At 38.9% G+C, this 286082-nt stretch overlaps 20 protein-coding genes, 2 long non-coding RNA genes and 4 pseudogenes across 40 annotated transcripts in view; 12 read left to right on the top strand and 14 right to left on the bottom strand.

Annotated features, from left to right (window-relative positions):
• The window catches only part of LOC148714446 (protein NO VEIN-like), a 7172-nt gene extending 3957 nt beyond the window's left edge, over positions 1-3215 (top strand). Inside the window, exon 4 of the mRNA XM_089929955.1 lies at positions 2814-3215. Coding sequence (XP_089786081.1) covers positions 2814-3215 — 402 coding nt within the window. The remainder of the gene's footprint in view (positions 1-2813) is intronic.
• Positions 3216-3528: 313 nt separating this feature from the next.
• LOC148714445 (wall-associated receptor kinase 17 pseudogene) lies at positions 3529-5070 on the top strand (annotated as a pseudogene).
• A 6433-nt stretch (positions 5071-11503) lies between these two features.
• On the top strand, positions 11504-13436 carry LOC103698178 (uncharacterized; annotated as a pseudogene).
• A 3301-nt stretch (positions 13437-16737) lies between these two features.
• On the top strand, positions 16738-17203 carry LOC103698180 (putative CCR4-associated factor 1 homolog 11). Its single transcript, XM_008780168.1, has 2 exons — positions 16738-16800; positions 16877-17203. The coding sequence occupies exons 1-2, from the start codon at positions 16738-16740 to the stop codon at positions 17201-17203; spliced, it is 390 nt and encodes a 129-aa protein (XP_008778390.1).
• Positions 17204-29000: 11797 nt separating this feature from the next.
• LOC103698179 (DNA topoisomerase 2-like) lies at positions 29001-32293 on the bottom strand. 2 transcript variants are annotated; one of them, XR_015976659.2, is made up of 5 exons: positions 30204-30261; positions 30011-30079; positions 29758-29840; positions 29232-29524; positions 29001-29144 (listed from the first exon to the last, which is right to left on the bottom strand). XR_015976659.2 is itself a non-coding variant. In XM_039117924.3 (4 exons), the coding sequence occupies exons 1-2, from the start codon at positions 31413-31415 to the stop codon at positions 29820-29822; spliced, it is 390 nt and encodes a 129-aa protein (XP_038973852.2). In that variant the 5' UTR covers positions 31416-32293; the 3' UTR covers positions 29001-29144; positions 29232-29524; positions 29758-29819. The 2 variants fall into 2 exon arrangements, 1 of the variants encoding a protein (XP_038973852.2); XM_039117924.3 differs by lacking the exons at positions 30011-30079; positions 30204-30261 and adding an exon at positions 31047-32293.
• A 17189-nt stretch (positions 32294-49482) lies between these two features.
• Positions 49483-52993, bottom strand: LOC149768141 (DNA topoisomerase 2-like). Of its 2 annotated transcripts, XM_089929775.1 has the most exons (5): positions 50864-52450; positions 50671-50739; positions 50418-50500; positions 49892-50184; positions 49483-49804 (listed from the first exon to the last, which is right to left on the bottom strand). In XM_089929775.1, exon 1 carries the CDS (start codon positions 52073-52075, stop codon positions 51662-51664), a length of 414 nt encoding a protein of 137 aa, XP_089785901.1. In that variant the 5' UTR covers positions 52076-52450; the 3' UTR covers positions 49483-49804; positions 49892-50184; positions 50418-50500; positions 50671-50739; positions 50864-51661. The 2 variants fall into 2 exon arrangements, with proteins under 2 accessions (XP_089785901.1, XP_089785902.1); XM_089929776.1 differs by lacking the exon at positions 50671-50739 and having other exon boundaries at positions 51707-52993.
• Positions 52994-70169: 17176 nt separating this feature from the next.
• Positions 70170-73680, bottom strand: LOC148714444 (DNA topoisomerase 2-like). Of its 2 annotated transcripts, XM_089929773.1 has the most exons (5): positions 71551-73137; positions 71358-71426; positions 71105-71187; positions 70579-70871; positions 70170-70491 (listed from the first exon to the last, which is right to left on the bottom strand). In XM_089929773.1, exon 1 carries the CDS (start codon positions 72760-72762, stop codon positions 72349-72351), a length of 414 nt encoding a protein of 137 aa, XP_089785899.1. In that variant the 5' UTR covers positions 72763-73137; the 3' UTR covers positions 70170-70491; positions 70579-70871; positions 71105-71187; positions 71358-71426; positions 71551-72348. The 2 variants fall into 2 exon arrangements, with proteins under 2 accessions (XP_089785899.1, XP_089785900.1); XM_089929774.1 differs by lacking the exon at positions 71358-71426 and having other exon boundaries at positions 72394-73680.
• A 2181-nt stretch (positions 73681-75861) lies between these two features.
• LOC103724132 (DNA topoisomerase 2-like) lies at positions 75862-97137 on the bottom strand. Of its 3 annotated transcripts, XR_005507851.3 has the most exons (7): positions 96708-97137; positions 96211-96613; positions 95918-96123; positions 95721-95834; positions 95524-95637; positions 95264-95427; positions 75862-76283 (listed from the first exon to the last, which is right to left on the bottom strand). XR_005507851.3 is itself a non-coding variant. In XM_017846887.5 (6 exons), exons 3-6 carry the CDS (start codon positions 96029-96031, stop codon positions 95323-95325), a joined length of 447 nt encoding a protein of 148 aa, XP_017702376.1. In that variant the 5' UTR covers positions 96032-96123; positions 96211-96613; positions 96708-97137; the 3' UTR covers positions 92343-95322. The 3 variants fall into 3 exon arrangements, 1 of the variants encoding a protein (XP_017702376.1); XM_017846887.5 differs by lacking the exon at positions 75862-76283 and having other exon boundaries at positions 92343-95427; XR_001880407.5 differs by lacking the exon at positions 75862-76283 and having other exon boundaries at positions 92468-95427; positions 95949-96123.
• Positions 97138-102149: 5012 nt separating this feature from the next.
• Positions 102150-103004, bottom strand: LOC120103937 (uncharacterized). The gene has a single exon (XM_039115878.2). It carries the CDS (start codon positions 103002-103004, stop codon positions 102150-102152), a length of 855 nt encoding a protein of 284 aa, XP_038971806.2.
• Positions 103005-109759: 6755 nt separating this feature from the next.
• Positions 109760-126217, top strand: LOC103724128 (rac-like GTP-binding protein ARAC3). Its single transcript, XM_008815289.4, has 7 exons — positions 109760-110253; positions 111487-111574; positions 111670-111779; positions 111892-111955; positions 125351-125415; positions 125539-125604; positions 125685-126217. The coding sequence occupies exons 1-7, from the start codon at positions 110155-110157 to the stop codon at positions 125787-125789; spliced, it is 597 nt and encodes a 198-aa protein (XP_008813511.1). The 5' UTR covers positions 109760-110154; the 3' UTR covers positions 125790-126217.
• A 155-nt stretch (positions 126218-126372) lies between these two features.
• LOC103724129 (ubiquitin-conjugating enzyme E2 28-like) lies at positions 126373-129041 on the top strand. Its single transcript, XM_008815290.5, has 4 exons — positions 126373-127051; positions 127147-127274; positions 127374-127478; positions 128711-129041. The coding sequence occupies exons 1-4, from the start codon at positions 126982-126984 to the stop codon at positions 128852-128854; spliced, it is 447 nt and encodes a 148-aa protein (XP_008813512.1). The 5' UTR covers positions 126373-126981; the 3' UTR covers positions 128855-129041.
• Positions 129042-136658: 7617 nt separating this feature from the next.
• On the top strand, positions 136659-141262 carry LOC103724130 (protein kinase STUNTED-like). Of its 2 annotated transcripts, XM_089929769.1 has the most exons (13): positions 136659-136936; positions 137069-137250; positions 137571-137852; positions 137935-138020; positions 138107-138225; positions 138298-138413; positions 138519-138995; positions 139081-139329; positions 139609-139769; positions 139850-139929; positions 140029-140176; positions 140484-140633; positions 140712-141262. In XM_089929769.1, exons 3-13 carry the CDS (start codon positions 137687-137689, stop codon positions 140961-140963), a joined length of 2004 nt encoding a protein of 667 aa, XP_089785895.1. In that variant the 5' UTR covers positions 136659-136936; positions 137069-137250; positions 137571-137686; the 3' UTR covers positions 140964-141262. The 2 variants fall into 2 exon arrangements, with proteins under 2 accessions (XP_089785895.1, XP_089785896.1); XM_089929770.1 differs by lacking the exon at positions 136659-136936 and having other exon boundaries at positions 137234-137343.
• A 1062-nt stretch (positions 141263-142324) lies between these two features.
• On the bottom strand, positions 142325-147902 carry LOC103724131 (uncharacterized). The gene is made up of 3 exons (XM_008815292.6): positions 147468-147902; positions 143398-143740; positions 142325-143269 (listed from the first exon to the last, which is right to left on the bottom strand). The coding sequence occupies exons 1-3, from the start codon at positions 147534-147536 to the stop codon at positions 142503-142505; spliced, it is 1179 nt and encodes a 392-aa protein (XP_008813514.4). The 5' UTR covers positions 147537-147902; the 3' UTR covers positions 142325-142502.
• Positions 147903-152175: 4273 nt separating this feature from the next.
• On the top strand, positions 152176-160854 carry LOC108511914 (basic leucine zipper 23-like). 3 transcript variants are annotated; one of them, XM_039117983.3, is made up of 4 exons: positions 152176-152467; positions 152575-153408; positions 157670-157721; positions 160482-160854. In XM_039117983.3, the coding sequence occupies exons 2-4, from the start codon at positions 152598-152600 to the stop codon at positions 160558-160560; spliced, it is 942 nt and encodes a 313-aa protein (XP_038973911.1). In that variant the 5' UTR covers positions 152176-152467; positions 152575-152597; the 3' UTR covers positions 160561-160854. The 3 variants fall into 3 exon arrangements, with proteins under 3 accessions (XP_038973911.1, XP_038973915.1, XP_088575122.1); XM_039117987.3 differs by lacking the exon at positions 157670-157721 and having other exon boundaries at positions 152177-152467; XM_088718996.2 differs by lacking the exons at positions 157670-157721; positions 160482-160854 and adding an exon at positions 157505-157642 and having other exon boundaries at positions 152177-152467.
• On the bottom strand, positions 154386-189237 carry LOC149768139 (uncharacterized). 2 transcript variants are annotated; one of them, XR_016399987.1, is made up of 3 exons: positions 177790-189237; positions 170214-170335; positions 154386-154714 (listed from the first exon to the last, which is right to left on the bottom strand). It is a non-coding gene; the product is annotated as an uncharacterized LOC149768139 (long non-coding RNA). The 2 variants fall into 2 exon arrangements; XR_016399986.1 differs by lacking the exon at positions 154386-154714 and having other exon boundaries at positions 161915-170335.
• Positions 165070-175456, top strand: LOC149768140 (basic leucine zipper 23-like). 2 transcript variants are annotated; one of them, XM_089929771.1, is made up of 3 exons: positions 165070-165265; positions 165373-166206; positions 175351-175456. In XM_089929771.1, exons 1-3 carry the CDS (start codon positions 165070-165072, stop codon positions 175380-175382), a joined length of 1062 nt encoding a protein of 353 aa, XP_089785897.1. In that variant the 3' UTR covers positions 175383-175456. The 2 variants fall into 2 exon arrangements, with proteins under 2 accessions (XP_089785897.1, XP_089785898.1); XM_089929772.1 differs by lacking the exon at positions 175351-175456 and adding an exon at positions 169776-169984.
• Positions 189238-194380: 5143 nt separating the features above from the next.
• Positions 194381-203192, top strand: LOC103707462 (basic leucine zipper 23-like). 2 transcript variants are annotated; one of them, XM_088718997.2, is made up of 3 exons: positions 194478-194820; positions 194929-195749; positions 202841-203192. In XM_088718997.2, the coding sequence occupies exons 2-3, from the start codon at positions 194951-194953 to the stop codon at positions 202870-202872; spliced, it is 831 nt and encodes a 276-aa protein (XP_088575123.2). In that variant the 5' UTR covers positions 194478-194820; positions 194929-194950; the 3' UTR covers positions 202873-203192. The 2 variants fall into 2 exon arrangements, with proteins under 2 accessions (XP_038973920.3, XP_088575123.2); XM_039117992.3 differs by having other exon boundaries at positions 194381-195749.
• A 3998-nt stretch (positions 203193-207190) lies between these two features.
• LOC120105484 (uncharacterized) lies at positions 207191-209423 on the bottom strand. The gene is made up of 2 exons (XM_039118011.3): positions 208678-209423; positions 207191-207404 (listed from the first exon to the last, which is right to left on the bottom strand). The coding sequence occupies exons 1-2, from the start codon at positions 208885-208887 to the stop codon at positions 207288-207290; spliced, it is 327 nt and encodes a 108-aa protein (XP_038973939.3). The 5' UTR covers positions 208888-209423; the 3' UTR covers positions 207191-207287.
• A 1280-nt stretch (positions 209424-210703) lies between these two features.
• Positions 210704-220343, bottom strand: LOC103719604 (SKP1-like protein 1A; annotated as a pseudogene). The gene is made up of 3 exons (XR_016399985.1): positions 219920-220343; positions 214228-214525; positions 210704-211137 (listed from the first exon to the last, which is right to left on the bottom strand). The product of XR_016399985.1 is annotated as an SKP1-like protein 1A (transcript).
• A 3041-nt stretch (positions 220344-223384) lies between these two features.
• Positions 223385-227833, bottom strand: LOC103719602 (SKP1-like protein 1A). Of its 2 annotated transcripts, XR_015976656.2 has the most exons (4): positions 227312-227833; positions 224027-225528; positions 223738-223868; positions 223385-223661 (listed from the first exon to the last, which is right to left on the bottom strand). XR_015976656.2 is itself a non-coding variant. In XM_008808929.6 (2 exons), the coding sequence occupies exons 1-2, from the start codon at positions 227636-227638 to the stop codon at positions 225355-225357; spliced, it is 501 nt and encodes a 166-aa protein (XP_008807151.1). In that variant the 5' UTR covers positions 227639-227776; the 3' UTR covers positions 223385-225354. The 2 variants fall into 2 exon arrangements, 1 of the variants encoding a protein (XP_008807151.1); XM_008808929.6 differs by having other exon boundaries at positions 223385-225528; positions 227312-227776.
• A 3524-nt stretch (positions 227834-231357) lies between these two features.
• Positions 231358-235463, bottom strand: LOC103719601 (glycerate dehydrogenase-like). The gene is made up of 13 exons (XM_017845830.5): positions 235055-235463; positions 234872-234955; positions 234615-234755; positions 234046-234167; positions 233851-233932; positions 233061-233133; positions 232872-232963; positions 232520-232594; positions 232320-232427; positions 232155-232232; positions 232003-232047; positions 231803-231917; positions 231358-231716 (listed from the first exon to the last, which is right to left on the bottom strand). Exons 1-13 carry the CDS (start codon positions 235319-235321, stop codon positions 231694-231696), a joined length of 1305 nt encoding a protein of 434 aa, XP_017701319.3. The 5' UTR covers positions 235322-235463; the 3' UTR covers positions 231358-231693.
• Positions 235464-236279: 816 nt separating this feature from the next.
• Positions 236280-248594, bottom strand: LOC103719600 (cell number regulator 13-like). Of its 2 annotated transcripts, none has more exons than XM_008808925.5 (8): positions 248145-248594; positions 247074-247929; positions 244978-245396; positions 242267-242376; positions 240013-240084; positions 237665-237771; positions 236708-236801; positions 236280-236558 (listed from the first exon to the last, which is right to left on the bottom strand). In XM_008808925.5, exons 2-8 carry the CDS (start codon positions 247482-247484, stop codon positions 236506-236508), a joined length of 1266 nt encoding a protein of 421 aa, XP_008807147.4. In that variant the 5' UTR covers positions 247485-247929; positions 248145-248594; the 3' UTR covers positions 236280-236505. The 2 variants fall into 2 exon arrangements, with proteins under 2 accessions (XP_008807147.4, XP_008807148.4); XM_008808926.5 differs by having other exon boundaries at positions 247074-247915; positions 248145-248566.
• Positions 248595-254190: 5596 nt separating this feature from the next.
• Positions 254191-260022, bottom strand: LOC103719599 (uncharacterized). The gene is made up of 2 exons (XR_015976653.2): positions 259611-260022; positions 254191-254362 (listed from the first exon to the last, which is right to left on the bottom strand). It is a non-coding gene; the product is annotated as an uncharacterized LOC103719599 (long non-coding RNA).
• LOC148714443 (uncharacterized) lies at positions 255368-259295 on the bottom strand (annotated as a pseudogene). Its single transcript, XR_016399707.1, has 7 exons — positions 259265-259295; positions 258318-258334; positions 257961-258069; positions 257573-257611; positions 257302-257492; positions 256782-256995; positions 255368-256486 (listed from the first exon to the last, which is right to left on the bottom strand). The product of XR_016399707.1 is annotated as an uncharacterized LOC148714443 (transcript).
• A 3331-nt stretch (positions 260023-263353) lies between the features above and the next one.
• Positions 263354-267157, top strand: LOC103719598 (F-box protein At4g35930-like). Of its 4 annotated transcripts, none has more exons than XM_008808921.6 (5): positions 263355-263581; positions 264599-265038; positions 265176-265250; positions 266369-266478; positions 266563-267157. In XM_008808921.6, the coding sequence occupies exons 2-5, from the start codon at positions 264682-264684 to the stop codon at positions 266819-266821; spliced, it is 801 nt and encodes a 266-aa protein (XP_008807143.1). In that variant the 5' UTR covers positions 263355-263581; positions 264599-264681; the 3' UTR covers positions 266822-267157. The 4 variants fall into 4 exon arrangements, with proteins under 4 accessions (XP_038973967.1, XP_008807143.1, XP_038973966.1 ...); XM_039118038.3 differs by having other exon boundaries at positions 263357-263581; positions 264606-265038; XM_088718995.2 differs by lacking the exon at positions 263355-263581 and adding an exon at positions 263997-264384.
• Positions 267158-276706: 9549 nt separating this feature from the next.
• On the top strand, positions 276707-284580 carry LOC103719597 (chloroplast protein FOR GROWTH AND FERTILITY 2-like). The gene is made up of 2 exons (XM_008808918.5): positions 276707-277252; positions 283342-284580. The coding sequence occupies exons 1-2, from the start codon at positions 276926-276928 to the stop codon at positions 284152-284154; spliced, it is 1140 nt and encodes a 379-aa protein (XP_008807140.1). The 5' UTR covers positions 276707-276925; the 3' UTR covers positions 284155-284580.
• Positions 284581-286082: the final 1502 nt, after the last annotated feature.

Genomic DNA, 286082 nt, shown 5'->3' with positions numbered 1-286082 from the left:
ACGTTGTCTATTGATTGTATTGTATTCACATGCTATGCATTCTTACATTGATTACAGATATAGCTGAAAGGACAGAAAGTTGGAAAATGGCACACTTGAGGTGGGGAAGTAGAGGAAGGGAGAAGAGAGAGAAGCAATGTTTGGGAAAGTTGGAGATGGTGAGATGAGTTATAGGGTTTTACATGAAGGGCATTAAGATAATCCTAGAGTTTAAACAAACTGCACCAGTGTTTGTCAAACTTGGCCGCACCTTTGTGAATCTTTGATTAGGATCCATGACATGATCTTTTTCATGTTTTCATCATGATGCTATGTAATTTAATCACCTCTGTCAACTTTTAGCATATCCTTTGTGAGAGCTTAAGATAAAATTAATGATTGGAAAAGGCTTCAATTGGAAAAGGCTTCTTCTTCATTGATAAGGGTAGGAGATGTGATGGATTAGGTTATAATGATCTGCTTTTAGTAGATGCACTATCATTGTGGCATCAACTTCTCAATTCATGGGACAACTGAATCAAAACTTGCCATGATATGTCTTAAAATTTGCACTCAAAATCTTGACAGGCTTCTTATTTTCATTCCACCCGATGCAGAGATGTATAGTGTCAAAAATGCAAGTGATGGGTGCATAGTGACTTGAGAAAAATATTGAAGGTAGGAAAGATAAAAGTATTCAGTACATAAATAACCATTGTTTTTCAATGTTTTTATCAAGTTTATTTATGAAAGAAGACTTGCTTCGTCATAACAAGCGCCAGCCTTTGACCCAATCTATACTATATTTCAAAGAGACAGTCTTCAATTTTGGAATATTCTCCTATAGATTTCATATGTGTACTTTTTGGATAAAAATACTATTTACTCATTTGCTAATACCTGCCAAATCTTAATATTTGTTGGTTTCATAGGCTTCATTTAGAAAGAATCTAATCAAGTCTCTCTCATATTCATGTATCTCAGTCAACATGGATTAGTATCTTATTGCCCTTGTATCAATTATTCCTATCCTTATATGGAAAAAATCAAATATTTATGTCCTTTCTTTTTTTATGGTCCACTGTTTATTAAGCTTTTCTGTTCTGTTATCTCATTAAGGAAAACAACTGAACAAGAGTTATTGAAGACGAACCATAGTTGGAGCAACTTTCAATCTTTTTGAGTTATAGCTATTGATAGAATTATGGAAACTTGGAGACAAAAACTGTTAAGATGCATTTTTACGCCACTTTTTGGGTGTACAATAGCACTTAATTGTCTAATGACAATCTCAAGGAATGAGAGATAATAAATCCATAATTTTTTACCTAGAGTTACACTCAATGAAATTCTAAAAATTTGAAGATGGATCAAAAAGTTATGGGCATAAGGATGATTAAAGTTCAAATTTGGGAATTTCACTATTCTAGGGGTTCTATCTACTTGAAAATTCTCTTCTTCCTTTTCCTTCACAAATCTCAGAAAATGTCCTAAATTCTCCTAAACCACTGGACTAGATATTTAAAAGATTTGACTATCTCTTGATCTTTTTCTCAACCACCAAGCCAAATGCTTCTAATCATTACAAGCATGCAAATGCGAAGTGAATGATTAAATGACCAAAATAATTGCTCATATATACAATGTGGTCTTGTAAGTCAGTTTCATGTTCTGAACCAAATTGAGAAGTTCAGTTTTTTGTTTTGGTGTTACTGCCAGTATTTGACACCATGAGAATAACCGATGCGAATGCTAATATGCTTAAGCGTCAGTTGTTTGTTAACTGTATGAGATTTTCTTTTCAATTCTTTCACCTTGATGACTTCTTCCCCATTATTTGTCTATATTTTGGTATCACTCTGTATTTGTGAAAATGCACTCTGTGCACTCTCTAAAAGATCATATCAATCAATAAAGCATGTTGAGCGATTGATTATCTTTCTATATGATATATGGAGAATGGTTTAGACTTACCATTTAGATATACTGTGTGACAAATGGAGTGGAGTTGTGTTCTTGAAGTGTTGGGTGAGGTATGTTTGATGAGTTTCATAGACAAGTTATACCTAAATCATTATTTTAAGTATTGCATGTGATAAAGTGATTGGCAATCAGGAGTCAACGTGTATGAGGTAAGGATTATAGAGTTGAGATGGGCAAGAAGGATGATTGGATTTGTGGGGAATCATGGAAAAATAAGGTGAAAAGAGTATATAAAAGGAAGCTTAGGTGTTCCAGATAGAAGATAAAAGTCCTAGACAGGTGACTGAAATAGCATCATCTTGTGCAGAAAAGGTTAGAGGAGCTTTTGCTAAGGAGGCTTTTGTAGAAATGTACTGAAGCATCTGAGGTGAGGAGGGAGATCCAAAAGCTCTGCAAAAATTGATTTGTGAAGCTTGTTGATGGAGGATATAGTCCTTGATTGGAATTCATCACCTAGAAGGCTCACTTGATGACAATGATATATACGGACTAAGGTTTATCAAAAGATTATTCGAATGATGATTCCTAGTAAAATATTTTCAAGTGATAAGTTAATTTTATGATAAAATATTACTATGTGTTTGGTTGAGTTATCAGAGATAAATGAGTTGGCAGCTTATTGCTAGTTAATTGTTGAATGCTAGTTAATTGCTCAATGATATCTTGTGTCATTGGATCATATTACATCTATCTTTTGGTACCCTTTCCTTGCCCTTCATTTGTTAGTGTGCTCAGGAGCCTTCATCTTTCTTCTTCGTAACATGCTGAAAATGATATCCATTTTTTTTTTTATTTTGAAGATATATTTTGTATTCTGCTTTTCTGAATGTATGACTGAAATTGCTCATCAGGTTACTGATGCCCCCGAGATCCATTCAAATGGTTTTCATGTGAAGTTTGATATCACTGAAGGTCAAATTGGTTTTGTTCTGCCAAATGTGATTTCTCCTTGTGATATTGATATGTTTAGAAGGCTTTTATCTGGTGAGGAATATCAAACTGATAGTAACTCGTGGAACACCTGTATTCTGCTTCCCTTCAGGGCTAAAATTCGAGAAGGGACAGGTATAAACTCCCTCATATCCATGTTTTCAGATCTTCATCCATCTTTGTTACTATTCCTGCACCGGCTTCGGTGTATAAAGTTTAAGAATATGCTTAATGATGAGCTTCTTGTTATGAGGAGAGAGACTCTAGGTGATGGCATTGTAAGGGTTTCTCATGGTAAAGAGACAATGAATTGGTTAGTATAAGACCACTCCTCTCCTGATTGGTCTGGGTAATTTCATTTCCCCTTACGTGTAATTAATATGAAACCATGCATTTATAGTGGCAGTCATTATTGTTCTCCTCATCGTCGTCGTCGTCGTCGTCGTCAGACAATACCCAAAAAATTATTGAACTGCATGCTCCAACCAAATGAACGATTGAAACCATCGGAGCAAAAAAAAAAAAAAAAAAAAAGCTGCTCTGTACGGACGGGCCCCAAACAATTATTAATCTTGATGCCAAATTCAATCATTTAGATTTCTTTCACAAGTCCTTGTGCTCGCTAACTTGTGGAACATGTCGCTCCAACTAATGCGAATGAAACTTCAGGGTGTTTGGATGCTTAAAATTAGATATTGTGCATTAGTTGGAGCCATGCTCTCATGCTGCTACAGGTGTAAGAAGGGTGAAGCAAAAGGGATTACAGTGCGCACCCTTTTAAATAAATTCTCATGTTTTAGAATTTCTTTTTGAAAAAAATTCTTTTTTTTTTAAATTTTAGCATTTAAATTTTCAAATTTCGTGCAGGTGCAGGGCTAGCTCTATTAATTATACTGGTCGTTGGAAGCCTATTAATTATACTAATCGTTGGAAGCTTGTGGGTATACCGAAGATTGAAGGGGAGGAAGATTGCTAAACTCAAACAAGAGTACTTTCTGAGAAATGGTGGCTTTTTGTTGCAACAACACATCTCTACCCGTGAAGTCAGTTCTAGGATCTTCAGTATAGCAGAACTAGAAAGGGCGACCAATGGCTTTGACGAGAATCAAGTTGTGGGGCGAGTGGACACGGTACTGTTTATAAAGAAATTTTGTCGGATGAGAGTGTTGTGGCCATTAAGAAGTCGAAGCTGGTGGATGAGAGCCAAATCGAGTAATTCATTAACGAGGTGGTTGTTCTTTCCAAGATCAAACATGAGAATGTAGTCAAGCTCCTGGGCTGTTGCTTAGAGTCCCAAGTGCCCATGCTAGTTTATGAATTCATACCCAATGGAACTCTCTTCCATCACATTCACAACGGTCGCTCTTCTTCTCCAATGTCATGGGAGATTCGTCTAAGGATCGCTACAGAAACCGCAGAAGCACTTGCCTATTTACACTTCAAAGCCCCCGTACCAATCATTCATAGAGATATCAAGTCCTCCAACATACTCTTGGATGAGAATTATACTGCAAAAGTCTCGAATTTTGGAGCTTCGAGGTTGGTTCCATTTGATCGAAGTCATGTGACCACTCTCGTTCAAGGGACACTAGGCTACTTGGACCCCGAGTACTTCTACACCAGCGTGCTGACGGAAAAGAGCGATGTCTATAGTTTCGGAGTAGTCCTTGCGGAGCTCTTGACGACGGAGAAACCTATATCTTTTTGCAGGCCAGAAATGAAGAGAAATTTAGCATCACATTTTGTTATGCTGCTGGAAGAGAACCGCCTCTTCGAAAAGGTGGACCGTAGGTTGGTGGAGGAGGCTGGTGTGCGGCACCTGTCTGCGGTCGCACAGCTCGCCATGAGATGCTTGAGTCTGAAAGGTGAAGAAAGACCAACGATGAAAGAAGTGGCTGTGGAGCTTAGTGCATTGGGAAGGCTCATGATGAAGCAGCAATTAGAACAACGGAGCAAGGCAGGGGACTCCTTGGTGGAGAAGCCTTTAAATGTGAACAACTTTGAAACCGCAAGACAAGACAGTGTGGAGTGCCACTTGCTATCACGCATGGATCCTCCCGTATGACTAATTTTGTGTCATCTAAAGCAGAGACTAGCTAGCTAGGGTATGGCATAACGCAAGCTGGTCATATCTTTTGTGTGTAATGGTTATGAAGTATGTAAGATTTACCAAATAATGGGGCTCGTTTTTTTTTTTTGAGTAAATTTCTTTTCTTCTTCGCCGGAAAGTATAGGCCGACGAAAAGCCTCCCGGATCCCCAGTTTTGAGGTACACTCAACTCCCTTTTTCCTCGTCCTCGCCCCCCCCCCCCCCCGCCTTGGCGTGATGCCTGGGTTAGCCGGCTGCTTGCCGATTGCCGCCGCCATCGTTGGACGATTCCGAGCACCACCATGGCGGCCATATTTTGAGAAAGGATAGCTTTGTCATCGTGCAACTAGCCATAGATACCCTGTTTCTTGGAAAATCCCTCATTGCCCGGTTTATACTAGATGGTCTTTTCGAGCCTATTATTGTTCAGTTTTCGTATCATAACTATTGGTATGGATATGGTGTAAACATTAGCCATAGCTAGAAACGTGGTACGTAAGCCAACCATGGATAGGGATGTGGCATGTGAATAGCCAGTCACATGCAAGAGCATGACGTGTGAATGGTCAGCCACGGGAAGGAACGTAGTACGTGTAGCCAGTCACGGCAGTGTAGTGCTTCATAGCTTTAACTTGTGCTTGTAATTTGTGTGATTACTTTCAAAATATGATTGCTGCAAAACTTCTGGATGGTGAAATCTTTAAAAATGGAAGGCCTTGTAATGTTGTCACCAATGAATCCCATTCGAGAGAGAGAGAGAGAGAGAGAGAGAGAGAGAGAGAGAACTGGTCCTAATGGATGTTCTTCTTGCATCTTAATTTGATAGTTTTCATCAACTTTTGGCATGGGTGTTGGTTATGTAGAATAGAAGTGCTCGTGACAAGTGCATGCCATTCTAAAAATAGAGGCAGCTCTGATGTGTATTTCCATTGTTCCTTAGGCTGATGAGGTTTATTAGTATTTGGCGTGCTTTGTGACTATATGTATTAAAATTTTCTTGACAACATTATTGGGAAAATTAGATGTGAATGATGTTCATTGGGAAAATGAAGTTTGGATGATGCTTGAGACTTTTTTGTCGAACTTTATACTTTCCACGGTCACAGGGGCGGCCCAATACATTTAGAGGCCCTAGGCGAACTCATTAGAAGAGGCCTTTTTTTTATTATTATTTAAATAATAAATTTTTTTGTTAATAAACTAAGTAACTACAGTTACTTACTAACTCACCTGCCTCACACAATCACACTCACGGTGAACCGCCGATTCGAACCGGGGTCCGGATTAGTGGGAGCCGCGATCAATGGCCAGTGGGATTTGGGAAGTGGGAACAGGGGAGGAGGTCGGGAGGTGGGACCGTGGGAGGATGTCGGGACTCGGGAACTGGGAACCCCGAGGAGCCGAGGAGGCCGGAGCGGCGGAGGAGCTGAGGAGAGGAGTAGAGGACGGGGTCACGGGAGGAGGTCGGAGCGGCGGAGGACCGTGGGTGGGGGCTTCCCTGGGCCGGGACTCGGGAGTCGGTCGGAGACTCGGAAGTCGGAAGAGCCGAGGAGCCTGAGGAGGAAGTCGGAAGTCGGAACTCCGGAGTCGGGACTCGGAACTCGGAAGGCCTCGCCGCCTCGGTCGTCGCGGAGCCCGGAGGTCGGAGGAGCTGAGGACGGCGACTCGGAGTCGACGAGGAGAGGACGGGAGGCCGGAGGGTCGGAGCTGAGGCCGGAGCTCGGAGCCGAGGAGGAGGCAGCACGAACTGCACGGAGTCACGGACGCACGGTGGACCGGAGCTCGGAGCCAAGGACGGCGACGTCGGCGAGGAAGAGAGGGTTTTGCGCTCGCCGCTCTCACAGTCTCACTCTGCAAGCTGATTCTGCCGAGAACCGGAGAAGGTTCCGGCATTAAAAAGGCAGAGAAGGGGGGAGAGAAGGGGGGAGCCGGGGAGGAAAACCCTCTGCCAGACCCCATCTGCCAGACCACAGACGCCACCGCCCACTCCCCGTCAGCCCGTCTGCAGCCTTTCACGTCGCCGCCCAAACCCACTTCCCGTCTGCAGAGCTTTATGGAGGAATAAAAAAAAAAAAAGTGGCTGGGTTGGGGGCCTTCCTTGGGCCGGGGGCCTTAGGCGACCGCCTCAGTCGCCTAAGGCTCGAGCCGGCAGTGCACGGTCAGTGATCACCTAAGAGAGTTGTTTTATTTTGTGTGTGTCAGGGGTAGAAATTTGTATATATTGGATACAAATATATATTTGTTTTATTTTGTGTGTGTCAGGGGTAGAAATTTGTATATATTGTGTGTGTCAGGGGTAGAAAATTTCCACGGTCAGTGATCACCTAAGAGAGTTGTTTTATTTTGTGTGTGTCAGGGGTAGAAATTTGTACTTATTTTGTATGTAAGAGATAGCAAACAAATGTTATTGAACAGCTGGCTAGATGCATGGGTGGATTCTCTAGCCTTAGCAATACACATTTTTTCTGGTCCTAATTTCATCTTTCTCAAGTAAGGTAGCTCAATTTTCACAGTCAGCTACTTTTCTTCTCTTGGTGATGTCTTTGGGATGTCTTTGGCTGGTCAGAAGAACATATAGAAAAAATAAAATGGAGAAGACATGGTTGGCATCCAAAGAGAAAGTAAGTACTATAGCAAGGAAAATCTCACCATCAGTGGGAAAGATAAATATGTGTCATCAGTTAATATATCTGCTAACATTAGAGCAAAAAGGGTTCTTTATTTGTCTCCTAGAATATTTTGGGGTGACTTCCTAAATTGCATGATTATCTCTTCAGTAGCTCCTAATATTTGCTGTCAGCAATTGGCTGAAAAGTTCATGGAAAGTGCATCGCTACAGAAACATAATAGTTGACTTATTCTGACATTGGTCTGTGGTCCTATTGGTATGGATTGGGCCAAGACTACACATTCAGAATAAATTAGATTGTACAGACTGACAATATTCATGACTCAAGGGAGGCCCCGTCGCTCCTATTTTCCATTGTTCTTTGTTTAAAAATTCAAGTCCAATGTACCTTTCTCCAACAATCATCTCCCCTTGTCATGCGCCATACTTCCACCAAAGGTTCGTCGTTCTTTTGCTGCTTCTCTCTCTATGTTGCTCATTTCTTCTTGATTTAATGTACCCAACACGTTTTGTTGGGTGTCTTTCTTGAGGACCAACTGGTCTGATCTGAACCAAAAACCTTACCCTCCTAATTCTGTATAACGTTTCGATGCTCTCAGCTTTCCCTCGGTACTTCTGAAACGTAAATTCTCACACTACTCTGATGAGTCCCAAGTCCTGAATTTGTGGAAGTGGGTGGTGAAATGCACAGCATGTACTTGCGATATTTGAAATTTTGAATGAAAATGGGAGTAAACTTCTACTTATCTTAAATCACTTTAAAAGATCGCACCTTCCAATCTTTAGACTCAACTAATTTAGTTTCAAATTCTGGCAACCTACAACTTGGAAGACTCTCTGTATAATATAGAAATTTGTATAGTAATCGTATAGGTTCATATTCTGGGTTCATTATACATGTTGTAAGAAGGCAATCTCTTGATACGTTAATGTCGAAAAATAGAAAGAAAACCTGTTGGTCCATGGCAAGATCAGGCCATTCAAGGGGGAAGTTTTGTAGGAAAAAAAATAACCAATCCCTAATAAAAGGGATCTACTTAGGGTACATCGATAGGATTGATCTACCTGGTGGTGGTGGTGCACATGTCATATTGGCCCCCAAAATTATTGATTTAGCTCACCAGAGGCATGCCGAGGAAACAAGGTTTTTACACAATTCAATTACTCGAACACTCAAAAATATGAAAAATCCAAGACGTATGAATATATACACTTTGTTTTGCTTCTGTAATTTCTTGGGCACGAGGGAGGGTTGAAGATTGAAAGAACAAATTGGTAGAAAGGAATTTCGGTGTGAAACTTCTACAAGCTAAGGCCAGACAGCTTGAAGAACATGAAAAATGGTTTTATAGCTCCCACGATCATCTGGCAAGATGGCCGAATTCAGAAAATGTCCGAAGATTCTACGCGAGAATGCAATAGTCCCGACTATTTTTTGCCATCGGGTAATTTTGCCGATGATCTTCTACAGGATTTCGGTCACCAAAGTTCTTAAAAGTCGGATCTTTCTAGTTCGATCGGTTGGTGGAGAGAGAACTCTAAGAAAATACAAAAGGAACGAAACATCGAAGCCACCTTAGGATCCGATCGAACAATACCAAATCGGAAGAAGCTTATAGACCTCAACAAACAAGAAAAAGAGGATGAGAAACTCACCTACAAGAGATAGCCTACAAGAGATAGCGTAGCGGTCAAGGTTGCCATGGCCATCGAAGAGGAGGAGCAGGAATAAAAATGGAGCCAAAAAAACTATAATCGCAAATTTCCAGCTAAGAGCCACTATCGTATATTGGCATGTACGAGCTGGCTTTGCTCGGCCCAAACTCCCGTTCACCGTCAAGCCGGTCCGATCTTTTCTCGAAAGCTCGAACCCGAACGTTGGTTCGAACCGTTTGGCCAGACCAATCAAACCAACCTTTCCCCTCAAGACTTTATAAACCCCGAGAGCCCTTGCCTTTCCTCTCCTACGGACCCTGATCTATCTGACCACCCATTCGATCTCCATCAGGTCCTCCTAACCCTAACCCTAACCCTAACCATAACCCTAGCAGGAGAGGAGGAGAGAAGACGACGCCGTCATCGATGGAGGAGAGAAGACGACGCCATCATAATGAAACATTTGTGGCAATCCTGTTTTACTCTGCAGAAACTGTTTGATGATTATGGTTACTCTACAGAAACTACAGCTGGGTGTAGATCTCGTTTTCATGGCTACAGTTTTTCATAATGAAACCTTTGTGGCAATCCTGTTTTACTCTGCAGAAACTGTTTGATGATTATGGTTACTCTGCAGAAACTGCAGTTGGGTGTAGATCTTGTTTCCATGGCTATAGTTTTTCATAATGAAACCTTTGTGGCAATCCTGCTTGAAAGAACCTATAGCTTACTAAGATCAACTTCCCCAACATATAGTCTCTCATCTAAACATTTCGACGTTACTTAGCTTTTAGTTTAGCCTTCCTAATTCTGTATAACGTTTCGATGCTCTCAGCTTTCCCTCGGTACTTCTGAAACATAAATTCTCACACTTCTCTCTCTCTTTTTCTTTTTTTTTTCTTTTTTTTGGGTCAAAATGGCATATCATTTTCAATGAATCAAGATTGAATACATCCTGCCAGGTCAAGAGAGAGTAAACTAAGCAACGACAGGGGAACGCCTGCTAGACTAGTCCCAAGTCCCCAAAATGATGAGCCACATATGAGGCGACCGAGTCTGCAGCTCTGTTCACCTCGCGATACACATGACCAATCTGGACAACTAACAACTCCTGAACCAGTCTGCGAGTATCCCAAATCAAAGGGTGGCCGTCGCCATATCCCGAATTCTCACACTTCTTTGATGAGTCCCAAGTTCTGAATTTGTGGAAGTGGATGGTGAAATGCACAGCATGTACTTGCGATATTTGAAATTTTGAATGAAAATGGGAATAATCTTCTACTTATCTTAAATCACTTTAAAAGATCGCACCTTCCAATCTTTAGACTCGACTAATTAAGTTTCAAATTCTGGCTACCTACAAATTGGAAGACTTTCTGTATAATATAGAAATTTGTATAGTAATTGTATAGGTTCATATTCTGGGTTCATTATACATGTTGTAAGAAGGCAATCTCTTGATACGTTAATGTCGAAAAATAGAAAGAAAACCTGTCGGTCCATGGCAAGATCAGGCCATTCAAGGAGGAAGTTTTGCAGGAAAATAAACAACCAATCCCTGATAAAAGGGATCTAATTAGGGTACATCGATAGGGTTGATCTACCTGGTGGTGGTGGTGGTGCACATGTCGTATTGGCCCCCAAGATTATTGTTTCAGCTCACCAGAGGCATGCCAAGGAAACAAGGTTTTGACACAATTCAACTATTCAATCACTCAAAAATATGAAAAATCCTAGACGTATACACTTTGTTTTGCTTCTGTAATTTCTTGGGCACGAGGGAGGCTTGAAGATTGAAAGAGCAACTTGGTGGAAAGGAGTTTCGGTTGGTGGAGAGAGAATTCCAAGAAAATACAAAAGGAACGAAACATCGAAACCACCTTAGGATCCGATCGAACAATTCCAAATCGGAAGAAGCTTTTAGACCTCAACAAACAAGAAAAAGAGAACGAGAAACTCATCTACAAGAGATAGCGTAGCGGTCAAGGTCGCCATGGCCATCGAAGGGGAGGAACAGGAAAAAAATGGAGCTAAAAAAACTATAATCGCAAATTCCCGGGTAAGGCCACCCTCGTTTTGGAACTATAATCGCAAACTATAATCGCTCGGCCCAAACTCCCATTCTCCGTTAAGCCGGTCTGGTCTTTTCTCGAAAGCCCGAACCCGAATGTTGGTTCGAACCGCTCGGCCAGACCAATCAAACCAACCTTTCCCCTCAAGACTTTATAAACCCCGAGAACCCTGGTCTTTCCTCTCCTTGATCTATCTGACCACCCATTCGATCTCCATCAGGTCCTCCTAACCCTAACCCTAACCCTAGCAGGAGAGGAGGAGAGAAGACGACGCCGTCGTCGATGGAGCTGGGGGCGTTGGGGATGTTCGTGCCGGCGCAGACGTTGGGGACGGTGCTGTGCTGCATCTGCGGCGTGCCGATGGCTCCCAACCCGGCCAACATGTGCGTGCGCTGCCTCTGCTCCCGCGTCGACATCACCGAGGGCCTCCCCCGCCACGCCACCGTCGTCCACTGCCCCGAGTGCCGAAGGTACCTCAAGCACCCGGACACCTGGGTCCGCGCCGATCTCGAGTCCAAGGAGCTCCTCTCCTTCTGCCTCCAACGCCTCGAGTCCCTTACCCGTCTCGTCCGCTTCGTCCACGCCGAGTTCGTCTGGACCGAGCCCCACTCCAAGCGCCTCCGCCTCAAGCTTCGCGTCCAGCGCGAGGCCCTCCACGGCGCCATCCTCGAGCAGTCCCACCTCGTCGAGTTCACCGTCCACGACCGTCTCTGCCCTAAGTGCTCCCGTGCCCAGGCCAACCCCGACCAGTGGTCCGCCGCCGTCAAGCTCCGCCAGCATGTCGCCCACCGCCGCACCTTCTTCTTCCTCGAGCAGCTCATCCTCCTCCACAGGGCCGACACCGACGCCCTCCGCAGGGCCGAGGCTGACCGTGGTCTGGACTTCTTCTTCGGCAGCCGCTCCCACGCCGTCAAGTTCGTCAAGTTCATCTCCCGCGTCGTCCCCGTCCGCTCCTGCTCCGGCTCCGGCTCCGATAAGCAGCTCGTCTCCCACGACCCCAAGAGCAACATCTACAACTACAAGCACACCCTTCTCCGTCGAGATCTGCCCCATCTGCCGCGAGGACCTCATCTGTCTCCCTCCCAAGGCCGCCCAGGCCCTCGGCAACCTCGGCCCCCTCGTCATTTGCACCAAGATCTCCGACTCCGTTGCCCTCCTCGACCCCTTCACCCTCCGCTCCGCCTTTCTCGATGCCAGCCGGTACTGGAGGGCCCCTTTCAGGGCCCTGCTCTCCAGCCGCCAGCTCGTGGAGTACATCGTGCTCGACGTCGAGGTGGAGTCCTCGGAGGTCACCGTCGGCGGGTCGAGGTACTCCCTGGCTTATGCCCAGGTGGCCCGGGTGTCTGATTTCGGAAAGAACGACACCATCTTCACAGTCCGAACCCATCTCGGCCGCCTCTTGAATCCCGGCGATTATGCCCTAGGTTATGACCTCTATGGGGCCAATTGCAACGATCTCGAGATTGACAGGTATAAAGGCCTCATCCTGCCAGATGCGGTTCTGATAAAGAAGAGCTACGAGGAGAAGCGCCGCAGCGGAAGTGGAAAGCCTCGACCTTGGAAACTGAAGAGATTGGACATGGACGTGGACAATACCTCCACGAGCAGAGCTGACGAAGAGAAGAAGGATACCGAGCATGAGGAGTTCTTAAGGGACTTGGAGGAGAACCCTGAGCTGAGATTTAATATTTCTTTGTACCGCAACGAAGATTATCAGCCATCGGAGATGGCTTCAACGGCTTGCGGGGATGATGTTCCTTCCGGGCCCTTGGAGGAGCTGTTTGCTGATCTTGATCTGATTGATCAAGAGGAGGAAAATGATAATGCTGGTAGCATGATGGAGTGATTTGTCTGACCGCATCCATACCGGTCAATCCTTACTTCATCGATCAAGGTTTGAGTTGGGTCTTCTTTTATATTATATATGCTTTTTCGCTCCAGAAGTTTTGGAAGTTGCTGAGTGTAGCTTCTAGTTGTTGGGTCCTAAGCTCAAAATTAGTTTTGTTTTGTTTTTAACACTCTTTTTTTCAAGAGCTTGATTATGTTTGGTCATAGCTAGATTTCCTTTTGTTTGGGTTAATATTTGTGTTGGACCTGTGAGACCCATTCTGTTTTGTTGCACAGGGACGTAATTTAAGAAATGCACAAATACATTTATGAAGGGAAAAAAGTTATTTATTGATAAAATTTGCAGTAAATTTTAGCATGTGTAGTGCTTCATAGCTTTAACTTGTGCTTGTACTTTGTGTGATTACTTTCAAAATATGATTGCTGCAAAACTTCTGGATGGTGAAATCTTTTAAAATGGAAGGCCTTGCAATGTTGTCACAAATGAATCCCATTCGAGAGAGAGAGAGAGAGAGAGCTGGTACTAATGGATGTTCTTCTTGCATCTTAATTTGATAGATTTCATCAACTTTTGGCATGGGTGTTGGTTATGTAGAATAGAGGTGCTAGTGACAAGTGCATGCCATTCTGAAGATAGAGGCACCTCTGATGTGTATTTTCATTGTTCCTTAGGCTGATGAGGTTTACCAGTATTTGGCATGCTTTGTCACTATATATATTAGAATTTTCTTGACAACATTATTGGGAAAATGAGATGTGAATGATGTTCATTGGGAAAATGAAGTTTGGATGATGCTTGAGACTAGTGTGTCGAACTTTATACTTTCCATGGTCAGTGATGGCCTGAGAGAGTTGTTTTATTTTGTGTGTGTCACGGGTTTGTATGTATTGGATGTTTGTATTTATTTTGTATGTAAGAGATAGCAAACAAATGAAGTTTGATGTCACTTATTATGTATGTAAGAGATAGCAAACAAATGTTATTAAACAGCTGGCTAGATGCATGGGTGGATTCTCTAGCCTTAGCAATACACATTTTTTCTGGTCCTTTCGTCTTTCTCAGGTAAGGCAGCTCAATTTTCAGAGTGAGCTACTTTTCTTCTCTTGGTGATGTCTTTGGGATGTCTTTGGCTGGTCAGAAGAACATATAGAAAAAGTAAAATGGAGAAGACATGGTTGGCATCCAAAGAGAAAGTAAGTACTAGCAAGGAAAATCTCACCAGTGCACTACACAAAAAAAGAAAATTACCGACTCTTATTTGCAAAAATTTTTCCCCGTCAACATTTGCCGACGCTTTTTAAAAGCGTCGGCTAATGACGACGCTTAAAAGCATCGTCGAAATTAATATGTAATTGACGATGCTTTTAACGACGCTGCTGGCATAAGAAGCTGGAAAGTTCATCAGTTAATATATCTGCTGGCATAAGAGCAAAAAGGGTTCTTTATTTGTCTCCTCGAATATTTTGGGGTGACTTCCTAAATTGCATGATTATCTCTTCAGTAGCTCCTAATATTTGTTGTCAGCAATTGGCTGAAAAGTTCATGGAAAGTGCATCGCTGCAGAAACATAATAGTTGACTTATTCTTTGACATTGGTCTGTGGTCCTATTGGTATGGATTGGGCCAAGACTACACATTCAGAATAAATTAGATTGTACTGAATGACAATATTCATGACTCAAGGGAGGCCCTGTCGCTCCTATTTTCCATTGCTCTTTGTTTAAAAATTCAAGTCCAATGTACCTTTCTCCAACAATCATCTCCCCTTGTCATGCGCCAAACTTCCACCAATGGTCAGTCTTTCTTTTGCTTCTTCTCTCATCTATGTTGCTCATTTCTTCTTGATTTAATGATAAAAACGTTTTGTTGGGTCTTTCTTGAGGACTAACTGGTCTGATCTGAACCAAAAACCTTACCCTCCTAATTCTCTATAATGTTTCGATGTTCTCAGCTTTCCCTCGGTACTTCTGAAACATAAATTCGCACACTTCTCTGATGAGTCCCAAGTCCTGAATTTGTGGAAGTGGGTGGTGAAATGCACAGCATGTACTTGCGATATTTGAAATTTTGAATGAAAATGGGAATAATCTTCTAGTTATCTTAAATCACTTTAAAAGATCGCACCTTCCAATCTTTAGACTCGACTAATTAAGTTTCAAATTCTGGTAACCTACAACTTGGAAGACTTTCTGTATACATAGAAATTTGCATGGTAATTATATAGGTTGATATTCTGGGTTCATTATGCATATTGTAAGAAGGCAATCTCTTGATACGTTAATGTCGAAAAATAGAAAGAAAACCTGTCGGTACATGGCAAGATCAAGCCATTCAAGGAGGAAGTTTTGCAAGAAAATAAACAACCAATCTCTGATAAAAAGGATCTAATTAGGGTACATCGATAGGGTTCATCTACCTGGTGGTGGTGGTGCACGTCATATTGGCCTCCAAGATTATTGTTTCAGCTCACCAGAGGCATGCCAAGGAAACAAGGTTTTGACACAATTCAACTATTCAAACACTCAAAAATATGAAAAATCCAAGACGTATAAATATACACTTTGTTTTGCTTTTGCAATTTCTTGGGCACGAGGGAGGCCTGAAGATTGAAAGAACAACTTGGTGGAAAGGAGTTTTGGTGTGAAACTTCTACAAGCTAAGGCGAGACAGCTTGAAGAACATGGAAAATGGCTTTATAGCTCCCACGACTATCTCGCAAGACGGCCGAATCCAGAAAACGTCCGAAGATTCTATGCGAGAATGCAATAGTCTGACCTTTTTTTTTTTTTGCCATCGGGTAATTTTGCCGATGATCTTCTACAGGATTTCGGTCACCAAAGTTCTTAAAAGCCGGATCTTTCTAATTCGATTGGTTGGTGGAGAGAGAACTCCAAGAAATACAAAAGGAACGAAGCATCGTAGGCACCTTAGGATCCGATCGAACAATACAAAATCGGAAGAAGCTTTTAGGCTACGCGAGATAGCGTAGCGGACGAGGTCGCCATGGCCATCGAAGAGGATGAATGGAAAAAAAAAATGGAGCCAAAAAAACTATAACCGCAAATTTCCGGCTAAGAGCCACCCTCGTTTATTGGCATATATGAGCTGGCTTCGCTCGACCCAAACTCCCGTTCTCCGTCGAGCCGGTCCGGTCTTTTCTCGAAAGCCCGAACCCGAACGTTGGTTCGAACCACTCGGCCTGACCAATCAAACCAACCTTTCCCCTCAAGACTTTATAAACCCCGAGAACCCTTGTCTTTTCTCTCCTCTGGACCCTTGTCTTCATACTATAATAGTTTAGTCTATGCCTTTACAATAGTTACAAATGGTTATTACAATATAGCAATAACATTATTCAGAAAAATGGTTTTTCAAAAACTACTTCACTAAATAATGGCCCTTTATGATAAATTCAATCTCCTAACTCATAGGTGTCAACAATTCTACTCTCCTTGTTATATTCTCATTGGCCTATACCTTATGGGAGCATGATAGGGTGGGTCATGTTCCTACAATTGTTAATTCTAAAAACGGACAATTAGCGTGATAGATGCCAAGCTTTGAGCCATATTTTCATGAATTATATGGAAAGCCGGTTTCTTCTCAAGGGCTGGTTTGCGGTGATTGACATCCAATTTCCCGGCTTCATCCACCTCCCGTAGAAGCTTCACTTCCTCGTCTCTCCATAGGAACGCTCCGCCCTTCTTAAGTCCAACGTCAACGGCCTCCACCTCATCCGGGCATGCCTCACTCTCTCCGACGCCAAAGGTGACCTCTTCGACTTCAGCACCCACGGCGACTTCCGCTATGAATGGGATTTCAACCTCCGGGACTTCGACATACATCCGGAGTCTACAAATTTCCTGGCCTCCGATGGCTTCAACTTCGACCTTCTCCATATCCATGGGATCGACTCCGGCCACTTCGCCCAGCAGCTGCTATCATCCGGCTTCGTTCAAAGTGTCTCCAACATTGACTGTATCACCTTCACCGGTGCCTATGACTTCGGATACTGATCAAGATTCTAGGCTTCTAGCTCACCGGCCTTTGCCGAAGAGGATGGAGGATTTCATGCATCCTCTTGACGTGTTTTTCGGTGAGGGGTTATTCGACATAAAAACTATCATGACGTATTGCCATGGACCGTATGGAGGATTGGAGCAGGTTGCTAGTACGTTGAATGTGGTTTGAAGTACAAGGAGACCTCATGAGCAAGCAGGCTCCAATAGCGTCCTCGCATCCCAGACCTTCTTGGAGATGAGGAACAGGTTTAACGCTCAAAGAAGTAATCATCAACGAGACCCTCTCTCTCTTCATGCTCATCTTATGCTCAGAAATTATTAGTAATTTATTAAATGATGATGGGGCTTCTCATCATTTAATACATTATCTTTCAACAGGTAGAATAGCGATGGCTAATTCGATGCTCTATACCGTCCCTCGTTATTGGTTGGCTGCTACTTGGATTTTGATTCCATTTTAAAGAAGATCTGTCAGCTTACTCGTGGTTTTGCCTCGAAAGTTAATGTTGATTTATCTTCTTTTCCGACTTGCACAATTTCAATCTTAGGGCATGTCGAAATATGATGCATTGTTGCAGGCATTTGGTTCTTTTTTTGTTGCTGCTCAGCAAATTATGGGCACCGGATAACCATGGTAAGGGTGCTTCCTGTTCGGTGCATTGGTTCTTATTGCAAAGGTTTGTCAACATCATACTTGGCGTGGAGTGGTAGCTCGTACGGAAGTTATTAGTTCCAGCTTGGGTAAAATTTTTTATTAGAAATATTTTTGAACCAGGATTCCCTGCAAGTGCGTTACTTGCACAGCAGAATGCTGTGCAGCACTCGATGGCACCATGCAAAATGTTGCGTATGATGTATAAGACTGCCTTATAGAGAATTTGTGCTCAAATTTTCTCGACGAGTGACAATCTTATCTCTCTCTACTTTCCTAATACGCTTGGCACAATTTGTGGTTTGATCTCTAAATCTATCTCCTACTTGTTTTCTAGATGAGCGCTGGACCCTATGGATGACTCTCAGCTTGAATTTTTTTTCTATGATTCTGTTGCAGATCTGGAAGAACGAAAATGCAGAAAGTTTTTCAATCCCCATTCGATGAGGAGCTTCCTTTTTCCTATCGTGCTATGGCAATGCTGCGTATGCTACGCCTCTCTCTCTTTCCAAACGGATTTGATACCGATACTTCATGCAGCTTCTCGTGTACTCCGGTCGCAGAGTCCCCATTCGTTGAGGAGCTTCCTTTTTCCTAGGTCGATTGTTGCCAGATCTATTAGCTCTTGCACGTCCTTAACAATAGCCACCAATCAACAGGCGCTTCCTGTTGAGGTCCTGAACTAGCCTTCCCACAATCAGAAAGAGAGAAAAAGCTAACATATCTGTAGACCATACTTTACAAGACAAAACAAATACAACCTGTTGCTGGAAATTGGACCCGGGGGCAATCTTCGGTCGAGGAGAGGGAGCGGGAGGTGGATGCTCACGGCGGGACGGCGGTCCGTCGGCGGGCGGCGTCCTCCGTCCGGGGCGGTCGGAGAGAAGGAGCAGCAGGTCCTCGCAGCGGGGCGGCGATCCGTTGGCTGGTGGTGTCCTCCGTTCAGGTGCCTGCACACGAGCCGGTGGCCGGGTTTTCCGGCGCCGGCCCTCCGACGCTCAAGTCAGGGAGGGGGCAAATGGTGTGAGAAGGAGACAAACAGTGAGTGTATGAATGTTTTTTCTCTCCCCCCCTCTCCGAGAGGCGAAGGCTCCCTTTTATATGCGGGGGTCGGTTTACCTGTGATGTAGCGGGGCGAAGCCGTAGTACGGCTCGGCATGTCGTTCTGGTCGGCGCTTGGTCAGGCGAATCATTGCACTGATGTCGGCGGTGAGGGCGTCGTACAACCCGAACTAGCGCGCAACCAGGCGAATTATTGTATCGGTGTCGGAGGTATGGCCGAGACCAGAGTCTTATCATAGTCGACTAGACTCTGCTGGGCTTACTTGCCGTGGAGAGCTGGGAGTCCGTAGATGACAGGAGCTATGTGCAACCAGGCGAATTATTGTATCGGTGTCGGAGGTATGGCCGAGACCAGAGTCTTATCATAGTCGACTAGACTCTGCTGGGCTTACTTGCCGTGGAGAGCTGGGAGTCCGTAGATGACAGGAGCTATGTGCATTTATTGTGGAGTAAGCCGGAGATCCGTATTTATTGTGGAGTAAGCCGGAGATCTGCATTTATTGTGGAGTAAGCCGGAGATCTGCATTTATTGTGGAGTAAGCCGGAGATCTGCATTTATTGTGGAGTAAGCCGGAGATCTGCATTTATTGTGGAGTAAGCCGGAGATCCGCATTTATTGTTGAGTAAGCCGGAGGGTTACAGTGGCCATGCGCAATAAATGCCCGAAGGGTGTCAGGGCGTGGTCCTCGGCCGGACCTCAGAGGTGCACGGCCGTGGTAGGCGGTCGACAAGAGTAGACCTCGAACGTCGGGGTCTTTCTTAGCTTAGAGGTCCCGAGGTCGGTTGTCTTGGTCATCTTGAGGTCGGATGTTCCGAGGTCGGATGCCGACTTCGGCTGTCCGGGGTCGGAGGTTGTACAGCTTCTTAGGAGCATTTATGTCACAGAGAGAAAAATCTTATTCCCCCCCAACACTGAGAAAAATCTTATTCCCCCCCCAACACAACCCACGCCATAAATTCCATAACTCGGATGACCGTAGCTCCCTTTCATACATGAAGGCTAATATTTATGATTTCCATAGCAACAATGCCACACCCTCGTTTTATCTGATTACCAGGGTCACTCTAGGTAGCTGCCTCCGATGTATGTGATATGAATAATGTAGTTGATCAACGGTAAAAGTTCAGATGAAAAAGTCCACTTATAATGAAGCACAAAACCATAGATGATATAATTGAGGATAATATTTTTTTTCCTGTAATCTCTACTGTCAGCTAAAGTTACCAGAAGTGTGCAGAAAAATCCTAAAAATATAAGCATACAGAGCTAGTTGCAACAGATGGATATTCACAAACCCATGAGACAATGAAAACAATCTTAAAATTGTATAGCATCTCTTGTACAAACATTTCTATTGCACTACAAAGAAAGTGTATATAGCCTGTTTCACTTCATTGCTGCCAACTTCAGTTATAAGCTGCCGTGTTAGTTTGCCACACCCCTTACCACACCCAGGTTCAAGTGCCATTTTCATACATAGATCAGGCTCATCATTAGTAAAAGGGAAGAAAAATTATATAAATGCCTATAGATCTAGCAGGTGGGACAGACAATAGCTTTCCACAATTAACTTAACATGGAGCATCTTGGGAAGAAAACTGTTGCTGGAAATTAGATCCGGGGGCGACCGTCGGCTGAGAGGGAGGAGCTCCGCTGCCGGAGTGGAGGGTTGCGGCTCGTCGGCGGGCGGCGTCCTCCTGGAGACCTGCAAGAAGCCGGTGGCCGGGGTGTCCGGCGCCGGCCCTCCGATGCTTAAGTCAGAGGGGCAAATATGGGGGAGGAGAGAAAGAGGAAGCCGGAAAACAAGATTCTCCTCCTTTTTCTAAAGTGGAGAAATTCCCCTTTTATAGAGGGGGCCGGGTTACCTGTGATGTAACAGAACGAATGGTCTGTCGTGCAGTTGGGCATTAATGCTCGATCGTGTGAATCAATGCTATTACTATAGGAGATTAGGCCAAAGCTCGAGTCGTCGTGGAGTCATGCCATCATTCGTAGCCTGGTGGGTATGCTGTGAGAGGCTCGATGTCCATAGGCAATGGAGGCCATGCGCTTTACTTGTTGAGTGAACAGGATGTCCGCAGGACCCCTACGCATTAATTATTGACGAAGGCAAAACGTAGTCTTTCGGTCGTGTTGCGAGAGGACGTGGCCTCAGCGTGCAGGTCAGACGTCCTTGGGTAGGTAGAGCTATTCGGGTGCCGCCAGGTCGAAGGGGGTCTGCTCGACCGCCCGCGGGTCGGAGGGGGCCGCTCGGCCGGCCCCTGCTCGGTCGGCCCCTGCTCGGAGGGGATCTGCTCGGCCACCCACGGGTCGGAGGGGGCCGCTCGGTCGGCCCCTGCTCGGAGGGGATCTGCTCGGTCGACCCCTACTCGGAGAGGATCTGCTCGGTCGACCCCTACTCGGTCAGCGTGGTGACGTTTTCCCCCAACACTACCCCCCGACTTCCGAGCTCGAGCTGCTCGCAGGCTCGAGCGCGGGAAGTAGTTTTGGCTGCGTTAATATGGATTATGGGAATTTTGAATTATCACGCGCTTCAAGGCGCCTTTAATGGGCGGCGTCTCCTTTTTCGGGAACGCTTCATCAGGAGTACCTTTTCGTTTTTCGAAGTGTCCTCGCATCGTGGGCTCATGATGAGACCACACGATCCGATGAGATGCTTCTATATTCGAAGCGTCGGGTCGAATCGAATGCTGCGCATTAATTCTCAGGGTTGACACGTGTCATGATCTGAGCGGGGAGCAACGTTCCGCTTCGCAGATCTAGGCCGTCAAGAGGGGCTTATATATAAATCCCTCCTTGGCCGTCTCCAATTTCTCTCCTATTGTCTTCATCCTCCTCCCATCTCCTTCTCAGTTCGAAGCGGCCGATCCTCTATTGTCTCCGGCGAACCCCCGTAGGTGTCCTTTTCATCCGCGCGGGACTTCCCTTTCCTTCTCTTCTCTCTTTCTTTTTTCCTAATGGGTCTCGGTCCGAATGAAATCGGGTCCACAATGAGTGAGTTAGAGGTTGAGATGGTCGAGGAGTGGTTCTTTCCTCGGCGAGGGTTCCATTTGGAACCCGCTGGGTTGGGAGATCGGATAACGAAGCCCCCCTAGGTCGGATCGGAGTGTACTTGGAGGCACTATGGGCCGGCCTACGATTTCCCTTCCATGGGTTCGTGAACGAGTTGCTCGGGGAGTACCAACTTGTCCCGGTGCAACTCGCTCCGAACGCATGGAGGACGATCATCGGGTTCCTGTCACTGTGTATGGCATACGGGATCCCGTCTTCCGTGAATGTCTTCCGGCGGCTCTTCATGTTGAAATCAAACCCGGAAGACGGAGAGTGGCTCTATATCGCCCTTCGGGCGGGCCGACCACTCTTTTAGGGTGCTCCGTCGTCCATTCACGATTGGAAGAAAAAGTTCTTCTTTTTGGGCTCCGAGCGGACATGGGGGTTCGACCCTAGGTGGAGGCCGTCGGGAGGCGTTAGAAGCTCCCTTGCTTCTCAGCTTCATGGTCGCGACTCGGGCCCTTCCTCTAGCGCCAACTGTTGCTGGAAATTGGACCCGGGGGCGACCGTCGGCTGAGAGGGAGGAGCTCCGTTGCCGGAGTGGAGGGTTGCGGCTCGTCGGCGGGCGGCGTCCTCCTGGAGACCTGCAAGAAGCCGGTGGCCGGGGTTTCTAGCGCCGGCCCTCCGATGCTTAAGTCAGAGGGGAAAATATGGGGGAGGAGAGAAAGAGGAAGCCGGAAAACAAGATTCTCCTCCTTTTTCTAAAGTGGAGAAATTTTTCTTTTATAGAGGGGGCCGGGTTACCTGTGATGTAACAGAACGAATGGTCTGTCGTGCAGTTGGGCATTAATGCTCGATCGTGTGAATCAATGCTATTACTGTAGGAGATTAGGCCAAAGCTCGAGTCATCGTGGAGTCATGCCATCATTCGTAGCCTGGCGGGTTTGCCATGAGAGGCTCGATGTCCGTAGGCAATGGAGGCCATGCGCTTTAATTGTTGAGTGAACCGGATGTCCGCAGGATCCCTACGCATTAATTGTTGATGAAGGTAAAACGTAGTCTTTCGGTCGTGTTGCGAGAGGACGTGGCCTCAGCGCGCAGGTCAGACGTCCTTGGGTAGGTAGAGCTATTCGGGTGCCGCCAGGTCGAAGGGGGTCTGCTCGACCGCCCGCGGGTCGGAGGGGGCCGCTCGGTCGGCCCCTGCTCGGTCGGCCCCTGCTCGGAGGGGATCTGCTCGGCCGCCCGCGGGTCGGAGGGGGCCGCTCGGTCGGCCTCTGCTCGGAGGGAATCTGCTCGGTCGACCCCTACTCGGAGGGGATCTGCTCGGTCGACCCCTACTCGGTCAGCGTGGTGACGTTTTCCCCTAACAAAAACCATTCAAAAAGATATTCCTACACAATCAAGGAGAGAGAATACTATTTTATAGAATAAATAGCTTTCCTCGGGAACCAATTGGGACATTTCATTGGAGATTATGTAACGCAAGTTTCATGAGACATTTCATTCGACATTTCAAGCTTCAAAACCATGCTCTTCCTATTTATTGGGATCAACAAGTTGTATCCTTGATAGCTAATTATCAAGACAAAAAACAATGAGAAAATGAATAGAGAAAACCAAAGCATTTATCCAATATAGTGATATACCATGTCCGAACGGCTCATAATTTTTTTCGTGGAATAACAGAAATGGAGAAAGAGAGGGTAATAAAAAAAAGGAGAGAAGAAAGAGTAAATCATAACCATATCAATGGACTTTAAGCCATCTCTTCGAGCTTAGCTTCCTAAAATGTTCTAGCCATTCATTTGTGCTAACCATTTTTATTGACACTTCAATCCCTTCAAATTCTCCCTAAAAGCTTTCTTATAATATCTCAAATAAATATTTTTCCTGATTTCAAACCCTTAAACATAACCCAAAGCCCCTTACCAAGAAATATACATAAATCGTTATAGCAGATGGTCATACCATCCCAACAATTTCCATGACAACTTGTCCTTTATATTTGAAACTTCTGCAATTAGTCAATTAGTGAAATTACTCTAGTCTGTCCATGGTTTTACTGTATGTTCATTCTTGCATTTTTATTTATATGTTTTATTGTGTTACTGATAGTTAAAGGTTTACATTATTGAAAACAAGGAACTTGTATAAGATCAGTCCATTTTAGGGCATTAAGGTATATAAACAATAGGAGTTCCTTGGCAGGTAAATAATTTACAAAAAAATTTACAAGGGTATTTGGCATAAATACCCTTGTAAATAATTTGGCATAAATGGTAAGATGCTCAGGCATAGTGTAAGATGTAAAGGGAAAGGTGAAATTGAAACAAAACTAAGAAAAGATATTACAATTGGCACTCTAGCAGAAGCTTGAAAGTTGCACCAGCAGAGTATAATGCATGAAGAACTAGGAGACTGTTATATTCCACAAGATTATAAGAATGCCTAATAGATAAGTTGCTTAGATTTAAGAGGACATTTATACAACTAAATGGACTAAATTAAATATTTAAATGGGTAGTGCTTTAGCATTAAGCACCATATAACCTTTTAAGTGACAACGTAAGTGCTTTAGACAAAACAATTCAAGATGGCATACCAAACAGTCTAGAAGTTATATGCAGAAAAACAACTAAATGAGAAAAACAAAGACTTTTGTATACATTGAAAGGGTTTCCATATTGAATCAGATATTTCATCAGAGTCTATAGGAAAACTAAAATATAGAGATGATGCATGGAAAACACTCAAGAAATCAAACTACCTGTCATAGCACAAAAGTAAGATAACCCTCAGAGTCTTTGATTAATGATATATAAACCTGGAGTTGCACCATAATTAAGTTTGGATAATATTACAGAATAATATGAATATCCTGTGCCTCCAATACACTTTGTTCATCCTTGATATGATAATATCAAGCAGCAGTAAAGCACTGCAATACTTTTTTCCCTCTCTTTAGTAAGTATGTCGCCTATATCATACTAAAACGTGGATATTTTGCAAAAAAGATAAAATAGCAAGAAAATAGTGTAGAATCAATGTAATTTTGTCTTTCTATATATATATAAGGTCAAGTGAATCAAGGAATGATTACATAGAAACGACATAGTAAAACCAGAGGAGCAGAACAACTGAGCAATTTGTGCTCGGCAAACATGAAAATCAATCACTAACAAAGAAAATTCAAAATGTGAAAGCCTGTTGAATCATAACCATGCATGAGACCAGTAAATTTCATCATCATAATAATAATGAGCAGCAAAGAAGCACCAATGGTCAGAAGTCATAAGAAAGAAATTTTCCCAAACAAGTATAATTGGCATGTTACAAGGTTTTGTAATCCAACTTGGTGCTAATCATGACTTTTGGTCCAACATTCTGCATCAAAATTTACTTTTAGTAACTTTTCAAATTAAAAATGAGTCATTATATTCTTTATAAATTAACATTTAACCCCAAGAGTGCTATAAGTGTTGGTGAGCATCAACTTTTGCACAATAAATACCTGTCACACGATTGTGTATAACTCATTGATAGATATCTGGCAAATACTACAGCATATCAGAGTTGTACATACCATACAAGCCACTATAAGTCAGCACATGGTTATATTGCATATACAATGCAAAGCAGAATATTTCATTGAGTAAGTTTGGTTCTCTTTTTCGTTTTTCTCTGCTAGCTATACCTAGTCTTTTGGCAAGCATGCAGAAAGTCCAATTCACAAGCTTGGAAGTGGAAAACATTTCAACTGAGAAACATTGTAACATTAAAAGACATGAGCATTGGTGGTTTTCAGGTGATTTTATTCCTAGCATGCTGAACTTAAATTTTTATGGAATCAGAGTATGTTATCCAGGGATCTGGATATTGTCTTTACTAGGTGAAAAAGTGGTTTCTCCAAAACCTTAAATTTGAAACCACCAAAACATGTGGCATATAATTAGGTTTTCCTTTTGCAAAATTGTCCTCTGAGAGGTGATCTTTGCACATCTTGAAACACTTCATACTATTTGGATATATTAATTATTATGATTACTTTGTTATGTTTAAAATATGTCCTGTATATCGCAGTATTATAAGATAGTTATATTATGTCTTACAATTTCCACCATCCAAACTCAAATCTCATTTTCTTTTACCTTTCCTTCCTTTCATTGCATATAATATTTCTTTTTTGGGGATCTCTGGATAAATTCTGTAGCAAATATTATTTCAAACCCAATTATCAAACATCTGTTTAATTACAGCTTAAAATAATTAACCTTTTAAAAGGGTCAGAGTTATTTTTAGATTTTTAAATCAATGTCAGTAGGACCTCTAGTGTAACATTCTGTGAGTTCATTTCATGTCAGTTTGCCAATTTTAAGCATAATATAGCACTACCTTTGTTACCTAATCCAGAAATATAGGAGCATTGTTTGTCAATTTTAAGCATGTCAATTTGTCAATAGGACCCCTTGTGTAACATTATTTGAAATCTCACCAAAATTTCCATAAATTAATAGATTAGTATCTGGTTATTTTGTATTATGGACATATATGATATAGGAACTAAAAAAGGGTAAAAGAAATGAATACTAAATTCATTATATAATAAGATGGATTGAGAATAGGTAGTATTGGTAATAAAAGATACTTCAAGCGGATAGACGGGAGGAGAGCAATAGCAAGATTCAAATAAGAGTTTGGCGGCTTGGATATAAAACATAAAGATACTTAAGGGCATGACCGAGCATGATGTGGGATATTTATAACTTGGTTCAAACTTTTTCTTCATATATTCATATCCTACAGATTACGTCCACAAAAACATCCTACAAAATATTCAAATTCCAAAGAGTATTTCAATTGAATATTTTTTTAACAAAAGCTTTAATCAACCAGCATCTTGAAGCCCGATGAAAGATACAAAACTTCCTTTGGACCCTGAGCCGTTCGATTTGCCAGATATTGATATCGAAGACCTTAACGATCTGATTTTCATCACAACATCTTCACGGCTATTATTGTTTGCCTGTTATAATAGTCTTATCCATGTTGATTCTGATGATGACGATTCTGAATTTGATTATGCCACGCATTATAAGATGTATGAGTTCATGTCGGAGAACCCTTCCGGATGGTTTCTGATCAAAAGCATTCATGACAATACCATGTTCGGAGCATTTATATAACACCTGAACTTCATTGTTTGTATCAGAGATATTTCTGGATGCCAATAGGACTGCATTTACTTTAGTGAGCTCAACCGCCGCACCGATTGGTCATGTGATCGACTCTACAGCAGTGCTTATCAAATAGATGTGCTCGATCTTAAGACCGGCAACTTTGAGAATTTATTGTGTCATCCCTAGAAACCAGACTCCAAAAAGTTGGTGCGTGGTGTTTGGGCCAACTCTTTGGAGTCTGGTTCCTAGGGATGACACAATAAATCCTCAAAGTTGCCGGTCTTAAGATCGAGCACATCTATTTGATAAGCACTGCTGTAGAGTCAATCACATGACCAATCGGTGCAACGGTTGAGCTTACTAAAGTAAATGCAGTCCTATTGGCATCCAGAAATATCTCTGGTACAAACAATGAAGTTCAGGTGTGGTACAAATATTCCGAACATTGCATTGTCATGAATGCTTTTGATCAGAGACCATTCGGAAGGGTTCTCCGACATGAACTCATACATCTTATAATGCGTGGCATAATCAAATTCAGAATCCGCATCGTCATCATCAGAATCAGCATTGACAAAACTATTACAACAGGCAAACAATAACAACTGTGAAGATGTTGTGATGAAAATCAGATCGTCAAAGTCCTCGTCATCAATATCTGGCAAATCGAACGGCGCAGAATCCAAAGAGGAAGCAATTTCATAAACCGAAGCATTGCCGGCCAAGCCAAACATATATAGGCTCCCCTCATGGTGCGCCGTAGAGAGAGACGAGCTGAATAAACCAGTAATCAACACAGTCCATGATTCATCTCCTAATTTATAGATGGCCAAACGGCCGTCATAAGCATAGCACCTGGCGATCCCAATTTAAATGAGCAAAACAAAATTTTTCTCTGGCCTGATTTCAAGCCATCAACCATTAACGGTATAGAGCGCTGCAAATCTGCCATAGAGAACAAGATCAGCTCCTTGTTGACAAAATCACTGTATTTGATGAGCTTCTCCCTCTGACCAAGATATGTGCCCGGCTGTAGACATTGATAAAATTTTCTTATCAGAATTCAAAACAGATAATTTAGCCAACCCTAACTAGTTTGGGATCAAGGCAGATATTAATCTAAGTGTGCCCGCACCCTACCCACGCACCCCCCCCCCCCCGCACCCAAAAAAAAAAAAACGGAAAAGGCATTTACCTCAAATTGGCGAAGCCAGTTTTTCCTAGCCTCAATCTTTTTCTTGCTGAATGCCAATTCAATAGCATCTCCATCTTGTTCATCCACCCACATAAAATCTTTCTTATGCTTATGAATATCTTGTAAATATTCCTTTCCTTCTTTTGATGTGCTTGTTCCCAACCCCTACGACAGGCAACATGAAAGATAAGCAATGCTATATGGGAGCTAACAGAATATTAGGTAGATTATATTCTAATTCATTACACTCTAAAACAGGACGACCTTATAATACTTAATAGACCAGCTACTTGCATTCCTTTCCAAACTTTCTTTCCATGCTTCATACTCAGGCATGGAGTAGAATGACAGGACATTCTTGTTTCTGTTATGAGTAGAACAGAAAATGCATCACTTGCTTCACAATCCTAAATATAACAATTTTCTAACAAAAAACTTTACAATCAAGGCCTACCTTCACTATAGGTGTGATGAATTCAACCATGAACGATGGGATTTTCAGCAGTGATGGCCAAAATGAATGTATGAAGTTAATCAGGAGGCCCTTGATGTGAGAACCATCATGATCCTGCACCAGCAGACAAAGAACCTGCAAGTATGCTGGCACTTTTTTTCCTCCAAGAATGAACATAAACAACATCGAAAAAATACCCGATCCGTCATTATCATGAGATGTCCATACCTTAAACCTTTGGTGCTTTCATACTCCTTCCCCTGCTGCAAACCGAGAATTTGCTTAATGTTCTGGATTTCTGCATTCTCCATTATCTGCTTGTGGCTTGCTTCCCTCACAATCAGTAGCTTACCCCTCAGAGGGAACACACCATAGTGGTTCCTTCCTACGACAGAGATACCATCTGTATATTAAACAGCAAAGCAGAAATTACTTATTCATACTCAGAAGCTTAGATTTTAACAGACTTAACTAAGTTCACGCTACTCACAGCAAGAGCTTTTGCTGAATCTCCCTCTGCTAGATCAACAACTCTCTTCTTCATGAGTGCAACCACATCATCTTCCAAATGGGTCATGTTAAATTTGGCCAAATCTGGCTTGAAAGTGACCTTAGTCCAGTTTTCTCCTTCCTTGCACTTAACAATGGAGGGCTCAGACTTCTTTCCCATATTTTCTGAGAAAACCTACATATGAAGAATCACAGAAACCATGACCGCAGATCTCCCAATCTCAAGGCTGAGACTTTAAAACTCATAACCTAGAAATTGTTTAGAAGTTACACCTGCAAACCAAAAACCTAAATTAGGATAATAGTTTTGGCAAAGCAAAATAGAGACATAAATAATACAATATCAATTAATATGGACAATAAGATCATCAAATTAAATTCCTAAGCATACAGATCCTAAGGAACCCGATAAGGATGATGTATTCAAACCCCTGTTCCAGATAATCGGACCCAGGAGTTCAGCTGAATCAAATTTAAAACTTCCAAATTTTGAAATATAGACTTACTCCGATTGTAAAGAAAACACCGCAGATACCCGAAGTTGTAGCTGACAACCCCTCTTTTTAGCTTATGGATCAAACCAGATTCCCTGCACAAACCATAATTTGAAAATCAAAAGAATTATATATTACATCCGATTCAAATCACCAACCCAATAGTTGTTTTTGATTAATCCAAAACCCAGAATTCGACATAACGAAACCTGACAAGGTTGCAAAGGTAAATCTTACATCCAAATCAGAGACATTGAAACTTAACTGATAATGATAACTTCAACCTCCAATTCAACTGGAAGGCTTATAAGTGTTGTAGAAAGAAACCATTATGCTGAAATCAGGAATTAGCAATTGCAATACAAAGACCCATCAGCCCCAGTCCAAAATCACAGAAACCCTAACTCTTTCCCATGCCTCTAGAAAACAAATACCAAAATTTTGACAAAATGCCTTACAAGACAATGATAATGATAACTTCAAGCTCCAAATTTCAACTGGAAGGCCTACAAGTGCTGCGGAAAGAAACCATTATCTTGAATTGACGAATTAGCAATTGCAATAAAAAGACCCATCAGCCCCAGTCCAAAATCACAGATACCCTAAATTTTCCCACGCTTCTAGAAAACAAATGCCAAAATTTTGACAAAATGCCTTACAGAATTGAACTCACACGCCAAGCTCCAACTTTTACCACCAAGATCTAACAAAATTTTGAATACAAACGCCAGTGTGCGTTCTCCAAATCCCCAAAGTTCACAAAAGATCACAGAAAACTGTAAACCCAGGACCCAGTAGATCCAAAGCACCAAAAAAAAAACAAAAAGAAGAAAATTCTAATAACAACAGAACGACAGATTTGTGCACGAGAATTAAAAACCAAGATTGCAAACAAAAGCCCTAATTCAAACAACCCCGAGATCACACAACCCGAAAATTCGAACCGAGATATCAAAATTTTATAAAAAAGACACCCTAATATATTTCCACAACAACCGATAAGAAATTCGTAAGAAAGATAACTGATACAGACCCGAAGTCGTATTGCAAAGAATGCCGAAACACATTTGCCTTAAAACACCCAATTTCAAATCCCACGGGCTAACAAAAATAGAGTAAACAAACCCTACAATCAAAACCAAAGAAACCTAGATCCCAAGACCCAAATATCTTTGCAGACATAAACCCTAATCAAGAAATTTCATCAAAAACTTCCAAAATTTCAGATCCAAAAGGGGAACAGAAGGAAAAAAAATCTAATCGTTGATCAAGAAATCAAAACAAGAGTTATTCAACAAAACCTGCTTGTATTTCTTCTGCCTCCTTCCATCTGCAATCTGGATGACGGACTCGGTTGAGAAAATGTTGGTGAGCTTCGCCCCGTACCCGTTCCGCCCACCGGTCGTCTTCTTGACGCTGTCGTCGTAGTTGCTACTGGTCAGCAAGTGCCCAAAGATCATCTCCGGCACGTAGACCCCCTCCTCCTGGTGGATCTCGACGGGAATCCCATCCCCGTTGTTGTAGACGCTCAAGCAGTTCCCGGCTACGTCAATCTCCACCTTGACGGAGGCCATCGACGGATCCCGCTGCTTCTTGTCAGCAGCATTGACGAGGATCTCGTCGAAGATCTCGAAGATGCCAGGGACGTAGGTCACCGGGCGGTGGACCATCTCGCCGTTCTCGTCGACCCAGAGGGTCTGGGTGTGCTTCTCGACGGATCCAGCTGCGTCTTCTTCTGGTACATCTCCTCGATGGTCTTCTTGGGGGGCAGGGGCGGGAAAGGAGGGACGGTTTCCAAGGTCTCGCCGAAGTCCAGCGGCAGTGGAACTCCTCTTCCGTCGGGTTCGGGAGTGATCGAGAATCAGAAGTGGATGATGAGAGGGAAGAGAGAAGGGGTTTTTTTAGATGGGTTTTCAAGGTCGCGCCGAAGTCCGGCGGCACTGGAACTCCGCTTCCGTCGGTTCGGGAACAAGAGAAGGAGCCCCATCGGGACTCCCATTGGACCGGTCCAGGTTCTTTATAACCCGGCTGAAGGGCGGGGCCTTGCACCAAAAAAAGAAAAAAAAGGGCGGTGCCTCACAACGGTAGTAATTTGAGACACCAATACCTCGCCACCTCGGCCACACATGGCAACCGACCCACAAAATACTGACGCAGGGAGCCAAGGAGATGATGGAGGCGGCGGAGAAGAGAGCAGCGCGGAGGAGAAATTATTCAGTAGACTTACCACGTCAGCTATAGCTTAATCCAATGAAAAGCTATAGATCTGGAAGCTCTCTCTATTCGTCCCTAGCCTCCCGACCCTTCTCCTCCGTCTCTAAACTCCCCGACCGGAGCGGCGCCGCCACGCCGCGACCTGAAGCCGGGGAAGGTTGAAGAGCATCAGGAACAAAGGCGGATTCGTCTCTCTCTCCTCTGTGAATGGAGTGAATAGTGGATGAGAGTGTACTGTTCCGCCGCCAGCAGCCGCGCTATGCGGTCGCTACGGCTTTGGCACGGGCCCACAGACGGATTGTTTTGCGTGTACCTAAAAACTGAGAGGTTGAATAATGATTTAATGAAAAGCTAGCTTCATAACTATCTATCATGCATTCTGATTATCTTTTTGATATATATATCTCTTTGTAGCAAAATCACACATTAAGCATACACACCAAGCTCACATTTTTTTTATTTTTTCTCCTACTTTCAGCGTGATGACTGGTTCTTATGCCTCGTTCATAAGAAAAGAGGTGTTGTTGATAATCCTAATAAGCTATTAAAAGTTCCTCAAGCTCAATCAGACATGCCAACTGAACAAGAACAAGCTGCAAATAACAATCAAAGCTATTAGATTTTTATTGACTGGAATGGTGGCTATAGTAATGCCATGATGGCACAACCATTAGTAACAACACCAAGTGAGCAACTGACTAATTTTAATGGTACCACACAACCATTAGCAGTGGCCTATGGTGAGATAATGGCCAATTTTAATTGCACGGCGCAAACAACAGCAATATCTCCAACTGAGCCAATGATTGATTTCAATAGTATGATGCAACCATTTGCAGCAGCGCTGATCGCGCCAATGGTTGATTTTAATGATATGAAACAGCTCTTTGCAATGGAAGCAACTTTCGACGATGGCATGCCGCAACCACTTGGGGTAGTACCTGATGAACCAATTGCCGATTTCAATGCTATGAGGCAACCATCGCCATGTGCACCAATTACTGAACTTAATGGGATCATAAGCATCTACAATAATCATTCAATGAGGCGAGATTTTCAGCAGAACTTGAGCAATGCGATGCCATGTTTCGAAGATCTTGTGGATCAGTTTTGAATGGCTTATGGTGAAACAGATGAAGTCATAGATCCATGGTCAATATATCCTTCAATGGTAGAGCCTTCATGGATGTATCGTTATCAACCCGAAACGGGAACTAATGATATTTTAAGTGATGCTGTCAAACCAAAAAAGTTAGACGCTGACAAAGATAACATATGTGATGCTAATGATGCTGGTTCCAAGCATGCGGAGATTTTATCAAGCCGGATCCTTGATTTGGCTTCCGATTTGCCATTGCATCCCAAAAATTTTAGTTCATTAGCGGTAGATATTAGGGTTTATTAACAGAAACTTCATTGTGCATTTATAATTATCTTATGATTGCTTTAGATGAAGCAAACACATGAAGAGTATTGATAGTGAGACTAGGCCCGCTCGAAACCAAAGAGAGACTTCATTTTGAATTTTTGTATGGTTATTATTGGAGTGAGAAATTCCTTGTAATGCCAAGTATGTGATTCTTGGTCCAAATTAGCTAGCAAGATGATGTTTGGCATGTTTAAGGCGAGAGCAGGATAGTGCGATTGATTCAAAGGATATATATTGCTTAGTGGAATTTGATGCAATTCAAGAAGACCTAGCATGACCCATCATAGTTTGAAGCAGTTCAAATGTAGCTCCATGGTGGATTAGACTAGGTATAGCTCATATATATTGTGTAAGTAGTGTACAAGTAACTAGCATGTAGTGATGGGTTCATCGCACTAAAGATGAAAAACATAGGGTTAGAAAATACATGAAGGGGGCATCTCCAATTTCATTACACGCATATTTTAATCAGTAATAAATAATCATCATCATAGGGCATCATAATGCCTTGATATGATGATCATAGTAGCCATTGTTTGGTTAATCATTTTCCCAAGAACTTACTGTGTTATTCTTTTCATATCAATAATATAAGCAATGTTTAATATTTTATCAATTAAACATAAAATGTTTCCAATGCAAATTACCCACAAGATTGCTATATTCATCCTATACAAATTGCCCCCAAGACTGCTATCTTCATACTATAATAGTTTAGTCTATGCCTTTACAATAGTTACTAATGGTCATTACAATATAGCAATAACATTATTCAGAAAAAAGGTGTTTTGAAAACTACTTCACTAAACATAGGCCCTTTATGATAAATTCAATATCCTAATTCATAGGTGTCAACAATTCTACTCTCCCTGTCATATCCTTATTGGCCTACACCTCATTGGAGCATGATAGGGTGGGTCATGTTCCTAAAATTATTAATTTTAAAAACAAACAATTATCAGGCATCCATAAGAAGGTGGTGCGCCTTGGCATTTGTTTTGCTTCATTCATCGAGAATTTGAAATCTTTATAAAGCCATCTATGCATGTCAATAAATTTAAAGCTATTTTAGAGATGGTTGATTTATGAAAGACAAATTATACACGGCGCTTAGTTCTATCAGGGAAATATTAGGTTTAAAAGCACACAGCCATCTTATCAAGCATTCCTAAAATGCAAAGCATCATGTTATTTTTAGTGTTTAGTTCTACAGACATTCAGAAGGAGATATTATAAGTTTTGGACAGGTTTTCAAAATTGCCACCACTAGGAAAAGCATAAGTACTCCAGAATAGCCGGAGAATCAAGCTCGAGCCCTACTGCCTAAGAAGTTGGACAATCAGAAAGAGAGAGAAAAAGCTAACATATCCGTAGACCACACTTTACAAGACAAAACAAATACAACCCACGCCATAAATTCCATAACTCGGATGACCGTAGCTCCCTGTCATACATGAAGGCTGATATTTATGATTTCCATAGCAACAATGCCACGCTTACCCTCGTTGATTCTGATTCCCAGGGTCACTCTAGGTAGCTGCCTCTTACCTATGTGATATGAATAATGTAGTTGATCAACGGTAAAGTTCAGATGAAAAAGTCCACTTATAATGAAGCACAAAACCATAGATGATATCATTGAGGATAATATTTTTTTTCCTGTAATCTCTCCTGTCAGGTGAAGTTACCAGAAGTGTGCAGAAAAATCCTGAAAATATAAGCATGCAGAGCTCGTTGCAACAGATGGATATCCACCAAACCGATGAGTCAATGAAGACAACCTTAAAATTGTATAACATCTCTTGTACAAACATTTCTATTGCACTACAAAGAAAGTGTATATAGCCTGCTTCGCTTCATTCCTACCAACTTTAGTTATAAGCTGCCGTGTTAGTTTGCCATTCCCCTTACCACACCCAGGTTCAAGTGCAAGTTTCTTACATAGATCAGGCTCATCATTAGTAAAAGGGAAGAAAAATTATATAAATGCCTATAGATCTAGCAGGTGGGACAGACAGTAGCTTTCCACAATTAACTTAATATGGAGCATCTTGGGAAGAAAACCATTCAAAAAGATATTCCTAAACAATTAAGGAGCGAAAGAATACTAGTTTATAGAATAAATAGCTTTCCTCGGGAACCAATTGGGACATTTGATTGGAGAGTATGTAACGCAAGTTTCATGAGACATTTCATTCGACATTTCACTGGATCAGATTAATGTGTTATTGTGTAAAATGGTTTTCCTAAAATTATGAATTCAAAAACAACCAAACATAAGGCATCCAACTTGATTATTCTTTTTAAAATATGGTCTTCCCAGAGGTGATACTACCGCATGACTGAGAATATGGAACCTTTTGGATTAAATAAATTTGTATTTTTTATTTCATGTCTTAATTATCCTCTCTGTTGTAACTTAATATGGCTAGTAATATAGTGTCTCAATTTTCTCCATACGATTTCAGCATTCCCCTGTTTCCTTCCCTTTTGATTGGACCCATATAATACTGCATGACAATCTAGAGGTAAATTTTGTAGTCCTTACTTTTTAAAATCTGTTTAGCAAAAGTAACAAGTTTTAATACAGTTTTAAGTTTAAGATACTAAACTTGTCTAATATGGTCGAAGTTTTGGATGTTTAAAGTAAAGTCACTAGGAAAAAATAATAAATCCCCCAGCCCAGGGTTCTCTTATCTTCCAAGTTAGTTCACAAATATTTGGCATGGTCGGCGGAGCTGTCCCAAACCATCCGGTTCGGAACGTACCGAGCCGTACTGATGACTGACCGGAATGATTCTGATAATCAAAACGAGTACCGACGATGGAGGGGGAGAAGAAAAAGGAAAGAAAATAGAGAGAGAGAGAGAGAGAGCAGGAAGGGAGGTGGAGGCCGGCCGGCGGAGGGCCGGGGAGCCGCTGCACGGAGAAGGAGCTCCACCTCCGATCCCCGATTTTGAACAGAATGAAACAAGGTACCGAAGGCGGAGCCCCTCTTCCGCCTCTTCCACGTGGCTCGCCAGTCCTCCGCTAGCCTTCCTCCCACTCTCTCTCTCCTCTCTCTCTTTGTCTCTCTACCATTCTCCCTCTCCCTCACCCCCTTTATCGTGTCGGTACGAGCTCGCGATGGAACAACATGGTGCCGTACCGACCTGAGTCGCTGGGCAACCGGTCTAGGGCTCGATTCCGGCACAATAATCCTTGCAATATGGTCTTAATTAACCTAATCCAAATTGAGGGTACAAAGTGGATTCGGGTGTTTGCAAGTAGAACGCTCAGATATTTGGGGTATGAAAGCATCTCAGGAGCATCTCTACAAAATAATCGGGTACTTCTTGAGTTATTGCATTGCACAGAAATACATGATTGATGGAACAAACAAATGCTACATGTACCATCCAATAAGACTGATCTTGAGTAAAGTGTTGCCAACAAAAATACTTCATTTAAGACATGGTTGAAGAACTAGGATAAGGCGTAGAAATCAAGGCGTAGGAATACGAGCAAAATTAAGATTCTAACCACAATGTCGCACCTAATGTAGAATCTTCTAGTTATTAAGCGCGAACCACCGACATGGTACAAGATATCTAAATTTTGTGTTCAAATTTCATCAATCATGCATCACTAAGCATCCAGGAGCATTTCAACTGGATGATATTTACCAAAAGATCTAACATGAACCAATTGTGGAAAGATACAAAAGTTCAAAATCTCTCTATACAGGAATATAGTTAACATGAAGATTTTTGCAACTGAGACATGCAGATAACCATTAATAGACTAAATTACTGGACCAATTGCATACTTCAAAACCATGGTCTTCCTATTTATTGGGATCAACAAGTTGTATCCTTGATAGCTAATTATCAAGACAAAAAACAATGAGAATTGAATAGATAAAACCAAGGCATTTATCCAATATAGTGATATACCATGTCCGAACGGCTCATAGTTTTTTCATGGAATAATAAAAATGGAGGAAGAAAGGGTAATAAAAAAAAAGGAGAGAAGAAAGAGTAAATCATAACCATATCAATGGACTTTAACCCATCTATTCAAGCTTGGCTTTCTAAAATGATCTAGCTATTCATTTGTGCTAACCATTTTTATTGACACTTCAATCCCTTCAAATTCTCCCTAAAAGCTTTCTTACAACTTCTCAAATGAATATCTTTCCTGATTTCAAACCCTTAAACATAACCCAAAGCCCCTTGTCATACCATCCCAACAATTTCCATGACAACTTGTCCTTTATATTTGAAACTTTTGCAATTAGTCAATTAGTGAAATTACTCTAGTCTGCCCATGGTTTTACTGTATGTTCATTCTTGCATTTTTATTTATATATTTTATTGTGTTACTGATAGTTAAAGGTTTACATTATTGAAAATTAGGAACTTGTATAAGATCAATCCATTTTAGGGCATTAAGGTATATAAGCAATAGGAGTTCCTTGGCAGGTAAATAATTTACAAGAAAATTTACAAGGGTGTTTGGCATAAACGGTAAGATGCTCAGGCATAGTGTAAAATGTAAAGGGAAAGATGAAATTGAAACAAAACTAAGAAAGATATTACAATTGGCACTCTAGTAGAAGATTGAGTGTTGCACCAGCAGAGTATAATGCATGAAGAACTAGGAGACTGTTATATTCCACAAGATTATAAGAATGCCTAATAGATAAGTTGCTTAGATTTAAGAGGACATTTATATGACTAAATGGACTAAATTAAACATTTAAATGGGTAGTGCTTTAGTATTAAGCACCATATAACCTTTTAGGTGACAACGTAAGTGCTTTAGACAAAACAATTCAAGATGATATACCAAACAGTCTAGAAGTTATATGCAGAAAACAACTAAATGAGAAAAACAAAGACTTTTGTATACATTGAAAGGGTTTCCATATTGAATCAGATATTTCATCAGAGTATATAGGAAAACTAAATATAGAGATGATGCGTGGAAAAGACTCAAGAAATCAAACTACTTGTCATAGCACAAAAGTAAGATAACCCTCAGAGTCTTTGATTAATGATAGGGTTTTTGCATGGATACCTTCTAAATATCAGATTTTGCGTGAATACTCTTCTAAAATTGATATTTGCATGTATACCCTCGTAAATACTTGTTTTGCTATTTTACCCTTTTTTATTCTTATTTTTGCATATATACCCATGCCATCTAACGCCGTTAAAAAATTAACGGTTTCAAATTAAAATGACTAAAATACCCTTAATGGGTAGGCATGCAAATAGAAATTTATATAAGGGTATACAAGCAAATAGTAACTTTACAAGGATATTCATGCAATTTTCTATATTTAGAAGGATATATACACAAAAAAAATCTTAGAAGATGGAAAGAATTTAGATACATTAATTAATGTGATAGCCTTTATAATCCTTTATAACAGCCAACATCAACTAACCAGCTCTTTTATCTTCCAAAGTAGTACTTAAGTCTTGTAGAATTCTTAACCTTCCTAAAATATCCTCCAAATTTTACCTTTAATTTGAATAGTTGTTGCTCTATTTAAGAACCTGTACATTGAATAAATAAGTATACACGATATAAATTGTAAGAGAGAGTGCTTATCAACCAAACCTATCCTAACAAAATAAAAGAAAAAAAAATAACATACATCCATATTATGTTTCAACAATCAATCAAAAATGGGTGATATTTTGTTTTTTTTACCTTCAAATAAAGTATATAATATGCGGTTAGAAACCAAAAAAAAAAAAATTTAATTCAGGTTCACAGTGAAAAATAGAAATGAAATAAATCTAATCTAATTAATCTTCCACTGGAATGGTTCTGATCGACTCGTTCGACAAGGATCATCAAAAAAAAAAATACAGGTTTTCTGATTTCTGATGCGAGTAGCCACGTTGATCCAGACTCGCCTCATCGGAATCACCACTCGATCCCACCAGCACTCCATCCCTTCCTCTTCTCCTCTACCTCTTCTCTCTCTCTCTCTCTCTCTCTCTCTTGTCTCTAACCAGTTCTCGGCTCCGGGCTTGGGCCCTTGATCGGGATCCCGATACGCAGGGGGCAGGCGGGCGCCGGGGGGCGGGGGGGGGGGGGAGGTGGTGGTGCGGGGGATGGGGAAGCCGGGCGGGAAACCCGCGGGGGTTGGGGAAGCCGAGCACCGCGCAGCGGGGGGGGGGGGTGTTGGGAAAAACTTAGATGTGCACGCGGCCAAATTCTCGGGCCGCGTGCGCGTTTGAGAAAAAAAAATGATGGGGACATCAGAGCCCTTCATCCAGATGATCCTGAGCCCCCGGATTGAGTCAGACCCGTTTATTTGCATATTTATTTTATTATTTTATTTCTGGGCTTATTTGCATTTTAGGGTTTATTGTGGTTTATTTTATTTATAGGCTTATTTGCATTTTAGGGCTTAGTTGTGGTTTATTTGTGTTATTTGTGGGTTTATTAGGATTTATTTCTGTGTAAGGGGGTTTATGCAAATTGTGTATCTGGGCCCTATATATAGGGAACTATTTTCATGATTAGGGTTTAATGCAGAATTAAAAGACTTCTTTTTCCCACGTTTCCTCTTCTTCTCTTCTCCTCCCTTCTCCTTCTTCTCTTCTTCTTCCTCCTTCTCTTCCCCTCTTCTCCTGCCTCCATTTAAGTTGGTCCGGCATCAACTTGGTATCAGAGCAAGGCTGGTTTTGCCCCTGTTGCTAAAGCCACGATCCAGCCTCTTCTTCCCTCGTTCACACCACGAACCGCTTCCCCTTCTCAACCCTGTTCGCACCAGCCCGCACGCCTCCCTTGCCCATCACACCCGGGGCCGCCTTCACCCCACTCACCGCCAACAGCGCCCAAAGAGCAGCCGCCTGCGACGCGGCGCCAGAAGCCACAGACTGCCGGAGTTGTGACCAGCCGCCGCCCACCACCGCCCTGTGACAGCCTCGGACGCCCTCCACCCGATCCGGGAAGAGGCTGCCCGCCGCCGTGATCGGCCGCCGCCTGTCGCCGCCGACCACAGAGCCGCGGCTTCGAGCTCCGTCGCCGTCCCCTACGGCCGATACGCAGCCGCCGCCCGTCCCTCCTTTCCGCGGCCGCCGCAGCGAGAGTCGGGAAACCCTCCCGAAACGGTCGGGAGGTTGGGAACAGATTAACGGGTAAGTATCAGACCCGTTAGCCCGCCCCACTAGCCCGGACCCGTTCCGGAAGAAAAAAAAAAAAAAAAAAACATGCACGTGAATTGCACGTGCGGTCGTTAACGGGTATCGGAGCGGGTTGCGTTCTAAAAACCCGAATCCGATAATCCGAACCCGAAAGGGTTCACCAAAAAAAAAAAAAAAAAAAAGAAAAAAAAAGAAAAGAAAGGGTACCTGTTCATCTTCCCCGATCGTCTGCCCGCCGCCGTTGTCGTCGCCCCGCCGCCGCTGCCGTCGTCGTGGCTCCTCCGCCGCCGTCTTCGCCGGACCGCCGAGGTGCCGCCGCTCCCTCACGGTGCTTCCCCGTCGCCGAGCGCCGTCGCCTCCGATCCCCTCCTCCGTCGTCCACCGCCCGAGCCGACGCCACCATCCCGCCGGGGCCCGAGCCGACGCCACCATCCCGCCGGGGCCCGAGCTGACGCCGACGGCCTCATTGTACATCCCCTCCCATTTTCCTCACCACCGGCCGACTCCACAGGACGCCCGCCGCCCTCTCCTCCTCACGGCCCCTTTTGGGCCGGGCCACCCCCTGCCTCCTCACAGGCCCAAGCCAGCAGGCCATCACTATTGAGGTCTGATCCCATCTCACAAACTCAGCAGGTCTACTCTCCTCCATTTTACAAGCCCAGCAGACTAGCCAAGGTGCTGTGATCAGATCCAAATAGAAGCCAATTGAAGCCAATTGAAAAGGTTCATCAGCTGCAACCAAGCAACGATCGTCGCCCCAGCCCACGAGCACACATTCTGGTCGTCTACTTCACGACAGGTAATAAGGTTTTCACTTTTCTTGGGCTTGTTCATTTAATTATGTTCTAGTTCTCTTGCATGATAGCCATATACTTGAAAATTTATATTGTTGTCAAAATTCAGAACATAGAACCCCTACTTTCAAACCCATCCTATTTGCCCTGTTAAAATCTAAATATTAAATTAGCACACCCTAACAACTGGATGCTTCTCAACATTCTTCGATCATATTGATTTAGGATCAGAACAACTGTACTACTTGATTGCAATCTAACTTCTTAAATTGAATAATCTTAATCCTTAATTCTGAATAACCGAAGTAAAAATCAGCAACATTTAAATTTTAAGTTATTATTGTGAAGACTTGCTGATTTCTGAAGTCATAACAGATTGCATTAGTAGGTTGTCCAGCATCAACTTTGGTCCTACATTATAGTTATTAAGGTTTCATTAGTGACACTGCATTTCACATCAACTTTGCATGCCAACCTGTAGTGATATGGAGTACTATCTCAGTCAACCTAAAACCCCTGTAGCTACCATGAATTCCGACATTTTGAGGTCTATCAAGGAACAGATCGTTGCCATACGGGCTGGATACAAGGAATTCAGACAAGAGATCCGTGAGCTCGTGCAAAGTTCTAGGACCCCTGAATCGCCAACCCCTGTTACAGCCCAACCTAAAATCGGTTTGGTCGCACCACCTGTAGTCCTTCCCCACTCTCCTAGGCACCAAACCCAATACTCTAGGTGTCAACAATTCGGCCACATAGCGCCCCAATGTTCCACTAAAACCTACTCGATTACTGAACCAGAAGTTAGGAACCAAGAGGCCGAATATGTCGAAGAAGTCTATGAACCAAATATAGAAGACTATGAAGAAGACTTTGAAGACGAACCTATAGAATTAGATTTTGTCCAAAATGATTTCCAAAGGGAGATTATTGATCTAAGTACGACCAAGTCATTTCACATCACTACTGTGGAAGAGATAGTGACAGATATTGAGAGTCAGTCACCTGAATTGGCACTTGTAGCTAAAGATACCCATGTGGAGTCCAATCTTGAACATTCCCCTATAGTAGTTTCCCTTCTAGAGGAGCTTAATGATGTAGTCCCTGATGATCTTCCGGATGCACTTTTTCCGATGCGTGATATCCAACATGCAATTGATCTAGTTCCCGAAGTATTTCTGCCCAACCTTCCACATCATAGGCTCAACCCAAGTGCATATGCTAGGACTTGGGATTTAATTTTACCGACAGTTGAGTTTGCATATAATAGTTCGGTTCATAAGTCCATAGGTATAAATCCATTCGAAGTGGTGCATGATTATAAACCTAGGCAACCCATAGACCTGTTTTTCATGTCTCATCAGTATAGAGTCTATGAGTCTGCACAATTAATTGCTTCACATCCACATTCATTGCATCAAGAAATCAGCAATTGTAGTCATTTTAATAATTTAAAATATAAATTTCTTGCTGATTTACATAGACGTTATAAAGAGTTAAGTGAAAAAGATTACGTCATGATAAGAATTAGGCTTGAACGATTTTCTTCAGATACGTTTAAGAAATTGCAAACTTGTAGTGCAGAACCGTTCAAAATCTTAAAGAAAATCAGTTCGAATGCATATGTTGTGGATCTTCCTGATGACTATGGGATTAGTGCGACATTTAATATTGAAGATTTGGTCCCATACAAAAAGATAATATTCATGCCTTCTGACCCCTTTATTGATATACCTGCCCATGTTGGACACCCTGACCAATTACCTGCTGTTGAGCCACCACTTTCCAAAGTTCATGCACGCAGAGAACAAATAGAACATATATTGGATGAGCAGGTTATTTCAACCAGGAACGGTGGTTACCAACGTTACCTTGTTCGGTGGAAAGGTCGACCAAAGTCTGATGTGACGTGGATTTCCAGAGCACAGTTGCAGCGCCTTGACCCCGATCTTCTGGAGCAGTATGACAGCCGGCCAGACCTGTACTCGACGGGGTCGAGTTTTTCTCACCCGGGAGGAGTTGATGGGGACATCAGAGCCCTTCATCCAGATGATCCTGAGCCCCCGGATTGAGTCAGACCCGTTTATTTGCATATTTATTTTATTATTTTATTTCTGGGCTTATTTGCATTTTAGGATTTATTGTGGTTTATTTTATTTATAGGCTTATTTGCATTTTAGGGCTTAGTTGTGGTTTATTTGTGTTATTTGTGGTTTATGCAAATTGTGTATCTGGGCCCTATATATAGGGAACTATTTTCATGATTAGGGTTTAATGCAGAATTAAAAGACTTCTTTTTCCCACGTTTCCTCTTCTTCTCTTCTCCTCCCTTCTCCTTCTCTTCTTCTTCCTCCTTCTCTTCCCCTCTTCTCCTGCCTCCATTTAAGTTGGTCCGGCATCAAAAAAGAAAACGCCCAACGAGCGTTTTCTTTTTTGGATGAACTGGGCACGCGCCAGCGGGCGCCAACTGGCGCACGTTGCCCACGTTCGCGTTAAGAGCGCGGACGCGTCCGCGGAAGGCGGGGACGCGTCCGCCATAAAGACCGTTTTGCTCCTATTAAAAATCCTATATAAACCCCTCTATTTCATCCTATTTGAATACGAAAAATTACAGAAAAATAGTAGAAAAATTCTGGATAAATTCTTCCTCCTCTTAGCCACTTTTGATTTTTGTTTTTATTTAGTTTATTTTATTCTTTTCATTCCGCTCTTTGCTGGATCTGCAAGTCCGATCAGGTTCGCTTTGACTTCTTTCGAGACGTGCCGAAGAAGAAGTTGTAGGGTCGTCGTATCTCAGAGGAGGATTGCCGGAAGATCCGTACGTGGGGGCAAATACTTCTTTGGAACAGCGTCTACGCGCTTCTACCTGCCTTCAATCAGGCTACTTTCTTCTACTTTTATTTTTAATTTAATATTAGTAGATTTGTAGGATTTGAAATTCTATAATATAAATTTATTAAATGCATAGATTTATTTTGTGCTAGAATAGATTTATTTTGCATTGAAATAGAATTATTTGGATGCCGAATAATACGCATGTATATTATTCCCTTTAAGATTTTCCATTAATTGAATTAATAGATTTATTTGTTTATTTATATAATATATTGCTAACAATCCAAAGAAGTATTTGTTTATTTTTTGTTAGTAATATATAATTCATTAAAATTTTTATTACAATTGTGGCATATTAGATTTTAATTGCAATAATTGTTTTTGCTAGTACATCATTAATAATAAATTATTCTAAAGAGGTAATAATTTGATTAACCTCCAAGAGGTTTATTATACCTCCATTTGGACTCCTCAAGAAGTAATTTGCAGATCCCATTCAAACAGAAAATTCGGAAATTGGTTAATATATAATAATTAATTTAAAGAATTGACTTATTAAATCTCAATCAATCATTCTAATAAAGGAATAAATCTTTTAATTCGTTGAATTGACATTTTAGATCTTAATTACAATAATTGATTTGCCGTAAAATTAGTAATCAATTATTCTAATAAGGCAATAAATCAATTCTAATATATAATTCATTAAATTGACATTTTAAATTTTAATTAAAATAATTGATTTGTTACTACTAAATTAGTAATCAATTATTGCTAATTCGGAAAATTCAAACGAAAAATTATGAAATTAGTTAATCCACAATATCTAATTTAAGTTTGCACTTAGATTATTCTAAAAATTGAATTTGTGTGATTTCTAGTGACTATATCCACTAACTAATAGTGTCTAAGAAAAGTTTGTCAAAAAGGCATACGTGCCTAAGAAAGGCTGGTACTTAAGTGAGCCTAGTGCTCCACCACCGATCTGGAGCTGATCTGGCTATTAGTTTTTTGGATATATCAATTAGACATCTAAAGTTCAATATAAATATTAGTGCAATTTTTTGACATAGATTTTTTGCCTTCAATCAGGTTTCTGTCTCTATTCTGTAACCCTGATCCTATGACCTCAAACACTAGTGACCATCTTAGTGTAAAACCTGAAAAATTTGATAGCTATAACTTTAGGAGGTGGCAGAACCAAATGCGGTTCTGGCTCACCACATTAGGGTTAATCTCAGCCATAGGTGAAAGTACTACTGAAGTTGATAACGGGTCCAACCCAACAACCTCTTCCAACACTGAACATTCTGCCTTCACTAGCACACCCTCTAGGACACCTGATGAGATAGATTATCATTGTATCCATAAAATCCTAGGTGCTCTTTCTGAGAGGCTGTATGATATTATTATACAGCCAAGAGTGCCAAATAACTCTGGGACACCCTAGATAGCAAATATGGTCTTGATGATGCTGGGGTAAAGAGGTTCAAGGCCTCCGACTTCAATAATTTTAGGATGGTGGACTCAAAGCCTATGAACGACCAAATCCATGATTTTGAAATCCTGATCCACTAGCTTAGGGCTAATAGAACCAATTTGGATGAATCATTCCAGGTAGCCTGTCTGATAGATAAACTACCTACTTCCTGGTCTGATTTTGCTAAGACCCTTAGCCATACCCAAGGAGTTCTCACCCTAACCCAAGTCTTGAATTCTATTAGGATTGAAGAGCAGCACAGGCTCAGGAGTAATACCTCTACTGGACCCAAGAACAATGCATATAATATAGAGGCCCCTCCTAAGAAAAATTAGAACCGACCCTTCCGTAAGAATTTCAAAAAGAAACCCTACAACCCTAGAAACCCTAACCACCACTATAATAGGAAACCTATTCAATCCCAGGAGCAGAAGAAGAAGAAAGAGGAAGATGGTGCTCGTTTTTGTTATGTGTGTGGTCGAACCAATCATTTGTCTCCCCAATGCTTCTATAAGAAGACTGCACCTCTTCAATCTAAGAAAAAGGATCCATACACAACCAGTACTCAAGTCAACATGGTGACTTCCGGCGCTGGCTCCTCTGAGACAGCTTTCAGATCTGTTTCCTTCACTCCTGAAGTTAACATGACTTTACAAGCACTTGATTGGTGGATTGATACCGAAGCTGGTATTCATATTTGTTCGGATCGCTCCTGATTTTCTTCTTACCAAATCTCAAGTGGAGCTGTGATCATGGCAAACAGCTCGGAGGTGCGTGTGCTAGGAGTAGGATGTGTGGATTTAAAGCTTACCTCTGGAAAAGTCCTGTCCATGCACGGCATCCAACATGTTTTAGTTGTTAGGAGAAATCTCATTAGTGGTTCCTTGCTTGTCCAGCAAGACTTTTGTCTTGTTTTTGAGTCCAATAAGGTTGTAATTTCTCATGGTGTAATGTTTATTGGAAAAGGATTCCTTAGTGAAGGATTGTTCAAGTTGAATATAATAGCTCCTTCAATAAATGAAAATCTTTTGATTATGAATATAGAACCCCCTTCTATTTGGCATGGTAGATTACGTCATGTAAATTATAATTCAATTAAGCAACTTATGAACCTAAATCTAATACCAAAAAGTGATCTTAAGAACAATAAGAAATGTCAAATTTGTGTAGAAGCCAAACTCCCTAGGAACCCTTTTAAATCCGTTAATAGGGATTCAGATCTATTAGAGTTGATCCATAGTGATGTGTGTGACTCTGGTAGAACTTTTAGGGAAGGTAACAGATACTTTGTGACATTCATAGATGATCTATCCAAGTTCTGTTACATCTACCTAATTAAAACCAAAGATGAGGTCCTCGGCAAATTTAAAATTTTTAAGATCGAAGCTGAGAACCAACAGGAAAAAAAAATTAAAAGCCTTAGATCAGATCGGGGAGATGAATATACATCTAATGAGATAATTCAATTTTGTGAAGATCATGGAATCATTCATGAAGTGACTGCTCCCTATTCTCCCCAATCAAATAGAGTAGCAGAAAGAAAGAATAGGACTTTAATGGATATGGTGAACTCCATGCTTATAAGCTCAGGAGTGCCAGAAAATTTGTGGGAGGAAGCTCTAGTTTCAGCTTGTTATATCCTTAATAGGATTCCCTCTAAAAATAATGATCTAACCCCATATGAAGTTTGGAAACATAGAAAACCTAATCTTAGCTATTTGAAAGTGTGGGGGTGCTTGGCAAAAGTAAAAATACCTGATTTTAAGAGAAAGAAAATAGGGCCTAAAACAGTGGATGCCATATTCATAGGTTATGCAGCCAATAATAATGCTAATAGATTTCTGGTGATAAATTCAGAAGTAAGTGATATTAGTAACAACACCATCATAGAAGCCAGAGATGCAACATATTTTGAAGACACCTTTCCACTTAGAACTAGAGTAGATAGCGATATAGCTAGTAGCTCTAGTAGAATAACGACAAGAGAAATAGAAGTAGAAGCAGAACCTAGGAGGAGTAAGAGATCTAGGGTAGAGAAAACATTTGGAGATGACTTCTATACCTTTCTTATAGAAGATTCTCCAACTACCTTTGAGGACGCAATGAAATCCTTGGATTCACCTTTTTGGAGAGAAGCTGTGGATAATGAGATGCAATCAATTATCCAAAATCATACTTGGGCCTGATGGCTCTGTAGATAAATTTAAGGCTAGATTAGTAGCCAAGGGTTTTACTCAGAGACCTGGGGTAGATTTCTTTGATGTTTATGCACCTATAGCTAGGATTACTACTATTAGGGTCCTTATAGCATTAGCCTCCATTCATAGATTAGTGATTCATCAGATGGATGTTAAGACAGCTTTTCTAAATGGAGACTTAAATGAAGAAATCTATATGGACCAGCCAGAGGAATTTAAAACCCCAGGCCAAGAAAATAAAGTTTGTAGACTAGTCATATCTCTCTATGGTCTTAAACAAGCACCTAAGCAATGGCACTTGAAATTTGATGAAACCATAATGACATTTGGATTTGAAATCAATAGTACAGACGAATGTGTATACCATAAGAGAGTTGGAAATAAATTTGTGATCTTGTGTCTTTATGTAGATGATATACTGATCTTTGGATCAGACCTTCAGATAGTTGATGAAGTAAAACAATTTCTAAATCATAAGTTTGATATGAAAGATTTGGGACAAGTTGAATTAATTTTAAATACCAAAATAATTAGAAGTGGAAATAGTATTGAGCTATCCCAAAGTCATTATGTTGATAAAATACTCAATAAATTCAATTATATCGATTGTCAGCCTATCTCTACTCCATTTGATCCCTCTACTCATCTTAAGAAGAACTTAGGAACTCATGTCCTTCTAAGCCTATATGCTCAAATCATAGGCTCACTAGGATTCCTAGCAAACTATACCAACATAGCATATGCTGTAAATAGACTTAGTAGATATACTGTTAATCCAAATAGAGATCACTGGATAGCATTAGAGAGGATCCTTAGGTATCTTAAGGGTACCAAGTCCTATAGTTTGCACTTTAGTGGATTTCCAGCTGTTCTAGAAGGTTATAGCGATGCCAACTGGATCAGCGACATCTTAGATGTTAAATCTACCACAGGATATGTCTTTCTTCTAGGAGGAGCTGCTGTTGTCTTAGAAATCTACCAAACAAACTTTGATATCTAGGAGTACCATGGAGTCCGAACTGATAGCTTTAGACACTACTAGCACTGAGGCTGAGTGGCTCAGAGATCTATTAATAGACCTTCCAATAGATGAGTCACCTTTACCACCTATCTCTTTACATTGTGACTGTAAATCTGCAATAGATAAATACAACCAAGAAAATGCCAATGTAAAAATGAACAGGCACTTGAAAGTACGTCATAAATTATTAAGATATAAATTGAAAAATAATGTTATTGCCTTGAATTTTGTAAAATCAGAAAATAATTTGGTTGATCAGCTTACTAAAGGCTTATCTAGAACAGTGGTTCTAGAGTCGTCGAGGGGGATAGGGCTTAGCCTATAAAGATAGATCACCACGGTGGGAACCCAACCTTGAAAGGTTCAATGGGTAGAAACAAACCGAAGTGTGACTAAGAGGAGCACTATTTCATGTTTTCCTCATCCCTATGGCGCTAGTGCTCATAAAAGCAAGCGGTAGGATGAGTTCGTTTGTATCTTAATGAGTCCGAGACCCAAGAGGCAGGAGCTTCCTTGCTAGCTTCCTTATTAGGACTCACCTATATATGCAGTCGTGAGGCCGCGATTATGAAAAATGGGCGATTTCCTAAAAAGCACATTATAGATACCTGCGCATGGCCATAATAGCGCAACCCGCTTAGAACCCAGATCGGGCTATATTATGTGTGCTGTTGATTTAATCTAAGCCATGGACCAAGGTTCAAGATTAAGACCACCTTGGCTCCACAGATGTAATCAATTGTCACTAAGTGAAGGTTCAAATCGAAAGGTACCTACACCTATTACATAATATAAGATATCCAACATTTTATTTTGAGAATGTTCTGGATTTCTGCATTCTCCATTATCTGCTTGTGGCTTGCTTCCCTCACAATCAGTAGCTTACCCCTCAGAGGGAACACACCATAGTGGTTCCTTCCTACGACAGAGATACCATCTGTATATTAAACAGCAAAGCAGAAATTACTTATTCATACTCAGAAGCTTAGATTTTAACAGACTTAACTAAGTTCACGCTACTCACAGCAAGAGCTTTTGCTGAATCTCCCTCTGCTAGATCAACAACTCTCTTCTTCATGAGTGCAACCACATCATCTTCCAAATGGGTCATGTTAAATTTGGCCAAATCTGGCTTGAAAGTGACCTTAGTCCAGTTTTCTCCTTCCTTGCACTTAACAATGGAGGGCTCAGACTTCTTTCCCATATTTTCTGAGAAAACCTACATATGAAGAATCACAGAAACCATGACCGCAGATCTCCCAATCTCAAGGCTGAGACTTTAAAACTCATAACCTAGAAATTGTTTAGAAGTTACACCTGCAAACCAAAAACCTAAATTAGGATAATAGTTTTGGCAAAGCAAAATAGAGACATAAATAATACAATATCAATTAATATGGACAATAAGATCATCAAATTAAATTCCTAAGCATACAGATCCTAAGGAACCCGATAAGGATGATGTATTCAAACCCCTGTTCCAGATAATCGGACCCAGGAGTTCAGCTGAATCAAATTTAAAACTTCCAAATTTTGAAATATAGACTTACTCCGATTGTAAAGAAAACACCGCAGATACCCGAAGTTGTAGCTGACAACCCCTCTTTTTAGCTTATGGATCAAACCAGATTCCCTGCACAAACCATAATTTGAAAATCAAAAGAATTATATATTACATCCGATTCAAATCACCAACCCAATAGTTGTTTTTGATTAATCCAAAACCCAGAATTCGACATAACGAAACCTGACAAGGTTGCAAAGGTAAATCTTACATCCAAATCAGAGACATTGAAACTTAACTGATAATGATAACTTCAACCTCCAATTCAACTGGAAGGCTTATAAGTGTTGTAGAAAGAAACCATTATGCTGAAATCAGGAATTAGCAATTGCAATACAAAGACCCATCAGCCCCAGTCCAAAATCACAGAAACCCTAACTCTTTCCCATGCCTCTAGAAAACAAATACCAAAATTTTGACAAAATGCCTTACAAGACAATGATAATGATAACTTCAAGCTCCAAATTTCAACTGGAAGGCCTACAAGTGCTGCGGAAAGAAACCATTATCTTGAATTGACGAATTAGCAATTGCAATAAAAAGACCCATCAGCCCCAGTCCAAAATCACAGATACCCTAAATTTTCCCACGCTTCTAGAAAACAAATGCCAAAATTTTGACAAAATGCCTTACAGAATTGAACTCACACGCCAAGCTCCAACTTTTACCACCAAGATCTAACAAAATTTTGAATACAAACGCCAGTGTGCGTTCTCCAAATCCCCAAAGTTCACAAAAGATCACAGAAAACTGTAAACCCAGGACCCAGTAGATCCAAAGCACCAAAAAAAAAACAAAAAGAAGAAAATTCTAATAACAACAGAACGACAGATTTGTGCACGAGAATTAAAAACCAAGATTGCAAACAAAAGCCCTAATTCAAACAACCCCGAGATCACACAACCCGAAAATTCGAACCGAGATATCAAAATTTTATAAAAAAGACACCCTAATATATTTCCACAACAACCGATAAGAAATTCGTAAGAAAGATAACTGATACAGACCCGAAGTCGTATTGCAAAGAATGCCGAAACACATTTGCCTTAAAACACCCAATTTCAAATCCCACGGGCTAACAAAAATAGAGTAAACAAACCCTACAATCAAAACCAAAGAAACCTAGATCCCAAGACCCAAATATCTTTGCAGACATAAACCCTAATCAAGAAATTTCATCAAAAACTTCCAAAATTTCAGATCCAAAAGGGGAACAGAAGGAAAAAAAATCTAATCGTTGATCAAGAAATCAAAACAAGAGTTATTCAACAAAACCTGCTTGTATTTCTTCTGCCTCCTTCCATCTGCAATCTGGATGACGGACTCGGTTGAGAAAATGTTGGTGAGCTTCGCCCCGTACCCGTTCCGCCCACCGGTCGTCTTCTTGACGCTGTCGTCGTAGTTGCTACTGGTCAGCAAGTGCCCAAAGATCATCTCCGGCACGTAGACCCCCTCCTCCTGGTGGATCTCGACGGGAATCCCATCCCCGTTGTTGTAGACGCTCAAGCAGTTCCCGGCTACGTCAATCTCCACCTTGACGGAGGCCATCGACGGATCCCGCTGCTTCTTGTCAGCAGCATTGACGAGGATCTCGTCGAAGATCTCGAAGATGCCAGGGACGCAGGTCACCGGGCGGTGGACCATCTCGCCGTTCTCGTCGACCCAGAGGGTCTGGGTGTGCTTCTCGACGGATCCAGCTGCGTCTTCTTCTGGTACATCTCCTCGATGGTCTTCTTGGGGGGCAGGGGCGGGAAAGGAGGGACGGTTTCCAAGGTCTCGCCGAAGTCCAGCGGCAGTGGAACTCCTCTTCCGTCGGGTTCGGGAGTGATCGAGAATCAGAAGTGGATGACGAGAGGGAAGAGAGAAGGGGGTTTTTTAGATGGGTTTTCAAGGTCGCGCCGAAGTCCGGCGGCACTGGAACTCCGCTTCCGTCGGTTCGGGAACAAGAGAAGGAGCCCCATCGGGACTCCCATTGGACCGGTCCAGGTTCTTTATAACCCGGCTGAAGGGCGGGGCCTTGCACCAAAAAAAGAAAAAAAAGGGCGGTGCCTCACAACGGTAGTAATTTGAGACACCAATACCTCGCCACCTCGGCCACACATGGCAACCGACCCACAAAATACTGACGCAGGGAGCCAAGGAGATGATGGAGGCGGCGGAGAAGAGAGCAGCGCGGAGGAGAAATTATTCAGTAGACTTACCACGTCAGCTATAGCTTAATCCAATGAAAAGCTATAGATCTGGAAGCTCTCTCTATTCGTCCCTAGCCTCCCGACCCTTCTCCTCCGTCTCTAAACTCCCCGACCGGAGCGGCGCCGCCACGCCGCGACCTGAAGCCGGGGAAGGTTGAAGAGCATCAGGAACAAAGGCGGATTCGTCTCTCTCTCCTCTGTGAATGGAGTGAATAGTGGATGAGAGTGTACTGTTCCGCCGCCAGCAGCCGCGCTATGCGGTCGCTACGGCTTTGGCACGGGCCCACAGACGGATTGTTTTGCGTGTACCTAAAAACTGAGAGGTTGAATAATGATTTAATGAAAAGCTAGCTTCATAACTATCTATCATGCATTCTGATTATCTTTTTGATATATATATCTCTTTGTAGCAAAATCACACATTAAGCATACACACCAAGCTCACATTTTTTTTATTTTTTCTCCTACTTTCAGCGTGATGACTGGTTCTTATGCCTCGTTCATAAGAAAAGAGGTGTTGTTGATAATCCTAATAAGCTATTAAAAGTTCCTCAAGCTCAATCAGACATGCCAACTGAACAAGAACAAGCTGCAAATAACAATCAAAGCTATTAGATTTTTATTGACTGGAATGGTGGCTATAGTAATGCCATGATGGCACAACCATTAGTAACAACACCAAGTGAGCAACTGACTAATTTTAATGGTACCACACAACCATTAGCAGTGGCCTATGGTGAGATAATGGCCAATTTTAATTGCACGGCGCAAACAACAGCAATATCTCCAACTGAGCCAATGATTGATTTCAATAGTATGATGCAACCATTTGCAGCAGCGCTGATCGCGCCAATGGTTGATTTTAATGATATGAAACAGCTCTTTGCAATGGAAGCAACTTTCGACGATGGCATGCCGCAACCACTTGGGGTAGTACCTGATGAACCAATTGCCGATTTCAATGCTATGAGGCAACCATCGCCATGTGCACCAATTACTGAACTTAATGGGATCATAAGCATCTACAATAATCATTCAATGAGGCGAGATTTTCAGCAGAACTTGAGCAATGCGATGCCATGTTTCGAAGATCTTGTGGATCAGTTTTGAATGGCTTATGGTGAAACAGATGAAGTCATAGATCCATGGTCAATATATCCTTCAATGGTAGAGCCTTCATGGATGTATCGTTATCAACCCGAAACGGGAACTAATGATATTTTAAGTGATGCTGTCAAACCAAAAAAGTTAGACGCTGACAAAGATAACATATGTGATGCTAATGATGCTGGTTCCAAGCATGCGGAGATTTTATCAAGCCGGATCCTTGATTTGGCTTCCGATTTGCCATTGCATCCCAAAAATTTTAGTTCATTAGCGGTAGATATTAGGGTTTATTAACAGAAACTTCATTGTGCATTTATAATTATCTTATGATTGCTTTAGATGAAGCAAACACATGAAGAGTATTGATAGTGAGACTAGGCCCGCTCGAAACCAAAGAGAGACTTCATTTTGAATTTTTGTATGGTTATTATTGGAGTGAGAAATTCCTTGTAATGCCAAGTATGTGATTCTTGGTCCAAATTAGCTAGCAAGATGATGTTTGGCATGTTTAAGGCGAGAGCAGGATAGTGCGATTGATTCAAAGGATATATATTGCTTAGTGGAATTTGATGCAATTCAAGAAGACCTAGCATGACCCATCATAGTTTGAAGCAGTTCAAATGTAGCTCCATGGTGGATTAGACTAGGTATAGCTCATATATATTGTGTAAGTAGTGTACAAGTAACTAGCATGTAGTGATGGGTTCATCGCACTAAAGATGAAAAACATAGGGTTAGAAAATACATGAAGGGGGCATCTCCAATTTCATTACACGCATATTTTAATCAGTAATAAATAATCATCATCATAGGGCATCATAATGCCTTGATATGATGATCATAGTAGCCATTGTTTGGTTAATCATTTTCCCAAGAACTTACTGTGTTATTCTTTTCATATCAATAATATAAGCAATGTTTAATATTTTATCAATTAAACATAAAATGTTTCCAATGCAAATTACCCACAAGATTGCTATATTCATCCTATACAAATTGCCCCCAAGACTGCTATCTTCATACTATAATAGTTTAGTCTATGCCTTTACAATAGTTACTAATGGTCATTACAATATAGCAATAACATTATTCAGAAAAAAGGTGTTTTGAAAACTACTTCACTAAACATAGGCCCTTTATGATAAATTCAATATCCTAATTCATAGGTGTCAACAATTCTACTCTCCCTGTCATATCCTTATTGGCCTACACCTCATTGGAGCATGATAGGGTGGGTCATGTTCCTAAAATTATTAATTTTAAAAACAAACAATTATCAGGCATCCATAAGAAGGTGGTGCGCCTTGGCATTTGTTTTGCTTCATTCATCGAGAATTTGAAATCTTTATAAAGCCATCTATGCATGTCAATAAATTTAAAGCTATTTTAGAGATGGTTGATTTATGAAAGACAAATTATACACGGCGCTTAGTTCTATCAGGGAAATATTAGGTTTAAAAGCACACAGCCATCTTATCAAGCATTCCTAAAATGCAAAGCATCATGTTATTTTTAGTGTTTAGTTCTACAGACATTCAGAAGGAGATATTATAAGTTTTGGACAGGTTTTCAAAATTGCCACCACTAGGAAAAGCATAAGTACTCCAGAATAGCCGGAGAATCAAGCTCGAGCCCTACTGCCTAAGAAGTTGGACAATCAGAAAGAGAGAGAAAAAGCTAACATATCCGTAGACCACACTTTACAAGACAAAACAAATACAACCCACGCCATAAATTCCATAACTCGGATGACCGTAGCTCCCTGTCATACATGAAGGCTGATATTTATGATTTCCATAGCAACAATGCCACGCTTACCCTCGTTGATTCTGATTCCCAGGGTCACTCTAGGTAGCTGCCTCTTACCTATGTGATATGAATAATGTAGTTGATCAACGGTAAAGTTCAGATGAAAAAGTCCACTTATAATGAAGCACAAAACCATAGATGATATCATTGAGGATAATATTTTTTTTCCTGTAATCTCTCCTGTCAGGTGAAGTTACCAGAAGTGTGCAGAAAAATCCTGAAAATATAAGCATGCAGAGCTCGTTGCAACAGATGGATATCCACCAAACCGATGAGTCAATGAAGACAACCTTAAAATTGTATAACATCTCTTGTACAAACATTTCTATTGCACTACAAAGAAAGTGTATATAGCCTGCTTCGCTTCATTCCTACCAACTTTAGTTATAAGCTGCCGTGTTAGTTTGCCATTCCCCTTACCACACCCAGGTTCAAGTGCAAGTTTCTTACATAGATCAGGCTCATCATTAGTAAAAGGGAAGAAAAATTATATAAATGCCTATAGATCTAGCAGGTGGGACAGACAGTAGCTTTCCACAATTAACTTAATATGGAGCATCTTGGGAAGAAAACCATTCAAAAAGATATTCCTAAACAATTAAGGAGCGAAAGAATACTAGTTTATAGAATAAATAGCTTTCCTCGGGAACCAATTGGGACATTTGATTGGAGAGTATGTAACGCAAGTTTCATGAGACATTTCATTCGACATTTCACTGGATCAGATTAATGTGTTATTGTGTAAAATGGTTTTCCTAAAATTATGAATTCAAAAACAACCAAACATAAGGCATCCAACTTGATTATTCTTTTTAAAATATGGTCTTCCCAGAGGTGATACTACCGCATGACTGAGAATATGGAACCTTTTGGATTAAATAAATTTGTATTTTTTATTTCATGTCTTAATTATCCTCTCTGTTGTAACTTAATATGGCTAGTAATATAGTGTCTCAATTTTCTCCATACGATTTCAGCATTCCCCTGTTTCCTTCCCTTTTGATTGGACCCATATAATACTGCATGACAATCTAGAGGTAAATTTTGTAGTCCTTACTTTTTAAAATCTGTTTAGCAAAAGTAACAAGTTTTAATACAGTTTTAAGTTTAAGATACTAAACTTGTCTAATATGGTCGAAGTTTTGGATGTTTAAAGTAAAGTCACTAGGAAAAAATAATAAATCCCCCAGCCCAGGGTTCTCTTATCTTCCAAGTTAGTTCACAAATATTTGGCATGGTCGGCGGAGCTGTCCCAAACCATCCGGTTCGGAACGTACCGAGCCGTACTGATGACTGACCGGAATGATTCTGATAATCAAAACGAGTACCGACGATGGAGGGGGAGAAGAAAAAGGAAAGAAAATAGAGAGAGAGAGAGAGAGAGCAGGAAGGGAGGTGGAGGCCGGCCGGCGGAGGGCCGGGGAGCCGCTGCACGGAGAAGGAGCTCCACCTCCGATCCCCGATTTTGAACAGAATGAAACAAGGTACCGAAGGCGGAGCCCCTCTTCCGCCTCTTCCACGTGGCTCGCCAGTCCTCCGCTAGCCTTCCTCCCACTCTCTCTCTCCTCTCTCTCTTTGTCTCTCTACCATTCTCCCTCTCCCTCACCCCCTTTATCGTGTCGGTACGAGCTCGCGATGGAACAACATGGTGCCGTACCGACCTGAGTCGCTGGGCAACCGGTCTAGGGCTCGATTCCGGCACAATAATCCTTGCAATATGGTCTTAATTAACCTAATCCAAATTGAGGGTACAAAGTGGATTCGGGTGTTTGCAAGTAGAACGCTCAGATATTTGGGGTATGAAAGCATCTCAGGAGCATCTCTACAAAATAATCGGGTACTTCTTGAGTTATTGCATTGCACAGAAATACATGATTGATGGAACAAACAAATGCTACATGTACCATCCAATAAGACTGATCTTGAGTAAAGTGTTGCCAACAAAAATACTTCATTTAAGACATGGTTGAAGAACTAGGATAAGGCGTAGAAATCAAGGCGTAGGAATACGAGCAAAATTAAGATTCTAACCACAATGTCGCACCTAATGTAGAATCTTCTAGTTATTAAGCGCGAACCACCGACATGGTACAAGATATCTAAATTTTGTGTTCAAATTTCATCAATCATGCATCACTAAGCATCCAGGAGCATTTCAACTGGATGATATTTACCAAAAGATCTAACATGAACCAATTGTGGAAAGATACAAAAGTTCAAAATCTCTCTATACAGGAATATAGTTAACATGAAGATTTTTGCAACTGAGACATGCAGATAACCATTAATAGACTAAATTACTGGACCAATTGCATACTTCAAAACCATGGTCTTCCTATTTATTGGGATCAACAAGTTGTATCCTTGATAGCTAATTATCAAGACAAAAAACAATGAGAATTGAATAGATAAAACCAAGGCATTTATCCAATATAGTGATATACCATGTCCGAACGGCTCATAGTTTTTTCATGGAATAATAAAAATGGAGGAAGAAAGGGTAATAAAAAAAAAGGAGAGAAGAAAGAGTAAATCATAACCATATCAATGGACTTTAACCCATCTATTCAAGCTTGGCTTTCTAAAATGATCTAGCTATTCATTTGTGCTAACCATTTTTATTGACACTTCAATCCCTTCAAATTCTCCCTAAAAGCTTTCTTACAACTTCTCAAATGAATATCTTTCCTGATTTCAAACCCTTAAACATAACCCAAAGCCCCTTGTCATACCATCCCAACAATTTCCATGACAACTTGTCCTTTATATTTGAAACTTTTGCAATTAGTCAATTAGTGAAATTACTCTAGTCTGCCCATGGTTTTACTGTATGTTCATTCTTGCATTTTTATTTATATATTTTATTGTGTTACTGATAGTTAAAGGTTTACATTATTGAAAATTAGGAACTTGTATAAGATCAATCCATTTTAGGGCATTAAGGTATATAAGCAATAGGAGTTCCTTGGCAGGTAAATAATTTACAAGAAAATTTACAAGGGTGTTTGGCATAAACGGTAAGATGCTCAGGCATAGTGTAAAATGTAAAGGGAAAGATGAAATTGAAACAAAACTAAGAAAGATATTACAATTGGCACTCTAGTAGAAGATTGAGTGTTGCACCAGCAGAGTATAATGCATGAAGAACTAGGAGACTGTTATATTCCACAAGATTATAAGAATGCCTAATAGATAAGTTGCTTAGATTTAAGAGGACATTTATATGACTAAATGGACTAAATTAAACATTTAAATGGGTAGTGCTTTAGTATTAAGCACCATATAACCTTTTAGGTGACAACGTAAGTGCTTTAGACAAAACAATTCAAGATGATATACCAAACAGTCTAGAAGTTATATGCAGAAAACAACTAAATGAGAAAAACAAAGACTTTTGTATACATTGAAAGGGTTTCCATATTGAATCAGATATTTCATCAGAGTATATAGGAAAACTAAATATAGAGATGATGCGTGGAAAAGACTCAAGAAATCAAACTACTTGTCATAGCACAAAAGTAAGATAACCCTCAGAGTCTTTGATTAATGATAGGGTTTTTGCATGGATACCTTCTAAATATCAGATTTTGCGTGAATACTCTTCTAAAATTGATATTTGCATGTATACCCTCGTAAATACTTGTTTTGCTATTTTACCCTTTTTTATTCTTATTTTTGCATATATACCCATGCCATCTAACGCCGTTAAAAAATTAACGGTTTCAAATTAAAATGACTAAAATACCCTTAATGGGTAGGCATGCAAATAGAAATTTATATAAGGGTATACAAGCAAATAGTAACTTTACAAGGATATTCATGCAATTTTCTATATTTAGAAGGATATATACACAAAAAAAATCTTAGAAGATGGAAAGAATTTAGATACATTAATTAATGTGATAGCCTTTATAATCCTTTATAACAGCCAACATCAACTAACCAGCTCTTTTATCTTCCAAAGTAGTACTTAAGTCTTGTAGAATTCTTAACCTTCCTAAAATATCCTCCAAATTTTACCTTTAATTTGAATAGTTGTTGCTCTATTTAAGAACCTGTACATTGAATAAATAAGTATACACGATATAAATTGTAAGAGAGAGTGCTTATCAACCAAACCTATCCTAACAAAATAAAAGAAAAAAAAATAACATACATCCATATTATGTTTCAACAATCAATCAAAAATGGGTGATATTTTGTTTTTTTTACCTTCAAATAAAGTATATAATATGCGGTTAGAAACCAAAAAAAAAAAAATTTAATTCAGGTTCACAGTGAAAAATAGAAATGAAATAAATCTAATCTAATTAATCTTCCACTGGAATGGTTCTGATCGACTCGTTCGACAAGGATCATCAAAAAAAAAAATACAGGTTTTCTGATTTCTGATGCGAGTAGCCACGTTGATCCAGACTCGCCTCATCGGAATCACCACTCGATCCCACCAGCACTCCATCCCTTCCTCTTCTCCTCTACCTCTTCTCTCTCTCTCTCTCTCTCTCTCTTGTCTCTAACCAGTTCTCGGCTCCGGGCTTGGGCCCTTGATCGGGATCCCGATACGCAGGGGGCAGGCGGGCGCCGGGGGGCGGGGGGGGGGGGGAGGTGGTGGTGCGGGGGATGGGGAAGCCGGGCGGGAAACCCGCGGGGGTTGGGGAAGCCGAGCACCGCGCAGCGGGGGGGGGGGGTGTTGGGAAAAACTTAGATGTGCACGCGGCCAAATTCTCGGGCCGCGTGCGCGTTTGAGAAAAAAAAATGATGGGGACATCAGAGCCCTTCATCCAGATGATCCTGAGCCCCCGGATTGAGTCAGACCCGTTTATTTGCATATTTATTTTATTATTTTATTTCTGGGCTTATTTGCATTTTAGGGTTTATTGTGGTTTATTTTATTTATAGGCTTATTTGCATTTTAGGGCTTAGTTGTGGTTTATTTGTGTTATTTGTGGGTTTATTAGGATTTATTTCTGTGTAAGGGGGTTTATGCAAATTGTGTATCTGGGCCCTATATATAGGGAACTATTTTCATGATTAGGGTTTAATGCAGAATTAAAAGACTTCTTTTTCCCACGTTTCCTCTTCTTCTCTTCTCCTCCCTTCTCCTTCTTCTCTTCTTCTTCCTCCTTCTCTTCCCCTCTTCTCCTGCCTCCATTTAAGTTGGTCCGGCATCAACTTGGTATCAGAGCAAGGCTGGTTTTGCCCCTGTTGCTAAAGCCACGATCCAGCCTCTTCTTCCCTCGTTCACACCACGAACCGCTTCCCCTTCTCAACCCTGTTCGCACCAGCCCGCACGCCTCCCTTGCCCATCACACCCGGGGCCGCCTTCACCCCACTCACCGCCAACAGCGCCCAAAGAGCAGCCGCCTGCGACGCGGCGCCAGAAGCCACAGACTGCCGGAGTTGTGACCAGCCGCCGCCCACCACCGCCCTGTGACAGCCTCGGACGCCCTCCACCCGATCCGGGAAGAGGCTGCCCGCCGCCGTGATCGGCCGCCGCCTGTCGCCGCCGACCACAGAGCCGCGGCTTCGAGCTCCGTCGCCGTCCCCTACGGCCGATACGCAGCCGCCGCCCGTCCCTCCTTTCCGCGGCCGCCGCAGCGAGAGTCGGGAAACCCTCCCGAAACGGTCGGGAGGTTGGGAACAGATTAACGGGTAAGTATCAGACCCGTTAGCCCGCCCCACTAGCCCGGACCCGTTCCGGAAGAAAAAAAAAAAAAAAAAAACATGCACGTGAATTGCACGTGCGGTCGTTAACGGGTATCGGAGCGGGTTGCGTTCTAAAAACCCGAATCCGATAATCCGAACCCGAAAGGGTTCACCAAAAAAAAAAAAAAAAAAGAAAAAAAAAGAAAAGAAAGGGTACCTGTTCATCTTCCCCGATCGTCTGCCCGCCGCCGTTGTCGTCGCCCCGCCGCCGCTGCCGTCGTCGTGGCTCCTCCGCCGCCGTCTTCGCCGGACCGCCGAGGTGCCGCCGCTCCCTCACGGTGCTTCCCCGTCGCCGAGCGCCGTCGCCTCCGATCCCCTCCTCCGTCGTCCACCGCCCGAGCCGACGCCACCATCCCGCCGGGGCCCGAGCCGACGCCACCATCCCGCCGGGGCCCGAGCTGACGCCGACGGCCTCATTGTACATCCCCTCCCATTTTCCTCACCACCGGCCGACTCCACAGGACGCCCGCCGCCCTCTCCTCCTCACGGCCCCTTTTGGGCCGGGCCACCCCCTGCCTCCTCACAGGCCCAAGCCAGCAGGCCATCACTATTGAGGTCTGATCCCATCTCACAAACTCAGCAGGTCTACTCTCCTCCATTTTACAAGCCCAGCAGACTAGCCAAGGTGCTGTGATCAGATCCAAATAGAAGCCAATTGAAGCCAATTGAAAAGGTTCATCAGCTGCAACCAAGCAACGATCGTCGCCCCAGCCCACGAGCACACATTCTGGTCGTCTACTTCACGACAGGTAATAAGGTTTTCACTTTTCTTGGGCTTGTTCATTTAATTATGTTCTAGTTCTCTTGCATGATAGCCATATACTTGAAAATTTATATTGTTGTCAAAATTCAGAACATAGAACCCCTACTTTCAAACCCATCCTATTTGCCCTGTTAAAATCTAAATATTAAATTAGCACACCCTAACAACTGGATGCTTCTCAACATTCTTCGATCATATTGATTTAGGATCAGAACAACTGTACTACTTGATTGCAATCTAACTTCTTAAATTGAATAATCTTAATCCTTAATTCTGAATAACCGAAGTAAAAATCAGCAACATTTAAATTTTAAGTTATTATTGTGAAGACTTGCTGATTTCTGAAGTCATAACAGATTGCATTAGTAGGTTGTCCAGCATCAACTTTGGTCCTACATTATAGTTATTAAGGTTTCATTAGTGACACTGCATTTCACATCAACTTTGCATGCCAACCTGTAGTGATATGGAGTACTATCTCAGTCAACCTAAAACCCCTGTAGCTACCATGAATTCCGACATTTTGAGGTCTATCAAGGAACAGATCGTTGCCATACGGGCTGGATACAAGGAATTCAGACAAGAGATCCGTGAGCTCGTGCAAAGTTCTAGGACCCCTGAATCGCCAACCCCTGTTACAGCCCAACCTAAAATCGGTTTGGTCGCACCACCTGTAGTCCTTCCCCACTCTCCTAGGCACCAAACCCAATACTCTAGGTGTCAACAATTCGGCCACATAGCGCCCCAATGTTCCACTAAAACCTACTCGATTACTGAACCAGAAGTTAGGAACCAAGAGGCCGAATATGTCGAAGAAGTCTATGAACCAAATATAGAAGACTATGAAGAAGACTTTGAAGACGAACCTATAGAATTAGATTTTGTCCAAAATGATTTCCAAAGGGAGATTATTGATCTAAGTACGACCAAGTCATTTCACATCACTACTGTGGAAGAGATAGTGACAGATATTGAGAGTCAGTCACCTGAATTGGCACTTGTAGCTAAAGATACCCATGTGGAGTCCAATCTTGAACATTCCCCTATAGTAGTTTCCCTTCTAGAGGAGCTTAATGATGTAGTCCCTGATGATCTTCCGGATGCACTTTTTCCGATGCGTGATATCCAACATGCAATTGATCTAGTTCCCGAAGTATTTCTGCCCAACCTTCCACATCATAGGCTCAACCCAAGTGCATATGCTAGGACTTGGGATTTAATTTTACCGACAGTTGAGTTTGCATATAATAGTTCGGTTCATAAGTCCATAGGTATAAATCCATTCGAAGTGGTGCATGATTATAAACCTAGGCAACCCATAGACCTGTTTTTCATGTCTCATCAGTATAGAGTCTATGAGTCTGCACAATTAATTGCTTCACATCCACATTCATTGCATCAAGAAATCAGCAATTGTAGTCATTTTAATAATTTAAAATATAAATTTCTTGCTGATTTACATAGACGTTATAAAGAGTTAAGTGAAAAAGATTACGTCATGATAAGAATTAGGCTTGAACGATTTTCTTCAGATACGTTTAAGAAATTGCAAACTTGTAGTGCAGAACCGTTCAAAATCTTAAAGAAAATCAGTTCGAATGCATATGTTGTGGATCTTCCTGATGACTATGGGATTAGTGCGATATTTAATATTGAAGATTTGGTCCCATACAAAAAGATAATATTCATGCCTTCTGACCCCTTTATTGATATACCTGCCCATGTTGGACACCCTGACCAATTACCTGCTGTTGAGCCACCACTTTCCAAAGTTCATGCACGCAGAGAACAAATAGAACATATATTGGATGAGCAGGTTATTTCAACCAGGAACGGTGGTTACCAACGTTACCTTGTTCGGTGGAAAGGTCGACCAAAGTCTGATGTGACGTGGATTTCCAGAGCACAGTTGCAGCGCCTTGACCCCGATCTTCTGGAGCAGTATGACAGCCGGCCAGACCTGTACTCGACGGGGTCGAGTTTTTCTCACCCGGGAGGAGTTGATGGGGACATCAGAGCCCTTCATCCAGATGATCCTGAGCCCCCGGATTGAGTCAGACCCGTTTATTTGCATATTTATTTTATTATTTTATTTCTGGGCTTATTTGCATTTTAGGATTTATTGTGGTTTATTTTATTTATAGGCTTATTTGCATTTTAGGGCTTAGTTGTGGTTTATTTGTGTTATTTGTGAGTTTATTAGGATTTATTTCTGTGTAAGGGGGTTTATGCAAATTGTGTATCTGGGCCCTATATATAGGGAACTATTTTCATGATTAGGGTTTAATGCAGAATTAAAAGACTTCTTTTTCCCACGTTTCCTCTTCTTCTCTTCTCCTCCCTTCTCCTTCTCTTCTTCTTCCTCCTTCTCTTCCCCTCTTCTCCTGCCTCCATTTAAGTTGGTCCGGCATCAAAAAAGAAAACGCCCAACGAGCGTTTTCTTTTTTGGATGAACTGGGCACGCGCCAGCGGGCGCCAACTGGCGCACGTTGCCCACGTTCGCGTTAAGAGCGCGGACGCGTCCGCGGAAGGCGGGGACGCGTCCGCCATAAAGACCGTTTTGCTCCTATTAAAAATCCTATATAAACCCCTCTATTTCATCCTATTTGAATACGAAAAATTACAGAAAAATAGTAGAAAAATTCTGGATAAATTCTTCCTCCTCTTAGCCACTTTTGATTTTTGTTTTTATTTAGTTTATTTTATTCTTTTCATTCCGCTCTTTGCTGGATCTGCAAGTCCGATCAGGTTCGCTTTGACTTCTTTCGAGACGTGCCGAAGAAGAAGTTGTAGGGTCGTCGTATCTCAGAGGAGGATTGCCGGAAGATCCGTACGTGGGGGCAAATACTTCTTTGGAACAGCGTCTACGCGCTTCTACCTGCCTTCAATCAGGCTACTTTCTTCTACTTTTATTTTTAATTTAATATTAGTAGATTTGTAGGATTTGAAATTCTATAATATAAATTTATTAAATGCATAGATTTATTTTGTGCTAGAATAGATTTATTTTGCATTGAAATAGAATTATTTGGATGCCGAATAATACGCATGTATATTATTCCCTTTAAGATTTTCCATTAATTGAATTAATAGATTTATTTGTTTATTTATATAATATATTGCTAACAATCCAAAGAAGTATTTGTTTATTTTTTGTTAGTAATATATAATTCATTAAAATTTTTATTACAATTGTGGCATATTAGATTTTAATTGCAATAATTGTTTTTGCTAGTACATCATTAATAATAAATTATTCTAAAGAGGTAATAATTTGATTAACCTCCAAGAGGTTTATTATACCTCCATTTGGACTCCTCAAGAAGTAATTTGCAGATCCCATTCAAACAGAAAATTCGGAAATTGGTTAATATATAATAATTAATTTAAAGAATTGACTTATTAAATCTCAATCAATCATTCTAATAAAGGAATAAATCTTTTAATTCGTTGAATTGACATTTTAGATCTTAATTACAATAATTGATTTGCCGTAAAATTAGTAATCAATTATTCTAATAAGGCAATAAATCAATTCTAATATATAATTCATTAAATTGACATTTTAAATTTTAATTAAAATAATTGATTTGTTACTACTAAATTAGTAATCAATTATTGCTAATTCGGAAAATTCAAACGAAAAATTATGAAATTAGTTAATCCACAATATCTAATTTAAGTTTGCACTTAGATTATTCTAAAAATTGAATTTGTGTGATTTCTAGTGACTATATCCACTAACTAATAGTGTCTAAGAAAAGTTTGTCAAAAAGGCATACGTGCCTAAGAAAGGCTGGTACTTAAGTGAGCCTAGTGCTCCACCACCGATCTGGAGCTGATCTGGCTATTAGTTTTTTGGATATATCAATTAGACATCTAAAGTTCAATATAAATATTAGTGCAATTTTTTGACATAGATTTTTTGCCTTCAATCAGGTTTCTGTCTCTATTCTGTAACCCTGATCCTATGACCTCAAACACTAGTGACCATCTTAGTGTAAAACCTGAAAAATTTGATAGCTATAACTTTAGGAGGTGGCAGAACCAAATGCGGTTCTGGCTCACCACATTAGGGTTAATCTCAGCCATAGGTGAAAGTACTACTGAAGTTGATAACGGGTCCAACCCAACAACCTCTTCCAACACTGAACATTCTGCCTTCACTAGCACACCCTCTAGGACACCTGATGAGATAGATTATCATTGTATCCATAAAATCCTAGGTGCTCTTTCTGAGAGGCTGTATGATATTATTATACAGCCAAGAGTGCCAAATAACTCTGGGACACCCTAGATAGCAAATATGGTCTTGATGATGCTGGGGTAAAGAGGTTCAAGGCCTCCGACTTCAATAATTTTAGGATGGTGGACTCAAAGCCTATGAACGACCAAATCCATGATTTTGAAATCCTGATCCACTAGCTTAGGGCTAATAGAACCAATTTGGATGAATCATTCCAGGTAGCCTGTCTGATAGATAAACTACCTACTTCCTGGTCTGATTTTGCTAAGACCCTTAGCCATACCCAAGGAGTTCTCACCCTAACCCAAGTCTTGAATTCTATTAGGATTGAAGAGCAGCACAGGCTCAGGAGTAATACCTCTACTGGACCCAAGAACAATGCATATAATATAGAGGCCCCTCCTAAGAAAAATTAGAACCGACCCTTCCGTAAGAATTTCAAAAAGAAACCCTACAACCCTAGAAACCCTAACCACCACTATAATAGGAAACCTATTCAATCCCAGGAGCAGAAGAAGAAGAAAGAGGAAGATGGTGCTCGTTTTTGTTATGTGTGTGGTCGAACCAATCATTTGTCTCCCCAATGCTTCTATAAGAAGACTGCACCTCTTCAATCTAAGAAAAAGGATCCATACACAACCAGTACTCAAGTCAACATGGTGACTTCCGGCGCTGGCTCCTCTGAGACAGCTTTCAGATCTGTTTCCTTCACTCCTGAAGTTAACATGACTTTACAAGCACTTGATTGGTGGATTGATACCGAAGCTGGTATTCATATTTGTTCGGATCGCTCCTGATTTTCTTCTTACCAAATCTCAAGTGGAGCTGTGATCATGGCAAACAGCTCGGAGGTGCGTGTGCTAGGAGTAGGATGTGTGGATTTAAAGCTTACCTCTGGAAAAGTCCTGTCCATGCACGGCATCCAACATGTTTTAGTTGTTAGGAGAAATCTCATTAGTGGTTCCTTGCTTGTCCAGCAAGACTTTTGTCTTGTTTTTGAGTCCAATAAGGTTGTAATTTCTCATGGTGTAATGTTTATTGGAAAAGGATTCCTTAGTGAAGGATTGTTCAAGTTGAATATAATAGCTCCTTCAATAAATGAAAATCTTTTGATTATGAATATAGAACCCCCTTCTATTTGGCATGGTAGATTACGTCATGTAAATTATAATTCAATTAAGCAACTTATGAACCTAAATCTAATACCAAAAAGTGATCTTAAGAACAATAAGAAATGTCAAATTTGTGTAGAAGCCAAACTCCCTAGGAACCCTTTTAAATCCGTTAATAGGGATTCAGATCTATTAGAGTTGATCCATAGTGATGTGTGTGACTCTGGTAGAACTTTTAGGGAAGGTAACAGATACTTTGTGACATTCATAGATGATCTATCCAAGTTCTGTTACATCTACCTAATTAAAACCAAAGATGAGGTCCTCGGCAAATTTAAAATTTTTAAGATCGAAGCTGAGAACCAACAGGAAAAAAAAATTAAAAGCCTTAGATCAGATCGGGGAGATGAATATACATCTAATGAGATAATTCAATTTTGTGAAGATCATGGAATCATTCATGAAGTGACTGCTCCCTATTCTCCCCAATCAAATAGAGTAGCAGAAAGAAAGAATAGGACTTTAATGGATATGGTGAACTCCATGCTTATAAGCTCAGGAGTGCCAGAAAATTTGTGGGAGGAAGCTCTAGTTTCAGCTTGTTATATCCTTAATAGGATTCCCTCTAAAAATAATGATCTAACCCCATATGAAGTTTGGAAACATAGAAAACCTAATCTTAGCTATTTGAAAGTGTGGGGGTGCTTGGCAAAAGTAAAAATACCTGATTTTAAGAGAAAGAAAATAGGGCCTAAAACAGTGGATGCCATATTCATAGGTTATGCAGCCAATAATAATGCTAATAGATTTCTGGTGATAAATTCAGAAGTAAGTGATATTAGTAACAACACCATCATAGAAGCCAGAGATGCAACATATTTTGAAGACACCTTTCCACTTAGAACTAGAGTAGATAGCGATATAGCTAGTAGCTCTAGTAGAATAACGACAAGAGAAATAGAAGTAGAAGCAGAACCTAGGAGGAGTAAGAGATCTAGGGTAGAGAAAACATTTGGAGATGACTTCTATACCTTTCTTATAGAAGATTCTCCAACTACCTTTGAGGACGCAATGAAATCCTTGGATTCACCTTTTTGGAGAGAAGCTGTGGATAATGAGATGCAATCAATTATCCAAAATCATACTTGGGCCTGATGGCTCTGTAGATAAATTTAAGGCTAGATTAGTAGCCAAGGGTTTTACTCAGAGACCTGGGGTAGATTTCTTTGATGTTTATGCACCTATAGCTAGGATTACTACTATTAGGGTCCTTATAGCATTAGCCTCCATTCATAGATTAGTGATTCATCAGATGGATGTTAAGACAGCTTTTCTAAATGGAGACTTAAATGAAGAAATCTATATGGACCAGCCAGAGGAATTTAAAACCCCAGGCCAAGAAAATAAAGTTTGTAGACTAGTCATATCTCTCTATGGTCTTAAACAAGCACCTAAGCAATGGCACTTGAAATTTGATGAAACCATAATGACATTTGGATTTGAAATCAATAGTACAGACGAATGTGTATACCATAAGAGAGTTGGAAATAAATTTGTGATCTTGTGTCTTTATGTAGATGATATACTGATCTTTGGATCAGACCTTCAGATAGTTGATGAAGTAAAACAATTTCTAAATCATAAGTTTGATATGAAAGATTTGGGACAAGTTGAATTAATTTTAAATACCAAAATAATTAGAAGTGGAAATAGTATTGAGCTATCCCAAAGTCATTATGTTGATAAAATACTCAATAAATTCAATTATATCGATTGTCAGCCTATCTCTACTCCATTTGATCCCTCTACTCATCTTAAGAAGAACTTAGGAACTCATGTCCTTCTAAGCCTATATGCTCAAATCATAGGCTCACTAGGATTCCTAGCAAACTATACCAACATAGCATATGCTGTAAATAGACTTAGTAGATATACTGTTAATCCAAATAGAGATCACTGGATAGCATTAGAGAGGATCCTTAGGTATCTTAAGGGTACCAAGTCCTATAGTTTGCACTTTAGTGGATTTCCAGCTGTTCTAGAAGGTTATAGCGATGCCAACTGGATCAGCGACATCTTAGATGTTAAATCTACCACAGGATATGTCTTTCTTCTAGGAGGAGCTGCTGTTGTCTTAGAAATCTACCAAACAAACTTTGATATCTAGGAGTACCATGGAGTCCGAACTGATAGCTTTAGACACTACTAGCACTGAGGCTGAGTGGCTCAGAGATCTATTAATAGACCTTCCAATAGATGAGTCACCTTTACCACCTATCTCTTTACATTGTGACTGTAAATCTGCAATAGATAAATACAACCAAGAAAATGCCAATGTAAAAATGAACAGGCACTTGAAAGTACGTCATAAATTATTAAGATATAAATTGAAAAATAATGTTATTGCCTTGAATTTTGTAAAATCAGAAAATAATTTGGTTGATCAGCTTACTAAAGGCTTATCTAGAACAGTGGTTCTAGAGTCGTCGAGGGGGATAGGGCTTAGCCTATAAAGATAGATCACCACGGTGGGAACCCAACCTTGAAAGGTTCAATGGGTAGAAACAAACCGAAGTGTGACTAAGAGGAGCACTATTTCATGTTTTCCTCATCCCTATGGCGCTAGTGCTCATAAAAGCAAGCGGTAGGATGAGTTCGTTTGTATCTTAATGAGTCCGAGACCCAAGAGGCAGGAGCTTCCTTGCTAGCTTCCTTATTAGGACTCACCTATATATGCAGTCGTGAGGCCGCGATTATGAAAAATGGGCGATTTCCTAAAAAGCACATTATAGATACCTGCGCATGGCCATAATAGCGCAACCCGCTTAGAACCCAGATCGGGCTATATTATGTGTGCTGTTGATTTAATCTAAGCCATGGACCAAGGTTCAAGATTAAGACCACCTTGGCTCCACAGATGTAATCAATTGTCACTAAGTGAAGGTTCAAATCGAAAGGTACCTACACCTATTACATAATATAAGATATCCAACATTTTATTTTGAGAATGTTCTGGATTTCTGCATTCTCCATTATCTGCTTGTGGCTTGCTTCCCTCACAATCAGTAGCTTACCCCTCAGAGGGAACACACCATAGTGGTTCCTTCCTACGACAGAGATACCATCTGTATATTAAACAGCAAAGCAGAAATTACTTATTCATACTCAGAAGCTTAGATTTTAACAGACTTAACTAAGTTCACGCTACTCACAGCAAGAGCTTTTGCTGAATCTCCCTCTGCTAGATCAACAACTCTCTTCTTCATGAGTGCAACCACATCATCTTCCAAATGGGTCATGTTAAATTTGGCCAAATCTGGCTTGAAAGTGACCTTAGTCCAGTTTTCTCCTTCCTTGCACTTAACAATGGAGGGCTCAGACTTCTTTCCCATATTTTCTGAGAAAACCTACATATGAAGAATCACAGAAACCATGACCGCAGATCTCCCAATCTCAAGGCTGAGACTTTAAAACTCATAACCTAGAAATTGTTTAGAAGTTACACCTGCAAACCAAAAACCTAAATTAGGATAATAGTTTTGGCAAAGCAAAATAGAGACATAAATAATACAATATCAATTAATATGGACAATAAGATCATCAAATTAAATTCCTAAGCATACAGATCCTAAGGAACCCGATAAGGATGATGTATTCAAACCCCTGTTCCAGATAATCGGACCCAGGAGTTCAGCTGAATCAAATTTAAAACTTCCAAATTTTGAAATATAGACTTACTCCGATTGTAAAGAAAACACCGCAGATACCCGAAGTTGTAGCTGACAACCCCTCTTTTTAGCTTATGGATCAAACCAGATTCCCTGCACAAACCATAATTTGAAAATCAAAAGAATTATATATTACATCCGATTCAAATCACCAACCCAATAGTTGTTTTTGATTAATCCAAAACCCAGAATTCGACATAACGAAACCTGACAAGGTTGCAAAGGTAAATCTTACATCCAAATCAGAGACATTGAAACTTAACTGATAATGATAACTTCAACCTCCAATTCAACTGGAAGGCTTATAAGTGTTGTAGAAAGAAACCATTATGCTGAAATCAGGAATTAGCAATTGCAATACAAAGACCCATCAGCCCCAGTCCAAAATCACAGAAACCCTAACTCTTTCCCATGCCTCTAGAAAACAAATACCAAAATTTTGACAAAATGCCTTACAAGACAATGATAATGATAACTTCAAGCTCCAAATTTCAACTGGAAGGCCTACAAGTGCTGCGGAAAGAAACCATTATCTTGAATTGACGAATTAGCAATTGCAATAAAAAGACCCATCAGCCCCAGTCCAAAATCACAGATACCCTAAATTTTCCCACGCTTCTAGAAAACAAATGCCAAAATTTTGACAAAATGCCTTACAGAATTGAACTCACACGCCAAGCTCCAACTTTTACCACCAAGATCTAACAAAATTTTGAATACAAACGCCAGTGTGCGTTCTCCAAATCCCCAAAGTTCACAAAAGATCACAGAAAACTGTAAACCCAGGACCCAGTAGATCCAAAGCACCAAAAAAAAAACAAAAAGAAGAAAATTCTAATAACAACAGAACGACAGATTTGTGCACGAGAATTAAAAACCAAGATTGCAAACAAAAGCCCTAATTCAAACAACCCCGAGATCACACAACCCGAAAATTCGAACCGAGATATCAAAATTTTATAAAAAAGACACCCTAATATATTTCCACAACAACCGATAAGAAATTCGTAAGAAAGATAACTGATACAGACCCGAAGTCGTATTGCAAAGAATGCCGAAACACATTTGCCTTAAAACACCCAATTTCAAATCCCACGGGCTAACAAAAATAGAGTAAACAAACCCTACAATCAAAACCAAAGAAACCTAGATCCCAAGACCCAAATATCTTTGCAGACATAAACCCTAATCAAGAAATTTCATCAAAAACTTCCAAAATTTCAGATCCAAAAGGGGAACAGAAGGAAAAAAAATCTAATCGTTGATCAAGAAATCAAAACAAGAGTTATTCAACAAAACCTGCTTGTATTTCTTCTGCCTCCTTCCATCTGCAATCTGGATGACGGACTCGGTTGAGAAAATGTTGGTGAGCTTCGCCCCGTACCCGTTCCGCCCACCGGTCGTCTTCTTGACGCTGTCGTCGTAGTTGCTACTGGTCAGCAAGTGCCCAAAGATCATCTCCGGCACGTAGACCCCCTCCTCCTGGTGGATCTCGACGGGAATCCCATCCCCGTTGTTGTAGACGCTCAAGCAGTTCCCGGCTACGTCAATCTCCACCTTGACGGAGGCCATCGACGGATCCCGCTGCTTCTTGTCAGCAGCATTGACGAGGATCTCGTCGAAGATCTCGAAGATGCCAGGGACGCAGGTCACCGGGCGGTGGACCATCTCGCCGTTCTCGTCGACCCAGAGGGTCTGGGTGTGCTTCTCGACGGATCCAGCTGCGTCTTCTTCTGGTACATCTCCTCGATGGTCTTCTTGGGGGGCAGGGGCGGGAAAGGAGGGACGGTTTCCAAGGTCTCGCCGAAGTCCAGCGGCAGTGGAACTCCTCTTCCGTCGGGTTCGGGAGTGATCGAGAATCAGAAGTGGATGACGAGAGGGAAGAGAGAAGGGGGTTTTTTAGATGGGTTTTCAAGGTCGCGCCGAAGTCCGGCGGCACTGGAACTCCGCTTCCGTCGGTTCGGGAACAAGAGAAGGAGCCCCATCGGGACTCCCATTGGACCGGTCCAGGTTCTTTATAACCCGGCTGAAGGGCGGGGCCTTGCACCAAAAAAAGAAAAAAAAGGGCGGTGCCTCACAACGGTAGTAATTTGAGACACCAATACCTCGCCACCTCGGCCACACATGGCAACCGACCCACAAAATACTGACGCAGGGAGCCAAGGAGATGATGGAGGCGGCGGAGAAGAGAGCAGCGCGGAGGAGAAATTATTCAGTAGACTTACCACGTCAGCTATAGCTTAATCCAATGAAAAGCTATAGATCTGGAAGCTCTCTCTATTCGTCCCTAGCCTCCCGACCCTTCTCCTCCGTCTCTAAACTCCCCGACCGGAGCGGCGCCGCCACGCCGCGACCTGAAGCCGGGGAAGGTTGAAGAGCATCAGGAACAAAGGCGGATTCGTCTCTCTCTCCTCTGTGAATGGAGTGAATAGTGGATGAGAGTGTACTGTTCCGCCGCCAGCAGCCGCGCTATGCGGTCGCTACGGCTTTGGCACGGGCCCACAGACGGATTGTTTTGCGTGTACCTAAAAACTGAGAGGTTGAATAATGATTTAATGAAAAGCTAGCTTCATAACTATCTATCATGCATTCTGATTATCTTTTTGATATATATATCTCTTTGTAGCAAAATCACACATTAAGCATACACACCAAGCTCACATTTTTTTTATTTTTTCTCCTACTTTCAGCGTGATGACTGGTTCTTATGCCTCGTTCATAAGAAAAGAGGTGTTGTTGATAATCCTAATAAGCTATTAAAAGTTCCTCAAGCTCAATCAGACATGCCAACTGAACAAGAACAAGCTGCAAATAACAATCAAAGCTATTAGATTTTTATTGACTGGAATGGTGGCTATAGTAATGCCATGATGGCACAACCATTAGTAACAACACCAAGTGAGCAACTGACTAATTTTAATGGTACCACACAACCATTAGCAGTGGCCTATGGTGAGATAATGGCCAATTTTAATTGCACGGCGCAAACAACAGCAATATCTCCAACTGAGCCAATGATTGATTTCAATAGTATGATGCAACCATTTGCAGCAGCGCTGATCGCGCCAATGGTTGATTTTAATGATATGAAACAGCTCTTTGCAATGGAAGCAACTTTCGACGATGGCATGCCGCAACCACTTGGGGTAGTACCTGATGAACCAATTGCCGATTTCAATGCTATGAGGCAACCATCGCCATGTGCACCAATTACTGAACTTAATGGGATCATAAGCATCTACAATAATCATTCAATGAGGCGAGATTTTCAGCAGAACTTGAGCAATGCGATGCCATGTTTCGAAGATCTTGTGGATCAGTTTTGAATGGCTTATGGTGAAACAGATGAAGTCATAGATCCATGGTCAATATATCCTTCAATGGTAGAGCCTTCATGGATGTATCGTTATCAACCCGAAACGGGAACTAATGATATTTTAAGTGATGCTGTCAAACCAAAAAAGTTAGACGCTGACAAAGATAACATATGTGATGCTAATGATGCTGGTTCCAAGCATGCGGAGATTTTATCAAGCCGGATCCTTGATTTGGCTTCCGATTTGCCATTGCATCCCAAAAATTTTAGTTCATTAGCGGTAGATATTAGGGTTTATTAACAGAAACTTCATTGTGCATTTATAATTATCTTATGATTGCTTTAGATGAAGCAAACACATGAAGAGTATTGATAGTGAGACTAGGCCCGCTCGAAACCAAAGAGAGACTTCATTTTGAATTTTTGTATGGTTATTATTGGAGTGAGAAATTCCTTGTAATGCCAAGTATGTGATTCTTGGTCCAAATTAGCTAGCAAGATGATGTTTGGCATGTTTAAGGCGAGAGCAGGATAGTGTGATTGATTCAAAGGATATATATTGCTTAGTGGAATTTGATGCAATTCAAGAAGACCTAGCATGACCCATCATAGTTTGAAGCAGTTCAAATGTAGCTCCATGGTGGATTAGACTAGGTATAGCTCATATATATTGTGTAAGTAGTGTACAAGTAACTAGCATGTAGTGATGGGTTCATCGCACTAAAGATGAAAAACATAGGGTTAGAAAATACATGAAGGGGGCATCTCCAATTTCATTACACGCATATTTTAATCAGTAATAAATAATCATCATCATAGGGCATCATAATGCCTTGATATGATGATCATAGTAGCCATTGTTTGGTTAATCATTTTCCCAAGAACTTACTGTGTTATTCTTTTCATATCAATAATATAAGCAATGTTTAATATTTTATCAATTAAACATAAAATGTTTCCAATGCAAATTACCCACAAGATTGCTATATTCATCCTATACAAATTGCCCCCAAGACTGCTATCTTCATACTATAATAGTTTAGTCTATGCCTTTACAATAGTTACTAATGGTCATTACAATATAGCAATAACATTATTCAGAAAAAAGGTGTTTTGAAAACTACTTCACTAAACATAGGCCCTTTATGATAAATTCAATATCCTAATTCATAGGTGTCAACAATTCTACTCTCCCTGTCATATCCTTATTGGCCTACACCTCATTGGAGCATGATAGGGTGGGTCATGTTCCTAAAATTATTAATTTTAAAAACAAACAATTATCAGGCATCCATGAGAAGGTGGTGCGCCTTGGCATTTGTTTTGCTTCATTCATCGAGAATTTGAAATCTTTATAAAGCCATCTATGCATGTCAATAAATTTAAAGCTATTTTAGAGATGGTTGATTTATGAAAGACAAATTATACACGGCGCTTAGTTCTATCAGGGAAATATTAGGTTTAAAAGCACACAGCCATCTTATCAAGCATTCCTAAAATGCAAAGCATCATGTTATTTTTAGTGTTTAGTTCTACAGACATTCAGAAGGAGATATTATAAGTTTTGGACAGGTTTTCAAAATTGCCACCACTAGGAAAAGCATAAGTACTCCAGAATAGCCGGAGAATCAAGCTCGAGCCCTACTGCCTAAGAAGTTGGACAATCAGAAAGAGAGAGAAAAAGCTAACATATCCGTAGACCACACTTTACAAGACAAAACAAATACAACCCACGCCATAAATTCCATAACTCGGATGACCGTAGCTCCCTTTCATACATGAAGGCTGATATTTATGATTTCCATAGCAACAATGCCACGCTTACCCTCGTTGATTCTGATTCCCAGGGTCACTCTAGGTAGCTGCCTCTTACCTATGTGATATGAATAATGTAGTTGATCAACGGTAAAGTTCAGATGAAAAAGTCCACTTATAATGAAGCACAAAACCATAGATGATATCATTGAGGATAATATTTTTTTTCCTGTAATCTCTCCTGTCAGGTGAAGTTACCAGAAGTGTGCAGAAAAATCCTGAAAATATAAGCATGCAGAGCTCGTTGCAACAGATGGATATCCACCAAGCCGATGAGTCAATGAAGACAACCTTAAAATTGTATAACATCTCTTGTACAAACATTTCTATTGCACTACAAAGAAAGTGTATATAGCCTGCTTCGCTTCATTCCTACCAACTTTAGTTATAAGCTGCCGTGTTAGTTTGCCATTCCCCTTACCACACCCAGGTTCAAGTGCAAGTTTCTTACATAGATCAGGCTCATCATTAGTAAAAGGGAAGAAAAATTATATAAATGCCTATAGATCTAGCAGGTGGGACAGACAGTAGCTTTCCACAATTAACTTAATATGGAGCATCTTGGGAAGAAAACCATTCAAAAAGATATTCCTAAACAATTAAGGAGAGAAAGAATACTAGTTTATAGAATAAATAGCTTTCCTCGGGAACCAATTGGGACATTTGATTGGAGAGTATGTAACGCAAGTTTCATGAGACATTTCATTCGACATTTCACTGGATCAGATTAATGTGTTATTGTGTAAAATGGTTTTCCTAAAATTATGAATTCAAAAACAACCAAACATAAGGCATCCAACTTGATTATTCTTTTTAAAATATGGTCTTCCCAGAGGTGATACTACCGCATGACTGAGAATATGGAACCTTTTGGATTAAATAAATTTGTATTTTTTATTTCATGTCTTAATTATCCTCTCTGTTGTAACTTAATATGGCTAGTAATATAGTGTCTCAATTTTCTCCATACGATTTCAGCATTCCCCTGTTTCCTTCCCTTTTGATTGGACCCATATAATACTGCATGACAATCTAGAGGTAAATTTTGTAGTCCTTACTTTTTAAAATCTGTTTAGCAAAAGTAACAAGTTTTAATACAGTTTTAAGTTTAAGATACTAAACTTGTCTAATATGGTCGAAGTTTTGGATGTTTAAAGTAAAGTCACTAGGAAAAAATAATAAATCCCCCAGCCCAGGGTTCTCTTATCTTCCAAGTTAGTTCACAAATATTTGGCATGGTCGGCGGAGCTGTCCCAAACCATCCGGTTCGGAACGTACCGAGCCGTACTGATGACTGACCGGAATGATTCTGATAATCAAAACGAGTACCGACGATGGAGGGGGAGAAGAAAAAGGAAAGAAAATAGAGAGAGAGAGAGAGAGAGAGAGAGCAGGGAGGAAGGTGGAGGCCGGCCGGCGGAGGGCCGGGGAGCCGCTGCGCGGAGAAGGAGCTCCGCCTCCCCGATTTTGAACATAATGAAACAAGGTACCGGAGGCGGAGCCCCTCTTCCGCCTCTTCCACGTGGCTCGCTAGCCCTCCGCTAGCCTTCCTCCCACTCTCTCTCTCCTCTCTCTCTCTTTGTCTCTCTGCCGTTCTCCCTCTCCCTCACCCCCTTTATCGTGTCGGTACGAGCTCGCGATGGAACAACATGGTGCCGTACCGACTTGAGTCGCTGGGCAACCGGTCTAGGGTTTCGATTCCGGCACAACAATCCTTGCAATATGGTCTTAATTAACCTAATCCAAATTGAGGGTACAAAGTGGATTCGGATGTTTGCAAGTAGAACGCATAGATATTTGGGGTATGAAAGCATCTCAGGAGCATCTCTACAAAATAATCGGGTACTTCTTGAGTTATTGCATGGCACAGAAATACATGATTGATGGAACAAACAAATGCTACATGTACCATCCAATAAGACTGATCTTGAGTAAAGTGATGCCAACAAAAATACTTCATTTAAGACATGGTTGAAGAACTAGGATAAGGCGTAGAAATCAAGGTGTAGGAATACGAGCAAAATTAAGATTGTAACCACAATGTCGCACCTAATGTAGAATCTTCTAGTTATTAAGCGCAAACCACCGACATGGTACAAGATATCTAAATTTTGTGTTCAAATTTCATCAATCATGCATCACTAAGCATCCAGGAGCATTTCAACTGGATGATATTTACCAAAAGATCTAACATGAACCAATTGTGGAAAGATACAAAAGTTCAAAATCTCTCTATACAGGAATATAGTTAACATGAAGATTTTTGCAACTGAGAAATGCAGATAACCATTAATAGACTAAATTACTGGACCAATTGCATACTTCAAAACCATGGTCTTCCTATTTATTGGGATCAACAAGTTGTATCCTTGATAGCTAATTATCAAGACAAAAAACAATGAGAAATTGAATAGATAAAACCAAGGCATTTATCCAATATAGTGATATACCATGTCCGAACGGCTCATAGTTTTTTCATGGAATAATAAAAATGGAGGAAGAAAGGGTAATAAAAAAAAAGGAGAGAAGAAAGAGTAAATCATAACCATATCAATGGACTTTAACCCATCTATTCAAGCTTGGCTTTCTAAAATGATCTAGCTATTCATTTGTGCTAACCATTTTTATTGACACTTCAATCCCTTCAAATTCTCCCTAAAAGCTTTCTTACAACTTCTCAAATGAATATCTTTCCTGATTTCAAACTGTAATACCCCCAAAAAAAAAATAAAAAAAAAAGAGAGAGGGGTGGGCGGGCCGGCCCGAAAAGACCGGGCCCATCCACCATATACGATCGTGCCTAGGGCACGATCGTGGGAGAAGAGACACCACAAAAAAAAAAGGGGGGGGGGGGGGGGGCGGCGGCGTGAGGGGAGGCCGGTCGTCGGGGGAGGCGACTCGCCGGAGGGGATCGAGCGCCGGAGAGGATCGAGCGCCGGAGAGGGAGATCCGGCCGGCCGCGGAGGGGGGGGGAAAACCTTCCTCTTTCCTTCGGTGAAGACCCTCCATTTCTCCGCCGATTCCTCGCCGGAAAGGCCGCCGGAGCACCCATCGGACCGAGGTAAGCGTGGATCCTTTCTTTGCACTTCATTGCTTGGATTTTGGGTGGCTTTGGTGGGGATTTGGCCGGTGAGATCATCGAAGAAAGGTCCGAAACAGGGTACCCCTGTTCGGCTCCTCTCTTCCGGATTCCGTCGCCGCCGGCCGCCGGGATTGGCTGAGATCCATGGCATATGAGGATTGTATCGGGACTGTGGGTTGGTCGAGAGGGATTTCTAGGGTTTTAGAGGGGATGGAAAGAGGTGGACCGAGATCACCTTCCTCGTGATCCCATCTCCTTTCCTTCCCCTCGTTGGTTGGCCGCCGGCCGACCACTGTCGCCGGTGGTGCCGCAGTTGATGGCCATCACTGGCCGGCCGTCGTCGCCTGTCACGACCCCGCCCCGTTCCCGGCGGGCCGCCGCGACGGTCCTAGGGTGCGGGTAGGCATAAGGCCACCAGCCACTGCGTAGAACCCTACTACCTATCAATCATCAATAGATCTTGAAAAATTTGGCATGATACATGCACAAAATGATCACTTTTCCTATAGTGACCTGTCAGGATTATCTCAATACATACAACACACTACCTGTCAGAGCAGCAATCACATAATCTGTCACAATATAACCTGGACAACACATGTATCATCACAGGCATACAACTGATCTGCACATATATATATACCTGCTCTCCAATCCATTCATGGTCAAACCCATATCCACAACAGGATCTATGACTGTAACTATGCACTATATACAATAGAAGGTTTATAATACACCAAAAGGTATAAACCTCTATCTACATTATACTATACTATACTATGGAGCGGCACAGCTAGCAGGCAACCACTAATCCTGCTCTTCTCTATACAATACCTGCCCTGCAATCAAAAACACCAAACTGGGGAGTGAGTATATAAATACTCAGTGAGTGGAGTAGAAAGTACTATGCACATGAGACCAGATATAATCATGGCTCGAGGTGAAATCTCAAGATCAATAATAAGATGAACATGATCTCAACATAGAGAATATGGAGTAAGTCATCAATATCACCACAATCAATATCAACTCATCGGAAGCATATATGGAATAATCAAGTCAACATATATGCTACTCATGAATATGCTCAACATGTCATAGTACTGAATCATATAAATCAGGTGGAATCAAGTCACACTTGGCAACATTTATAAAAATGAATAAGGAATGCGCTCATGTGCAAAGTACATGACTCCCACTCACCTGTCAATCCGGCACAGCCCTGATACGCCTCCAAAAATCTACAGCAGGCAGTGGGGAACTTCTTCCTCTTGTTCCCTAGCTTCTTGCCCAACTGTGACATGCATTTATAATACATTTAGTCCTGTATCAAGGGCTATAATCTACGTGCCAATTATAATATAGGAAACTTTAATTGATTCAACTCCCCCATTCCCTAAATCTTTTCTTTTCTTTCTTCTTTTTCTTTTTAATTAATTAACTCACCATTTATGTGTATTAGGGACTCCCTTGCATGAGTACAAGGTCCCTTTTAGCTTGATCTAGGCTTAATACTCTATTATAGCATGAAATCCCTTATTTTCCACCCGGATGAACAGTAACCCGGACCGACAGCCGGTTACTTCATCCCGGGTTTGATCCACTTTTCAAACTCCAGATTTGATGAAATTTTTACCTAACATTCTACACTCATAGAAAATTCCAAAGAGATAACATGCATTGCTATCGGAGGTCGTTTGACCCCCTAAATAATTCACCGAAGTTGGGACTTCGACACAGTTTTTCCGTAGTGCCGGAAAAATTTGTCAAAATCCGATTCTTCCTCTTTTAACCGCCTCTACAACCCTTATCCGACCCCTTTAGACTATATCCACCCTTTGTATAGCCTAATGTCATCAAAAGACTAGATAGGGATGGATATTTACCTTTTTTTTTTTGGAAATCGAGGTCCTTGCGTAGAGGGAAAGGAGATCTACGTTTTTCCCTTCAGCTGGAAGTGCAACCGGGATCCCTCTCCTCCTCGAATCCCCTTCTTCTTCTTCTTTCTTCTTCTTCTTTTTCTCTTTTTTTTTTTTCTTTCTCTCTGTGTTTCCACGCCTGAGACCTCCCTCTCCTCTCTGTTTCACGTCTGAGCCACCAAACCCTCCTAATTAAGTCACATCACATACCAAAAATTTCCATTTTGCCCCTAACACTTCAGCATATCTGCTGTTATGCCATTAACTTTTGATTCCTTCCCATTTTGCCCCTTATATCAATTTAAAGGACTATTCTATCCTTTTATATATATATATATAAAAAAATTAGGGTTATTACATCGCCGAGGATGGGCACCTTGGTGGCTGTGCCATCCTGATCCGAGAAGAGAGGGAGGGATCGGTCCCCCTGTTTTGAGAAGGAGGAAGAGTTTTCTCTCTCCTCTCTTCTCTCTCCTAGGTTCTCTCTTGTTTATTAGTTCCTCTCCCTCTACTTGGATTATTTCTCTCCAATTTTCTCTCTCTAGATTGGAGTTTTCTCTCTCTAGTTTGATCCGAGGAGATCATTGTTTGTAAGGATTGCTGGATAGTCGTGGGTCAATGGAGGGTTTTGGGTTGTCAGATACTCCGGATAATTTTTAATATTGATTTGGTTCTGTAGGGCAACAAACTGTTGGACAAAGAGACATTGAGCAAGGTTCTACGCACCCTAGCTAATTCGTAGATCACGGTGGTCTGTCTGGGTTGTCAGCAAAATGTAAGATTCCTTTTACGCCAATCCTACATGATATAAATATTTTGCACTATATATATGTTTGATATGCTATGATCCAGACAAAGCAAAAATAGTTTATATTAAATTATATTTTGGTCGTGTTGGCTTGTGATTGGAATTATGATGGATGCATGTATGTGTATAACCTATATCTGCATAATTGGATTTATGGATGTGGTGGCATGGACTAACCATGTTATATTGATTGCCCCGTCACGGGCTGGAAACGTGACCATGGTTAGTCTAGGTCGGATAAAGTGGAAAAGGGAATGGATGTGTGTTTGTGAATTGATTAAATGAACAGGGACTTTGGGCTTATCTCGTTATTATTGATTGCCCCATCACAGGCTGGAAATGTGATATTATCGATTGCCCCGTCACAGGCCGGAAATGTGACACTATCGATTGCCCCATCACAGGCCGGAAATGTGATACTATCGATTGCCCCGTCACGGGCCGGAAACGTGACCGGGATGTAGCCCAAAGTCGGAAAAGATAATTGATCCGGATCAAGTTAACATAGAATGGGAAGAAAAAGCATTGAAAATAGTCATAGTGATTTATAAGCTATATATATACTATATCATTCTTATGTGGCCAGACTTTCATTGATGTTTGATGTATAATTATGGACTTTTATTGATGCTTGATGTTCATAATTATATTGATTATTTGAGTCTTATGGAAACTGTTTATGATTTCATGAAATGTGCATCGATTTGTCGTGGTTTTCGAATTCATATTATTATTGTGTTGGTATGGATGTGTAGAGATTCTTACTGGGCTGTAAAGCTCACCCCCTTCTTCTTTCTTTTTCTTACCAGAGTTGCAGGATGCATAGTTTTGGATGGGATGGGCGCAGAGTGCGAGTACCAGAGTCATTAGTTAGTTAGTTGTTTGTCCTTCTTTGATGTCGATGAATATTTGAAGAGCTCGTAATTGAACTATTTGTTTATTTTGACATGTCGGATTTGTCTATTTGGATTATTAGATTAATTGTGGATTTATTGGAATTTTGTTAATTATAGGCCTTGCATGATCTTTAGGGCACTGCTCTAGGGCTCATGCGGCCGGTCGCGCGCCGGACCCGGGTGCGAGGTTCGGGGCGTGACACAAACCCTTAAACATAACCCAAAGCCCCTTGTCATACCATCCCAACAATTTCCATGACAACTTGTCCTTTATATTTGAAACTTTTGCAATTAGTCAATTAGTGAAATTACTCTAGTCTGCCCATGGTTTTACTGTATGTTCATTCTTGCATTTTTATTTATATATTTTATTGTGTTACTGATAGTTAAAGGTTTACATTATTGAAAATTAGGAACTTGTATAAGATCAATCCATTTTAGGGCATTAAGGTATATAAGCAATAGGAGTTCCTTGGCAGGTAAATAATTTACAAGAAAATTTACAAGGGTGTTTGGCATAAACGGTAAGATGCTCAGGCATAGTGTAAAATGTAAAGGGAAAGATGAAATTGAAACAAAACTAAGAAAGATATTACAATTGGCACTCTAGTAGAAGATTGAGTGTTGCACCAGCAGAGTATAATGCATGAAGAACTAGGAGACTGTTATATTCCACAAGATTATAAGAATGCCTAATAGATAAGTTGCTTAGATTTAAGAGGACATTTATATGACTAAATGGACTAAATTAAACATTTAAATGGGTAGTGCTTTAGTATTAAGCACCATATAACCTTTTAGGTGACAACGTAAGTGCTTTAGACAAAACAATTCAAGATGATATACCAAACAGTCTAGAAGTTATATGCAGAAAACAACTAAATGAGAAAAACAAAGACTTTTGTATACATTGAAAGGGTTTCCATATTGAATCAGATATTTCATCAGAGTCTATAGGAAAACTAAATATAGAGATGATGCGTGGAAAAGACTCAAGAAATCAAACTACTTGTCATAGCACAAAAGTAAGATAACCCTCAGAGTCTTTGATTAATGATAGGGTTTTTGCATGGATACCTTCTAAATATCAGATTTTGCGTGAATACCCTTCTAAAATTGATATTTGCATGTATACCCTCGTAAAATACTTGTTTTGCTATTTTACCCTTTTTTATTCTTATTTTTGCATATATACCCATGCCATCTAACGCCGTTAAAAAATTAACGGTTTCAAATTAAAATGACTAAAATACCCTTAATGGGTAGGCATGCAAATAGAAATTTATATAAGGGTATACAAGCAAATAGTAACTTTACAAAGATATTCATGCAATTTTCTATATTTAGAAGGATATATACACAAAAAAAATCTTAGAAGATGGAAAGAATTTAGATATATTAATTAATGTGATAGCCTTTATAATCCTTTATAACAGCCAACATCAACTAACCAGCTCTTTTATCTTCCAAAGTAGTACTTAAGTTTTGTAGAATTCTTAACCTTCCTAAAATATCCTCCAAATTTTACCTTTAATTTGAATAGTTGTTGCTCTATTTAAGAACCTGTACATTGAATAAATAAGTATACACGATATAAATTGTAAGAGAGAGTGCTTATCAACCAAACCTATCCTAACAAAATAAAAGAAAAAAAATAACATGCAGCCATATTATGTTTCAACAATCAATCAAAAATGGGTGATATTTTGTTTTTCTCACCTTCAAATAAAGTATATAATATGCGGTTAGAAACCAAAAAAAAAATTTAATTCAGGTTCACAGTGAAAAATAGAAATGAAATAAATCTAATCTAATTAATCTTCCACTGGAATGGTTCTGATCGACTCGTTCGACAAGGATCATCAAAAAAAAAAAATACAGGTTTTCTGATTTCTGATGCGAGTAGCCACGTTGATCCAGACTCGCCTCATCGGAATCACCACTCGATCCCACCAGCACTCCATCCCTTCCTCTTCTCCTAAATTTTGCTTCTCTCTCTCTCTCTCTTGTCTCTAACCAGTTCTCGGCTCCGGGCTTGGGCCCTTGATCGGGATCCCGATACGCAGGGGGCGGGCGGGTGCCGGGGGGCGGGGGGGAGGTGGTGGTGCGGGGGATGGGGAAGCCGGGCACCGCGCGGCGGGGGGGGGGGGTGTTGGGAAAAACTTAGATGTGCATGCGGCCAAATTCTCGGGCCGCGTGCGCGTTTGAGAAAAAAAAGAAAACGCCCAACGAGCGTTTTCTTTTTTGGATGAACTGGGCACGCGCCAGCGGGCGCCAACTGGCGTCCGCTGGCGCACGTTGCCCACGTTCGCGTTAAGAGCGCGGACGCGTCCGCGGAAGGCGTGGACGCATCCGCCATAAAGACCATTTTGCCCCTGTTAAAAATCCTATATAAACTCCTCTATTTCATCCTATTTGAAAACGAAAAATTACGGAAAAATAGTAGAAAAATTCTGAAGAAATTCTTCCTCCTCTTAGCCACTTTTGATTTTTGTTTCTATTCAATTTATTTTATTCTTTTTATTCCAGTCTTTGCTGGATCTGCAAGTCCGATCGGGTTCGCTTTGACTTCTTCCGAGACGTGCCGAAGAAGAAGTTGTAGGGTCGTCGTATCTCAGAGGAGGATTGCCGGGAGATCCGTACGTGGGGGCAAATACTTCTTTGGGACAGCGTCTACGCGCTTCGACCTGCCTTCAATCAGGCTACTTTCTTCTACTTTTATTTTTAATTTAATATTAGTAGATTTGTAGGATTTGAAATTCTATAATACAAATTTATTAAATGCATAGATTTATTTTGTGCTAGAATAGATTTATTTTGCATTGAAATAGAATTATTTGGATGCCGAATAATATGCATGTATATTATTCCCTTTAAGATTTTTTATTAATTGAATTAATAGATTTATTTGTTTATTTATATGATATATTGCTAACAATCCAAAGAAGTATTTGTTTATTTTTTGTTAGTAATATATAATTCATTAAAATTTTTATTACAATTGTGGCATATTAGATTTTAATTGCAATAATTGTTTTTGCTAGTACATCATTAATAATAAATTATTCTAAAGAGGTAATAATTTGATTAACCTCCAAGAGGTTTATTATACCTCCATTTGGACTCCTCAAGAAGTAATTTGCCAATCCCATTCAAACAGAAAATTCGAAAATTGGTTAATATATAATAATTAATTTAAAGAATTGACTTATTAAATCTCAATCAATCATTCTAATAAAGGAATAAATCTTTTAATTCGTTGAATTGACATTTTAGATCTTAATTACAATAATTGATTTGCCGTAAAATTAGTAATCAATTATTCTAATAAGGCAATAAATCAATTCTAACATATAATTCATTAAATTGATATTTTAAATTTCAATTAAAATAATTGATTTGTTACTACTAAATTAGTAATCAATTATTGCTAATTCGAAAAATTCAAACGAAAAATTCTAAAATTAGTTAATCTATAATATCTAATTTAAGTTTGCACTTAGATTATTCTAAAAATTGAATTTGTGTGATTTTTAGTGACTATATCCACTAACTAATAGTGTCTAAGAAAAGCTTGTCAAAAAGGCATACGTGCCTAAGAAAGGCTGGTACTTAAGTGAGCCTAGTGCTCCACCACCGATCTGGAGCTGATCTGGCTATTAGTTTTTTTGATATATCAATTAGACATCCAAAGTTCAATATAAATATTAGTGCAATTTTTTGACATAGATGTTTTGCCTTCAATCAGGTTTCTGTCTCTATTCTGTAACCCTGATCCTATGGCCTCAAACACTAGTAACCATCTTAGTGCCAAGCCTGAAAAATTTGATAGCTATAACTTTAGGAGGTGGCAGAACCAAATGCGGTTCTGGCTCACCACATTAGGGTTAATCTCAGCCATAGGTGAAAGTACTACTGAAGTTGATAACGGGTCCAACCCAACAACCTCTTCCAACACTGAACATTCTGCCTTCACTAGCACACCCTCTAGGACACCTGATGAGATAGATTATCATTGTATCCATAGAATCCTAGGTGCTCTTTCTGAGAGGCTGTATGATATCTATTATACAGCCAAGAGTGCCAAATAACTCTGAGACACCTTAGATAGCAAATATGGTCTTGATGATGCTGGGGTAAAGAGGTTCAAGGCCTCCGACTTCAATAATTTTAGGATGGTGGACTCAAAGCCTATGAACGACCAAATCCATGATTTTGAAATCCTGATCCACTAGCTTAGGGCTAATAGAACCAATTTGGATGAATCATTCCAGGTAGCCTGTCTGATAGATAAACTACCTACTTCCTGGTCTGATTTTGCTAAGACCCTTAGCCATACCCAAGGAGTTCTCACCCTAACCCAAGTCTTGAACTCTACTAGGATTGAAGAGCAGCACAGGCTCAGGAGTAATACCTCTACTGGACCCAAGAATAATGCATATAATGTAAAGGCCCCTCCTAAGAAAAATTAGAACCGACCCTTCCGTAAGAATTTCAAAAAGAAACCCTACAACCCTAGAAACCCTAACCACCACTATAATAGGAAACCTATTCAATCCCAGGAGCAGAAGAAGAAGAAAGAGGAAGATGGTGCTCGTTTCTGTTATGTGTGTGGTCGAACCAATCATTTGTCTCCCCATTGCTTCTATAAGAAGACTGCACCTCTTCAATCTAAGAAAAAGGGTCCACACACAACCAGTACTCAAGTCAACATGGTGACTTCCGGCGCTGGCTCCTCTGAGATAGCTTTCAGATCTGTTTCCTTCACTCCTGAAGTTAACATGACTTTACAAGCACTTGATTGGTGGATTGATACCGGAGCTGATATTCATATTTGTTCGGATCGCTCCTGATTTTCTTCTTACCAGATCTCAAGTGGAGGAGCTGTGATCATGGCAAACAGCTCGGAGGTGCGTGTGCTAGGAGTAGGATGTGTGGATTTAAAGCTTACCTCTGGAAAAGTCCTGTCCCTGCACGGCGTCCAACATGTTTCAGTTGTTAGGAAAAATCTCATTAGTGGTTCCTTGCTTGTCCAGCAAGGCTTTTGTCTTGTTTTTGAGTCCAATAAGGTTGTAATTTCTCATGGTGTAATGTTTATTGAAAAAGGATTCCTTAGTGAAGGATTGTTCAAGTTGAATGTAATAGCTCCTTCAATAAATGAAAATCTTTTGATTATGAATATAGAACCCCCTTCTATTTGGCATGGTAGATTAGGTCATGTAAATTATAATTCAATTAAGCAACTTATGAACCTAAATCTAATACCAAAAAGTGATCTTAAGAACCATAAGAAATGTCAAATTTGTGTAGAAGCCAAACTCCCTAGGAAGCCTTTTAAATCCATTAATAGGGATTCAGATCTATTAGAGTTGATCCATAGTGATGTGTGTGACTCTGGTAGAACTTTTAGGGGAGGTAACAGATACTTTGTGACATTCATAGATGATCTATCCAAGTTCTGTTACATCTACCTAATTAAAACCAAAGATGAGGTCCTCAGCAAATTTAAAATTTTTAAGATCGAAGCTGAGAACCAACAGGAAAAGAAAATTAAAATCCTTAGATCAGATCGGGAAGGTGAATATACATCTAATGAGATAACTCAATTTTGTGAAGATCATGGAATCATTCATGAAGTGACTGCTCCCTATTCTCCCCAACCAAATAGCGTAGCAGAAAGGAAGAATAGGACTTTAATGGATATGGTGAACTCCATGCTTATAAGCTCAGAAGTGCCAGAGAATTTGTGGGAGGAAGCTCTAGTTTCAGTTTGTTATATCCTTAATAGGATTCCCTCTAAAAATAATGATCTAACCCCATATGAAGTTTGGAAACATAGAAAACCTAATCTTAGCTATTTGAAAGTGTGGGGGTGCTTGGCAAAAGTAAAAATACCTAATTTTAAGAGAAAAAAAATAGGGCCTAAAACAGTGGATGCCATATTCATAGGTTATGTAGCCAATAATAATGCTAATAGATTTCTGGTGATAAATTCAGAAGTAAGTGATATTAGTAACAACACCATCATAGAAGCCAGAGATGCAACATATTTTGAAGACACCTTTCCACTTAGAACTAGAGTAGATAGCGATATAGCTAGTAGCTCTAGTAGAATAACGACAAGAGAAATAGAAGTAGAAGCAGAACCTAGGAGGAGTAAGAGATCTAGGGTAGAGAAAACATTTGGAGATGACTTCTATACCTTTCTTATAGAAGATTCTCCAACTACCTTTGAGGACGCAATGAAATCCTTGGATTCACCTTTTTGGAGAGAAGCTGTGGACAATGAGATGCAATCAATTATCTAAAATCATACTTGGAAATTGACTAATCTTCCTCCTGATTGTAAAACTATAGGGTGCAAATGGATCTTTAAGAAGAAACTTAGGCCTGATGGCTCTGTAGATAAATTTAAGGCTAGATTAGTAGCCACGGGTTTTACTCAGAGACCTGGGATAGATTTCTTTGATGTTTATGCACCTGTAGCTAGGATTACTACTATTAGGATCCTTATAGCATTAGCCTTCATTCATAGATTAGTGATTCATCAGATGGATGTTAAGACAGCTTTTCTAAATGAAGACTTAAATGAAGAAATCTATATGGACCAGCCAGAGGGATTTAAAACCCCAGGCCAAGAAAATAAAGTTTGTAGACTAGTCAGATCTCTCTATGGTCTTAAACAAGCACCTAAGCAATGACACTTGAAATTTGATGAAACCATAATGACATTTGGATTTGAAATCAATAGTACAGACGAATGTGTATACCATAAGAGAGTTGGAAATAAATTTGTGATCTTGTGTCTTTATGTAGATGATATACTGATCTTTGGATTAGACCTTCAGATAGTTGATGAAGTAAAACAATTTCTAAATCATAAGTTTGATATGAAAGATTTGGGACAAGTTGAATTAATTTTAAATACCAAAATAATTAGAAGTGGAAATAGTATTGAGCTATCCCAAAGTCATTATGTTGATAAAATACTCAATAAATTCAATTATATCGATTGTCAGCCTATCTCTACTCCATTTGATCCCTCTACTCATCTTAAGAAGAACTTAGGAACTCATGTCCTTCAAAGCCTATATGCTCAAATCATAGGCTCACTAGGATTCCTAGCAAACTATACCAGGCCAGACATAGCATATGCTGTAAATAGACTTAGTAGATATACTGTTAATCCAAATAGAAATCACTGGATAGCATTAGAGAGGATCCTTAGGTATCTTAAGGGTACCAAGTCCTATAGTTTGCACTTTAGTGGATTTCCAGCTGTTCTAGAAGGCTATAGCGATGCCAACTGGATCAACGACATCTTAGATGTTAAATCTACCACAGGATATGTCTTTCTTCTAGGAGGAGCTGCTGTGTCTTAGAAATCTACCAAACAAACTTTGATATCTAGGAGTACCATGGAGTCTGAACTGATAGCTTTAGACACTACTAGCACTGAGGCTGAGTGGCTCAGAGATCTATTAATAGACCTTCCAGTAGATGAGTCACCTTTACCACCTATCTCTTTACATTGTGACTGTAAATCTGCAATAGATAAATACAACCAAGAAAATGTCAATGTAAAAATGAACAGGCACTTGAAAGTACGTCATAAATTATTAAGATATAAATTGAAAAATAATGTTATTGCCTTGAATTTTGTAAAATCAGAAAATAATTTGGCTGATCAGCTTTCTAAAGGCTTATCTAGAACAGTGGTTCTAGAGTCGTCGAGGGGGATGGGGCTTAGCCCATAAAGATAGATCACCACGGTGGGAACCCAACCTTGAAAGGTTCAATGGGTAGAAACAAACCGAAGTGTGACTAAAAGGAGCACTATTTCATGTTTTCCTTATCCCTTTGGCGCTAGTGCTCATAAAAGCAAACGGTAGGATGAGTTCGTTTGTATCTTAATGAGTCCGAGACCCAAGAGGCAGGAGCTTCCTTGCTAGCTTCCTTATTAGGACTTACCTATATATGCAGTCGTGAGGCCGCGATTATGAAAAATGGGCGATTCCCTAAAAAGCACATTATAGATACCTACGCATGGCCATAATAGCGCAACCCGCTTAGAACCCAGATCGGGCTATATTATGTGTGCTGTTGATTTAATCTAAGCCATGGACCGAGGTTCAAGATTAAGACCACCTTGGCTCCACAGATGTAATCAATTGTCACTAAGTGAAGGTTCAAACCGAAAGGTACCTACACCTATTACATAATATAAGATATCCAACATTTTATTTTGATTTTAAAATTATTTAAGTTTTTGTGGGGGATTGTTGGAAAAAACTTAAATGTGCACGCGGCCAAAGAATTTGGCCGCATGCGCTTTTGAGGAAAAAAAAGGAAACGCCCAACGAGCGTTTTCTTTTTTGGATGAACTGGGCACGCGCCAGCGGGCGCCAACTGGCGTCCACTGGCGCACGTTGCCCACGTACGCGTTAAGAGCGCGGACGCGTCCGCGGAAGGCATGGACGCATCCGCCATAAAGACCATTTTGCCCCTGTTAAAAATCCTATATAAACCCCTCTATTTCATCCTATTTGAACACGAAAAATTACAGAAAAATAGTAGAAAAATTCTGAAGAAATTCTTCCTCCTCTTAGCCACTTTTGATTTTTGTTTCTATTCAGTTTATTTTATTCTTTTTATTCCGGTCTTTGCTGGATCTACAAGTCCGATCGAGTTCGCTTTGACTTCTTCCGAGACGTGCCGAAGAAGAAGTTGTAGGGTCGTCGTATCTCAGAGGAGGATTGCCGGAAGATCCGTACGTGGGGGCAAATACTTCTTTGGGACAGCGTCTACGCACTTCGACCTGCCTTCAATCAGGCTACTTTCTTCTACTTTTATTTTTAATTTAATATTAGTAGATTTGTAGGATTTGAAATTCTATAATATAAATTTATTAAATGCATAGATTTATTTTGTGTTAGAATAGATTTATTTTGCATTGAAATAGAATTATTTGGATGCCGAATAATATGCATGTATATTATTCCCTTTAAGATTTTTCATTAATTAAAATAATAGTTTTATTTGTTTATTTATATGATATATTGCTAACAAGGTGGGGTGGGGTAGTGCGGGGGATGGGGAAGCCTGCGCGCGGCGGGGGGGGGGGGGGTGTTGTGGTGGAGGTGAAGAAGAGTAAGGGTGGTAATGCCATTTCAAATTTTAATTTTATTTTTAATTAATATAAATATAATTTTTTTAACACCATTATAACAACCGTTAAATTAGGAATATTTATACAATAACAGAGTTTTACGAGGGTATACATGCAAATATCAATTTTGAAAGGGTATTCATGCAAAATTTGATATTTAGAAGGGTATCCATGCAAAAAAACCCTTAATGATATATAAACCTGGAGTTGCACACTAAAACGTGGATATTTTGCAAAAAAGATAAAATAGCAAGAAAATAGTGTAGAATCAACGTAATTTTGTCTTTCTATATATATATGAGGTCAAGTGATTCAAGGAATGATTACATAGAAACGACATAGTAAAACCAGAGGAGCAGAACAACTAAGCAATTTGTGCTCGGCAAACATGAAAATCAATCATTAACAAAGAAAATTCAAAATGTGAAAGCCTATTGAATCATAACCATGCATGAGACTGGCAAATTTCATCATCATCATCATCATGATAATAATAATGAGCGGCAAAGAAGCACCAATGGTCAAAAGTCATAAGAAAGAAATTTTCCCAACCAAGTATAATTGGCATGTTACAAGGTTTTGTAATCCAACTTGGTGCTAATCATGACTTTTGCTCCAACATTCTACATCGAAATTTACTTTGAGTAACTTTTCAAATTAAAAATGAGTCATTATATTCTTTATAAATTAACATTTAACCCCAAGAGTGCTATAAGTGTTGGTGAGCATCAACTTTTGCACAATAAATACTTGTCACATGATTGTGTATAACTCATTAATAGATATCTGGCAAATACTATAGCATATCAGAGTTGTACATACCATACGAGCCAATGTAAGTCAGCACATGGTTATATTGCATATACAATTCAAAGCGGAATATTTTGTTGAGTAGGTTTGGTTCTCTTTTTCGTTTTTCACTCCTAGCTATACCTAGTCTTTTGGCAAGCATGTAGAAAGTCCAATTCACAGGCTTGGAAGTGGAAAACATTTCAACTAAGAAACATTGTAACATTAGAAATAGATATTGTTGGTTTTCAGGTGATTTTATTCCTAGCATGCTAAACTTAAATTTTTATGGAATCAGAGTAGGTTATCCAAGGATCTGGATGTCGCCTTTACTCGGTAAAAAAGTGGTTTCCCCAAAACCATAAATTTGAAACCACCAAAACATGTGGCATATAATTAGGTTTTCCTTTTGCAAAGTGTCCTCCGAGAAGTGATCTTTGCACATCTTGAAGCACTTCATACTTTGGATTAGATTAATTATTATGATTACTTTGTTATGTTTAAAATATGTCCTCTATATCGCAGTATTATAAGATAGTTATATTATGTCTTACAATTTCCACCATACAAACTCAAATCTCGTTTTCTTTTACCTTTCCTTCCTTTCATTGCATATAATATTTCTTTTATGGGGATCTATGGATAAATTCTATAGCAAATATTATTTCAAACGTAGTTATCAAACATCTGTTTAATTACAGCTTAAAATAATTAACCTTTTAAAAGGGTCAGAGTTATTTTTAGATTTTTAAATCAATGTCAGTAGGACCTCTAGTGTAACATTCTGTGAGTTCATTCCATGTCAATTTGCCAATTTTAAGCATGATATAACACTACCTCTGTTACCTAATCCAGAAATATAGGAGCATTGTTTGTCAATTTTAAGCATGTCAATTTGTCAATAGGACCCCTTGTGTCACATTGTTTGAAATCTCACCAGAATTTCCATAAATTAATACATTAGTATCTGGTTATTTTGTATTATAGACATACATGATATAGGAACTAAAAAAGGGTAAAAGAAATGAATACTAAATTCATTATATAATAAGATTGAGAATAGGTAGTGTTGGTAATAAAAGATACTTCAAGCGGATAGAAAGCAAAGGAAAAGAGAGACTGGAGGAGAGCAATAGCAAGATTCAAATAAGAGTTTGGCAGCTTGGATATAAAAAATAAAGATACTTAAGGGTATGACCGAGCATGATGTGGGATATTTATAACTTGGTTCAAACTTTTTCTTCATATATTCACATCCTACAAATTATGACCAAGCATGAGGGGACCTCTATTGGCTTGGCCGGCAATGCTTCGGTTTGTGAAATTACTTCTCCTTTGGACTGTGCGCCGTTCGATTTGCCAGATATTGACGACGAGGACCTTGACGATCTAATTTTTATCACAACATCTTCACAGCTATTATTGTTTGCCTGTTATAATAATCTTGTCCGTGTTGATTTTGATGATAACGATGCGGATTCTGAATTTGATTATATCACGCATTTTAAGATATATGAGTTTATGCCAGAAAATCCTTCCGGATGGTCTCCAGTTGAAAGCATTAATGACAATGCAGTGTTCGGAATATTTATACCACACTTGAACTTCATTGTTTTTCAAGTATGGTAGAAATGTTCCGAATACTGCATTATCATGAATGCTTTCGACATGAGACCATCCGGGAGGGTTTTCCGGCATGAACTCATATATCTTATAATGCGTGACTTAATCAAATACAGAATCCGCATCGTGATCATCAGAATCAATATGAACAAGACTATTATATCAAGCAAACAATAAGAGCTGTGAAGATGTTGTGATGAAAATTAGATCGTCAAGGTCCTCGTCGTCAATATCTGGCAAATCGAACGGTGCATAGTCCAAAGGAGAAGTAATTTCACAAACCGAAGCATTGCCGGCCAAGCCAATAGAGGTCCCCTCATGGTGCGCCACAGAGAGGGGCGAGCTGAATAAATCAGTAATCAACACAGTCCATGATTCATCTCCCAATTTACACACGGCCAAACGACCGTCGTAAGCGCACCCGGCGATCACCACTATGAAATCCGTCGGGGTTGTGCTCGAGCTCGAAAACAAGAAAGCGCCACATGGGAAAATGCGCCGATAATGGAGGAGATCCGAGGTGGAGTCCATGTCATGCCCGATCCTCAGAAACTTCTAATGGACCGGAGAGAATTCGTAGCCGCTCCGGTGGAGGAAACGATCGGCGGGAGGGAGTTGGATTTCGGCTCCGATGAGGGGGTTCAGCAAGAAAAGACGTCCGTCCGCGGGGCGACGTCGAGCAGAAGAAACCAATCGCGGGAGGCGGCGAGGATTACTTTGTTGACAGAAAAAAAAAACGAAAAGGCATTTACCTCAAATTGGCGAAGCGAGTGTTTCCTAGCCCTCAATCTTTTTCTTGCTGAATGCCAATTCAAGCATCTCCATCTTGTTCATCCACCCACATAAAATCTTTCTTATGCTTATGAATATCTTGGAAATATTCCTTTCCTTCTTTTGATGTGCTTGTTCCCAACCCCTACGACAGGCAACATGAATAAGCAATGCTATATGGGAGCTAACAGAATATTAGGCAGATTATATTCTAATTCATTACACTCTAAAACAGGACGACCTTATAATACTTAATAGACCAGCTACTTGCATTCCTTTCCAAACTTTCTTTCCATGCTTCATACTCAGGCATGGAGTAGAATGACAGGACATTCTTGTTTCTGTTATGAGTTGCCTGTAGAACAGAAAATGCATCACTTGCTTCACAATCCTAAATATGACAATTTTCTAACAAAAAACTTTACAATCAAGGCCTACCTTCACTATAGGTGTGATGAATTCAACCATGAACGATGGGATTTTCAGCAGTGATGGCCAAAATGAATGTATGAAGTTAATCAGGAGGCCCTTGATGTGAGAACCATCATGATCCTGCACCAGCAGACAAAGAACCTGTAAGTATGCTGGCACTTTTTTTCCTCCAAGAATGAACATAAACAACATCGAAAACATACCCGATCGGTCATTATCATGAGATGTCCATACCTTAAACCTTTGGTGCTTTCGTACTCCTTCCCCTGCTGCAAACCGAGAATTTGCTTAATGTTCTGGATTTCTGCATTCTCCATTATCTGCTTGTGGCTTGCTTCCCTCACAATCAGTAGCTTACCCCTCAGAGGGAACACACCATAGTGGTTCCTTCCTACTACAGAGATACCATCTGTATATTAAACAGCAAAGCAGAAATTACTTATTCATACTCAGAAGCTTAGATTTTAACAGACTTAACTAAGTTCACGCTACTCACAGCAAGAGCTTTTGCTGAATCTCCCTCTGTCAAAATCAAGGTACACCTCTCAGAGTTCCTTCCACCAGCGTCATTAGCATCCTCAAGAGTTTAGGAATGCCCACAATTCTCTGCCTCTTGGTTCCATCTGTCTTCTTCAATTCCTTACTCTGCTTGAAATCAGCCCATGAGAGGAGGCTATTTACAACTCCCGATTTAGCCACTGCAGAAGAACAGAGTTAGATATACTTATTCAGTTTCAACAGTAGTTTTTTTTTCTCGTCAGTTCAAAAAGAGTAGGTAGGACAACACTGATCCTTTTTAAGAAACTCCTGTGAGAGCTGTGACATGGCTCGTGATTTGGTTGGTAACATATTCCACGAGTTCCACCTTTTACAGTGGCAATCCCATTCACATAGCTGACCTGATAGAATAAGGGAGGTGACATTTATTAACGCAGATTAAAATTTAAAGACAATGAAATTAACTGGCAGAGAGACATCCAGGTTAATACATACCTGCTGGCATTGCCCTTCGATTAAACTAACACAGACGGAGTCCATCGACGGATCCCGCTGCTTGTTGTCAGCAGCATTGACGAGGATCTCGTCGAAGATCTTGTAGAGGTCCGGGACGTAGGTCACCGGCGGTGGACCATCTCACCGTTCTCGTAGACCCAGAGGGTCTGGGTGTGCTTCTCAACAGAGCCGATATAGGTGTCGGGCCTCAGGAGGATGTGCTCCAGCTGCGTCTTCTTCTGGTACATCTCCTCGATGGTCTTCTTGGGGACAGGGGCGGCGCCGCCGCCGCCCTGGGCGGAGTTGTAGGCGGTGCTGGACTGGAGGGTTGCTTCTTCTCGACGGCCATGGTGAGGAGAGACACAGAGGTTGTGTCCGAGAGAGCCAAGCGAGAGAGATAAGACGAGGGTTGTGGGCCTTGTGGCCCTCTCGGAGAGGTTAAGTAGGGGGCAGGGAAAGGAGGGGAGCGGATGGCTGGGTTCGCAACGGTCGAATGATTTGAAATTTGAAATGGGTGGAGGGACGGTGGGGATGGTTTGGAGGATGATCGGGTGGCTGTGGCTGGTCACGGGGTTTGATATTTGGACGAATGACTGCACCGGTAATAAAATATTGCCCTTTTTCCGAGGGGGCGTCAGGTGCGGTGCCTTGACTTGGTGGGGTGAAACCGTGGATTCACCCTTTGTCTGGGGTGGATTTGATCCTGATGTTTTGTTCTGAACAGAAAAAATCATCCTGCTCTTAGCTTGAGGTTTTGTTCCTATTCCAATGTCTGTGAAGATCGGTTTCTGTTCTAAAAAGTCAATTATCAATTAGTTTATTATGATTAATTAATTTTTAAGCTCCTTTTTCTTGGAGAAATATGGTATTTGAAATAATGGATTAAGAGACCAACTTGATGTCTTAAGTTTGTAAGGAAGATATAAACAAGATCATCTTTTTCTTTGTATTATTTTAATTTTTTTAATCATGTTTTTCTTTAAAAAAAAAATCTGGAACTTTGTTTGGTTGGAAAGTTAGAATAACCTAAAACTAACGTTTTTAAAAATTTACGATGACTAAACAGTATTTTATGAGGGTACAAAAATAAATATCAATTTTAAGAAAGTATTTATATAAATTTGAATTTTTAGAAAAATATTCATGCAAAAAATCTATAAATTTATTTGGCTTCCCCCTGTTAAACATAGTTTAATTTGGATTAAAATAGTTATGTCTATGTGTACACATGGTTTTATGATTGTAGTTGCAAATGTTTGTTGGCATGCTAGTTACTGCTAGGTACAGACTGTATTGCAGGGGTGGTTGAATTGCCTGTTTGTACCTAAAAACCGCAGCATAAGAGCTTTTTGAGAATCGAGAGGTTTCCTAACATATCAGTTTTGGAGCTAATAACTGAATTATTTGAATTACGGCTAGGATAATAATCAAAATAGTTGGTATAAAATATATAGGCAGAAGTCTCGATGGATCTCAAACTTCCATCAGATCTGTTAAACAAGATGTTGAAGAATAATTCGAGCTCAGCTTTAAACTGAGCAAGTCTTTGCCTAGAACTTGGCATGATCACCAAGCAGACGAAGCCCTCAGCTGGCATGGTATTTTTCTTGCATATGGATTGTACCTTTTGCACAAAATAAGGATTCCCCTCCTTTCGCACGGATGGAAAAATACAACCCTGCTTCTAGAAAAACAAGTTATAATAATATCACGATTACTTAGCGATGAGAGCAGAAAGATGAATGCCCGAGTGCGTTTAAAGGAACTTGGAGTCTCGCGGAAGCTTAGGCATCGGTGGGACGGCAGTATGTCTTGAGTTTTTGGGCCCAGAGAATAAGTTAGGCCTGAAAATTCATTACAGCCTCAATATGTATGAAAAAATGATTGCATTTATATATATATATATATATATATATATATATATATATATATATATATATATATATATATATATATATATATATATATATGAGGTCAAGTGAATTAAAGAATGATTACATAAAAACGATATAGTAAAACTAGAGGAGCAGAACAATTGAGCAATTTGTGCTTGACAGACATGAAGATCAATCACTAACAAAGAAAATTCAAAATGTGAAAGCCTGTTGAATCATAACCATAAATGAGACCAGCAAATTTCATCATCATCATCATCATGATAATAATAATGAGCGGCAAAGAAGCACCAATGGTCAGAAGTCATAGGAGAGAGAAATTTTCCCAACCAAGTATAATTGGCATGTTACAAGGTTTTTTAATCCAACTTGGTGCTAATTATGACTTTTGCTCCAACATTCTACATCAAAATTTACTTTTAGTAATTTTTCAAATTAAAAATGAGTCATTATATTCTTTATAAATTAACATTTAACCTCAAAAGTGCTATCAGTGTTGGTGAGCATCAACTTTTGCACAATAAATACCTGTCACATGATTGTGTCTAACTCATTGTTAGATATATGGCAAATACTATAGCATATCAGAGTTGTACATACCATACAAGCCACTATAAGTCAGCACATGGTTATATTGCATATACAGTGCAAAGCAGAATATTTCATCGAGCGGATTTGGTTCTCTTTTTTGTTTTTCTCTCCTAGTTATACCTAGTCTTTTGGCAAGCACGTAGAAAGTCCAATTCACAAGTTTGGAAGTGGAAAAACATTTGAACTGAGAAACATTGTAAGATTCGAAGACATGAGCATAGATATTGTTGGTTTTCGGGTGATTTTATTCCTAGCATGCTCAACTTAAATTTCTATGGAATTAGGGTATGCTATCCAGGGATTTGGATGTTGTCTTTACTAGCTGAAAAATTGGTTTTTCCAAAACTATAAATTTGAAACCACCAAAACATGTGGCATATAATTAGGTTTTCCTGCAAAGTTGTCCTCCAAGAAGTGATCTTTGCACATCTTGGAACACTTCATACCATTTGGATTAGATTAATTATTATAGTTACATTGTTATGTTTAAAATATGTCCTCTATATCATAGTATTATAAGATAGTTACATTATGTCTGACATTTGCCACCATACAATCTCAATCCCGTTTTCTTTTACCTTTTGTTCCTTTCATTGAATATAATATTTCTTTTTTGGGGATCTATGGATAGATTCTGGAGCAAATATGTTTTCAAACCTTGTTATCAAATATGTGTTTAATTACAGCTTAATATAATTAACCTTTTAAAAGGGTCAGATTTATTTTTAGATTTTTAAATCAATGTCGGCAGGACCTCTACCATAACATTCTCTGAGTTCATTCCATGTCAATATGTCAATTTTAAGCATGATATATAGCACTACCTCTGTTACCTAATCCAGAAATATAGAAACATTGTTTGTCAATTTTAAGCATGTCAATTTGTCAGTAGGACCCCTAGCATAACATTGTTTGAAATCTCACCAGAATTTCAATAAAATAATAGATAAGTATCTGCTTATTTTGTATTATGGACATACATGATACAGGAACTAAAAAAGTGTAAAAGAAATGAATAATATATTCATTATATAATAAAGATGGAGTTAGAATAGGTAGTGTTGGCAATAAAAGATACTTCAGGCGGATAGAAAGCACTAGAAAAAGAGAGACCGGAGGAGAGCAATAGCAACATTAAAATAAGAGTCTTGCGGCTTAGATATAAAAAATAAAGATAGTTAAGGGCATGACTGAATATTTGAATATTTATAACTTGGTTCAAATTTTTTCTTCATGCATTTACATCCTATAAATTATGTCCTCAAAAACATCCTTCAAAATATTCAAATTTCAAAGAGCATTTCAATTGAATGTTTTCTCAACAAAAGATCTAATCGACCAACATTTTGAAGCCTGATGAAAGATACAAAACTTTAGGTTCCCTCCCTTAGTAAGTGCAAACAGGCAAGCATGAAGACTTTCATAATTGAAACAGTGAATACCATTGAAAGCTAAACAACATCGATCATTGGAGATTTCAAAATCATGCTCTTTCTATTATTCTGAAGTCTAAAAGTCATTAGATCCTAGAGGGAAAACAGGGGGGGGGGGGGGGGGGGGGGTGTGTGCGAAATCACCGCGGAAGGCACGGACGCGTCCGCAAAAAAACCAAATAGCCCCTGCTCAAATACCCCTATAAATACCCCCTATTTTATCCTATTCCGGACACGAAAAATTAGAGAAAAATACCAAAAAAATTCTGGAGAAAAGTTCTTCCTCTTAGCCACTTCTGATTTTTATTTTTGTAATTTTATTCAGTTTATTTTATTCTTTTTATTTCGTTCTTCGCTGGATCTGCAAGTTCGATCGAGTTCGATTTGGCTTCTTCCGAGACATACCGAAGAAGAATTTAGGGTCATCATATCTCTGAGGAAGATTGCCGGAAGATCCGTACGTGGGGGTAAACACTTTTTTTGGGACAGCATCTACGCGCTTCGACCTGCCTTCAATCAGACTATTTTCTCTTACTTTTGTTTTAAATTTAATATTAATGGATCCGTAGGATTTGCAACTTTATTTCTTTTGTGATAAAATAGATTTATTTTGATACCAAATATAATATATATATATATATTATTTCTTTTAAGAATTTTTATTAATTGTAATTATAGATTTATTTGCTTAGTTAGGTGATATATTGCTAACATTATCTAATATGAAGGGTTCCACTGAGAGAGCATCTACAACATGTCTAACTCCTGTATTTTTTATACCAAGACTCAATCTTCCACTGATAGCCTCAGAGTACAAGTTTAGTTTTGAATGAATTTTCAAACATTTTTTCTTAACAATATCTTTAGGAAGCTGTGTAACAATATATTGCATCTAATGAGATAATTAACTAAGACTACAAAGTAAATTGTGGTATAGGAGATCATTTGGAAGCATTACCTCAACTGGACTTTATTCCAGCATTTTGCAGAGACTGCGCTCAACCCAAACATGATGCAGCAACTCTTTGGAGTCTGGTTCCCTCCAACCACACGATAAATGCTCAAAGTTGCCGGTCTTAAGGTCCAGCACATCTAGTTTATAAGCACCACTGTCGAGTCGATCATATAACCAATTGGTGGGATCATTAAAGTAAATGCAATCCTCTTGGCATCCAGGAATATCCCTAGTACAGACAATGAAGTTCTGGTGTGGATTAAATGATCTAAACACTGTATTGTCATGCATGCTTTCGACCAGAAACCATCCGGATGGATTTCCGAGCATCCACTCATATATCTTATAACACATCTTTAAATATTTTTCTTCATAATCCCTATCGTCGTCATCAGGGTTCCCGGGCATCCACTCATATATCTTATAACACATCTTGAAATATTCTTCTTCATAATCCCCATCATCATCATTAGGGTTCCGGGCATCCAGTCATATATCTTATGACATATCTTGAAATATTCTTCTTCATAATTCCTATCGTCATCATCAGAAAAAACATGGACAACACCTATACTATAACAAGCAAGCAATAACGGCTGTGAAAATGTTGTGATGAAAAGCAGATAGTCAAGTCCACGATGTCAATATCTGGCAAATCGATCGACAAAGGGCCCAAAGGGGGAGCAAATTCACAAACCAAAGTATTGTCATCCAAGTCAGTCATATAGGGGCTCCCCTCATGGTGCGCCATATAGAGGGGCGAGCCGAATAAACCAGTATTCGACAGAGTCCATGATTCATCTCCCAATTTACAGAAGGCGACATGACCGTGGTAACGATAGCACTCGGCGATCACTAGATTCACTACCATGCAATCCTTGTTCGGGCTCGAAAGCAAGAAAGCTCGCCACGGGAAAATGCGCGAGTACTGGAGTAGATCCAAGGTGGAGTCTATGCCAGGACTGGTTCTCAGAAAATTCCGATGGACCGGAGAGAATTCGCAGCCGGGCTGGTGGATGAAACCATCGGTTGGAGGGAGCTGGATTTCGGATCCGGTGAGGGGGTTCAGCAAGAAAAGACGTCCGTCCGCGGGGGCGACGTCGAGCAGAAGAAGCCAACCGCGGGAGGCGGCGAGGATTACTTTGTTGACGAGTTCGGGAATGGAGAGAGTGCGGATCTGCCGGGCGGATACGCTGAGAACGGAACAGCGATCGGTGGAGGGGTGGTAGCGGAGCATGAGGAGAGGGAGGTGAGGGGAAAGATTGGTGGGTTTGGCGACGGAGCGCCAGGACTTGCAGACGCAGCGGAAGCGGAGGTAGTCGGAGGCGCGGGTGAGCTTCTTGACGATGAGGTCCAAGAGTTCGTCAGGTAGAAGTTCGGACCATCGGGAGACGCTCATCCTGCCTTCTTCGTTGGACGCCATTGTTGCCGCTCAGAGAAAAGAGGTGGTGGTGGTGGAATGGGACGAGTTTTTAGGGTTCCTCTACGAAGATTCAAGTTAATGAGTACGCGCCAGTAGGTTGGGCCTTGTGAGAGAGAAGCCGACGGATCCTCTACGAAGTGGAACTGGAAGGCGATTCCTACAGCACAAATTTCCAATCATTTGAAAGCTTCAATTTCACTCAGCGCGTCCTCTCCCAAGCGGCAAACATTGAAGACATCTGAACCTATGGGGGCCGGGGTTTGCATCTAGAAATTTTATTTTTTAGTAAATTAAATTAAATTTATTGGAGATTATGTCTTCCAAAATATATTAGATCAAATTTCAAATGAATAACTAGAAATGGCACATAAGTTGGTATCAGTGGAGATGTTTTGACCCAACATTGTGTTGGAACAGAATGGGTCAAGATCTTGACCTTATAATTCTGACCTTATAACATTGTGTTGGAACAGAATGGCACATAAGTACACTTGCCAGAAAGTTTCCAGCGGAATACTCTCCAATGCTTAAGTCAGAATAGTAGAGCAACATTATGAAAGAGAGAAAAATTTTAGAGTGAAATCTTCAAATGAACTTACTTGAGAATCTTCGGACCTCTCCTTTATATGTGGTAGAATAAAGATCCATTACCTGATTTGGCATGACATGCCTTAATTATATGGTAATGGTCGGCAACACGTTTACAACATGGTAACCATTCCATGTGAGCAGCACGCGGCAATAATTATTCTTATCATGCATTAAGTACGGTGTTGAAACCAGCTACACTATCAAGCCCTAGAGTAGATACACCCACAAGCATCTAACATAATCAAATCATGAAAATGATGAGGTCGCTTTAATACGGATGCCCATACCACTCTGCCACATAAGATGCCATCCAATCAGCCGCACTGTTGTCCTTTCCATAGATATGATCAATCAGTCAACTGGTGAACGAGAGATGAGCCCCTGACCAATGGAACTTCTTTAATTAGTTTATAGGGACGTCAAATAAGAATGAATTTTGAGAGTATATAGATATTTGTTTTCTATCCTTGTGCTGTGCTAATCTCTAACATGAATTAATTTCGAGCATAATTTCGAGCATGTGACAAATCTTCTCTATGTATAATGCAAACTATTAGAAAGAGAATCAACGGCTGTCCGTCCCATCTGTCTAGGAAAAATCATACATTTTTAGTTGTGCTTGATTGGGGTTTGATGGAGCCTAAGTGATCCATTAGCTTGGAAGCACAAGCTGGTTGGAGGTGGCTGGAAGCGGTCCCAACTACTATAAGTTAGTTGTGGTGAGGGGGAACTACAGAATCTCCAGCACCACCAAATACTAAAGATGTGGTTAGGCAGGGAGTAGGACGGCCGTTCACCATGTGCTGCTGAGTTGTTCAGATATTTTGATTAGAAAAATATTAAATGAGCCCAAATGTTGTTTAACGTGGCCCGGTCCACCACCACCTAGGCCTAGAGGCCTGCCATGAAATGTGCCCCAAAACCAATACAAGCCATAACGGGGCCATCTAGCCCCTTCACGTTCTATCCATTGCCTGCATCATGTATTGAAAAAATTATTATCTAAAAATTGCTATATTATTATTTTATAAAAAAATAATTTATTAAAATAAATTCAGAAGATTGAAAAGAGCTTGTCTGAATCGAAGCGTAGGATCGTTCAGATACCCAGAAAAGAATAAAAGATAAAAAGAAGAAAAGATATAAAGTAGAAAGTTGAAGAGTGATAGGACTCAGTCTGTGGAAAAAACTCTTGGAACAGTGATCAAAAAGAGAGAGAGATTGGATTGGATTAGAAATAATCTCGGAAGTGTCTATTTATAGACTCTATCCAAAGACTGAAGAGATGCGATGGTTCCGAAGATATGTACTATTTTCGAAACACTGTACGAGAAGCTAACGTTCTCTTTCAAAGAGCCACAACTCTTCTGAAAGAGGTGTCTCAATATATATATATTAAAACATTTAAAATAACTAAAGGTTAGGAAATAAGAAAATTATAATTTTTTTTTTAAATTAAAACTCTAACATCACAAATATATATATATAGAGAGAGAGAGAAGATATCATGAAGTTGAATGACTGGGCTCATAAGATCTTTCAGTTGAACAAATCCAACCGTTGCTACTTGCGGCCATACTTTTGCTGGAGAAGCTTCAAGTTTCCCATCATTCTCATCCTGTTGTGCTGGAAATGCGCACAAGTTCATGTTAAAATACACTTTCATTCTCTAACCATCAAGACAACTATCCATGTGCATAGGCAAAACTTGATCGATTCAAATAAGTGCCGTGAGACTTTATAATATGACCTAAGCCTTAAGTTCGATGCAAAATTACAACGAAGAAACAAGCATATATCAGGAGATCTTCACATCTATATGATGAATGAACTGTTTAGAAGCGTTTAGGAGTTAATAACTGAGCAAAAACAATACGGAAAGTTGTTATGCAGTAACTTCAAACCCTTTCAAATATGTCAACGTTACATGTACTTATATTGTCTTTAATGATTGGCATCATTGGGCGTGGGTGTAGAATCCATGCTTAAATAGAATCTGTGGTTTCTTAAAAGAAAAGGCTAGACGACATCACGATTTCAGTATATTAAATGCATTATAGAGACAGTGATAAAAAAAAAAAAACAGCACTAGCTATCATTTGCTCCTACTCTACTCTTCCTCACCCACCTACCATGACCGCATCCGACAAAGATTAGTTGGCTCCTGATTGAATAGATCACACCCACTCAAAAGGCACTTAAACAGGCCCCAACCACCCTCCTCTGAAAAGTTCTCCATTTTTTCCCATCAAAATCCTCTCCCTCGACTTAAAAATTAAGAAACCGTATCCCAATCTCTTCCCCTTGTCGCACTCTTCCAATGAATGAAGTCATGGTCCAATGTGACATGTATTTTTTTTTCTTCTAATGCCTCCCGTGACCATGTAAATATTTTCTAATGACTACATTCAAAACTGAAGATGGAGCCAAAAAATTACATCATAAAGTGGAGCCTTTACTCCTATAGATAGACCAAACCGATTCTAGACGGCATGGCATCTAGAATTTATTATATTACTTTTTATATATTTAAAAATAATATTATAAAAAATATAAAAAAATAGGTTGAGAAATTTTTACTTGAATCGAGGCATATGATTTGCCTCCTATATACAAATTTGTGGTCATCTTGTTTTTAAAATATAACAACTCATTTGAGTTCGATTCTTTTCTACCTAGTATGATCGTCGGAAGGCTAGATCCGATTAACTTCTTCCGTTGTATAGAAGAGAAACAGATTGAAGAAAAAGAAAGTGAGAAGAAAACAAAATGAGAGAGTGGAAAAAGAGTATTTGGCTGCACCAAGCCGAGCGCTTGTGTTGTCATTAGCCCAGTCTAGCCCAAAGATACAATTTTCATAGGAGCAAAAGAACTTGCTTTTATATTTCCACTATGAAACTAAAAAAGAAAGTATTTTCAAGCTTTTGAAATAACTAAAATAATGAGTTTTTACAATTATTCTGGTTCATTGTCGACCGATTCAGTCTAGAGACACTGCCAGGTGGAGGAGTTGGCAGACTAGAGGAGTTCTGTGCCCTAAATAGACGCAGGCTGGGTGGGGAGAATGAAGAGAAAGCGTGTGGGAGAGAGTGTAAAGTGCAAACCTTCTTAGTTCTTATTCCCAGAAAAAGATTGGTACTGTTGTAACACATGCTATGGAGGACCTGTAATAAGTTGTTACAATTTTTCATATGTAATGCATATGATATATTTAAGAAGACAAGAGAGTACCTTATAGATAATTGAGATCCTACTGATCAAGAATTATTGAACTTCTTTAAAAAAATATATATATTCTAAAATAGATTTAATAAATATTATACCTATGTGGTCGGAATTTAGAAGGTTTTATTTATTGTAAAAGATGTTCATATATAGAAATATATGTAGTTTGACTTATATTGTTATGCAATATGAATTGCTAACCTTATCAAAAATATTGTTAATTGCTAAATTGATGTCAAGTTGGCAAATTTACGTAGCTAATTGTTATGCTTACTTTTGATCATTCCTTCTTTTTGATAATGGTATATGGCTCAAATTTAATAAGATTTACCAATTCAATAGCGATAACTTGAGTTAGTAATAAGGAAGGTGCCGAGCATCCAACATCAAATTCCAGAAAAAGCTAATACTTAGAAATAAGGAATCTTTTATGTTGAATTCATTCCGAATGTATGTTGAATAATAAGGTCATGAAGCATTAGCTTTGAGTTTATTCGTTTTGATGTACATGATTGTAGATTCAAAAGTAAATCTAGCACATGGAGATAAAATTAGCTAGACTTAAGTGGATCTCCATTCATATATGGTTAGGCTTAGATTGAATGATCGAGATCTCACATCGATGATTCAGAATATTGAATATGATCTACTACCTCTAAACTACTTATACAATAAAAATTATATAATTTGAAGATTTCTAACCTATGTATCAAATGGTCAAAAAAATATATACGATTTCATATTATTTAAAATATTCAATATTTTGATCATTTGATGGATAAGCTAGGAATTTTCTATATATATATATACACACACACATATATATATTGTTATGTAAGCAATTTAAATATTGTAAATCTCACCAATAGCTTCGATCAATGATGTGAAACTCCTATAGTCCGATCTAAACCTAGCCGAATTTGAGTAGTGAGCATAGATCCACTTAGATATAGCCAAGTCATATCTTCTAACATGTAAACCGATGGATAGCTATTCTTTTTAAGAAACGTTTACATAACTAAAGAACAAAAAATAAACCTTGGCATCAAAGTTCTTGTATCCTTTGAGTATAAGCTAGTGATGGTGATAAAAATCTAAAGCAATAAGTTAAAAACATTTATATAAGATGCTTACTTTTACATGATTTTGTTCATCAGTTGTTCTTTTGTATAATCATTTATACTCGTCTCTCTCCATGTTGCGCGTGTCATTACTACATCATAGTGGATAGGGTATAATTTTCTAATAAATTACTTATTTAAATAAGAAAAGTTTATGAGAGACACAAAATTGAAAGGAAAAGGTTAAGGACGTAGATTAAGAAAACAGAAAGGCTACCTAGTTTGATAAATACAATTAAATTTGAAATATTCGGCCACTATTTTTGACAAATAAACAGAAGTAGAAAAAGTACATAAAAATATTTTCTTAGAAAAATAAATAGCAAAAAAATAGATAAAGCATGATATGTCTACCACATTGCATTTTATTCTTGTTATCTTACTTAAAATAAAAAATAAAGATGAAAGTGAAAATTCGGAAAAATATGTGTTTTTCCACTGCACAAACTTGACGAGTATACAAGAAAAGCAATGATAAAATACCAATTCATATTTCATAAGTAGAGAAAAATACTTAGAAATTATAGAAAAAAGAAACTTATACCTATAAATTTACCAATCAAAGAGTAGAGATTTAGAAACTCCCTTTCTCTGTCTAAACATCTCCCTTCAAATAAGTAAATGGACGTGTGAAAAGATCATGTCTTCTTTTTTTTATCTAAAATTACCTCCTCCAAAACTTCATTAACTTAGGAAATTTTTTATCACTTTGAATCTAGTTCAGATGGATAGGCCCCTCTTCATAACCACTTAAAAGCTACAATTCTCTCATCAACCTTAGTCATATAAACTATCATCAAAAAAAACTCTCAATCTAAATTAACCTTCAAAAATATTTTAGTAGCCACATTTCCAGGCCAATGAACTACATAATGTTCCTTACTGAAGTACATTAGCAATTTCAAAACCAATATAGAATTCTTTGACATGCCAAAAAACCTATAGGTAAAGGTGGGAAGATCTGGCCTCTAGGTAACGCACACAAAAATCAAAAAATATCCCAAAAATGTTTCAGTTCAAAGTTTCTAACTCCTAGCTGTCGAATACTTTAGATCAATAAAACTTCCTTGGCCACAAAATAATAAAAATACAAAATAATTATTTAAAATTTACATATATAACTTAAAATTTTTATTTTTTTAGTATAACGGTTGCTCACACTATTCTAGTATAGGTATAACCAGCAGAATCAAAAGAAAAAAAATGATGAATCGGTAGAGGAGTGCCCCCTAGTATATGAGTATATCCAAAGGATCTCTCCGGAGTATTGGACAACAAAGGAGGCGATCCAGTCGGCAATTCTATTCGCCTTCTAATACATATATACAGCTTGAAAGGTGCTACAATCTCCCATCATCCAACGAATGTTATAAAGTAGAGATTTTCATCTCTCTGTCTCCCATTTTGTATCTACTCAATTACTGTAGCTGCCTCTTTCTCTTTCTTAAAAAAAAAATCAAAATGCTGTTCACCAAGAGAGGGAAGTCCAAAACACTGAATAGGTTCACCAACTCCCCTTGGGTGTCTTGTTGCGGGGAAGAGAGAAAAATGGCATCTGATACTTTCTATTTTAATAATGGCAAAAGAAACTAACCACAGTTGGCAAGGACAAGTTAAAAGAAAGCAAGCTGGTGACCGGTGGGTGTTGGTGGCGGTCTGGTCAGCCTGCTCCGGTTCGGTTCGGTAAACAGCGGAAGGATTAATTTGTGAGCCGAAAAGCGACAGAGATTATATTAGCTGTCGTCGCCTCGTCGGAGCTTGTACGGCACCAACAAATAAATTAGTTAACTAATTCGATAATTTCCTACTAATAATATTAATCTATAGATGGTTATATCTCACCGGGGTCGGCGACCGCTTCAACGGCACCCATCCTTCCCCTTCCTTCCCCCCGCCTCCCTGCTCTGCCATTCTGAGCGCAGCGAAGTAGACGGGGGGGAGAGACAGAGACAGAGAAGCGGGAGGGAATTTCCTTGTAGATCTCATCGCCGGCGGCTTTATCTAGGGTTAGGGTTTTGTCAACCTTCCGATTCTTGGTTTTCTTGTTTCCTTGTCTTCTTCTTCTTGATCTCTTGGAGGGGTTGGAAGGCATTGGACGGGGAATGCGGGGGTTTTCGGAGGGGACTTGTGGTTTGTAGCGGTTGAAGAAGCAAAGAGAAGGGGAGATTCTGGGTTTTTCTTGGTAGTTTGGGGAGATCGGGGGGGGGGAGGAGATGAGCGCGTCGAGGTTTATAAAGTGCGTTACGGTCGGGGACGGCGCCGTCGGCAAGACCTGCATGCTGATTTCCTACACGAGCAACACATTCCCCACGGTGAGTCCTCCAGTTTTTGAGTTTTTTTTCTCGTCGTTAGGGTTTCATATTGTGGGCGATGGGTCGTGGGGAATGAGAGAAGTGGCGTCTTTTTAGGGTTTTGCATTGGCGATGGAGAGATATCTGCCAGGAAGGATAAACGAACTTAGGTTTCGTGTTTTGGGGAAAGAACCCTTGCTTTTTATTTTTCGTCTATCTGATGAATCGAAATTGTTTGTTCGAAGGCATAATTCGGAGTTTGGTTTGTTTTGTTTTGCATTTGCTGGTTTTTCGAAAATCGAAGGTTTTTGCCAGTCCGGGATTTGGCGTTGTTTCAGTCTAATTATAGGTAGATAGTCATGGAAAAAAAGGGGAAAAACTTAATGTTTTGGGAAAAAAATGAAATTAGGATTTTTATTTATTAGGTTTCCGGTGTCTTTTGATCAAGTGTTGGAAAACTAGGAAAATTCCTCCTTATGACACCTCTATACTTCCTGATGAATTGAAGTGATTCATGTAGACTCACTGATTTTTCTTTGGCTTTGTGTAAAGTGTGTTGTTCTTTTTTCTTTCTGCTGTAGTTCTGGGGGAGCATTTGGGACCATCAAAGAAATCCTCCAATTTAATGTTTTACGTTCTGGTTTATTGAATTGGAAAGATGATCGTAGAGAAATCAATATGCTTGTAACTACCTTCTCACTGACTTGGAAAAGTAATTGTAAAGTAAAGGATGTGCATTTAGTTTCTTATTCATTGACTTGGAAAGATGACTGTAGAGGCGGTGGCAATTTTGATTTTTGGGATTTCCTTTATTAGGAAGTTTTTGAAAGAAATGTAGGTTTCACGATATGTCTCCATGAAGATATAGATATTACTTGTGAGGCAGAAGAAAGATTTGTTCTTTATGATTTTGTTGTGTTGAATCACTGCTTTGGTCAAATGGTTTACCTTTAACGATTTATATTATTATGGTTTTCTGTTGCTTCCCTTTGGAGGGATGGAGATATTTGTATTTCAATTGCTTACTTTTACGATTTATATTATTACAATATTTATATTATCCATCAGTGTCTACTAAATGAAGGACTGTGCCTAGTTGCAACTCTATGTGTTGGTATTTTTTTTTTCTGTTGGAGATATGATATCCTTTCAAGTTACTTTGTTGGATTTAAGTGTTCTAGCCATCTTTTCTAGGGTTTTAGAAAATAATTAGTGGCTATAAATTTTATGAAAAAATATATATTTTGCTGGCAGGACTATGTCCCAACTGTTTTTGACAACTTCAGTGCGAACGTGGTGGTAGATGGGAACACTGTGAACCTAGGGTTGTGGGACACTGCAGGTAAGTGCTCCACTCCTCTGTGCTCCCTTTGCCCCACCTTGCCTCTCCTATTCGAGTTTGTGGTTCCAGTCTGAAATTGTTCTTTAATGTGATAGGCCAGGAGGATTACAATAGACTAAGACCTTTGAGCTATCGTGGAGCTGATGTTTTTCTCCTAGCCTTCTCCCTCATCAGTAAGGCCAGCTACGAAAATGTTGCTAAAAAGGTGTGGGATTTATAATTATCTTTTTATCTACTGTCCTGTTTCTTCTCCTCCTTCTTATTCTTCAATCACTAATCATCTATTATTCCCTATTTGTATTTCGTTCACCTTCCAGTGGATTCCTGAATTGAGGCATTATGCGCCTGGTGTTCCTATAATTCTTGTTGGAACAAAGCTTGGTAAGTCTTTATAATCCTGTTTTATTGTTTTCATTTTCTTTAGTTTCTGCATTTCTTGTGCTAAGTGTTTCCCTTATCAGTTTGATTAATCCATGATTCATGTAATTCTGCATAAAAATCAATTTAGTACTAGAGGATATGGGTTCTGATGATTGCTGAAGTGCTTTGACATCAAGTGTACTGGGATTGGTATTTGTTACAATTCTCACTTTCATGTTAATATCTATGATGGGGAAGTGGCTGACTGATTTATTGGATCTGATGCAAGATAGTAGGTAGGATTGATGGTTTTAATTAAAATTCTTGAAATGTAACCAGCATCCCAACTCTATCAGAATCTTATTATCCAGGTTAAATCGACTCAGTGGTTCCACATTTTATGACTGATAATTAAATATAGTAGCATTTTTGTCAATGCCAGTGGCCTGGTGGTCATTTTTAAGCATCAGAAATGCTTAGTTTGTTCTGTGAAACACTGATATGGTGGGTGATTCATGCTATTATTCTTAGCTGCTGTATCAGTATGCTATTGTTGCTTCAGCATTAATCTGTTATATGTGCTGCACTGGTTCTATAAAAGGAATCTATACTTCTCTTCTGACATATAGTTTTGAATCTTATTGTTATTCTACTCTATGGGCCATATTTTTTTCTCCTTTCGAAATTCTCAGGAGCTTATCTTACTCTTACAGGTTATCCAGATATAGGTCTAGGTATATTTTGATTCTACCATGACTATTTTTCTTGATTGTAGAGTATTATTTCTATGAGTTGGATGATGAATTTTGGTGGACATCCACGGTGAGGAACAGGATAATATGCTAAAATTAGTAACTGCTTAATGATTCAGTATGTTTAAATTCACTGCAACAAGTAATAAACAATGTTCAAAAATTTGAAAACCTTTTTTTTGTTTGCATATACTGTAGTTAGAAGCAGAATTCATATGTCAAGTGTGTATCTGACAGCAAAAGTCACTGATAATTGCTCTAGCATGCTGCAAATTTTGTAGATTCAATCTCACAATAGGCCTACATTTGCATGATTTCTTATGTGTATCTGATTCTCTGGTCCTTATTTTTCTTTACATGATGCAAATTTGCCATTCTTGTAGATACTGTAACAGGAATCATTCATATGAGCCATATGTTTATGCAAATATGTTTAATGTTCCTTAGGATATAATTTAGACCTAGTCCAGTGGTGGCAGACAAAAGAGAACTTTCTCCATGAATTGCCATAAAACCTTGGTACACTTTGCAGGTCTTTGCTGGTATGGCATTATGGATGGACAGAGATATTGTAGCATATAAGTTAATTTGTTGAGTGAGACTTCATAAATGTGCTGTCAGTGAGTTGTCTATTGATTATTAATTAAAATATGTTTTTTTGTTCAGCTGAGGCTTTTCCTCATTCTTCAGTCTGGAATTGCTGAGACCTTTCTTACTTCATTATGTTTTGGTCTGTATTGCCAAGTGCATAATGTGGTTACTTTTTAGATTAAAAATTGGGAGATACATGTTTCCTGTTATATCTTTAGTTTTTTTTTGAAAATTCCCCCTATATGTACATTCTTTCTAGCCTTTTTGTTGTGCTTATAGGTGATTATTGCTTACACTGTGGCTATCATCTAGCCTACACTGATCAAAGGCATGGTAGTAGCCATTAGATTTTTGCTTACTGGGCTAGGTTAGCTTCCTTTATGTGAAACCTCAGGTAGGTCCTACTGAATTTTGTTTTTCAAAGGTGATCGAGAAAGATGAAATCATTGTTATCCTTGTGATTAAGATTTGCCATACCGGTCGGTACCATCCTGGTACCAGTACTAGTATGCATTCTCACACCATATGGGTACGCAGTCTCGTACTGTACCATGTACTGACACTGTAATAAGATGGTACTGGTACGGGGTCTGGTACCAAGATAGTAGACCTTGCTTGCGATCATAATAAAAGAAGTAAGCTACCTTCTTAAGGTCAACTATTGTAACCAATGGGTAATTTATCAATTCAACAAGGAGCAAGAGGCAAATAGGTACATGACCATGAGCTAGATAAAATGGTGCAAGCTTTTTAACTTACAAGTATACAATTTTCTGTTGTTCATATGTATAAAATATAGTTATGGGAGTTGAATTCTAAGCAAGCTTGTCAAGGGCTTCTGCAATCACCACCATGTGAGGGCAATCAACTTAAAGGTGGAACCAAAAGGGTCTTCTTAATCCTAAATTTATGTGAGTAGTAAATAAATGGAGGATCTACCATCTCTTGACTATTCTCGCAGAGCATCTGCACTGGTGGAAGTGGCTAATCATGTACTCTTGTGAGCATCATTTATAAAGAAATAAGCCAAAAAGGCAATCATTAGATAGATATAATTTATCTGTTCATTTTTGTTTGTCTCATGGTTATAGAGGTGTTTAGTGCTTGCTATGTAGCTTATTCTCATTGGCTAGCGTAAATTGTTCTCTTATGATTTTAGGTGCAAGAGATATCCTAGCCACCGATGATGCAAGGATCTGCCATCCCTAATTTATTATGCAGATGAAACATCTAGACTGCTAGAAATTTTAATCCAAGGCAATCTCTTTTGAGCACTTTAAATGAAACAAGTCAAGTGCAGCAGTCTTTAAGACAGTAGTGTATACATCAAAGTTTTAAAAGATGGCTGCCTTGGCTACCATGGTGTCCACCTTATGTCATGTTTGAATATTGGTGGATGAGATTGATTACTGAATTACTATTTGATGGTGCCTAGTTGGTACTTTCCACTAACTTGCTATATCTTATATAATATGCTATGTTTCATTTTTATGTGCATAACTACTTTTTTAAGTTTTAATTTTAAATTATTTTTTTTGGAAATTACTATTTTAGCCCCTTGACCTTTGGGAAGCATTTGAAAAATTATGGGAAGCAAGGTTCGCCATCTTAGTACCAGACCCCGTATTGGTACCATCCTATTATAGCGTCCATAAGCTTGGTTGGGGCACCCAGTTAGCCATACCTAGTGTTGGTATGCCCTCTTGCCACATATTCCAGTTCGGTACCGGTACTGTACGATACGGTCGGTACGCATCGGTACCGATCGATATGGCAAACTTTGATGGGAAGACTAGTAATATTGTAGTAGTGGTGTTAATTAGTGACAAAACATTGCAAAATACTTAGGCATTGTTTTCCATGTCAATTCCTCTTGACTCTTTAGGTAATCATGCTGTACATCTTCATCCTTCTTCCAGTTTCTCTCTCTATATTGCTCATTGTGTGGCAACTATAGTTTGCACGTCTAACCCTACCGTTGTTTCAGCTGTAAGTTCAGCATCCTTGCCTTTTACAGATTCAGGTCATTCCATGTTTTTAACTGATCATTTGATTTATATATATTTTGCGTGAAAAAACTACTGTATTAACATTTTTTTTTGCAAAAATGGCTCGGTTTTTTTTGCACAATCAATTTATTGTGGATTTTGCTGGACCATTTTGTAAGAACCATTTTACACGTGCACCAACGTGTATAACATGTACATCTGTTACCAAGTGTGCATGGACTCATAAGTGAGCATTATGAGCTAAATATGCATATAAGTGAGGCTCGAAAGCGTTTGTGTGGATTTGAAAGCGCACGTGAGGCGATTCCGTGTCGTTAGGACTTAAAAGGGGCACCAGAGCTTGTCATAACTCGCGCAAGCCACACACACCTCTTTTTAGCCGAATAAAGCCGGAGGGCTAGGCCGTACTGGTCCAGTAAAACAGAAAACAGATCATTTTTGGAAAAGAAAAAAGAAATTGGATTTTTTATGCAAATTACCCCTGATCTATTTATTGGATACATGTGGATTGTTTTTGGTATAGTACTTACATTTTATAAAAAATATACTTGGATATAACATGATGCTGAGACAATAATACTTGAAAAAATAGTATATAATATTACTTGGATATTATAATGAACAAGTATATTTTTAGATGCATGTAAAAAAGCACAATTGCTTCTAACAGTGCCAAGGTCCATACTAACGTCAACATGCACGAACTCCATTGATCGATCATTACTCATTGCTTGAAATCTGTATACTATATTCCATACTCCATATTTGTTCAGACACCTCTTCTGATTTTTCTGCACCAGAAAGCAGATTATGGGGAAGCCTTTGGGAACTTTATTTGTTCACCTTGTTATTCTTGTTATGATTTCTTCTACTTTTCTGTTGTTGGTTTCTTCTTTTTGCTTCTTCTTTTGCACAGTTTCCCTATTTTCTTTTTAAGTATGTGCGACTCTTAAAATGTACTTGTTTCATTGATCTTAATTGACAAGACTTACATCATCTATTTGGGTTCAATTATGATATTTGTAAAGAGTTTTGTTAGGTTTCCAAAGGGAAAATATACAAATCTTTAAACGTGTCACTGAATTCATTTCATATGTTATACATATGTAACAGCACTGTTTAGAATAATCAGTTAATCAGTGTCTTATACAGTCTGTTCTTGCAAGCTCTTCTGATTGGTGAGAACATACTGCTCCAACATGTATCATTTGGTTGGAGCAGTATTTTCTCGATGTAAGAAATCAGTAAAAAGGTTTCTCGATGTTGGTAGCATGCCTCATATTCCGGTCAACAGATGTTTGATGCGTTCTGTCAATGACATTACACAACTACACAACGCCATACCAGGATGCAGAAATTCTTAAGTTGCTGCATGCCGTGGTGGTCAAGTCATTCCAACCATTAACCTAAAAAAGCAATTCTTTTGATGCATTAGAACTTTGGTTTGGGAACCTTCTCTTGGTATCCATCGTTCATATAAAATTTGATGTAAGAACTTGGTTTTGGTTTCATCCAGCTCTATTGCAGAAGTTTTGGTTGAAAGGTTAAAGAGAAAATAAAAATATTAACCAAAATTAGGTTAAAAATCACAAAATAGAGAACAATAAGTCAAGAATATGAATCAGATGCAATCTTTAAGTATATTATATTGTTTGGGACTTGGGATGTACTGTTCTAGTGGTTTTGGAATGAGACAATTGAAAAAAATGAAGATACAAATAAAAATTGTACGGAAGCTTGACATGTCATTTTCCTATTTAATGGCAAGATGACGTGTGACAATTTGGATGTGTGTCTATTTTAGTTTTAGGATAGTCAAACCTAAGATAGAAGGTGTACTTTTCTCAAAGTCCCTTTGTAACACAATGAAATCTCTTTGTAACACAATGTTGTAATCAAGGTACGCTGTCTTGGTATCGAGCCCATACCAGTGCCACCCTATTACTTTGTCGGTACGCCTAGTAATTGGTTTCACTTACCGAGTGTCGGTACGCCCTTTGGACCATGTACTGGTACCGAACCGATATAGTATAATATGTCCCATATTGTCTGGTTCAGTATGGTATGACATCAGTATGGTATGACATTCCCTGGTTGCAATGGTTCCAAATCTTGTTAGAAATTTGGAAAACTTAGTTTAATCTCTAAAGCACTTTCATGCATCTAGAAAATGATAAAACAAACAAAATCAGCATAGATGGAATTCTAGGACTAGCCTAGTTTTCAAATTGATTTGAGCTGTAATGAAATGCCTCAGTCTTAGTGTTGGATTTCAGACGAAACTTCAATTCTTGGTATCAATTCTGACTGCCTACCTTCTTTGACTAAATCTGCATGAATGTTAGGCAGTTTGATGAATGTCTGGTGGAGGTGACTTCAGAAGGTCATATTGTTTAAAGTCCACGGTTAATCTTCTATAATGCATCATTTTTTGTTGAATCATTCATCATGATGATTATTTTCAAGCTTGGTGATGACCTATCTAGGATTCCACATTTGTGTTATTTATGTTTTCAGCTGGCCTATATTACAAATGCTATTCCTCTTATGGCTAGTTTCTGAGGGTCCTTAGTTTCAATGCCTTGCGCTCTTTCCTACAACATTTATGAAACCATTTCTCTCTTCATTCTTTTTTCCCATTTCTTTATGTTTGGAACTTGTATGTCATTGTCATGTAAATTGACTTATCCTATATCAACTTGATCTTTTGGAAGAACCTTGCTTCAAAGCTAGTTTTCGTTGATGATCCTAGAGGGAAATCTTTGGCAATGAAGGGATGTTTAGGGAGAGAAAATTATGAAGAAATGAAGGCAAATTTTTTTCTCGTAAGCGGTTTGATCAAGGTTTAAACTTTCGGCTGGAATTGATCCATTTTAGTTGAGGCTACTCCAATACTAACCAAAATTTTCTTTTGTTTTGTTCTCACCAGTTTCGGTTTGCCAAAACCAACCAAAACTGTTGTTTTTTTTAGGTGGCCTAACAACTAAACATGTTTAATGTTTTTTTTTTAATTCATCAATGTAGTCAAATCAAATATCTATTTAAGGCTCTAATGTTCTAATCTGCGTTATATCTGTCTAAGCTTTTGCTAATGGTGGGTAACAGTGCTTGAGGCTGCATATGCGGTCACTTGACCTCACTGTGTTCCCTATTTGCAGCCATTATATACAATCGGGATGTATGGGCCGATAGGGTGGTTCATATAGTATTATGTAGACATATATTTGCATACGGTTCGTAAGGATAGTTCATTTAGTACAGTGCAGACATATATGTGGCAGGATTAGCACTATGCACTTGCATGCGTGGCTTGCTTATCATTGTCCAGTTTCATATATAGCCCTTTTAGCATTGTACTACAGCTTGTATGTCCCACTCTTGTGCAGGCCTACACGAGTAGGATAGGTTCAAGTAGATGATTGGGTAAGATATTGGTTTTATGCGAGGCAGGTAGGTGTATGTCAATAAGTCAATGTATTAACTATTCTATAATTACTGCTATTAAGAATTAATTCGTAAATAGTAGGCACTAATCGTTAGATATGGTTATAGTTACTTTAAAAATATTACTATGATTATGATATCTAATATATATTATTGATTTAAAATATTTTTTAAAAATTAACTGCATCTCATCAAAACTGTGATGATCACTCGTAAGGTGATCCATCTTGCAATAATATGTGGTAGTGAATAGGTACGTGATAAATTCTATACTCTTGTATTTGTTGATTTATGCTTTATTGAGTTATATTTGGTATTTTACTCGATAAATTAGTATACTCGTGATATATTTAATGCATTAAGCTTCAGTGCAGTTTAAGTTGAGGCTGAAACTACCCAGGCTGCGTAAATTATGATCTTAAATAACTTAGAACACAATAAAATGATGTGAAGAAACTTGCCTTTTTTATTTTATTTTTATTTTTTCTGGTTTTTTGACTTCTTTATCAGAACTCTGAAACTCATAGCAAAATTGTTGAAACTGCCAGTGCTGGTGAAACTGAAACTTTGCTTGGGGGACCAAAAATTAAAATTGAAATCGAGTTTTAAAACTTGGGCTTAATAATTGCTTAATATTTTATTCTCTAATAAGTAGTAATTTAGAGAGTAAGTAAACAAACTAAATGAAAGAGGATAACTGAATTATTCCTTGCACCATATGTGTCAACTTTTTCTGTACTTTTCTCAGTTGATTTGAGGAATTCTTTTAATTTTCTTCTCTTTTCTTGATTTACTTTCTTTTCATTTTCTAGCAGCCAAAACAGTGCTAGTAGCAAGCTTGAGTGATCTGTGGTTCCAAACTCAGTTCCGATATTTGCCAGCTTTTTTGATGTTTCGTGACTTGTGCACTGAATTTTGTGTGATCTCTATAGTTATGTTTTTGTATGTACAATACTATCCACAGTTTTGGTTTCTAGTTAACACCACTAATGAGTTATGCTGGAGTTAATTATTTGTTCATCCAACATCACTACTTGGTTGGCTCACTTCCAGCTTTGCCTTTCTAGCATGTGGACCAGATCCAAACTTCTCATTAAATCCTTAAACCCGATAGATATTGGAATGCTTCTTGAAGTGTATACTTTTTACATCTGTGGATGGCTTCATTTTTTTGGTGCTAGTCTACTTTTAAGTTTACATAATTGGGTTATATTCACAAATGCTGCACCACCTTTTTTCTTTTTTTGGTTGGTTTTCTGACAGTGGATCCTTTAGAAGCGATACATAGCCATACAGTGACATAGGTAACTCATATTGGCTTGTCTTTGTTTTTTAGCCCAGGCAATATGATTTTGAGTTGAAGTTCAAATATCGATGCTTTCAAAAGGTCCAATACCATGTTTTGTTTTTTCGTATCTGATGTGGCTGCTTAATTGTTTGGTTCCATTCTAACTGCCAAGTCCTGTCTATATTGATATTAGAATAAAGAAATGTGTAGAGAACAAAAAGAATTATGAGTAGTTGGAAATTAGGCACTTGTTGGATTCCATAATTTTATAAGGCAACATAAGAATGTGATGTGTTTATTTTCAGGATTAGAATTTAGTTCTTGGTGGATTTTTGGCCCAGTCTTAGGGTGTAAGTATTCTTTTATTTTTTTTGGATGATTGTATAAAAATTGTAAAAAATGGAATTAAATAAAGAATACATAGCTAAAAATAAAAATGATTCAAATATCATTTAAAGTAATCTTAATTGTGTATAACATGATAATTCAGTACATTGGAATATGAAGCAATAGAGGCATATGATGAAAGACAAAAATACTAAAAGAAAATAGAGAAAACTAGAAGCTAAAGCTACAACATAGAAGAATGATAATCTAGAAAAGTATCAAGATATATCTGATATTGCTTATAGCTAAGTTGATTCACATGGAAGGATGTGTTTCAATGGCAATACTTGAAATTGTTTTGACATCTTATGTCAGTTTGTTAGATTAAAACAGTGAATTGGTTTAACCTCTATGGTATTGTAAACCATGGGCGAGTTCTGTCTCAAATGGAAAATTGTCAGCAAAAAATGTAGGACTCTTGCATTATTTTACCTGAAAGTAACATGTGTCGAAGCTCTAGGATGGATAATATTATAAGAGTAAAAGTATCCTTATCACATTGTTTAGGAATCAGGAACTTGCTCTAGTTGTGTTCTTGTTTTGCATTTTTTCGATTTAATCATTCTCTGTGTATTTGGCCATTTACCTCTTTAATCATCATACCAATAAGCTTTTATGATGTCTGCAACAGAAGCTCAAACTTGCTATACTAATTCTTGCACATTGTCATGTTTTTCTCATCCTCTTTCAATAGTATGATACAGAGCTCTTGTTTAATTATACATTTCTAGCATTACTAAATTTAACAAGCCCTGTTAATTCATGAATGGTTGGCTAAATCTTTGTCCATTCACTCATCATGGTCACGTATGTAGTTAGTGTAAGTTTTCTTCAAGTCCCTACATTCAATTTCTCTTCCTTTTTTTCTTTTTAAATACAAATTCAACTGCCTTTTATTAAAAACCCATACATTCTTCTTGTTAATCATCATAGGACATACATCATTTATGCTAGATGTTACCTGTTAAGTTTTGTATGTTAATGCATTTCTATTTCTGCTATATGAGCACTCTCTTTGTGCCATCCCTAAGGCTCCTCCAAGCTAGATTCTTCAACTGCCCTACTTTTTGGGCCTTGCTTACATGGGCCAATTTGGCTGAGCCATGGTCTAAACCCCTATTTCTCTTTTGGTTTTGGTTAGGCTAATTTAGTGGTGTTTCAATTTCAGCTGTTCCAGTGGTTTTGTCTGTTTCATTTTGAGTTCCAAAGTTTTGGCCAAAGAAAGACATATTAGACATTATAAAGCAAGCAAAAAAAAAAACATATCAGACAAACCTAATAGATTTCGAATTGTTTGGAATCATTGGATGTATTTATTTTTTTTAGTATATTCAGGCTGCAAATCTGTAGCTTAAGCTACAATATAATGTCTAATTGTTTGCTAGCATTGTACTTTGGGTTATTTTGCACAAAAATTCACTGAATTATCAAATTTATAGGAAGGGCCTTTTTTTTATTCTGAAATGTCTGTTTTTGATTCCTATCAAACCATTATACCCCTGCCATCACAATTAATATAAAAAAGTTTTAAATGTGCATCGACTTGTATGTGGACATTTATTACCAATATGGACTCGTTTGGTTCATAGAAAAAGAAGGGAAGAAGTGTGGTCAACGGAAAAACAAAAAAAGACCTCTTGTTTGATTGGAGATTTCAAATGAGACAGATGGAAAAGTAGCATCCCATGGGAATAAAATTTTCATGTTTCATGGAAAAAAAACCCATGAGGGACATGGAAAGCTACTTTCCTATAGGTTGAGAATTGAGATTTTTTTTTTCAAAACTAAAGCCACCAAAATCTATGGATAAAGTCTTTCCTTTTATTAAGGTTATAATAGATATTTTACATAACTTTCTCAGAAAAGTAGCTGCTCAATCAAACATTAGCCACTTTAGAATGAACCACTTTTTCATGATCAACCAAACATGCCAAAACTATTTTTTTCAGGCATCATATTTTCAGAAAAAATATTCCAATGAGAGAAAATTCTTCTCATGAACCAAAAAAATCCTATGTGTGCATCATCTAAGATAACCATGTGCATTCATCGATAAGGCTGAGATTGGGTCTGGGCAGCTTTGACGTGGGCCTTGGGCTAGCCTTGAGGTTGTTCAGGTAAGGCTTGAGCCAAAAAAATAGGGCTTGAATCAAGGTCTGCTGTGCTGAAACCGGAGCTGGACCGGTTGCCTAGTGGCATAGGTTGGTACGCCCCTGTATCGTTCCGTGTCGGGCTCGTATCGACACAGTAGAGGAGAGGGAGAACGAGAGCGAGGAAAAGAGAGAGAGAAGGGGGATAGAGGGAGGGAGAGAGAAAGAGGGTGGCGGAGGCAAGCCGGCGGAGGGCCGACGAGCCGCGTAGAGGGCTGCGGAGGGGCTCCACCTCTGGTTTTCTGTTTCGTTCGAAACAGGAGCCCCGGAGGGGGACCCTTTTTAGAAATTTGGCAATTTTTAAGTGAAGTCGGCAAGCGATTTTCCGACTTCACTTAAATATTGCAAAATTTAAAAAGGCCCCCTCCGAGGCTCCTATTTCGAACGAAACAGGGGACTGGAGGTGGAGCCCCTCCTCTGCAGCCCTTCGCGCAGCTTGCTAGCCTTCGCGGCCCTTTGCACGGCTTGCTGGCCTTCGCGGCCCTCTCTTTTCCTCCCTCTTCCGCTTGCTTTCTTTTTCTCTCTTTCCTTCTCTTTCTCCCCGCTTGCTGCCAGTACACCTCGGTACTCTCCGAATCATTCGGTTCGAGATAGTTCCACCAACCTTGGCTTGAATGAACTTTGAGCTGCACTCAAGCCAATGCTTGGCTCAACTCGAAGCTCGAGCCTAAAAATAGGCCCATCTCTAAGCGCGCTCTCTCCCCACTCTTTGTTCTCTCATCTCTCCTCTCGTCTGTCTCCAACCTGATCTCTCTCTCCCTTCCCTTCTCTTCCCTATCTCCCTCTCTCTCTCCCCGCTCTCTCCTCTCTCTCCCACCTGATGTCTCCCTCTCCGCTCTCCCCTCTCTCTCCTTATCTCTCTCCCCTCTCTCTCCCACCTGATATCTCTCTCCCCCTCGATCTCTCCCCCTCCCTCTCTCTCTCTCCCCCACTGAATCCCTCTTTCGCTTGCTCTCTCCTCTCCTCTCTACTTTCTCATGTTCTCCTCTCCACTCTGTTCCCCCTCCATTCTCTCTACCTCCCTCATCTCTCCTTGATCTCTCTCCCCCCATGATCTCTCTTGCCCCTTTGTCTTCTCTCCCTATCCCTCCCCACCCCCCCCCCCCCGCGCTTTCTCTTCCCACTCTCTTCCCACTCTCTCTTGTTTCGGGTCAGATTTTGAAGGAGAAGCTTGGGCCTAGATCCAGGCCAGCCCAGTCGGGCTTCGAGCCGAGCTCGAACTGTAATTTTGAAAGAAGTTTCAAGCTCTTTTCGGCATGAAGCTAGAATCAGGCCTGAACTGTATTGAAACCCGACCTAGCCTGCCCCAATTTCAGCCCAATTCATCAGAGAATAGGGACATAGGTGTCTAATAATGTTCAAAATTTATTGTTTCTTGAAAAAAAAGTAGCCATTTCTGCGACTCTGAAAACCAACAAGCGTATGGGACATTAACCTGATGTTGTTATTGCCATTGCATTAAAGTACCATCGCATGGATAAAATTAGATGGTAGTCCATCTAATTGTTTATGAGAGTGGAGCTCCCAGATCTTGCAGATTCAATCTCAAGTCTTATTTTACTCTTGTGGGTGAATAGAGGGGGCAAGGCGCCATTTTTGAAGTTAGACTTTCGATTGTTACCCTTGTTCTGTTAAATTGGTTGGATATTGGAAGTCTGAACTTTTTACTGAATGAGTAAATTGCATAGATGCAATGCTACTATCATAACCTCTGCCACAGACAGTTGAAAAGCTATCACATGATCTCGTTGCGTCATCATATTATCTTTCTTACAGAAAGAAATTTGTAAGATAGCAGAAAGAGAACCGCTGCTTTGACTTGACTGAAGACTAGGGCTGTCTTGTTTAATCAATGACATGAAGATGAACCAACAGTGATACTAACTGCTCAACTACGGGCAAAGAACTGAAGAAACAATCTTGAAGCAATGCAAAGAAAAACCATATAATCAATATATATGACATCTATGATCAATTTTGGTGTCCGCAGCCACTCCTTCGCCCTCCCTCCCCTGCTCGCTCTCTTTCTCTTCTCCTCTGGCTTCGGCAAGTTTCCTCTGTCGGTACAGGCCCTGCCGCTACTCCTTTGCCCTCCCTCCCCCATACCGACTCATTCCGTTGGAGAATCGGTATCGGGCTGGGCCCGCACCGACTCATTCCGCCGGAGAACCGGTACAGTGCCCAGTACTGGTTCCTCCGACCTTGATTTTGGTTAGCTTGGGCTGGAAGATTGTTTTCAGCCAAAAGTTGAAACCTTAGTCTCAGCGTGCTCTTTTTGTGTGTACCTTGGTAGCATTACAAAGTGATGCACTTGATGCAATTTTCGGTTTTCATTTTTTGCAATTCTGGATCTTCCTATTTGCATGCTTGATTTCTATAAGCACTGTGTGCCTTACTCCTTTCACATGGTGATTTGTCTGTCCCTACAATCTCCAGATTGCAGGATCAGCTGTCTCTCTCTCGTCTCTTCTATTTTCTGTTCACTTTAGTTAGAAGCCTTGAACCTAGGGTCCCAAGTTATGTTTCATAGTCAGTTGTGGGATATCACACATGTACGGAAGCAGGCATCCAAACCTCCCATTGAAGTCAAGTAATTAGTCTATAAATGGTAAGAGTAGCGGACAATTGTGCACTCTTGTGCTCTTTTAAAATTTGCATACTATGTAATGCTTATTTAAAACTGCTATTGCTTGCAAGTTGTTGGGCTCGCTTGTAATATTTTATTTTGATATCGTGGTTATTTTACTTGTAATCATCTTCATATGGTTTCTAAATAGCTTAATGCTCATTTACAGATCTTCGGGATGATAAGCAGTACTTCATGGATCATCCTGGTGCTGTGCCTATTACCACTGCTCAGGTAAGAAAAAAACGCATGTAAAGGAGTTGAAGCTTGATCATTGTTCCATCTCCAACATTGTGTTCAGTCAGCATCATAAGAGCACTGCATATGATTTGTTTGCTTCTGTTTTTGTTGTTAAAGGGAGAAGAGCTGAGGAAGCTAATAGGTGCTCCTATCTATATCGAGTGCAGTTCAAAGACACAGCAAGTATGTTGCTTCTTTTGTATGTGCATGTATCTACCATTTGGATAGTACTTCATGCTTATCCAACGAGGTTTTGTGCGCAGAATGTTAAGGCAGTCTTCGATGCAGCCATTAAAGTTGTACTTCAGCCCCCTAAGCAAAAGAAGAAGAAGAAGAGAAAGGCACAGAAGGCCTGTTCCATTTTGTGAACGAAGGGAAACAGAGGAATGACGACCCACTGGCTATCACTGTTGCATTCGCTTGCTCTATCAAAGGAACTAGACCTTTGTGTATAGTCTCCTGACAGCATTAAAAAGCTTTGCACGCATCAGGTGATGATTTGTTTTGCTTAATCTGGGTCTGTGGTGGTCTATGACACACTTGTTGGTACCACATCTTCTTCCCAATGGCTTCTTCCTCCTCGTACATGGGCATGGAACGGGCCATCCGAAACTCTCTTGAATGGATCCTCCTATACAATATCACGGTGTATCTTTATTTAAATCACTAGAAGGTTTGGCTGTGGTGCTTGTTATTCTTCTGGTTGACTACTGTTTGACACTTGTTCGTGCAAAAACTGGAATCTGACATAGTAACTATAATCATAAAAAGCTTGTTTCAGATTGTCATTTATCAATTTCTGATGAAAGTTCAAACTTGTGCACATCAGCTATTGGAAGACCGAATTTTGGTATACAGATGCCTTGTTGCTGTCGGTGATTCAAGAATGGCTGGCTGAGGTAGAAAAAGTAGATAAGAAAGAAGGAATTTGCTTAAAAGTCGGCGAATTGTTGGCCTTGTCATGTCATCGATCGAATATTGCGGGCCCATTTGTTGAGCATTTGCTTGTAGATTTTTGTGGCCATTGAAAGTACGTTGTGAGGAGAAAAAAGTTAAGGAAAGAATGGCGTCACAGACTGTTTCGGCTAAGCACGAATCAGATGTCTTTATAGGTTGTCGTGGCCTCAAAACTGAACGGTGGTTGGCGTTGGTGGTTTGCCCTTGAGATTCTCCACCTTTAATGAAGTCTCCCTGAGACCGACCGTGACCTCTCATTCCTCTTTTTTCTCTAATGACAGGCGTGGGGGGAGAGATGCCTTTCGAGCCGTGTTAGTTTTTTAAGTAGTGAAAGCCAGGAAAAAAACAATCTATAAGAAGATTTGGTTCGCATCCATAGTGAAGAACTTGATGTTGCAAACCCTTTTCCATCAGCGTTTGATAGATTCTTTGTCCTTCTGCCTTTACACCCCGAGCCAGCTGCAGTCCACTCGAAACCCTGCCCTCTCAGGCCTATAATATGCTCTTCTAATCTCCCTCCTCCCGCGGTAACCAGACAAAGGTTCTTTGTATCCTCTTCTGTGCCAAGTAGTTGCGAAGCATCCTAGTTTCCAGATAGCTAGAATGGCGTCGAGACGAATCATCAAAGAGCTTAAGGATTTGCAGAGAGACCCTCCTACATCTTGCAGTGCAGGTACATACGGTGTCTCCATAGCCTTTGCCTTTCACCCTCTTACACAGCCTTCATGTCTTTTGGTCTGGTGTCTTATTGGGTACCTTTGGTTCCAGGTCCGGCGGCTGACGACATGTTCCACTGGCAAGCTACCATAATAGGACCAAACGACAGCCCCTACTCTGGAGGTGTCTTCCTTGTAAATATCCACTTTCCACCTGACTATCCATTTAAGCCTCCCAAGGTACAAGCAACTTATATGATCCACCTTCACCACCTCTATTGTTCTCAAATAAAGAAGAAGAACGGTTTCTGATTTTGTTTGGCACAAATTTGGTTACAGGTGGCCTTCAAAACCAAGGTCTTCCATCCAAACATCAACAGCAATGGTAACATATGCCTGGACATTCTTAAAGATCAGTGGAGTCCGGCTCTAACCATATCTAAGGTATATTATACATAATTTTCAAGTACGGATGCCGATGAATTGAATTTCGTTTTATGGTCCAACAACTCCAGGGTCTGTTGTCATCTTGGATAACAGGATCCATACTCCATTTCTACCTGTACTGGACCCGCTATTAGGTTGCCTAGCTAAGGAGGGCCATAGTTGCATCAGGATCGGGTCTGAATCTGTCTGATTCTGGCTAGTTCAATTAAAGATACTATATTTGTGTGTACAACAATAGATCCAAATTTAAATAAGCCAAGATCGTGAGATAATTCTGACTACATAATGAGATTCGGTCCGACGTTAGCAGAATAAGTTATGACAACCAGAGTTCAGAAATGAAAGATTTAATCCACAGTTCTAAATCAGGGTCCTACTTGTATAAGAGAGAAAGAAGATAGTGCAAAACTCTCATGCCAACTTAGTAGAGAGACTTGGCTTTATATAGTCTGAATATACATCTGTTGATTACATTTGAAAATGGAAAAACTATTGTTTACAAGGAATGTATACCAGAATTTCTATAATCATGGGTGAATGTGATTTGGTTTGATATCCTACAATCATGAGTAATAGAAAGGAGATTGTGCCTTGACCGAGGATGCTTTAACTGAATCCAAATCTGGAGAATTTTGAATTTTGAATTTGATCCTCATGGAAGAAATCGTATTGAATCCAAATCTAAATCCAAACCTGGAGGATTTTGAATTTTGAATTTGATCCTCATCAAGAAGATTGTGCCTTGATCGAGGATGCCTTAATTGAATCCAAAAAATCTGGAGGATTTTGAATTTTGAATTTGATCCTTATGGAGGAGATTGTGCCTTAACCAAAGATGCCTTAATTGAATCCAAATTTGGAAGATTTTGAATTTGATCCTTATCATTGTGGGATATAGTCTATGCTAATTGCTAAACCAAACTGAAGGGATATGAGATTTGATCTAATCCCTTCCAACTCATTATTGTTGAGCTTAGGGCAAACCGTATGTGGCTTTTCCTAACTGGTTCTACATTCCATGGGTAAACTAGTCATGGGACATGATTTCTGAGTCCATGAGGAATTCCCCCAGTCTTCAACTGGGATATATTTTTCTCTTCAGAAACAAAAAAAAAGAGCCCAAACCGTTTGATCAACCGAGAAAAATATTACTTGCAATTCTGAATTCTGATGATCGTGATGTTGCCCAGATGAGTTTGTCTAAGTTGCATCGTTTGGGTTATGTGCAGGTTTTGCTCTCCATTTGCTCACTGCTCACAGACCCAAACCCAGACGACCCATTAGTACCAGAGATCGCCCACATGTTCAAGGCCGACAGATTCAAGTACGAAATGACTGCCCGCAACTGGACCCAGAAGTATGCCATGGGCTAAACCTGGCTTTTTAAAGTTGCTTCGTTCTTGAAATGATCCTTACTTATCTCAGTTCTGATATATTAATTGTCACCATCCACTATTGAGTTATGGAATAAGTGGATGACCTTTTTTAGTGCTCTCGCCTTTTGTTATCATACATGACGTCGGTCTATTAATAAGTAGATGATACTTCTGAGTGGTCTCATCACACATGTTTACATTTCATCAAGATGTGCTTCGTGATTAACGCATGCCTCCGATTGTTGCAAGAAGAATGCGTGTGTTTGCATGCTCTTTTCTTTGAGATCTCGAAAAATAATGAAATGGATAAATTTTTTTTCTTTGGAACATATATGAAAAAAAGAATAATGGTAACTGCGTGTACCTGATAGATCTCATTGCACCAAGAAAATGTGGAGTTAATTCATATCATGCTTATTATGCCATAGGCTAAGTCATCAAATTGTTAGCGCAGAGCAGAAAATGCTGCATCAACAAGCAACTCTCCAGGCAAGCTCTTATGAAACGGTAGTAGTGTCAAATTAAGCATGCTTAATGTTTTTTTCAATAGCATCCCTCCTTATGAAGAGAAATTATATCCTACATAGCGTGTACAATGTAGCTATGCTTCATATCAATCATCTCGTCTCTTTCCTGTGGGCTAATCACTAAAACGAGCACATGATGATGAACGAGGCTCATAGAAAAAAAGATTGAGGTGCTTGGCGTGGTGCACGACTACAATAAAGAGCATAATTTGCCTTTTGTGAGTCATATCTTACATCACTGGATTTTCTAGAGGCAATGAAGAAAGATCAAGTAGCTAACCACTCGGGGGCACATTGTTGGGTGGGTGAGACGGAGCTTCCGAGTGCTCTTCGAAATGTTTTGCTTTTTGATTTTCTTGGCTGTATCCTTACACATGTTGTATGATACTTCCATTTCAGCATAAAAAAAAAATCAATTAAAGAAAGACCTAGGATTAAAAATATTTTTCAAAAGAAAAAAAAATCCATAATTTCCAGCTCATGAGAAACTGGGTTTCTATATTGCATGCATGTTTTTATTCCTTATGGGAGATAGAAAATTCATTCCAAAGCAAAAGCTACTGTCCTGTCTCTCTCATTCGAAAACTCAATTAGCCACCCATCCCTTTCTTATGTTTAATGGCCGCTGTTGTTATAATAAAACAGCAAATCAACATGTCGCCAGACCATCTGGCCGGATCGGACACAACGGATCTCACGCTGAGGTGAGAAGGACCACCTCTCTCTTTCCAATGCTCGAAAAGTATCTACTCTAGATTTTATTTTCTAAAGAAAGTAACATTTGATGCTCACCACTCATGATTTCTGCAACAAACGCTACCAAGTAGTTAAAGATGGAAGCCATGAAGCAATGGTGAGTCGCCAACGGTAAACAGACCTCGAACTTTCGTTTAGAATAATAGGTAGGTGATGAGGGACCTCAACTTATCTATCTGATCCGAGTTGATCAATACGTTAGGTTGGGAAGATCTTTTGGTCCAACAACCATCATCGAACATAAAATTGATGGCTACTACCCAGGTATTGCGGCAAATAGGCTGCTACCGGCTAGCTACTATAAAATAACTCATTGTGATGGCCATTTCCCAAATGCTTTAAGTTTAGTGGATTTTAATAAAAGACAGTTGCTCAATCTAATTCATGGGAGAGAAGAGTGGACTTCAAAGTTTCTTGAAAGATATTTTAACTACTTCTCCTGTAGGGTATTGTTGGGAAAGCACCTTAGTGGGCTTCAAAGCTATCTGGTTCTCTGAAAAGAGAGAATGGGAAGGATTGTCCAAAGAAAACTAGAGCAGAAGGTCAAGTTGGTACAAAAGTGGCTCCTCTGCACCCAAAGTAATGCCACCAAAACATAGTCTAACCGCAAGGCTTGTTACCTATGCAAGCATCAAAAAATTGATGAGTGCTTTCCTTCAAAAAAATGGTGAATAGTAATACAACAAAGAACAACCTTTTTTTTTTTTGATAAACACAGTATTTTATATTACTCTAACATATGTACAACTTGCCAAATCAGAAGAAAGTAAACAGTACAGAGGTGAAGATATTTCTGATACAGATGTCCAGCTAACCTCCTCGATATGTCGAGCAACAAATAAGGCGACCCAGTCAACTGCTCTGTTCGCCTTCTGAAACACATGGCTCACCTGGAAGAGAGGGTGACCAGCACCATGTCTACTATGAACAACCTTTAGGTCAGAATGGCAGCACGGATGAAGTGCATGTGCCTTGATGGCAAGCCTCCCATATGTAGGAATTCTGAGTAGGCTAACCTTGTTAAACAAAGAATTTTCTTTCTTTTTTAGAAAAAGGGCATTGCTCAAATTTTATAACTGCCACTGTTGCTCAGAAAATTCTAAAAGGATATCTGCTACCGCTGTTATGAAATGGTTATAAACAAAATTCTTGCTCAAATCACACCATGCATTGTGTATGCGAGGACTGTGCCGGTATGTGTTTAGCCCCACATCACCTATACATAAGGTAGATCTTGGTATTTATACATGGCCAAGAAACACTAATAATACTTTTCGACGAGCTTTTTTATGTGAAGTTATGAGTTATTACAAATAATATCAGAGCGGATCCGGTCCATAGCCTATGTAGATTATGAGAGAATACAATACGGGCTCATTATAGCTAATCATAGGCCGATTGAATAGATTTGAATTCTTAACCTGACAAGAACTGTCATGATTTAAATAGGAGCCAAAAAACCTAAATATACCTTTCAACGAATTTTTTTTGGCGAGGTTGTGGGTTATTACCGTGTGCAATTTCTTCTATAAGTAAAATAATCTCTTAAAAAGGAGTGCTCTATTATAAGTTTTTAGGATTACAGGATTGAGTTCTTCCCAGGGCCCCTGGCGTTATGGCCTTCCCTCAAAGTCTAACGACAAGTCATCAGGGCATCCGAACGAGACCCTAAAATAACAGCAGCAACACTTGGAATAACATTGAGGTCTCAACTTTGGGAGGCGTGGAGAGTGTGAATATTATAGCCTGGCCTTCAATATTTAAAGTCCCCTAGGATAAGAAGAAGCGACGAAGACCACTATCAAAAGGTATACATAGTCCTCCACTAAATCACTGCGACCCTGCCAGAATTTTAACTTCTATTGAGAACATGATACCACTTGTCATCAGGCACCAGCTCCTTCGAATGACATTAGTTTGCAGTAATCTCTTGCCGATGCATAGTTAAATAGACTTCAATAGCATGTCGAAGCAAAACGCAGCCTGGCCTACCACTTGCACTCGGCATGGGACAGGGATATATTCTAATGAATGACCCATAGGTAAAAAAATATAATAGCATCAAATGAGTGCACCGACCCTTGGGTGGGGCTTAAATACGCCGACAAATCATTTCGATAATATGCTGAGATATTTGGAGTTAAAAGGCTGTTGTCCCGTTCTGCTAACCTCTCCCCTATAACCTTACAATAAAAATGACAGAATTTATCAAAACAGGGAAGGAAGAAAAAACAATGAAAATGACCACATTGTTCATCCAAAAATCCTGCTTTTAATTGGACTCCTCCCTGTCTTTTGAAAACTTCTCCATCCACTCCGATCCACAAAGCGCTCTAGAACTTTATCAGGTTGCGGTTGAATATATTTCTATAGCTCGAGTTCTATTAGAGTACACCAAGCCTCTCCACCTTTTTTTTTCAGAAATTATCAATTTGCTGTGCTTGTTCTTTAATGAAATCATAACCATCCACTAAGTATATATTGTTTTTATGAAGAACAATAAGAAAGGGATTGTCCATTCTAGTACTATTCTCGCTCAAGCATTCTTAACCGCAAAGTTCTGATGAGATATGGTGCATTAGTGCTGGAATGATTGCATCCATCCGCTAAATAGTAAATATATTCAACTCACAGCCATGTTATTGCATCCGGAAAATACACAAACATTTGAATGTTTTTCACGTATTATTTCAATCTAATGAGCAGTGAAAAGATCAAAAGGGCCATTATTAATTGTGGGTCTGAGGTGCAGAGAGCAGGCTCGATCCACCAACCGGCATAAGATTGGAACTTGGTATTCCTGCAAAAGGACATGGGGCTCCACATGCATATAATGACCATTTAATACACGACGCTTTGGCCGCGGTCGTCCTTCTCTCTCCGTCGGTGGAGGCCGGCTGATGCGGCCGCAGCAGCGACCTCCGAGCGACCCTCAGCAGCCGGCGGATGTTGCTAATATGTATCTTTCTGTGACGAGGGAAGAATGGGAATCTGAAGCCATGAATGGAGTTATTGCAGATAACGCCATTATTGGGTTGGGGAGGGATGTCCCCAAGGAGTGTCGAGCTCAATTTAAACGCTTATGGGTAGAAAGAAGAAGAAAAAAATAGTCAGTTAGTAGATGTTATATCAAGCACCATAACTCTAAGTCTACTTATGTTTTGACCCACTAGGTTCCAATTTCAAATATTTGTATGATGAGAAGAACAATATTAAGTGAATTAATACATCGTTTCTCACAAAAAAGGGATGATTATGTGGAATAAGCATGAGGGAGAAGTTGAAAATAACGGTTATGAATGATCTCTAGAACAGGAAATGAAAAATGAATTTGTACAAACATATGACAAGAGCCATTTTTTCAACCAAAAAAAAGATTGAAGTACCACTTTCCAATATCTATCGTGAGTTTCAACAAAAAAAAAAGAAGATTGAATCTGTTTTTCTAAATGCTATCTTAAGAATTTTTGGTAGGAGACTCGTTTCCTTGGCTGCAGTCTATGCCGTCCTTCCATGCAATACACGATCTACCAGTAAAAATTGTCACAAATTGTCACGCGAAACCACGTGAAAAGCGTCGCAGCCACGTTGCAGGTGAGAATTTCGGTCAGCTTTATCGTTTTCGCCGACTCTAGATAGTGGTCAGCCCATTTTGGATGGATTTTGGACACCGGGACCCAACCCCAAGTGATAGGATCCGGTTAACTAAAAAGCTGCCAGACGGAACATCAGAACAGAACCTCATACAGTATCCTGATGTCTAGAGCGACTCCAAATGCATACTCCAAAAAGGGACTCCCCTACTAAGTGCAAGTCGCCACCAGCAATATTTTTTCTTTTTCCTTAAATAAAAGATCAAAATAACCACAAATAAAGATACAAAAGTTAAAGCAATTTTTTTTTTTGCTACAGCAGATTGGCTCGTATACTTCTAGTATAAATACATTCAAACAAAAATCAAAAAATTATAAATCACAAAGTACTCTCAGAGCCATTGGCCTTTCTATAAATGTGTCTAACATGGAATGCAACGTCGGCTCTTATTATAACTCAGATATTTTGGAGCAAGTGTGGTGCCCACCCATGCCACCGGTGCCCTACTAAAGTGATTATTGGTGAGTGTATGTATGGGGTAGAATTAATGATCCAAGCCTGTTGACTTATCAGACTAGGCTTCTTCAAATTTGATCCACCACCGAAAGTCGCTTTAAATGACTGTTCTCTAGACGTCATACAAAGACTAAAAAAAATTGGATCGAGACATCAATTCTGGACCGGACAACCACATCCAAAATAGCCTGTGGATGCCTTCATTCTCCACTGGCTTTTCTCTCTTTTTTCTTTAAATTTGTGGTGGAAGTCCGGAGGCCATGTCCTTATCCCCACGTTTTTTGACTGCCAGCAAGAGAGTGCGTTTCAAAATCAAATGCTTCGATGATCTTAACATATTGTGATGTGATTATGGCGACCAACTTCCATCTAGGTTGGTGAATTACTATGCTTTCCCCGAGAACATATCACCAAGTTGTCATATTTCTAATAATATTCTCAAAAGAAGAAGTCTTTCAATGATAGTGGATATCACTATGCGTAAATGGAGGCGTCTCCCGTTACGTGCCAAATGGACAATTCTGTAATCAGGTAGCAAGTTAGGATCTATGTAATTTACCGTCAGACACTGTCGGCTGATAATAAATTGCCAAGTCAACAGTTCTGGGCTTGGGAAAATTTTTATGTGCACGTAACAAAGACCTGAAGTATTTTTTTTATCAAAATTGCATAAAGAGTATAAATTTGCGTATACGTAGATGCAAAGATGCAAATCACAAGTGAAGCTAGCCTTTCACTATGGTCTTTTCAGCACCTGACATGTAACAACTCAAGACCTTATTTAAAAAGACTAATTAGAATATATTTTTTTGGTTTCTTAGTCCTATATAAGTACCCAAGATCTTCTCAACGAATAACCGATGTAGAACTAAATGCACGCCCGCACAGATCTTTACATATTCCTTCCGTTCAAGTCATAACATTCTTATTACACTAAGAGCTCAAATTCATTCAAATTTAATCATAAGTACCATGATCGACCCATGGTTAGCCTCTATGAACTCGTGCTGCAGTGTCTTCTAGTCCATATAAGCTATGAGCCGAGTTCGCTCTAATACCATTTATAACAATTCAGAACCTCACCCAAAATAACTAGCCGGAAGTTATTATTTGGGTTCATTAGTTCTATATAAGTATCCAAGATATCATCGGCGAATAATCGATGCGGTTCTAAACACACGCTCACACAGATTTTTACATTGACATATAAGGATGGACGATTCAGAATGGGTTGAAACTTGAAAAAAATAGAAAAAACAATTATTCATAAACTTGTTAGCTAATCTTTTTATACTTCGAAAATAAGAAAACATGTTCCTTAGTTCCCTACCAATTCAAACAGGTAGGTTTGCTATGGCATTGACAAGCTATCTAAAATTGAGATGATATGTGAAAATCTTATCGTGGGAACAAACATATTTTATTTACTTTTCTTCATAGACCTATATTTAGAGTTTTGAACATGTTTTCCTTGATATCACAATTCTTTAATGCTTATTGTCAAGAACCTATCAGAATCCATCTAGTTATTAAACCAATCTATGGTGTTGTTGCATTCATACTTTGATGTTGCTTTACAATTATTAAAAGAACCTTTTACCATTTCGAGCAACTGCAGCAATGAAATCGATATTAAAGATGATGCCCTCCAATATTTTAGTTCTGTCAATTCAAGTATCTGGAAGGGAATGGATGTGCATCTTAAAGGATCAGACAGTCTATTTAAGGATCGGCCTATCAGGCCGAGACATATTTATTGATGGTTAAATCAGAGTCATCCATCAAAGTGATCTATATGTAAATGCCACCTACATTCAGTGGGCGTCCCGTGAAGGAAATCAGCAGGGTCCATGTCCCAGAGAAATGGAAGTACGTCTAACATTATACGAGGACCCACAACCGTGCCCATGAGCCAATGTCCCAAAGCTGAAGCAGGTGTTGATGCGTCCCTTGTTCTCAACTCCATTCAATATTTCCAGCAGCCAACATTTTACCGATCACCTTTTTTTTAATTATTTTTTTTATTTTTTTATTTTTACAATGGCTGCTTATCCGATCCAGCCAACTGGATAAAAGCGAGAATGTGACAAAAACGATCCGGTCCTATTTATCTTTCAATATATATATATATATATATATGTATATATATGTATATATATATGTATATATATGCATATATATATATATATGTATATATATGTATATATATATATATATATATGTATATATATGTATATATATATATGTACTGTCCGAAAGATGCTGCAGTCTTCCATCTTTCAATAGATGTTGCAGAATAGGGGGCTTTTATTGTCTCTTTGTTTTTTTTGCCGTATCCAATCAATACAATTTTACCGTTGGGTCGCAACCCGCAGTACGCGAATCCCTTACCGCTGCGTCGGTCGAGATTGGGTGACCGGTTATCGCGGGTTTCCCGCGAAAAAGAGGGCTGGTATTCTGAACCGCAGGCATCGAATGAGCGCTCGCCCTCACCCTCCCACTTCCTCTCTCTCTCTCTCTCTCTCTCTCTCTCTCTCTCTCTCTCACCTTCCTCTTCCCCCGCCCGACCCGCCCCGCCGCCCCACCGGCGTATTTTGGACCCTGATCCGCCCCTCCCTCTCACACGATTCGCCATCCAAAAGCCCTTCTCTCAGTCAAGCGACGACCAATCGAGCATTTCCATTGGGTAGGTGCCCTTCTTTGTCCTTCTTCGGGGAATCAAAACCGGTGCTTATCGACTACTCCTGGAACTTCTCTCTCTCTCTCTCTCTCTCTCTGGTTTCTTCACAATCCGATCTTCTTTTCATTCTGGTAATAGGAAAGTGCAGCTTAACTAAGCTACGTCGTCATCAAAGAGCCACCTTGACGTTGTTTTTGGTTACTTAATGGAAGGGTTTTGAATGCGATTATAGTTGGAGTAGGTGGGCCGATGACATCTCCAGCGGCCGTTCTATTATTATAGAATGTCCCGCTGGAATGCGACAAACGAACAAGATTTAGGTAGGTTTCGGCTGATGCGTCTGTGTTTTGCTTGCAAAATTTGAACTTCTTCCAATTTCTTTATTATATTGAGATTTGCTTAAACTGAATGAGGTAAAGGATCCAAGTTGTTTTGCTTTAATATTTCGATTTGGAGCTATTCTTTCTCCTATGGATTCTTTTCTTCTTTTGCTTTTTCTTTTTTTAAACTACTCATGCTCTGTTTTAAATTCACTGGGGAGATGAATTGTGACTGAGTTCTTCTGATGAGTTTGAGACTCTTGCTGCCGATGAGATACCATATGTCCACATAGTGAAGTGGCTTTGGCAACTTGTTGCAGCTATTTCCAGAGTCGTATTATAGAGAATGGAGCTTTAGAGTGAGAGGAGCAAGTCTGCATCTCCCAGATTCTTGAAGGATTTGAATCCGTTGAGGGTTAAATACTCGAAACTGAAGATGATCATCGAGAAGGTAGCATCTGATGAGGAGAAGGGTGAGGGTAGCTGCATATTGGTAGGACTCTCATTGGATGCCAATGGCAGGGAGTTGCTTGATTGGGCACTCAGCAAAGTTGCCAAGCAAGACGATCGCGTCGTAGCAGTTCATGTCTGCCGCAATTCAGGTAATAAACATTCATTCAACTAGAATTTACTTCCATAGTTTATAGATTTATTTGGTCTGCTAATGTTCAAATCTCCTTTCAGAACTCTGCAACACCTCTACGTTTTCTCTGATCAAAGTTTTAGATGAATACCTAGCAGTATATGAAGGCTTATGCAATTTGAAGAAAGTGAGTCTTCTGTTGCTCTTGACCAAAACCTATGGAGTAATTTGTTGATAACTTGGCTTAGTCTTCCAATTATTCATGGCTTGTAGGTAGCTCTTGTGGGCCGGGTCTCTCCGGGAAGTTCTATTCGGAGAGTCCTGGTGAAGGAGGCCAAACTCTGTGGTGCCAGGACAGTGGTAGTTGGAGTCCACAATAACTATTCATTTGGGTAGGTGTAACTCCTACTTACATTAGGGGCCATGTCAAATCCTCTTCTAATCTGATCATAATTGTCGTTCAGGGGTTCAGCTTCTCTTGCCAAATATTGTGCCAAGAAGCTGCCTCCAACCACTAATTTGATTGCAATTCACAATGGAAAGGTGATCTTTCAAAGGGAAGCTACCAAAACACCTTCAGGTCTGATTTATCAGCCTCTCAACTTTCCCAACTGTACACATGACTGTAGCTTGATGATCATGTTTTTGTTCCTAGTCCTTACTTGGTTTTAATTCCTGGCATTAGGAGGAGACCCGAAGTCGACGCTTCGTAATGTGTTACATCCAAGTGTTAGCATGGATGCCAAAATAATTGTCCCAAGTTCGAAGGTTAAGCTCGACAAAGGATCCCCTAGGATCTCCAGTGTTGGATATAGGTGTGGACTAAACGAAGAGGTTTCAAAAGATCACAGCCTCGGGAAGATGGCAGAAGTTGGTCCTGTCTCTATTTCAGTTCTTGTAAGAAGGCTGCCAGAACAGAGGCCTGGTTGGCCCCTACTACGAAGAGCAGTTTCAGAAAACCTACAAGCACCAAAGGATGATGAAGCCCGGAAAATGTCAGTAGTCCAATGGGCTATGAACCTACCGAAAAGAGTTTCGCCATCTAATCAGCCGCGGATGGACCTGATCAAGGAGCTGAAGGTTATCCTAGGAACAAGTACCTCTACTTGCAAATGGTTCCAATACGAGGAACTCCAGAATTCAACCAATCAGTTCTCTTCAGGTTCCTCTTCAATGCATAGACCGCTTTCAAAGATAGAAATTCTGATCTAGATCCTGATTTCATTTATGATTTCAATTTTGAGCAGAGAATTTGATTGGAAAAGGAGGGAGTAGCCAAGTTTACAAAGGATGCCTTCCCGATGGTCAGCATGTGGCTATCAAATTGTCAAAATTATCTGCGGAAGCATCGAGAGATTTCCTTTTGGAAGTTGACATCATGACTAAATTACAGCACAAGCTCATGGTGCCATTGATGGGCATCTGTGTGGAGGACAACCACCTTATTTCCGTGTACAGCTACTTCTCCAAAGGAAGTTTAGAGGAAAACCTCCATGGTAACTCCATCAAAAACGTTAATGCGCTTCCTTTTAAGAATCATGAATTTGTGCATGATTGTATTTTTGTATAATAAAAATAGCCAATCTTCATCCAATTTAATTCAAAATTTATTAAGGTCTGCAGCATGTTGATCAGCATGTCCTCATTTTTATTGTATCATTTAAGTTTCTGATGTTTTAGAATGATATGCATATCTGAACTTTTGGTCCTCGTCAAACTAGTGTAAATAGTTCATTTCATGGCATTGCTTTTAACTGATTTTGATCGAAGAACAGGTAAGAGAACGAAGGCACCACTACCATGGGACATGAGATTTAAGGTGGCAATGGGGATCGCCGAGGCTCTAAGCTACCTTCACAATGGCTGCTCTCGGCCGGTAATTCATAGAGATGTCAAGTCCTCGAACATTCTTCTCAATGATGAATTTGAGCCTCAGGTAACATTCCAAACTCATCAATATTGGCATCTGAAACTTTTGTACTAGATTTGACAAAATCTGGTGTCTCTCTGTGACAGCTATCCGATTTTGGCTTAGCTATGTGGGCACCGACAACTTCAGCCTACGTAACACATGGCAGTGTTGTTGGAACTTTTGGGTATGCTTCTTTTCCATTAAACTAAAGTCCAATTTGTAGTGATTTTATGTGATCTTCAGTAAATGAAAATGATGCCTTATTATGTGATTGTCTCCACAGCTACCTTGCTCCGGAGTATTTTATGTATGGGAAGGTCAGTGAAAAGATTGATGTCTATGCCTTTGGAGTTGTTCTACTTGAACTGTTGTCAGGAAGAAAGCCAATCAGCGATGATAACCCTGAGGGCCAAGAAAGTCTGGTCATGTGGGTGAGGCCCTTTTCTGTCACAGCACATAATTAGTACTTACTGCACAAAAGCTCATTGTTCTGTTCTTTGTCGGAGATGTCACAAGACAATCATGGATTTCCTGTCGCACCAATATCATGGAGGGATTCGTGATCTTTTGTAGTTAATTTGAGAAATTTGCTATATTACTCTTACCTTTTGTCTTTGAAAAACGTTTGAATCTTTACACACACACACCAAAAAGAAAAAAAAAACAGAAAATATTTGAATCTGAACGAACCAAATTCAAGACAAGTTTCCTAACCGAGTGTTACTTTCTTTTGAGTAGGCAACACCAATACTAGAGAGAGGGGATGTTATGAATTTATTGGATCCCAATCTCGATTTGAAGCATGACGAGGTTCAAATGAGAAGAATGGTTTTAGCTGCATCTCTTTGCATTACAAGGGCAGCTCGTCTCCGACCTCAAATGAGCCAGGTAATTTATACATATCAGAAAGGTTGTCTCTGTTTTCTAAATTTTACGTGGTTAATGTTGAGTCCTTTTAAATTACAGATTCAGAGCCTTCTCCAAGGAGTAGAAGACATGGAGGCATGGATGAACTGCCTCACTGATACTGCTACACTCAATGAGTTGGATTGTCAAGATGAGGAAACCTATCCAGCTTCAAGCATTGGGTCACATTTAGGCCTTGCACTGCTTGATGTGGAAGACGATGCATCGGTCACCAGCTTCGAACAGAGCCAACTAGGTTCCTTGGAGGAGTACCTACGAGGAAGATGGAGCCGCTCTTCTAGTTTTGATTAGCTTCCCATTAGAGAAATATGACAGCAATTCTTTTCTTTTTAACTTTGCGTGCTTTGGGGCATATTTGTACAGTATTAAAGCCAGTTGCAAGACTTGCAGATCGCTGCTTGGTATTACGCAAGCTTCCAAAGAAGGTGATGACATGATAATAAGAGAGACGTCAACAGGGCAAAGAGTAACAATAATCCAAGTAATCCTCTTCTTTAGCATCAATTGTTTTAATGATGTACTTAACGATGTCCAACATGACTCATTGTTAGTTTTGCTATTTGCTATAACTAAGATATGCTTCAAACTGATGAACTACTCCATTGTGAATAAAATAAAGCATATAGAATGCTTATCTGCAGGGCAACATGAAGCATGGCGATTCAAGCAAATTTCAAAATTAATGACGAGAGTTCGCGTTAAGTTTTTAGGTACGCACACGATCATATGATCCTCTGCATGTATTCTCCGCATAAGGCAACGGTGAGCTCGGATTGGAGACTTTGATGAAATTTGCTTCATAGTACTGCTACTTTCCGCATTGACAGTCAACTCGATTACAATAAAAAAAAAAAAAAGACAGTCAATTTGGTAGTGCGGGCTTATGCTGGATGCTATGAATAAGGATTCTTTTATTAGACTTTGAAAGTCTTTCCAACGCATGTAGTGATAAGTATATTCTAATCTAGTTGATGACCGAACTGAAAACAACCCTTGTGGTAATGGCAATCCAATACCAATTTGACCTTCTCTCTGTCTTTTTGCCTGGTCTATAATGGTTGTGAGGCTAGGACGGAGCAGGCTGCTGAGTGGAAATTCATCGGTATTCAAGTCCTGATCTGAGATATCAACCGTGGACAAACTTAGATTCAAGCCCTCAGCTGATATAAGCTTGGAGATTAACCAGCGCACTGATAACTGTTTCAGGGGACCTTGATCTAATAAGTGGTGCGTCAGAATTATTAGTAAAACAGGAAAAATTCTCCCAGGTCGTCCCGTCTCTAAATTATCCACATAGATTCTCCATCTCCAGCTTCCCATAGATTTCTCTCCCTGCCTCTGCCTCTGCCTCTGCCTCTGTCCATAAATTCTCCTTCCCTCCACGTAATTACTCTTTTCCTTCACGTCTCCAAGCATCCTGGTCAACCCAAAATGCCATTAGCGACGTGCGTGGATATTTTTCCTTCAGCCACCTCTTTTGACAAATCTTTCATAATGAACCAACTAAATGCCGCCGCAAGTACTTTTAACAAAAATGCCACTGCAACGGCGCAACCACAAGTTGACATTGGATATCTGCTCTCACTATTGCAGCATCACGCGACTTGAAATGAAACAGGATCCAACGAATGGATTCCTGGACAAGAATGAGCTATTGAATCTATCATATAATTTTATTGATATGCTGCCCAACTTAAAAACCCTGAATACAAATTACTCTCAGCAGCAGCCCCGGAGAAAAGAGAAGAAAAACTGATTGCCATCCCACCGTCGCCCATCTCGTACTTATTACAAAATGCTCTCGTACAATAAGCATGTTCCTCCACAAGTTCAATATGGAATCACGTACGGCAGTTGATAAGTATCAAAGCCAGGTAGATAACAAGCTTGAGGCTGCATGGAAGATGGTACACTGCTCCCATGACTCAACAAGCCTTCCTTGTGGGCTTCATGCATGTTGGAATTAAGACTGGAACGGCGCTTTGAGCACCCAAACAACCAGTCTTGGTCGCTAATATCTGAATGCTCCAGCTGCAATGGTGGAGGGTTCCAGTTCATTATAAGTTCTCTGAACTGCCCTTCCATTTCATGGATCCTCCTATTCCTTTTTGAGCTAGACTTGCTATAAGGAGATTTTGCTGCTTCCATTTCGAGGGCAGTTTCTGTGACCCTGCCAGAGAAGCATGGTTCTTCGCTGGTTCTGGTTCTGGAAAGCTCTGAATCTGTTTGATTCAACGTTGGCACGGTGGCAGGTGGCTTTAGAACCTTCTGTTTCACCACGGGCATGGTGGCAGGTGGCTTTAGATCCTTCTGTTTCACCACGGGCATGGTGGCAGGTGGCACTGGATCTTTTTGTTTCGCCGCAGGCACGGTGGCAGGTGGCTTTAGATCCTTCTGTTTCACCACGGGCATGGTGGCAGGTGGCTTTAGATTCTTCTGCACCACGGGCATGGTGGCAGGTGGCACTGGATCTTTTTGTTTCAAAGTTGGCATGCTTGCAGGTGGTGTCGGATCTTTTTCTTTCACAACTGGAATGTTTGCCGGTAGTGTTGCATCTTTTTGTTTAATCAGTGGTAACCTGATTCGAAGGATCGAACCTTCACAAGGAAAAACAAAAAGGTAATATCAGCATCTCCACGAGCACGGTACAAGCTCACCTAGCACACAAAATAACTATGGAGCCAGATAGGGAAGGAAAAAAAATAGAAGACAGAAAAATACTCACCATGGCTATTCTGGTTGACATTGGGGACCACAAGCTTCCTCCTCTTGCTGCTGTCCTGAGAGCTCTCAGAGGAGTCATATATATTCTGAATAGAATATGGCTGCTCATGCTCTTCTGTGAGGCCACTCCCCTCCAACTGCTCAACAGCACCAGCAGCAGCTTTTGCTTTTGCATTGTAGCCGTCCTTCTGATTCAGCTGGCTCCTTTCCTCATACTTTCTCTTCTTGTGGCTATGTTTTGAGCGTTTAGATTCCTCATGCTCTTGACCAGCTTTCTCCCTCTTCTCTTTCTTCTCCCTTTTCTTTTCTTTCCTCCTCTCCTTCTTCGCCCTTTCACTTTCTTTCTGGTACCTCAGTGCACCAGAACAATCATCAATTCCATCACAGAAAAGAAAGTGGGAAAGGAAAGAAGAACCAAGGACAATACATCATAACAACACAGAATGCTGTTAGAGCATCCATTTTTTGAGAAAGCAATCTTCAAGACATGGAATAGTAAGATGACATCCAAGAAAATAATGTGATGTCCACAAATGCAAAATCATAAGAAAAAAGTGTGTCGCTTTGCATAATGAAAGGCTCTTCCAGCAATTCAAATGTTACACCTGTAAGAAAGCCACTTAACTGTGCTACGCTATAGCAAATAGTGAGAAAATCTCCAAAGCCACTAAGAAGCAAGTTCAGGTTAGAAAAGTTGCCACCAGGCAAGTTGCAATTCTCAACACCACTCATAGACAAAATGTTTGACATAGATTTATATAATACAAAGCCTTTCAAATGATACAAATCAGGCATTTCACATTGCTCACATTACTCTTCAAAACATGCTGGCAGCTGCCAACAAATACTACACTTCCAATAGCATGCTGCACAAAAGGAACTATCATCCAACAATCTGCAGCTCAACCACAAAAATTAGACACTTAAAAATCTATACAGGTAATGCAAATCCTTGTGATCTCTCTCATGCACCTGCAGAGACCAGCTAGAAGGAAAACAAGAGAGGACACTATCATGGCTAAGAAAATTAAATAGGCAGGTTCAACCTCGAAAATGTAGACTTTGGATCCACCTCCAATAAAGCCTCTGGTTTTTAGCTTACAACATAATGCCCAATAATAACATGATTGAACAATTAACTGCATTATTTCACCTTTCAAGCAGAAGATTCAGCAGCTAACTGGACAGATGTAAGTGCCAGATTCATCACCAAAGAAAACAAAACCAACATCCTCTAACAGAACTTCAACGTAAAGCTTCATGAGCAGCCATATCATCTTCAGACAACATCAAAATACTGCACGGAACTCCAGCCGCCAAATAATGCATGATGCAACTCTAGACATTACATTTCATGCCAATATCTGAAACATATCGCTAAATTGGATTGATGTTTCAGGCTTATCAAACCCACAAGGCAAGCTCATGCCATGCATGATTCTCACAGTATCAAGTAGGCCTGATGTGGCCTAATTTATATTTGTATACCCCAAATAGTTGAGAACATGGTTTAAAGCTCCTTCTGAAACTCAACTTGGTTGAAACTAACTTGTAAAGCCAAGTTTAATGTATCTGAAGGTTGCTTATTCTAATTAACTGCAATTTCTTCATTTTTTTAAAATGTTAGAAATCTAAACTAAGCTAAACTAGAATTTCATAATTCTAAGAACAGGCGGAGGCACCTAAAACTAAAATTTCTGAAATAGATTTGAGTGTTCATATTTCATTCACATTTCTATTTTCTGATGATAGATTATCAAATGATATAAAAAGATCTAAACATGACTCTTTGAATGTTCTTAAAAAAATATTTTTCTTGGTTGTTTCAATGCTAAACGATGGAAAAAAAAATTCATCCAAAGGTCCTTAATATGTTTTCATGCTATGTCAAATTTCTTATTTTTGATAGGATTTTATTTTGCTTGCTGTTTTTGTTCTTTGTTCTAAGGGTCCATTTACTAAAAAAATCTTGTGCTTTTGGAAATTACAAATTATGATTTTAAAAACGTGCTGGCGGTTGGTCGTCCAATAAATTTTCAAAAATCTCGCAAATCATGAAATAGAAACTCTACTTTTGTTGAATTTTCTAATTTGGGCTCTCCTTTTTAACTAAACACCTAGTAAAAATCCCAACTCCCAGAATCTACAAATTTTGAATCAAGTGAAAAAGAATAAGATCATGATGTTAAGATTCAAGAAATCCCAATACAATATTATTTTTGATTGTCATCATTTCACTTCTTGACAATTTACAGGGAAACTACCAAAACTAGAGAGAGGCTACCAAAACTGACAAAATTGGTTCTCATTTGATCCATCCGAAACCAAAACCAAGTTTTTGAATCTTTGTTGAGACAACAATCCATTATTTGAATTTTCTGGATATCATAATAAGGAAAACCCTAAGACTAATTCCATATCTTCAAGAGTTGCTTGGCCACAAGCAAGCAGCCCACCTAAGACAGTAGAGAACTCCAGATGTCAATGCAACTACAAAGTCTTCAGCAAGTCAGGTTCTCATTATTTAAGGGTTCAACAAATTCTACAAAAGATTTATTGCAATATGCAACTTATACATCCCTCATCTTTTTCTCACCTCAGTGCAGATCACAAACTCATCTATGTCAAGTTGGAGATCTTGTTGCAACATTATTTTCACAAACATGAAAATCAAAACATGTATTGCACAATGTAAATTGTGTGAAGCATGACAATGAATATATCCAAATAAACCATGCATCAAAACTGATTAAAAAAATACAGTAATCATACATGTACTTTGGCATGTTTCCATGAAAACCTTTTTTTCTTTTTTTTTCTTTTTTTTACTGACAGGTTCCAATCAAACAGGAATTTAGATAACGCGATACACCAATGCAAATTGTATGACTGTCTGTCAAGATGAACAATGATCACACGTTTCATTTATACCACAGATTAAACTAGCATCTGCCAAGCGAGAATTTCTTGCATAGAAGTCAGGAGCATATCAGAGCCCAGAACAGTCCCCCAACCCAAACTACGCAAAACTGGACATAAGTTAAAATGGTTTTAAACACCTAGAATACAGAGCATATATTGGACAATCCAACTATGAGCACCTCCATGCCCATAAGCCCCAACCACTACATTGGATCATCCAATAGTAGCTTTCTTCATCTTTGCTTGCATCAATCCATATTCTATTTGATCTTGTTAATAGTTTGACAGCTATCTCTATATACAGTCAATCCTGTATTGAAGGAAGATCAAAAAGCTACTAATAATCAGCTATTGGAAACATCATTTCCTTATCAACAAAATTGTGACACCAAAAAATTCACATTGCTGAAGACTCCTCACCTGAAGCCTATCATGTCACCACATTCCACATATGGGCGTCACCACCCTGATATTTTGTCAGAGATTGATAATTTAGAGAGGTTGAAAGATGGGTATACTGATAATTCCCCCTGACAGGTTATTGTTGAACAACCACCACAAACATGTGATCAATGCACCTAAACATTTCCACTACTCCAAAATGATCACTATAGATCAAACTAATCCAATTGTAGCTGCTAGAACTTTCCTCATGCATGACATCAATAAATTTGGGACCTCAAGAAAAATAATTGTTCATAAGGAACATCTTCACATTCACATCAACAACGTGATATTGCCGCTAGCATGACTTCATGGCAACTCATCTCCAATATGAAACCGAAGGAAAAACCATATAATCCCGTCCCGCCTAACTCCATTCAAACTGATCAATTGCTTGTCTCTAGAACCCAAAGTGGGAGTTCAAAACAATTAACAGAAAGCCAGAAAAACTGAAAAACCACCACCAACTACGGGAAAGCCCAAGCTTAGAGTTAGTTATATTATTTTCTGCCTTGATTAACATATAGATACATGATTCTACACGGCTTGTATACAGATTCATCAGTTCTTCTTCAATTAAAAGATTGTTATTTTTCAACGGTATTCATCCACAGAAAGGGAGCCCATCCAACGAACCGATCAACCAAAAAGGAGTCGAGCAAAAATGCAAGTAATCAATCGCAGTAGCATTAATGCTCAACAAACCTTAATCGATTCGATCAGGCCCTCCTCGTAATATGGAGGCGGTGGCGGGTACGGAAAGCACCGAGACATCACCGCCCGCCTACGATCTTCCGTCCCCCTCGATTCAAATCGGTGGCAAACGCAGCAAATCGGCCCCCAGACCACTCAGAGAAGGCCAATACCTGCGCCCAAATCGCCTCAAGGAACCAGAAAAAGCAGGAAGCCGGGGGTTATAGATCTCCAGAAACCGGAGGTTATAGATCTCAAGAAACCGAGGATCGAACGGAATCAAAATAAAGGCGGAGAAGAGGATCTGGCTCGATCTCAAGATTTGAAAGCGATCCCGCGCGGCGGGGGGGGAGGGGAGGGAGGAAGAGCTTTTGGAGTGGGGATGGCGGCAAGGGTTAGGGTTAGGGTTTCCGGGGCAGAACAATCCCTCGAAAAAGCAACCCTCAAGGGGGTCAGAGGCAGGGGCTATTTATAGAGGGTGGGGAGAGACCAACACCGTTTTGGAGACTGGTAAGCTGCGACGCGCCTTTTAATTGGGTCCCGTTAGCGTGCAGAGCCATTGGTGGGATTTGCGTGGGTCCCACGCGGAAATTTGAAGTTTGCGGAGCAATCTGGTACACGCAATCCGTATTCCTGCGGGCCAGGGAAAGCTGCCGAACCGCCTTGAGGTTCACGTGAAATGCACGTGAGTGAGGTGGATCCCAGCAGCGAGTGGTCCATAAGTAACCATAGCATGGATTTGGCTTATAGGGGTGGAATTTTGCAACAACTACAAAAATATTACTATTACAACCTTTTTAATTTTCCCAACTCAATGAGTAATTTATTTAATCCTCTACTTTAATATAGGGAAATAAATTAAACATTGTCTTGTGAAAAATCACAAATTTTAGTAATAAATCTTGTATGATGACAAGAAATTTATTTAATTCAATTGTTTGGGTTTTTCAAATGGAGTTGTCCACCGTAACATTTTGAGAGGTTCTAATTGTGTTGATATAGTTTTCTAAGTTCGATAAAATTATCCAAAAGAAAAGGTATTGTGCCAATAAAGAACTCTTCTGACTTGTTATAGGTTCGAACTTATTCAAGTAATCTGGAAAACCTCAATTGAGGATTAAGGTTTAAGTGAATTGAACTCCAATTATTCTGAACCTTAATCATGCTATCATAATATTATAAATAAAATAAGTTTAATTCAAAACATTATAATTGAAGCTCTGGATCAAACTCAGCATGCATATAAATATTTAGAAAGATAATATATGTCAAAAGTTTTTTCTTTTCTAAGACATGGCAGGATGCATCCACCATTTGCAAAAATGCATAAATTTTGTATACTTTAAAATTGAAAGATTTAATTATTACTTGCAACATTGCACCTTTTCATTGAGAACCACATGTCTTGACATTTTGACCCTATCCTTGAGAATCCACTATTATGCTTCTTATGATAATATTTACTATCTAGTTTTTATTGACATATATATGCAATAAATGAAAAGCTCGAACGCAAAATAGAGAAATCGAGATCATATATATTAAATAAAAGTCCTCAATGCAACTCAACTTCTTTGTATTCACAAGAGAAGTGGCATCTTGAAGAACATAACAAAAGCATGATTTTTTGCCAAGCAAATGGAGTGTGGGATAGAAGAGAAGAGGTCAAACTCTAGAAGAGACAGGTAGTTTGTATAAACCAACCATTTGATCTGAAAAGCTTTTAATTGTCATGGAATAAATCGACAGTAAGCATAATATATACGAGAGAGAAGAGAGAATCCAAATACAAGAAGAAATGGAGCAGGGCATGCAGATTTTTTGCTTCTCCTCGACATTGCAAAAAGGGTGTAAAGCAAATAGGTTTGGAATCACATTTTAAGCAGGGAGGAATCCTAATGAGATTTAAAAGAGCAGGCCAATAAAAATGCCACCAAAAGAGCGCGCGCGCATATATATATATATATATATATATATATATATATATATATATATATATATATATAGAGAGAGAGAGAGAGAGAGAGAGAGAGAGAGAGAGAAACTAGGCTTGATTGGTACGGATCTGGGGCCAATAAATATGTATAGCCAATCCTATCAAATATTATTTGCCATTCATGTTGGAGTTTGTTTGATTAAAGAAAGAGCAGTCTATATCTTGTTGGATGGCCAAAATCTTGAATACACACCCACATACACATGTATGTTTTGAATCTTCCTAGCAAGTCAAACAATTTAGACAATTTTTGTACATGGGGAGAAATGGGTTCCAAAGATCAATTGAATTGCCAATCTACAACCAAAAATTTGAACTCCAGGCTACAGTGGTTAATTGTCATATCTTCTATAGTCTTGCTTCTTCATTACACATTACAATCAGTGTATGTATGTGAATTTCACTGAAATTAATGCATTTGGATTATTAACTAAAATAATTAATTTTAAACAAAAATCATCTTGAGAGGCAGGATAAGAATCAATACATACATAAATCTGAATCCACTAAATCGGAGTTACATGTTAAGGTATTACCAATAATCCGTTTGCTTTGTAAAGTGGTACAATATTAGCCTTGCTCCTCTCTTTCTTTCAAAAAATACAAAAAAAAAACAAAAACATACAATATTTTTCTCGAGGACCTTCAGTGGACACGGCTTCTACTTGAACAACAAATTCTTCACCTGAAAATACTCCAAATTATGGAGAAAATATCAGCACCTAGGGCTCCAAGTTAGTCATGTAAAATAATTACTTTATTATAACAAACTGATTGCTTGAATCATATCTATTTGCATCAAGTCAATAGTCAATCAAGTTAGCTGACACTTGTCATGTGCCTGACAAGCCACACCACTGGCTGTTTCGTTTCCAGAAAAGTATGACTAACGTAGAAGAATTGAAAGGCTTCTGTAAGCTCCCGGATATCCTGAAGTAGAGTGATTTAATCCAACTGATCACTGTTGCAGCATCTCCTCCATCCATAGCTATTTGATATTAAGATGATGTATAGCCATCTTTAAGAAGAAGAATGAAACTTTTAGCCCCAACATAAATCATCTGACCATTGCAATCTCTAAAGATGAAGCCTGCTCCCTCTCCGTGATCTCGAACCAAACCATCAAAACTTAGCTTTGCGACACCTCACGGAGGGAGCGAAGCTATAAAGTTTTCGGTGGCTCGTAAAAACCCGAAATCTAAGAAACTAAGCATCACATCAGTGACTATGGACTAGAATACTATTCGGTTCTGAGACATGCATGAGCTCTTCATCATCAGTTGATGATGATCTGATGAGAATTCCAATAGAACCAGGCTAGGAGCATAAGATTGTGGGTTGGAGAAGTTGCTTGGTGTTTCTTGCCAGCGGACAATGAATCAATGAGTGGTCAACATCCCTTGCAGCAGTTGGGCAATGATCCCAACAAGCAGTTTGACTATTAAGAAGGTGCCTTAGAACTAATGTAAGTTTACATGGTAAGCGCAGCCCATGAAATTTTCCGCCAAAAATGTCTTAATACTGGGGACTAGGAACACATATCCAACTAAAATTTTGTCTTGCGGAGGCATTGATATATTTTCATGTCATCTTACTAGTGTCACTTGACTTTGATTAATACTGATTTCTCTGCATCACCCCATACTAGATTAAGAAGTGGTATCAGAATTTCTGTAATCCGACTTGCTATCTCAGGAGGAAAATTATATCTAGCTTATGAAAAAGAAAACTGCCGTTGACCATATCACAATCAAGCACGTCCCAACTTCAGAAGCCCAAATGTGTTAAAAAAAATTCTCTGAAATTGCTTCTCAAGCCTCACTTCAGCAAATTGCAAGTGATGTCTCTTGCTCCTTCTAACGATACTCTAAATGCCCTAATTTATTAGACGCTGGTGATGTCACATTAGTTTTTATAAAATATTATAATAAAGCAACGTAGTAATTGCCTATTACCATTCATCTTCTTGGGAAGGAATTGAAGTAATCTTCTTGGGATGGGGTTCATAATCTGAGACCATAATTTTCGGTTGATTGCTGCAGGAAGGCGATACATCCGTGATACGATAGTTATAGGAGCGGAGCTCAGCGCGATATGGGAGGGTATCACATATGCAAGATCTGTTCTAAGGGCTGGTGAGATTATCTTGAAAGGAGATTCTGCTATGGTGATTGATTGGATTCGGAATGTTGTGCGATAGGCTGACGGTCATCCTCTTCTTAGCAATATACAACGGATGGTGCGAGACTGTGACTCCTTTTAGATTGCTCATGTATATCAGAAGGCGAATAGAACGACTGACTAAGTTGCCTTCTTTGCTGTCCATCATTCTGAAAAGGTCTCATGGACATGAACAGATATTGTACCTCTTTTTTAGGCCACATTTTGTATCTTGACCGAGTTGGTTATACTTAAGCTAGGTTTACCGGAGCGGCCTGTTTATAAAAAAAAAATTTCGAAAATTTTGGAGCGTGAAATGTGCTCATCGTGTTGCGGTGGACGCCGTCAGCGGTCACGATTTACCAGTAACAAACGGGTTACTATGAGTAATCTTGGAAGGAAGGTAGCCAGGGGTATACTTACCGTCTCTGGGGTCGGGCAACGATCCCAATTTCCCCTGGACTCTGGAGACTTCCTCCCCATTTAATTCCCACTCCCCCTACGATTTTTTTTTTTTTTTAATCCAGTGGGTCCCAATCCATCGGAATAGATATTTTTACTCGCTCGGTCATTACCCGGAATTCCCCTCCCTTCCACGGCCGCCTCCCTTCTTCTCTCTGCGTCTCTATGCCAGCCTCTATTCGAGAAGCCTTCTTTTAATGGCCGCGAATACTCGTCGCAGACTTGTGCGTGCCCTCCAAGCCCTCTACTCTATCTCCCGTCAACGAGGGATCCATTAAAATCGCGACTTTCCCATTCTTGGTCCGGGTTGTTTCTAGGATTTCATTGTTCTCAGATTTCTTCTTCGAAAAATCCGTTGTCTTCAATCGAATTGAGGTCTCCTTCCCTGTTTCTGGTAAGCAAGATTTCTCTTTTCCCATCTGGATTGTTCCCCAAATCCAAATCTTTACATTCTTTCGGCCCGTTCTTGAATTTTGCGGCTTCCAATTCCCGCTGAAATAGGAATTCTGCTGCCCAATTGGGCCATGGACGACTTGGACCTCGACTTCCCGAACCCGGAAGTGTTCCCGGGCCCTGATGTCGGGGACCAGATGCCCGGCAACTGCTGGATAGATGGCTTCTTCGACGAGAGCGTCAAGGACATGCCCCGCCACTCTTGCACCCACACCCACACCTGTAATCCTCCGGGGGGAGACCTCTCGCACACCCACACCTGCTTCCATGCCCACACCAGGATCCTCTCGGCTCCTTCCAATGAGACTTCTTCCGAGTCCGCCGAGAAGAGCTCATCAAAGAAGAGACCAATTGGCAACCGAGAGGCTGTCCGGAAGTACCGCGAGAAGAAGAAGGCTCACACGGCCTCGCTGGAGGATGAGATTGTCCAATTGAGGGCGCTCAATCAGCAGCTGATGAAGAGGCTGCAGGGGCAAGTAGCTCTGGAGGCAGAGGTGGCAAGGCTTAGGTGCTTGCTTGTCGATATAAGGGGAAGGATAGAAGGAGAGATTGGGGCCTTCCCTTATAACAGGGCAGCGAGAATGGGTGGGGATTTGGTTTCTAATGCAACCCAGGGGAACCTTTTTGGTGCTCACATCATAAATTCGTGCAATGTGCGCTGTGATGACCAGATCAACTGCATGCAATCAGTGATGCAAGGCGAAGATGGGGATGAAGATGGTGCATTGGATGGCGAGAACTTTGATGCTTGTGAGATTGGCAATATTCGGTGCATGGGGAGTTCGAGTACAGGATCTAAGGTCATCTTGACTTGTGGCCATGGCAATGCGAATGGAAATGCGATGGCTGCTGGATGTTCGTCTAAGGCCAAGAAAACTAAAGGTCAGTTCTGATTTACCTTTTTCTTTATTGAAAGTGCTTGTTGAATATTTTAGTGGTCTTCTTCTATTTGATTAGCAGGCATTTGAACATTTTCCGATGTCGATTAGTTATTGAATTGCTAGAGTGATACATGTAAAGCCTACCCTATTTGATGTGCTGGAATTAGAAGCACTAATCTGGTTGTCATGTATTTCTTTTCATTTCATATGGACTTTGGGATGCAGCAAGCTTCAATCCTCCAAGTCCATGTGCATTTTTAGGGAATTAGTCATGGCATCTGCAGTAATCTACCTCCAATGGAAAATCCATTGGAGCTACTGTTAAGATTTTTGGGAGCATTGATGTCACCTTAAGTAGTCGGTGATTTTAGGCAATCCTACTTTTATACAGGACATGATATTGGACTTTAACCTTCTTCAGTAAAATCATGAACTTGAAAACTATTGAGAGCATTCAAGTTATGTGAAATTGGCTTGTTAAGAAGAATCTACGATTTCATACTTACAAACAAGGACCTCGTGTCCACCTCCAAGGGTATAAAATAGAAATACTTATAGGAGTCTAATACATGTCAGTCTGAGGTGGAAATGTCGTTTGGTGGGATAAATTGCAATAAGGCAGGATAAAGGGGTTATATTCCTCACTATCTTTTAACCGAACAAATCCTCTACATACGGGGAAAAGTGCTATATTTTGTACCTTCTTACAACTTTATAGTGAGTTTGAAGCTAAGTTAGTAGTAATTTTCTCGAATTGATTTTGATGGCTTTCTATGTTAGATTGTATAGAGGTATGAAATTTGCTATTTTTAGAAAGTCTGAACTCTGAAAGTATCCTAGTTGAATAAGGGGCTAGCGGACAAGTCTTATTATGTATTTGGCTATAAAAGAATAGAGAGAAGATCGTCTAACAAGTTCAGTGATAATCAATGCAAAATAAATTCTTTTCTACTATCATTACTTCTAACTTCTTCCCCGTATTTTTCTTATCTTCTATTCTATTTGTTACTTTCTCTTTGAAATAGCAATTAGATAAACAAAAGTGATCTTTAATGACTACATCATTTTCAAATCTGATTTAAACTGTCCCGTAACCACTCATTATGTATTCTTTGACCAATGGGGCTACATCAAGGTTTCCTAGTCCAAGACATAAGAGCTGCTTTCAACCTGCTGCCTGATGAAAGCTTCTTTGACGAGGTTGTCAAAATCATTCACCTATACGCAAGCACCCCGATGGTGGCCCTTGCCAGCCTTCTAGTCTCGACCTCTTCCACACTCACTTTAGTTAGATTCAATACCAAAACCTGTGTAGAAGTTCTGAATTAGACAAGTATGAGGTACAAAGACCTGAAATGGTTTTCATTTGATGTCTTTTTTCCAACACTAATTTAAAATATGGAATTTCTAATTAGAAACTATGTTTTATTATTTCTTCAAAAAATTACAAATCAAATAGACTTATTAATAAAAATAGCTATTTACTTACAAGCAAAGTAGGAAAACACTTTAATGGCTGGACAAGTGACTTCTGTGACTTTGTTGCTAATTTAGTATTCTTAAAGAGCAAGTATGTGTAGTACACTGGAGAGTTAATCTCCTTGTATTACCAAGAAAGATACATTCCAGGATGTATCTGAATTTGTACACATAAGACACTCCTATTCTTATCACTTTTGTTATTTTCATTTTTCTTTTTGGCACATTGGGAGGAACCTTAGGTGCATACAACCAATGTAGTCAACCAAAATCATATTTACTTGAGGAAAAAAGGAAAGAGGAGGGGGGGGGGGGGGAGGGGACACATGATCTCCCCAAGACATCCTTTCCGTGCTAGCCCCAATCAATGGGTTGATTACGCTCCCCATGTTGCAACCTTTAAAATTGGTAAATAGTTGGTCTCTTTGAACAATGAGTTTGACCTGCTATAATATCACTAGAAGTGATTATTTTTTATTCTTTTAAGAGATTGATCAAGAATGTAGGTGTTAAATTGACTTTACAATATGCCATTTCTCTAAAACCTTATATTAGGAACTTTGAATAAAACATGTATATTTGAAGATCTTAAACAAATAATAACTTTCAAAACTTTTCTTTTGTATAATATAATATCATATTTCTATAAATTTTAATGAAAAGTATTTTTTTTTAACATATCCTTATCTCATTTGCTCCTTCTTGCCAGATCAGACACTTGGACATGGGTTCGAGTCTAGTTCTTGTGTCCATGCCAATGCGACGCTGCCTATAAGTCCATCTTTTCCTCCAGAGTTTCTTTAATGTTAAAGAATCTCATCCATATAACTCATTAAATAACCACATAAAGGATTTTACTAGGTTATCTTATTGATGCAGCTTCGGGTATCTATAATGAAGGGATTGCACTCAACTCAGAGAAGCATTGTCTTCGATTATGTTCAATCTTTTCCCTTTTCCATATAGAAATAGCTCTAGTCATTCGTCTATTTGTGTCCCCTTGCCTGACCGTCCATATGTATGTTGCCCCTTTGTTGTCCATCCTAACACCCTTAATTCAATGAAAAACTCTAGTTTTCTATTCCTTTATCTAGTTGATGAACAAGAGTATTTCTAATCTTGATTTGAAACCAACCTCCTGTATGGATCACCATAAGTTGCAGTATTTTTTGGTAAATATTTCGAGCAGTATGGTGGTAATATGCCACCACCAGGATTTGAACCTTGGACCCCACCCAACAGCAAGTTTTTAGGTGAGTGGTGTCAACCAGCTAATAGCTGTTGGCCACAAGTGCATATTTAATATTACTACTATTTAGACATTTTTTGATGGAATTTTGTAATTTATTATTTCAAAGCTGTTCATTAACGATACTTCTGCTATTTGCTCCTATATGGATCATCCCTCCTTTAAACTTTTTCCCTTTTTTCCCTCTAAATCCTGCTCCTTTGTTTTTTACTCCCTTTGTTTTTCTATCTCCTAGCTTTGCAGATGTAGACCTTTTGTTTTGGACCTAAGCTTTTTTTTATTCTTTTGTTTCAGTTGCCTCTGGATTCTCTACCTTTTTTTTGTGCTTGGGTGATTCCTACTTATTAGCTATAGCCCACTGGTTGATAAACTAATTTTGACGATTTTAGGTCAAAGTTAATGCCAATGAAACACTCAAATATTACATAGATTATTGTTTTTTGGCATTCAGCCTTCTCCAACATACACCTCATATCCTCTGCTGCTCCATATTTCACCGTTTAAACCACCACATATAAATATTATTTTCCCTTGAGAATTCTTTGCAATAATTCATCATTCTCTTCCAAAACTTGCTTATTAACTTTCTCCAGTTTTGTGCACTGTGTATCCATTATTTCATCTCATCTTATAATACGTACTTAATACCTATTTACCTATAGCACATAGTATCCTCATAAGAATTCTGTCTTTCAAGTCCATCTACCATTATTCCTACTTCATTCGCTTATTCTCATCCCACTTGTAGCCGTGACCAATCTCCTTAGATATTTCTGCTTCCACAAGCAAATAATATATACTATTGTTCATGTTGATGTATGCCAACACAAGATAGTTGGGATGAGTCTTGATGTTTATGGTTGTGGTTCATGTTGATGCTACTCCTTCAATGTCCTGACTCTCTAAGAGATAAATTGGTCTTCCTACTAAGAGACAAATTGGTCTTCCTATTTTTAGGACTAGCTCCTGTTTTCTTTTTGTTCCCTTTGGCATTTTGCCACATCTCTCCTAACCTTCAAGCTACAACAATAAATAAGTACCTCAGAAATAAAAATATTGAAAGAGATTATAGAATATGCCAACTGACTTGCCTTCATGTTTAATATATTTATATTACCCTGAACCTAATGCTTAGTAACTTCTTTCTGCAAATTGCTGTCTTTTTTTGTGCGTTGCATGCTCCCACTCCTACCTTTGATCCATAGACTCGAAATTGGGTGATAGATATATGTCAGAAAATTCACATAGTTTTGATCACTTTAACTATTCCATTTTCTGACATTTGAATGATTCTTTTTCTTTTTATTTCCAAAATGTTCTATGAATGTGATGGCTACGATCATTTAAACAACTGCAATCTCTATTGTAGAAAACAAAAATAATGACAAATAAAATGAAAATGATAGTGATATTTATCTCTAAAAGGCTGCCTAGTCCACTGGAACATGCCTGACTTATGTTTGAGCTTAAAAGCACCCAATGTTGATGGAAAGGGACTTGAATAATAGCAATGATTTGGATTTTGTTTTCCTAGCTCATTTGGATCGGGCAGAATTTCTGCGAGTCCAGAGAAATGGGCTAGAAAGGTAATTTGCTTCTTTTTCTCCAGTTTAAATCTAGCCTTATTTAGTAACTGAATCTTAGTTTTCAAGAGTGCTCCCTATTGTAATATAATCTGAGTATGTTATATGCTTTGAGCAAGCCTAAAGTTGATAATAGTCGTTTACAATCTACTAGAGAGTCAAGTGTGATATCTGCCTATATACAATGTGCAATCCACATATCTATGCAGAAAGTGTTTGCATATGTATCATTCATGGACTACAATGACAAATATAACCTTATCAGTCGATGTCAAGATGATTTCAGTCATAAAGTGCAACATTAAACCATAGTCACTTTACAAAAGGATTGACTCTTCAGCAAATATACATGATCTTCAACCTGACATCGACCATCCTAAAGTTTTAACAACAATCTTAGGCCAATTTGGAGTCTGAATGCTACCAAAATGTAATCATTTAATTTAAATTGGTATGTAAACTTATACCAATGTTGTTGTAAGAGTTTCAATATTAGGATAAATGAAATTGGCATGAACATTCAAGCGTGTTGTAGTCATAGGAATACAATTACATAAAGCAAAATCATATAAGTAATTGGAAGAGCACATTAACATCCGTTCTATAATGGTTTAGTTTATACCAAAAGATCCCATAAGCTCCGCTTTAAATACTTATTATTAATATGCAGTCTATAAATTGGCTGAAGCATTATTATATGGTCTGATCAACAACAGTGATCTTTTTCTGACAATTAAAATATAATCATCGCCAGTTATGTCTTTAGATTCCATTTGTCAAAACATGGAGTATGGAACGAAAACTGGCTGATACTATCTGTATTGGCCAATTCCAACTGGTAGTGTCATAAACAGTCCAGTGTTGAACCTTAGACTAGTATTCCTGAAAAGGCCAATTCACTACTAAACTTGATCAATATAAAAATAACTGATTGGAGTGGTGGGTGGACCAGTTGTAATTGTCATTTCATTATGATTCTGCTTGGATGAGGTTGGTTCGATCTTGTTCAGGCTATTAAAAGTCTTTCAGGTGATGATATCATCTCTTCAATCATTCTCTTTATTCTAATACTAATAAAGAAGAGATGAAGCAGAACATGGAGAAAGGAGGAAAAAGAGAAAACCTAACATCTGAGCATGAAATATACTTGTAACATGGACTTCATTTTGGCAAGGAGCCATAGTGTTCTTGAAAAATGCATTTATAATAAAGGACTTCTTCAGGATGTTGCTTAAATCAATGTTAGAGCTTGAACGCATCCAGTTGGTTTTGTGTCTAAGCTTATTAGGCTTTGCCTTCAAACTTGTTGGCCACCTCCGTGTTTTTTTTTTTTTGGTGTGTGTGTGGTTGGTGGGGGGGGGGGGATGTGGAAGAGTTAATGACAAATTTTTAGGAGAGTGTAATTACTTGGATAGAACAAGCATGTCTTCAATTGCTTTTGGATCTGACTGGGAATGTGTTAATTATAATTTTCATCCTAAGTTTTTTCTAGGATGTACGCTTTTTGTGCAAAATCATAATTGTTTATATGGCCATAGGAATTTTTAATGCTAAACTTGCTTTTTACTGGATTCTCAATTGGAAAATAAACAACTCTGGTAGCTTTATATTTCAAGTTGGACAAAGAATTTCCATTAAATCTTTAACACCAGGTTTCAAATGTATGTTGATGATTAATTATTGAAACTGATGATCCAAACAATTGATTATAGCTTGCAATTAAGTGCCCAAAAACTAAAGAAAAAGTAATTAGTTTTGGAGGTCTCTTACCTATGCATCAAATTGAGCAAAGAAATGTATGACACTGTATGTTAGTGTGCTAAATGTATTATGGAACATATGAATTGAAAGTCAACACTGTTGATCATGATTTACGCATCTTAAAACAAGCATATATTATCAGAAACCAAAGATGAAAATACACATTTTGACTACCTTTTAAATGATAGGTCTTAGCAAAATCATTTACAGTGCCATTAAAACCATTGATATTGCATTTAGGGTGTCAGTGGGGGCTGATAACTTACTAAATACCCAGCTAATTAGGCCCCCCTCCCCCACCCCCCACCCCTAAAAAAAAAAGGGGGTGGGTGAGGATTGTGTTTGGATTTGGATCTAACACATTTTAGGTTTGGGTATGGATAGGGCCAAACTCTATACGAACCTAACCTGTGGATGCCCCTAATTGCATTCACTTTATCCATAAGTAGAAGACTTCATATGTGCTTTTTTAAGATCTGGCGAATTTCTGTTTTCTAGATCATGATCGAAAGATGCAGAACTTTAGTTCGAATGGCTTGTCATGAATTTTGTATCTAGTAAAATGTTAATTATTTAATGGCAAGACTGCTATCTTACTCTTGTTTTTTTTTTCATGCAATTTGTTTAAGAAATTCCTTGCGTTTTTCAATAATATCTTTTTCCACTTCCATTACCGGTGTTATATAATTCTCAAGTTTGTATTTCATGATCAAGGCCATTCTGCAGATTTGATAAATGTGTTATCTGACATGAACATGAGATTTTTCTGTTGCTAATACTATATTTTTCTGTGAGTTAACAACTTGTTACCTTTTACTTTATTTGCTACCAATTTTGTTACTGTGTGACTCTGATGGTTATGTAATTGCAGATTGAACTTTTTGACATCCTTGGTGATGTGGTATCCTGTTCATTTTTGTTTTATGTCATTTTCTTGTTTGATATAGCAGAGCTTTTTTAGCGTTTTGTGTCTTGATTCTTGTGATGGTGCTTCTTCTTCAGGATCATGTGCAGCAGCAACAACAGATGGTTGACCATGTTTGGCATGAATTTAACACAATCAGTTCAACAAAGTGTCTGAGGGAACTGTACTGCTGCATGCCTCCTATCGAGCCATTTGTCTTGAGCTTTAGAAGATAGGCATCATTGGTATTCTTTTAGTGGATTTTGGCTTGTTTCTTTCGATCTCATTGATCCTTCCACAACTGCTCTTACCTTCAAAGATTGTTTTTGTGTTTTACAATAGGAACTAGTGAAACATGTGGTCTAAGTAAGATGTCTGTGGTGATAATTTTACCATTTTGACATGATAATATGCTGCCCTTATTGTTAAACGACTATATCATGATTTTTAATCATCGTCATGATTTCATACTGTCGCAGCTCAAAATGTGGCCTGTTGGTTACTCGGTCATTGAATTGCGGGGATGCCAACTAGTTGAGTTGGTAAAGTCGCTAGGGGAGGTGCCATTGAGACTGGTTTGACTCCCACCGACTCTGAATTCAGGGAGGCTTCCTCCTATCCCAGTTATCAGAATGGGAGGAGGATGATCCTCTTCCTCAAAAGGAGGATGATCCATTTTGTTTTATATGGTGTGGGCTGCATGACATGTGGACTAGTGAGGTGATTACTGTGTTTCTATGGTGTCTATAGGCGCATATGCAGGATCCATTTGATTTATCCAAATATTTTATGCATATTTTCTCAATTTTTTTGTGTCTTATGTTACTGAATTACTTTTTAGTTATCATTTCATTGTTTCTCTCATTGAAATATCGACAAGGAGCAGAAAAAGGAAGGAAGGATGAGTACCGGGTCAGATATTGGATAATTCATTTGCTAGTTCTTTGAAATGAAGAAACTATTTTGTGTTTTTAGCTGCGATATAAACTATTGTTAATAAAAGAAACTATATTTGCTAATTGATTTGCTTGATAACGGCTAATCACTTTTGGACCTTGCTCTAAAGTTCTCAAACCTCAATTAAAGATTGCTTCTCTACTTTTACTGAATGTTGTTACTAAAACATATTGGAATTCTCCTAGCGTCCAGCTGTAGCAAGAATTTCCATATTTTTCAGCCCTGTTTGGTTGGAGAATGTGTCTATCCCCTATGGAATTATTATCCTCGGACAACTCGGAATCCTGCTGGTTGCAGTCTTTTTCTTCTGGTAATCTAGGAACATCACTCGATTGGATTTTAGCTAGTGATGCTGTTAGACGAGGAAAAAATATAAGTAACTGTTTTTTGGGGATAGGAAGTAAATCTTTTGGGCTCATTTTCTGGGTAATTAGAATTTGAATAAACCGGGAATAAGTCTATTTCAATTTCCCCACGGAATTGCTGTCCCTGTGGAACCTCTGTGGAAATTCAAATGCTTAATTTTTTTTGTTATGGATTTTGTAAGGATCTATGTAATCCAGCACACAAAATCTGCACTTAATCTTTTACTTGATATGAACATTTTATAACATAATTAAATATGTTTACGGATCACATGTTTTTAATATCATGGCTGAAACCTAACCCAACTTTGATTTGATATCCAATCAGAAAGGAGAACTTTATCTAGACGACTAGAACTCATTTCATTATGAAGTTATTCATTCAACATGTGATGCTAATATTAAAAATACTAGTATTAGTGGTAGGAATTTTTGCTTGGCTGTCATCAAAATTCATTACTTGGTGCAAGGCTAGTAATAGCAATGTCGTTATTAATGATAGGAGTTTCTACGTAAAGGCTCAACTTGTGCAGAATCCTCTATTTGTGCATGTTGATCTTAATAATGTAGGCACAATGACAAGGCTTTCTCCTTGGCTATCATTAAAGAAAAAAAATCGTGAAGGCATATAATGACACTTAATAGTAACAATGAGAGTTTCTATATGGATGTTCAACTTATATAGATAACACGAGTTTCCAGTTGTCTATAATTAAATTTTATTACTTAATATGTAATAAAAATTTATTTATTGAAATCTTCTATTTATTATAATTTGTATTATCATATTGCATCTCAAAAATAGTTGGAAAAAGGAAAAAATACTATACATCATGTAGGGTCGATGTTAATAATGTCGATATTGATGATGTGAATTTATATATGAAGGCTTTTGTACAAAGTTTTTCATTCATCATGTAGATGCTGGGGTTAATGATGCCAGTATTAGTTACAGGAGTATTTGCTTGACCATTATTAAAGTTCATTGCTTCGTGCAAAGCTAGTATTAGTAACACCGGTATTATTGATGAAAGTTTCTATATAGAGGCTCAGCTTGTGCATAGTCTCTATTAACCATGTAAATGCGGATCTTAATGACACCAGGATAATGATGGAGGTTTCTTCTCGACCACCATTAAAGTTCATTGTATTTCGAGAATAGTTGGGAACTGAAGAAAAAATCATATACTTCACATGATGCACAGTTGGTATTACTAACGAGAGTTTCTGCATGGAGGTTCAGCTTATGTAGAGTTCGCTATTGGCCATGTTAATGCCGGTATTAATGACACTAATGTTAATATTAAACGTTTTTGCTTGTCAATTATTAGATTTTATTACTTAATATGCAATAGAAATTTATTTATTGAAGCCTTCTATTTATTATAATTTGTGATATTGTTATACTACATTTCAAAAATAATTGAAAAAAAAGAGAAACAATAGTATCCCACCCATCGTATAGGACTGATATTGGTAATGCTGGAATTCATGATGAGCCATTGCCACCCTCTTCATCATCAGTTGATGATGATCTGACGAGAATTCCAATAGAGCCAGGCTAGGAGCATAAGATTGTGCGTTGGAAAAGTTGCTTGGTGTTTCTTGCCAGCGGACAATGAATCAATAAGTGGTCAACATCCCTTGCAGCAGTTGGGCAATGATCACAACAAGCAGTTTGATTATTAAGAAGGTGCCTTAGAACTAATGTAGGTTTACATGGTAAGCGCAGCCCAAGTAATTTTCCGCCAAAAATGTCTTAATACATATCCAACTCAAATTTTGTCTTATAGAGGCATTGATATATTTACATATCCTCTTACTAGTGTCACTTGACTTTGATTAATACTGATTTCTCTGCATCACCCCATACTAGATTAAGAAGTGGTATCAGAATTTCTGTAATCCGACTTGCTATCTCAGGAGGAAAATTATATCTAGTTTATGAAAAAGAAAACTGCCGCTGACCATATTACAATCAAGCATATCCCAACTTTAGAAGCCCAAATGTGTTAAAGAAAATTCTCTGAAATTGCTTCTCAAGCCTCACTTCAGCAAATTGCAAGTCCAATTCAGCTTCAAAGCGGAGGGAGTTAGTGGGGGAGTCGGCAGCGATATTATAAAAAATAATAATAATATATATTTTTATTATTAAAAAAAATAAAAAATAGAAAGGTTGGTAATAACTTGCTCCTACTAACGATACTCTAAATGCCCTAATTTATTAGATGCTCGTGATGTCACCTTAGTTTTTATAAAATATTATAAGAAAGCAACGTAGCAATTGCCTATTACCATTCATCTTCTTGGGAAGAAATTGAAGGAATTTTAGGAACCCATCCCCCGGTCACCTCAAGATGAACTTCGACAATACTATACGAAGACAGAGGTGGGATGGGGTTCCTAATCCGTGACCACAATTTTCGGCTGATTGCTGTAGAAAGGCGATACATCCGTGATATGACAGTTATAGAAGCGAAGCTCAGCGCGACATGAGAGGGTATCACATATGCGAGGTCTGCTCTAAGGGCTGGTGAGATTATCCTGAAAGAAGACCCTACCATGGTGATTGATTGGATTCGGGATGTTGTGCGACAGGCTGACGGTCATCCTCTTCTTAGCGATATACAACGGATGATGCGAGACTGTGACTCCTTTTAGATTGCTCATGTGTATCGAAAGACGAATAGAGCGACTGACTAAGTTGCCTTCTTTGCTGCCCATCACTCTGTACAGATCTTATGGACACGGATAGATGTTGTACCTTTTTTAGGCCATGTTTTGTATCTTGACCGAGTTGGTTATATTCATGCTAGGTTTACGCGAGCGACTGTCTTATAAAAAACAAAAAATCAAAATTTTGGAGCATCAAATGTGCTCATCGTGTCATGGCGGACGCTGTCAGCTGTCACGATTCACCAATAACGAATAGGTTACTATGTTTTTGTTTCTTGACTGAGTTGGTTATACATAAGCTAGGTCTACGTGAGCAACATTCTTATAAAAAACAAAAAATCGAAATTCTGGAGCATGAAATGTGCTCATCGTGTCGTGGTGGACGCTGTCAGCTGTCACGATTCACCAGTAACAAACGGGTTACTATGAGTAATCTTGGAAGGAAGGCGGCTAGGGGTCTACTTCTATCTCCAGGCAACGATCCTAATCTCCCCTGGAGACTTCCTCCCCATTTAATTCCCACTTCTCCCTGCGATTATTATTTTTTTTAATATCCAATGGGTCCCAGTCCATGCGAATAGATATTCTCACTTGCTCGGTTCGTACCAGGAATTCCCCTCCCTTCCATGGCAGCCTCCCTTCTTCTCTCTGCGTCTCTATGCCGGCCTCTATTTGAGAAGCCTTCTTAATGGCCGCGAATACTCGTCGCAGACTCGTGCGTGCCCTCCAAGCCCTTACTCTACCTCCCGTCAACGAGGGATCCATTAAAATCGCGACTTTCCCATTCTTGGTCCGGGTTGTTTCTAGGATTTCATTGTTCTCAGATTTCTTCTTCGGAAAATCCGTTGTCTTCAATCGAATTGAGGTCTCCTTCTCTGGTTCTGGTAAGCAAGATTTCTCTTTTTCCATCTGGATTGTTCCCCAAATCCAAATCTTTACATTCTTTCGGCCCTTTCTTGAATCGTGCGGCTTCCAATTCCCTCTGAAATAGGAATTCTGCTGCCCAATTGGGCCATGGACGACTTGGACCTCGACTTCCCGAACCCGGAAGTGTTCCCGGGCCCTGATGTCGGGGACCAGATGCCCGGCAACTGCTGGATAGATGGCTTCTTCGACGAGAGCGTCAAGGACATGCCCCGCCACTCTTGCACCCACACCCACACCTGTAATCCTCCGGGGGGAGACCTCTCGCACACCCACACCTGCTTCCATGCCCACACCAGGATCCTCTCGGCTCCTTCCAATGAGACTTCTTCCGAGTCCGCCGAGAAGAGCTCATCAAAGAAGAGGCCAATTGGCAACCGAGAGGCTGTCCGGAAGTACCGCGAGAAGAAGAAGGCTCAGACGGCCTCGCTGGAGGATGAGATTGTCCAATTGAGGGCGCTCAATCAGCAGCTGATGAAGAGGCTGCAGGGCCAAGTAGCTCTGGATGCAGAGGTGGCAAGGCTTAGGTGCTTGCTTGTCGATATAAGGGGAAGGATAGAAGGAGAGATTGGGGCCTTCCCTTATAACAGGGCAGCGAGAATGGGCGGGGATTTGGTTTCTAATGCAACCCAGGGGAACCTTCTTGGTGCTCACATCATAAATTCGTGCAATGTGCGCTGTGATGACCAGATCAACTGCATGCAATCACTGATGCAAGGCGAAGATGGGGATGAAGATGGTGCATTGGATGGCGAGAACTTTGATGCTTGTGAGATTGGCAATATTCGGTGCATGGGGAGTTCGAGTACAGGATCTAAGGTCATCTTGACTTGTGGCCATGGAAATGCGAATGGAAATGCGATGGCTGCTGGATGTTCGTCTAAGGCCAAGAAAACTAAAGGTCAGTTCTGATTTACCTTTTTCTTTATTGAAAGTGCTTGTTGAATATTTTAGTGGTCTTCTTCTATTTGATTAGCAGGCATTTGAACATTTTCCGATGTCGATTAGTTATTGAATTGCTAGAGTGATACATGTAAAGCCTACCCTATTTGATGTGCTGGAATGAGAAGCACTATTCTGGTTGTCATGTATTTCTTTTCATTTCATATGGACTTTGGGATGCAGCAAGCTTCAATCCCCCCAAGTCCATGTGCATTTTTAGGGAATTATTCATGGCATCTGCAGTAATCTACCTCCAATGGAAAATCCTTTGGAACTAAACTGTTAAGATTTTTGGGTGCATTGATGTCACCTTAAGTGGTCGGTGATTTTAGGCAATCCTATTTTTTTATACAGGACATGATATTGGACTTTAACCTTCTTCAGTGAAATCATGAACTTGAAAACTATTGAGAGCATTCAAGTTATGTAAAATTGGCTTGTTAAGAAAAATCTACTATATCATACTTGCAAACAAGGACCTCGTGTCCACCTCCAAGGGTATAAAATGGAAATATTTATAGGAGTCTAATACATGTCAGTCTGAGGTGGAAATGTCGTTTGGTGGGATAAATTGCAATAAGGCAGGATAAAGGGGTTATATTCCTCACTATCTTTGAACCGAACAAATCCTCTACATAAGGGGAAAAGTGCTATATTTTGTATCTTCTTACAACTTTATAGTGAGTTTGAACCTAAGTTGCTAGTAATTTTCTCAAATTGATTTTGATGGCTTTCTATGTTAGATTGTATAGAGATATGAAATTTGCTATTTTTAGAAAGTCTGAACTCTGAAAGTATCCTATTTTCCTAGTTGAATAAGGGGCTAGTGAACAAGTCTTATTATGTATTTGGCTATAAAAGGATAGAGAGAACATCGTCTAACAAGTGCAGTGATAATCAATGCAAAATAAATTCTCTTCTACTATCATTACTTCTAACTTCTTCCCCTTATTTTTCTTATCTTCTATTCTATTTGTTACTCTCTCTTTGAAATAGCAATCAGATAAACAAAAGTGATCTATAATGACTGCATCATTTTCAAATCTGATTTAAACTGTCCGGTAACACTCATTATGTATTCTTTGACCAATGGGGCTACATCAAGGTTTCCTAGTCCAAGACATAAGAGCTGCTTTCAACCTGCTGCCTGATGAAAGCTTCTTTGACGAGGTTGTCAAAATCATTCACCTATATGCAAGCACCCAGATGGTGGCCGTAATAACCCTAAATTTTTTTTTTTATATAAAGAAGGATAGAATAGTCCTTAAAAATTGATATAAGGGGTAAAATTGGAAGGAATCAAAAGTTAATGCATAATTGTAGATGCATTGAAGTGGTAAGGGCAAAATGGGGATTTAGCATTGTGATGTGATTTAAATGGAGGGTTTGGGGTGCTGTGGCGGTGAGATGAAACAAAGAAGGACAGAGAGGGCTGGGTCTCAGGTGGTGGAAGGAAAGAAAAAAAAAAGAGAAGAAGAAGAAGAAAGAAGAAGGGAAGGGAGCCCCGGTTGCGCTGCCAGCTGAAGGAAAAAGTGTAGGTCTCCTTCCTCTCTACGCAAAGACCTCGATTTTTCGAAAAGAAAAAGGTAAATACCCATCCCTACCTAGTCTTCTAATGGATTTGAGACTATAAAGAGGTTAGATAGGGATTTTAGAGGTAGTTAAAAGAGGAATAATCGGATTTCGACAAGGTTTTTCCGAGACTGCGGAAAAACTGTGTCGAAGTCCCAACTTCGGTGAATTTTTTCGGGGGCCAATCGGCCTCCGATGATGATGTATCTTACTATTCTGGAAATCCCTATAAGTGTCGAATATTAGGTATAAATTTCATAAAGTTTGGAGTTTGGAAAGTGGAACAAAACCGGGATGAAGTAACCCGCTGTCAGTCTAGGTTACTGTTCATCCGAGATGAAGAAGGTGAGAAAAATGATGGGAGTTGCCTCGAAACGCGCCGGAGTCGACTCGAGGTCAACTGGAGTTGATTCGGGGCAGATTAGGGTCGACTCGAGCTAGGCGGAGTCGACTGGAGAGGTGCCGGGGTCGACTCGAGATGTGCCGGGGTCGACTCGGGAAGTCGGAGACGGCTCGGGATTCAGAAAAATTTTAGAAAGAGAAAGGATTCAATTTTTTATCGCACATTGTCCCAACAGCAATGGCCCAAGGTGTGAGTGAAATGCTCCTGCATCAAAATACACATAAATAGCAAGTTAATTAATAGAAAAAGGAAGATTTAGTGAGGGGGGAGTTGAGTCAATTAAAGTTTTCTATGTTTATAATTGATACATAGATTATGAGTCCTTGATACAAGACTGAATGTATAATTAATGCATGTCACAGTTGGGCAAGAAGCTAGGGAACAAGAGGAAGAAGTCCCCCACTGCCTACTGTAGATTTTTGGAGGTGTATCAGGACCGTGCCGGATTGGCAGGTGAGTGGAAGTCATGTACTTTGCACCATGAGCATTCTTAATTCATTTTCATGAATGTCGCCAAGTGTGAATTGATTCCACTTGAGCATATTGATTGATATTGTAGTAGATTCCTCTATAATCTTGTTTCTCCATGCTTGATTATTTTGTACATGCACTGAGGGAATATTGAGAGAAATTTCAAGGGGTAGAAGAGTAGTCAAATTGGTTCCGAATTGTGAAATGACTTCTTTTGTAAATTAATTTTATTTCCTCTATTTCAAAGACTTGTAGAGCCTTTTCAGTGATATATTGAGTTGCATTGCACTCCCTTGACCCCTCACTCCCAATCCTGATGTTAGTTTATGATTGGGCCGTGGTCGAGTGAGTGGTAATCTTGATTATACTCCTTTTTAGTAGAGTATTGGGATGGTGCATTATGACATTTATGCATGGCTTGACAGTATCTACAGGACACCTATAGTCGATGGGGTTAGACATCAGCCTGTGTGCACATAGTAGCCTTCTGGGTGAGCGGAGCCCAGTCCCTTCCTAGGGGGGATACGGCCCTAGGCGTAGGATCGGCCGGTCCTGTGACTTATATATGGCTTGCCGCCGGGCAAAGTAAGATCCGCAAGGTGTCGTTTAGTATACAGATATGAGATGTTTCTATGGATTTCTGTTCTGGATACTGGCCAGCATTTACATTATCAATATAGTGTCTTATCCTGCATATGCATGTGACAGTAGGAAGTTGTTGTGGTTCGCCTGGGGCGTAAGACCCACCTTCCGACAGCTGTCTAGTGATGACTTCGCATATTGACACATCGATTTGCATATTTCAGTGTTATAATCTATTGAGCATATTCATGATGTATCATTCATGTTTATTTGACTATTCTATATATGCTCCCGATGATTATGATTGTGGTGATACTGTGATGATTTACTCCATATTTCTTATGTTGAGTTGTGTGCACCCTGTTATTGATGACTGCTCATATGCTCTTGAGATTTCACCTCGAGCCATGATTATATCTTGTCTCATGTGCATAGTACTCTCTACTCCGCTCACTGAGTATTCATATACTCACTTTCCAGTTTGGTGTTTTTGATTGCAGGGCAGGTGTTGTACAGAGAGGAGCAGGGTTAGAGATTGCCTGCTAGCTGTGCTGCTTCATAGTATAATGTAGATAGAGGTTTATACCTTTTGGTGTATTATAAACCTTCTGTTGTATATAGTGTATAGTTACAGTCATAGATCCTGTTGTGGATATGGGTTGACCATGGATGGATTGGGAAACAGGTATATATATATATGTGCAGATCAGTTGTGTGCCTGTGATAATGTATTGCTATATATTGTCCAGGTTTATTATGTGACAGAATATGTGATTGCTGCTCTGACAGGTAGTGTTGTTGTATGTATTGAGATAATCCTGACAGGTCAATATAGGAAAGGTGATCATTTGTGTATGCATCATGCCAAAATTTTCAGAATTTATTGATGATTGATAGGTAGTAGGGTTCTATGTGGTGGCTGGTGGCCTTATGCCTACCTGCACCCTAGGACCGTCGCGGCGGCCCGCCGGAACAGGGCAGGGGTCGTGACAGTGGCCCTTGCTAGCCTTCTAGTCTCAACCTCTTCCACACTCACTTGAGTTAGATTCAATACCAAAACCTGCATAGAAGTTCTGAATTAGACAAGTATGAGGTACAAAGACTTGAAATGGTTTTCATTGGATGTCTTTTGTCCAACAGTAATTTAAAATATGGAATTTCTGATTAGAAACTATGTTTTATTATTTCTTCAAAAAATTACAAATCAAATAGACTTATTAATAAAAATAGCTATTTACTTACAAGCAAAGTAGGAAAACACTTTAATGGCTGGACAAGTGACTTCTGTGACTTTGTTGCTAATTTAGTATTCTTGAAGAGCAAGTATGAGTAGGACATTAGAGAGTTAACCTCCTTGTATTACCAAGAAAGATACATGCCAGGATGTATCTGAATTTGTACACATAAGACACTCCTATTCTTATCACTTTTGTTATTTTCATTTTTCTTTTGGGCACATTGGGAGGAAACTTAGGTGCATACAACCAATGCAGCCAACCAAAATCATATTTACTTGAGGAAAGAAGGAGGGGGGGGGGAGGGGACACATGATCTCCCCAAGACATCCTTTCCGTGCTAGCCCCAATCAATGGGTTGATTACGCTCCCCATGTTGCAACCTTTAAAATTGGTAAATAGTTGGTCTCTTTGAACAATGAGTTTGACCTGCTATAATATCACTAGAAGTGATTATTTTTTATTCTTTTCAGAGATTGATCAAGAATGTAGGTGTTAAATTGACTTTACAATATGCCATTTCTCTAAAACCTTATACTAGTTAGGAAGTTTGAATAAAACATGTATATTTGAAGATCTTAAACAAATAATAACTTTCAAAACTTTTCTTTTGTATAATATAATATCATATTTCTATAAATTTTAATCAAAAGTATTTTTTTTTAACATATCCTTATCTCATTTGCTCCTTCTTGCCAGATCAGACACTTGGACATGGGTTCGAGTCTAGTTCTTGTGTCCATGCCAATGCGACGCTGCCTTATAAGCCATCTTTTCCTCCAGAGTTTCTTTAATGTTAAAGAATCTCATCCATATAACTCATAAAATAACCACATAAAGGATTTTACTAGGTAATCTTATTGATGCAGCTTAGGGTATCTAAAATGAAGGGATTGCACTCAACTTAGAGAAGCATTGTCTTCGATTTCGTTCAATCTTTTCCCTTTTCCATATGGAAATAGCTCTAGTCATTCACATATTTGTATCCCCTTGCCTGACAGTCCATATGTATTTGCCCCTTGATTGTCCATCCTAACACCCTTAATTCAATGAAAAACTCTAGTTTTCTATTCCTTTATCTAGTTGACACTCAAGAGTATTTCTAATCTTGCTTTGAAACCAACCTCCTATATGGATCATTATAAGTTGCAGTATTTTTTGGTAAATATTTCGGGCAGTATGGTGGTAATATGCCACCACCAGGATTTGAACCTTGGACCCCACCCAACAGCAAGTTTTTAGGTGAGTGGTGGCAACCAGCTAATAGCTGTTGGCCACAAGTGCATATTTGATATTACTATTATTTAGACATTTTTTGATGGAATTTTGTAATTTATTATTTCAGAGCTGTTCCTTGACGATACTTCTGCTATTTGCTCCTATATGGATCATCCCTCCTTTAAACTTTTCCCCTTTTTCCCTCTAAATCCTGCTCCTTTGTTTTTTACTCCCTTTGTTTTTCCATCTCCTAGCTTCACAGATGTAGACCTTTTGTTTTGGACCTAAGCTTTTTTTTTTATTCTTTTGTTTCAGTTGCCTCTGAATTCCCCACCTTTTTTTTTTTGTGCTTGGGTGATTCCTACTTATTAGCTATAGCCCACTGCTTGATAAACTAATTTTGACGATAGGTCAAAGTTAATGCCAATGAGAAACTCAAATATTACATATATTATTGCTTTTTGGCAGTCAGCCTTCTCCAACATACACCTCGTATCCTCTGCTGCTCCATATTTCACCATTTAAACCACCACATATAAATATTATTTTCCCCTGAGAATTCTTAGCAATAATTCATCATTCTCTTCCAAAAACTTGCTTATTAACTTTCTCCAGTTTTGTGCACTGTATATCCGTTATTTCATCTCATCCTATAATACGTACTTAATACCTATTCACCTATAGCACATAGTATCCACATAAGAATTCTGTCTTTCAAGTTTATCTACCATTATTCCTACTTCATTCGCTTATTCTCATCCCACTTGTAGCCGTGACCAAACTCCTTAGATATTTCTGCTTTCACAAGCAAATAATATATACTATTGTTCATGTTGATGTATGCCGAACAAGATAGTTGGGATGAGTCTTGATGGTTATGGTTGTGGATGAGTCTAGAAGGGTAATTTGCTTCTTTTTCTCCAGTTTAAATCTAGCCTTATTTAGTAACTGAATCTTAGTTTTCAAGAGTGCTCCCTATTGTAATATAATCTGAGAATGTTATATTTGAGCAAGCCTAAAGTTGATAATAGTCGTTTACAATCTACAAGAGAGTCAAGTGTGATATCTGCCTATATACAATGTGCAATCCACATATATATGCAGAAAGTGTTTGTCTATGTATCATTCATGGACTACAATGACAAATATAACCCTATCAGTTGATGTCAAGATGAATTCAGTCATAAAGTGCAACATTAAACCATAGTCACTTTATGAAAGGATTGACTCTTTAGCAAATATACACGATCTTCAACCTGACATCGACCATCCTAAGTTTTACCAACAATCATAGGCCAATTTGGAGTCTGAATGCTACTAAAATGTAATCATTTAATTTAAATTGGTATGTAAACATATACTAATGCTGTTGTAAGTGTTTCAATATTAGGATAAATGAAATTGGCATGAACATTCAAGCATGTTGTGGTCATAGGAATACAATTACATAAAGCAAAATCATATAAGTAATTGGAAGAGCACATTAACATCCGTTCTATAATGGTTTAGTTTATATCAAAAGATCCCATAAGATCTGCTATAAATACTCATTATTAATATGAAGTCTATAAATTGGCTGAAGCATTATCATATGGTCTGATCAACGAAAGTGATCTTTTTCTGACAATTAAAAAATAATCATCACCAGATATGTCTTTAGATTCCATTTGTCAAAACATGGAGTATGGAACGAAAACTGGGTGATACTATTTGTATTGGCCAATTCCAACTGGTAGTGTCATAAACAGTCCAGTGTTGAACCTTAGACTAGTATTTACTGAAGAGGCCAATTCACTACTAAACTTGATCGATATAAAAATAACTGATCGGAGTGGTGGGTGGACCAGTTGTAATTGTCATTTCATTATGATTCTGCTTGGATGAGGTTGGTTCGATCTTGTTCAGGCTATTAAAAGTCTTTCAGGTGATGATATCATCTCTTCAATCATTCTCTTTATTCTAATACTAATAATGAAGAGATGAAGGGATGAAGCAGAACATGGAGAAAGAAGGAAAAAGAGAAAACCTAACATCTGAGCATGAAATATACTTGTAACATGGACTTCATTTTGGCAAGGAGCCATAGTGTTCTTGAAAAATGCATTTATAATAAAGAACTTCTTCAGGATGTTGCTTAAATCAATGTTAGAGCTTGAATGCATCCAGTTGGTTTTGTGTCTAAGCCTATTAGGCTTTGCCTTCAAACTTGTTGGCCACCTCCATGTTTTTTTTTTTGGTGGGGGGCGGGGGGGATGTGGAAGAGTTAATGACAAATTTTTAGTAGAGTGTAATTACTTGGATAGAACAAGCATGTCTTCAATTGCTTTTGGATCTGACTGGGAATGAGTTAATTATAAATTTCATCCTAAGTTTTTACTAGGACGTATGCTTTTTGTGCAAAATCATAATTGTTTATATGGCCATGGGAATTTTTAATGCTAAACTTGCTTTTTACTGGATTCTCAAGTGGAAAATAAACAGCTCCGGTAGCTTTATATTTCGAGTTGGACAAAGAATTTCCATTAAATCTGTAACACTAGGTTTCCAATGTATGTTGATGATTAATTATTGAAACCGATGATCCAAACAATTGATTATAGCTTGCAATTAAGTGCCCAAAAACTAAAGAAAAAGTTATTAGTTTTGCATCAAATTGAGCAAAGAAATGTATGACACTGTATGTTAGTGTGCTAAATGTATTATGGAAATATGAATTGAAAGTCAACACTGTTGATCATGATTTACGCATCTTAAAACAAGCATATATTATCAGAAATCAAAGATGAAAATACACATTCTGACTACCTTTTAAATGATAGGTCTTAGCAAAATCATTTGCAGTGCCATTAAAACCATTGATATTGCATTTAGGGTGTCAGTGGGGGCTGATAACTTACTAAATACCCAGCTAATTAGCCCCACCCCCCTCCCCCAAAAAATAGGGGGTGGGTGGGTATAGAGGATTGTGTTTGGATTTGGATCTAACACATTTTAGGTTTGGGTGTGGATAGGGCCAAACTCTATACGAACCAAACCTGTGGATGCCCCTAATTGCATTCACTTGATCCATAAGTAGAAGACTTCATATGTGCTTTTTTAAGATCTGGCGAACATGATCGAAAGATGTAGAACTTTAGTTCGAATGGCTTGTCATGGACTTTGTATCTAGTAAAATGTTCAATATTTAATGGCAAGACTGTTATCTTACTCTTTTGTTTTTTTTTCATGCAATTTGTTTAAGAAATTCCTTGTGTTTTTCAATAATATCTTTTTCCACATCCATTACCAGTTTATATAATTCTCAAGTTGTATTTCATGATCAAGGCCATTCTGCAGATTTGATAAATGTGTTATCTGACATGAACATGAGATTTTTCTGTTGCTAATACTATATTTCTGTGAGTTAACAACTTGTTACCTTTTACTTTATTTGCTACCAATTTTGTTACTGTGTGACTCTGATGGTTATGTAATTGCAGTTATAATATTGGATTGAACTTTTTGACATCGTTGGTGATGTGGTATCCTGTTCATTTTTGTTTTATGTCATTTTCTAGTTTGATATAACAGAGCTTTTTTAGCGTTTTGTCTCTTGATTCTTGTGTTGGTGCTTCTTCTTCAGGATCATGTGCAGCAGCAACTACAGATGGTTGACCATGTTTGGCATGAATTTAACACAATCAGTTCAACAAAGTGTCTGAGGGAACTGTACTGCTGCATGCCTCCTACCATCATTGGTATTCCTTTATTGGATTTTGGCTTGTTTCTTTCGATCTCATTGATCCTTCTACAACTGCTCTTGCCTTCAAAGATTGTTTTGTGTTTTACAATAGGAACTAGTGAAACATGTGGTCTAAGTAAGATGACTGTGGTGATAATTTTACCATTTATGCGTGATAATATGCTTCCCTTAATGTTAGACGACTATATCATGATTTCATACTGTCACAGCTCAAAATGTGGCCTGTTGGTTCCTCAGCTCGGTCATTGAATTGCGAGGATGCCAACTAGTTGAGTTAGTAAAGTCGCTAGGGGAGCTGCCATTGAGATTGGTTTGACTCCCACCGACTCTGAATTCAGGGAGGCTTCCTCCTATCCCAGTTATCAGAATGGGAGGAGGACGATCCTTTTCCTCAAAAGGAGGATCCAATTTGTTTTATATGGTGTGGGCTGCATAATATGTGCACTAGTGAGGTGTTTCTATGGTGTCTATAGGCGCATATGCAGGATCCATTTGATTTATCCAAATATTCTATACATATTTTCTCAATTTTTTTGTATCTTATGTTACTGAATTACTTTTTAGTTACCATTTCATTGTTTCTCTCATTGAAATATCGACAAGGAGCAGAAAAAGGAAGGAAGGATGAGTACCCGGTCAGATATTGGATAATTCATTTGCTAGTTCTTTGAAATGAAGAAACTATTTTGTGTTTTTAGCTGCCATATAAACTTTGTTAATAAAAGAAACTATATTTGCCGATTGATTTGCTTGATAACGGCTAATCACTTTTGGACCTTGCTCTAAAGTTCTCAAACCTCAATTAAAGATTACTTCTCTACTTTTACTGAATGTTGTTACTAAAACATATTGGAATTCTCCTAGCGTCCAGCTGTAGCAAGAATTTCCATATTTTTCAGCCCTGTTTGGTTGGAGAATGTGTCTATCCCCTATGGAATTATTATCCTCGGATAACTCGGAATCCTGCTGGTTGCAGTCTTTTTCTTCTGGTAATCTAGGAATATCACTCGATTGGATTTTAGCTAGTGATGCTGTTAGACGAGGAAAAAAAATAAGTAACTGTTTTTTGGGGATAGGAAGTAAATCTTTTGGGCTAATTTTCTGGGTAATTAAAATTTGAATAAACCGGGAATAAGTCTATTTCAATTTCCCCACGGAATTGCTGTCCCTGTGGAACCTCTGTGGAAATTCAAATGCTTAATTTTTTTTTGTTATGGATTTTGTAAGGATCTATGTAATCCAGCACACAAAAGCTGCACTTAATCTTTTACTTGATATGAACTTTTTATGTCATAATTAAATATGTTTGCGGATCACATGCTTTTAATATCATGGCTGAAACCTAACCCAACTTTGATTTGATATCCAATCAGAAGGAGAACTTTATCTAGACGACTAGAACTCGTTTCATTATGAAGTTATTCATTCATCGTGTGGATGCTGATATTAAAAATGCTAGTATTAGTAGTAGGAGTTTTTGTTTGGCTATCATCAAAATTCATTACTTGGTGCAAGGCTAGTAATAGTAATGTCGGTATTAATGATAGGAGTTTCTACATAAAGGCTCAACTTGTGCAGAAGCCTCTATTTGTGCATGCTGATATTAATAATGTTGGCATAATGACAAGGCTTTCTCCTTGGCCATCATTAAAGAAAAAAAATCGTAAAGGCATATAATGACACTTAATAGTAATAATGAGAGTTTCTACATGGATGTTCAACTTATATAAATAACACGAGTTTTCAGTCGTCTATCATTAAATTTTATTACTTAATATGTAATAAAAATTTATTTATTGAAGTCTTCTATTTATTATAATTTGTTGCATCATCATATTGCATCTCAAAAATAGTTGGAAAAAGAAGAAAATACTATACATCATGTAGGATCGATATTAATAATATCGATATTGATGATGTGAGTTTATATATGAAGGCTCTTTTACAAAGTTTTTCATTCATTATGTAGATGCTGGCGTTAATGATGCCAGTATTAATTACAGGAGTTTTTGCTTGACCATTATTAAATTTCATTTTTTCATGCAAAGCTAGTATTAGTAACCGGTATTAATGATGAAAGTTTCTACAAAAAGGCTGCATGCATTTATTTTCAAAAATTACAGCGGAAGCATTTAAAAAATTAAAATATTTAATTTTCATGCATGCTAGAGATCAGATCTCTACAACAAAAATAAGAACCATGATTTAAATGTTTATGTAAAGCATGAAACAATGATTGAATGTCTAACATATAATTCTGAAATTTCAGCAACTATGTTTAAGATCTAATCTTAACTTTAATAAGATCAAATCTCATACCTGATTCCTTGAAGGTCTTGGATGACTCCTTGATCACGCTTTGCAGCCGCACACGTGTCTAGCCTCTATAGATTATCCATGCGAAGCCCTAGGTAGATTGTCTTCCGCGGGAGCGCTAGCTCGCGTAGGAACGCTGCAATGGCTGAAGCTTTCTCTTTCGAAACACTCAACCTTTGATTGTTCTTCAAGGAGATGGAGGATGAACGTGAGAAATAAGGAGATGGAGGATAGACGTGAGAAAGAAGGAGAAGAAGGGATGGCGGCCCTCAGAAAATTTTTTTCAGAATTTTTTGAAATCTTTAAATATTGTATATCTTGAACCCGAGGCGTAGGGGTCTTTTACAGCCAAAAGAAACCCCCCCTACACCTCACACCTAATTTAGCCAATTAATTTGTCTGATAAAATTTCAAAAAAATTCTGGTGATTCGGCAGCTAAGAGGAGATAAACATATCTAAATTTCGTGCATTTTGGATCCCTAAAAGATAGAAATTCATGCGTCCAAAGTTCAGTCGTAGACCACCCTATTTCATGTGCCATGCAATCCCTACAAATTAAGAATTTCATCTTAATCTTTTTAGGAAGATTTGAGGCATCATTTTTATAAGAAATATAGCCCCACGCCTCCTCTCTTCTCACACCAATTTTTGGCCAAAAATAAAGAGGATAGGCGTAGAAAATTTTGGGGATAAATCAAGGTGTTACTCTTCTCCAAGAAAGATAAGGATGGATTCCTAAAATTTAGGGATTCTTCTTCTTATCCAATTCCGATTATTTGGACTCATAATCCTCATCAAATAAGGTCTTCTAATTGATTTGGGTCAAGCCCAATCCAATTGGATCAAGCTCAATCTACTTGGATTGAACCCAATCCAATTAGGTCAAACCCTGATGTAGCTCAAATTGAATCCTATTCAATTTGGCTCAACCTAAGCCCAATTACTCAATCAAATTGAGTTCATTAGCAATCTAATTGCTAATTAATCTTCCAATAATTCAATAATTATTTTAATACAACTTTTGCTTAGGATAATTTGTCAATCGAATTAACCAAATTACTCCTGAATGATTCTTAATCATCAATCAGCCATTTGATCAACCTAGAAACTTCTATGCGTGTGACCCCATAGATTCGAACCTAAGCCGGTAGCACAAGAACAACTTCTTGTACTAATCGAAATGACCATCTAGCAATGGTACCCGACGTCCTGATAGGCCGAATGATTGCAAAACAATATTCAAAAATCCTTGGACTATGATTACCGTACAATTTATCCCTATGATTTCAAATGCTCAGGACGACTTCAGAGTTCACTGTCAACTCTTTAATCAGTTCATCCATAATGTGTTTTAACTTTACAAATCTTGTGACTCTTCACAAGGATTACCCTGGCCAAGATTTTGCTAAATTGAACACAAGGGCATTATCTCCTGTCACCAAGAGGAGTCAATTCCATCTTGACTCACACACCGACTTCGCAAGTACTTGACTGCACCCAGTAACCTTCCGTCACTGAATAAGAAACTCAGATAGTCCGATACCAAAGTACAGTGAGTTGCTTGCTGGTCACCGTGGTGATCTCAGATCGGAAAAACACATATATCCATATCCACTCGGAACATCTCTTGACAGCAGAGCGTTCCGGAACTGGTCACGTTCAGTGAAATGTACTTCTACATTTCACCTGTGTGGCATATCAGTGTCTCTACACTCCTTGGTTAAGAGGACAACCAACGATATAGCACACAACGACCTATTCTTGATAATGCTATTGCCCTAGTAATAGAATGTCGTTTGGTCGCGAACTGGTTTAAGAACTCATAGACAAATCCTCCTTTATCTCTTAAAAGAGTCCTAAGGACTTCATCACATCACAAGAGTTCAAAAAGATGTACAAAATATATGCGATGAATAATGCCAAATAACCTTTTATTAATTCATTAATTCATATACAATTCAATCATCAACAGGCCAACGATTGACTTTTAGGACACAATTCCTAACAACTCCCACTTGGACTAAAGCAAATCGATACAGTATCGTATATCTATCTTCGACTTATGATCATTGAACTCCTTGATACCGAGGACTTTAGTAAATGGGTCGGCCAAATTTTCCTTTCCGTCGATCTTCTGAAGATCTATGTCACCTCGTTCTATTATCTCACGAACCACGTGATATCGACGTAGAATGTGCTTGGTCCGTTGATGTGTTCTTAATTCCTTCACTTGAGCTATGGCTCCAGTGCTATCACAGAATAATGGAACTGGACCATCAATGGAGGGTGCCACTCCTAGCTCGGTTATGAACTTTCGCATCCATACAGCTTCCTTGGCGACATCGGATGCAGCAATGTACTTTGCCTCGCAACATTGAATCAGCCACAGTATGCTGTTTGGAACTTTTCCAACAGACAGCACCATCTTTCAGAGTAAAGACATAACCCGACACACTTTTGCTATCATCCTGATCTGATTGAAAACTGAAATCAGTATATCCAACTAATTTCAAGTCAGTATCTTCATAGACAAGCCACTGGTCATTAGTATTTCTTAAATATTTAAGGATGGTGTTTACAACCTTTCAGTGGTTGTTACATGGATCAGACCGGTATCTACTCACTACTTCTAGTGAATATGCCACATCTGGTCTGGTATATGTCATGGCATACATAATAGATCCTACTGCTGAAACATAAGGAATCCTATTCATACACACTCTCTCTCTTGAGGAGTTGTCGGAGAATCCTTTTTAGAGAGATGAATTCCATGGCCCATCGGAAGATAGCCTTTCTTGGAATTCAACATGCTGAACCTCTTTAGCACAGTATCTATGTACGTCGATTAGGATAACCCAAGCAACTTTTAGATCTATCTCTATAGATCTTCATCCCTAGGATGTAGGATGCTTCTCCCAAATCTTTCATGGAGAATTGTGATGAAAGCCAAACTTTTATTTCTTGTAATGCAAGGATGTCATTCCCGATTAAGAGAATATCATCTACATACAAAACAAGAAATACAATTACTGAACCGTTAGCCCATTTATATATGTAAGCTGCTTCTTCATTCTTAATAAAGTCATACGTTCTGATCACCTTATCAAAACGTATGTTCCAACTCCGTGAAGCTTGCTTTAATCTATATATGGATCTCTGAAGCTTGCACACTTTAAATTCATCTACAGGTGTAAAACCTTCAGGTTGTATCATATACACCTCTTCTTCCAAATCTCTATTTAGAAAGGCGGTTTTCACATCCATTTGCCAGATTTTATAATATAAATGTGCTGCTATAGCAAGCATAATCCGAATGGATTTGAGCATTGCCACGGGAAAAAACGTTTCGTCATAGTCAATACCATAACGGTGACGGTATCCCTTAGCAACCAGACGGGCTTTGTAGGTCTCCACCTTTTCATTTGCGCCCCTTTTTCTTTTGAAAATCCATTTACACCTTATGGGTTTTATTCTTTCGGGTGGATCAACCAATGTCCACACATCGTTGACTTTCATGGACTCCATTTCGAAATTCATAGCTTCCAACCATTTATCGGAGTTGTACCTCTGCATTGCATCCATATAGGTGATCGGATCCTCATCACTTTCATCAAGTTCAACAGGATTCCCGTCCCGGACCAAGAAACCATAGTATCTGTCTGGTTGACGTGGTACTCTACCAGATCGCCTCAAGGATGGCTCTATAACGGGTTCTGGATTTGATCTAATCACTTCAGACTCTAAAGGTTCAAGGTGGTGTCGGTTCTTCTACATGTTGAATTTCTTCAAGTTCAACATTAGAGCCATTAGTTCCTTCTCCAAAGAATTCCTTCTCCAAGAAGACAGCTCTATTGCTGACGAACAACTTTTGTTCTTCAGCAAGGTAGAAATAATAACCCTTAATTTCTTTTGGATAACCGACAAAAAAACATCTGTCAGACCTAGATTCGAGTTTGTCTGCTTTTAAACATTTGACGTAGGCTGGACACCCCCAAACCCTAAGGTGAGTGAGCACCGGTTTACGCCCTGTCCATATCTCATGTGATGTTTTAGTCACAGACTTACTTAGAACCTTATTAAGAATATTACAGACCGTTTCAAGTACATATCCCCAGAAGGATATCGACATACTAGCATTGCCCATCATGGATCGAACCATGTCTAACAAAGTTTGATTCCTCCTTTCTGACATACCATTGTACTATGGTGTTACAGGAAGAGTCCACTGAGAGAGAATCTTATTCTCTCCTAGATATGTCAAGAATTCACTGGTGAGGTATTCACCTACTCAGTCTGACTGAAGAGTTTTAATACTCTTTCCAGTTTATTTCTCTACTTCATTACGAAATAGTTTGAACATTTCAAACGATTCAAACTTATGTCTCATAAAATAGACATACTCATACCTAGATAGGTCGTCTGTAAACGTAATGAAATAAGAATATCCACCTCTGACTTTTGTGCTCATTGGCCAACATACATCAGAATGTACAAGGCTCAATATATCATTAGCTCGTTCACCTTTTCCAGTAAAAGGTGACTTGGTCATCTTTCCAAAAAGACAGGATGCACAGGTAATCAATGATTCACAATCATCAACTTTGAGGATACCCTCTTGAGCTAATCTGTTTATCCTTTTCTTGTTAATATGACCTAGCCTACAGTGCCAAAGATAAACATCGGAGACACTATCTATTCTAGGGCGCTTACTTGACGTGTACATTACATTAACAGGTTGTGATAACAAGTAGATGCCATTGCTCAATCGTCCATTCATTACAGTAACATCATTCATAATGATATCACAAGAATATTTCTTTATTGAAATTTTATAACCGTTCATGGCCAAAAGGCCTACGGAAATTACATTCAATAAGAACGTAGGACAATAGTGACAATCACTCAAGACAACTACATTAGAATTGAAAACAAGTTTGAGATTTCCTAAAGCTAGAACTGGAACAGATCTTCCATCTCCAACATTCAAGAATCTCTCGTTGTTCCCAAATCTCTCATTGACCTGAAGTCTTTGCAACGAATTGCATATATTAAACAGACTTCCAGTATCTAATATCCAGGTCGAATTATCACATATAAAGAAATTACAAGGTGTTATCATATAAATACCTTGATCAGCAACTGATTGCCCTTTTCTCTTGCTTTGCCTGTTCGGGTCAAGTGAGGCAAGGTACTAAGGACAATTCTTCTTCCAATGCCCCTGCTTCTTACAATAGAAGCATTCTGCCTGACTCTGGTCAGTCTTAATCTTTTTAGTCTGACTATGCTGAGTTTTCAACTTTCTAAGCCAGCTATTAAAGTTGGGTCCTGTCAGTTTATCACTATCCAATAGCGATTGGAGCGACAAGTTTATGGCCATTTCTGCATAAAGAAAAATCATGAACCTAATTAGTATATGAATTAATTAGACCCAAAGACTTGGACTTTAGTCTAAAGATTCTTCCACTATTTTTATACAAATTGATAACCTCTACATTCAATTCGAAGAATTACTCTTAACCCTTTAGTAGGCACTAGAATCCATTTGATCGCATATGGGCCCGAGTGTGACTCGGCTAACCCATGTGCACCAACAGGTAGATTATCAACCAATTGTTTCATCTAAACAATTTCTAGTGTTTATTTTGCCCCAGGCTCCTCTTCGGCAGGCGTGTGACGCCTCTACCGAAAGTCCTGGTTAGGTCCAACCATTAACACGATAGGGTTCAGTGTAATCTACTAATAGATGACCAGGCCTGAGTGTGGCTCGGCCAACCCAATCACCTATAGAGGGTACACCTGACTCATCATATTATGAATGACAATTCCCATGGTCAGATAAGCACCAGGCGTGTGGCGCCTCCAATGATTATCTAGCCATTAGACCCATTATCACCCAACTTAATGGGAGGCTATGATCTAGTTATCTCCATAACTATTTTATTTTAGGGACCTAATAATTTTAGAGGATTTGATTCAATTGAAAAGAGAAGAGAAGAACCGGTTAATCTAGATCCTCCCACTGACTTTATCAAGTCAGGTTAATAAGTACTAGATTCAATCTGATTAAGAAGGCACTTAAATCAGTTAGACTAATTTTTCTTAAAGGCATGAATCAACTCGAATCATTAAGTGATCTAATCAAAATGTGATTGACCATATCAGTCAGGTAAATGAGATCGGTGGAAGGGATATGCCATTAACTCGACAAAGACGAATCAATGCGAGTAGCTCCCAATTAAAAACCACCGGGCAAAACTGTCAAATTTACCTTAGACACCGACTGATTAATCAATTTTGATTTGATTACTCAAATGACTTGGGCTCAACCTCTGCGCCTCAATCAAGATCCATCTTAATCTAATCAAAGACATGAAATTTGATCAACTACAACTATTGTATTTGATCTAGAGTTTCCTTGACCTAATCTAGTTATTACTTAATTAGATTTGATCAATTAACTCTAATTAGACCATGTTTGATTCTAGCCCTAGATCTAACCCAATCTTAAGAACTTGATTTGAGCTAACCCAAATGCCCCAAGAATTATGCAATGTCATTGAATTGAGTTCACAATTCTAAATCTAGATTTTCATCATCACTTAATTTTTAATTAAGTGTAAGTTTATAAAAATTTAGATCATTGCATTATTCTTAATTATATATTAATTACAAAGCTTCAATTCTTAAAACTTATTTTCAGATCTGAGATTTGCAATTAATCATGTTTAATTCAGATTTAATTCATGTTTAAATCTTAGATGATTTATGTTCATATATCACATATACAAACTAATATGAATTAACTTAAACAACATACATCATATACATTTATTTTCAGATTTGATTTGTTATACAAAATCAGAAAATAAATGAATCATAAATTTCATTTAGATCTAATCTAAACAAGTTTAAGATTTCAGATTTATTCATGTTCTTTATATCACATATACATCAACATAAATTTACCTAAATCTCATCACATACAACTGATTTTCAGATCTGATTAATCATGCAAAATTAGTAACTAAATCATTCATAAATAATCTTTAGATCTGATCTAAACACATTTATAAATCTCAGATTTAATTACAAAGATTAAAATAGATTTTAATCTACCTTTCGTTGTTCATCTTCAAGGATCAATCACAGTAGCACCCCTACAAACCATAGGAGATCCCATCGAATGGAAAAAGAGGATAACGAACCCTTCTTTCTCCCATGACCGAATGGCCTGGTGATTAATCCAATTAGATTACTAAACTACTCAGATTAATACAATTGTTTTAAGCATAAACAGAACTTTGGCTCTAATACCATTGAAAGAAACCCTTGCGGGCTGCATGCATTTATTTTCAAAAATTACAGTGCCCAGACTCTAGGAAGGCGGTTTTCACATCCAAGAAAATAATATGATGTCCACAAATGCAAAATCATAAGAAAGAAGTGTGTCGCTTTGCATAATGAAAGGCTCTTCCAGCAATTCAAATGTTTCACCTGTAAGAAAGCCACTTAACTGTGCTAGGCTATAGCAAATAGTGAGCAAACCTGCCTGTAAGCCTCCAAAGCCACTAAGAAGCAAGTTCAGGTTAGAAAAGTTGCCACCAGGCAAGTTGCAATTCTCAACACCACTCATAGACAAAATGTTTGACATCAATTTATATAATACGAAGCCTTTCAGATGATACAAATCAGGCATTTCACATTGCTCACATTACTCTTCAAAACAAGCTGGCAGCTGCCAACAAATACTACACTTCCAATAGCATGCTGCGCAAAAGGAACTATCATCCAACAATCTGCAGCTCAACCACAAAAAATTAGACACTTAAAAATCTATACAGGTAATGCAAATCCTTTGTGATCTCTCTCATGCACCTGCAGAGACCAGCTAGAAGGAAAACAAGAGAGGACACCATCATGGCTAAGAAAATTAAATAGGCAGGTTCAACCTCGAAAATGTAGACTTTGGATCCACCTCCAATAAAGCCTCTGGTTTTTAGCTTACAACATAATACCCAATAAAGACATGATTGAACAATTAACTGCATTATTTCACCTTTCAAGCAGAAGATTCAACAGCTAACTGGACAGATGCAAGTGCCAGATTCATCACCAAAGAAAACAAAACCAACATCCTCTAACAGAACTTCAACGTAAAGCTTCTTAAGCAGCCATATCATCTTTAGACAACATCAAAATACTGCACCGAACTCCAGCTGCCAAATAATGCATGATGCAACTCTAGACATTAGATTTCATGCCAATTTCTGAAACATATCGCTAAATTGGATTGATGTTTCTGGCTTATCAAACCCACAAGGCATGCTCATGCCATGCATGATTCTCACAGTATCAAGTAGGCCTGATGTGGCCTAATTTATATTTGTATACCCCAAATAGTTGAGAACATGGTTTAAAGCTCCTTCTGAAACTCAACCCTAACCCAATCTATAATTGGCACTGGTATTCAAGTCGTGGTTGAAACTAACTTGTAAAGCCAAGTTTAATGTCTCTGAAGGTTGCTTATTCCAATTAACTGCAATTTCTTCATTTCTTAAAATGTTAGAAATCTAAACTAAACTAAACTAGAATTTCATAATTCTAAGAACAGGCGGAGGAACCAAAAATTAAAATTTCTGAAATAGATTTGACTGCTCATATTTCATTCACATTTCTATTTTCTGATGAAAGATTATCAAATGATATATAAAGATCTAAACATGACTCTTTGAATGTTCTTAAAAAAATATTTTTCTTGGTTCTTTCAATGCTAAATGATGGAAAAAAATTCATCCAAAGGTCCTTAATATGTTTTCATGCTATGTCAAATTTCTTATTTTGATAGGATTTTATTTTGCATGCTGTTTTTGTTCTTTGTTCTACGGGTCCATTTACTTAAAAAATCTTGTGCTTTTGGAAATTACAAGTTTTGATTTTCTGCCCGTTGCTGGTGGTTGGTCATCCAATAAATTTTCAAAAATCTCTCAAACCATGAAAATAGAAACTCTACTTTTGTTGAATTTTCTAATTTGGGCTCTCCTTTTTAACCAAACACCTAATAAAAATCCCAACTCCCAGAATCTACAAATTTTGAATCAAATAAAAAAGAATAAGATCATGATGATAAGATTGAAGAAATCCCAATACAATATTATTTTTGATTGTCATCATTTAATTTCTTGACAATTTACAGGAAAAATTCCAAAACTAGAGAGGAGCTACCAAAACTGACAATAATGGTTCTCATTTGATCCATCTGAAACTAAAACCAAGTTTTTGAATCTTTGTTGAGACAGCACTCCATTCTTTGAATTTTCTGGATATCATGATAAGGAAAACCCTAAGACTAATTCCATATCTTCAAGAGTTGCTTGGCCACAAGCAAGCAACCCACCTAAGACAGTAGAGAACTCCAGATGTCAATGCAACTACAAAGTCTTCAGCAAATCAGGTTCTCATTATTTAAGGGTTCAACAAATGCTACAAAAGATTTATTGCAATATGCAACTTATACATCCCGCATCATTTTCTCACCTCAGCACAGATCACAAACTCATCTATGTCTCAAGTTGGACATCTTGTTGCAACATTATTTTCACAAACATGAAAAACAAAACATGTACTGCACAATGTAAATTCTGTGTGACGCATGACAATGAATATGTCCAAATAAAGCATGCATCAAAACTGATTAAAAAAAAACAGTAAACATACACGAACTTTGGCATGTTTCCATGAAAACTTTTTTTTCATTTTTTTACTGACAGGTTCCAATCAAACAGGAATTTAGATAATGCAATACACCAATGCAAATTGTATGACTGTCTGTCAAGATGAACAATGATCACACGTTTCATTTATACCACAGATTATACTAGCATCTGCCAAGCGAGAATTTCTTGCATAGAAGCCAGGAGTATATCAGAGCCCAGAACACTCCCCCAACTAAAACTACGCAAAACTGGACATAAGTTAAAATGGTTTTAAACACCTAGAATACAGAACATACATTGGACAATCCAACTATGAGCACCTCCATGCCCATAAGCACCAACCACTAATTGGATCATCCAATGGTAGCTTTCTTCATCTTTGCTTGCATCAATCCACATTCTATTTTATCTTGTTAATAGTTTGACAGCTATCTCTATATACAGTCAATCCTGTATTGAAGGAAAATCAAAAAGCTACTAATAATCAGCTATTGGAAACATCATTTCCTTAATCAACAAAATTGTGACACCAAAAAATTCACATTGCTGAAGACTCCTCACCTGAAGCTTATGATGATGTCACCACATTCCACATATGGGCGTCACCACCCTGATATTTTGTCAGAGATTGATAATTTAGAGAGGCTGAAAGATGGGATACTGATAATCCCCCCTGACAGGTTATTGTTGAACCACCACCACAAACATGTGATCAATGCACCTAAACATTTCCACTACTCCAAAATGATCACTGTAGATCAAACTAATCCAATTGTAGCTGTTAGAACTTTCCTCATGCATGACATCAATAAATTTGGGACCTCAAGAAAAATAATTGTTCATAAGGAACATCTTCACATTCACATCAACAACGTGATATTGCCACTAGCATGACTTTCCACATTGACTTCATGGCAACTCATCTCCAATATGAAACCAAAGGAAAAACCATATAATCCCGTCCCAACTAACTCCATTCAAACTGATCAATTGCTTGTCTCTAGAACCCAAAGTGGGAGTTCAAAACAATTAACAGAAACCCAGAAAAACTGAAAAACCGCCACCAACTACGGGAAAACCCAAGCTTAGAGTTAGTTATATTATTTTCTGCCTTGATTGACATATAGATACATGATTCTACACGGCTTGTATACAGAATTACAGATTCATCAGTTCTTCTTCAATTAAAGATTGTTATTTTTCGACGGTATTCATCCACAGAAAGGGAGCCCATCCAACGAACCGATCAACCAAAAAGGAGTCGAGCAAGAATGCAAGAAATCAATCGCAGTAGCATTAATGCTCAACAAACCTTAAACGATTCGATCAGGCCCTCCACGTAATATGGAGGCGGTGGCGGGTACGGAAAGCACCGAGACATCACCGCCCGCCCACGATCTTCCCTCTCCCTCGATTCAAATCGGTGGCAAACGCAACAAATCGGCCCCCAGACCACTCAGACAAAGGCCGATACCTGAGCCCAAATCGCCTCAAGGAACCAGAAAAAGCAGCAAGCCTAGGGTTATAGATCTCAAGAAACCGGGGGTTATAGATCTCTAGAAACCGAGGATCGAACGGAATCAAAATAAAAGCGGAGAAGAGAATCTGGCTCGATCTCAAGATTTGAAAGCGATCGCGCGGGGGTGTAGAAGAGCTTTTGGAGTAGGGATGGCGGAAAGGGTTAGGGTTTCCGGGGCAGAACGACCCCTCGAGAAAACTAACCTAAAGAAGGAGGAGGCAGGTGCTATTTATAGAGGGTGGGGGAGAGGCCAACCCCGTTTTGGAGACTGGTAAGCTGCGACGTGCCTTTTAATTGGGTCCCGTTGGCGTGCAGAGCCATTGGTGGGATTTGCGTGGGTCCCACGCAGAAATTTGAAGTTTGCCGGGCAATCTGGTACACGGAATCCGTATTCCTGCGGGCCAGGGAAAGCTGCCGAACCGCCTTGAGGTGCACGTGAAATGCACGTGAGTGAGGTGGATCCCAGCAGCGGGTGGTCCATAAGTAACCGTAGCATGGATTTGGTTTGTAAGGGTTGGATTTTTGCAACAACTACAAAAATATTACTATTACAACCTTTTTAATTTTCCCAACTCAATGAGTAGTTTATTTAATCCTCTACTTTAATATAGGGAAATAAATTAAACATTGTCTTGTGAAAAATCACAAATTTTAGTAATAAATCCTGTATGATGACAAGAAATTTATTTAATTCAATTGTTTGGGTTTTTCAAATGGAGTTGTCCACCATAACATTTTGAGAGGTTCTAATTGTGTTGATATAGTTTTCTAAGTTCGATAAAATTATCCAAAAGAAAAGGTATTGTGCCAATAAAGAACTCTTCTGACTTGTTATAGGTTCGAACTTATTCAAGTAATCTAAGATCGGAAAACCTCAATTGAGGATTAAGATTTAAGTGAATTGAACTCCAATTATTCTGAACCTTAATCATGCTATCATAATATTATAAATAAAATAAGTTTAATTCAAAACATTATAATTGAAGCTCTTGATCAAACTCGGAATGCACATAAATATTTGGAAAGATAATATATGTCAAAAGTTTTTTCTTTTCTAAGACATGGCAGGATGCATCCACCATGTGCAAAAATGCATAAATCCTATGTACTTTAATATTGAAAGATTTAATTATTACTTGCAACATTGCACCTTTTTATTGAGAACCACATGTCTTGACATTTTGACCCTATCCTTGAGAATCCATTATTATGCTTCTTATGATAATATTTACTATCTAGTTTTTATTGATATATCATATATGCAATAAAAGAAAAGCTCGAACGCAAAATAGAGAAATCGAGATCATATATATTAAATAAAAGTCCTCAATGCAACTCAACTTCTTCGTATTCACAAGAGAAGTGGCATCTTGAAAGAACTGAAATTTAGTATGACAAATGCTTAACAAAAGCATGATTTTTGGCCAAGCAAAGGGAGTGTGGGATAGAAGAGAAGAGGTCAAACTCTCTAAGGGACTGGTAGTTTGTATAAACCAACCATTTGATCTGAAAAGCTTTTAATTGTCATGGAATAAATCGACAGTAAGCATAATATATACGAGAGAGAAGAGAGGAATCCAAATACAGGAAGAAATGGAGCAGGGCATGCAGATTTTTTGCTTCTCCTCGACATTGCAAAAAGGGTGTAAAGCAAATAGGTTTGGAATCATATTTTTTAAGTGGGAGGAATCGTAGAGGTATTATGAGAGTGAGAAGACATGGGCTGGATAGGTTTGTAATCATAAGTTTATAGGGAGGAATCCTCATGAGATTTAAAAGAGCAGGCCAATAAAAATGCCACCAAAAGATGGTTTGAGCCTTTGAGGAGCATTTTCTAACTGGCACTCCTTGCATTGGGAACCTTTGCTGACTGGGTCTGTGTACTGGCTTCTTTGAGAGGAAAAAAAAAAAGAAAGCACAACCAAGATTCCACCTGGCCTAATGATATTAAAAACTAAGAAAACATTGTGAACTATTTGGCATATGCCATGCAATTGTTAATTCAAAAGTAAGAACTCAAAGAACATTTGATGGATTGTATCAAAAAAAAAAAAAGTACATTTGATGGAGAATTGTGATCTATTATCCAATGCCATGTCTAAGAATTCCCTTTTCCCACCTTGGATTGTTTTTTGTATGTGAATATCAACTCATGCAATGCATGATTGATTATCATTTTGCAGAGAAAAAAAAAAGGAATCATCCAATTTTCATTTTTAAAGATTAGTCTTTGCCTGCAAACTCATTCTTATTAATGTTAAGATACAGGTTCTGGTGACTAACTTTCCAACGCAAGAACCCAACATCTATCATAGTAACACATGCATTTGGACCTTTTCTCATCATTTTTCATGTATGTTGGAATCAAAGTTGACAGTCTAATACTCATTGAAGTCAGATAGCTTGCTAGCTACTTGTACTAGTCTCCTTGTTTTTCCAAAATATCATCTTACTGGATCTCTCTGCAAGTTTCAACATGCAAACAGTGATAACCTTTCTAGTTTAGAATGATTTGCATATAATACACACACACACACACACACACACACACACACACATACATACATACATACATACACACACACACACATACATACATATATATATATATATATATATATATATAGAGAGAGAGAGAGAGAGAGAGAGAGAGAGAGAGAGAGAGAGAGAGAAACTAGGCTCGATTGGACCGGATCAGGGGCCAATAAATATGTATAGCCAATCCTATCAAATACTATTTGCCATTCATGTTGGAGTTTGTTTGATTAAAGAAAGAGCAATCTATATCTTGTTGGATGGCCAAAATCTTGAATACACACCCACATAAAAATGTATGTTTTGAATCTTCCTAGCAAGTCAAGCAATTTAGACAATTCTTGTACATGGGGAAAAATGGGTTTCAAAGTTCAATTGAATTGCCAATCTACAACCAAATATTTGAACTCCAGGCTACAATGGGTAATTGCCATATATTCTATAGTCTTGTTTCTCCATGACACATTACAATCAGTGTATGTATGTGAATTCCACTGAAATTAATGCATTTGGATTATTAACTAAAATAATTAATTTCAAACAAAAATCATCTTGAGAGGCAGGATAAGAATCAATACATACATAAATCTGAATCCACTAAATCGGAGTTACATCTTAAGGTATTACCAATTTTTGAACAACCAGTTTGCTTTGTAAAGTGGTACAATGTTAGCGTTACTCCTCTCTTTCTTTCAGAAAAGACAAAAAAAAAACAAAAATGTACAATATTTTTCTTGAGGACCTTCAGTGGACACGGCTTCTACTTGAACAACAAATTCTTCAACTGAAAATACTCCAAATTATGGAGAAAATATCAGCACCTAGGGCTCCAATTTAGTCATGTAAAATAATTACTTTATTATAACAAACTGATTGCTTGAATCATATCTATTTGCATCAAGTCAATAGCCAATCAAGTTAGCTGACACTTGTCATGTGCCTGACAAGCCACACCACTGGCTGTTTGGTTTCCAGAAGAGTATGACCAACGTAGAAGAATTGAAAGGCTTCTGTAAGCTCCCGGATATATATCCTGAAGTAGAGTGATTTAATCCAACTGATCACTGTTGCAGCATCTCCTCCATCCATAGCTATTTGATATTAAGATGATGTATAGCCATCTTTAAGAAGAAGCATGAAACTTTTAGCCCCAACATAAATCATCTGACCATTGCAATCTCTAAAGATGAAGCCTGCTCCCTCTCCATGATCTCGAACTGAACCATCAAAATTTAGCTTTGCGACACCTCACGGAGGGAGCGAAGCTATAAAGTTGTCGGTGGCTCGTAAAAACCCGAAATCTAAGAAACTAAGCAAACTTTGCTGAATTTTGCTTCACATCAGTGACTATGGACTAGAATACTATTCGGTTCTGAGACATGCATGAGCCATTGCCACCCTCTTCATCATCAGTTGATGATGATCTGACGAGAATTCCAATAGAGCCAGGCTAGGAGCATAAGATTGTGCGTTGTAAAAGTTGCTTGGTGTTTCTTGCCAGCGGACAATGAATCAGTAAGTGGTCAACATCCCTTGCAGCAGTTGGGCAATGATCACAACAAGCAGTTTGATTATTAAGAAGGTGCCTTAGAACTAATGTAGGTTTACATGGTAACCGCAGCCCAAGTAATTTTCCGCCAAAAATGTCTTAATACATATCCAACTCAAATTTTGTCTTATAGAGGCATTGATATATTTACATATCCTCTTACTAGTGTCACTTGACTTTGATTAATACTGATTTCTCTGCATCACCCCATACTAGATTAAGAAGTGGTATCAGAATTTCTGTAATCCGACTTGACTTTGAAAAAGAAAACTGCCGCTGACCATATTACAATCAAGCACATCCCAACTTTAGAAGCCCAAATGTGTTAAAAAAAATTCCCTGAAATTGCTTCTCAAGCCTCAATTCAGCAAATTGCAAGTCCAATTCAGCTTCAAAGCGGAGGGAGTTAGTGATATAAAATATTATAAGAAAGCAACGTAGTAATTGCCTGTTACCATTCATCATCTTGGGAAGGAATTGAAGGAATTTTAGGAACCCATCCCCTGGTCACCTCAAGATGAACTTCGACGATACTATACGAAGACAGAGATGGGGTGGGGTTCATAATCCGCGATCACAATTTTCGGCTGACTGCTGCAGAAAGGTGATACATCTATGATACGACAGTTACAGGAGCGAAGCTCAGTGCGGCATGAGAGGATATCACACATGCAAGGTATGTTCTAAGGGCTGGTGAGATTATCCTGAAAGGAGATTCTACCATGATGATTGATTGGATTCGGAATGTTGTGCGACAGACTGACGGTCATCCTCTTCTTAGCGATATACAACGCATGGTGCGAGACTGTGACTCCTTTTAGATGGTTCATGTATATCGGGAGACGAATAGAGCGACTGACTAAGTTGCCTTCTTTACTGCCCATCATTCTGTAGAGGTCTCATGAACACGGACAGATGTTGTACCTTTTTTTAGGCCACATTTTGTATCTTGGCTGAGTTGGTTATATTTATGCTAGTTTACCGGAGCGGCCGTCTTATAAAAAACAAAAAATCAAAATTTTGGAGCATCAAATGTGCTCATCGTGTCGTGGCGGACGCTGTCAGCTGTCACGATTCACTATATTTTTGTATCTTGACTGAGTTGGTTATACTTAAGCTAGGTCTACGTGTGCAACAGTCTTATAAAAAATAAAAAATCAAAATTTTGGAGCATGAAATGTGCTCATCGTGTCGTGGTGGACGCTGTCAGCTGTCACGATTCACCAGTAACAAACGGGTTACTATATGAGTAATCTTGGAAGGAAGGCGGCTAGGGGTCTACTTCTATCTCCAGGCAACGATCCTAATCTCCCCTGGAGACTCTCCCCCCCCCCCCCCCCCCCATTTAATTCCCACTTCTCCCTGCGATTTTTTTTTTTTTAATATCCAATGGGTCCCAGTCCATCCGAATAGATGGATATTCTTGCTCGGTTCTTACCAGGAATTCCCCTCCCTTCCATGGCAGCCTCCCTTCTTCTCTCTGCGTCTCTATGCCGGCCTCTATTCGAGAAGCCTTCTTAATGGCCGCGAATACCCGTCGCAGACTCGTGCGTGCCCTCCAAGCCCTCTACTCTATCTCCCGTCAACGAGGGATCCATTAAAATCGCGACTTTCCCATTCTTGGTCCGGGTTGTTTCTAGGATTCCATTGTTCTCAGATTTCTTCTTCGAAAAATCCGTTGTCTTCAATCGAATTGAGGTCTCCTTCTCTGGTTCTGGTAAGCAAGATTTCTCTTTTTCCATCTGGATTGTTCCCCAAATCCAAATTTTTACATTCTTTCGGCCCTTTCTTGAATTGTGCGGCTTCCAATTCCCTCTGAAATAAGAATTCTGCTGCCCAATTGGGCCATGGACAACTTGGACCTCGACTTCCCGAACCCGGAAGTGTTCCCGGGCCCTGATGTCGGGGACCAGATGCCCGGCAACTGCTGGATAGATGGCTTCTTCGACGAGAGCGTCAAGGACATGCCCCGCCACTCTTGCACCCACACCCACACCTGTAATCCTCCGGGGGGAGACCTCTCGCACACCCACACCTGCTTCCATGCCCACACCAGGATCCTCTCGGCTCCTTCCGAGGAGACTTCTTCCGAGTCCGCCGAGAAGAGCTCATCAAAGAAGAGGCCAATTGGCAACCGAGAGGCTGTCCGGAAGTACCGCGAGAAGAAGAAGGCTCAGACGGCCTCGCTGGAGGATGAGATTGTCCAATTGAGGGCGCTCAATCAGCAGCTGATGAAGAGGCTGCAGGGCCAAGTAGCTCTGGAGGCAGAGGTGGCAAGGCTTAGGTGCTTGCTTGTCGATATAAGGGGAAGGATAGAAGGAGAGATTGGGGCCTTCCCTTATTACAGGGCAGCGAGAATGGGTGGGGATTTGGTTTCTAATGCAACCCAGGGGAACCTTCTTGGTGCTCACATCATAAATTCGTGCAATGTGCGCTGTGATGACCGGATCAACTGCATGCAATCAGTGATGCAAGGCGAAGATGGGGATGAAGATGGTGCATTGGATGGCGAGAACTTTGATGCTTGTGAGATTGGCAATATTCGGTGCATGGGGAGTTCGAGTACAGGATCTAAGGTCATCTTGACTTGTGGCCATGGAAATGCGATGGCTGCTGGATGTTCATCTAAGGCCAAGAAAACTAAAGGTCAGTTCTGATTTACTTTTTTCTTTATTGAAAGTGCTTGTTGAATATTTTGGTGGTCTTCTTCTATTTGATTAGCAGGCATTTGAACATTTTCCGATGTCGATTAGTTATTGAATTGCTAGAGTGATACATGTAAAGCCCACCCTATTTGATGTGCTGGAATGAGAAGCACTATTCTGGTTGTCATCTATTTCTTCTCATTTCATATGGACTTTGGGATGCAGCAAGCTTCAATCCCCCAAGTCCATGTGCATTTTTAGGGAATTATTCATGGCATCTGGAGTAATCTACCTCCAGTGGAAAATCCTTTGGAACTAAACTGTTAAGATTTTTGGGTGCATTGATGTCACCTTAAGTGGTCGGTGATTTTAGGCAATCCTATTTTTATACAGGACATGCTATTGGACTTTAACCTTCTTCAGTGAAATCATGAACTTGAAAACTATTGAGAGCATTCAAGTTATGTGAAATTGGCTTGTTAAGAAAAATCTACTATATCATACTTGCAAACAAGGACGTCGTGTCCACGTCCAAGGGTATAAAATGGAAATATTTATAGGAGTCTAATACATGTCAGTCTGAGGTGGAAATGTCGTTTGGTGGGATAAATTGCAATAAGGCAGGATAAAGGGGTTATATTCCTCACTATCTTTGAACCGAACAAATCCTCTACATAAGGGGAAAAGTGCTATATTTTGTACCTTCTTACAACTTTATAGTGAGTTTGAACCTAAGTTGCTAGTAATTTTCTCAAATTGATTTTGATGGCTTTCTATGTTAGATTGTATAGAGATATGAAATTTGCTATTTTTAGAAAGTCTGAACTCTGAAAGTATCCTATTTTCCTAGTTGAATAAGGGGCTAGTGATCAAGTCTTATTGTGTATTTGGCTATAAAAGGATAGAGAGAACATCGTCTAACAAGTTCAGTGATAATCAATGCAAAATAAATTCTCTTCTACCATCATTACTTCTAACTTCTTCCCCTTATTTTTCTTATCTTCTATTCTATTTGTTACTTTCTCTTTGAAATAGCAATCAGACAAACAAAAGTGATCTATAATGACTACATCATTTTCAAATCTGATTTAAACTGTCCGGTAACCACTCATTATGTATTCTTTGACCAATGGCGCTACATCAAGGTTTCCTAGTCCAATACATAAGAGCTGCCTTCAACCTGCTGCCTGATGAAAGCTTCTTTGACGAGGTTGTCAAAATCATTCACCTATATGCAAGCACCCAGATGGTGGCCCTTGCGAGCCTTCTAGTCACAACCTCTTCCACACTCACTTGAGTTAGATTCAATACCAAAACCTGCGTAGAAGTTCTGAATTAGACAAGTATGAGGTACAAAGACCTGAAATGGTTTTCATTTGATGTCTTTTGTCCAACAGTAATTTAAAATATGGAATTTCTGATTAGAAACTATGTTTTATTATTTCTTCAAAAAATTACAAATCAAATAGACTTATTAATAAAAATAGCTATTTACTTACAAGCAAAGTAGGAAAACACTTTAATGGCTGGACAAGTGACTTCTGTGACTTTGTTGCTAATTTAGTATTCTTAAAGAGCAAGTATGTGTAGTACATTGGAGAGTTAACCTCCTTGTATTACCAAGAAAGATACATGCCGGGATGTATCTGAATTTGTACACATAAGACACTCCTATTCTTATCACTTTTGTTATTTTCATTTTTCTTTTGGGCACATTGGGGGGAAACTTAGGTGCATACAACCAATGCAGTCAACCAAAATCATATTTACTTGAGGAAAAAAGGAAAGGGGAGGGGGGGGGGGGGGGGAGGGGACACATGATCTCCCCAAGACATCCTTTCCGTGCTAGCCCCAATCAATGGGTTGATTACGCTCCCCATGTTGCAACCTTTAAAATTGGTAAATAGTTGGTCTCTTTGAACAATGAGTTTGACCTGCTATAATATCACTAGAAGTGATTATTTTTTATTCTTTTCAGAGATTGATCAAGAATGTAGGTGTTAAATTGACTTTACAATATGCCATTTCTCTAAAACCTTATACTAGTTAGGAACTTTGAATAAAACATGTATATTTGAAGATCTTAAACAAATAATAACTGTCAAAACTTTTCTTTTGTATAATATAATATCATATTTCTTTAAATTTTAATCAAAAGTATTTTTTTTTAACATTTCCTTATCTCATTTGCTCCTTCTTGCCAGATCAGATACTTGGACATGGGTTCGAGTCTAGTTCTTGTGTCCATGCCAATGCGACGCTGCCTATAAGTCCATCTTTTCCTCCAGAGTTTCTTTAATGTTAAAGAATCTCATTCATATAACTCATAAAATAACCACATAAAGGATTTTACTAGGTAATCTTATTGATGCAGCTTAGGGTATCTAAAATGAAGGGATTGCACTCAACTTAGAGAAGCATTGTCTTCGATTTCGTTCAATCTTTTCCCTTTTCCATATGGAAATAGCTCTAGTCATTCACCTATTTGTATCCCCTTGCCTGACAGTCCATATGTATTTTGCCCCTTGATTGTCCATCCTAACACCCTTAATTCAATGAAACACTCTAGTTTTCTATTCCTTTATCTAGTTGACACTCAAGAGTATTTCTAATCTTGCTTTGAAACCAACCTCCTATATGGATCACTATAAGTTGCAGTATTTTTTGGTAAATATTTCGGGCAGTATGGTGGTAATATGCCACCACCAGGATTTGAACCTTGGACCCCACCCAACAGCAAGTTTTTAGGTGAGTGGTGGCAACCAGCTAATAGCTGTTGGCCACAAGTGCATATTTGATATTATTACTATTTAGACATTTTTTGATGGAAATTGTTAATTTATTATTTCAGAGCTGTTCGTTAACAATACTTCTGCTATTTGCTCCTATATGGATCATCCCTCCTTTAAACTTTTCCTTTTTTCCCTCTAAATCCTGCTCCTTTGTTTTTTACTCCCTTTGTTTTTCCATCTCCTAGCTTCACAGATGTAGACCTTTTGTTTTGGACCTAAGCTCTTTTTTTTTATTCTTTTGTTTCAGTTGCCTCTGAATTCTCCACCTTTTTTTGTTGTGCTTGGGTGATTCCTACTTATTAGCTATAGCCCACTGCTTGATAAACTAATTTTGACGATTTAGGTCAAAGTTAATGCCAATGAGAAACTCAAATATTACATATATTATTGCTTTTTGGCATTCAGCCTTCTCCAACATACACCTCGTATCCTCTGCTGCTCCGTATTTCACCATTTAAACCACCACATATAAATATTATTTTCCCCTGAGAATTCTTAGCAATAATTCATCATTCTCTTCCAAAACTTGCTTATTAACTTTCTCCAGTTTTGTGCACTGTATATCCGTTATTTCATCTCATCCTATAATACGTACTTAATACCTATTCACCTATAGCACATAGTATCCACATAAGAATTATGTCTTTCAAGTTTATCTACCATTATTCCTACTTCCTTCGCTTATTCTCATCCCACTTGTAGCCGTGACCAAACTCCTTAGATATTTCTGCTTTCACAAGCAAATAATATATACTATTGTTCATGTTGATGTATGCCGACACAAGATAGTTGGGATGAGTCTTGATGTTTATGGTTGTGGTTCATGTTGATGTTTCTCCTTCAATGTCCTGGCTCTCTAAGAGATAAATTGGTCTTCCTACTAAGAGACATTGGTCTTCTTATTTTTAGGACTAGCTCCTGTTTTCTCTTTGTTCCCTTTGGCATTTTGCCACATCTCTCCTAACCTTCAAGCTACAACAATAAATAAGTACCTCAGAAATAAAAATATTGAAAGAGGTTATAGAATATGCCAACTCACTTGCCTTCATGTTTAATACATTTATATTACTCTGAACCTAATGATTAGTAACTTCTTTCTGCAAATTGCTGTCTTTGTTTGTGCATTGCATGCTCCCACTCCTACCTTTGATCCATAGACTCAAAATTGGGTGATAGATATATGTCAGAAAATGTACATAGTTTTGATCACTTTAACTATTCCATTTGCTGACATTTGAATGATTCTTTTTCTTTTTATTTCCAAAATGTTATATGAATGTGATGGCTACGATCATTTAAACAACTGCAATCTCTATTGCAGAAAACAAAAATAATGACAAATAAAATGAAAAATGATAGTGATATTTATCTCTAAAAGGCTGCCTAGTCCACTGGAACCTGACTTATGTTTGAGCTTAAAAGCACCCAATGTTGATGGAAAGGGACTTGAATAATAGCAATGATTTTGATTTTGTTTTCCTAGCTCATTTGGATAGGGCAGAATTTCTGCGAGTCCAGAGAAAGGGCTAAAGGGTAATTTGTTTTTTTTTCTCCAGTTTAAATCTAGCCTTATTTAGTAACTGAATCTTAGTTTTCAAGAGTGCTCCCTATTGTAATATAATCTGAGTATGTTATATTTGAGCAAGCCTAAAGTTGATAATGGTCGTTTACAATCTACAAGAGAGTCAAGTGTGATATCTGCCTATATACAATGTGCAATCCACATATATATGCAGAAAGTGTTTGTATATGTATCATTCATGGACTACAATGACAAATATAACCCTATCAGTTGATGTCAAGATGAATTCAGTCATAAAGTGCAACATTAAACCATAGTCACTTTATGAAAGGATTGACTCTTTAGCAAATATACACGATCTTCAACCTGACATCGACCATCCTAAGTTTTACCAACAATCATAGGCCAATTTGGAGTCTGAATGCTACTAAAATGTAATCATTTAATTTAAATTGGTATGTAAACATATACTAATGTTGTTGTAAGAGTTTCAATATTAGGATAAATGAAATTGGCATGAACATTCATTCATTCAAGCATGTTGTGGTCATAGGAATACAATTACATAAAGCAAAATCATATAAGTAATTGGAAGAGCACATTAACATCCGTTCTATAATGGTTTAGTTTATATCAAAAGATCCCATAAGATCTGCTATAAATACTCATTATTAATATGAAGTCTATAAATGGCTGAAGCATTATCATATGGTCTGATCAACGAAAGTGATCTTTTTCTGACAATTAAAAAATAATCATAACCAGATATGTCTTTAGATTCCATTTGTCAAAACATGGAATATGGAACGAAAACTGGGTGATACTATCTGTGTTGGCCAATTCCAACTGGTAGTGTCATAAACAGTCCAGTGTTGGACCTTAGACTAGTATTTACTGAAGAGGGGCATTCACTACTAAACTTGATCGATATAAAAATAACTGATCGGAGTGGTGGGTGGACCAGTTGTAATTGTCATTTCATTATGATTCTGCTTGGATGAGGTTGGTTCGATCTTGTTCAGGCTATTAAAAGTCTTTCAGGTGATGATATCATCTCTTCAATCATTCTCTTTATTCTAATACTAATAAAGAAGAGATGAAGCAGAACATGGAGAAAGGAGGAAAAAGAGAAAACCTAACATCTGAGCATGAAATATACTTGTAACATGGACTTCATTTTGGCAAGGAGCCATAGTGTTCTTGAAAAATGCATTTATAATAAAGGACTTCTTCAGGATGTTGCTTAAATCAATGTTAGAGCTTGAATGCATCCAGTTGGTTTTGTGTCTAAGCCTATTAGGCTTTGCCTTCAAACTTGTTGGCCACCTCCATGTTTTTTTTTTTGTTTTTTTGGTGGGGGGCGGGGGGGATGTGGAAGAGTTAATGACAAATTTTTAGTAGAGTGTAATTACTTGGATAGAACAAGCATGTCTTCAATTGCTTTTGGATCTGACTGGGAATGAGTTAATTATAATTTTCATCCTAAGTGTTTTCTAGGATGTATGCTTTTTGTGCAAAATCATAATTGTTTATATGGGCATGGGAATTTTTAATGCTAAACTTTCTTTTTACTGGATTCTCAATTGGAAAATAAACAGCTCCGGTAGCTTTATATTTCGAGTTGGACAAAGAATTTCCATTAAATCTGTAACACTAGGTTTCAAATGGATGTTGATGATTAATTATTGAAACTGATGATCCAAACAATTGATTATAGCTTGCAATTAAGTGCCCAAAAACTAAAGAAAAAGTTATTAGTTTTGCATCAAATTGAGCAAAGAAATGTATGACAGTGTATGTTAGTGTGCTAAATGTATTATGGAAATATGAATTGAAAGTCAACACTGTTGATCATGATTTACGCATCTTAAAACAAGCATATATTATCAGAAATCAAAGATGAAAATACACATTCTGACTACCTTTTAAATGATAGGTCTTAGCAAAATCATTTGCAGTGCCATTAAAACCATTGATATTGCATTTAGGGTGTCAGTGGGGGCTGATAACTTACTAAATACCCAGCTAATTAGCCCCCGCCCCCCTCCCCCAAAAAATAGGGGGTGGGTGGGTATAGAGGATTGTGTTTGGATTTGGATCTAACACATTTTAGGTTTGGGTATGGATAGGGCCAAACTCTATACGAACCTAACCTGTGGATGCCCCTAATTGCATTCACTTGATCCATAAGTAGAAGACTTCATATGTGCTTTTTTAAGATCTGGCGAATTTCTGTTTTCTAGATCATGATCGAAAGATGTAGAACTTTAGTTCGAATGGCTTGTCATGGACTTTCTATCTAGTAAAATGTTCAATATTTAATGGCAAGACTGTTATCTTACTCTTTTGTTTTTTTTTTTCATGCAATTTGTTTAAGAAATTCCTTGTGTTTTTCTATAATATCTTTTTCCACATCCATTACCGGTTTATATAATTCTCAAGTTGTATTTCATGATCAAGGCCATTCTGCAGATTTGATAAATGTGTTATCTGACATGAACATGAGATTTTTCTGTTGCTAATACTATATTTCTGTGAGTTAACAACTTGTTACCTTTTACTTTATTTGCTACCAATTTTGTTACTTTGTGACTCTGATGGTTATGTAATTGCAGTTATAATATTGGATTGAACTTTTTTTTTTTGGATTGAACTTTTTGACATCGTTGGTGATGTGGTATCCTGTTCATTTTTGTTTTATGTCATTTTCTAGTTTGATATAACAGAGCTTTTTTAGCGTTTTGTCTCTTGATTCTTGTGTTGGTGCTTCTTCTTCAGGATCATGTGCAGCAGCAACTACAGATGGTTGACCATGTTTGGCATTAAAACACAATCAGTTCAACAAAGTGTCTGAGGGAACTGTACTGCTGCATGCCTCCTATCGAGCCATTTGTCTTGAGCTTTAGAAGAAAGGCATCATTGGTATTCCTTTATTGGATTTTGGCTTGTTTCTTTCGATCTCATTGATCCTTCTACAACTGCTCTTGCCTTCAAAGATTGTTTTGTGTTTTACAATAGGAACTAGTGAAACATGTGGTCTAAGTAAGATGACTGTGGTGATAATTTTACCATTTATGCGTGATAATATGCTGCCCTTAATGTTAGACGGCTATATCATGATTTTTAATCATCGTCATGATTTCATACTGTCGCAGCTCAAAATGTGGCCTGTTGGTTCCTCAGCTCGGTCATTGAATTGCGAGGATGCCAACTAGTTGAGTTAGTAGAGTCGCTAGGGGAGGTGCCATTGAGATTGGTTTGACTCCCACCGACTCTGAATTCAGGGAGGCTTCCTCCTATCCCAGTTATCAGAATGGGAGGAGGACGATCCTTTTCCTCAAAAGGAGGATCCAATTTGTTTTATATGGCGTGGGCTGCATAATATGTGCACTAGTGAGGTGTTTCTTTGCTGTCTATAGGCGCATATGCAGGATCCGTTTGATTTATCCAAATATTCTATACCTATTTTCTCATTTTTTTGTATCTTGTGCTACTGAATTATTTTTTAGTTACCTTCTCATTGTTTTTCTCATTGAAATATCGACAAGGAGCCGAAAAAGGAAGGAAGGATGAGTACTTGGTCAGGTATTGGATAATTGATTTGCTAATTCTTTGAAATGAAGAAACTATATTTTGTGATTTTAGCTGCGATATAAACTATTGTTAATAAAAGAAACTATATTTGCTAATTGATTTGCTTGATAACAGCTAATGACTTTTGGACCTTGCTCTAAGTTTCTCAAACCTCAATTAAAGATTACTTCTCTACTTTTACTGAATGTTGTTACTAAAACATATTGGAATTCTCCTAGCGTCCAGCTGTTGCAAGAATTTCCATATTTTTCAGCCCTGTTTGGTTGGGGAATGTGTCTATCCTTTCTGGAATTATTATCCTCGGATAACTCGGAATCCTGTTGGTTGCAGTCTTTTTCTTCTGGTAACGTAGGAACATCACTCGATTGGATTTTAGCTAATGATGCTATCAGACGAGGAAAAAAAATAAGTAACTGTTTTTTGGGAATAGGAAGCAAATCTTTTGGGCTAATTTTCTGGGTAATTGAAATTTGAATATACCGGGGATAAGTCTATTTCAACTTCCTCGCGGAATTGCTGTCCCTGTGGAACCTTTGAGGAAATTCAAATGCTTAATTTTTTTTGTTATGGATTTTGTAAGGATCTATGTAATCCAGCACACAAAATCTGCACTTAATCTTTTACTTGATATGAACATTTTATGTCATAATTAAATATGTTTGCGGATCACATGCTTTTAATATCATGGCTGAAACCTAACCCAACTTTGATTTGATATCCAATCAGAAAGGAGAACTTTATCTAGACGGCTGGAACTCGTTTCATTATGAAGTTATTCATTCATCATGTGGATGCTGATATTAAAAATGCTAGTATTAGTAGTAGGAGTTTTTGCTTGGCTATCATCAAAATTCATTACTTGGTGCAAGGCTAGTAATAGTAATGTCGTATTAATGATAGGAGTTTCTACATAAAGGCTCAACTTGTGCAGAATCCTTTATTTGTGCATGCTAATATTAATAATGTTGGCATAATGACAAGGCTTTCTCCTTGGCCATCATTAAAGAAAAAAAATCGTAAAGGCATATAATGACGCTTAAAAGTAACAATGAGAGTTTCTACATGGATGTTCAACTTATATAGATAACACGAGTTTTCAGTCGGCTATCATTAAATTTTATTACTTAATATGCAATAAAAATTTATTTATTGTAGTCTTCTATTTATTATAATTTGTTGCATTATCAGATTGCACCTCAAAAATAGTTGGAAAAAGAAGAAACTACTATACATCATGTAGGATCGATATTAATAATGTCAATATTGATGATGTGAGTTTATATATGAAGGCTCTTTTACAAAGTTTTTCATTCATTATGTAAATGCTGGCGTTAATGATGCTAGTATTAATTACAGGAGTTTTTGCTTTACCATTATCAAAGTTCATTTTTTTGTGCAAAGCTAGTATTAGTAACCGGTATTAATGATGAAAGTTTCTACATAGAGGCTCAGCTTGTGCATAGTCTCTATTAACTAGGTAAATACGGATCTTAATGACACCAGCGTAATGATGGAGGTTTCTTCTCGACTACCATTAAAGTTCATTGCATTTCGATAATAGTTGGGAATTGGAGAAAAAATCATATACTTCATATCATGCACAGTTGGTATTACTAACGGGAGTTTCAGCATGGAGGTTCAGCTTATGTAGAGTTTGCTATTGGCCATGTTGATGCTGATTTTAATGACACTAATGTTAATATTAAAAGTTTTTGCTTGTTTCATTAAATTTTATTACTTAATATGCAATAGAAACTTATTTATTGAAACCTTCTATTTATTATAATTTGTGATATTGTTATACTATATTTCAAGAATAATTGGAAAAAAAGAGAAAAAATAGTATCCCACCCATCGTATAGGACTAATATTAGTAATGCTGGAATTCATGGTGAGAGTATATGCATGATGGCACTCGTATAAAGTTTATATGGATGCTGGTATTAATGTTGCTGGTATTAGTAAGAGAAGTTTTTGCTCAGCTATCATTAAAGTTCATTGGTTAGTGCAAGGATAGTATTAATAATGCTGTTATTAATGATGGGATTTTCTATTTGGAGGCTTGGCTTATACAGGGTCCTCTATTTATCATTAAAGTTCACTGCATTTCAAAAATAGTTAGAAAATAGAGGGGAAAAAATAGTATACTACACATGATGCAGGGCCGGTAATAATAACATCGACAATGAGAGTTTTGCTATAGAATTATCTATTGGCCAAGTTGACACCGATATTAATTATATTGATATTAATAATAGAAATTTCTGTTCGAAAACCAATAAAGTTTATTGCTTAATATACAACAAAAATTTAGTTATTGAAATCTTCTATTTATTATAATTATATTGTTTTAGAAAGAATTAGAAAAAGAAGAAAACATGTATCTCGTGTATTGCGCATATTACATGCTAGTGGGAAAGATATTGCTAACTTTTTAACTACTCCACTAGGCATAATTCAACCAACTAATAGAAGTTATCTACGAGTCTCAAAAGGGAAATATGTAAAACTATGAGGGATAATACGGCAAAAAGAATGCAAATTTCCTGGCAGGATCCCGACAAACTAAGAATTAGACTCCGTCCGAGCAAGAGATAATACCATCCAAGCAAATGCTCATCATATTAGTTTCCGTTGCAACAATGACATGTCAATGAGGCATTATTCTTTCATAAGGTGGGTCGATAGAGAGCATAATTGGGATAGGGGGGGTTTCTCTTACAGCTCATGACCATTTGGTTACATGTACCTTTCATTCTCCTAATGAAGGCTAGTTAGAATTGCCTCACATTTTCTTAAAAGAAGTCCACTACAAATGGCCAATGGGACCCAAAATAAATTGCTTGAGTTGTCACCTATTAAAACCTAGGTCAAGGACAGTGGTCGTTTAGGATCCAAACAACAATTTGAACAATATTACAACGGAATAACGAAAGAACACGCATCGTATTAGATGGTTTCTTCTCCAAAGCTACTCTGGTCCAATCAGCAGGCAGGAATCTAATTTCTTCATGTGGACTCCAACTATTATACAGAGAGTCTAGCAAATACGATACACGTACATATATGTGTTTTTTTAACATAGGGGGGAGATATATGATCTCCCTCCCTCCTTCCCTCCCTCCCCTAGATGCCAAGGTTCTTTTTGTCCTTGTTTTCTTTTTTTTTTATTTTATTTTTTTAAGCCTTCTATTTGAAATAACCACCATGGCAGGATAAGCCAAGGCAACCATAAAAATTTTCTGCCATCAGGCTTGTAAAGGATTTATGATGCTCTAGAGCGGCGGACATATGACTTACCTAGAATTACTTTATCATTGCGGGGGCGAGGGGAGGGGGCGCACCTTTTACCATTAGCAAGAATTTATTTTAGTTACATATCATGAGGGATTCGAACAACTGCTTTATATACATATACAATATCAAAAAGCACGACTGATGGAACTACAATATCCACAAGCTTATTAGCTAAATAGCAATTGGCACACATAATTTGTCCAATTGCTTCTCACGGATTTTCATAATCTTGTTGTGCAAAAATGGAATATGTATTTAAAATGGATGCCTGAGTTATTACATATATCATGACCCAATAAACATCTCAATGATATATAGGTAGTGTGTTCAGGCCTTAGCATAAGTAGAGCTTTGGCTGCATACCAAATATAACTCCAACAGTAAGAAATAAATTGGAAATACAATGTTGTTCCCCATCTAAAAACATCACCAGCTGCCAGAGACTATCCACCTACATTCAAGCAAATGAAACTTCCATCAGTTAGGATTGTAAAGAATTTGAATGAAGAAGCAAATAAAAAGATATTTGCTTAAATAAAATTTTTTACAGGGCACATTTCTGAAAACCAAGCCACTGATTAATTAGCAATTTCGAGTACTTGTTGAGAGCTACTTATTTCTTGATGACAATACTTCTTGTGGAGAGTCTCCCCCACCCTCTCCTCCTCCTCCTCCTCCAACTCCCTCTGTCGCTCCCTTCCACCACCGCTCTCTTCCCACCCCATCCCGAAGAAAGCTTCCAAAAGAAAAATATTTTGTGACCAAATTTTTTATCGATAAAAATCTGATTTTTTTTAATATCATCAATTCAGATCCAATATATATAGTGCAGTCAAATAAATAAATCTAAACCACAATTACATATGTATACAGATAAATTGTATAAAGATATTTTTGAGTTGGTGTGTAAATTTATTACATCACATTGTCGTTTAATATATGATATGCTGGTTTATATTGCTTTTAAAGGTTTGTCTTGAAAAGAAAAAAAAAGAAAATCCTAAACTACCATCAAAACAGCCAATAATACTTGCTTTGCTACATGAAACAACTCTCCTATCTGCAAGCGCTGGGAGAGAAGAAAAACGTCTTGAGCCAGAAAGATGGCGGTCCCTTTTGCAGGAGAAAGTTTTGCATTGCTCTACGTCTTGCCTCATGAGCTGTGCCTGCAGAACTTTATAGGACAAACAGTTTGGATATGCTATATGTTGATGGCTCACTATCATATTATGGCTCCTGAGAGAGAACAGAAATCACATAAAATTATTCACAATTAAATTGGTGTTGTAATATTCTTAGATGTATTCACTTCTTGCACTACAGTAAACAGAAATTGACAGTATTTTGAGACAAATTTGGAGAATTTGGATGATACATATTGATGGCTCACCATGGCTCCTAGGAGAAAGAGCATACAATCACATGAAATTATTCACAATTATATTGGTGCTACTCTTAGACATCTTCACTTTAGCAATGCAAAAAATATAAATTGACAATGATCTAAAGCAAAATGGATTCCTACTTCTCAAATCCCTAAAGAGTGAGTACCCAAAAGAGAAACACAAACAGAACTAGAGGGGTTTGAAAAGGGGGGGGGGGGGGGGGGGGGGTGGGGAGAGAGGAAAAAAAAACCACAAACAGCGAGACCATCAAAACCCTAACCCTAGAAAAACACACCCAGAAATAGAAGATTAAAGAGGAGTATGGCGCAAGGATCTCACCAGGAGGCGCTCGTAGAGGACGTTGGCGGCAATGCTGACGTACTCGGTGTCCCAAGCCTTGAGCTCGGCTTCGCCGGCGGCGGAGTTCCCGGCGTGCTTGCTGCAGTACTCAAGGACCTTGGCGAGGTCCCCGCCGGCGAGGACCCGTCCACGGTCATGTGGGCTATGTCTCCGACTGGACGACTCCACCTCGACGCGCTGCCCGTCCATGCTCCTCAAGCTGATTCCTTCTTCGCAGCAGCAGCAGCCACGGACGCCATGATTGACGAATCGATTGACTCTTGCAAACCCTAGCAGAAACCCTAGAGATGTCTCGCTCCTCGCCCGCTCGTTGTCGGGAAGAGCAATTCGCGTTATCACATGGTTATCAATTTGGACAACGCACTCCAGATTTCTGCTATCTCGGCTGAGGCTGAAAGGAAGCCAAATTTGGAAAGGTTGGGATTATTTTAGATCTACGCTGATAATTAAAATCAATATATCAAAACTCGACTAATATGGGAAATCTATCGCAAGATTTTTAGTGATCTACATCAGGTGAGAACAGTGCACTTTCTATATATCATATTGGCAGAAGATTTTTATATATGGTGACATTAGAGTCATTGCCAACGGAGACTGGACGACGAAGTAGCTCATGGACGTATACGTGGCACAGAGATTATGTTGCAACTAAGTTGTCAAATACAACATCAGCACCCACCAAGCAGAGGTTTATCAGAGCTCCAAGGAAGCCTGTGAAACGACTTCAAGATTCAAACACATCATGAGTGATGTTAGGTTTGAGGATGGATAGATCTTCGATATTTATACAGTAGCACTACAAAATTTAAATTATACTTTCGGACTAGTTTTTTTGTATTATATCCAAAGTGGAGAGAGAGCATCAAGTAAGTAAATATTATAAAGGATTTATCATATGATTACAAATTATAACAAACTTTGAAAATAGGGGAATAGCGACCATCCAAGATCTCACCTCTCTAATTATAAATAATTTATTCACACTTTGATCCATTTTCAAAAAAACTACATCATAGTTTACCTTCAGACATCAATGCCTCTGCAGGCACACGCAATGTGCTAGTCCTGGCTGATGTCAAAACAAGATTATCCTATTTATCATTTCTAAGTCGTGTGACAAAAAGAAGTAAGTAGTTATGTGATAAAGGTAGAGACTAGGTGGTTATAGACTCACATTTAAATAAAATTAGAAATAGACGATTGCAAATCCCAAGTGGGAAACTCAAAATTAGAAAGTTGAAGAATGCTACAGAAAATTTGAATTTATGTAGAAAGATAAAAATTAGCTATTATTTTGGACCTTGAAGTAACATCATAAAAATGGATTAAAGCATGTAAGTAATATAATAGAACTATTTAGATTGTTAACATGCATCGAATTGCAAAATGCATCACACATGCACTTTACTAGTTGATACATAAATCAAATTTGCAAAAATATCAATTTTTCAATTTCTTCTGCAATTTCATTTTTTTCTCTTCCTTTCATCGTAGTCTTTTCATCCTTCTCTTTATTCATCATGCTCAATTTTTTTCTGTTGCAAATTCATTTTCGATTTTTCTTTTCAAAAGCTTGTTTTCATTAATATATATTAACCAAAATTGCCTTTTGCCGGATTTCTAATGCTTTCTCATCTTTCTTGAAATTCCATTCATAAACAACTTTTTGGATTTACAGCGCATTCCATAGCTTGCAAGCTTGTAGGCATGCACTTCTTCGAACATATTTCAAATTTTGCATGCCTCGATTTCTTGAGAAATTCTCTCTCCTCTTGTTTACCCATCTCTCTCTCTCTCACACACACATTTCTTCGATTTTCCAGACTTCCCACATTCAGGTAATACAACTCTTTGAAGCAACTCTTGGCATTCTAATTTTCATGATCTTGACACAAGGAGCCTCCCTGATCTTACACAACTTCTTATAAAATAAATTATATTTCCTTCCACACTGTGATGATGCCCGTGCCAGTATATCAGGAGAGAAGCGTTATACCAAAGATAGCGGAAGTAAATGAACTTTCTATTACACTATCTTGATATGGAGGTGCGAAGAACAGGATAAACAACTAAATTATGTTTCCTCCCACAAACTTCTTATAAAATATCTCACTGCAGGCTGCAGCACAGCTTTATATAGTTATATAACCCTTAGATAAGTGCACCATGCAAAGGTTCCAAACTAATGATGAACCCTCTAGCATTAATACAAATAAACATTTATTAAATTTAGTCTAGTTTCCAGCAGCCAATGCCCACTCAATTCTCCTAGAAAGACGCATTCTCCCTTTTTATCTCTTCCTCTCCCTCAGGGCTGAAGTCATTCTTGATGTTGAACATGTGCCTGATCTCCTCAGCAGACTTTCCACGGATCATATTAGCCACTGTTTGGCAGCAAAGGTCCAGAAGGTTCTTTATGCCCAGAAAATCAGCAGCCTGAGTATCAGTACAGGAAAGTTCATGTTATTTCATGCTGTACAAATATGAAATCACAAATTCAACAGAGACCGCACACTTTCTAAAGAGAAGTTATTGGGAAATGGTTGATTAGGACAAGATACAAGCATTCAGGGTGTAATCTTGATCTGCTTGCTTTCTGGTAATTCAAAGATCAATCATGCTTGTATTAATTTTGATCTCTCACAAAAAGGAAAACTGCAGTTCTTTATCGGGAAAAGAATGAACGATTAAATATAGAACATATAATGGCATTGAAACAAAAGATAACAAGGGATTCTCCAAAAAAAAACACAATGTGGAAAGCATAACCATCAGACTTGGCAATCCAAACTTAAGGCACTGCAACCCCTATAGCGTAGGGTAAAGAAACACTCGAGAACACAATGCAGAGCATGTGGAGACCAACATGTGACACTTAAATCATGAACGTATTATTAAAAAAAATATCATGGAATAACTTGTATATCTTCATTACTAAAAATATTTTTTGATGCACATGAAGGAATGAGATTAAAAACATGGCTAGTAACACATACATAAGCCACCTTTGTTCATAGAATGCGCACGTGAAAACAATTGCGAAACCCAACCCATAGGAATGTTCATCTTGCAAATAAATATTCCCCAGTAGATTAAGGAATGTCCTATTAAATATCATAGCAAACAAATAAGTATAATATTAAAGAATCTATGACAATAGACTTAGGTAGCAAGGGCAAAAGAAGCAATATAGTCAACGGAGCCTCCCAGATTTCCAACACAGAGTTGCCTGGAAAAATAAAGAATTCCAAACAATTGCAACCAAATGTAGAGTTCTGCAGGACTTTCCATTTCACATGCCATTACTGAGTCAACTGAGCTGCTAGCATCTAAAAACAAAGGATCACAGTCAGGAAAACTTGCTCTAATGTTCAACCAAGTGCAGATACCAGTAATCACGGCAAAACATGGAACAAGTATGTGCATCATCGCTATAATACCTACAATATACGTTTCATGCATTAGTGAAGTCCATTGGACAACTATTTTCTAAATTTGTTATGAAGTTCCCATTGCTTATAAAAGACGGGAATATGGAATTTAGAACAGCAAAAGTGAAACAGTGAAGCTTGCATCTCATCCACAAATTAGAAGAGTTGGCATTGATTTTCAGAAGATATATTTTTGGTTTCATTATCTTCTCTTTTTTATTTTAGTTGCTAATCCCTACATCACTAAATCATCTCCATAACTGTTATTTTAGGAGTAAGCTTGTCAACTTCAATGCAGAGCCTCTAGTGAAAGTAGAAAGCATGGTGTTGTCGTATTCTATGTGAAAAAGGAAGGAAACTGCTACGCTACAAAGATCTTTTTGAATTGTTTCTTAACTGTTCATTGTTGATTATGTTTCAATTTAAATTAGCATGCAGTTATAGTGTTAAAATCCACATATATGCCACGAATTCAATTTTATTCTATGACTGTCCTAAATCAAATTTATGTCAAATCCACTGTTACAAATAACCATATATTTGATTGAAAACTGAACACACTGAATCTTATATTAAAGAATATGTATAATTAATGTGACCCGATAATATTTGCACACCGCACACCAAAGTAGAGATTCTAGTGTCTGGCTTTGGTTTCACCAATTTAGAAAAGAAATCAGGATAGCTATATTAAGAAAAATGAAAAAAAGAGGTGGCAGTAGAGCTCATGGGAATGCATGAAAAGAAGAAACGAAGAGAAAAGAAAAGGGAAAAAAATGACTTTTAGGGCCTAAGCACCGTGTGGCATTATTGAGTTCAAAACAGAAATATTCAGAAGAGTGAAAATTTCCAATCAACAACTACCAAATATAGAATTACCCAGCAATTTACATTACAAAGAAAGGCAACTAAAGCTGCTAGCATCTCAAAACAAAAGATCTAGCAAACATACCAAAGTGCAGGTGTTAATGGGTTGGTCTAACATTTCTAAACTTCCCCAAGGGCAGACACCGCCTACTTAAGGTGCAAATCAAGAAAGGCCTTTACCATTTAGGACAAAGCGAAACAGTTATGGCCTCATTCTATCTGCAAGTTTGTAGAATTAAGCATCGATTGTTCTATGAATATAGGGGAAAAAAAACTAGATGGCATTTTTTTCCTTTTCTGCAGTTCTTTCTTTTCATTTATGGTCTTTCTCTTTTTTAATATTTGTCTCATTTGATGGCCTCATACCTTGTGAAAGTATAATGCAGATTAATTACCGAAGCTATGTAAAAAATGGGGAAATCAGTTAAAATGCACAGATCTGAATCTGAAAATCGTGAAGTAAATGTACCTAGTTGTTCTTTGTGGATTCTCTTTTGCTTAAGTTTAGCATAAACATCTTGCATCAAAATCCACTTATAGCTGGCGAATTTAGACTTCAATTTAGATCAGAATAAGAACAGATTACTCTCTCCAAAGCTAAACATAATCCAATTGTTCTATAGAATACTACAATCCAATAAAAAAAAGCAATAACTCTTCAAAACCCTAACCATTCCAAATCAAATCAATTTCAGATCCAAGCTCTCTTCTGAAGCTATGTAAAAAATGGGGAAATCAGTTAAAATGCACAGATCTGAATCTGAAAATCGTGAAGTAAATGTACCTAGTTGTTCATCGTGGATTCTCTTTCGCTTAAGTTTAGCATAAACATCTTGCATCAAAATCCACTTATAGCTGGCGAATTTAGACTTCAATTTAGATCGGATTAAGAACAGATTTCTCTCTCCAAAACGAAACATAATCCAATTGTTCTATAGAACACTACAATCGTATAAAAAAAAAGCAATAACTCTTCAAAACCCTAACCATTCCAAATCAAATCAATTTCAGATCCAAGCTCTCTTCCTCTAAAACAACAACAGGAATCTGATTTCTCACAGAAGATAACAGATAATCTAATAGTTCAAAAAACATTAAAAATCATTCTCCACCATCTTATTAAAAACCCTTACAAAAAAACGAACATTAGAAGCAAACATATAAAACCCTAACACTAGAAAGCCAAAAGACAAAAAAGAGGAGGAAAGAAGGCATAGAGATCTCTCACCAAAATGAGATGGCAGAGGGTGTCTTCGTCCACACTGTTCATGTAGTCAGCATCCCAAGTCTCCAGGTCCTCCCCATACGGCGGCATGCTTCTTCAAATACTCAAAGGCCTTGGTGAGGATGTCACCAGTGATATTGGAAATGGGGATGCCCCCCTCCGTGCAGCCAAGGTCGATCATCTGGTGGATCATTGCTGACTGTTTCGCGACCGCCTCCTCCACCTCGAACACCTCACCATCTGAGCTCTTGATGATGATGTTCTTCTTCCCTGCTGCTGCAGACGAGGATGCCATTAGTCCCTAGAAAAAGATTGGGAAGGAACCCTTCAAGAAGATGCAAGAAACAAGGGGTGTATCTCTCTCTCATTCTTCTGCCGCTTTCTCTCTCTGAAATGGTGGTGGTGAGAGAGATGAGGACCCTTGGACAGCTATTTATATAGACAAGGGACCCTTGGGAGTAGGGATTTTTTAATGCTATTTTCTACAGATTAGGGCATCCTCAAATTTGATTATTTTAATATGTAATAATTAAAGATATGCCATGAGTAATAAAAGTTTTAACGTCTTTTTCAATGTTCTGGAGTGAGAAACACATAGAGGAAAAGCTTTAAAGATGATGTCATCACCAATGAATAAAATAAGCTCTGAGCAGGATGTACATGCTTGCTGATATTGCCCAAAAACATTCCCTTACTTGACCAATCTTTGACCTTGTCAAGTGTCTTCAACACCCTCATGACCAGGCATCATCAAGCTGAACTTCAATAGTGGAGTCTCTAGTGGGTGAGTTTCACTTTCCTTTTCCCAACAATAAAAAAATGCAGTGCAAAATGGGAAAGGATGTATTGAGTTTCTTATTAGTAGTCATGAGGAGAGTAGGATTGGTTGCTGTAATTACTCTAGGTAGGCCAAACTTTTTTCACTATATTGTACTGACTGTAGCTTGGTCCAGGCTTAAATAAATAAATGGCAAGCCAAGGATTCTTATTCCCTAATGTGTCGATAGATGGAGATAAACAGAAGCCTGCCTGAGAGGGTTCGGCTTCTTTCTCTCCTAGAAATCAAGGTGAGTTGTCTCTAGGATGACGCTACAAACAAGAAATGGTTACTAACAGATTTCACCATCGTGCTCTTTATGCATGGAGAGAGAGCGACCGAGGGAGAGAGAGAGAGAGAGCGAGCGAGAGAGAGAGAGAGAGAGGCACCATGCCATCATACCTTTCTCCTTTTGTGAAACTAGGGGTGGCTAATCCCCACCTTCTAGCCATACACACCTCATCCCATGAGGGTCCAGGCAAGTGCCGCCACAACTCGGAATCAAACTTCCATCCTCTTATCCAAGAGGCAGCAGATAATACCATCCAAGCAAGCGCACTGTCGTATCATTGCACGAAGTTTAGTTGCAATAATAACATGTCAAATTGAGGCATTAATCATTATTGACAGGGGTCCATAGGTGGCATGGTCAGGATAAAGGGGGTTATCTAACAACCCATGATTGTTTTGTTACATGACAAGTTTTAATAGGTGACAACTCGAGCAATTAAGTTTTCGTCAGACTCATTGTGGGCTTTTTTTCGAGAAAAATGTCAGGCAAGTCTAACCAGCTTTGATTAAGAAAATGAAAGGGATAATACATGCAAAAGGCCAAGGATGACAACAATATCACAAGGCACTAAAGAAAGAACATGTGTAATAATAGACATTTTGTTCTCCAAAGCTACTTTGGTCCATTCAGCAAGTGGGAACTTAATGTATTCTAACAACTGCAGCGAAGTCTTCTGCTTGGAGTTCCTCTCCAGCCAAAAGCACCCCAGCTAGTGATAAGAACATGACATCCATACCCATCCTCCATTGCTTTGGAATAGCATGCCTCCATTTTAATTCTAATATTGTTCATGGCCAGTTCGATGTTTGGAAATTTTATTGGACAATGAACGTGCAATCCCACTGTGGACTTGCATGTAAAAAAAAGGGCTCTTTGAGCAACCCTTTAATTTGTGGTCCCTCTCTTATGCTATGTCACTGTATACCGTGTATGGTGGAAAGGGACCGGGAATTAAAAAACATCAAGTCAAGTGGACCGAATGAGAAAAAAAGATGAGGAGGGACTTCTTATGAGAGTCGACCAATCAATAAGTTTCCAATTTTATTTGCAGATCACGTAAAATCCAACTATCATTCATTGAGTCTAGCAAATACAGTGCACGTGCATATATGTTTTTTTCATAATCGCATGTGATTGAAAGATCTCTCCCCCCCTCTCTCTATTAGTCCCCTTTTCCCTTCAATGTGAAGGTTCAAATGAAAAGGATACATTCTCTTTATTGAGCAAACAGGGGATAAGGAATTGTTGCTTTTTAAAAAAAAAACTGACAGTGATGGAGGAAGTTGTTTTTACCAGATGGAATGTAAAATAGGGATTTCTAGATTTTTCATTTTTAATCCAAATGGGATGTGCAGGTTTAGGCTCTAGGACCAGCCATATAAAGCTGGGCTCAAAGCCTTTCTCATTATATTTTCATGAATTTAGGCAAATGTTGAAAGTTTGGTTTTGTTTGTTTTCCTTTTTCTTTTATTTTTTCTTCACTTGAAACAAGCCTTCACCACTGGTTTAGATGATATAGTAACCAAAGTTTTTTCTGTTATCAAAATTATAAAGGATTTGTGCTCAAGAGCAATGGACAACTGAATCTACAACCTAACTAGCTTTGAAAATTTTATATGATTGAATAACTAAAACCAAGTGTTCGTCGGAGTTATCAAAAATTCTAACTTTTTTCCACAACATGGAAAGAACTATGTGAAGAACAACTGAAAAGAAATATCAAGAAGAAATAAAAACATGGTGGGTTATTTACATATATAGAGAAGCAATCTAGGATCAATTATAAGTAGAAAACAAGGGAAAGCAAAACCAAACATGAAGAGGATAAAGTAAAATAAAACATAGATTAACATGAAAAGAAAGAATAAAAGATAGTATCGGCCTCACTCCTGATAGCTAAGAATCTCACCTAGGGTTGCCACCCTTATGCTTGTTATACGGAATCACATCAAAGAGAAGAAAAAATTAATATTCCATTCATCTTCTACAAGTCTATTTAAATAACTAAACTCCAATATTTTAAGAAAAAGAAAGCTCTAACTAGACAATTGAGCTTTCTAGATACCCTTAGGAATGTGTGGTTACTATTCATAATTGCTTTAGCATGTGGATCAATACCACATAAAAAGAAGAGTGACAAAAAATCAGGCCCATCAAGTGGTTAAATAATATTTAAAATCATTAATCTTATCCCCCATTTCTAAAATAATCAACTAAAACAGAAATTAACCTTAATAAAAGAAAAAGGTAATAAATTGACAGCTAAAAATAAATCTAAGAGAACAAATTAAAAGTGTAAATAAACTTTCTCAAATGTTCGTCCACATATTCAGCTACTACCAAAGGATGCAAAAACATAACACTAAATGTATGGAACATTATTGCAATACCTTATTCACCTTTATATTTACTATAATAGTGACATAGAATGAGTAAACATTTCTAAAATTATAAGGAGATAGACGCCCACTGAGGTACAAATATGAAAGGACTCCATTTATCATTACAAATTGTTACAGCAATATGAAAGATTTTAGGTTGCCATCCTCAGCAACCACAATACACAAATATATCGTGATAAATGGGGCATAGATTAGATCCAAACCCCCTTATGTATTGCACTGCTCCTTACAAAATGCAAGGAATGGATTTTGCGCATGTGAGTGTGTGCACTTTTTTGTTGGGGGTTGATCCACCTCATCACCGTATAAATCTAGGCTGGCGTCACCCAAGGGGTTGACTTAAAAAACTCCCTACATAGAAATACCGGTAGAATTAATTCAAATAATTCAGGAAAATATTAAATATTAAATATTTTAATTCATTTTCTTTTTTTGTATTGTCTTTTCTATTTTATTTGAAGTTCCTCATATCAACAAGTCATCCTCTTGAATCTATTTGATGATAAAGTATGTACGATTAATGTCCTAGTCGCTTACGAAACTAGAAAGTCAGTATTGTTTACTTCTATGATGGCTAGGGTTTAAATTCGAAGCTGACCGAAAATAAAAGATTGAAAATAAACTTAATATACTATACTTTAGGTTTAGATCTTGAAATTATCTAGTCAGGTGTTGATTTAGTTGGATCCATACTCAAAAACTTGAAACCAAACCAATACAATACATATGTATGTACCAATGCACATATATAACATTTGTACTAAGCTTTGGTTGCATCGATATTTTGATAATGTAAGCAATAGCTGAACAAATATCTTCTTTTAGTATAGTTTTCTTATCATTTTCTATATCATTGTTCTTTTCCATGACTTTTCTATTTTATTTGAAGTTCCTCATATCAACAAGTCATCCTCTTGAATCTATTTGATGATAAAGTATGTACGATTAATGTCCTAGTCGCTTACGAAACTAGAAAGTCAGTATTGTTTACTTCTATGATGGCTAGGGTTTAAATTCGAAGCTGACCGAAAATAAAAGATCGAAAATAAACTTAATATACTATACTTTAGGTTTAGATCTTGAAATTATCTAGTCAGGTGTTGATTTAGTTGGATCCATACTCAAAAACTTGAAACCAAACCAATACAATACATATGTATGTACCAATGCACATATATAACATTTGTACTAAGCTTTGGTTGCATCGATATTTTGATAATGTAAGCAATAGCTGAACAAATATCTTCTTTTAGTATAGTTTTCTTATCATTTTCTATATCATTGTTCTTTTCCATGACTTTTCATGAACTAAAAACTTGGATACATCAAATAAATTAAAAGACAATCCAAAAGTGCAACAAAGTAATTTACTAGATATCTGGTTACCATCCAATGCCCCTTTTTTGGGTCCGAAATGGGTATTGCTTTGGAGAATTTGGATTTAGGATTGGATCTAAAACATAAATTTAGGATTTGGATATGGCCAAAGTCTACCAGGACTTAACATGTTGACAATCGTGGTGATGGCAGATTCTATTTTATTTTAGTTCTCAACATCTAATAGTTTCTTAGTTATTCATGGTAGAATTCATTACCCTAAAGTTTAGCATAAAGATTCGATTTTAATATTCGCTTCGACATCACATATTCATTCCCACCATCCCACACGGTATCTCTGGAATAAACTTCCTTTTTTTGGCAAATTTGAATAAACTTCTTTGAGATCGAAGCTGGTCTCCTCTATATGTAAGATTGACCACAGTATTCTTTTTCCTTTTTTGAATGAGCATCACAAATAAACTCTATTTATTAAAATACCTTAAATGAAATCAATCCAATTAATTTTTCTAATCAACAAAAAGCTCCTTTTTATGTCCTAGAACAAGCTGACCATAATATCGGATATGCTTGTAAAATTAAGTCATCTAAATGAATAGCGGTTCAAAAACGAAACATCCCGAATCTCAAATAGATCACAAAACAGACAAATCAACCGCAAGCAAAAGACCTGGAAGGGGAGAAAGGACACAACCAACGAGCCAATCAAAACCCTCACCCTATAAAACCAGACCAGAAATAAAAGGGGGAAAAAAGAACATAAACAGCGAGCCAATCGAAACCTTAACACCCTAGAAAACCAAACCAGAAAAGAGAAAGAAGAAAAACAAGGCACAAGGATCTCACCAAGAGGAGCTCGTAGAGGAAGGAGGGCAGGCCCCAAGACTTGAGCTTGGCGTCAGCGGCGTTCTCCAGGTGGTTGTTGCAGCACTTCAGCACCTCGGCAAAGACCCACGGTGGGGATAGGAATGACAACCCCGAGCACCCGTCTGTGGGCATCGTCTCTGACTGGATCGCCACTGTCTCGTCCACCACGAAGTGCCGCCCGCCCAAGCTCGAATCTCCTTCTTCTTCTTCTCCACAGCAGCAACCACCGACGCCATGAGGCCCATGACCGATGGATCGATCAGCTCCTACAAACCCTAGCAGAAACCCAAGCAATGTCTCACTCCTCGCCCGCCGGTGGTCGTGCTGGGTCTCTTTCGGCATTACTAATAGCGAGAGAGGGAATATTCTCGCTATCACACGGTTACCAATTTGGACAGCGCCCAATGTTTTCGAGACACTTGATGAGGTTATCGATTGTTGAACGTAACGGATTTGAGAGAGTGTGTGATTTCAAGAGTACACGGATGATATATATAAATATCATCTCCTGCTTCAAAATATGCTTCAAAATATTTGGAACATCGTTAGTAGTGGCATGGTTGTCCGGGCTAAATATGTATACAAATAAACTAATATGGCTGCAAATTGGATAGTCTTATATGTGGACATTTATTCTATAGATGTTTTATAGATCGAAAAAAGGAAGCTGTCTAGAGCATTTTGAGAGACACTGTATTTTGATTTTATTTGATGTATCCATAATTAAAGTTGTACGAATCATCCGTTCTAATTATATATATATATACACACACATTCACGGAATTATTTGAGATCTAAGTCAAGCTCTCGACCAATTTGGTAATACGTCACCCGAGAACAGAATCTCCTCTATATATTGGCAAATGACTTCTCAGATACATATATACAGTGGTTAACGGGACATAATGGAGATTCCACGAGGAAGTAGCTCACAGATGGACACGTTGTTGAATTTTGACCCACATGATTAAATATGGGTGGTTACTGTAACCACTTACGGAGAAGATTACACTGCATTATCCTTGATAGTAGGATAACTTCACGGGCATCACCCTCTGCCCATAACGCGAACAAAAAATCTAACCCCATCTCCGGATGTTTGAACAGGGGCCAAGAGGGAGAAACGAAGCTTGATCATTCAGAAAATCCATGGATCCAGGTACGCTACCTTCATGGTTGTTTTATGATCCTATTTAAGATGTTTACACACGTGGCATAGAGATTATGATGGTAAGTGAGTTGCCAAACACAAGCGTAAACATCCACTAAACAGGGGTTTGTAGGAGCTCCAGGGAAACCTCTGAAGCAAGTTTGAAAATTCAACATATCAAAAGAGTGATAGAAGGACGAGGGTGATAAGGAGGGCTTTTCTTTGATCAGATTTTAGATTGAAGAAGCTACAATAGATGAATCACCTTCTAGTGGCATGGAGAATGGCCCTTGTCATACTCCGGCCAGCTTTGCTGTACTAACAATCTCTAGAGATAAAGGAATAGCAGCTACCTCCAAGGTATCACCTCTCTAATTAGAACTAATATATTCACAACTTGATCCATTTCCAAGAGCACCGCCATCAAAGTTTACGTTCAGAAGAAGTCTTTGGGAGAACCCAAGAGAAACAAAGATAGGTATTAGCAAGCTTGCAATTGCAAAGATGACTAACTCCCTACTTAGGCATTAAGCTTGTGAGGACCCATGCGAGCGTATGTTTAGTCCCACATCGGTTATTCGCTGGGTAGATCTTAGATAGTTTTATAGAATTAAGAAACCCAAATAATACCTTCTGGCTAATCATTTTGGGTGAGGTCGTAAGTTGTTACAAATGGTATCAGACCCGGCCCATAACCTATGTGGACTAGGAGATACTGCAACACGGGTCCATTGGGGTTGACCACGAGCCGATCGTGGTGTTTGTGATTAGATTTGAATGGATTTGGACCCTTAGCCTGACGAAGATGTTAGGACTTAAACGGGGAAGTATGTGAGGACTCGTGCGGGCGTGTATTTAGTCCTATATCGGTTATTCGTTGGATAGATCTTGGATATTTATATAGGATCGAGGAACCCAAATAATATCTTTCAGCTAGCCATTTTGGACGAGATCCTGAATTGTTACAAAACTCTTCCGAGAAAACTCCTCATCAATCAAAAAGATGGCAGCTCTGGTAAAGAGATGACTCCATGACGGGAGCATGGTTGTCCTACGGTGCGATTACAAAGAGGAAGGTACAAATATTAGCATATTTGTATTTGTTATTTTTTAGTTATCGAGATTGGTGCAATACAAAAGGGGAACGTGAGTTTTACTAGTGGGTTGGGTCTCGGTTTTATTCGCTGTAACCTTTACAGGCATTGTCCTCACATGTGAGAACCAGTACGGATGTGTTCTTAATTCAAAATCAGCCATGCATGGGTCCATTTTGGATATGTATATCTGAAATGTATCATGTGGCCTGCTCCAGATTTGGGTTAGGGGCATGACACCATGGGCTCGTTTGGTTTGCGGGAAGTATTTTTCCTCCTAGGAATATGATTCCTGGGAATCAGATTCCTAGGAAGAGGATACCTAGGAAAGTACTTTTGGCATGTTTGGTTAACCATGGGAAAGTGACAAATTTCCAAAGTGCTTATGTTTGGTTGACCATCAACTTTCCTAGAAAAGTTATGTATAATTCCTATTATGCCCTTAATAGAAATTAGGTCTTTAATGCCTCTTTAATGCTTCTTTAATGCTGAAGGGTCTTTTTGGGAAAAAATAAAAAAGGAGTGATTCCCACCTCATGGGAAAGTAACTTTCCCATGTTTCTCATGGGAAAGACTTTCCCATAAAATGTGGGAATCATATTCCCATGGGAATATAACTTTTCCATCTCTCTCCTTTGAAAAGTCCAACCAAACAAGAGGCATTTCATTACTTTCCCGTTGACCACACTTTCCCCCCTCCTTTTCCTGCGAACCAAACGAGCCCCATATGTTTGAAATAAGTTAGATCAATTATAAAAGGAAAAAAATAGAAAAAGAATAAAACTCAACACCTAAACATAGGAGCTCAGTATTATTGTTCTCAAACGAATGTAAAGGATGCATCAAAAATACTTGTTCAGGCTATATTTTTTTATCATTAATGAGATGTGGGACCCATAAAGGATGGTTGTAATCTTAAGTGAATAATTACAGTTGAACTCCACATAATTACATTCCCGTTTTCCTTTTTTTTCTTTCTCAAGGGGAAACTCTACATGGATGTTCATGATCTTATAACTTCAACTTTCTTTTTACTGCACATTACCTTGACGCATATCTTATATACAGATGTTAATCATGTCCAAAGTGTAATACATAGCAGAGTTGAAGTGTAATACAGATGTAAATCACCTCCTTGAGGAAGATCAAAGTGAAAATCTAAGTATAATTTTGTTTTGTTAATTTTTTTCTGGCCAACGATTTTTCTTTTGTAGAAAGAGGAGCTGCAGCTTGATTATAAAGAGAAGTAGTACAAAGTATGTAGATTACAGGTGATAACACAAGAGGACCCAAAAAAAAAAAAGAACACCTAGGATGGAAAACAATAGTACCGAGACAGCGAGACTGATCCACCCAGTGTTTGATTGATAATGGCAGCCATTACAAAATCATGCCGTGGGTACCTGTTTATCCAGAAATTGTATAGAAGGGTGGAGCAGAAAGTTAGAAAACCATCTCCCTGATCACAGAACGCCACCTGCGAAGCACATAGTTGAGAACACTATGACCATACTGGTTCCCCAACGGAAACATATAATGTTTAAGAGCCGCACCCAAACTAAGAACTGAAGGCACTGAAGGACCGTCCAGCTGAACAATCTTTCAATTATAACCTGAGGCAAATGAAGAGGGCGACATAGAGCAGGAGCAAGCCGGCCAAAGATCGCCACCATACAGAGCATCACTTGAGTCGAGGAGAAGAAAGAATAAATGAGAAGCCCACTACAAAGTAGTTGGAGAAGAAGATAACCAACATACTAGGAAGGCATCATGAAACCAAAATCCAAACAGAGCCACCGAAATAAGACCAGGAACAAAGTAGTCTCAGTAGAAAAATACTACCTATGGAGATCTGATTGAGCATGAGAGTGTCCGAACCATACACCTGCAGCATCTGCCTGCAACAACAATTATAATTCGATTGGAACAGGGTTTAGTGGAAGAATATCAATAACACCTGCCCATGCATCCATAGCAAACCCTTGCCAAAAAACATGGTGAGCTTGAAAAACAGTGAGCAATAGCAACAGGTCATTCAGGATTGGGAGCCCTGCACATTTAGAAGAAGAAGGAGAATTAATCCAAGAGATAACTGTTTTTGAATCTCCTTCCAACAAAACCTGGTTCCTATGAAACTGATCCTTCCTCTCTTTTTATTTCTTGCTTCCTTTGTAACTTCATTTTATCTCAATAAAACTCCTTTAGGCACTTAGTGCCTATTGATTCTTTAACAACTTTTATATTTTATATAGCATATTATCTTACAGTTATAATATAGATTACAGTGCAAGAAGTAACATTTAATGGAAAGATAATCGTTTACAACAACACCATGATAATAGACTTCTAACTTACAAATTAATATATTAGTTTCTGTAATAAATATTAGTTTTTTAACCTAGTATTACAAAAAAATAATGTCTCAAAAAAATATATATTTGAAAATTGTTATCATTATATTATCACGTGCATCCCAACAACAATGACCTTACTTGCTATGACAGTTAAAAAAATTAACTTTTTGTCATTGTTGCTTGAATGAGAGACTGAACCAACTATAGAGTTAAAACAAGTTTGAATGTTTGCTACTAATTATTTGATTGCTTTATTTCATAATCTCTTGAATTTTTTTTAATGTTAGCATCCACATTGTACTATAAGGATTAGAGCACCTCTTATGCCTTTCAGTTTCTACGAGGCACGAAAGTGTATTTCTTCTCAAGTGATTTGCTAATCTCTGATGATGGGTTGTCAGAAATAGACTTTCATTGATCCAATCATGTCATGGATCGATCCCCCAACATTTAGAGAAGCTAATCCCCATATGTCTTGATTCTAAATAATAAACATGATAATGAATAAAATTGAATGGCACCCAAAAACCAATAGTCATGAGGAATGAATAATGAAAAATTCAGCAGAATCAATAAACCAACATTATCTCAGGGAACATAATTACTTGGAACTACTGCCAGTATCCAAAGTTGTGGAGTACATGTAAATCTCACTGGCTAAAACAACTAAAGGGGAAAATGAGCAAAAGATGGTGCAAAATTTTATTGCTCTACATCTGGCGTCTTTTCTATGTTCTAGAACTCCACCTGCTACTAGTTATCAGCCCTATTAACATAGCAAGAGAAAGTGTAAAAAGCCTAGTCCTTTATTTTCCTTCATTCAAAGGACCATGAGTTTTCCCTCCGGATCTCTTCTTCTTCCTCAGGAGTGAAATCATTCGTGATTTTGAACCACTGCCGGATCTCATCAGGGGTCTTTCCCTTGATCACATCAGCAGCCCTTTGGCAGCCCAGGTCCAAAAGGTTTTTGATGTTCAGATAGTTGGAGGCCTGAATATCAACACAGCAATATTATGTTATTACACAGTGCTCATATATAAAACCATAAATTCAACTAGCATAGTGTAAATACTTTAGTCAAAATGCAGTACATTGGGTGATTAGGAGAATAACCAGACACTCGAGACATATGATCTTGATTTCTTTACTTTTTTTTTCTATTCACACCACAGACAAATTAAGCATAAAACAAATGCTTATTTATTTTCACAATCCCAGTTCAGATAAAGAAAACCAAATATTCATTGCAAAGGGAAAACAGAAAAAGATTATATTATAGTAACCGGTGCTACTCAAATAATAAGGAACTATCCAAAAGAAGTACAATTTGGCATGTATAACCCACCAATCCACCGTTAACTCATGATACAATCCATACATCACTGCAACTTCTATCATGCAGGGCAAACAGGGAAACCAGACACTGTAAGAACATGAGGTAAAACACATGGAGACCAATATGTAGCTCTTAAACAAGTGATCTATGTGCAAAAGCTTGAGTAACTCACTGTATCGATATCTTTAGTACTAGGATGTTCCAAGCATATCAAAATGTGATGACAAACTCAGCATATTATATAATCATAGCCACCTTACTCATATACTTGTTTGTGCCAATGGTTCAAGAAACATCACAACATGGGCTCATCTTGCAAATAAACATGGTATAGTTTTCCCTCCTTTTTGTGAGACATAGATCAAGGAATATATCATTAAATATCCTAGAAAACAAAAAAAAGAAAAAAACTTGGGCAGCAATGAGTTAGACGAGTCAAGTTTGCCTCCCAGACTTTCAAAAGAGAACTAGAAAAAATTGAATTCCCATCAACAATGACCACCAAACACAAAATTGCGCAAAATTTTCGGTGTTGCGTTCAATTATAAAGAAAAACAAACTGGAGTTGCTAGCATCAAAAAACAAATGATCAAGTAATTATATCAACTGCACGGATAAACTTGCTATAATGTCCAACCTCCATATTTAGATATTAGTAATCGTAAGAAAAACTTGGCAAGAGTTCTATTCAACACCTTTCCAATACCTCCGATATAACTGCAAACACATTCTAAGGTCAAAACAAGTAAGGCTTTTACCATTAAGGACTACAAAGTTGAACAATCAAAGATTGCCTCATAAATGCAAAAAAAAAATAATTAAGAACGGAATTTAAGGAAAAATGTTCTAGGTGCATATTTTTCCTTCTCTTTTCTTGTCTCCTCCTTCCTTTGTTAATTGATAATTCCCATATGATCCGATCATCATCTTACAATTGTATGAGTAAGCACGTCAATTAACATTCTAATCTCAGTTACTGTTTCATTCTATTTATAAAGGTGGACAATTGGGGTTATACGCAGATTGCCTTTTGAAAATTAATGAAATCATAGTCTCTTAGATATTCATGGTGGTGGATTCTGAATTACTTTAAGCTTAGCTTGCAGACATTGCTTTGAATTCCACCAATCAGCCACCAAATCAATCCTTTTCTACATCTCTTGTTAAATCAAATTCATCCCGATTCAGGACCCTTTTTCCACTAGAATTAACGATAAAAATCTGAATTCTTTCTTCCCGGATCATTAAACCTATACATCCAGAATCATAAGATACAGAATACAGAAAAGTACATAAACCAATACAAATTCTCCACGCCGACGCAACCCGAAGCGATGGAAACCCTAACTTTAGCTTTACCCCAAAAACAAAAAACCCCTAACTTCAGAAAACCAAGCAAGAAATAGAGGAGAGAGGAAGAGGACACAAGAATCTGACCACGATGACGTCGTAGAGGACATCCTGCTCAACGTCGATGTAGTCGGCGTCCCAGGCGGCGACCTCCTCCTTGGTGGCGGGCCTGCCGTCGTGGCCGGAGGGCTTGCCTGCGTCGAAGTCGGCATGCTTCTTGCAGTACTCGAGGATCACGGCGAGGACCTTGCCGGTGACGTTTGGGAGGGGGATCCCGCCCTCGGAGCACCCGTCCTCGATCATGTTCCCGATCATCACTGACTGCTTCGCCGCCGCCTCCTCCAACTCGAACTCCTCCCCGTCGGAGCTCCTCAGCGTTATCATCTTCTTCTCATCCTCCCCCGCCGTCGCCATTATCCCCCGCTCGATCGACCGACTCGAAGAAACCCTATAACCCCAAATCCACGCACTCGCCGTCTCAGTAATCTCCCGCGCGGAGGTGAGGAGAGGACGTTATTTGCAGGGGACCAGGGTGTCTTCGCGTCGGATTAGGATTCAACGGTTAAATTAATTAGCATGGAAGGGCTCTTCCGCGTCAGAGGGATCGTTATGAAGTTAATTACGTCAAGGCCCATTTAAAACATTAGCGTCTTACCCGGGCCCATCGGCGACCAAAAGAAAGCCTCCAAATGCTAACGAGCTTTCCGATGCCCGCGGAAGAGGTGATTTACATGAGGATTTGACGCACGGTTGGGATTTTACGTGGATGAAATGTATTCTGATAACTATTTGGATTGAAATCTATTTTATACCACCAAGGTGGTAGCATAGTAGGAACGGAGCTTTGATTTCACCAGAGTGGCCCAGATTCGAAACGCACGGGCGTCGATTAAATGCGGAGACCAAATGCCTCCCGCCTGGTTTGTCGATGAAGTTGCTATCTGGTCTGCGTTACTTAGGTGGTGCTGGTGTGACGTACTCACATGGGGATAGGGCTGCCACACTGATGGAGCTCTGCTACGAGTGGGGAGGATATGAGTAAAAAATGTTCTATCCGTATCGAACACTCTTCAGCAGAGAGAGGCCCAGCGATGGAAACTATGCGAATAAGATTCTCCTCACCCCCCTTTACTTTTATTTTAGCAAAAAAAATCTATTTTATTTTGCTTTTCTTATTTTAAGTGGCCTAGTACGTGGACCGATCACTCGGACGCCCTATGAATTGAGAAAAAAAAAAAAAGGCTTACCTAGAGCACTCCAAAGCTTGCTATTTTTTATTTTTTATATTTATTTATACTAAAAATATATTTGTAAAACAAATAATTATTATATTTTATTTTTAATTATTTAAGATTTAAATAGCTTTTTTCTTCAAAAAGTGGCCTCCGCAAGAGTTCACCTAGCTCAAGTGACTTCATGGTAGCAGTCCCTCTAGAGCAAGAGGGGATTAATACCAAATATAAAAGATTGGTGTATTTATTTATATTGGGAAGTAAAGCTGGTAGAAGATTTACAAAACCTAGGAGCTTGTTTCTAAGAGCGTTGTTTGCTAATTTTCTAATTGAAACATGATATTTTATATTGAAATAAATATTATTGAGTTTCCATGCAGAAATTAACTCCTAAATATAATTTTCAGTGCTTAACCATTTCTCTATTTGAATTAGTGTTCCATTCCTTTTTCTTGAACGTCCAAAAGAAACACCACATTCATAACGCAAAAGCCTTGCAACTAACCTCAAATGATTGGATTTTAAGGATTTCATGTTATATATAACTACGGTAAAGTACATTCGCTGCATGCGAAGGAAAATAGGTGAATGGAAAAAAAATACCCCACATAGAATGGAACATTAAAAGTTGCTAGCAAGAAAGACTTTAGAGTTGTGCTAAACTGAAGCAAGAAAGCTTGGACTCCAGCATTTACATGCCAGATTCGAAGACATTCTAATTATATATGAACAACAACACTAATGACAACAACAGCAACAAAAAGCTTCATATATAAAGATATATTTAATAAATAAAAAAATATAAAGAAATTTTAAAAAATAATTCCCTTTATCTTAATATCTTTATAAAAATAAAAAAAAAATATTTGCTGCATTTAACTTTCTACATATTTGGATTGTTTTTATTTATATACACAAAAATGATATAAATTTTAAATTTATCTAATGCTTTTATTTCTAGTCCTAGTGGATATGCTCTGGTTACATGGTTAACCAAAGTTGAATGTATTTAATTTTTAGTTTTGCATAGTTTAGATTGACAAAAATAAAGGTTTGCAAGATAGGGACAAATTGGCCTGATAAAATTAAGGCTATTTTTTATCTTTATATTAACAATATTAAGACTTTTCTATAGAAATGAAAATAAAATGAATTTTATCTTTTTTTTTTTTATGAAATTTCTTTATTAATCTACGCACTCTTAAGTTTTCTTTCCATATTGTTGCGAACTCATGAAAGACCAAAGATTGGATATGCAGCTCAAACATATTATATATTATACCATTAAAGGTTTACAGAACATCAGAAGATTAAAAATCTCAGAAAATTATACATGAACCTTGTCATGCTTTTAATGCCATTCTAAAATAGCTCTCCCCAGTAACTCTGGAGATGACTCTCTCCATACAGCTCTTCTGATCACTAGATTACTAGAAAATCTGTAATTTTTGAAAAAATCTAGAAAAATCTGTAATTGTTTAACATATGATACCTCTACATGAGTACAACCACTATGTAATATGAATTAATTATTTAAGAAAATCAGCAATTTTGCATTACCTGGTGTTCTGAAGTATTAACACAACAAATAATTGCATGCGACTTATGAGATAATTCTCTCTTTTTCCGAGCTCTTTCTTGCAATCTTCTTTTGCGATTTCTATTTTCTTTTCTTCTCTCCAAGCATTTGATATCATAATTATGCAAATACTTCACTGAAATCGCACATATAAGAAAACTCATTGGATTTAATTTTATTATACCTTGGGATCATATCCACCCCAACATTAGCACATGGTATATCATTTCATTTTTAGAGCCACCAATTTCTCATGCCTTCATCCAAAAAAGAAATTTTTAATTCCTAAATCTTTTTTAAATTTGTTATTTATGATATACTATGGAACCCGCTCTCTCTCGATTTGTTCTAACATTGTCAGTATAACCTTCATTCCAAGCTTCTTTCGTCAAATTTACAAATTACATCTATTAGATCTAGAAATACTTTACGGCTAAAAGGAACTGCCTTTTCTACATGTGCTCTAGTGTGGCAAAAGCAAATATACTTGTTTTGAATGTTGGAACATATCCTCTGTTTGGTACAAAGAATGGATTAGACAAAGAATGGATAGAAAATAAAAATGAAAGAGAGGATGGATGAGTCTTTCATTCATCCTTTCATGTTTCACCAAATATACACAAAATGATGGATGGGAATGATATTCTCCTATATTTGATATAGGAGAAATGAAAGAGAGGATGGATGATATTTGTATAATATTTTTTACTAAACTACCTCTTGATAAAAAAAGAGTAAAGAAGTGTTAGAGTTTTATTAAAAAATTAATGAGGAATAATTTTGTCAACGTAGAAACCCACCCCTCACATGCTTCATTCACCCTTCTTTGCATTCTCCCAATTTAGAAGGATGCGAATGGATAGACCACGATGGATAGGCAATCTCCTTTTTCCATCCATCCTTCCTAAGATTTTTTCAAACCAAGCAGTAGATGAGGGTCATCCATCTTTCCAAACCTATGCATGATCCCAATCAAACAAAGAACTAAAACCGCTTAATACTAATGTGCGCACACATTTCTCTCCACATCTAACAACATTTTTTTTATTTATGATAAGAATTTCGAAGTTATGTCACGTTTTTTTATGGAAAACAAAGTGCCGTAAGAATAATTTTGGAGGAATTAAAAAATTTATCTAGATCCCATAGATGGGATAGGTTTATTCCATGGATAAGCATCTTTTTGGCATTTGAATAGGGGAATAAGTGGAAGGGAGAGGCATTCATATAATATGCTCTGGATTTCCTGACAATTTGCCTTCTATAGCAAAGGCAAAATTATCTTCCATTTTTTTCGTGAACTTAAAATGGATAGAAAAAAATGGAGGGATAATATGATACTTTGATTATGATGTGGGAGGGAAAAGCTCATTCCACACCTACCAAGCCTACCAATGGATAAGCTTATCCTTGATAGGAGGGAATTGGGCTATCTCGCTAGTCTAGAAGGCACTCCCCCCCGGCATGAGAATAGCTATACATATTCAACATTCTGGAATCATTTCCTTAGGCGAGATGACAGATCAAAACATACATTTAGTCTGTGACATGAGAACCAGATATAGATTTCTACTTCTCACTTCCAAGAACTTAAAGACCCAACATGAAATCTATGCACTGCACCTTTTACATTGAGATGGATAGCATCAAACAGCCTTTTAAAACTTTGAAGAAGGCAGACCTGCAAAATATATTATTATTGTTAGCAAGAAATGCAGAAGAGGCAGAAAACAATCCTTCCCAGTCCTAACAATATGGAATATATACCAAGTTGTTTTGCATTCACAATGCTTGGACAAACAGCTGGAGGTGAGGATTTCTCATCCAAGAAAGGTTCGACCTGATTAGGATCAGTCGAAACCGGGTATCCTTTAATCTTACCCTGTTTGCCAACAAACAATGAAGAAGTGCTTCTCTGTTAAAAGAGCAAAAACTAATGTTGAACTTGTTTAACTATTCGAACTTACTAAAACATTCAAAGCAGCAAGAGTCGCCATTCCTTCACGTGTCCACTGAATCAATAAAAGAAGTTGATTGTATTAGCAGTACAAAAGGATGGATAAGTAGGAAATAAAGCTTGTAATTTTTTAATTTAAATGTAATCATATAAGATATTCACCTTGGAGGCAGATGCAATATGTGGCACAACAATTGCATTTTTCAGTTCAGCAAGCCCAGGTTTCATGTAAGGTTCATCCTGTTGAAAGGTGATGACTGAGTAAATTAGAAAGTAGGTTTCTACTAAAAATTGGAGCATCAAATGTGGAAGCAACTGTATGATCACCTCGAATACATCAAGCCCCACCCGGAACATGGGGTTTACTTTCAGATGTTCTACCAAGGCAGCTTCGTCAATCACTGGTCCTCTGCTACAATTTACAAGGATTGCATCCTGTAGTAATTTCAAATTTGGATTACTTTGATTTATGATCAAAGTGGACAGAAGTTATATTGATTGAATAATCCTAGAGCTGGAGGTTTCACCTTCTTCATTATGGACAGACTCTCTTTGTTTATCAGATGATACGTTGTTTTATCCAAAATTGGATGAAGACTTATCTGCAAAGAGCACAAGTCTATTGAGGGAACAAAAAGGTCTGAAATTAGTCATTCTCATCTATGCCCATGCCAGCTCTGATCTAGATGCATACTATTATTGCAATAATTTCTCTGTGTTATCCTATGAGGATTCGTTGTGCCAGTCAGTGTAGCCCATGTAATTGGGTGAATTGTAGAGTCAGACACCTCAAATGCGAAGAAGAATCAGGGCAATAAGAGATCGCTAGTACTCTATGATTGAGCAATATAGTTAATATTCCAAAGGATGAGGTCTAACCACATCAGCCTCTCTAAGTACATCCTCCATCGTAGCAGCTCTTTTCCAACTAACAGGCTGTTCACCATTTGCCTTCAGGAACTGTCCATATGCTGCAGCGGAAGAAGTTAATAACCAAGGAATTTTTGAGTTTCAGCTGAATCTCTTGGAATGTTAAAGAGAAAGTGAGATGAGATGACAGCAACATGCCTGTGACAAACTTCTCTAGTCTAGTTGCCTGATACAGATCATAGTATATAAGATTCATCTTGAAACCCTCAATCTGTTGTAAAGTGAACAAAGATATAGTCAATGCAAGTGCGGTAAAACCAGCAACCATGACAGTTCTACTAGTCTTGTTCATAACACCTTCTATTATACCAGTTTTTATAATATAACTATTGTTTAATATTGTCTTCCAATATGATTTCATGCAACAAATTCTGACCATCTTTCTTTTTCATCTTTCTAATCAAGTTAGTCAGTAGGTATATTCGCTAGAGTTAGACCTTCTTATTATGAAAAAGTTATTGTTCAATTATGTATTCCCTCGATACACTTGCAAGAGATTTCTTTCGCACTAAATTAAGCAACACAGAGCTGTTTACAGCTACTGAGTTTAGTCTTTTTAGTGATCTCATATCAGTGTGCGCATGTCCACACACATTACGCTATTTTTCAGTATCTCCAAATGGATACAAATATTACAATGCTGCTAGAAATTCAATATGGTATGCTAAAGTATTGCGCAATTTGAGTATGAATTTTTCCCAAATGAACTTACAAGAATCAACTTTTTCTTAATCATAATACAATGATTCTACAGATTTTTGTTTAATTTTTTTTATTTGACTCAATCCAAGTTACATAGAATCTAAGAATTGAAAATTTCTGGAAAAAAAAAATCAGAAATCAGAACATTGATTGGATATCTTGAGAGCAGCATCAATGCATGGCTCATTCAGATGTTACAGAGGAGTCACAGGACAAGAAACATTACCATCATCCTGGCATAAGCTGATCCAATACGGCCAGCTCCAATAACTCCAACTGTCTGTCCCTTCAGCAAATTCCCCACAAACCTATTGGAAGCATGAATTCAGGATAAGCCATTCCACTCGAAGAAGTTAGTCTATTCTGTATCGAAGAAACCATGTGAGCCTCATAAAATATAGGAGTGTGTTTCAGATCATACAAATGGGGAAGCCATCCATCATATAAACCTGCCCTCATAAACTCATCTGCTTCAACTATTCTTCTGGCTGCGGCCAGTGAAAGCGAAGCAGCTAACTCTGCAGTTGTTTCCGTAAGAACTCCCTGGCCACACAAAAATAAATAAATAAACAAATAAATAAAGTGAAGCCAACGCAAATAACGCAAAATTCATGCAACGAAAAGACAAACAGAAAGCTTCCAAGACTATGAGTAATCTAAAATTAGCACTTGCAAGAAAGGGGTTTAGCTGAACAAGATCAAACAGTATGACCCAATAACATTGTCCAGAAAGAAAAAAAACATTACACTTGAAGGAGAAGGAAAGCGGCACACAAAACTTCTACAAATATTAAAATACATCAAGTTTTCTTTAATATTTTTCCACTTCTTCAACATAGCTAGCAAATATTAGAGAGCACATTATAGAAGTAAATATATATGTGTGTGTGTGTGTATCAAATCTACGTAGGCATCTTATTTTCTTTGTGATCTACATAAGCTGATATAGCCGCGTGATCAATATAATAACTAAATCACATTTGAACTCACTGGGGTGTTTCCAACGGCGACTCCACACTTGGTAGCAGCATCGACATCGACATTATTGTACCCGACTGCCATGTTACTGAAGGCAGTCCCACCAGCTCTCCTCAGTGCAGAGAACAGCACCTCACCCCAATCTTCTGTTAACTGTGGAACACAAGCCATAGAACAAACCAGAGCAAAATCCCAGAGACTGATTAGTATCTACGCTTCTATGCACACAAAGTGTTTGTGTGTGTGTGTGTGTAAGAAATTCCGCTTGCCTGTCCAATTACTCCATCGCATTTGTCGCCGATAAGAGCAAGAATGTCCTCCACGGACAATATGGTCTTCTTGTCGGTGCATATCTGAGCACAGATATTAAAGAGAATCAGGTGTTGCTCCTCATGAACATGACGGGAAATTGGAGAAACGGAATTGGCCAGAGGAGCCGAAGAGATTTTTACCTCGACGCGGCAATCTTGGTCGCTCAAGAGACGAATCCAACGGGTTCCGGGCATCGGTTTGGTACTGACGACTCGGTACTTCCCGCTGGGATTCCATACTTCGATCGATATAGGCTTCGCCATCTTATCAGCACTCGAGATTTGTTCCTTCTGAAGGATAGGTGGAGAGGAGGAGCCCTGGGGAAAGAGCCTTCGTTCAATACTTTTATATAGAAAGATAGACGAGGAATTTATTGTGGGTATTATCCTTCTTCGTACGGTGTGCATCGAATTCTGGTCAGAGGTAGGCTGATAAGAGAGGGGGATAAAAGGGGAGGCCAGCAGCTGGCTTGATGGATAAAGGCGGCTTCGACCGAGGTTTGGACCTCTCGTTCCCCAGGGCAAGGCAGGATAAGGGGGGAGGTATACCCAGACTACCCCTCCAGTTCTAAGCAATGGCTGAATCGAATTACGACCGTATGCATGTATGTATGTACGTACGTACGTATGATCATGATCAGAGAGCATCTGTGATGACGGTTTGAGCTACTGTTTTCTGAACCATTCCTCTGATGATCTTGCACCGTGGTTTGACATCAAGCTGATCCTAGAGGCTATTGTTTGAAAAATCTGTCGGTAGATTATTTATCTGCAGAGGTATCAGGTATGAATGCTAGGCACGTGAACATCAAGAATTCTGAGAAAATAAGGGGGAAAATCAAGCAGAAACTAGATCTGAGATTTCCTTCAGGTCTTTTGTTTTCTTTCCGCGTTCGCTGCTGCAATGTCGAAGAAACCAAAATATCTTTCCATTTCTCACACGATCTTAAGGTGTCATACATCTTACTCTTTTTTTATGTCGAGAAGACATCATTTCCATCCAGAGGCAGTTGGCAACTGAACTGTTTCTACAGGCAATGTGAATGTATATCAACCACCTCGTCTCTTGCTTCTGTGCATTGGTTTTTCCATCAGGTTTTTTCTCAAATTGCTACAGAAACATTCAACCTGAAGTACAGCAGCACCAGAAGCATTCCAAGTTCTGAAGGGAAGCCTCCATGGCATGAAAAGATGAGCTTGGTGACAAATCGATTCCATGGCCTAATTACATGGCAAATCGATTCCACCTACGCAACAGAATGGTGCTGGCATACTGCTGCCATTTCAGAAAATTGTGCACAAGTTGGCTGAAATAGCTTTCACCTATGTTTTTGCATGAATGGACTGATGATGGGAGGGCAATATGTATCCTGGAAACTGGAGCTTCTTTTTGAATAGGTCAAATAAACAATGCTATAGCACAAAAGCAGGTCCATGATACACAGCACTGTAGCAGAAGTATACCAAGAAATAGCAAGTACAAGGGACAGCAAGACACAGCTTCATATTACTGGCACCGCTCACGATAAATTTGGCAATCAACAGGGTATTGACTATACAACACAAACAGAACTTCTACTCCCAGCTGCCAGCTAAGATTGCATGTATTGAGAAGGTGGTGGGCTTGTTTTTTTCTTCCCTGTACCTGCAAGAACATTGCAATATGAACTCCGTAATTTAGTCGCTTTGATGATTGAAGTTGGGCATGTAACACTACGACCCTAGAACTTAACACCCGGCACATCATGCTACCCAATGTCTAGACCAAAGCAAGTTCAGAAGGAGAAAACATACATTGAACTCCACGAATCTCCACTTCACGCCATTCTTGAACAAGCGCACAGCAGCAACACATCAGGTGTGACAGGAAATCATCACATAAACCCCCCTGCCAGGCAACGGAAACCATTTTCTTTATTAGTAGTCTTAAAGTATCGTGATTAAAATCTAACTTTGCTGAGAATTTGCGTGCAATGGTAGGGAAAAGTCTGGAAGCAGTGAAAATATGTGCAATGATATGCGTGAGTCCACTATTCGTTTTGGAGATATTGATTGCATTTTGATGGTAAAATAAAAGAATTGGGGCACTATGAACTACTTTAATATTACTCTTGTGAAATCTCGATTTTGATCTCAGGTATGCAAATCATAGAATCAACTAAAAAGACATCGTACATGGAACTTATCATCCCTAGCATCCAAGGTCAGTCTAAAATGTATCAATAATTTCAGTACACACAATAATTAGCCTACCAGCAAATATGCTAGGATATAGATTGAAAATATCAGAGACTAGCTTATTGATGCCCCTAGATACAGCTTATGTGCCACGTCAGAATGTTCAAAAACCAGAAATTATGTGATATGGTACAACCAATAAAGATTTGACCCAATCTCTAGTAGGATTCCAACATATCAGAACAAGTGAAAGGTTTATGGGATTTAAAAGCCAACTGAAGATAAAGATAATATTACCTCTGGAAGATAACAAATCACTTTGATCATTTCGAAAGATGAGACATCATTTGATTCCATATGCATGTAATTAGTGAATAGTGGATGAACATACCATCAGCATGATTGAAACAAATAACAAAATTCCACAGCTGAAGTTATTTCATCACATGCAATATAGTGCAGGAAAAAGAAAAGAATATAGTGCAGCGAACAGTATGCAGGAAATTCAAACTTAGTATAAAATTCACCATCTACAAGAAAAAGTCAATCATCAATGAAGTGTTTGTATATTACCGTGATATTCAGCATCTTGCGGAGTTTCCTCCTGACACAGCAGGTGTAACAACAACATGACAATATTAATGAATATGCCAACAGGTCATTGCAGGCTTCTGCAGAAGCTGATGACAGAAAATCCCATCACTGATATATTTATATAATAATAAAACTTTGCTTCTAAGGTCGCTACACAAATATGCACAAATGTCATTGTAGATATTAATCACTATAGATTAAGTAGAATCAACAGAAATCATGTTAAGAATGAGTCATTTGGCAGATTTTTTATGCGTGTTCAGCTAAACAACCAGAAGATACTGTGCCATATCAACCCTTAAGTATTTCTTGATCGGTTAACCTCTCTAAAGTATACTAATTTCTTACTCTTGAGGGGAAAACATACGTAAAAATTTGCAGCCCACAAATACATGCATGGTTATTGGTCTAGCCTAGACGCAAATGTATTTTTAGAGCACCATTAATCTTTTCAACCTACAGTGGCTAGAAGCAAGGAAGAAAACGTTCCAAGTTTAGCTTTCTGTATTATTTTTGTTTCAGCCCTTCATTAGATGTGTCATTCAGCAGTTAAATCGTCAATATATATATAGCAATGTGCTTAAAATTGTTTTTTTACCAACTCTGGTTAACATCATCACAAAATAGTAACTTACAAAATATTTATCATAAAGCAAGCTTTCCTTAATACAAAGATTTTATAACAAGAATCAGAGTCCCAGCATACAACACACAAAAGGCTGATAAATCTAATATAATGCAATAATATTTTACTTTAGTATGCAGATATTGCAGATTTGCTGATTTGATAACATATGGCAGCTTTGGCCTTTCTAGGTAATTCTTGGTGAGGCATCCTAACTTAAAACAGATTATTGAGTGTGTGCATTCCTTGTGCTTTAGAGTCACCCATGATGCAAGATCTTTGATAGAAATAAATGTGATTTGAGTTCATAATTATTGTGACAATGGTCATCTTTATTATCATATTACGTGCCCTCAACCTGACCCACCCTGTTCAACCTGCCTTGCACGACAAGCATCCTCCTAACCTGCTTACGCGGGCACCTGGGGATGCCTGTCCACTCAGTATGCAACTCCTTCCACTTAATCCTACACAACTGCATAGACTACTTTACAAACAGTACTAATTAGAAGAAAACAGATTTTCACTAAGTATCTTAAAATAGGATTTTTCATGTAAACTTAGAGTGAACATGGATGATCAGATCCTTGAAATGACCACAAAATTAAATAGTTATTTTGTGATAATTAAGGAAGGGGTTGTTGAGGCTTTCCCCTACTTTTTTCTTCGAGAAAGAGATAATTATGTGGAAAAGGATAATTATCCGTAGGGCTAAACTTCTCCTTTTGACCCCCATAACAATGTCAAATAACAATAGCATTGACGTTGAGCCTATCACTTTGATTATTGCCAACCCTTTTTTCTTCCTGGACTCTTTCCTTCACTCCTCTCTAGTTCTTGCATGATACATCCAGTTTTGATGATTATCAGGCATATTGACTAGCACAATACACCGTAACCAATGACCGCAAAAAAGATTCATCTAAATATTTTTCCCTTCTGTTACAATCATCAGTAGCTGCTAAATCAGACTATAACATGTTTCATCTATGATAAGGATTGAAAGAAAAAATTATATTACGTAACATTCATAAGGGGAAAAAAAAGTAACCATCAAATTCAAAAAATATAATTAAAAGTGTATTCTACTTTTGCAAACTTTATAAGTTTGCTCCAACATATGAAATCAAAATTAAGCTAACTTGTCCTAGTATTTATTTTAAAATGGCTGAACTCATCTCCAGAGCATCATGTTTCCTACCTTGTTTGATGCCCAAGGAACCCCAGACATTCATGTATATGGACAATCATATTCTAGTCATCTCCACATGGTATATCACATAATTTCCTTATTGCATCATCTAAAATGATAAATGTCAGACCAGCCATACATGGATTTCTTGCTTGCAATTGTTGGCTACAACTTTCCTTACCCTAGTCTGGGGCATTGATATATTTTATTTTACTTGAATAAATTTTGAATTACGTGAGCATTTTAGGCAAATAGTTTTACTTTGTTAGAGTTATTGAGATAAAAAGATTGCAATGAAGCCTTACGAAGAAATAGAATCTAAGGTTATCACAATAACATGACACCCTTCCACAATTGTATGCAGACACACAACATATATACACATAATTCATTTCTTTCCATCTTTGGCAAGACACATGTAATTGGTAACTTTGAATGGTGGCTTCCAAAAGAAACATAAATATTTAACCTGGAAAATATTAAAAATGACAGGTAAAATAATTTACGTACAAACATGTCTGTTTTTGGTTACTGTAGCTATTTTTGAAAATGTTCCGCAAGGGTAGAATAAAGTCTTCATACCTGCAAGACATTTATACTATGTGAACTTTCATAAGCTGAATAGGGGGAAAGGTCGAGTAAACATTATTGAGCAATTTGAAGTCCATCAAAGAAAAAATAAGTATCTTGACATAATAAATAATTACCTCAAATTGCCAATCAAAAGAAGAGAACAAAAAATCTCATGTAATAACATTACTTCCTGAAGAGTATAACGTAGAATCTGAAAGCAAGTAATAAACTTTTTGAATGGAAATCTGGATTTATTAAAAAATTAAGGTTGCAAAATTCTTGTCAACCATCTAAGCTACCGGCCCACACACCCAAAAAAGCTATTGTTGTATTATTTAGAAGTTAATGAATTATTTGGCCCTTGGCCAAAATTATATATAAAAAATTCAGTCATGCATATTGTGATCATAATGTAAAGATGTATTCACGGTAACCCTCCTGAAGGGCACAGCATTATACCAAGTGAAGGTTGTAGCAAGACCATAATATCCAAGCCTCATCCTGTTTAATATGGACTTGGAATATCAGCAAGTCAAAATTATACCTTTTTTAGAAAAAAAGAAAGTGTTTTACCTGTGCCAATGGTCCTAATCCCTAAGTAGAATGCGAACTTTTAAAAAGAATAAGATATGTAAATGGAAATATAAAAGGCATGCACACATGCATGTGCTTGTGAAGGTAAAGGAAAGTGATTCAACATATGTTTCAGATAAGCAGACTAGAAAATCAAATCTCATAAGCATAATAGACTAGCATTATGCATTTTACAAATCCCTACTACTTCACCACAAAAGCATTTTAAACTTTGATGCATGGCTTACAGACAACATAAGAAACTGTAATGTTGTCTTAAACCTATCTTACTTCCATGCTTTGAAATTTCTTATAGTATGTCATATTTTACAAATTTATTATCTTTTACTTGCCTTTGTGTTGCCTATTTAGATGCAGTAAAAGTCAAAACCATATTCTTTTCAAAAATAAATAAATTTGGATGACCTTTGAGTTGCCATGCTTTCATTGGTCCCTCATCTTCTGAAAGGCTAACAAACAGGACAGCATCACCCACTAATGCACTGCAGCAAACAGGCCATGCTTGCAGTGGTTCTCTAGCTATGGTGTTTGATTGCTGACATGGGAGTTGTCATTGACATACCAACTACAGTAAATTGTCACAAACAAGTTTACTGTTACTTGAATAAATCAAGCACACTGAATTGATAGTCATCTTACTCCCAATCACTAGCTTGCTGGGATGCTCTCACTACCACTGGTCTGTTATATGCAGAAAATTCCATGCCCGCCTGCCCGCCCACCCGCCCATGCATGCACATTCACTTGTTACTTGTAAGGCTTTTTACCAGTGAGTAACATGTTTCCAAACATACATCTCCCTCTTTTCGATCCATCATTCTAACTCATTTCATTTACTCTAATATTTGTGCTCAAGATTCTATTGTATTTCATAAGGTCATTGCTGATGTTTCTATAGATTGATTTTCTTAAACAATTGCTGGTTTAAAGACACCAAATGGCAGCATACAGATTAAGAGCTCATTACATCATCATCATCATCATGTACCACTGCAGTCTACAAGAAAATAATGAATGGAGGAGTTATCACAGATGTAATAAAATAGTCTGACATATCAAATCCAAAAAGCATCGGTCATTAAGTCCATGTACAGAATGATAGAACTCCAAATCAAGTGCAAATCCTTTGGAACATGGAGCTCATATTACAGGCAAACCAAAAGACAGACTAATTTCTCTTGCAGTGATGCAGAATTTTTTTTTTTATCAACATCTTCATCTGTATACAATGAGATCTTAAACCTAGATTTTTTTTATAAATGTATTGCTAAAATTCCAGCAGAAACAAACTGTTTAACTGCTTTTCCAATTGAATATTCATTATATCATAATCATGGGTCTCATGTTCATTGCACTCCATGATAACATACTATTTAAGTATATTCGCACATTTCTCAATTTTTAAAACCAAAGAAAAATATTAACACTCAATGGACTAACACAGAAACAATGAAACCACAAGGGTGATACAACTGGTGAAAAAATGTAGTTCATAAACAGAGACTAAGATCCCTACTAAGCATACCTAGCAATTTAAGAAAATAAATGTATTTCGAGTCCAAATTTATGATGAAATGCAGTTATAAAATTGGCATACATAGATAAGGCTCTGAACAGCAACCGAGCAAATCTGAATGCCAATCTTCATGTCTGTGTGAACCTCCGTTTGAGATCAAATCATGACCGGATGAAACTGGAGAAACACTTCTGCAAGGAATTGTAATATGGTGTAAGAATTTTTCGAAATCTAAATATACTATGCAAAACTTCAAAAGCATGTTGCCCAGCATATAAAGTTCAACAGGAAAATAATATCATCAGACATTCATAAAAATGATAAGCTTATGTAATGCTGCCTTGCATAAGAAAAGGTGATTCAGTAATATCATGCAAAGTATATACTCTAGGGCAAGGATGAGCATTACTAAAAAACCCTATAAATTTCGCTCCTAACTTTCAGTCAGGATCAGCTGAAACTTTAGCATAAATTATATAATTACATAATGACAGTAAAAGTATTATACAATATGAGAAAAAAAATTATGTATGGAACATTTGAAATTTATAAAACATCCCAGCAAAAAAATGCAAGGGGTGGAACAAGCTATAATGTAGAATATATGGCATTCAATCAATGTCTCAATGATAAACTTTATGGCCCGGTTTGCTTTCTGCAAATATGGAGGACGAACCAGCAGCCATATATGTGGAGTCCCTCACATCAGAGATTAGGTAGAGAACAGCTCAAAAAAATTAAATATCTTAGCACAATCTGCAACCAGACAGTCTCAGCCTTCCAAGTGGAGTACAAGTTCAACATTCCACTCAAAAATTTAAACGACTTTCTAACAAACCCTTCAAAAGAGAAGACAATAAGACCAATCAACTTATAGCAAGAACAACAATAACTTTAAGAAAAACCTCCACAAAGATTATTAAAGAGGCTGATGAGGATAGTTGCACTGTCATAAAAGGAATAAAAAGAGGTTCAGACAACAGCCGAAGAGTATGTGCAAGTGAAAAAATGATTTTCAAACAACATGAATGTGCATGTAAGGTTCGGAAACAACTCCTCATGCCAGGATAGCATATGACATGATCATTATCATATATATTGAATAGACGATAGCATGTGTCAAGCAAAGAGACAAAAGGTGTCAAGATATAGTCGCCTATAAGATCCTGTAAAATTCCTCAGCCATACTGTGCAATAGGATGACCATTCAACTTTTCACGCCAGAATGAAGCAGGTGTGCGAAGACATGTACAAGGACTACCATATTGTGGAAATTATGGAACTTCAAGTTAATGAGACTGCATCTCAGGATCAACATTCTTCAGGGGATTAAAGTGCAGCTGCTGCTAGCATACAGTATGAATCAAGCACGTGAACTTCTGTGTCAGTTGAGAAGTATATGAGGTATATCAACAAGCCTAAAGAGGTTTGAATTAAGTAATACTGGTTACAATTCTAATTATGTATTCCATGGGAATCCACATCCCGTAACCTATTGCCCAAGTTATATAAGAATTTTATCACATAAATTAATAGGAAGGTCACCTTAAGTGACTAAGCTTTCTTTTTCCTCTCATCAATAAGCAAACATTGTTTGAATAAGGTTCCTGTAGGCAGTGCAGTGGAGACCTATAGCATCCATCCTCGTATTATATAATTAAGATTTGTAATAATATTCTCTTTTTGCATGATTCCATATTGTGAAGGTGATAACTCCCTGAAGCCCATGTGAAGCTACAACATAGCTCTATGAATGGTGACGATCCATCAAGTTACACAATTCTGTACTGTGATAGTAGATATACTTATTTTGAACATTAGACTCTCCATCTTATCTTAATTTCCTTGAGTTCAATCTAAAACCAATCTAAAATCTTAATTCTCAAAGTGCAAACCTAATCCTTCCTCTGAAGTAGGAAGACCTAATTATCTCATTGATCACCAAAACCTTCATTGTTTTCTCAACCGCATAACCCTCAGATCAGCAAGACAATGCAAAATTTTTCGTGCATTAATTTGGCTATCAGATCAATGTGTCTTTTCCTGCAACAATCTGGTGTAAGTACCTAGGTCTGAATTCTCAACATGACTATATGAATTGAAACGAACCATAGTGGATTTCAGGACCCAGGTTTTGCTTCCTGTAGAAGATTTTAGAATCTTCCTGCCCAAAAGACATGCTAAACACCAGTAACAGGGTAGGGTCTAGCACAAAACAATGCTCTCTTGGCTTTAAAGCAGAGATGCGTGACAGGGTTGGCTCATGCTATGAGGGTACAATTCCCACATGTAAAAGCACAGGAGAAGACCAGTTCACAAAGCAGAATGAAGACGAATTTAGCCTATAAAATATAGAGTAGTTACCTACTTTATGGAACATTAAATCTGGTGGATCAAGCAATCGTTTTTTAGACCAAGAACAAGACTGATGACAACTTTATGTCATCATGAGCAACTCCATTTTTGAAATAAGAGCTTAATTACATAAATCCAACATTTCAGATCAAACTCGATATTCCAAATGCCCCAGCATCCCTTAATGCAATTCCAAACCTCAAAAAATTGAAGATTGCAATTGCATCTCCCATAATTGACCGTTTTCCACATTAGGTACATTTTCTTTAAATAAAATATGATGGGAGATGACGTGTGCAAAATACTGATTAAGAAGAAACTTAAGTCAACTAAATTTAAGAGGAAAGCATGAACTTTAATGTTGTTATATCTACTAACATAATAGAAACATTGATTGATTGCACCATTATTAAACATGTAGAAAAATGGAATCCAACCTTGATGCCATGTAAGTATCCTTTTGTTGACTACAGTAGTCTCCATCAAAGGAGTGCCGTGTGTCAATATTGGTATCCGAATAATTTGACTCCACTTTCATAGGATCCTTAGGCTTCTCACTCTTCTCTGGCAGAGAACATGCTACATTTTCTGTTACTCCGAGCAACCGCAGAATTATTTCACATTGACTAATATCCATGTCACTCTGTGATCTTTGGAGTTCCATTTGGAGCTTCTCGTTTTCTTTTTGCAGGGCTTCATCAAAAGGCAAGTTTGGATAAGAACAGGAAAGAGTCTTTTTTAGCACCACTGTCTGATTTTTGCAAGGATCGGGATTTAATAAGGCATCTTGCACCCTTCTGTCCTCTTCATCAAAAGTATATTCACGTTGATCCCTTTCAATATGCTCCAGTCTTTCCTGAAAATTTGATTCATTTAAAACAAATGAAGCTAGGAAAAAAGTGCCATACAAGAACCAAAAAAAAAGATACCGTAATGATGACATAACCAGATACGTCTTTAATTTTTCTGATCAAGCAATAAATATTAAATTACTTCCAATTCATTTCTCAGGAAAGACTAAAAGTTCCGCATCATAATTACTGCAAAAAAAATTAGAGAGAGAGAGAGAGAGAGAAGAACATAGATATAGGCCTTTTGTAGATTTTTATTGATGACTTTGTTATGTGGAGAGCTTGAACACCCATGATAGGACTGCAGGACTGCAATTTAATTGTAAAATAACTAAACATGCCATGCTTACTCCTGTTCATTAGATAGTGTTATCTGCAAGTGCTTTTTCTTATCATGTCCTCCAAACAAACAAGCATAGCAAGCCATCCATGCCAAACTTCACTGCAGCAGTTGACTTACCATTATAATAAAAAATATTGGCAATTACTGAGGCAATAATTTATCAAAAAGTTAGGAAACATTTGGAGAATTGTAGGAGTTAGAGAAAAAAGGATGAGAAAAATAAATTAACTATTAAAATAAACATCTTGATGAATAGTAAGGGTTCACCAAATATCACTGGATGTTTAGAATGCAAATGTTAAAAAAAAAAAAGGAATTATGAATTTACTAGAATAGGCTATCATAAAGCAAAGGAAAAATTGTGTTTGAAGAAATTTTAAAATTCAGAGAAACTTGCCGCTTGTGTTTTAAAGCTAGAAAATAGGATATTTATTTACTAGCAATGATGCTAGGTTCTCAATTAAAGGTCAATTATTTATTGGCAAATATGTGTACCAACAAAACATGCTAAAGTAGGAACAGTCTAGTTGTCATGTTCATAGCAATATGATAATTTACCAGGACAGGTATGCTAGTTACCTACTAAGGAGTTAAAGGTATATATCTGCGGTCATAAGCAAAGTGATCCCAGAAGCTTGAAATTAGCGTTGTTGAGATGGAATCCATCTCCTACTTTTTGGATTACCTAAGTCATCATCTTGGTTAAATGACATCATCACAAAAAGTCCAAAACTCCAAATCCAAGTTTTGATGCTTGGCAAAGGCTGCACGCTATACTTCACAACAGTTCATTTTGCTTCTTGGGTTTGAGTTTGTAAAGTATAAAGCAAAGTTTTGTCATCCAAGTTTAAGATTTGTTAAGGTATTAGGTGGTTATAACCATAAAAATATTCAAATACTTCTGGACCCATGATAGTGATATCTGAACAAAAAGTTTGTTCACTGGGCTACCTCACTCATATTTACCCAAACAACAGAAAGAGCAGCTTGCTTTATACCACCGTCCTAGAAACCTACATATTTGATTCAAGCATCAAACCAAAGAAAAATTGAACAGAGTCAATGCCGAAGTGATGTTTTTTTTTAACAGCAACAGTACCAACTACCAAGTTTTACAGCTGAACAGAATCTATCAACATGGACCAAGACCAAACTGGGTCGATAACAAATTTGCATCAACTTCTCAGCATCTGCTTACGTCAGCTGCAGGAATAGACCGTAACAAACAAATATACATTAACATTCCTATACAAAAATAACAACAATAATAGGATATAATATAAAAAATTACCGGAAATAAACAAAATTAGGACAAATATAAAGATCAGATGATCCATACCCTGACTCTAGTATTGTCCACAAGAGTGATGAGTGGAACGATCCTCAAGTACCGATCGATCTCAACCTGAGCCTTCTTGAACTGGTACACAATGTTCCACCCCATAGCCAAAAGATACAGATAGCTGCGGTCCTGGCAGCTGTTGACAAGAATATAGGACCGCCTTAGGGCATCCTCCAGCTGCTCCAGAGGCTCCCGAGTCTCCGGATACTTCTTGAGCTCCGAAATCTTGAGCTGCTCCAAGAGGTTGCCGATCAGCTTCAGGTGCTGCGCAAAGTGCCTGCAGTTCTTCTTGTGCATGCGTGCGGTGGACGCCGCCTTCACAATCATCCCGATCAGACGAACGGCGTCGAGTCCCGTCAGTTGGGCGACATTCGAAATCTCACCCAGCTGGTCCCAAGAAGACGCCATTTCCCACCGACCCCAAGAAAGAGAGACCTCAGACCAAAATTTAACAAAATTCAAGCTTCCTAACAGCCAAAGCTGCGGCACACACCGCTTCTACTCCAAGCCACCCGTCCATAGCTTTCCAAAAAGAACCAAATTTGTGTGACATAAAAAAGGGTCGATTTTTCTATTTATCCCCCTCAAAGAATAATAAGAGCATGCAAACTCTTCTATTGCTCTCTTGTTTTCGCCCTTTTTCCTGCTATTTTTCAGAGAGCAACTAAACCGACAGAATTCCAGAGCAAGCTTTAGAAAAAGGAGTCAAACTGGTGGGTTTTTTTCCACTTTTTAACCCCAATTCGGACCCGACCTTTTAGTATCCCAACAACTTTAGCCTCAACATAAACTTGTTCCCTTCAAATCAAAGAAAACGATCTTCTTCAAAGATTCGAGATCTGACCACCAAAATCTTGCCAAAATAAATAAGTAAATAAATATTTAGCAACAATCCCTCCAGTTCTAGAGATCAAAACATTCGTAATCTTTACCAAATATTTAAAATAAAAATACACGCAAAGATTACGAAGAATTACGACTTAACCACCAACAACCCGCTGCTTCTACGACATTGCAACGAAGAAAATCAAGAAACTAAAGATCCATCGTGCGGCAGAGAAATCTAACCGTTTCTTGGAGAAATCATCAGGATGCAGCGAGATCAACCGCTGCTCACCTCCATTCGTCCAGAAGTCGAAGAAAATCTCCGACTTCCTGCCAAAAATTCGACGAAGAAGCAGCAGAGGCTCCTCTCTCTCCTCCAAGAACTCGAAGCTCCTCCTACGTCTAAAGCCGCCAAGAATCCCTTTTGCTACCTAAATTTGGAAATTGCCGCCCTCTCTATCTCTCTCCTTCTCTTTCTCTCTTTAGATTTCCACTCTGGTGAGGGCTTTGGTTTCGGGGTGCCGCAGGCATTGCATTGCGTGAGGGCAAACTCCTGCGTGTTTTCCGATCTCTTTCCGTTGCTTAGGGTTTGGGGTTTGGACGGATGCCGCTTGCTCTCCTTCGCTTTGCTCCCCCCGGTTTCAGAGCTCGCAGGCAGACAAGACGAAGGAATTAAACTGGGGGCAGTCCACAAGGGTGAGATGGACCCCGGTTCCAAGATTTATTTACGAAAATAACCCTATTTACTTCTGAAGCAACGGTACTTAGCGGCCGTTACAATGCCGTCCGGTACTTTTCATCTAAAATAAGTGGCCACTATTTTCTTGTCCTCTTTAAAAGTCTATATTATAAAGAAAAAAATTTGGCAGCCGTACGCCTATATATGATTAGTTCATTGACTTTATAAATCTATTGATATTTTTTTTAATTGCATGAGTCTTAGTGTATAATATGCAACTTATTATCCTATATATTGCATGGATCACTGAGATACTAATAATATATATTTATTTTCTCTTTTCAATTATTAAAATCTATGCAAATAATGAAATCAAAGATGTGATACTATCAATTTCACTTTTCAATCATAAAAAATGTTAGCTAAAAACAAAGCTTTTATGTTGATTAACAATCATTTGAGCAAATATAGGTATTATTTTTTGATCAACTTTTATGATTGCTTTTTTGTTTTAGTGGTGAATGATAGTTACCGCAGTTGTGATTCGTGTATATGTGTATGTATGTATATAAAGCTTTCATAATTTTTCTTTTTAATAAGAGAGGTTTTCACTTTGCTTGTAGCCTTTGATTTTAGTGATATGTGCGTTGCTTGGTCGTTGGAACCAGATACTTTTTAGAGCCCAAAATAATAAAATAAAATTCCAACCAAACCAAAGTGAACCTAATCAACAAAAAATTGATTGATCGCTTCAAAAAAAGAAATATTAAAACTCAACGGTTGGAACAGGATCCCACATAAAATATAAAGAATTTAAATATTTTGTTGACGCAAAGAAAAAAAACCACTTAAAAAGTTGACACAAGCCTATCAATGAAGATGGTGGTCGAATAGCAATAAAACAGCGACATACGAAGCAGAAGGTTAAGCTTCGTGTCTATAAACCAAAAGCCAATAAATATAATTATTAGTTATCGAAACAAAGTTTTTAAGAATTGTTTCCTAACCGAGGGAGTAGGGAAATTCGATATATTGTCTTAGAAAGATGGATAATAACCTATTAGTATTATCTTTTGCTTAAAGCTTGGGAGGGGTGAAATCGACCAGCAAAAAGTAACTAAGATCGCTTCATCGAGCTTTACTTTCTTTCTTTCAATTGGGAGAATTTAAGTTGTATTGAAAAAATTCAGTTAAACTCTTTCGGCTTTTGCTAGCTTTTTCATTATGCTAGTTTACCTACTTATGCGTTAAAGCTGGTGTAACTTCCCAGAACAGTACGACGGCATTCGCCCAACCAAGAAAAACATCCTCGTCCCACGAGGGTATAATAGTCATTTTGAACAACTGACAGAAAATTTTAGGTGACGTTGCTCTTCCACCTGGTTAACACGTCAGCCTCCAGCAACAGCCACGTGGGCCCGCGGAACAACCTAAGCGTAGAGCGAGACAAACACCGAGGCAAAAGAAACTGGCCTTTTCCGTCCACAGCCACCGTGATCCGCCTTCTAAAAGGTTCGATTCTTCGGGCCAACATCGTACTCCCGCGTAGGCGGCCCCTTTTCCTCAAACTCTTCCCGCGCGACCACCTTACCCCTTTCCTTTGAGACGGTCGGTAGCTCTTCCGCGATCGAGAGAAGCGATTGCTTCGGTTCGATGACAAGAAACCCGGAAGGCAGATGGACGGCCATGTAGGTATCATTTGAGAGATCCAACGGCTAAAACTTTTCCAGGATAGGAAAGAACACAGCGAGACTTTAGTCCCTCTCCTCACGAGCCACACGGCACACTTCCGTGCCAAAACCCTATGCAGAACTCACTTAAAAAACAACTTTTTTTTCCTTTATATTTTTTGAGGCCTTTTCTGCCGTAGATCTTTTCTGGGCTGACGTCTTAGACAACCGTGTCAATTGCCTAAGAATTGGGCTAACCCGGCTACGATGAGAAATGTGTAAATTTCAATTACTGTGCCGATGTTTTTAGTGACGTGAAGGCCATGCATGCACTAAGCATTCGGTGAAAAAAATGATTTTTTTTTAAAAAAAATCATCACCCAATTTCAAAATATTAATTTTTGAAATCTAAAGTAATCGTGCTTTAAAGCTCGTCAAATTCTAAAATAAAAAATTTCTAACAAGAATAAATAAAAAATATTAAAAGAACAGAACAGATAACATGCAGACATCTCTCTCAGCAACTTGGCACAAAATATAACTTTTATAGAATAATGAACATCGACAAAAAGATCTTTTGAATCTAAATACAATTATCTCATACAAGGTCATGTAATTTTAACTCCTAACGTAATGCAAAATCATATTTAATGCTTAATGGATGAAAAGTGAGTTGGCACCCTCACTTTCTACTATTTTCAATTATCTTAAGTGTATCCTTGTGCAGTGCTCACATGACAACCACAATTTAATCTTGTTTATTATGGAGGATAAGAGAGCAGACAAACCATCTCTACTCTCAGATCGCATCACACCATAGTCTCTTCCAGTTTAGCTTGCATTGAAAAATAATAGTAGAAAATTTGACTCAAAAGCTCGAAGTCATCCATCGGATAATGACTGAGGAATCGATCTACCGATGCTAAAAGTCATGTACTCATGAAATCCTTAGCCGATCTTTTAGAATAACATTAGTCTACGACAAGTTGCAGCTTAAGAATTAATCTTATAGAATAACATTAGTCTATGCACACAAAACCTTTTTATTCAGTCAAAAGAACACAAGACCTTTCCCGTGAGGAAGCTAGGAACTGTCCATGTGGCTTATTGCACGAGGCTTTCCATTAGTTAAAGGGCCTGAAACATTGCATTGCTCTTCAAATTTCATATAGTTTTCATTGGCTCTTTGGTAATCGTCATCATTTCTTCGAATTCTGTCCACATTTTGAAGGACAGCGCATGAGGTGTGCGACCACAGCTAGGTCATTGTAGTACCTGTGATATATAGCATTACACAGAAAATATATGGAGAGTTTTAATGGTGCTAAAAAGAAGTGGTCTTCGAATGCTTTCTTTATCCTTAGGGATGACCCTTTTGAGTGGTCCAGTGTCCATGATTGATGGGCGTAAGTCTGGAATGAGCCCCACAAACTCACTGCAGTATGTGGTGGGGCACTTTTTTCGCATGCAAAAGAGGACAGTGACGCTAGATTTTTTCACTGCACACAAAGAGATTAAGATGCTCCACCGACGAGAGCATGAAATCTCACTGTGGTTGATGAGCAGCAAACTTGTACAGTTTGTATTCCAGCAGCTATTCTCCCCACTTTTCTTATGGGCTCTCTTGTGTGCCAACCAGCTAGTCCCTACCATAGCGGGCCACCTTTTGTTTTCACGTTTCAGATTCCAGTGAAGATGCACTACCAACCTTACTTGACTCGCCAACTTTTTTTGTTTCCATGCATGACTTGCCAACTTTTTTTGTTTCCATGCATCTCTCTCTCTCTCTCTCTCTCTCTCTCACACACACACACTGCAAAGGGTTAGCTAGGTACGTTCACAGAGGGACTTATTTCAGTTTCTATCTTTATTTACATCCAAGCTGTAACTTCCATCTTAGAAGTGGAAGAGTTATCATTCTGATAATAATCTTTTGGTATGCAGTATAGCTTCGTATTACCTTGCAGTTGCAGCCTATCCTTCTTGATGAACTTGTGCTTGTCAAGCGCAATGTTGCTAACTCAGCGCAACCTCTAAACTAAATGAATAGTTTGTTCTACCCAGCGCGAGCTTGGGTCCCGTCCTTTGAGCGAGGGGTCAGGCTTCGATTTCGAGTTGCGCCGGCTCTCTCTTTGGGCCTGATTAGAAAAGGTCCTAGTCCAAAAGTTCTAGATCAATCAGCTTAGGCATCTAGGGTTCCTAATCTGCTGCAACTTTTTAGATAGATATCATCATGCACACAAGTTCAATTTGAAAATAATAACAATAATAATAAAATCTTCTTGAGATTAAAGCTAAATTGTACTTACATCCAATAGTTTGAAAAATTTATACTTATTCTCTGAGATTTATTTTTATTCAATATTTTAATCTATAAGGTAACAGAATGTTAGCCAAACTATTAATCTTAAATGAAACTCAAATACCATATTAGAAAAAAAATTAAAAATAATCAAAATAACCTCAAGCAATATAATAATCACCTAAGGATATAAAAAACCATGTGGATCCTCCAAAGTATTCAAAGATAATTTTAACTTTTCATAAAAGATAAATGGTTTTATTAATGAGTAACGCCTGAATGTAATAACAAATTTTACAAATTATTGAATATAAGTGTAATAAGCGTAAACTTCAGTATAGCTTTGTAATTTATTCCAAAAAATAAAGTTAGCTTTATGTTGGATTTGTCTTAAAAAAAAAAAGCGAAACAAATTGAGCTAGTTGTACGAGTGTGCTGCCATGAACCTCATTTTTAGTTTTATTAAGAGCAATACAATGCAATTTTCTCCCCCAAACAGTCTCCGAATCACCAGGCCCTCCAGTTGTGGAAAGGTTTTATATGCAAAAAGAAGAGTCGGCCGCCCATAATTGACTTGCTTTAACATCGGCAATGCCGAGTTGAAAATAGTACGCCACTCAAAGGAGTTAAAAATCGGAAGAAAAATCCTTCAACTTGGAACCCCCGGCTCTCTACCATTCTTGCAGTATCTTCCCTTTCAATCAAAGAATTATGAGCCACCTAGCCTTTGATCCTGGCACCAAACAAGCAGCATTTACCACCATTAAGCACTGATTGAATATGGAGTCATTGTCCACATCAAACTGTACGACATGAACAAAAGCGAACTGTAAGAAAAATAGAATGGGCCCAGTCTCCCATATGGTTGAGCCAAGTCAGTGCCTTCTGGTGAATAATAACCTTCCAACCTAACCTGAAAGCATTCAGGTTAGGTTCTCTCACCAGAACAACTACTTCACTTTCCAATGACAACATCATTTTTTAGCTGCAAACCTACCCGTCAATCGAGAAAGCTGGTGCTAGTGCAAAGCTAACACCAAAGCTAATCCTTTTATCTTCCCTTTGGTACCCTGCCTGAGGAGTGTAATGTGAAGGAAAAGATTTAGCCACTCTGTAAATATATCTTCCCTTTTATCTTTTAAGAAAACTCTGATAGGGAGCATATAGCTTTCATCCTGCCATGATTCCCATCCCCCAGCAGTATATTTATTTTATCAATGAAAAAAAAATGTGGACGTCTTATATGTTATGGTGGTGGTTTCTACGCTTTACACCTCTTGGATGTATAAGGTCCCATGGAATCAGAAAAGTATTGCAGGGTGTTTAGAAGTCTGGTTATGTTATTCATGGAATATCTTGCATGTGAACAAGATATGCATAAAGAATGGTATGGCAGAGCTGGAGTATGTAACCTTATATAGATTAGGGTGACTTTCAAAAATCTACAGTATTTTAGTTTGAGCTTATTGATTCCTTGTACTCCCTTGTTCCACCATTACAGCCTTTGCTCAGTTTTACCATGTTCATCTGTCTGGACTCCATCTAATCATTTCCCTTTATTATAATACTCTACTTAATTTTTTTTATATGATACTAATGAATTGCATTACCAATTGGTTCTTCCTAATGAAAGCACCCTTTAGCCAACAAACCTACTATGAAAGTTGTATCTAAAAATTAAAAAGAAAAATATAAGGTGGTCCAGTCAGATTCAAGTTACAACAGACAAAATAGCTTTGATGAACCCAACTCCTTTTTCACTTGAATTAGCATCCTGAAAGCCAAGCTTTACCATTTCCATCAGTACCTGCTAAAATGGTCATAAAGCTCATCAGTCATTAGAAGCAATTGGACAGAATTAATGAAAAGGAAAGAGGGCTGAAATTAGATATTTATTGTTATCAAGTCATTGTTTCCTGTATGAGCCAAATTGAACTTTTTGATGGAAGATCTAGATGGCTGCAGAGAGTAACCAAAGATTTCACAGCTCCAGAGCATAGTTGCAAAGAGAAGAAAAAAGACACATGAAACATTACGTAAAAGGGAAGCAGCAAACAAGGATTACAGTTTCCCAAACATGAAACAGGAAGTATATGAGACATCTGAAATGCACAGGAAATCACAGGTACCACATAGAAAACTACAAGCAAACCACTGAAAAACTAGTCTTCACTGTATCCTCACAAGTACTTCTAAAATCTGTTGTTTTAAACATGTCCCTAACGGTCCCAGTTCATTTCTGTTTGTGTGTTATCTCAATTTCTAATTTTAAACTGCTTTAAAGTAAAGAGCATTTTTCTAGAATAAATATGTTCAGAAGCAAAGGAACAAGTACTGTCAAAACTCCAAGTAGGGGTCCTAATTTAGCCACAAATACAGGTGATCATGATATATAATGTGCGCACCACTAATTAATCCGAACCATGAGACCTTTGCTAGTATAATGTGAGCACCACTAAACCCACCTAGAACGACACATTCACATGCCATAGCTGTTGGAAGCAATTGCCTCCACTCAATTGTTTTTAGGTCTACCTGACAAAAAAAAGGACAAAAGAAAATATGGTACCGGACAATAGGTGCAATATAGAAAAGTTCCACGAGAAAGTGATAAAGAAAAAGAACAAAAGAAAGGAAGAAAAGAAAAGATTAAAAAAAAAGAACTGTGAGCCCTCTGGGTTATTTATGAGTTTATTTGTTGGAACTTAGAAGCGCTTGGAGACTCATTTATTATAGATGCTATTTCCTACTAAAATCTAGAAGACGATATATATATATATATATATATATATATATATATATATATATATATATATATAGAGAGAGAGAGAGAGAGAGAGAGAGAGAGAGAGAGAGAGAGAGAGAGAGAGAGAGAGAGAGAGATTACAAGAACAAGTTAGACACTCGTAAAGCATATTCTCAAGAAGAATGAAAAATGAGCACCAGAGCATCACTAATTAGTTAAGCAAACATGAAAATGGGTTAAAATTTCATGAGCATAGAAGTCAAGATCAGTTGGGTGTGAGCAAGCTTAAGAATTTGATATTATTTCCACTCGATAGCACCATCCTGATCAACATTGCGAGAACTTGACAGTTGAATGCGCAGATGCCATGAGAAAAGACATTGTAAAAATTCAAACGAGATGTACCATAGGACTGTTCAAAAAAGAAGGCACTCGCAGGGCAGCCAATCAATGTTTGAAGCTTGATACTAATACTGTTTGGTGCTGCAGACATGAATCCAATGGAAAACTAGGTAGATCAAAGTAAATTAAAAGGTGTTGAGTCGCTGACAATAAAGCGAGCATACAAAATAAGCATAACTATCCATAAAAGGCATGACAGCTACATATTGGGATAACTTATACAAAATGAAGCCAGAATGTCGTTCCCTTCGAAGACATGGGAAAGGCCAGGTGCTATGCCACCTTGTGGCCCGGATAGTTAGACACAGACAAGATAACACCATGCATTTACTACAGAAGAAGAATGAATAATGATAGCCATGAGGATCATTACATTCTCTTAGGACAACAGCCCACATACATAAACGTACAAGCAGCATAGAAAATATGTCATGATGTGGTATTAGTAGAAATATAGGCAACAGGGACATCGTATGATCTCCACTGCAGCCCCACCCAGTAAACATGAATTACATCCAACAAACGTAGCCAGGCTAGAGGCACATCTAACAGTAGACTTTATACATTTTGACCATGTACATACTTATACAATGATCCAAAAAAACAAACCAATCATAGTATAATAGACATAGATATGGTGTAATGTATTTAAGAAGTATTAGCTATGTAAAGTATACAATGATAACAGTCCTAGGACCTAGCAGATGGCATGTAGGGTGACATATATAACAGCATACATCCGCATTGGTGCAACTCCATAGCCATCGTAGACCAGAAGAGCGTTTCCTGTCCATACATTTCCCCTTTATGTTTTCTATTTTACAGAGAACAACCATTTAGAAAAAGAATACAAAATAAAAATATTCTCCATATCTTTCATGTCAAATAGGGAACAACATGGCAGTAATGCTAAGTATATAGTGGATGAAAACATTAGGACCCTACTCTGAATGCATAATATATACAGAATTATATCCAACCTTTCTTTTTCTTTCTTGTACTTTGTCATCTATCCTAAGAAATATAGAGAAAATAAATAGAGAAATATATTATTATATCAAAAAAAATGGATCAGTCTAACCTGGTGTGAAAGAAATTTTCTTCATCAAACTGGGGTCACCACTTTCCAGCATATATCTTGGGTGATGATCACAAGGTTCTGACAAAATCACTTAACCCAACTTGACCGAAACACCAGAGCAGGAGATCAGACCATCCCCTCCACATATACAAGACCTGGTTGCAAGCTAAGGCTCCTGGCAAGAATGAAATTTAAAAAATCCTTCCAATTGAAACTAATATAAATGTCCTTTAACGATCGTTTCCAATCTCAAACCAAATCCTAGCACAACATCTGGGTTATCAGATAAATTATGGCTAGATTTTTGAACCACAGTCCAACAGCAAAGTCTGGTACTTTCATCGAACTCCGAATCTAGCATCAAAGCAATGGATTCAAATGAGACAGAATCTACCATCTCCCTTGAAATGGGAGAGCCTGTGCCACTTCAATCTACCCACTGGAATAGCAAATGGACCAAGCTTTATCAGCGGTGTCGGTGAAATATGCATTTGCCAGAGACAAAATAAAGTTATGTTATTTTTTTTTCAAGCGGCTGATAGAAAACTTGCAGAAATGTGCTCAAGCAACTCCTATTATCAGCCGCATCATGTTGCATCCCCAGCCCAGAAGCCAACTCGACTAAACAAGCTGCAACATTTGATCCTTTAACGATTAAACCAGCAGCACAACTATGATACTGACTAAATAGAGGTGGTCCAGATTTGAAATCTCAGTATGACAATGCCTCTGCCAGAAACCATAACTCTGATAAGTTGGAAGAAATATAGTCTAGATAGAAATATTAGTACCACATTCAGGGATAACCTTCACATTTAGAAAGGCATTACCTGCATAATATTTGAACCAATTACAAGATTGCTGCATCAAGCACCTAAGGTTTCTGAAATAACATATAGCCAGTCATTGATATTTGCCAAATACATCAAAGCTGAAAGTGTCCCCCCCCCCCCAAACTATGGCAGACCCAGCATTTTTGGCTAGTTGCAAACTCAGCTATTAGAGCATCTTTCTGTCATGTAACTGTCCCAAAAGTAAACTTTGAATTAATGCCTGCTCTTGCCCCTGCTCTATCTAGGGCACCACAAGCCTGCTGGAAATAATATCTTGTAAATAACACAATTCCAACCACATCAATTATTCCTTCCAATTGTGTTTTGACTTTCAGGAATGGAAATCATTTGGCAAATTTATAGACACAAAGCATGAGTTCAACTTTGTCCTGCCTGTCCGTTAGCTTCATTAAGTCAAAAAATGCTTCTCGTTGCAAATGCTTCAATATCCCAGTCTAGAAAGTACGGACACAAAAATATCATGGGTTGCAGGACGAGGGATTAGTGAATGGATTTTTGGAAAAAAAATGAAGAACAAGATGAGGTGCTAGAAATTGAATGCATTAGAAACGTCTGGTGGTTTTAAATATGACTTGATTCTCCATTCTTTGTTTCATCTGAAGATTTAAAGAGATGTCGATGTTTTATAATAAGCAGTTGCAGTATTGTCCTCCAACCTTGCAATGTTTATAATTCTTGTCACCTCAGAAACCTGAAGTCCTGTTATTAGAATCCAATCATATAAATATCATTTAAAAGTTTTTTTTCCGTAAATTGTTTAAATCACTGATCATCCTTTGAATGTTTATGCTCATTTTAAAACTTGATGAGGGCAGTGAGTTTGAAGGTCATTTAAGCATTAAGTTAATTGACATGGAGCCTTGATATTAAAAGTGGATCCGCTATAATACAAGATTGATTAATCTATGGGATCAAAACAAGTTTTATTTTATGATAAAGCACAATGATATTTATTCTCAAATGCTTTAAAAAGAAGTGTGCCCTAAAAGTGAAGATGGTTACCCAATCGGGAGCACTTAAAAAGAAAAATATTATCATTGCCAGCTAGTTCTTACTTAGATGGAAGGGAAACAGATATGAAGTTAAAAATGAATATTTATCAAAAAAAAAAGACCGATGGTGCTTGCTTGGTGTCAAAGAACTATGAAGAGTATTCTTTGAACCCCTTCCACAAATAGGTCAGGTACAACTCCTGAACATGAGCAATATCGAGATTCTATGCTAACAACTTAAAACACAAATTTAGGAAGACTATCAAAGATCAACTCCATGCATTTTAATCATTTTCTCTCGATAAATTGTAATCAGATGGCAGCTACTTCTATAAACATGTGCATTGGTGTACATTATATCTTAGCTTTGGATGGTCATTATATGAATCCTCCTGCATATTGAAAAATAAACACCCTGATATGTGGATTTTGGTAGCATGGCAAGAAAAGAAGTACAGTACCCTCCAGAAATGTAACACTCTTAATCGGACAAGTTCTCCATCACTTATCAAATGAAGTTTGTCTAGGTTCTTCTATAAGAAATTAAAAGAAGAAAAGGAATGGTTGTTTGATCGGGCTACATCAGTTGAGGCCAAATGAATGAGGCAGGCAACAAAAGCTCCCAACTGAACCTTACCTTTTTTCCAAGGAGTTAATAATCCAGACATCCACTCAGCATATTCAATACTGGAAAGAACACGATATTGATAAAACTAATGATAAAAATGAATCTTGGATTCCCAAACAGACACTCAACCCAAGTTTGCTTCGACATCTACAAGCGTATCAGAAGCAAATCTAAGAACAAATTTGACAGCCAAAAAAAAAAAACAAATCGACTATTTATCAGAAGGCAGCATTTAGTACAAAATTTTCGGCAAATTTGGACGATATCATGCATTTGTTAATGAGAGCGATTCGAAAGGACCACGAAAAAATAGAAATCGAGCTAAGGAAAGAAAGAGATGAGGAGATATGATTACTGGGTTTTGGTTGGAGGTATCGGAGTTGTTGTGGATCGCGCCCTTCGCGAACTCCTCGCTAGCTTTCGCGAACTTGATCTTATCGACGAGCGATCCGATTCCAACGGGCTCCATCTCCAGGCCACCCAAGAATTCCGTTATGGAGACATAGGATAAGGAAAGAGGACCTGCGAAACCCTAGCAAGCCTAACTGAGTTCTTCCTCCCCTCCAAGACTCAGATGGCGGTACCTCTATTTCAATTTGAGGCTTCGCCTTTTTTTCATTATTTTTTTTATCATTTTATACAGCGCCCATTCACACTGATTAAGCATAAACACAACCAACCAGAAAAAAAACAAAATGACGGAGAGAGAGAAAAACAGGCTCATGATTGGCCCAAAAGTAGCCAAACTTTCTCTAGAGCTTGTATATGTCTAGAAGTAGTGGATGCTGATCATTATTGTTGTTTTAGCCTTAAATTTATTCGATCATTGTAGTCGAGTCTTCTTCAAGATAAATATTATCCGTGCTCGAACTAGCCTCATATAAATGATGCCCTCTCATACAGCTCTCAACTATGCTCCGATGATAGTTGTATCAAAAATACATTAATCTCAGCTACGACAAGTCTGGAGTCATGATTTCTGATCATAAAATCCACTCATCTATTACCTCTACCCTCAGAAGCACTATCGTCAAATTTTAGCTTAAGAAGATTAGGGGGTAAGGGCACCCAGAAGACAAAAGTAATCCTGGTCACTGCAAAAGTTGAGTGAGGGGCTCAAATATCCCTAGCTGACCTAAGTAAAACCACTGTTGTAGTACTGGTAATCTCGGCAACATGAAGTCATGCTCTGTCTACCACTGTCCTCGAGTGTACCCTTCTGTCCTCAAAGATCCAGTCATTTCTTTCAAGCTATATATAATAGGTCATATAGGCATATCTGATACCTCACTCCGCAATGGTGGGCCTCTACAAGGGCTACTTCAAATGGCCCAAGAAGTCCTCAGTCGAAGACGTAATCTACAGCATACCGGATGATCACATATGGCTGTTTAATTAAAACAAAGCATTGTGATGATCTCGACGAATGCTCATACAATATGATTTGCTTTGAATGTCAAAGCTTCACCTTTGCCTTTTTTATATTCCTTTTCTTTTCTTTTCTTTTTCTTTTTTTGCTTTATTCATCTTAAGTTTTTGAGGTCCAGTTATTACTTTGTTGCTACAAATGTCCGTTATTCTTAAATAAGCCTTCAAAACTAAGTAATGAAACCGTATGAATCATTCTATATTTTGAATTGGAGTTATAAACTTAAGATGTAAAATACTGCTCACATACATGACATGCACATTAATCATAAGGCATAACTTAGAGAATAACACGGGTTCAGGCTTTTTCGAGCCCAAATAGTTTACCGAGTTTGGTTCGAGTCGTGTCGGGTCGTAGGATTGGAAACCCAAGATTTTCCAAAATTCAAATGGGTCTGAATTCAGCAGACCCAATCCCGACCCGAAAAATGAAATTGGTCCAATTTTAGAATCCGACTCGGCTCCACGAGTCTTCCAAAACGGGTCAGATCGAGTTAGGTCACTGGCAACCCAACCCATTTGCAGCCTTACTCGAGAGGCATTCTTTTCAGAAAATCTGCGGCTGTTCCTTTTGGAGTAGAGCTAATCATGAGCCTGATGGCTTAACGGGCTTGGACACTAAAAATAGGCCCTAAGATGGCGCCGGCAAAAAATTAGATCCGGTTTGAAAATCGTGCTAGACCTGGAAAAAAAAAATCAACCCAACATGAGATAATTACATATATTTAATATGTGTATTATATATTAATTATATTAATTAATTATGTTATAGTAATAAAAATTTTATAATATATGTTAATGAATATCCATATCGCGTCTGTTGGGCGAGCATGGTATTGATCTTTTGTAATTTATATAGTAGAGTTCGGCCCGGTCCTTGGAGGAACCTTTCACGCCTCTAGATTCTATAAAATATTATTTTTCTGGTATCTTCACTAGTAGTACATCTTGACTCTAAATCACAACTTTTAACCAGCAAAACACCCTAACAAAAAAAAAAACAACTTTGATGGCCAGCAACTCTTTTTTTTTTTTTTTTTCCATACACGATTTTTTTTTCTCTTTCATCAAAAAATACAATAATTATTTTCCAGCATTCCTGCATATCATGTGAATCTATTTAATTCACAATATCGATCAAAATCATTATGATTTTAAAAATACATGTGTGATATTAGTTATTCTTATAAATAATCGCAAATGTCCAATATTCCTTCAAAGCAACCTCATGAGAAGCATTATCGATGCCAACAACTCATTATAAATAACATCTTTATCATGATGTTATTATTATTATTATTTTTTTTATCTAGAAATTTTTTGCTTGTCACTCTGCACCTAATGCATGGTATTTTTTGTAGCCCAAAATCCGAAATGCTAAATTTTGTCGTTATGTACAAACAAGTTCATAGCTTCATCTATCAATAAAAAGCTTCATAAATCATACACCGTTGGAGTCTTAACTATTTTTACTAAAAAATAATAACCTAATGCACGAGGCTCCTACCAATGCTAGTAGATGAAAAGCTTAATAAATTGCATTGCATTAGAGTTTTAAATTTTTAAATAAAAATAGATGGTCTGATGCATGAGTCTCATACGATTTTGAGGTCTGGAGTTTCAAGTATTTCAAACTAGTGGCACCTAAATTACAATGAAGCGAACCTTATCATTATGCTAAAGCTCACCTCTAAAAAATTATTCAAATATTTATTTAAATATTTTAACTAAATAAAAAATAAATATATAGTTAACAAAGAATTTTTTATTATAAAAATAGAACTTAGGCTCACTTCATTTGGAGTTTGTTCTCGAGTCATATTATTATCTCCCTCAAATCAATCTACCTGATTTTGTTTGATCTAAACCGAATTCAACAAAGGGAAGTGCCATTTGGACTTGCACCCACGGGCCTGGGCTCTCCTCAGCCCCGACAAGATCCGAACAGTATAAAACAACTAAAAATACGGCACTGGAACATTGGATTCCTTTCCTACGAGTCGGCAGTCCGCCCCCATTAGCGCCAATATTAAAGCTCCCAGACAAACCCATTATTCTATCCCATATCCCACGCACGGCCGTTCCATGAAGTCCCCGCCACATCACAGCCGTCCATTCCCCCTCGCCTCATCCTGAGTACGGTGTAACCTCAGTCCTACTCCTACACGAACACGCGAGCAATGCTTTTTTCCCCCAAAATACCCTCGAGGCTAATCCCGTCACTTATATTTTAAAAGTAAGCTTAATTCGAGATTTTCCCTCCATAACCCACGAATTTAAAACCCAAATTTCCAATTCTAATCCATTTTTTTCCCCCAAAATACCCTCGAGGCTAATCCCGTCACTTAAATTTTAAAAACAAGCTTAATTCAAGATTTTCCCTCCATACCTACGAATTTAAAACCCAAATTTCCAATTCTAATCCAATTTTTATCGCCCACCGCCATCGCTCCCATAATCTCCGGGCCCGTCCCCGGGCTCTCCGCCGTCCGATTCGGGTGCGGGGTCCTCTGCTCCCCCAACCCAACCCAACCCCACCCAACCCAACCCCACGCTAACACCAGCCAATAGGACACCGCCGCGTCGGAGCGCAGCTCGCCACGTTACGGGAACTCTCACCCTCATCGGGTCGGTTTTGTTTTTCTAATTTATTATGTAAAGAAGGAATATCTCGGCTTCCAGCTTCGGGTTTCTTGGATTCTTGCGACTGTGGCCGAAAAAAATTGGCGCGCAGTTTTAATAAATTCGAAAAGAGGCGGAGCCCTGCCGCGCCCTCCCATCTCTCTCTCTCTCTCTCTCTCTCTCTCTCTCTCTCTCTCTCTCACCCCGGCTTCGGTTATGTCTCTGTTTTAGGGTTTTGAGTCTCTGGCTTCGATCTATAGTCCATCCCCTTCTATGGTATGTGGTTCTGATGCACTGTTATTGATGGCCTTTATCATATATCTTCTGTATTTACGATATTTCCGCTCTTTTTTGTTTTGGATAAGCAGAATATGGGTGAGCATTAACTGTGAATCTCCAGGATTGTTTAGTTTACAATAAATAAGTGGAAACATGAGGATTGCAACCGCTGCTTGAAAAAAATCTTCTTTTTTCTTTTTTTTTAAATTGATAGCAAGTAGCTGGCCTGCTTGTCATGATAAAACCTATTCATGTGTTGAATCCGTTCGGTGAATTTGTTCTTCATGGTGAACTGATTTAGGAGGTTGCCTGGGTTGAATAAAACAGCTGCTAGATTTGTTTAAGATAGGGTATGCGCTAAAAACCTGCAGTTCTATGAAGTTTGTATGCATTAATTGTTCTCCATCGACACAATAACTGCTAGTACTTTGCTTAGTTCTTCAATAGTTGTTCAAATGAAATACACTATTTATGAGTAATATCTTCTTTCTGCATACCAGGCTAATCTAGATTATATTCAGCTGTTTATTAGATTCGATGCTTTGATTACCTTTTTGCAAACTATTTTAGTGGATAACTAATATATTCCCTTGCGGAAAGGTGAATGCTTTAACTCTTGTAGTCTTTTGTTGGTGAAATTGCATGAGACCTTTCTCATTTCTACTCAAATCAATCCATTGGCATGGCCATCAAACTCTTTGGAATCATCTCCGTGAAGCCTCATTCACTCTATAGGCATCCTTATTTTAATGCAAAACTTTTCAAATTTCTTTCAATACCTTCGTCTCTTGTAATCCGAGGTCCTCTCCTCTTTCTATAAAATCATTACTTCTTTTTTTTTTTTTGTCCTCCTGCGCTAATTGTCTGATAAAAGAAACAAAAATGGAGTTTAGTTGTTTCTAGTTTGTTGTGTTACGAACTCTTTAATTTTTAGTGATAAATGATGTAAAGCAGAGCTTAACATCGTATTTGACTGATGCGGTCTTCGTTGTTTGTGTTTTTATTGAATGTAAGCTTAAAGGTAATAATGGAAGGAAGGGCTCAAGAGCTTGGAGAGTTGCGTAAGACTTAGTTTTTGAGATAAAATTGTCCTTGATATGAGGCGGAAACCCATGGCGTTCAAACAAAAGAAGCGAGTGAAGAATGCATGCAATAAGTACTTGAAACCTGGTGCACTTGCCCAGCTCCGTGATGGGAGGACAACAGCGAGATCTTGCACAGATATAGGCAAGAAAAGGATTGTCTTCAACTCAGAGAAGGCAAAACTAGTTCTACTGCATAAGGAAGAGGTTACTGTTCACAGCAATACACCTGTTGCATCTCCAATTAGGATCAATTTCCAGACAATGGTAGATGGAAATAAGCAGCAGAAATTGCCCGTAACACCTAAAACACCAGAAGGGGTGGACTGCGATAATCAATCGAGGCTCGAATCTCTTTCTATTGACCTACTGGTATGCAATGATAAATTTTTACTTGGTCTTCTCTTTTGTCTTGCAGTTCTCAATTATTTTGGTATCCTTTCTTTCTATTTTTATTTCAATTTTATTTTTTTTTGATATCTGATGTGAATAGTGGACCTAATTTCAAGGTTAAAATCCTATGCCACTTGCATCATGATCAGCTAAAAGCTGTTTTCCATGTTTCTCAGCGAGTACGAGCAGCTGTAAGTGTTGCCTTTTGCTGCTTTATCAGTTTAGTTCCAGAAATTATTTTTCTAGGTGTCTTGTTGATCTTATAATTAAACCAATTTTTCTTCAAATATAGAATATAAGGATTTCTCTTTTTGGTTGTCTTAAATTGTTGTAGCATTTATCTTCTTTTTTTGGGATCTCTTATTATTTTGTTTTAGTTTACCCTGTAAGTACTCTGTACAACTGTTTTTCAAGCTAAAACTAGCTTATAGCCCTTTATGTATGTTTCTATTGAATAAATATATAATTTATACCTTACAAAACATGAATCTTTAAAATATCTGCATTTTATAAGGTCTTTCCTGTTTTTGTTAGACATATTTATGGTGTATTACTGTTGATGATAATCGAAACCTTCTTGCAAAATGCCCTCATTGAACTATGCCAATTTGATTACTTTTCTATATCTATACCCTCTTGTACAACTAATTGCTTTCTGGCTCACCGAAAAAAAAAATCTTGGATTTATTAATTGAATAGTTAATTTCCAAAATTTTACAGCTAGCTTTGGCATCGTCTTTTCTAGAAGATCAAGCATGCTTGGATACTTCATGTCTTTGTGCCATCAAGTAGATCCACAATTATTTTAATTTGTTTGATCTATTAAACAAAAAAATATGATTTGCCTTCAACTCCTTTTGGGCACGGGGTAATTAAGAGTGATTCATTTATGGTATTACTAGAGTCATTCTTACCTTTTTCCCTCATAAAAAATTTGGCCATCCTAACAATGACAAGAGAAGACATATGTCAAACCAACTTTTTTGATGAATTTCAAGAATTCTACCTTGCAGTTGTTTCTCATCATCAGCTTAAGCTGCAAGCAGCCATCTTAAATTCTTATTATCACCTGTATTTTCTCGGTCTTCTACTTCTTTCCTAAATTTTCACTAAATACTTTAGTTCTTAAAAAATAAATATTCTTCTTTCCTTGCTGAAGCTAATTAATCAGTATGCATGGACTTCGGTATATCTAAGATTGAAGTTGAGTGGTTTTTTAGGTTCAACTATAGATGATTATGAGCTCATGATTTTATATGGTTTATTTTGTATTTAGAATGCAAACATTAATTATTGGAATTCAAACCAGGTCCTTCTGGCCAGGCAACTTCATTTCAATTACACAACTCCAGACCGGTCTAGACAGGAGATGCTCAGTACAAAGACACCTCTTCCAACAGAGCATTGGCCTTTTGTGAGGTATCACACATGAAAGATGCATGAAGAAATTTATTGGTTCAGTTGATTCTTTCTAACATTGTTTATTTTTATGAAATTATCTAGCAAGGGAGATGGGAATGCTATCCAGGGATCGAGTCCGCACACTCCAAAAGCTCCAAGGCATGGGCCTCGTCCTTTTCGTCTTCGCATGATGGACATGAAACAGATTGCAGCTGTTCTTTTTCAGGAGTCTGTGTTACCTTCAACACGCATGGTGCCACCAGGTTTGCCAAGGCCTGCATTCAAGCCTGTGGCTTCTAGTAGAGTCCTATTTTGTGAGGACGAGCTATGCCAAGCAGTAGCACAGAATAAGCTTCGTTGAAAATTCTACCAACTCTCTTAGCCATCTCTTCTTATATAGATATCCTTTTTCTCCTTTCATAATGTTCGTAGCAGCAGTGTATGCAGGTTTCTATCTTGCAAATGCTGCATTAGGTATTAGTGAAAGTTCCAACTTAGAAGGGGCTGAGACATGGAAATTATCAGCTTCTAACGTGCTTGGTCATGAGTCTTTAAAGTTTTAGTCAAGCTCTTTGTATAGTTCTATATCATATAGATGTTTTCTCCTATAGTGTTTTTCCTAAATATATCCTATATTTTATTTTTTTAATGCTTAAATTCCATATAGTATATGAAGTGTTTTACTTTGATCTCTTAACATCATGAACCTACCTTCTATTCTTATTATATTTGCTTGATATATCCGTCTGTCAGTAGTCTGATGCAATGCCTATCATTTTTTGGCATTCACAAGCCTTCCTGTTTTATGCATGCTGATAGAAGTCTTGACCAGCACCAGCATTCTCATAGCCTGGAAAGATAATGACCTAGCTTTTGGGAATCCATCGCTATTTTTCTTGCAATGCCTGTGTTGGAGTATTGAGATCATTTTATCTTTTACTAATACTGAAGTCATTCCTGCTTGGCATACTATTGGAATTGTCGTCCATTTGTTTTCCTATAATGTTGTCGAATAATTCCATTTTGCTTTTGAGATTCCAGCAAAACTTGTTCTCTACACTTTGGTTAGTTGATGCATGGATTGTCAGCTCTTTAGATCAGGATCTCCATTTGACCTAGATTTTAGTTATTGTGCATTAAAAAAAAGCATTGCCCTTTCTGCAAGACGTAGTATATGAGAGCTTGGAGTTACATGAAAATTACTATGATGCAGCAGCTTGTTTCTCCTACTTCCTATGTCCTTCTCCCCTCCTTCCCCCATCTTTTTTTATTGCTTCTAGGCCTCCTTTTTATGCTTACAAGTATTATGCACGTCATAGTATATTTTTCTTAGTAAAACATGTAGACCTCGCGCATGTCCTAAACGCAAGTGGTAGCGTGGATAGTGGAGTTGAGCTAGAGAAATATAGGCAGAGATTGCATCTTTTGCGCAAAAAAAGAATTTACCTTTCTTTGTACGAATCTACCGTCAGCTCTTTCAATGGTCGATTTGAGATTTATGCAGGTGAATGAAGAAATCTTGAGTACTTTTGGATAAGTGTAGGAAGTGGTGAAACAATCCATATCAAAAAAAACATCAATCATCTTCAGCCCAAAGACCAGACTGGCTATGAAGCATTCGATAGTGGAGATTCTGGGGGTCGGTGAGCAGGTGGGCACGATGACATATTTGGGTATCCCATTGTCCGACCGGCGGCTGCGGAGTGGGGATTGTCTGCCGTGTGAGCTTGGTATCAGACGCAGATTAGCGGGGTGGCGGATGCATGCTCTGTCTATGGTAGGGAGGATCACCTTGGTGCGTTCGGTTCTGTCGTCAGTCCCTATCTATTTGCTTACTAATGCCATTGTTCCGGTGAGATTCCTGCGATCCCTGGAGCGGTTGTTCAGGGACTTCATATGGGGGAGGAGCAGTGGTCGAGGTGATGTTCACTTGATGGCATGGGAGGTGGTGTGCCAGCCTACTAGCTGTGGTGGTTTGGGGGTTCAGGCATTGGCAGCGAGGCGTGAGATTCTGCTAGCCAGACATGTGGCTAGATTTGTGCTTGAGCCCGAGAGTCTATGGTCCTCGCTGATGAGGGCTAAGTATGGCGCCTTGGTACCGGGCGTGCATGGGGGTCGTCGTCATTCTCCGGTGTGGAGGGAGATGTGTGCCAGAGCTACGGTGGTGCTTCCGGAGATCGGATGGGCTATTGGCGACGGTCTGTCTATCGATGTGATGGAGGACAGATGGGTGACTGAGGTACCGCTATGCAGTATGCCGACCATGGTGGACTCGGCGAGATTAGCAGGGTGGAGGGTCAGTGACTTACTGGATGCCGAGGGAGGGCGATGGAGAGAGGGGTTGGTTCGGAAGGTTTTTGGAGAGCAGTTGGCAGAGTTGGTTCTAGCCCGAGCGACCCCTAGGGGGGGAGGCGGATAGGCTGGTATGGATACCGACGGGGCGATCACGGGTGCGAGCTAGGAATCTTCATGCAGTGTTCAGGAGGGAGCCAGTCCGACAGTTTGAGGGGCGGTGGATATGGAGGATGCGGGTGCACCCGCGCGTGGCACTCTTCATCTGGAAGGTGGCGTGGGGCTGCCTTCCGACTAGGAGTGTGTTAGCGCGGCGTGGCATGAGGATCCCTCAGTTTTGTGAGGATTGTGCAGATATTGAGGAGACTATGGAGCATGTTTTGCTGCAGTGCCCTAGGGCCCGAGACATATGGAGGAGGTCACCGATACAGTTACCGGCCTCGGTGATGCTGGTGCAGGATCTGATCCATCTGCTGAGAGTTTCCATGCGGCATCCCAGATCTGTTGAGGCAGGGATCTGTGTAGCATACCTGTCCTACCATATATGGTTGGACAGGAATACTGGTATATTTGAGGGGAGGAGGGCGCCTCCGAGGTTGGTGGTAGACCGGGCGCTGCTGCTTGCGAGGGAGGTTGTTGGGGCGACTTCGGTAGTCACTTCTGGGCTGGTCAGGGATATCTGGGGTGTTCACCACGCTGTTTCAGCGCCACGGTTTGCCTTTGTTTCTTGGGCACCCCCACCCCCTGGCTATCTCAAGGTGAACTTTGATGGGAGTAGGTCGGTAGATGGCTTGTGCGGAGGGGTCGGTTTTGTGGTCAGGGACCATTGTGGTAGGATGGTAGTAGCAGGAGGACGGCGTACGCCTGGATTTACTGTGGTTGGTGCAGAGCTACAGGCAGCCTGGGAGGGCTTATCCTTTGCGAGGCAGTTAGCCGGGGCCGAGCGGGTGTACCTCGAGGGTGATTCATCGGTGGTCATTGATCTGATTCGGGGTGTGGATCGGTTTGGGGATGGCCATCCCCTCCCGTAGGATGGCTCAGATGATGGCTGATTTTCAGGCAGCACACGTGTTTAGGGAGGCGAACCGGGCAGCAGATTGGGTCGCCTCCTTTGTCGCTCGGCACTCAGGTGCTTTTTTGTGGACGTCTGATGTAGACGTCCCTTCACAGTTGTACCTTTTACTCTCCCGTGACTTGGAGGGCTGTACTCACGTTCGTACTATATGATATGAGTAGCCGTTTTTACCAAAAAAAAAAAAAAAAAAAAAAAACATCAATCATTCTTTAGCACAAAATATAACCCTGATATGGACTTAGTGGTCATTGGCCCAAGTGGATGTGGGAGAAAAAGTGCGCTTCCACTACTTTGGACCCGAGCAACCAAAGCATAATTAAAAAGTAGAGTAGGTTGTGGAGGCATCTGTTCCCACTCATGTTCCATGGATGTGAAGCTTACACGCCTCTTCTGCAACCTCATTAACTCTTATTTCATTTATAGTAGATTATGACTACCGGCCCATATCAATCCCATTTCGTGGGGGTCTCGAGTCAAGTCATGATAAAAGTGGACAGGTATATAAAAAACCTATAAGGGAGTCGGGTATGTAAGGTTTTTCCACGCCCATACAGTGGATCTGATCCTTTAGGCCTTGGTGCAACCTACTCTCTAAATCAGTAAATGGGGTTCTCTAAAACGTTTGTAACGTATAATAGATTCAAGAGAAAAGTTATATAATTGTTTAATTGCCTTAGGAAATACAGGTGTCTTAGTTGAGTTTGGGAACCGTCTCTTTGAAAAAGCCATGTACCAAGATTCTGTGCTTGGCAATCTAATCCAATCTTCCAGATTCCTTCTATGTAGATACAAGAAACTTTTTAAAGCGAACCTCCTACATCATATACAAGCAACTCTTCATGAGTCACTTCGATTGTCGTTTAGAAGCTGTCGCATTGCTATAGCCGAATCCCCTCTATGAAATTTTTTTTAACACACATACACACACCACCCGTGACATAGATGACGGCCATCTCCTGCTTCGAAATATTTGGAACATAGTAGGCAAATATGTTGATTTTCTAGCTAAACATATTTAGAAAGGCTAATAGAGCTGCAGATTATTCTAGAAGAATTTTCTGAGCTGGTGAAAGAGAATTGCTTAGAGCGCTCTGTGACTTATTACTTTTTGACTTTTTTTTTGGATGTATTCATGCTAAAAGAGTATAAGCCATCCATTGGAGTAAAAAACACACACACATACACACATGCAAGACTTACGTAGCATTCTTTATTTTGGGACTTGCACAAAGTTATGTGCCTGTGATGGAGGATACTGCAATTAGATTGCCAGTAGATTTTATCATATGCTTATGGCCCCTAGCCTTTCCAGACCTCTAACATGTGGAGTCATCATATTTCTATTTCCTGGTACTTTCTTTAATAAGTATTACTGGTTCTTGGTTGTCATGTAAGTGCTCCTTATAACACTTAGAATAGTTTTTAGAATTGTTGATAATTTTGTAAAAATTGGATTTTTAGAATTCTCAAAATATCTAAAAAGTTCGATGGGCGAGAAACATAGCTATTTGACCACATTTGCACGCGGCGCTGCACAGACCTAGCTTGCATGCCTCCATTTATTTTAACTTTGCAAGCATCATGCTGCAAATGCTTCCAATAATTTCAATCCTACATAAATATGAAAATCCCATAATAAAATAAGATAATAGAACGAGCTAATTGATAGAATACTACTTTATAGATAGTGCTGGGGGAAAATGGACCACCCCATAAATACAATTAGAGCACCCGAATCCAATGATAGGCATGACTCCGGCGAGCATGATCTCGACATGCACGACCTCAGAAGGCCGAGCACAAAAGGCTGCTGAGCACAAAAAGCTGCCAACCTCAGAAGGCCGAGCTCAGAAGGCTGCTGAGCTCAGAACGCCGAGCCCAGAAGGCCGAGCACAGAAGGCTGCCGTGCTCAAAAGACCGAGCACAGAAGGCTGCCGAGCTCAAAAGGCTGCCGACCTCAGAAGGCATGAGTTCAGAAGGCCGACATTAAAAGACCGAGCCGACCTCAGAAGGCCGATCTTGTCATCCACATGCTATGGCCATGCCCTGTAGCAGCCTCACCGCACCATGCTTTGCTTGCCGGCCATGCCACGACATATCAACCAGGGACCATACCCTGCTACGACTGTCAACAATTAAATGCGCACGATCTCCACGAACCTCCAGCCAGCCCAAAATCTCTGGCCATTTACGGCAACTCGTTGACTCACTCAATCTCGTCCAGTCATCCACGGCAACTTATTAATTCACACGATCACGCCCAATCATGATGGTAACCCATCAATTCATCCAGTCACATCACAGGTAACCTTGGCACCTCTCCTATAAAAGGAAAACTCCCTCTCTTCAGGAGGGACTGGAGGACTTCTGACTTTGACTCCTGCATACAGACTCTCTTTTTCTCCACAAAAGCCCCCTCTGACTTAAGCATCAGAGGGCCGGCGCTGGAAACCCCAGCCACCGATTTTTTGCAGGTCCCCCAGAGGACGTAGCCCGCCGACGCACCACCCGTCGGAGCTTCTCCTCCTCAGCCAGTGGTCACCCCCGGGTCTAGTTTCCAGTAACAGTTGGCGCTAGAGGAATGGTCCGAGTCGTGACTATGAAGCTAAGAAGCAAAGGAGCCTCTAATGCCTCCCGGCATCGCGCATCAAGTCCTGGACACTCAATCTAGAACCCCATCACCAAGGCCTCCGACGGATCCAGTCCTTCAAGTCCAACCAGAGCAGTTCAACTTGTTTGTCCAACAAGTCCAAGCACTCACTGCGGCCGTTCAAGGCCTATAGCAAGTAGAAGACCAGCCTCTACTCCCTCCTCACGAGCATGAGTCCTCAGGACGCCGCTCGTGACATCATTTTTCCGTAGAGCATCGCCACCACCGAAGCTTCCACCGAGCTCGACCCCCAAGCTAGGAGGGCTTGTCGTGCATCCATTATCCTGAGAGCTCGCACCGAAGCCTGACGCCTCGAGAACGGGAGCACCCATTTGAGGCGGGGTCTGCCCCATTGCAAGCTGCAACAGGAGCCCCACCCGAGCTCGGCAGAAAAGTCGAGGACTTGGAGCGGCAGATACAGATGCTTCGAGACCGAGGCCCGAAGCAAGACGCCGACCTTAACTTTACAACAGAGTCTCCATTTCCTCAATGGATCATGGATGAGTTAATCCCCCAGAGATTCAAGATGCAATAGAGTGAGCCATATGATGGCTCATTCGATCCTCTGGATCATTTGGAGAGCTACAAGGCCCTTATGACACTCTAAGGAGCCACATACACTCTACTCTGCAAAGCCTTCCCAGCAACTCTCCGTAAGGCAGCTCGTCTTTGGTTCTCCGGACTAAAGCCCAGCTCGATTCTCTCATTTGAATAGCTGGGCAGGCAGCTCGCCACCCATTTTGCCACTAGCCGGCATCAGCGCCGGACCTCAGACTCCCTCTTCGCCATCAAGCAGAAGGAGGGAGAATTCTTAAAAGACTACATCAATCGCTTTATCTCGGCCACATGACAGGTTCGCGATCTCGACCAGTCAATCGCCATGTTGGCATTAAAGACTGGAGCTCGGTCCAACAAATTTCTTGTCACGCTCCCGCCTCTGCGAGGCACGTGAGGCACCTAGTGCCTACGTGGGGGCCACATGAGGGGGGAACACGGGGCTCCCCTGCCAGATATTGTCCGGTTCTGGGGCTTCACGCAAGCGTCCTTCACCCCTCCCCGGTTTTGTTTTCCACCCAAAACGCGTCTGCAGGATTAGGAGACACCCGCCTCATATGCCCAGGCTCTAGAACGAGTCTTTCCGATGTGGGACTATTGGGCCTCACACCCTTCCCACCATCGGACAAGAGTCGTCCTCGGCTCTGATACCAAATATCACGCTCCCGCCTCTGCGAGGCACGTGAGGCACCTAGTGTCTACGTGGGGGCCACATGAGGGGGGAAACACGGGGCTCCCTTGCCAGATATTGTCCGGTTCTGGGGCTTCACGCAAGCGTCCTTCACCCCTCCCCGGTTTTGTTTTCCACCCAAAACGCGTCTGCAGGATTAGGAGACACCCGCCTCATATGCCCAGGCTCTAGAACGAGTCTTTCCGATGTGGGACTATTGGGCCTCACATTTCTCTTCTCCATCAAGAAGAGCTTCCCCGCCGATTTTTTTAAAATGTTGGCCCGAGCTCGCAAGTACGCCAAGGCTGAGGAAGCCATGGCCTCTCGGCAGGAGGCAGCCGAACGACCTGCCAAGATGCAGAAGAAGCGCTAGGAGGAGCACTCCCAACCAAGCAGTAGATTTCCCTAGCATGAGAAAGAGCCTCCTTGGCCCAAGAGCCTAGCTCGCTCGAGGTCTTCCCTCCAAAAGTTTCAGACGCACACTCCCCTCACATCCATTCAAGCAGAGATTCTCATGGAGATTGAGGGTCAGGGCTACCTCCGACCTCCATTGAGGATGCGACTGATAGAGTCGCGGAAGCACTCGAGAAAGTACTGCCACTTCCACCGAGATCGCGGCCATGATACGGAGGATTGCTACGAGCTCCGTGATGAGATCGAGGCACTTGTCCGCTAAAGTCGGTTGAGTTGTTTTGTCCGTGATCAGGCCTACAGGAAAGAGCCCGAGGAACAAAACCCAGTGCCGCGTGAGGAGCGGAATGACAACTGACCTCTCGCGGGCATCATCAATACCATCAGAGGGCGGGCGAGTAGAGGCACATGAAGCCTCGAGCTCGGAAGAAGAAGCTTCCTCAAAGCATCTGTGCACTGCGAAAGTCATCTCCTTTTCCGATGAAGACCAAAAGGGTATTGAGCCCTCTTCATGACGACACTGTAGCTATTTCGTTCATCATTGCAAGGCTTTAAAAAGGATTTTAGTACATAATAAAAGCGGTGCTGAGCCAAGTCCTGAGGGACCTCAAAGCTCGGAAGCTGTCAATATGTCTCCAAAAGGTATCTCCATCTCCAACATCGCCCTCCCTCATCTACATTCTCAAGCTGATGCTTACCTTCGAGCTGGACTCTTCTGTTCTCGAGCTCATCTAAGTGCTCGAGCTCTTCCGTACTCGAGCTCATCTAAGTGCTCGAGCTCTTCCATTCTCGAGCTCATCTAAGTGATCGAGCTCTTCCATTCTCGAGCTCATCTAAGTGATCGAGCTCTTCCGTTATGCTCGTCTAAGTGCTCGACGACACTTCGACGCCATTTCGACGCCACTTCGACGCCATTCGACGCCACTTCGATGACACTTCGATACCATTTCGACGACATTCGATGCCACTTCGATGCCTTTGCGACGACACTTCGACGCCACTTCGATGACATTCGACGCCACTTCGACGATATTTCGACGACATTCGACGCCATTCGACGCCTTGTACGACAATGCACCTCGATTTGAGTGGGGGCACCCTGCTGAGTCGACCACAAGCCAAAGAAGGCTGCTAAAGTCGACCTCGGAGCAGAGTCGCTTAGCTCGGCTTGGACAGCTCGGCTTAAGGCCGTTAGCTCCAACTGCACGATAGGTACATCCTACTTGGTACGTATATCTCCATAGACATTTGGCTATATTACAGGACAATCGACGACTGTACTACTTCCTTTGCCCGAGCCAAAAAGCAACTCGAACTCGGAAGTCAGGGGTAGTATTGGGGGAAAATGGACCACCCCACAAATACAATCAGAGCACCCGAATCTGATGATAGGCATGACCCCGGCAAGCATGATCTCGACAAGCACAATCTCAGCAGGCCGAGCTCAGAAGGCCGAGCACAGAAGGCTGCCGAGCTCAGCAGGCCGAGCACAGAAGGCTGTCGAGCTCAGAATGCGGAGCCCAGAAGGCTACCGAGCTCAGAAGGCCAACCTTAAAAGGCCGAGCCGACCTCAGAAGGCCGACCTTAAAAGGCCGAGCCGACCTCAGAAGGCCGATCTTGTCATCCACATACTGCAGCCATGCCCTGCAGCAGCCTCACCGCACCATACTTTGCTTGCCGGCCACGCTACGACATATCAACTAAGGACCATACCCTGCTACGACTGTCAACAATTAAATGCGCATGATCTCCACGAACATCCAGCCAGCCCAAAATCGCAGGCCATCCATGGCAACTCGTTGACTCACTCAATCTCGTCCAGTCATCCACGGCAACTTATTAATTCACACGATCACGCCCAATCATGATGGTAACCCATCAATTCATCCAGTCACATCACAGGTAACCTTGGCACCTCTCCTGTAAAAGGAAAACTCCATCTCTTCAGGAGGGACTGGGGGACTTCTGACTTTGACTCCTGCATACAGACTCTCTTTTTCTCCACAAAAGCCCCCTCTGACTTAAGCATCAGAGGGCCGGCGCTGGAAACCCCAGCCACCGATTTTTTGCAGGTCCTCCAGAGGACGTAGCCCGCCGACGCACCACCCGTCGGAGCTTCTCCTCCTCAGCCAGTGGTCACCCTGGATCCAGTTTCCAGCAATAGATAGATGGAAGAATACCGAGTCTCACTATATTTTATTACTAAAAATTCAAATTGCTTGCTCTTCACTTCGTCTTTCTTACTCAACGATCCTCAGAAAAGCCATACCTAGCCTAAATATTTACACGAATTCCACCTTGGTGCCACTTGCGCTAGCATTAATTCAAAAGGTCTTGACTCACCTCACAAAAGTCTCGCACAACATCTCAATTTATCAAATGCTTGGCCTTTACTTACTCCCACAAACTTGCGCTATCACACCAACCTAAACTTGCGTTTCGATTAAAAAATTATAATATATATATATATATATATATATATATATATATATATTATATGTATATATTGGTACAACGGTGACTGGGTCCATTTTTCACCTACTTTGATGTCAGCAACCAAGTCTATAAAGTCAACGTTGAAGCGGGTTCAGTCAAAGCTAATGTTGGTACGCACGAGCGCGTCCCCCCGCCCGTGCGCCGGCAAAGGCGGACCCAAACTTCCCAATCTCTTCGATTGGTAGCCTTGAGCATTCTTTGGGCAGTTTTAATGGAGTTTAATCGGCCACCTCTCTTTCCCTAATTTCCTCTCTCTTTCTTGCGTGTTTTTCCCAAGACCTCCAGTTCTCGAGAAAGAGAGAGAGAGAGATCTCCCATGGAGAGGCTTATCTCCTCCTTCTCTACCCGAACCCCTCTTCCGAGATCTCCACTTCTCGTCCCACGCGTCGCCGGCGGCGGCGGCAGATCTAGCCTCGGGCCGCTCCGCCGGGAGTGTCTCAAGCCCGCCGGCGCCCTATTTTCCAAACAAGAAGGCCTGCCGCGTCCGCCGCCGCCGCCTCTTCGTCCTCTCCCTCAACGTTCTTCTTCTTCCTTTATTGAGAATTTCTCGGTTATACGCTCGGAAGAGAAGGCAGGAAAGGCTGATCCAAGTTCCCAATTGGCCGAGCGGATTCGACATTTGGCAGGTCCATGCCTCAAAAAGGTGTCGCTTTTTATTCTTGCTCTTCTTGTGTTCGTGCTTTTTCTTGGCTTCTTTTTATCTTCTTTTCTTGTCCTGATTCTGGAGAACCATTTAATTCCATACAGCATCCTTTTTCCTTTTGATTTTAACTTTCTTTTTTCTCTAAAAAAAACCTCTTTTTTTTTTGTTTGGTTCTTGAGAATACTTATGGACTAGTCCTGAAATATGTTAGAAATTTTTATGGTTGTTTGAGGATATGATATGATGCACTTGGGCCATAGGATTTATGCTTTCAGGTCTTTTTCTGCTATGTTGCAAAAAAGATGAGCATGGATTGCTTCTATGAGAACATAGGTCTGGGACAGAGATTGTAACCTTCTAGGGGGCGGGATGAGGGTGTTTATATATAATTGGCTGTGGCAACATCAAGAAAGATGCAAAAATAGTGAGGCATCGGAAAGTACAACATGGTTACACAGATGATTTTTTTTTGAAGAAAGCAGGTTGATTTGATTAACTAACGTGCTGCATAGTATCTTAAGCTAAAGGTTAACTGAGATCATTGAGCGGAGGTCTTGTTGTAATTTTTGATGGCAAGATGTGATGCACAAAGCTGCGCCAACTTGTGTCTAATCTGTAATGTCTTGATTTAGGGCATTGTCTCAGTAAGCTATGAGATGTTGAATGGAGATTGTTGGGCTAGTCTTCGCAAATTGGCCCTAAGCCCTATGTTTGTGTTTTCTTAAACATATAAATCATTTAAAATTAGCAGTTTATTGAAAGCAAAACGATACAAATTAGGCATATGAGCAACCATGCTAATTAATACTAGTTATATTAGTTTTAAATGTTAAATAATTCTCATCTCTTCACTTTACATAAATTGATACTTAACTGCTTGAGTACATATATCAGAGTTTCTATTGTAATATTCTTTATTAATAGGATATAAATTCATGTAACAGATCAATGACATAGGTAGTTGCATATCATAATATTCTCAATGAAATAACGATTCAGATCAATCTCTCAGTTCCAAGGTACCTTCTATACCTTGCAGCCAACCTTTAGCTGGGGAAAGCTAGGAAGAATACTAGCAAAATAAGCTAAGAAAAACACTTGTAAAATAAATTAAGCGAGCTTACTGCTATAGATTACACATGCGACGCATCACAAAGCCTCATGGGATCTACTATCTCTTAAGCAATGCTGTTTCAGGAGTTGGACATTGGGGGATCTCAGTATATTATTGAAGAACTTGATACGTGTTTGATGAGTGTGTGGTATTGACCTTTTTGATTCCTTCAGTGACAGAACATATAGCATTTAATTGATAAGTACAGATAATTAAGATTTATCAAAACTTTAAAGGGCTGTGCTGTTGTGATTCAAAGGATAATACCTATTATATATATTTTGATACAAGCTCAAGTTCTCACATGATCTCTATATCATTCCTTGGCATTGACCAAAATATTGGTAGAGGAGTTTGAGACATATTTCTTGTTGTTATATATGCCTGCATGTTGCTTTTCTGTGTGAACTCATATATAAGTTAGACAATGAATAGCTAAAAATTAGAAAATAATGCATAATCACTAGCTGCCATGGATGTTTTGGTGGATTTGTTTTTCTGTTTGTCATTATCATTTTTCATCCTTTCCTTGATTCCTAAACTCCCATATTGATGTGGACAGCAAACTTCACCTTATCAATTACCTGATAAAGACAATCCGCTTGAGCTTTGACATCACCATCAACCATCTTGTGTGTCTTAAGTAGAATCCCTCTTAGTGAAATAACACCATCTAAAGTTTTATAGATATGCTGTTTAATGCTTGCTTTGTGCCACCTCCTACAGTGCCTACATTAGCTCTCAATCTCTGGAACTTCATATCCAACTTTATGAATCCTCCTCAAGTATCCTTGTATCCATAGTTTATGGTACGTATGAAGTTAGGGAACCTAATTTCAAAACATTGAGGCTCTGTTTGGATAATGGTTATGTGATGGTTATGGGTGGGTTAACAATTTAACCAGCTAAACAAGAGCCCAAAATGCTGTATTATCTTTAATCGATCAATGTCCCAAAAAATAGCCTAATGCTGTTGAATTTTATAATTCATGTTGGTGGTGGTGGTGGTTTTTTTTGTGGGGGGGGGTTGAAAAATTAACCATCGGAGCTCCCTCTTTTCTCTCTTTACTTTTTCACTTTTTTCCATTACTTATCCTGCTTACCCTCAAAACATCAGAAAAAATAGGGAATAATTCTAACCCATGGCTATTCGACTAGGAGGTGCTTACCAATGACTAAATGTTTTTACCCCTGGACAACTATTCGGTGCCCAAATGTAGCTTTAAGATTTATTCTTAGATTGGATCCAAGAACAAATGTGGATAGGAGGTCTGATTGCATAGTTGTCAAAACTGGTCATTGCCAAAATTCAAATATGTGTGCATGTTTTTTTTATTGAAATCTAATTCATACTTGACCTTAGGGTAGCTAGTAATCCTTGTGCCAACTATTTTAGACAGGCTTTATGATCCTTTTTGTCCAGTTATTCCTGCTAATATCACTATTTGGTACTTGAATTTAAAAAGTTATGGCAAGTGGAGATGCTTTTAAAACCTTGCGCTTCTGAAAGACTCTTCAAATGCTCCATTTTAGATTTAGATTCATTATCTTAAAGTTGTGTGTTCTTTAAAAAATTCATTGGCCAATGTGACCTCTAAGAGTAAGAAACATATGGCCCTTTCTCTGCCCTAAAACTTTAGATTCTATGGTTGAACGCTCATCTTAGCTCTTGTTTTTCCCATTTGTTTTATTTCCCTCTCTTTTTCTCTCTTTTCTTCTCCTATCCTTTTCCCCCCTTAATTCTCCCCCTTTCTTTCTCTTTTGTTTTGTTGTGTTTTCCTAATTTTTCTTCTTAGGTCTCTCCCCCCTTCCATTTTTTATCTGTTTGGCTAAAAGAACCCTATTCTCAAGGAGTTCCATCCCTCTTCTTAGTCCTAAATATGACTGCATGCACCTTCCACACTTCTTTTCTCTTTCTTCAAGGGATGTCTTATTGTAAGTGTTATTATTGAACTCGACTTAAGTCAAAGCTGTGACACTTGAATATCTTTATTGATGAAGATGGATTAGGAAATGGGACATCAGGTTTCCACCTTTTCTTCTATCACAGTTACTGATTTCATCGACAGGCAGTAAAGATATCACAGGCAGTTGCAAGAGCTAAAATTCAATTTTGTCACCAAATTTAAAAGGCAAATTTGGAAACAATCAGCTGAGATATCTAGAGTCTCTTCTTATCAGTTGCATGTGCTGACTTATCACATGAAACTTAGGGACAAAAATAATAAAAAAATTTGTAGATAATCAATATCCTCATTCTAAGCCCCATCTAGGTATTAACTGATTTCGTTGTTCTTGTCTCATAATCATAGTCAGGCTTTTTGTCTGAATATTGCTCCTTTGGATCTTCAAGATCTGGAGATGAATGCTGAGCTTTCTGCAATGTAACTATTGCCTTGCTACTATAACATCTTTTAATTATTAATTTTAGTGCTCTTGAGGGCTGATGTGCCGCAGGATGAGGGCAATCATGAAATCCTCCTTTCTGCAAATAAATGGATTGGGAGATCTTGTACTTAGTTGCAGTAGTCAATTTAAAATGAACAAGTGGATATTGTATTAGGTGCTGAATGCCTAGTAGTCGTGAATGATCATAACTGTTGGGCCATCAGTTATCCCTAGTTAGTTTTAGTTTGTGTGATCTTCCACTGCCAAGTTATATATGTTCAATGAATTGCAGCAAGGCTGTCCATCTTCACATCCTTCCCCAAGTGATCCCATATAGTGCTTGGTGCATACATTATTCTTCATAAAGGCTGTTAAGCATAATTAGTTCATAAAATGTCTTAAGAGTCGATGCTCATATCAGATGCTTATATTGCGAGCAGTTGCTTGATCTGATCTGAATGGTGGTTCAAGGAAGTAGTGCCCTCAAAATATTTAGGAGTGGCAGTGTTTAGAAACACCATATTCTAAAAGAAAATGCATCTTATAAAACAAGAGGAGTTTAGTATCTTATTTCAATCTTAGGAAATTTCATTATATTAAGATCTATAATTGGTATAGAAGTGCTATTACAATTTCCAGTTAAACTAAGTTTAATTATGATAAATATGGGAATAAGATGCTTAGTTGAAGATGTGTATAGAAGAATGTTCTGAGTGAGGCCAAGATTTTGAAGCGGCTTGGAAACCTGGATGCATGAGTCTGCAGATTCCACTTGCCCTTCTTGTTTGACAAAACTTTGAAACTTTTTGTTGTGTTCTAAATGGGCCATTTTTCAATGAAGAGCCTGTCCCAATGCGTTGCATGGTAATTGTACTGCTGTGGTACCAGATGATAATGACTGATATATGATAGATCAAATCTAGATGTGGAACAGAGTTGGTTTTTTGCAGTATCAAAATAGATGGGTGAACCATCAAGCACAATCCTAGTAAATGTGGATACATGAAGTCTGCCATATAATAATAGGTATCTAAAACAAAATTAAATAATTTAAGAAACAAAAATTAAATAAGCATCTAAAACAATGAAAATTTCATAGAAATTTTACACATGCTTCAAAATAAGAAAAGGAGATGTTTAAAACTCTGTGGTCAGCCTCTCTAAAAGTTTCTTTTCGAATATTATTATTCCTGAGCAATGAGGTTCCCATATGGTAAAAAAAATAAATTTAAGAAAAGAGAACCACTAGAAGAGAATAAATTAATAAAACTCATTTACTGAAGTCACTGGCTATTCCATGTTGCCCCTATTAGTTTAAGAGGTAACTTATCAACTTTTCTATCCTTAAAATCAACGTTTACCTCTTTTCTTTTCCCTATTTCTCCATTTTATTTTATTTGATTTTATTTTTTAAGCTTATCTCTTTCTTTTCATCCCATTTTCCTTCTTGTTATTCTTTCCTTTTTTGGTCTTCTATTCCTACTTTCACACTATTTAGCTAAACACATGATTTTCCTTAGGAAAGAGCTGCCAGCCGCCTGCTCCTTTTCTTTTAAGATATGGCCATAAGGCTCCTTTCCACTTATTTCATCTTTTATAAGTGGGAGGGTTCTACTTGATAAGGTGAAAGGCCTTGTTGGTTGATGTGGAGTTAATTTGAAAATTAAAATGGAAAATATTACTAAATAATTGAAATTCTAATACTGTTTCCCATGAAAATATCTAGCTACACAATTTTTTTGATCCTGTAATAATCAATGAAGTAGGAATTTACTTTATCACTTAAATTCTAATAATAGTTCATATCCACATCAACCTCCCTATTTTATGAGAATCAGTAGAGCACGAAGATACCAAACTACTTAAATTCTAATAATAGTTATATACTAAATATCCAATTGCTGTAAGCACTCTAAGAATGTAAAATTGGTGGCAAAGTGCAAGATGTGAAGGCAAAAGCGCCTATGCTTTTTCACATTCTCCCTTGTTAGACTCTACACTCATTTATGGTTGTCATTGATCACTTTTGTCTTGCAAATGTTATCTTTAATGTTTTATAATAGACTTTGTCGAAAACACTGAAAACTTCTCCCAGCCAAAAGCTAGTGTGCTTCTTTTCTTGAATGTTCATGTGGTTGTTTGCTAAATTGGGCATTACATAGAACTAGCTGTCTGATTATTAAAGTAGAGGCAAGAAAATAATTTTTGTGCGCCGGTCATCTTATCTTAATAATAATGTGCATTGGTCGGCCACTCATTTTTTCCTCTTTCGTTCCCCTTAAATTATGAAAAATCACCTACATATTGAAGCAGGTTTTGGCCTTTTGGGCGGTACAGTTTTAAGGTTCATGGTTGTCAGATGCGGTTCTCTAGTTAATCTCCAAATATATTTTAAATTTCTGGTGTTTGTCATGTGCATGCTTGTTGCATTGCTTTTCTGCTTTAACATGAAGAGCTGCTCCAAGGATGTGCTGCATTACATTTGGTTGTGCTTTCATTCATAGTTCATGAATTCTTCCGATTGTCAATTTATATTTCTGTAGCAATTACATATCAGTAATACTCGGAGACATTCTAAATATATCAGGTTGCTTCTGCTGCTGCAACTATTTTGCTGCCAGCATTGATTTCAATCATAATCCAGCCTATTCTAGCACCACCAGCTTATGCGACAGTTCAGTCTGCTGCCAAGACTGGTGGGAAATTCATTAAAGCTGAGTTACTAAGTAGTGCCTGGACTGGCTTGTTTGCTGGTTGCCTGCACACACTTTCGGGTCCTGACCATCTTGCTGCCTTAGCTCCCTTATCAATTGGCAGAACGAGAGTGGAGAGTGCCATAGTGGGGGCTTTGTGGGGCTGTGGCCATGATGCTGGACAGGTGATATTTGGGTTGCTTTTCCTGCTGCTCAAGGATCGTTTACACATTGAGGTCATCCGCACGTGGGGCACAAGAGTTGTTGGTCTAACTCTTCTTGTGATCGGTGCTATGGGAATCAGGGAAGCTACAGAGGTGACTCCTTGTGTTGCTCTAGAGAATGGGGAGTGTGATGTGAGCATCGTCGAGCCTCTACAGACTGCACCCAGTGGGAAGAAAAAAATTGGATTTGCAACTTTTGCTACTGGTATTGTTCATGGTCTGCAGCCAGATGCCCTCATGATGGTGTTGCCAGCGCTTGCTCTTCCGTCACGTCTAGCTGGAGCTGCTTTTCTAGGTATGTTTTTGGTGGGGACAGTTCTTGCCATGGGGAGTTATACAGTTTTTATAGGTTCATGTAGTCAGGCATTGAAAGACAGGGTTCCTAGGATAACAGAGAAACTGACTTGGGCTGCATCTCTTGTAGCAATATTTATGGGAGTAGCCATTCTTGTTAGCCAAGTTTTTGGTTTTAGCCTGTATTGATCTCACTTTCTTTTTCTTTTCCTCCTATTTTTCTAGATAATTTACACAATGCCCTTTTGGAAGTTAGGGATCTACATACCATAGAGTTCAATCCCAAATCCCTTACTAGTTACCACTTGATTGGCCTTTGGTCCTTGAGCTCACAATGACTGCCAGATTCATGTCTTTTCTATTGGTAAATGCTGCCTATCCTGTCATTAGTTTTGTAGATGGATGCGGATGGAGTTCTCTCTTTTTTCTGGATGAACTGTGAACTTTTATATTGCATTCATATTTTGATTTTAGGGCTACATCGTATGCACTTGCATATCATTGTTCCTTTATCATGAGTCATCCTATACTTTTTTGCTTTAAAATTAAGACCAAGACTACCTGCACCTTGTATCTTTGGACCTGTGCTTTTATAATGAGCTTTCACTTAATATACTTGAATATAGAGTTTGAGCTTGGCTGTTTGACCTTTTATGTTCGAATAACACAACTCTTTATCATTGAGGTTGACTTTAGATGGTTATAGATCAGCCTTTTTGGTTGGATTTGATCGTGCAAACTGAAATTAAGTTTTTGATAAAAGTTTCATGGTCTGATTTAAGCTTAAGTCGTGTTTAATTCATTGTTGGTGGTGAGAAGTGAAGGCTGTAAGTTATTCCAAGTGACTATGGGCTGCCCCTGGTCAAAGTCACTTGGACATTATTGTGGGAATTTAAAAACATAAATTAGGCATTTAAACGACCACTTCTGCTGAATCAAATCTGGGAAAGTCACTTCAGTGGTCTAACTTCCTTTCATTTTCAGCTATTCACAGCTAGCAAAACCCACTTAAAAATGAACAAATAATATCTACCAAAAAAAATTACCAAATGATAACACCTCTTTATCCCCCATGCCACCATCTACTATATCATACGAGGTGGTTTTGACTTTTGAGTGTAAGCTAGCGGGAGTTTCCTTGAAACCTGTCCCATTGACAGCAGTGGCAAAACTTGTCAAAGCTGAAGGCAAGATGGCATCTTTATTGTTTTCTTGCCTTTAACAATGTCTTGGGCTGTAGTTATAGGCCATTATATTTAAAATTCTTATGAAAAATACAAAGAAATAGAAATAAACATGCATAAAAAAAATCATTGGAGCCATGCTTGATTCAATTACCACTCAGGCTTTAACTTCCATAATTTCTTAATAGCATGATTCAAAGTGTAAAAAGGTTGCATTATAAACCTACATATTCATGGAGGGCTGTATTGGAAATAATTATATCATAGGTGTATACATGTTATCATAGGGTTGGCAGTGCATCAGTTTAGGTGAAGCTTCATTGTCAAGGCAATATGATCCTGATTTGAACCTAACCTGACCCACTAGTGGCTCGGATTTAGGGCCTACCCAAACTCGCGGGCAGGTTAACCAAGATGAACCAAGATGACTTGGACCCGATATATTGACCCAACTATCAGTATGATCGACTTCAGAATTGGGCAATCCAAGTGGCCTCTAGATTGATATGCTGAATGGTGCAAAAATTGATGGAAAGAGAGGAAAGGCAAGAATTAAGGTTTAGGTTCGAAATTTGGGATGTAAATTTAGATTGGAGTGAGCTTACTTGTGTTTGAGAGATCTAGGGGTTATGAGTTGTAAATTGAAAACCCTAAGAATTTTAATTACGTTTCCTTTTACTTTGTGGCCTGACGGAGCCTTTCTTGATGTCATGCCAGTGAGCAGGTTGGTTAATGGATGTCCAAATAGCTAGTGTAAATGGAGTAATAGAGGAGGATGGGGAGAGGAGAGGAGGCAGATGGGAGGAGAGGAGGAGACAAGAAGGGGAGAGGATGAGAAAAGAATGATTTTTTTTAAGGATTCATTTCAGGCACTCTCCCTTTATTTTTTACTCTGGCTCCATCCAAGCTCATGGATCTATATCTAATGTATGG

Source organism: Phoenix dactylifera, chromosome 3, assembly GCF_051530095.1.
Source record: "Phoenix dactylifera cultivar Ajwa chromosome 3, Ajwa_hap1_PhDact_Kaust_v1.1, whole genome shotgun sequence".
In the NCBI taxonomy this organism is placed as follows: domain Eukaryota; kingdom Viridiplantae; phylum Streptophyta; class Magnoliopsida; order Arecales; family Arecaceae; genus Phoenix; species Phoenix dactylifera.
Note: the sequence above shows the minus strand (reverse complement) of the source record. Positions and strands in the feature narration are given on the sequence as shown.

What these genes read in the sequence shown, in the direction of transcription:
- LOC103719598 (XM_008808921.6), top strand. Translation starts at nt 264,682, where the DNA reads ATGAGGCGGAAACCCATGGCGTTCAAACAAAAGAAGCGAGTGAAGAAT. An exon ending in CTCTTTCTATTGACCTACTG is followed by an intron (nt 265,039 to 265,175) that starts GTATGCAATGAT and finishes CCTAATTTCAAG; the next exon opens with GTTAAAATCCTATGCCACTT. An exon ending in CTCAGCGAGTACGAGCAGCT is followed by an intron (nt 265,251 to 266,368) that starts GTAAGTGTTGCC and finishes AATTCAAACCAG; the next exon opens with GTCCTTCTGGCCAGGCAACT.
- LOC103719601 (XM_017845830.5), bottom strand. Translation starts at nt 235,321, where the DNA reads ATGCACACCGTACGAAGAAGGATAATACCCACAATAAATTCCTCGTCT. An exon ending in GCGATGGAGTAATTGGACAG is followed by an intron (nt 234,756 to 234,871) that starts GCAAGCGGAATT and finishes TGTGTTCCACAG; the next exon opens with TTAACAGAAGATTGGGGTGA. An exon ending in TTGCTGCTTTGAATGTTTTA is followed by an intron (nt 231,918 to 232,002) that starts GTAAGTTCGAAT and finishes GTTGGCAAACAG; the next exon opens with GGTAAGATTAAAGGATACCC.
- LOC103698180 (XM_008780168.1), top strand. Translation starts at nt 16,738, where the DNA reads ATGCCAAGCTTTGAGCCATATTTTCATGAATTATATGGAAAGCCGGTT. An exon ending in CGGTTTCTTCTCAAGGGCTG is followed by an intron (nt 16,801 to 16,876) that starts GTTTGCGGTGAT and finishes GTCTCTCCATAG; the next exon opens with GAACGCTCCGCCCTTCTTAA.
- LOC103724129 (XM_008815290.5), top strand. Translation starts at nt 126,982, where the DNA reads ATGGCGTCGAGACGAATCATCAAAGAGCTTAAGGATTTGCAGAGAGAC. An exon ending in ATCCATTTAAGCCTCCCAAG is followed by an intron (nt 127,275 to 127,373) that starts GTACAAGCAACT and finishes ATTTGGTTACAG; the next exon opens with GTGGCCTTCAAAACCAAGGT. An exon ending in CGGCTCTAACCATATCTAAG is followed by an intron (nt 127,479 to 128,710) that starts GTATATTATACA and finishes GGTTATGTGCAG; the next exon opens with GTTTTGCTCTCCATTTGCTC.
- LOC103719600 (XM_008808925.5), bottom strand. Translation starts at nt 247,484, where the DNA reads ATGGCGTCTTCTTGGGACCAGCTGGGTGAGATTTCGAATGTCGCCCAA. An exon ending in CTGTTCAGAGCCTTATCTAT is followed by an intron (nt 240,085 to 242,266) that starts GTATGCCAATTT and finishes AATGTCTTGCAG; the next exon opens with GTATGAAGACTTTATTCTAC. An exon ending in GGAGATTCGTGGAGTTCAAT is followed by an intron (nt 236,559 to 236,707) that starts GTATGTTTTCTC and finishes ATGTTCTTGCAG; the next exon opens with GTACAGGGAAGAAAAAAACA.
- LOC103724130 (XM_089929769.1), top strand. Translation starts at nt 137,687, where the DNA reads ATGATCATCGAGAAGGTAGCATCTGATGAGGAGAAGGGTGAGGGTAGC. An exon ending in CACAATAACTATTCATTTGG is followed by an intron (nt 138,226 to 138,297) that starts GTAGGTGTAACT and finishes ATTGTCGTTCAG; the next exon opens with GGGTTCAGCTTCTCTTGCCA. An exon ending in AGCTACCAAAACACCTTCAG is followed by an intron (nt 138,414 to 138,518) that starts GTCTGATTTATC and finishes TCCTGGCATTAG; the next exon opens with GAGGAGACCCGAAGTCGACG.
- LOC149768141 (XM_089929775.1), bottom strand. Translation starts at nt 52,075, where the DNA reads ATGGTCCACCGCCCGGTGACCTGCGTCCCTGGCATCTTCGAGATCTTC.
- LOC148714444 (XM_089929773.1), bottom strand. Translation starts at nt 72,762, where the DNA reads ATGGTCCACCGCCCGGTGACCTGCGTCCCTGGCATCTTCGAGATCTTC.
- LOC103724132 (XM_017846887.5), bottom strand. Translation starts at nt 96,031, where the DNA reads ATGGAGAATGCAGAAATCCAGAACATTAAGCAAATTCTCGGTTTGCAG. An exon ending in TCATGATAATGACCGATCGG is followed by an intron (nt 95,835 to 95,917) that starts GTATGTTTTCGA and finishes CTGCTGGTGCAG; the next exon opens with GATCATGATGGTTCTCACAT. An exon ending in TCATCACACCTATAGTGAAG is followed by an intron (nt 95,638 to 95,720) that starts GTAGGCCTTGAT and finishes TCTGTTCTACAG; the next exon opens with GCAACTCATAACAGAAACAA.
- LOC103698179 (XM_039117924.3), bottom strand. Translation starts at nt 31,415, where the DNA reads ATGGTCCACCGCCCGGTGACCTACGTCCCTGGCATCTTCGAGATCTTC. An exon ending in GGCAGAAGAAATACAAGCAG is followed by an intron (nt 29,841 to 31,046) that starts GTTTTGTTGAAT and finishes TGGTTTGTGCAG; the next exon opens with GGAATCTGGTTTGATCCATA.
- LOC103719597 (XM_008808918.5), top strand. Translation starts at nt 276,926, where the DNA reads ATGGAGAGGCTTATCTCCTCCTTCTCTACCCGAACCCCTCTTCCGAGA. An exon ending in CAGGTCCATGCCTCAAAAAG is followed by an intron (nt 277,253 to 283,341) that starts GTGTCGCTTTTT and finishes TAAATATATCAG; the next exon opens with GTTGCTTCTGCTGCTGCAAC.
- LOC103707462 (XM_039117992.3), top strand. Translation starts at nt 194,951, where the DNA reads ATGGACAACTTGGACCTCGACTTCCCGAACCCGGAAGTGTTCCCGGGC. An exon ending in TAAGGCCAAGAAAACTAAAG is followed by an intron (nt 195,750 to 202,840) that starts GTCAGTTCTGAT and finishes CTTCTTCTTCAG; the next exon opens with GATCATGTGCAGCAGCAACT.
- LOC120105484 (XM_039118011.3), bottom strand. Translation starts at nt 208,887, where the DNA reads ATGGACGGGCAGCGCGTCGAGGTGGAGTCGTCCAGTCGGAGACATAGC. An exon ending in TCCTCTACGAGCGCCTCCTG is followed by an intron (nt 207,405 to 208,677) that starts GTGAGATCCTTG and finishes GCTTGAATGTAG; the next exon opens with GTGGATAGTCTCTGGCAGCT.
- LOC108511914 (XM_039117983.3), top strand. Translation starts at nt 152,598, where the DNA reads ATGGACGACTTGGACCTCGACTTCCCGAACCCGGAAGTGTTCCCGGGC. An exon ending in TAAGGCCAAGAAAACTAAAG is followed by an intron (nt 153,409 to 157,669) that starts GTCAGTTCTGAT and finishes TTGTTTTCCTAG; the next exon opens with CTCATTTGGATCGGGCAGAA. An exon ending in CAGAGAAATGGGCTAGAAAG is followed by an intron (nt 157,722 to 160,481) that starts GTAATTTGCTTC and finishes CTTCTTCTTCAG; the next exon opens with GATCATGTGCAGCAGCAACA.
- LOC120103937 (XM_039115878.2), bottom strand. Translation starts at nt 103,004, where the DNA reads ATGGCGTCCAACGAAGAAGGCAGGATGAGCGTCTCCCGATGGTCCGAA.
- LOC103724131 (XM_008815292.6), bottom strand. Translation starts at nt 147,536, where the DNA reads ATGTCTCGGTGCTTTCCGTACCCGCCACCGCCTCCATATTACGAGGAG. An exon ending in GCCTGATCGAATCGATTAAG is followed by an intron (nt 143,741 to 147,467) that starts GTTTGTTGAGCA and finishes CTGAGGTACCAG; the next exon opens with AAAGAAAGTGAAAGGGCGAA. An exon ending in TGTCAACCAGAATAGCCATG is followed by an intron (nt 143,270 to 143,397) that starts GTGAGTATTTTT and finishes TTCCTTGTGAAG; the next exon opens with GTTCGATCCTTCGAATCAGG.
- LOC103719602 (XM_008808929.6), bottom strand. Translation starts at nt 227,638, where the DNA reads ATGGCGACGGCGGGGGAGGATGAGAAGAAGATGATAACGCTGAGGAGC. An exon ending in TCCTCTACGACGTCATCGTG is followed by an intron (nt 225,529 to 227,311) that starts GTCAGATTCTTG and finishes GTTGATATTCAG; the next exon opens with GCCTCCAACTATCTGAACAT.
- LOC149768140 (XM_089929771.1), top strand. Translation starts at nt 165,070, where the DNA reads ATGGCCGCGAATACTCGTCGCAGACTCGTGCGTGCCCTCCAAGCCCTT. An exon ending in GGTCTCCTTCTCTGGTTCTG is followed by an intron (nt 165,266 to 165,372) that starts GTAAGCAAGATT and finishes CCTCTGAAATAG; the next exon opens with GAATTCTGCTGCCCAATTGG. An exon ending in TAAGGCCAAGAAAACTAAAG is followed by an intron (nt 166,207 to 175,350) that starts GTCAGTTCTGAT and finishes CTTCTTCTTCAG; the next exon opens with GATCATGTGCAGCAGCAACT.
- LOC103724128 (XM_008815289.4), top strand. Translation starts at nt 110,155, where the DNA reads ATGAGCGCGTCGAGGTTTATAAAGTGCGTTACGGTCGGGGACGGCGCC. An exon ending in ACGAAAATGTTGCTAAAAAG is followed by an intron (nt 111,780 to 111,891) that starts GTGTGGGATTTA and finishes TTCACCTTCCAG; the next exon opens with TGGATTCCTGAATTGAGGCA. An exon ending in TGCCTATTACCACTGCTCAG is followed by an intron (nt 125,416 to 125,538) that starts GTAAGAAAAAAA and finishes TTGTTGTTAAAG; the next exon opens with GGAGAAGAGCTGAGGAAGCT.